Source organism: Perognathus longimembris, chromosome 27 (assembly GCF_023159225.1).
Source record: "Perognathus longimembris pacificus isolate PPM17 chromosome 27, ASM2315922v1, whole genome shotgun sequence".
Taxonomy (NCBI): Eukaryota; Metazoa; Chordata; class Mammalia; order Rodentia; family Heteromyidae; genus Perognathus; species Perognathus longimembris.
This window is the reverse complement of record NC_063187.1, coordinates 7,703,423-7,954,510: the sequence shown is the minus strand read 5'-3', so window position 1 is coordinate 7,954,510 and position 251,088 is coordinate 7,703,423. Positions and strand designations below refer to the sequence as shown.

The window sequence follows — 251,088 nt, the reverse complement described above, 5'->3', positions numbered from 1 at the left end:
AAACCGTTCTGGAACCATCCGTGCTGAAAGCTCAAAGTCAGCGTGGATTTCACACTAAATACCAGGCTGAGTCAAAAAGGAAAAAAGAAAAACAACACCGTCCAAGTCCTTTCTCCAGAGCTCTGAGCGAACCCCACACGCGCTGTACACACACACACACACACACACACACACACACACACACACACACACACACACGCTGCGTGGGTAAGGTTTCCGCCTCACTGGTCTCCATCTCCCCCTCCCCCCGCCCCGCCCAGAACAATCAGGAAGCAAGAGCTGGGCGGCAGAGAGTGCAGATGGTAGTTGTGTTTTCCGCGGGTGGGTCTTCCACGAAGAGGGAGGGACCACAGAATTTCCTGAGTGGTTCGTGTGGCGCCTGGGTTAGAACTCACGGCTTGGTGGCTCCCGGCCCTGGGCTCTACCATGAGAACCACCCAAAAGCCAACGTGCAGCTATGGTTCAAGTGGTAGAGCACCAATCCTGAGTGAGAAAGCCAAGGGACAGTGCTCAAGCTCTGAGTTCAATCCCCCAGAACTGGCATGTGCACACACACACACACACACACACACACACACACGCCAGGCAACCCACACCCCCCACCCCATACCCGCCCAGGACAATCTGCCCAGGAAAATCACAAACCTGAGATGAGCCTGAGCTACGCAGTGAGACTCAGCTTCCCGAACCCTCACCAACCCTGCCTGACAGCACGTGCACAGCCAAGCACGGATCCCGACCAGGAAGCCTGGCTTGTGGGAGTTTGGTGGAGGTGGTTGTTGTTTTAATTCGAAGCCAGCTTTAAGGTCCACACGTTCAGTTCAGTTGCGTACCACACAGGTTGGAAGCGGGCTGCCAGGAGGGCTGGTACGTCTGTATAGATCGGTCTCGGGCTGGTACAGTCAAGGTGTTCATCATAAAATGACCACAAAACCCAGCCCCAGGGCCCCCCGCAGTTTACCCCACACCCCATCTAGGTCTCTCCCAGGAGTCGGATCTGGGATGCACGGAAAGATCCGGCTCACGCCGCTCGCCCCAGCTCCTCAGGAGGCTGAGATCTGAGGATCCCGGTTCCAAGCCAGCCGGGGCAGGAAGTCCATGAGACGTCTTCCTTCGAGGTAACTGGCAAGACGTGGGAGGCGGAGCCGCGGCTCAGTGACACAGCACCCATCTTGAACCACCTCGGGGCCAGAGGCCGCCTTTCTCATTCGAGGTATTTTGCTCGAGACCCTTTAACAAGGGGGGATGTGACCAGGTGGAGGAAACGGATGTCCAGTATTCTGAAACCCCAGGCAGGGGTGTGGACAGGAGGGAGTGTCTGGGGGTCTCGCTCACAGAACCCCCACCCCAGGGGGAGGGAGGGAGGGAGGAAGGGCTGACGGGGTGGGGGGGGGAGTGGTAGGAACGAGGAGGAGGAGGTGTAAAACTCAAGGCAAGATCCAAGGCAAACACGGGCCTGGAAAGAGGAGGCAGGCTGCGGGGGATGGAGATAGAGGGGGACCCCCCCCCCCGGGGCCTGGCGGCCGGGATCCCAGCCCACTGCTCCTCAGACCCCCCGGGTCCCTGGCACGCGATGCCGCTACCGTCCCGGAACCGGCTCACCGCACAAGGCACCCGGGTAGGGGGCCACGTACTGGGCGGGGGGGCTGCCTGCCCCCCCCCCCGTGGGCTCCCCACATCACATCAGCATGGTTTGGAAACCGGGAATGAGAGGGGGGTCACGCCGGGACAGACTCCGACTCCTGGCGGCTGAGACGCTGGGGGAGGGAGAAGGCTCATAAACCGGCTGATGGAGTCCAGTCCCCCCCGGGGTGGCAGGCTCGGGGCGGGGGCTGAGTGTGACCCCCGGCGCTCACACGCAAGCAAGCACGCGCGAGATAAAACCAGACTCCCTCCTGCACTAAAGCCAGAGCGGCCTGCCCCCTCTCCCGAGCTCTTCCGCTCGGGGCTGGCGCTCCACCGCCCCAGCCACAGTGCCACGTCTGGGTTTTTGCTGGCTCGTGGGACTTAAGGGTCTTATCCACTTGCCTGCCCAGGGCTGGCTTCGAACCTGGATCCTCAGATGTCAGCCTCTTGAGTAGCTGGGGCCCCGGCACATGCTGGGCATTGTGAAGAGCTGACTCTATAGATTCAGAGCAAGGTACCCCAGGACCAGCAAAGGGGACAGGACGGGTGTCCGTGGCAGGCTGGGGTCCCCCAAGCTTGCAGCTCCTCCTTGCCCACAGCCGGCACGGCTGAGAAAGACAAGTCCTAAATGCATGCGCAAGGCTTCCGACGCCCTGGGAGAACGTTCTGGAAGGACGCCGGTCCCCACACGTGCAATCAATCGCAAGCTCTTCACACTGGGCTCCGGTGGCTCACGCCTGTCCCTCCTAGCTACTCGGGAGGCTGATCTGAAGATGGCGGTTCGAAGCAGCCCAGGCAGGAAAGTCCATGAGACTCTTACCTCCAACAAACTACTCAAAACAATTAAAAAAAAAAAAAAAAGGAGGCTGTGGAGCTGTGGCTCGAGTAGAGCGCCAGTCTTGAGAAAAGAAGCTTCAGGACGGCGCCCAGGCCCTGAGTTCAAGCCCTATGACGGGGTTGGGGGGAAGCCCCCCAGTCCCTTTCCACCTCTATCCCAGCTCCCTTGAAGGGGTGTGGGTGACCTTTATTTGCAGCTCTCAACCCCCCCAACAAGATGTCACCGGAGGATTTGGTCTCTGTTGCCCCAGGACGCGTGAAGGTGCTCACCTTCCGGGCGAGTCTGGCACAGGGCCTCCCCGGTGACACCCAGCAGTCTCCCACCCTGGGAGGTACGAGGGACGGGTGGGCCCAGGCGCTGCGGGGGGTTGGGGGGGGAGGGGGGGAGACCCGGGCGCCCCCGGGGTGGGGTCCGCATTTGCACGTTCCTCTCCCCTCCATGGACTCAGCAAACCCATCTGCAGATGAACTCGAAAGGGACGACGGGGGGGGTGGCGGCGGGGCAGTGGGGAGGGAGAGAACTTTCTAGAAACGGCCACCTGCCTTTTCCAACTCAAGCCCAGCGATCGTTTCCAGGTCTGACTCCAGTCCTCTTGGAGCTCTTCCTCAATGACGTTACCCTCCCGGGGCTCCGAGCAGGGCAGGCTGGAGGGCAGGGAGGCGGGCACCAGTCCCGCAGGGCTCGAAGCGAGGCAGAGCCGTGGCACAATCCTTGGGATGCCCGCGAACTGGGGGGGGGGGGGGGGGCTGCCAGGCTGGAACTCAGAGGATGGAGTCAGACCTGCGCCTCACACCGACCACAAAGCCGCCTGGCGTCTGGAATCGCCCAGGACCCAAGTGACCCAGAAGGAAGGAGCCGGGGGATGGCGGGGGGGGGGGCGGGGGGAGCCAGCTGGGCATGAGGGGGGGGGGAGGGAGACCACAGAAAAGGGTCCAGGGCTGCCCTCAAAACGGCCAAACTCAACCACAGGGGCGTAGAGGGCAGGAAATGCAGCCGCAGCCGCCGGGCCCCGTGGCCAAACCAGCCCCGGCCAGCGGGTCAGGCGGGGTCGCAGGGGGCGGGCGTTTAAATTTAGCCAGGTAAACAGCCACCCAGGGGTGGGTGGGCCTGCCCTGTGGTGTGCCCTGCTGAAGGAAAAGTCCAGAAGCAAGCAGCAGCAGGCCCACTTTCAGGGGGGGCCTACCAACTGCACCTTAGGATACCACAGAGGGTTTGTTTTTACTTCCACAGGTACCTAGATTAAAAATAATCAAGTCTGGAAGTCTGGTGTCTGTGTGTGTGTATGTGTGTGTGTGTGTGTGTGTGTGTCTGTGTGTGTCTGTGTGCGTGTGTGTGTGTGTCCTGGGGCTTGAACTCAGGGCCTGGGCGCTGTCCCCTGAGCTCTTTTGCTCAAAGCTAGCCCTCTACCACTCGAGCCACAAGGTCACTTCTGGCTTTCTGAGATAATAACTGGGGATACCAGTCTGATGGACATTCCTGCCCGGGCTGGCTTTGAACCGTGATCCTCAGAACTCAGCCCTTCTGGGTAGCTAGGACTGCGGGCGTGAGCCCCCGGCGCCTGCTGGAACACAGAGCTTTCTTGTTCCTACTGGTTTCTCCCTCAGAGAAGGACAAGGATTGTCTCACCGTGCGAAGCGTCCCGCCGTACCATACCACCTCAGATGCCAGGGTGTGGCAAGCCAGAGAACCTGAGACTATTCTAGAAGTCAGGTCAGCCAGCACATAGCAGCCTGGCCCTCGGACGTGCCAACCACAAACCTTCCAGAAATGACTAGCGTTTGGAAATGGAGCTCAGTCGCAGGGCGTCTGCCGAGCCCCAAGCCTGCAAGGCCGTGGGCCCCCAGCACCACAGACACCCTCAAAAGCTTCCAGCGCCCCAAGAGTAAGGGTGGAGCATAAACCGCGGATTCGTTGTGTCCTTTCACAATATATGGCTTCCAACAATTTGGGGACTATTCCACCATCATCACCACTGGGTTGATACACGGAACTCTCTGATTATTATCAGCATCATGATGACTACTGGGGCTGGGGATGAAACCCAGGCCAGCCACACCCCTGTCCAAGGAATCCATTGAACTTCATGCTTCCTGAGTTAAAAAAAATACAGCACAAGTTTGTTTCAAACCAATAGGACATCTGTGGGATGATACAGCAGCCCTACGCACTAGAAAAGGAACTGGACAGACACTGGACGAGTGGGCGTGTGCGCATGCTCACATGAGCTTACACACCTTCACACACACACACACACACTCAAACAGGGCCTGGGAAAGCCGGAGAGTGAACAGAGCTGCTTGCGTGACCCCCGGGGAACCCTCAGTGTGTGTGTGTGTGTGTGTGTGCATGTGTGTGTGACCTCCGGGGACCCCTCGGTGTGTGTGTGCATGTGTGTGTATGTGTGAGTGTGTGCATGTGTGTGTGTGCCAGTCCTGGGGCTTGTTCTCAGATCCTGGGTGCTGTCCCTGAGCTTTTCACTTCAAGGCTGGCGCTCTGCCACTTGAGTCACAGCGCCACTCTGGCTTTTAGGTGGTTTATTGGAGATGAGAGACTTTCTTGTCCTGGCTGGCTTTGAACCATGATCCTCAGATCTCAGCCACCTGAGTAGCTAGGATGACAGGTGTGCGCCACAGAGGACGCCTTTGTCACTTGGGAAAAGGAAGAAGAAGGTGCCTGTCCCAGCTGCCCCTGGGGACTTCCACGTGGCCACCGCAGGTCCCCACTCCCTCTGCTCTGCCCGCTGGGTGAGGCACCCCCCCCCCCAGGCCCTCCACCCCATGAGGAACCTGTGGCTGCCACGCTGGCCCAGGGAGGTCTGTCTGGCTCAACTTGGCCGTTTGCACATCTGCCTTCCTTGCTAGTTCAAGTGCAAATGGTCTGTGTCCAAAACCCCACAGACACTGTTAGGAACCGGAGGAAAACCAGCACCCAGCCTCCCACCTCTAATCGGTTGGGGGGCTGCCAGGGCTTGTGTGTGGCCTGGACCCGCAGGCTTGGGCCCCGTGGCCTGATGGCACTCATTCAGGCGTGCAGGTGGGGGGGGGGGAGCCACAGAAGGGGGTCCCCTCGCCAGGCCTGCCTGAGCCTTGGCGCTCGGCCAGGGCCGTGACCTGCGCTGCTGCTGCTGCTGCTGAGCCGGCAGGGCCCGGCCGGTATGCGCCCAGCTGTGGCAACGGACAACTGTAGCATTTTTGGGGGTGGCTGGTAACCTGACCCCCCGGCCTTCCTCCTGCAGGTACCGGGGTGGCAGGCGCTGAATCCAGGCGGGAATGCGGTGACCCGTGGAGCGGAGGGGAGGCCCGCCTGCCCCTGCACAACAAACCCCACCATCTCACCCCCAGCTCGCAGGATCTGCGGGACCGGGGCCAAGCAGAGGGAGGATGGAGAGGGGGCGCACCGCAGGGACACGGGAGGGAGAGGCCCCGAGGGCGCGTGGAGAGGCCCCGAGGGCGCGCGGTGGGACCCCGAGGGCGCGTGGAGAGGCCCCGAGGGCGCGCGGTGGGACCCCGAGGGCGCGTGGAGAGGCCCCGAGGGCGCGCGGTGGGACCCCGAGGGCGCGTGGAGAGGCCCCGAGGGCGCGTGGAGAGGCCCCGAGGGCGCGCGGGTGGGGCCCCGAGGGCGCGTGGAGAGGCCCCGAGGGCGCGCGGTGGGACCCCGAGGGCGCGTGGAGAGGCCCCGAGGGCGCGTGGAGAGGCCCCGAGGGCGCGCGGTGGGGCCCCGAGGGCGCGTGGAGAGGCCCCGAGGGCGCGCGGTGGGACCCCGAGGGCGCGTGGAGAGGCCCCGAGGGCGCGCGGTGGGACCCCGAGGGCGCGTGGAGAGGCCCCGAGGGCGCGCGGTGGGGCTCTGGGGCGCTGCACGCCCACCGCCCCCCGGAGCCCGACGCTGGCAGTCCGGTGCGAGTCGCGGGACATCCCCGGCGGACCGCGCCAAGCCCGGGACCGGGCGCTCCGAGCGCCGGGGAGCCCGGCCCCTCGCCGCGGGCGCCGGGCCGGAGCCCAGCCGAGGCCCCGCGGCGCGGCCGGGCGGCCCAGCTTTGTTCCCTCCCTTCCTTCCCGCCACCTGAGCGGACCCCGCTTCCAGCCCGGGCCGGGGGGCGTAGCGGGCACCCCGGTCCCCCCCCGCCCCGCGGCGCTTACCTGCGCGTCCCGCCGCCGGTCGGGTCAGTCAGGCCCGCGGGCCCGGGGGTCGCCGCGGGGCTCGGGTCGGGGAGGGGACGGCCGGGGGACTCCGCCAGCGCGCGCGCCGCCGCCCGGGGCTCTGCGTGCGCTGTGGGCCGGGGCGCGCGCCCCTCTCCGGGGGTCCCGGGGCCCGGAGCTCCCGGCCCCGCGGGACGAGTCGGCGCCGAGTGCGTCCTGCGCGCCGGGCTCGGGCGGGCAGCGCGGGACCCAACTTTCCGCCCAAGTTGGCCGCGGGCGCGGATCCCACAGTGCCGGGAGCGCGGGGCGAGCGGATCCGGGGGCGCCGGTCTCCGCCTCGGCCCCGCCCCTCACGCGTGACTCCGCCCCTCGACCCAGGCCGGGCCGCTCACCTCCCTCGCGGCCCCGCCCCTCTCCGCCCCGCCCCAGCACAGGCCCCGCCTCTTCCTTTTGACCCCGCCCCTTGCCCCCAAGCCCAGGACACGCCCCTCCCTCGTGACTCCGCCCCTCCCACGTCCCAGCCCACGCCACGCCTCTCCGCGTCTCCCCCCAGCCCAGGCCCCTCCCCTCCCTCTGACTCCGCCCTCCAGCTCAGGCCCCGCCCCCTCCGGCTCCACCCCACAGGCCCCCGCCCCCTCCTGCTCACTCGTGGCCCCCTCCCTCCAGCCTCCAAGGCCCCCAGTCCGCGCGGGGACCCCGGGACGGCCTGGGTCCTCCCCCGGGGGCCGGCGGGGGGCGGAGGAGGCCCGTCCTGGGGCCTGGGCTTCCTTTCGCTCAAGGCTGGCGCTCTACCCGCTTGAGCCACAGCGCCATTCCCGGCGCCTTTTCCGTGTCTGCGGTGCTGAGGAATCGAACCGGGGCCTCAAGCCTGCGAGGCGAGCGCTCCACCGCGAAGCCCCGACCTCCTGGGTTTTAATCGTCCCTTCCTTCCCTCTCCCCCCCCCCCACACCCCCAGTTCTTCCTTGGATGGGTTGTGACTCCACCGGCACCTAAGGTAAGCAGCGGAGGGCATCCTTGGGGCTCCCGCCCGCCATCCTACCCAGGAGGCTGAGGGTCTGAGGGTCCCGGAGGTGTGAGGCTCTTACACACTCCACACACTCACTACTCAGCAAGGGCCAGGGGTGGGGCTGTGGCTCACACAGCACACGAGCCTGGAGCCGGCCGGGGGTGGAGGCCACAGGGCCTCGCCCTGAAACTCTGAGGAGGTCTGCACCCCTTCTCCCCCCCCACCCCCCCACCCCCCCCACCCCAGCCTCCTGCCTCCCTTCTAATTTTCCCTTCACTTTCCTCGAAGCCTGGAACCTTCCCTGCAACCCCACCTGCCTATTTCGTTCCCGGGGCTGGTCTCTGTGGTTGGTTTGAAGTCGAGCTTTCTAGAACCACAGGATTCAGGCCGTGGAGTTTCCGGGCGCCAGGCCTGGGAGTGGAGCGCAGGGCCTGAGGGAGGGAAGGTCACTGGTCCCCGGAGCCCCCGGTCCCCGCAGAGCCTCAGCTCAGGGACCCCACCACCCCACGGGGGCTACCCCAGCAAGAGCCTCCGGTTGGCTCTAGTTTGCATGACTGAGGTTTGAACCGATTGCTAGGCGGGCATTCTACCTCGGAGCCACGCTCCCGGCCCCCTGCTGGGCTTCTAAATAAAATGTGGACATGGGTTTGCAGAAACGGTCAGGTAACCTAAGCCTAGGTCCTGCAGGTCAACTAAGCCTGGATCCTGCGGGTAACCTAGCTTACGCCAGGCTTTCCTGCACCCCCAAGGAGCTTCCCTCCCTGGGTGGGTTTAATGATGTGTCTTCAAGGCTGCTTTCTTGGCAACACCTGGCAAGGGCTTTTATGGCTACGAAGCACAAGGGCCTCACCAGATGTACTGAGATGGGAACGTTAGGGGTTGAGATGGGGTCTGCCCATGCTGCCCAGGCTCCTCTCCAAGGCCTGGGCCCCGGCCACCCTCTGACCCGTGGGGTCGGGCCACGCGGACCCAGTGCCGCAGGGGTCCTGAGCAGCCGGGGCGGGGGGGGGGGGGTCTGCTCAGAGCCACGCTGCCGGCCGAGGGCCCCTGCCGTCCCATCTGGAGGGTAGCAACCCGGAGACTGGGGGCCCGGGAGGCAGGCCACCCCGAATGGCGGGCCCTCCTGGGAACTGGGGATGGTACCAGAATCCCCACAGGTGCTGCTAAGCCACGGGACAGCCTCGGGGCTGGGGAGGGGGAGAAGGACGACCTCCCTTCAGGCAGCGAGCGCCCCCTGGTGGACATGCCTGCCAGGGCACCTCAGAGCGGGGCAGGTGTGGGAGTCCAGGTGGGCATAAAGATGGAGTTACTGTGGGTGGACACCCCGAGAAACAAGGCAGGGAGGGGTCTCCTGGAGATACTTGCACCCCCATTTCTCACCACAGCCCAGAGGCGGGAGCCACCCGACGTCCACTGACCGAGGAACAGATACACCACAGGGGGTGTCACCAGTAGGACTGCTCTTCCTCTTAGTGTTCCAATTTAGGGTGAAGTTTCCTGCACTTAGCCTCAGCCTGGAATGGAATCTAGGGTGAATATTATATTGAAGTGCAAGTCAGTTGTGCGGAATGAGTAGAACTCCTCCCACTTTCTGCTCCACTGTTGAGAGGAAATTCCTCTGCCCTGAAGGAGGACATGGTCACGTTTACCAGAAGCTACAGCTGGGGACAATTCCAAGGGATATCTGAGCGACTCCCCAAGCCACAGACTCCGGCAGAACCATCCGGGCCCCCAGATTACACGGAGGTCTGCGATCTGGTGGACATCCCCCCAGCCGTGCGGCGGCTTTTTAACACCGTACAGTAAAAGGGCAACGGGAACTCACACTTGCCACCCAGCCACCCAGGAGGCTGCGATCTGAGGATCTCGGTTCAAGCACAGCCTGGGCAGGAAAGTCTGTGAGACTCTCTTATCTCTAATTAGCCACCCAAAAGCTGGAAGTGGAGCTGTGGTTCAAGCGGTAAAGCATGAACCTCGAGCCTCTGAACAAAGCTCAGGGACAGACAGCACTCAGGCTCTGAGTTCAAGTCCCCAGACACCCCCGTTCCTCCCCCACCCCCCACCCCCACAAAAGGGAAACAGAGTCAGCAGCTTTCCAAAGTCCTCAGCCAAATGGGCAGAATAAGCTTGGGGAGATGTTCCTGCCTCCTAGCTTCATGCTGTCCTGTGGTCTTCACATTCCTTCAGCTCTGGGGAAGGCGGGCTGGTCACAGGCAGAATGGTGACCCAGGTACCACGGGGGGAAGGGGGTACATGGGTGAGGCTCCTGTCCCACAACACCTGAGCCTAAGAGAGCCTGGGTGGGCTGTCTTCCTGGGTTGGGGGCAGCCGGGCCCAGCCAGGCCACAGCGCCACTTCTGGCTTTTTCTCTTTATGTGGTACTGAGGAATCGAACCCAGGGCTTCATGCTCGCGAGGCAAGCGCCGTGCCGCTAAGCCACGTTCCCAGCCCGGTGCAACTGTCTTTCTGCTTTTTTTTCCACTGCTGCTCTCATGGCTCAGTTTCCTAACGGTGCTGAATGCGTTTGAAGGGCCGTGGGTCTTTGGGCCACGAGTCCACCCACAGCTGCCGGCTTTCTAACAGACTCCCAATTCCACCTCTCCCGCACAACAGGAGCTGCTGACGAGGGACAGGCAGCGCCTCTGCTACATCAGCACACGGCGAGGGAACTCGGGGCCCTCCGGCTAGGAGCACAGGGGCGTGGGCAGGTAGACCCCCTGACCTGAGGTCAGCAGGGGGCCCAGCGGGAACGGACCGTGCCCGGCCCTGGGGGGCTCGGGTGGGGTCGCAAGGGCGGCTTCCTCTGTGGAGAACGCCCCGGCGGGCTGTGGGGCGCTCGCCTGGCTGGCCCTGGCCCTGAGGCCGCCCGACCCTCGAGCTGAGCTCAGGGACGATGACCTTTCCCTCCATCTGGTCAGACAGGGCGAGACTCGAAAAGAACCACGCGCCACACAGTTTTTAAATAACTTTATAATTTCCTGATGGATTTAGTTTGTGAATAAAAAAAAAAAAGAAACCGAACAAAGTGTTTACAATAATTATCAAGGCAAAGTTGAACAGAACACAATGTTTCTGTGATGTGAGCCGGTCAGCGACACGACTTGGGCGGGCGGTCACGCGCGCAGAGAGGCTGGCAGCGGCCCGTATCCGCCTCCCAGGCCACCACCCAAGGGACTCAAGCTACAGGGAGCCAGCACCCGGTGGCCCCCCCCCCCCCCGCACCCCACTAAAGTGCAACATGCCTCTTAGGGAACAGACCCCAAGTCCCCACGGCTGCGGACGGCGGCCGTGGGGAGGGCAGGGTCTTGGCGGGGTGCCCTGGGAAGTCTAGCTGCTTCTGAATGGGTGTAATACTGGCAGGGTGTGGCAGGAAGGGCGGGGGCCCAGAGCTCACTTCTGGTCCGAGGGGGGCGGAGTCTCATGACTCGGGGTGCTGGTCACTTCCTTTCCTGACCCTGATCGCTCCGGGCTGTGGGCCCAGGGACTGGGGTGTAAATGAAGTCAGAAGGAGCTGAGTTCTGAGGACAAGCGCGGGCCGGGCCCGGGTTGGGGGGAGGGGGGCTCCAGGCTGGCCCATGTGGCGTGGTGAATGACATAGCACCAAGTGGGCGGGAGGGGGGGGGCCTGTGGCCAGCCAGGCGGGGGCTCGGGAGTCGAGCCCGGGCTACCACACAGCATTAGGCACGCTGGGCTGGGACCAACGTAGGGGTGAGGGTGGTTTCTGGGGGGGGTCACCGACGTGGAAGTCTTTCTGCCCAGAGGTCCTGAGGAGGTACAGCGGGTTCCCCGCGCGGGGGCCGCCCTGGCCTGGCCATCCCCCTCGGCCAGTGGGGGGGTGGGGGGGGGAGGGGGCGCCTGGCCGCCCGGTAGCTTGAATTCCTTCATTAACATGATTGGTTTGCATCTTCGACCACACAGCTCTTTTAAAAGTTTTTCGGTTCTACAACTACGTTTTAATAGTTTAATATTCTCCACAACAGACACCACGGGCGGCCCCGGCTCTCCGGGCGATGCCGAGGGCGGGGACGGGGAGGCGGGCGGCGGGTGGGACAGGGAGCCCCGCCCCAGGTGCCCCCCACGCCGGCCGCCCCCCCCAGGGGCAGGCGGGGGAACACCGGGGACAAGGCCACAGCACTCGCCACACACACACACGGGGAGGAGGAGGACGCACGCGGTTACGGGTTCGACACTAGAAAGTTGGAAGGAGTTTTTGCGTACAGAGTCGGAGGACAGCCATTTTGTTCAGAAGGGTTTCCGGGACGGCGCAGCCCTCGCGCCCGGCGGGCCCCGAGTCCCGGGGGGGCGGGGGGTCGGGGTCGCTTCCTGAGCAGCCCTGGCCTGGCAGTGATGGAGGCCCTCGTGCCGGGGGGCGGGGAGGGGGGCGCGGCCGGGCGGGGCCGGGCAGCCCGGGGGCGCGCGCACGGCGAGCACTGGGGCCCGACAGGCGGGAGCCCGGGCGGGGTCCGAGCCGGCCGCTCCCGGCCGTCGGAGGGGCCGTGTGCACGCGTGCTGGGGTGCGGGCGAGCCGCCGGCTGCTCCCCGCGGCAGAGCGGGGCGGGCGGGCCGCGGGACGGAGGCCGGGGACGGGGCCGAGGCGGGCGTGGGGCGCACGCGGTCCGTAGGGCTCCCCGGGGCGGGCACGCGGTCGGCCACCCCCTGGGGACTGCCCTCCTCCACGGCGGCCTGACGGGGGCGCAGGCCTTCGGGTGGCGATCGGACACCTTCGGGGGCACACGTGTGGCGGCGGGAGGGGCCCCACGCCGGTGCTGGCGCGACCCACGACCTCGGCTCGGCAGGGGTCTCTCGACGCCGGCAGCCGCAGGGTGCGGCCTCCCCGGCCCCGCCCCTACCGGCCCCGCCCCCTCCCGGCCACGCCCCCTCCCGGCCACGCCCCCTCCCGGCCACGCCCCCATGGGGGCCCAGGCCGGCTGTGCGGCCGAGCCACCGTCCCCGGATTCGCTCATTTCAGTTGCCAGATCCCCACCCGGGGCAGGGCGGCGTGGAGGTGGCGGGGGTCGTGGGGGGGAGGGGGCGCCCACACCGCCGGTTGCCCCGAGGGAGGTCCCGTCCTCGCTTCTCTGGGCTCCGTTGCTCCCGTCCCGAGGGGACAGGCAGGGCAATCCAACACCGGCACCTAGGGTCTCACCCGCTGTCCGTCGTGCCGGCTTGGCTCTCGGGGGTGCAGGGGGGCCCCCTGACTGGGCTCCCCGGCTGTTCCGGGGGCGGTGAGGGGCGGGGACGTCGTGGGCGGGCTTGCCGGGACACAGGTGGCCGAGGGGCGAGAGGTGGGGTGCATGGTCTACCTGGAGCTCGGCGCACCCCATGAGGTGCTGCCCAAGGGCGCGGAGACCGCTGTCCACATCGTTCCCAGCCCCCAACACTGGGGGGGGGGTGTCAAACATCCCTAGCCACGTGGGACCCGCAGGGTGTCAGCCCCACAACCTGCCCGGCTCCTGAACCAGCCACGCTGGCTTGCCAAAGACTCTTCTGGAAAGGACCCGTCTGCCACGCTGGTGCGTGCGTGTGCCTTCCCCGCGCCCCTTCCCGCCGTGACGCGAGCGCCCCTCCAAGCATCGGCCCCCCTTGCTCGCGAGATGGTGCGTGGCACTCTGCGCGGCAGCAATCGGAGCACGGAGGAAGGGGCACACGCGTGCAGATGAGGCAGACGCACCTGTGCTTGGAAGGAGGCCGTGGTTCTCACGTGAGGGTGGAGCGTGAACACGAGGACGGTGGGCGTGGGGTGTCGTATCCCAGAGCCCCCGGGCGTGGGGGAGCGGGGAGCCCTCTGGGGGTCCGGGAGGACCTCGTCTGACCCAGGGACAGCATCTTCCTACACCCAGCGCGGGAGGAGCAGAGCAGGGGAGGCGGGACGCCCAGGGCGAGGCCCACTCGGGGGCCGCCCACTCGGCCACGCTGGACACCCATGAAGGGGAGTGGACCAGCGAGTGGACTGCGAGCCGCGGCCGGTAGGGGGCGCTCTGGTGGCCACTCCGGGGCAGTTCTTCACAGAGACGAGGCCGCCGGCCCATCAGAGACAACACTGAAGGCAGAGAGGCAGCGCGGGAGACGGGCGTAGAAAACGGGCCGGACTCACGCTTCTCCAAGGGAGCAGGCAGGGCTTGCTTGGAAGGGTGGCTCCTGGTGCTCTCCCCCGGCGGGGGCCGGCAGGGTCAGGAGGACTCCTCCAGGGCGTTGACCACTTGCTCCAGGATGTCGGGGCAGTGGTCGGCGATCTGCTGAAGAATGGCGTTGGCGAACTCCTGCAGCTCCGCATTGTCGCGCTCTCCCTTCTCCAAAGCACTCTGGAGCTGGAAGGGAAGGTGAGGCAGGCTTCAGATCCCAGGCCCAGCGAGGGTGACGGGAGGATCGCGGTTCACCACAAGGAAACGTCAGCAGCCAGCAAGGCACAAAGAAAAGAACACGTCCGTCCTCACGGAGAGTGACGGGCCCACCCAGGAGCTAACCTGCATCACAGCCCTATTTGCCGCGTGCCTACTGTGTGCAAGGCACTGCAATGAGCGTGCTCAGAAAGAAAAAAAAGCACACAGCGGCTCCAAACAGAATGAAAGGAGCCCGCGAAGGCTGGTGCGTCGGGCCTCCCGCAGCTGCCACCCCACGCGCTCCGCGTAGGGTTCTCACGGACAGAGGATGGGGCACGAGGGCACAGACGCGGCCTCTGCCTTTGCCTGCCGGCTGGTGTTATGACCTGCTCCAGACCTTCTGGAACGAGAGCAGTAACGGGATTTCTAGGGGAACTTGAGCCAAGGACCACAAATCCAACAGCAACTCCATCCCACCGCTCAAGGCAGGGCATGCTGGGAGTTTGTGCCACGGAGGGCGAGGAGCCAGGCCGCTGCCCTCCGGCACCCCGTGGCCAGGTGAGGGCACAGACAGGCAGAGCTCAGAGAGAGGGTGTGCATGGGTGTGCAAACGCGTGCAATCAAAGCCCAGTCAGTGCTCCCTGGAGACCGGTCCCCTCCGCGGGCGAGCCCCTCCCCAGGCTAGCGCGGAGGGTGAGGTGGAGCAGAGGCTGTCCGAGGGGCACCAAGGCAGGCAGTGGCCCAGCCAAGTCCTTCATGCAGCTGGGTTGGAGAGGAGTGCCATGCTTGTGTTACACAGAGAAGCGTGCCAACTGGAGAGGGTGGGCTTGCACGCTGCTGTGGACGGGAGTCTTTGACCGGGCCCATGTGTGGCCTCCAACCCCATCGGCAACAGGCTGCTGAGGACACAGCACCCCGGCCCTTTCGCTTGTCTTGGATTTTGAGAGAGGGTGCCCCTAATCTTTTCTAGGCTGGCCTCCTGCCTCCACCTCCCGAGTGGCGGGGAGAAGGGTGTGCGTCCCCACACGGGAGTGAGGAGGGACACAGGAGGAGCAGGTCAGAAAAGAGGACTAGTAAAGAGGGAATGGGAAGACCTCCGTGAGACTCCATACAGGTTTTGGGTGGGCTCTTATTTCAAGAGCAAGAGAATTGGGGGCCGTCTGTGGAATAAGCATGGCCTTGAAGCCTGGTGGACTGCTAACACCACGCACAGCGGGGAGGCGAGGAGGGGTGGGATGGTCCCAGGAAACGGTACCAGGCTAGCTGTCTGCTCACATGGGCTTGAGAAAGGAAGGAATGTTCTCAACAAGAAGGAGGTGGGCGTGGCAGGCCGGCCGCGTGGGAGCCGCTGTCTCCGCCCATGCTGACGGCTCACATTCTCTCTCTCGGATCTGCTAACCCGAGCGGATGGACAGACGGATGACCAAGTGAAGTGCCCCGTTAGGGAAATGGAGAGCAGCGCCCCTCCCTGCCAGAGAGACCCATCAGAGCGGTGCGGAGCTCTGGGAAGCCCGGCGCCACCGGGTTAGCTGGCTAGCCCCGTGTGTTTGTTTTGGCTTGCAGAAATGAAAAGTGTCAAAAGAGAGAGAATGGGACCCTCACCCTCCCACAAGCCAAACAAACCCAACGAGGAACAAGAAATCCAACGCTGAACTGTCGGGGTGTAAGAACAGGGCTTCGCTGCAGCGGAGACTCCAGGGCTGGGTCAGTCCAAGGCCCCGTCCCCCTCCAGTCCATGTGTCTGGCCGCCACAAAGGGAGCAGGCGTCCCTGCCGCTGGGGCCTGCGCCCGGGGCACCCTCGGTGTCACCCCACAAGCCTGTGTGGCAAGGAGCTGGGAAGGGTTCCTGTGGAGGGCCATGGGCCTTGCTGGGCTTTCTCCCCAACCCCCGGGGGGATGGCCAGCGCTCCCCCAGTGGCTTCCTACGCCTCGGGAGGACCGGGTGGCGGGGTACGAGTGGCTGTCGCAGGGTGGGGGGCGAGCGTCCCAGCACCCTGGCTCCCGGTGTCACGGGTGGGTGGGTGGGGCCTGACCGTGGATTCCCGAGTGTGCGCTGGCATTGGAAGGCTGAGACAGAAAGCAGGAGGGCTCGCGGCCAGTGCCGACGGAGGTGGAGAAGGGCTGGCTCGAGGGGGCTTGTGGCTGGGAAGGCGCTGCAGGCCAGGCTGGCGTCTCAGAGCCTGGCCCCGCACGGACAGACGGACGGACGGACGGGCCAAGCACCCGGAGCGAGCTGCCTCAACCAAGAAGTCAAGGAGCAGCTGGGCAGGCAGCACGGGAGCCCTCCGCACGGCCGGCCGGGGAGGAAACGCGGGCTGGCTCTGCTTATCTAGTGATCCAAGAGACAGGGTCTGGCTGCGGTGCCCAGCCTGGCCCCAAGTCGTCCTCCTGCCTCGGCCTCCCAAGGGGCCGGGACCCCGGGCACGCAGCACGGGGCTTGGCCGGGAAAGGCTCTCGCAGGGCCGATCCTTCCCTGGGGCTCAAGCCAGCACCTGCTGTGTGTGGCCCGATACCCTCCCGCGCTGTGTCTGCCCAGCTCTTCTCCAGCCTCTTTTTTTTTTCTTTCCCTTCCCAAATCAAAACGGGTTTCTTTACCAGTGGTTTCAACAGCCAAATGGCAAGATACCATGGTTGCAGAATAAAAAAGTTCACAGCAGCTGAGAGGAAGAAGGTGCCAAGCCATGTGAAAGGGGGGGGGGAGGGGAGGCTCTTCTCAGTGTAGTCCTTGTACACCTGTCAAGGTGCTCCCCCCTCCTCATGCACACGCATTCCCGCACGCGCACACGCACACGCACTCTGCCCTTCACTGCCCCACTATTCTTTTGTGGGTCTCGCCTGGTGCAGCCTGAACACAACTGAACCCAAGGGGAAAGGAAAGAAAGCAGAGTCATGAGGGTCCGGGACTAATGGGGGCGCCTCCGAGCCTTGCTCAGTGCTGTCTCGGGCTGAACCCCGTGACCCACTGCTTCCAGGAGACAGTGGGGCGAGCCAGACGGCAGTGGCGAGAGCACAGAAGAAGCACGTGGAGTGACCCAAGGAGAGGACAGGGTCACAGCCGAGTTCTGGAACAATACAAATGGGACCAAACCCTGGGAAAGGGACCGGGAGCCGGAGCCCGGTGACCCACGGAGCGTCTGGCTGAGGCAAGCTCATCCCAGCGCGGCGCAGCCGAAGGGAGACCGGCGTTTCCAGTGGAAAAGCAAACAAGAATGTGCACCCGGGGAAAACCTCACCCGCGGCGGACGGTAGAGCCCAGCGGGGCGATGCCCTCGGCAATCGTTCCTAACGTTCACACCGGCGTACAGCCACAGGCACCATCTTTCAAGCGTACAGTCTGATGAGTTCTGGCGAACGTGCCCATCTACCCGGCCATCTCTCTGGCCCTCACCTCAGAGCTTTCCCCTGGACCCTCCGTCCACAAAATTGCCCAAAGTAACCACTGTCCTGTTACCACTCTAGATAAGTTTATTCTGTACTTCCAGAGCAGAGGAGGTGAACTGTCCAGAATATGCTGTGTGTACGTGTGGAAACAGCGGTGAAACCCCCGTATGCTATAAATGTACAGTAATTGACAAAACCTCAATGAACTAATACTACTGGCGAGATGAGTCTTGCTGCTCTCTAAGGACACGAGGAGGTTCCTTATTGTCTCCCTGGCTTTCCAAATAGTTCCCATCCTCAAACTAGGCATGGACAAATTAAGCTAACAGTCACCCACAGGCCCCCAAAGCTGAAGGACGAAGGCACACCCGGTTTTCTCGCCTTCTCTCTTTTCCATGTAGCTATGCAGAGAACTGAACCACCACAACAAAACAGCTAGGGAGGCAGAATTTGAGAGCTTTGTGTAAACACCAGGAGATGTTAGAAGCTTAAAAAAATAATCATGTGGGGCTGGGAATATGGCCTAGTGGCAAGAGCGCCTACCTTATATACATGAAGCCCTGGGTTCGATTCCTCAGCACCACATATATAGAAAATGGCCAGAGGTAGCGCTGTGGCTCCAGTGGCAGAGTGCTAGCCTTGAGCAAAAAGAAGCCAGGGACAGCGCTCAGGCCCTGAGTTCAAGGCCCAGGACTGGCAAAAAACAAAACAAAACAAAAAAAAATCATGTGTGAGGTTTCTTCTTTTACCTTATAAAGGGACAATAGTCTATGAGTTTCACCATCTGTAGTTTCAAAGGTAGAAAGCACCGAGATTATTTCCACCCCAGCAAGAAGAGCCCGACCTTCTGTAAAATCCTGGAGAGAGGAGTCCTACGAGTAGCCAGGGAGGTAAACACAAAGTAGACTGCCCGGGTCCCTGGAGTCACGACGCGGGTCCAGCAGCCGGAGCCCTGGACACCAAGGCGTCCACACTCACCACCCAATCCTCCCCCCGAGGGAGCTCCCCACAGACACGGAGAGATCCACGCGACGGAGCTGCTGAACCCTGTTAGCCTCCCAGGCCTTTCCTCCAGCAGCTGTCACGTCTACCTGACGCCCAACAGCAGGTCAACAGAGCGTCCTTACCCTCCCCTGGGGGAGGGGCCTGGTGGAGCTCCTTCCTATCCACCAAGGGGAGGGATGGTGGCTTTTGGGGGTGAGGGACGGGAACGTGCTGGTGAAAATTCAGTTTCAGTTCTGGTAGGAGTTAAGATCGAGCGGGCTGCTACACACAGCACACCCACCACCGGGGTGAACAGCCTATGGAGCCCCTGGGACGCGGCGCAGAGATTTCAACTGTCCTCACTAGAAAAGCAAAGCTCGCCTGCACATGCGCAGCGCCAGCCCACCGCGGCTGACCTTGGCCGGGCTCGGGTCGAAGGTCCACGGAGGGACCGACTCACCTGATCCTGGGTCATCTTCGGCAGCTCGCTCTCCCAAGCTGCGCGCTCCTCGTCTGCCGTGTAGGAAGCTGGGGGAGTGAGGCCACGGAGGATCAGGGGGTCTCGGTCGTGGCAGAGGGCTGTCAGGTGTCCAATGTACAACTTTAACTTGCTTCTATTCTGGTCAAGTTCTAACAGAGGCTGGATGATCTGAGGTGAGGGAAAGGAGGAAAGTCAAGGTCAACTCGAAGTGAGAAGCTAAAACATTCTTCCTGCAGCACGCAAGATGGACCGAACACCAACTCCCAGCATTGCAATGGTGCAGGGACGAGGGAAGGTGCACCTCGGGGGACCCTCGGCGTAGGGGCGGGGAGCCGGGACGAGATGCCAGGCCCCAAAGACCCCGGTGGCCTCCCGAGTACTCCTTGCACGCCGCCGTCGTGGTGGTGGTGAGCAGGTTGCAGAGGGGCTGCTCCTCCGGGAGGTGCGAGGAGAGCGCGCGTCACCCCGGCGTGGCTCCCTCGTTCGCTCACAGGCGCTGCCGCCCTGGTCTCCTTTCCCAAGGGGACGGAGCGAGCCCTCCACGACACCAGGCCCTACTCGCAGCCGCGGGCTCGCCACCAGGCTGGCGTCTTCCTTAGGATGTCCCCACCTCACCTCCCGGCCGAGGAGCTGACGGAGGTTTGGGTCCTGGTAACTGACTGCCTCCGACAGTGACGCGGGGTCCTTTGTGCACCCTACGGAGCACGATCTTGCGGGAGAGGTCTGAGTTCAGGGATGAGGCCCTGTGTTTTTGTGATACAGAATCCAGGACCTGTCTAGACAAACTAGATCCAAGCGTAATATTATAAATGTCATCTGGGCGGGGGGGAATGACCCACTGCATGCAAAACTCAGAATGTTGGGCCTTTCTTGTCCCGTCAAAGGGAGATGGTTACAAAACAAAAACCAAGTCACTAACCATCTGGAAGCACAGGGCTCTGTTAAACCAGCACAGCAACGCACCTGTCCATGCAAAGTCACTGTGGCCTCTCTCTGGAGTATAGGAGCCGTGTCAGTCAAGTGAAATGCCTTATCTGCCCCTTGGCCCTATCTCTTTTGAGCAGTCCACTCTGTGGAGAAGCCATGGTGCCCCTTAGGTAGAAAGCCACCGTCTAATCTCAAGAGGGAGGAAGGACACTTTTCGTAAATAACGTGCTCTGTCCTTAGGGGCTTAGGCACGTAGGCGAGGAGCCCTCCCCCAAATCAGCACTGTGGTGGGGCCAAACTGCCGCCCCCACTCCCGTCGCTACACAGAAGCTGGCAAGACAGCAAGATTTGTGTTGCGTCAGGGTCTGAGAGCTTCGGAGGTCAGCGTTGGATGGCGTCTGGGCCCTGCCTCCACTCCAGCCTATTCCACAACCTGCTTTTCTTTCCCCTGCTCTTCGTTTCTTTTGGTGGCACTGGGGGTGAACTCAGGGCCGCACACGGGCTACAACAAGCACTGCCACTTGATCCACACAGCCAACCCTATTTATTTGCACTGGTTTTGCTTTATCCCTGGACTGGGCTGGCCCGAGGTCCTATCTGTGCTTCCCTGGGCTGCTGGAATGACAGGCGTAGGCCACAGTGCCCAGCTGCTGTGTTTCACCCAGTAACGCATGGTGGTCAGCTCACTGGTCAAGATGGAATCTTGCAAACTTACTATGATTTCTTATTTTGGTGAGGGGGCTGTGGACAGGGACGGAGTGCGACGTGGGACTTCCGGCACCTGCCCTCGGGGAGTTCGCATTCTTCACTCGGTCACCAGGCGCCCCGTGTGCCTAAGCATCAGTGTTACCCGGATGAAGTCCGAGGACCATGGGGTGAATGAGTGCTCACGAGGGACTCAGCACTGTTGAGGTACTTGTGTAACACTCAGAAGCTCGTAACTGACGTGGACGTAAGATCATGACCCACCGGCTGACATGTGGGCGTGGAGAGAAGGACCCTGGAAGGGCACAGCGTGATCAGCTAACCGAGCCAGGGTATCTATGGCACGCGCTGGCCGCCTCCAGTTCACCCGGGGCTCCTCATTCAACAGTGGGGAACAAGAACTCAGCCACCGAGGGTAGGAACTACCACTGGAGTCCAGAGCACACCCAAAACGCAGCTGTAGCCGTGCAAACCCATCAGGAAAGAGAATGTCTCGGTTTGGATAACGACAGGAGTTCAATTTCTTCTACGGATGCTAGTTTGGTGGAAAGAGCCAGGAGAGGAGCCAGGAGGGGTGGAGCCCCCAGAGGCAGCTGGGGGGAGCGAACGGGGCAGGGTGGCTTCCAGTTCCAGCATGGGCCAGCGTGATTTCTGGGGGCTAGGAAAGCACATTGAGGGCTGGAACCAGTCCTGACAGGTAACACAAAAGGGAGGGAGGGTGTCTCCCTCACCACTTCCCCTCAGCAAGGCAGCCCCCCCCCCACCAGCTGCTCTGCTCAGCTTCCAACTCTAAGACTCCCTGCCTCTATTTCCTTTGGGCCTTCCCAAGTGAAGAATCTAAGATAGATCTTGGCTGCCCGGACAAGAGTTGTCTTTTCTGGATTTATGTCTGCTAGACTCTACCAGGAAATCATATTTAAAAAAGCAAATCCTTTCTGAAAATCTTAAGACACCACGAACCCATCCCATGGATTAACGGTTTCCAGACATCACCCCTTTCACCTTGGGAGCAATCCAGGCTTTGGGCAGAAGGAAAGCGTTTGAGAAAAACAAGTATTGGACTGTTTTCTCTACCAAGTTCCTTTATCTGAAAACCAAACTTCACACGTGTCACTGGATCTACCCCCAAACGCTGGAATTTCCCCATGTAACGATTCTGATGGACACCACATCTCAACATCACCAGTCTTTCAGACTCCTTAAAAAAGCCAAACAGTTCTATCGTGTGAGGGCGACTGCACTGGAAGTCCCTCGCGTGGTGACTGGCATCAGCCGCTGTAGTTAACAGCTGGCGGATCCGAGAGCGGAGGACTTGGGGCCACGCCCTAACACTCGTCTCTGGGGACACATCCAGCGCCATCTCCGGAAGAAGAGCCTGGGGGCCCCACCCGGGCTCAGGAAGTGCTGGCTGCTGACCGGTTGTGAGGGGCTGGGCAGTATAGCAGAATGCCCAATGGAATGAGCAGAAAGCACCCCGGCCTCTGACAGAGCTCACAGGGGAGCACAGCCGAGTGTCAGCAAGTGAGAAACGGGGGATGGGGGGAGCGCAGCAGGAACCACACACGGGGTGGGAGGGGGGCACCCAGGCCCGGGCATGTGAAGCTGGCCGATTAACACCAAGTGGGCTTCTAGATCAGCTGTGAAACGCCTTGATAACTCAGAAAGAGAAAAGAACATTCCAAGTGCGTACACAATGTCTTCTCTACTAGGCTTTACTTTTCAGTACGCCGCCAAGGAGCGTCTCCACACATGAACCCGTGTCCAAATTCTGTGGGAGCTTTAGGGAGGACACCCAAGGCCAGAGGCCCCGTTTTCCTCCACCCATGGTGCCTCACGGGTCACGGGGTGTGGAAACTAGGAGTCAGAATGAAAGTGTGAAGTAAACTCAAGCTGGAGCAATGGCAGGAGAAGGGGGCCGAGGATGTGGAGAGAGCGGCTGTAGTCCTCAACGGCAAATGATGGGAGGACTTGCTGCCTGCACCCAATACACACACCCCCCGTTCTGGAGGGCTTTATGCCCAGTTGCGCCATGGGCTTTAGCGGCGCGGACCTTGTTTCCCGTTAGCTGCCTTTGCGGACGCCGACCGGGAGGGAGACCTCATACCCTTCTGGCGTTTGCTATCCACAAATGATTTCCAAACATGCAGTCTTCCAGAAAAAACAACAACATTGCCACGCTAGTGTGAGGCTGACAAGTGCAGTTCAGGGTTGGACATTTTGTGTGCCTCAAGGCTTTCAGCTTCCCCTGCGCTGGCTTTTCTGATCATTAGTGTCTCAACAATCATACGCTCTTCCTGCGTGTGCCGTGCCCAGAATAAGGCCTCAGGCTCAGGCATTACTACATGCACACGCTCACGGAGGGCCGTCGACTAGCAGGGGCCAGGCCCGTCCACCCAGAACTCGCGCAGCCCGGCACCGACTCTCGTACCGCCCAGGAAGGCAGAGCTGTTGGCCGGGCTGCTTGTCGAGTCTGCGCTCAGGTCAGTTACTGCCACCGGCAAGGGGTTTACCAGCCAGCAAGTGAGGAGATACCCCTGCGCCTCATGATCTTCAGAGAGCGGTGTCTACTTGAATGAACACTGCGAGGACGTCCCAGCACCGCGGTAGGGTCTCCCCCGTGTGCCCCAGGCTGGCCTCAAACTAGTGATCCCCTGCCTCTGCCTCTCAGAGTCTGGGGTTACAAATATACGTCATCACACCCCGCAGAGCGGCGGCGGCGGCCAACGGCATGCAGGCCCTTGGTGGGTGGCGGCGTGGTTTCAGAGATCGGTACAAAGGCCATTTTAACCCAGAGGCAGATCTGTATCGGTGTGCAATCTTACACTCCGCAAACGGTGCAGAACCACCTAGCGGCACAGGGCCTAGGGCACGAGGGCAGGTGCTGGAAACACTGCCTGGCTTGATTCCTGGGCCAGCCACACGCCGGAGGCAGGACCTACGAGCAGCCACGGTGCCTGTGTTTTATGGGGTGGTAATAACCCACGTGCCTGTCACCTAGTAACCATCAGCTCATTTTTTTTCCCATGTATCCTGGGATAACAGCTAGCCTGGTGAGGGCTCGGGGGGACATGCAAAATCTAAGTTCTTCTTAGTTGTGACATTTAACTAGTAAAAAGAACTGACAATCATAAAATGATTCTCTAAAACCAGGCTATTATTCCTGTGATTATTTACTATTTTTTCCTCCCAGTATTGAGGTTCTAAAGTCAAGGTCTCAGGTGTACTTGTTCGGATGGTGCTCTGTCACTCAACCAACACTTTTTGTGTGGTTATTTTGGAGACGGGAGTCTCGGACCTTTCTGCCAAGGCTGGCCTTGATCCACATCTCTGGATTTAGCCTCCTGAGTAATCAGGATTGTAAGTATGTGGCATTAGAGCCCAGCTTTAAAACCAGAAATATCTGTGTGCCGGTAGCAGGGCTTACACTCAAGAGATGTCACAATAATCTCTTGTCTTTCTTGCTCATGGACGGAGCTCTATCACTTGGGTCACACCTCCAGCTTGGCTTTGAAGTTTTCTGCTGGTCCCGGGGCTTGAACTCAGGGTCTAGGCACTGTCCCTGAGCCTCTTTCGTGTTCAAGGCTAGCGCTCTACCACTTGAGCCACAGCACTCCTTCCGGCTTTTTCTGAGTAAATTTACTGAAGACAAGAGTCCCATGGACTTTCTGTTTGGGTTGGCTTCAAACCACGATCCTCAGATCCCAGCCTCCTGAGTAACTAGTATTACAGGGGTGAGCCACTGGTGCCCCGCTCAGCCTGGCTTTTAGATAGTTAAGTGGAGATGAAATCAAGTGGGTGTTTGGGCTGGCTTTGAATGACAATGCTCCAGGTCTCAGTCACCTGAGGAGCTAGCAGTACAGGCATGAGCCACTGGTGCCCTGCTTCTAATGCAAGTGTTCTCTGTGGACTTGAGGATCCACACACGGGTGGTAAAGGAGTATGAAGAAGGCGTTTTTCAGTGCATTAAAAACTGAAGTCAATGATAAAGATCCTGGTTCAATGCCTGGAGGGTATAACAACATGAAATGCCACCTCAAAAGATAACCACGATGTGACCAAACCGGACATGTTTCATTTGACGTCAGGGTGTCAAAAGCAGAATTTGAGTTACCTCATTTCCTATTTACACGAAAGGAGCTCAGAAAGCCAAAGACCTTTTCAGGCTTGCCCAACTCTCCTTGTACTAGAATCTGTGGCTCATCTTGACATTTACCAAACAACAGGGCTATACGTTCAGTGCTGACTATGTTTCAATGGAATCAAAGGAAGTCTTGCTAACAAGTGTTTTGCCTTAAGACCTGAATTTCTACCAAAAGAGAAAAAGGCGTCTGCTTTGAATATCTAAACACTAAGTCCTACTTGTGCACCACTTTGATCTCTTAACATCACCGGAAGCCAGTGACGCAGGCCAGCTACACCTCAATCAAGTGTGTCATTTAATTCATCCCAGAAACGTCAGATCTAAATGGAAACAGCCTCCTCCCCCAATTGGGAAGGAAGGGGAGAGGAGCACCCTCCCCCAGCCCAGGGCTGCCAAACCACCACCACCCAAACACAGCCCAGGGCAAGAGGCTGAACGCAGTGGGCCCCGCCTGCACCTCAGCACCCACGAGGCGGAGGCAGGAGGACCACGAGTCTCAAGTTGGCCCAGGCTAAGTAGAGAGACCCTGTGCTCGCGCCCTCACAGGCAAATAGGGAAGTTGAGCTGGAAAGGGTAAAATCAGTATCATTTGGGCTCTCATTAGAAGTTACTCTACGACAGAAGAGAAAGAAGACTCGATGCTCTGCACTGTCCGTTTTCCTGTCTCCGGGCAAAACTGCCTCGGGGCCGTGCAACCCAAGGCACTGCGGTGTTTCTTCTGCATGGCTGGAAATTCCCAGACCTGTGTGCGCCCCCTGCAGGCCGCGCCACACACATGCGTGCGCGCGCACACACACACGCACAGAGCATGGATAGAGAATTGGCACACTGACTTGCTCTGGTCTCTGCTCCCATGCATCCTCTAACGTAGACAACTTTCCGGGTAATACTGTTCATTTGTCTTTGTGTCAGGGTTTTGCTATGGAGCAAGATGGCCTGGAACTTGCGATCCTCCTGCCTTGGCCTCCCTAGTGTTGGGACTATAGGTGTGTGTAACCATGCCCAGCCCACGTGTCACCCGCACCCACAACCATTCGGGAAGCTGCCCCCGTTACCACTTACCTCCTCCCACTCCTGTCCGTGTTGGACAGGAAGTGGCCAGCGCAAGCCTGCATGGTTTTAGGCAGTGTGACATCAAAACACAGACATTTAAGGGAGAACTGACTCCAAGACAGTGCACGCTCACCAAGAAGCCCAGGCAGCGGCTGTGGCGTGTGCCAAGCCAGTGTGCACTTATGCGGCACAGTGTGCGCCAAGCCAGCAGTGCGCACTTATCAGTGGTCTGACTAACTCCCCAGGAAAAGAGCTCCTTATCAAACCCCAAGGGCCTCGGGCATCCAGTCACAGGGAGACAGGGCCCGGGCCGCCTGGCTGGAAAGGAGAACGCAGACAGCGTGCTGGCAGGTGCCGAGAGGGAAGAAGTCCTTTCACTGGCTTCCCAAACATCTTCCCCACTCCCAGGGGCTATGCCGGGAGCCATGGCGCACCCCGGGGATGTCCTAGGTTCTCACCCTGGAAATCCAGAGTCTTTACCACAGGCAGGAACAGAAAGTGGTACCGTACGGTGCAGAGTGTAAACAAAAAGATGATGCGTTTATAATTAATTATCACTAAAATCACATGTCAAACCTAAGCTACTGGTGGTATATTTGGTTAAATTTCTACTGCCAGTGCATGTATGTCACAAAAACCTCCAGGACACTGCAAAAATCATCCAAGATAGGGTAATTTATCGGCAAAACTGCAGCTGGGGAAATTTAGTCATCTGCCTGCCCTGGGAGTTCTCCCCAAAATGTAAAGGAAGAAACGAGAAAAGTGACCGTTAACACATCAAGAGAAAAGAAAGAAGTCACAAAATCCACATCCCACAATGTCAAAAGCACAGCACGCACGCAAGAATCATGAGAAAAAGGAGAACCAGAGGGCTCACTGGGGTCAGGAGTCACGGAGATGGGGGGCACACGAGGATCAGGAACCACGGAGACGGGGGGCACACGAGGGTCAGGAACCACGGAGACGGGGGGCACACAAGGATCAGGAACCACGGAGAGGGGGGGTACACTGGGGTAAGGAGTCACAGAGACGGGGGGTACACTGGGGTCAGGAGTCACGGAGACGGGGGCTCACTGGGGTCAGGAGTCATGGAGACGGGGGCTCACTGGGGTCAGGAGTCACGGAGACGGGGGCTCACTGGGGTCAGGAATCACGGAGACGGGGGCTCACTGGGGTCAGGAGTCACGGAGACAGGGGGCTCACTGGGGTCAGGAACCACGGAGACAGGGCACACTGGGGTCATGAATCACAGAGACGGGGTGCTAGCGATAGTGTGGGGAGAGCAGTGCAAACACACAAGACGGCTGTGCAGTCGGGGAAGGCTGTGCTCACCGTTCTCAACAAAATGGCTGAACTAAGAGCATCTGATTGGCTAGGCCCAGATCCCCTCCTCCTCATCCTAGGGGAGATGACCAGGGAGCGGTGCCCGGGGCAGCATGGGAATGAAAAAGAGTCGGTTAGTAGTAAGACACAGACACAGGCATGATGCAGCAGAAGAGGTTCTCGGCTCACTTGATGAGACCCTAACTCTGAAAACTACCCAAGTTAGTAACTGGTTAAGACACCTCTGCTTTTCCTGCTTTCCCAAGATGTTTCATCAGAGCCGGGTGTGCTCCGCATGATCACGTGTTATCTTCCTGCCAGACTTTCTCCCAGTGTGTCTCCCCCATCCACAGCCCTCCGCTTCCTATCAAAATTGGTTTCGGCTGGGAATGTGGCTTAGTGGTAGAGTGCTTGCCTAGCATGCAGGAAGCCCTGGGTTCCATTCCTCAGCACCACATACACAGAAGAAGCTGGAAGTGGTGCTGTGCTGTGGCTCAAGTGGTAGAGCGCTGGCCTTGAGCAAAAGCAGCTCAGGGACAGCGCCCAGGCCCTGAGTTCAAGCCCCAGGACCGGCAAAGAAAAAAGGACGTTTCACAGAAAGCCTGGAACATGCATCCTAAGTGTGCCAGGTAAACAGAAGCCCAGGTCGTGGGAGGCTGGCGGGGGAGGGCTTCAGACCCGGGGGGACGGCTCTTTCTGGGCCCATAGTAACAGCAGGTTCTAGAGTGCCAGGGGTGTCTGCGCGAGTACACAGACACGGGGCCACACCTTCAGCAGCCTGGGAACGACAGCCGTTTGCGAAGCACTGCGGCGTCACCTGTGCTCTCCTGCGCCTTCTCCGGAGGAGATGCTCGGCTGGGAGCCCCATGGATGTCATTATTCCCCTCTCGGCTATAGATTTTAAGACTGGGTGTGATGGAGATGTTGAACTCTCACTTTTGGCTGTGGGATTTGAGGCTCTGTGTACCACTCTCCCCATCTATCCCTTCCAAGATCTTGGGAGAGAGCATTCCCTTCCTTCCAACAACTGGACTGGAACGTGGGGCTCCAGTCAGCCAGGTCTCCTGAGAAGCCATGCTGGAGACACCGGGAGCCGGGGGAGGAGCCCGGCCACAACCACCGCTTTTGACACATGATCTGATTTAAACCACAGAAGTAAATCCTCCCCTGAGCTGTGCCTGAGTTTGAGAGAAAAGAACCCCTGGCCCCCCAATAAAGTAGTGTTTTCTTTTACTTTTGTTTTGTTGTTTTCTTCTCTGAAGCAGTATTTCACGACTGTGTAGCCCAGGCTAGTCTGGCCTCACTGTCTTCCTGCTTTTGTCTCCTGGGCACTGAGATTCCAGGCATCTACCACAATACCCAGTAGGCCCACTTAACTATGAAAAGAAGGGCTTTTTTTCATTTCTGTCCAATAATTCTTTATCATTTTCAAAATCTTCAAACAGCTGTTCTTCAGATATTCAGAATCACTGACTACTATAAAGAAACCGAATCTGTGTTTAAAAAGAAGGAAGGGGTGTTCAAAGCTGGAGTGGCTACTGTCTTTCTTCTTGGACCCCACTGTCTGCCCCCTGCCAGTACAGAATTCATGAAAACCAACGGGGGCTCTCCCCCAAGTCAAGCACCGGGGAGCCGAGGCTTACCTGGTCTGGGGAGGGCTTATGGTTGGTTTGGTTGGAATGGGAGGATTTGAAGTGGCCGTCCTCATAGTTGTCCGCCATTAGCTTCATTCGATTTTGTGTCTAGGAGGAAAGGAGGATGAGGTTAGCACTTTGATCGTTCCAATGACGCGTGGCAGGAAGGGAACAAGTGCTTGCTCCGTCAAGCTTCAGCAGTCCTGAGAGCACCACCACGGTCAGTCAGTGCCACAGACGGTCCCCCAACTGCCTCTCAACGCCACTGCACCCGATACTTTGCCACGGAGCTCACCTGCATCGTACAGTGGCACTACACACGACATTTCTGTTGCCAAGCAAGGCATTTTGCTACCCTAGTTTGAGTGGACTAAGTCATGGTTTTCAAGTCACGTGACAGAGCCTGAGCGCCAGTCTTGTGAGACAGCTGTCAGGAGGGGAAAGGGCAGGGGAAAGAACAGAAGCTTCCAGAGAATGAACCAAGTGTCTTCATGTCGGACATCTGGTTATGAAACCTTTCCACCTTGACTCTGGTAGGAAAGTGGGCAAAAGTATAGATGGTTATTTTCTTAGAGATAATCTTTCACATCTGATAGCCAAGCCTAAGCTCTGAAATCCTTAGAAAGCATGTACAGAGAGATCCCTTTTCCTTAGGAAGAGACATAACTGGTCACAATGGAAAGAGAAGACCAAAGACGATGTATTTGCTTCTCCATTTTTAAAGACAGATGTGAAAGTCAGAGCCAGAGCCACAAAACCATGCTTAACACTGGGCCAGGAGCTTCGTGTGAAGGAATGGAGGCTCTCGCAGGCCCGCCCGCCTATGCCGGCCCAGCGCGCCGTCTGCTTCGAGGCTGCTCAGAGATAGCACGACGGAGACTTCATATCCGGCCACAGCCACGGTCGGCAGTGAGATCCCTCATCCTGCACTTCTGCCTTCCGTGCACAGGATTATGTCTTCCTTCCAAGACCCCAAGGGGCGGTCTTGGAGCAGGAGCGGACACACATCCCCCACACTTCCCACCTGCCAACATCTGCACTTGCCCTAACTCTCCTCAGTCCTCAGGGGCCCGACCTTGGACTCTGTCAGTACGTGAGCCCTTGCCCTACAGTAACGGCATCAAGAAGGGCTCGAGGCACGGCTCAACTGACTGATCCCCTGCCCGGCGAGTGCAGGCCCCTGAGTTCCAGCCTTGGTACCGCAAAGGAAAGGACAGCGTAGGGCCAATTATCCAGAGAAGACCAAAGAAGCAGGTACAGTCCCCCTGCCGGCCACCCAGGACGCTCTCTCTCCATCCCTTCGTAGGTGCTTGTTGTTGCAGGCCAGGTGCTCATCTCAGCACAATTCTGTTTGCTATTATTAGGAGACGATGTACCAAAGAAGGTAAAATGGGTTTTCCGGGCTCAGATCTGACTAGAGCCGCTCATGAATCTAGACAGCAATTTCTACAATGATGGATGAAACAGGAAGACATCTTTCGATACAAACTGAGTAAGATACTTTCATCTTGGATATTCTGAATTAATTTTTTTAAAGCCGGAGGTAGTGCTCTGGGTAACAGGCACATTTCCACTGCAATTTTCTATACCAGTAGATTGAAGTACTATTTATTACGTGGAGTCACTAAGAGCATGGCTGAAGGTACTGAAATCTGTTATTCATGTTGGGAACATGGCTTGGTGTGGTGATTAGGAGTGGTGGCCCTCTGCAGCTCCATCTCTGTCAGTCTCTGACAGGGGTGATCTGGGGCGCGCGCTCTCAGCAACCCAAGCGCCAGGAGGAACTCGGTTACTTCACGTAAGGGCTCAGCAGACTAAACGCTAGCGATTACCGTCAGGATGACTAAAGGCACGAGTACCATTTGTGATCTGATCTGAGGAGGGCACCTGGTGGAGGCTCACATTCTGGTTGATGAAAAACATCAGTCTAGTCTTTGAATGCAAATGTCACTTAATTCCTTCCACATCCACCTCTGCTGAGTCAAAAGAGGCCCAAGAGGCAGTGGGAGAAGCACCAGTCTGCTTCCCACCAAGGTGGGTTTGGTGGTGGCGAGGGGAGCCACCCTGCAGCTGGTCTGTGCCATCTTCTTTCTGCTTAATGAGATTTTTCAGTCCGCTCCAAGTCCAGGGGCGGCAGCTATAAATCACGTCACCTGACAGACGCACAACAGGAAGGGGAGGGCACTAGCAGATGGGCAGGAAACCTAGGATGATTTATTGGCATTCAGACAAATTCAGGAGGGAGCAGAAAGCTCGCGAGATTTATAAACTAGTTCCTTGTGGCATTGGAGAAGGCAGCAGTCTGACAACAGGAAGGGGAACGTAGGTTTGATGCTGGATAAGAAGGAAGGAGAGAGTCTGGCCCTGGTCTATCACAGCTCTCCTTTACTGTGGTCTCACCCCTACCTTACTAGTTTCTTCTACTTAGGAATCTGCCTGGCCACTGGGCCCTCGGAGTGGGCATGTGAGTCTTGTCACAGGTGAAGGGCGGTACAGGAAGGGGGTTTCACTGCAAGGGAAGGGCAGCAGGGAGCGTGGGGCCTCAATGGGATACGTTTTCACGGCACCACACCCTTGCCCACAGTGAGGAAAACAGAGGAAACAAACCCAGTGGGAATCCTGCTAGCTGAAGAATCATCCTGCCAGTGGAAATGCCTTGGCTCAGATTCAGAGTCAGTGAAGTGAGAAACTGTAGGGCAGTGAATGAAGAGGGGCGGGTAGTGAGAAGCAATGGAACAAGGACACCATTTCCAAACCTGCACCTCAGCACGTGTTCCTGCCCTCCTTCCCACCTCCCCCCCGCCCCCCCCCCCCCGCAGGATGCATCCAAGACTGGAGAAGACTGGATCTTCACGGGGGCTACCTGTCAAGCTAACCATCTGCTTAGAGGAAGCGAGAGGCTCCCAGGAGAGCCGCCCTAGAGTCTGTGGTGTGCTACCTCATGCCTGTGTTTGGTGCCTGTTAGGCAAGAGACTTGTGGGTGTGCCTCATGCTCATCTGAGAAGCTGCCAGTGGAGAAGAGAAGATGGACACAGTATTCAGCCCGTGGGTGCATGGGTGCAGGAGTTTTGTCAGCCCGTGGCCTGGATCTGGGCTGCTTTTCCACCCCGAGAGCAAGTTACTCAAGGTAATAGGGCCTATTCAAGCACTCCATGTACAGCACGGGGACAGAGGGTGTAGGAAATGACCCAGGAACACAGGACTTGGGACAGGAATGGCCAGAGAAGAACATCTAAGAAAGAGCAGATGTACACATTCAGCTTTATCTTTATTATTATTATGGTTGGTCCTGGGGCTTGAACTCAGGGCCTGGGCACTGTCCCTGAGCTGTTTTTGCTTATGGCTAGTGTTCTACCACTTGAGCTACAGCTCCCCTTTTCTGGCTTTTGGGGTAGTTTATTGGAGGTAGGAATCTCTCAGACTTTCCTGTCCTCAGATCCAATCCTCAGATCTCAGCCTCCTAAGTAGCTGGGATTATAGGTATGAGCCACCAGTATCCAGATACATTATTTTTGAAGTCAGGTTTTGCCTAACACCCTGTTGGCTTGGGCTGTGATCCTCATACTTGTGCTTCGGCATTGCTGGGGATGACAGGTGGGTGCTACTGTGCCCGGCCATCATGCTTCTCCTGTAGTGGGATAGCAAGAATTCACCTGGCTCCCAGCCACCGGTTGAGATGGACTTTGGAAACTTTATGCCCCAGCTGGCACAGTATCATGTTCTCCTGATCCAGGCCTCCCGAGCATCTAGGATTACACAGGCTTGAGCCCCGCACCCAGCTCCCCTGACACCTTCTAAACCAGCCCTGTCTGTTGCAGGGAAGTCTGTGTTTCCTAGACGCGGCCCACAAGGCATGGCCGTGTGAAGTCAAGTCTTGTAATGATGAAAATTACCAGATACCCCCCATGAGTTGTCTAGTAGGAAACATGAGGCCCCCAAACGGAAGCTGGCAAAGGTGTAAGCAGAGCACGGTGGGGGTGACGGCTGCCCCCCCAGCCCGCCCGGAGACATTCACCTGCTGCTTGAGCTGCTGTACCAGGCGGTCTTTCTCCCGCTTCAAGGCGGACACTTCCTCCTGGGTCTTCTTCTTAGAGGATGAAAGCTCCAAAAGAGCAATATTGGCATCTTTTTCACTAATGGCAGCCAGAAGAGCTTCCTGCCTGCAAAAGAAATGTCAACACTTTAACTCTCCCGGCAATACTCACAAGTTACCATGACCGGGATTTTCTGGGTGATGAAGCCAGGGCATAGAGAGTTTACACAGCCTGCCCAGGTCTGCACCTGGAGTGGCTGAGCAGGAAAGCCTGGGGCTCTTTCTGACTCTCAAAGTCTTTATCATGTGATCTGGCTATTTAGTGACAGATCCTCCAGTGGAAATGATGTTAAGGGAGAGGAGGCAGCGGGGGGGCGGAGGAGAGGGCAGGCACTGCCAGTTCTGCCCACTTGGGCAGCAGTTCTGTCTCTCACGTAGGTGAGCAGCACAGAACAGCAGTGGTCAGGGACCGAGGGGGAGAGGGACAAAGCAGCAGTTACACAAGCCAAGCATCACAATCTCTCAGCCCTACTCACAGTACAGCACCAAAATCTCAGAGAGCTCTCGTGCTAAGTATTCTTATCACAGGAATATAAACAGCCTTGCAGCACGCCTGTCATCCTAGCTACTCCAGAGGCTGAGATCTGAGGATCGTGGTTTGAAACCGGTGGCAAGAAAGTCCGTGAGACTCTTATCTTCAATCAACCACCAAAAAGCTGAAAGTAGAGCTTTGGTTCAAGTGGTAGAGCACCTGAGGGGAGAAAAAGCTAAGGCAAAACGCCCGCACCCTGAGTTCAAGCCCCAGTATATGCACATACTCAGGCGCACACACATACACATGTACCATCGAATCATTAAAAAATGATCATCGTGGATACTTGGAGCTGTTAAGGGCTCGTAAAGAAATTAATTTGCCAAGACATGATGAGGTCAGAAAAGAAAGGGTTATTAGGATGCCAGTGAAATGGACACAGTGGGCGGCCGGCCGGCCATGGGCTACACAGCAGGAAGACGACAGGGTCAGGAGTGAGGATGGTTGGAGTATCCTTGGCTAGGCTCCTCCTGGCTGGCTATTTTACGCTTTGTGGAACTTTGCACCGCAGTCCAAGTTTTGCTCTGGACGGAACAGCCTGAGCGGTGTGGTTTTCATCCCTGGGATGTGTCTGGCCCATTGCCCAGCCTTGACTCTTCCTCATTCCACCTGCCCACCATGTCACTTTACATGGGGATTCTTCCACAAAACCAGTCTAGCTATCTACCTATCTATCAATCACCTGCCCCACCAACCCCAGGGCAAAACACACACCAGCCAGTTTTCCTCCACCAAGAAACACTCCCAGTCCTGTAATAACAACTTTGTGCTTCATTGTTTTGTTTCTGCTTCTTATAACAGTTCCTAGATAGAGTTGCAGTTGAACTTGAAAAGTAAACAAGGTTTTGTTGTTCAGGGAGAACACTCCCGTCTCTTTCTGCTCTATCCACTTAACTCCTTCCTTGAAAAGCAGTATGTGGGTTCGGGCCAAGTGTGATATTCCCCAACACATGAAAATGTGTTTTGCTCAGTTTGTAAACTTGAGCAAAGCAGATTTAGAGCCACGGCCTGTTCCTGGGGCAAGCTGACCGATTCTTTTTATCTCATCAACGCAAATAAGTTTAGAATTTACTGTGACTCTACTGCAAATAACCAGAACTCTTTGAGACAATTAAACTTTACAGATTCCGTGTGGTTTGGGCAACAACTTTGTGGTTTATGCCCAAAAGGAAAAGGTTTATGTCCAAATGATAGGGAGACGGAAGAAATTCACAAAACAATCAGAATGAATTTGGTGAAAATCAGCCTCAGAGTCCAAAACGCACCCTCCAGGCTCTCTCGTCTTTCGTGTTTCATCTTTCATGGGAGGAGGAAGATTTGATTTACAGCAACTACATAAGTGGACTGAGCTTTGACCTGAGAAAATACGTCAGAACCCGTGGCTGGAGTTTAACTTGGTTTCTGTCTTTTGTTAAGATAATTGAGCTTCAACAGCAGCCATATGGGAGAGTTTTAGTTGAGCCAGAAACTGGAAGACCACCCTGGGGAAGAGTCCAAGGGATGTCTTTTACTCCCATCCGTCCCTGTACTGAACTCCGGCAAGCAGTACTAACGGCTGGAAACGAAAATTGGTTTAAAGGCTCTTTGCTTTCCACTGTCTCCACGCTAGGCAACTCTTAAGAAATGGCAGATGGCTTTACACCACCAGGCTCCAGTCAGCACTGGAGGATAATGACAGTCTAAATATATCCCCTGACCACTTGAAAAAGCTATGTTAAGTGGTGAAATGAGCTTAAAGGTGAAGGGGTTCAAGATGGTCTAAGTAGACAGCTTCCTGCAGAAGGCTGGCATCTGTTCCCTTTTGGGATACAAGAAGCTGGAATGACACCAGTGCTCTCTCTCCGAGGGACAGCCGCGGGATTTACACGTGGCAGGTGACCAGTGAAACCGGACACAACAGAAACCAGTTGGCTCGTGGAATTAGACTGACTCACCAGTACCCAACTGAACGCGAACTACAGTGGTGGGATTGAAGCTGTATTTTGTGCTTGAGGAGGGCATGGCATGAAACCGTAGAACTTCCCCGACACTGCTGAAGCACCTCGACTGAACTGTAAAGTCTTTCCTAAGTGGTATGTTTGGCCAGCTAGGACGGTACGGTTAATCTCTGGGAGTAAATGTCATATTTCCAGATGGTAATGTGATATGAACAGGTGACAGTTTCTATTCCAAATGTCAAAAATTCGAAGGGTGTGAGCACGGGAAAGTGACTTCTTAGCAGGAAATGCAGCGGAATGCCTTCCAGGTAATTCAAGTAGAGGCTTACGAGATCACTGGGGCAGTGGCGTTGCTTTTGGAGGGATGGGGGACAGAGTCCTGTTATGTCGCTCAGGCTGGCCTGCACCCCCCAGCACTCAGGAACTCTACCACATCTGGCTTAAGACACAGAACTTCTGCTGCGAGCCCTCCACTTTTCAAAAGGAATGAAATTAAGAATGGAAAAAAAAAAGGAATTTGGAAAAATAATCTTATTTGAGTGGCTACCTTCTCAATACAATATGGTTCTTTGTAAAAGGACATCTTCTGATAAGGAGAATATATACCCATTGTGGAAAGATTAAAAGAAAATAAAAGGATCAGAGGTAATTCCTTTTTAATGGAAGTCGATGGCTGTCCCCTGCTTTAACAGGGACAGGGGACCCCAACAGAGGTTAGACACTGCTGCTGCTAGTGCATCTGATTTTGTTTCTGCGGCCCTCAGAGGGTAAGACAGGACAGGTAGTGTACGTATGCCTCCGGCCTAGTGCTCTTCCTCAGTTTAAGAAAGGGGAAAGGGGAGCCAGGTGCTGGTGGCTCACGCCTGGAATCCCAGGCAACTCAGGAGGCTGAGATCTGAGAATCATGGTTCAAAATCAGCCTGGGCAGGAAAGTCCGTGAGACTCTGATCTCCAATGAACCATCAGAAAACCGGAAGTGGAGCTGTGGCCCAAAGTGGCAGAGCACCAGCCTTGAGTGGAAAAGCTCAGGGACAGCGCCCAGGCCCTGACTTTAAGCCCCACGACTGATCAAGAAAAAAAAAAGAAAAAGAGGGGGGACATGTGGCCAGGAGCCCCTTCAAAGTGCTAAGTAACCCCAGCTGCAGGACCATCATGGCCTACCACAAGACAAGAAGGCAGGCAGCAGCAGAATGAATCCAGAAGCCATTACAGGGGCCTAGTCACCGGATTCCCTGTGAGCTAAACCACCACTCCAGTTGATCCTGCCCTTTGACCTACAAGTTCTAATAGAATCAAGATGTCTCTGAAAGAGCTCTGTAGTGGCATCTGAACTTCAGGAATCAGTAATACCTCTCCGTCTAGTCCCTTCCCCCCTCTGGACACATTTCAGAAACTGGAGACAAAAGTCAAGGCCAACAGAGCTCAAAATCCCCTTGATAATTCCTGAATCCCTGAGAACACATCAGCCTTCTGTCACCATTGAGTAAGGGGCTGTAACGACGCTGGAAGTTTACAGCCATCACCAGGATTTACTACGGTTCCCTCCTCCTCCAAGCAGCTACGTACACAACTGTTTCATCACATCCACGACCTGGACTTTGGCTATTTTTCACGTCACAGACACGCAGGCCTCGTCTACTCCAATGGAGGTGAAATCTGAACTTCACATTCTCTTCTTGATGGACCCCATCAACGTTTGGTTCTGCTGTTTCCCCATCCAATCCGTTATGTAACTCATCTCTACCCACAGTGTGCAGTCGGCCGCCAGTCTTCTACTCATCATCTCATTTCCTAAAGAAATCCCCCCGGGCAGGCAGTCTGCCACCGGGGCCCAGCCAAGACAGCAAAAAGAGAGTAGTACTCAGGTCACTCTGAGACTCACTGCTTTATAGGAAGATAGCCTGATTTTAAAGACTATCAGAAAAATGAATGGTGACCCTGGTTCTCCACAGTGTTCATCAAGATTGGATTTTTAATAATCAAACATACTTTTCCTACTCTAGTAAGTACATTAAAAAGAAAAATCTTCCAAAGTCACAGTGAAAGCCATCAAATCTAGTAAGGTCTGATGCTGCAGATATTCACAATATTGACTATTACTAGATTTTAAAAGTATTATGCAGATTTAGCTTTATAGTTTAACTCTAGCCAACAGATTCTCCAAAAGCAAGCTTAGGAGAATATCCTCTAATACAACACAGGCAAATTTCCTCTTATCTGTGCGACAAGACTATCACTAGACAGATAGACAAACTTAGGATCTTCTGTTTTCTTCACATCTCCTTTTAAAAATAGCTAGTCAACTGAAGAGTTTCTGCAAAGCCAATCAGAGACCCCAGGGGACTGAGAGTTAACTCCATGTGTCCTGGTTGGGGATCTGGGGCAGAGAAGCTCAGCATGTGCCTTCAGGGACAAAGCTAAGTGGACTTGCAGTATCAGGGGAAGGTGTGGGAAGAGATGAACATGGTCTTTTCCTGCATTTTGTCCTTAACTGCATTAGAACAGTAGACGTAGCTCCCAGTATCCAGCAGCGTATTTGAGAGTAGACATGAACAAAAACCTCAAAACACATTCTGTCTATATATGAAAACAAGGTCCCGGGGCTGGGGATATGGCCTAGTGGCAAGAGTGCTTGCCTCGTATACATGAGGCCCTGGGTTCGATTCCCCAGCACCACATATACAGAAAATGGCCAGAAGTGGCGCTGTGGCTCAAGTGGCAGAGTGCTAGCCTTGAGCGAGAAGAAGCCAGGGACAGTGCTCAGGCCCTGAGTCCAAGCCCCAGGACTGGCCAAAAAACAAAACAAAACAAAACAAAAAAAAAAACAAGGTCCCTTCCAAACAAGGCACACCTGCCACCTGTTCCCTTGCACCATGCCATTTATCTAGTCCTCTGGCCTTAGCAAAGTCCTGACAGCAAAGTCTTCTCACACTGTTTCTCGGAGCCCAAAGTCCAGAATGGCTCCGTTTATCTCGGTGTCTGCTTCGAGAACTCCTGAAAGCTTCCAGCAATGAGTCCCTGTACTCTGTCGCTGCCCAGTGTTTACATAGCCTTCTCCAGCCTTGGATGGAAAACACATTGGCACCACCTCTCCACCCAGTGCTACCAAGGGCTTGCTGGCCTCTTCACCGGCTTCACGGGATTCTGAGTCGGTTCTCCAGGACACGGGCTGGAAGAATGCAGTGCGGCAGGCCCACGGCACACAGTTTTCACCCGCATGCACAACCAAGAGCTGCCTGGAGTCTTGATTATAGAAATCATCTAATCTTTGGATCTGCAGTACACTGCCTTAAGGAGAAAGTGGGGACTGTTTCAATGTCGAAACACCTGAGATAGTCTCCAGGCCGTGTGTGAGGTACCTGGGGTACAGAGAGGAGACTGAGCTCATAATTCACCTTCCGGTATCAATAACTCAACGACCGTATGGTTCATCTGCTATCAATTTGCTACCAGGATGACAGAAACTAGTGTTCCCCGCTCAGGCTTGGGAGAAACAGCTGTGTGTGTATGTCGGGGGGAGGGGGTTTCCTGTGTTAGGTAGAAGACATCTGGGGGGGGGGGAGTGCATAGGTTGATGAGTTATTACTGTCCCCTGGAATGCTCCCCCCAGGCTCCACTGCTTGTCACAGGCCAGACAGTTTAGGAAGAATGCTTACACTTGCATCTTTACATTGTCATAAGTTAGTTCAGGGGCTCGTGGCTAAGCCCGGAAGCATGGGCAATGCAGGATACTTTCTTTTTTCAGAAGATTGGTTTGTAGCTTTAGAAAATAGGCTCACAAACATGGAAAGCTTTCTTGTCTCTTAATTTATAAAAGACATTATTTTTGTTGCTTAAAAATGTTCCTGGAGAAGATGGGGTTGTTTCTCTTGCCCTGGGATGAAACCTATGAGATATGATTGAATATACAACCTGACTACACTAACACTGTGTTTTAAAAAAGAAAAAAAAAGAATTCAAAATAATCCTAAATATACACGGGATAATATACATTTGTATGTATTCCAAAGAAACAAAAGAAGAAAACAGAATAAGCAAAAACATAAATAACCTCTAATTAAGAATATTATTTTAGGGCTGGGAATGTGGCTGAGTGGTAGAGAGCTCGCCTAGCATGCATGAAGCCCTGAGTTCGATTCACAGCACCACATACACAGAAAAAGACAGAAGTGGCGCTGTGGCTCCAGTGGTAGAGTGCTGGCCTTGAGCAAAAGAAGTTCATGGACAGTGCCCAGGCCATGAGTTCAAGCCCCACAACTGGCAAAAAATAAAAAATATATAGTGTATATGTATGTGTGTATACACATATATAAATTTCCCTCAAATTCTGATATTATCATGTGTCTATATGAGCATACTTATCTAAATTTCCTTTTTTTGTGTGCTATTCCTGGGGCTTGAATTCAGTCCGGAGTAGACTGAGACACTCACTACCACCACGCAGCTAGAGGATGCTTGCTTCCAAAGTTAAAACAGAACGTGAGAACAGGAAATCATCACATTTTAGGTTCACTCACAGATTTCAATAGGATGTTTCCCACAGTAAGATGAATTCTAAGCCTACTCTAGCTACAGCGACCTACAATCCCATGAAAACGGTAAGAACAGAAAAATGTGAGCTACATGTGAGATTCAGCCAGTCACGTTTGGCTCCATGTTAAGTTTTCCAGTAAAATGCTCCAGTTATTTGGGCATTTTTCACGTACCCAAATACACACAGACACACTGCCTCTTCCTTTCCCAGCGCCTCTTGAGCCCTTTCCTCTTCTGACCTCTCCTGCTCTGCTGGTTCAGCAGAGTTCAGCAGGCATTTCTTAAATGTTTTCTATGGGACCAAGGAAGCCAGGAGGGGCACTCAACCTTGAAATGCTGTCCTGAGACACTTGGTGTTTTCTTTCTTTTTTTTTTTTGCCAGTCCTGGGGCTTGGACTCAGGGCCTGAGCACTGACCCTGGCTTCTCTTTGCTCAAGGCTAGCGCTCTGCCACTTGAGCCACAGCGCCACTTCTGGCCTTTTCTGTTTATGTAGTGCTGAGGAATCGAACCCAGGGCTTTGTGCCTGCTAGGCAAGCGCTCTACCGCAAAGCCACACTCCTGGCCTGAGACACGTTTTAGTTAAGTGGCACAGGGCTATGTGGGGAGTGGCTAGCACGAGGGGCCAATGAGGCCGTGGGTACGGTAAGGCCTTTTGCAGCCCTGAGGAGAAGGTGATTTCACTGCATTACTGAGTTCTAGGTTAAAGTTGGAGGGGCCTTTTGAAGCTGTATATATTGTGATGTTTCCACAAACGACTGAACCCTGGGGGTGGGATGAGCTCTGGGTTTCCTTCCAAAGACACTTGTGAATGGGACTCATAATGAGAGCTGGAAAAGGAACCCTCTGTTACTCATGTAAAAGTGGGAGTCCTATTGTTTATATTCATAATGTCTCTCCATGAAAAAATTAAAAAGCACATAAAAGCTTTGTATTCTGGGCTGGGAATGTAGCTTAGTAGTAGAGTGCTTGCCTCATATACACAAAGCCCTGGGTTCGATTCCTCAGCACCACATATATAGAAAAAGCCAGAAGTGGCGTTGTGGCTCAAGAGGTAGAGTGCTAGCCTTGAGCAAAAAGAAGCCGGGGGGGCTGGGGATATAGCCTAGTGGCAAGAGTGCCTGCCTCGGATACACGAGGCCCTAGGTTCGATTCCCCAGCACCACATATACAGAAAACGGCCAGAAGCGGCACTGTGGCTCAAGTGGCAGAGTGCTAGCCTTGAGCGGGAAGAAGCCAGGGACAGTGCTCAGGCCCTGAGTCCAAGGCCCAGGACTGGCCAAAAAAAAAAAAAAAAAAAAAAAGAAGCCAGGGACAGTGCTCAGGCCCTGAGTTCAAGCCCCATGACTGGCAAAAGAAAAAAAAAAAAAAGAAGCTTTGTATTTTTCTGTATTTTTATCTCGAAAAATAGTGTGCTAAAAATCTCAGATGACAAGAGAATGAGAACATAGGCCATATACTGCGAGAAAATACTTGATAAAGAACTATTATATTCAAAAGATACAAAGAACCCTAAAAATCCAACAATAAGGAAATGACCAATTTCATTTAAATAAAAAAAGGGGCCAAAGAGCTTTAAATGTAACACACTGTACCACAGACTATCAGGTACCGTCGTGGAGAGTTGCAACAGCATGAATGGATCTCTAAGGAACAAGTACTCAGAGTGTATCAAGTCAACCTCAAGAGATAAATCTGTGTGAAGCTGGCCCGAGAGTACGCGAGATCTCTTTACGTAACTTTTGGGGGGGGCGGGGGTGGAGCGGGGGAGTGATGGTACGAGGACTTGAGTTCAGGTCCTCATGCTGTTGATTTATGTTCAGGGACAAAGTAACCGAGTGATGAACAAAGCCCCCGAAGCACTCCATAGCCACACCACGCTCACGAAACCCTGGAGCCAGAGGGGGATGTGCTTCCAAGAAGCAGGGTTTCACGGTGCCCACTCAAGTGTGATGCGGAATGGGGCCTTTTCGTGCCAACATAATCAGCCGTGGAGTTCTGAACCTGTGAGATCCCACTGTGATGCCAACACGGTGAGGACCTGAATATCCCATCAAGTATTTTAGCAATAGGGCTACAGTAAAAAGCGGGGGGTGGGGGGGCGGGAATGCAAGCTGTGGCAAATGGCATCTCTTGAGGGATGAAGCTGGTAATGGAAAAACTGGTCACTTCGGTGTGAGGCCAGGGGCTCCAACTCCTGTCCGTCAAAACAGGGCTATTTTCTTAATAAACATTTCAAGGCTGCCTAGTGCCAGAAGTGATGCGTACAGGGGATGGAAGGGGCTGTGGGCGCAGCGTGCGTGACGGGTGGGCGGGCGAAACAGAGAACCCGGACAGGGGTATTTATTCTACCCGCGGTCTCCCTACAGCATGTGCTTCACCTGTACATCTCCAGAGCGACTGTCTGGGCTCGTGCAGGGCTTCCTTAAGCTTTCTGTCCCGGTGGACAGTTACTTCTGGGCAACAGGTCAAAGAGACTGGGTGGGCTGGGAATGTGGCCTGGTGGTAGAGCGCTTGCCTCGCATACATGAAGCCCTGAGTTCGATTCCTCAGCACCACATATATAGAAAAAGCCAAAGTGGTGCTGTGGCTCAAGTGGCAGAGTGCTAGCCTTGAGCAAAAAGGAGCCAGGGACCAGTGCTCAGGCCCTGAGTTCAAGGCCCAGGACTGGTAAAAAAAAAAAAAAAGATAGGAACATCAAACAATAGAGACTATCATCCATTACAACTGTCTTTTTGTTTTTCTCCTTATTAGGATTTTGAAAAGGCTCCAAAATCCACGGATACTTCAGGCTTAGCACAGTTCCAGCATACTCCCATCCAGCTGCTTCCCATGGGGGCTGCTGTACGGGGGTGGGAGGGGAGGTTTGTACCCGTGGGTCCTCACCAGCAGATCAGCCAGCACAGATGGCAAAGTAAAAGCTACCTCTCTGCACTGGCACCATTCCCTAAGTGGCAGGCTTTGCCCTGTATATGGAGGACGGGGAGGGGTGTGTATAAATACTACACCTTTGTGCATGTGTGTGCATGTGTGCCGGTCCTGGGGCTTGAAGTCAGGACCTGGGTATGTGTGTGTATACTTATTTATTGCTCAAGGCTAGCACTCTACCACTTGAGCCACAGCTGGCTAACTGGGGATAAGAACTTTAGACTTTCCTGCCTGGGCTGGCTTCGAATCATGATCCTCAGATCTCAGCCTCCTGAGTAGCTGGGGTTACAGACATAAGCCACTGGTGCCGGCGTAGGCCATTTTAATCAAGGGATTTGAGTTTTCCAGGGCTTTAGGACCCAAGGGGGGCCCTGGAAACAACCCTCGTGGCCAGCCCCCTGGAGTGGGGCTGGATAGACTGGTAAATACTTCACTGGCGAGGAAACTTAAAACTGCCCTTGACACAATAGGCCTGGCAACATGCACGATGGGAAACGAAACGGGACCACTTACTTCGAGAAAACCATCCACAATTAACTTCCAGACAGCCAGAAAGCACTCTAGAAATCAAATAAACAGGAACAGCTAATGATTCTGGAATGTCTAATTTGGCACACTGTACGTTAGAGATAATGGGAAAGAGTTGTTTTTGAAAGGCACTTGGCATTCGGGCTCTGCCGGCCGCCGGGGGTCCCCGGTGACTGCCGGAGACCAAGGTCACAAGAAGGGGGAGATGATGCACACCTTTCCCAGGTGTCCGAGAGCCAGAACCTACACTTCTGACCTGGGTCCAGGAAAATCCACCTGTGAACCACCTCGAGAGGCGTTCTGTGAAAGAGGGGAAGGGCTGGTGGGCTCCCGCCCGCGAGAGGCATGCTTGCTGTCTGGGCTCCTTCCCACCCAGCCAGCACAGGCAGACTTGTGAGTTCATTAGCACCTCATCAGGACACCAGGCAGCTGCCAAGGAGGAGAGAACTCGGAACCAGTCACTAATTCCTGGCTGTTTTGGCTTCTGTGAAGCAAAAGAAAAATCCAGAACAGATGAGAACTCTCCAAACTCATCTACCCCATTGGCCCATCCTAATTTACTTTCAGCAGGAAAGCCAAGATGTGAGGGGGCGGAGGCGAGACCTCCGACCCACTCCTGGTGTTGCTGTTGAGCACTGGGTCAAGTTTCGCAGATGTTCAGAGTTTAGGGGAAGGAAAAGCAGAAGAACGTTCTGGTAGAGGGGGTTTTACATGGCCACTCCAAGGTATAGAAAAGACAAGGACAAGAAGCAATCCTTCTAAGCCAAATGTTTTCCCAATGCCTTTCCGGTTTGGGGATGTGAGTTCCACTCATTAATTTCTCCCTGGGCGAGATGTGGTCATGGCTGCCGCTGCCACTGATTTGTTCTACTTTCTACCAACTCACAGACAGGAATTGAAGACACTGGCGCATTCCGAGAACAGAGTCTAGGTAAGTTGTGGGTTCCTCGTGTGAACCTGCATTGGTTCTCGTTATCTATAACATTTTGGAAGTTTTTTCAAGTGGCATGGCATTAAATACTCAAAAGAAAGAAAAGAGTACGTCTCTACTCAGATGCCAGTGGCTTCACCACACCTGTAATCCTAGCAACTCAGAAGGCTGAGATTTGAGGATTACAGTTCAAAGCCAGCCTAGAACACAGAAAGCACTTAATAAATGCCCAGTAATGGTGTTTTTTCTCCTCCTTTTAAGCCTCAACTGTCATGTGTATTTATCTCTGACTTCCAAACCTTCTATCCTGAAAGTGATCCTGCCGTTCTTCGCTTCCCAAATAGCTAGGATTATAGGTAGGAGTCACCAAGCCCCGCTTAACGCTGTCCTTTTAAGAAGTTAGCACAGAAAGAGGAAACACTGCTTGGGTTGTACATACTTGTTTTCAGAAGCTGCTCTTCTTGCACTGTACACGTACCCATCCTATTTCAAAACTCAATGCAGAAGACACCAGCAGTTGGGCTGTCCTGTCTCTGAGCAGACCAGCTTTCCTTCACACGCCCACAGACGCACGCTGGTTCCTGAGTGCACACCTGCCCGGCAGCGCGCGAACCTGGCTCAAGGATCGTCTGCATTAGTCACGGCTCCCCAGTACGCGCTGCACTCACGCGGACACTACCTCTGCTACTCCACATCTGTTTCTACACGCATCATGACGCACGGTCATGTTTACTGTTCTCTTGTCTGCTATCATCGTGGCTTCAATCACAAAATCATGTCGGGGCAATTGGCCCCTTTCCTAGAAGAACAAGTACTTTATTTTCTGCCTGCACACATTTCAAGAGAGGGGGACAGGTAACAGACGTTCCGTGCTAAATTTCATCCCTACAAACATAATGTCTCCGCATCTCACCCTACGTGAATAACTTATACAGAGTTATTTGTTGCACATATTACATGCTGGCTTTCTGCTATATATCTTCACGTCTAATTTCTTACTAATCCTCACAGGTCTATAAGATAGGTATCTGCTAGTTTAACGTATATGCTAGAGGTAATAAATACACATTTTAGCTTGTTTTGTCATGCTAAGGACTAACCCCAGAACCTCACATGTGCTAAAGCAAGTGCTCTACCACTGAGTTCTAGACACAGAAATTTAAAATAAACTGTTTCTCTCACTCTTGCTCTCCATCCTCCACTGATGAGTCTAAAGTAGTTTTGTGCATATACACATTCTTATTCCCCTTCTTAAACTATGCACGCTGTGCTCGGTATTGCCTTTTTTGTAACTTGAAGCCAGTGTGGTGGTACATGCCTGTAATCCAGCACTTGGAAGGCTGAGGCAGAAGGATCATGAACTTGAGGCCCTATTTTCATTGTCACTTTAGAAACCTTACTGTAAGTAGTAACATAACTTCAAACATGCTTGGTGCATTTTTGTGATTTCTCAAAACCTAAAGTAACTGTCCAAACTCAGGCTTTTGTTTTCCATGGTGAGTTCAACTCATGAATTTATTTCAGTGGCAATGTCAAAATATAATTTGTTTATTTTTAAGTAAATATATATGACACGTCTCATTCTTTTTGAGCGAGTACTATAGTGTAAAATATGATTTATAATAATCTAAATGGAAAGGCAAAATCTGTAATAACATGCCAATACAATGAAGATCTGTTACAATGGCAGCACTATGGTCAGCTATGGGGCCAAGCTATGCCCAGACCCTAGTGGTCCTGTTGCTTCAGTGAAAAGAACTTGTGTGTTAAAAAGCAACGTCAAGAACAAATTCTGTAATATTGCTACTCAAGTTGTGTTACCTGATGACACAACCTGTTTCCCAGGCTTTCAAATCTGTGATTCAATTATAATTATAGATGCAATGGTTAATTTACAGCTTTTTTATCTTGTCTATGATACCAAGCGGAAAGCTAACTAACGGAGGTAATACTATCTTAAAGCCACATAAAAATATGCCCACATATAATAAATAATATGGGATGAATTAAACATCAAAATTGGTTCTTAGAACCAGCCAGGCACTAGTGGCTCACACTTGTCATCCTAGCTACTCAGGAAGCTAAGATCTGAGGATCATAGTTCAAAGCAAGCCCAGGCTTTCGGAAAGGCCATGAGACATAATTTATCTTCAATTAATCACCCAAAAAATTGGAAGTAGAGCTGTAGCTCAAAGTGGTAGAGCAGCAGCCTTGAGCAAAAAAGCTCAGAGACAGTGCCCAGGCCCTGAACTCAATCAAGCCTTAGTATTAACAAACACACAGACACAGACACAGACACACACAGAGACACACACACGTTAGAACCAGAGCCCACTGAACAATATCCCTCTTTGCTTTTAAAAACAGGCAATGCGGGGCTGGGGATATAGCCTAGTGGCAAGAGTGCCTGCTTCGGATACACGAGGCCCTAGGTTCGATTCCCCAGCACCACATATACAGAAAACGGCCAGAAGCGGCGCTGTGGCTCAAGTGGCAGAGTGCTAGCCTTGAGCGGGAAGAAGCCAGGGACAGTGCTCAGGCCCTGAGTCCAAGGCCCAGGACTGGCCAAAAAAAAAACAACAAAAAAACAAAACAGGCAATGCAACTGGTAGTGACTTGAGACTAAGGAATAAGAAATGAGGAAAATGATCACTGTGGACCATGAAACAGCAGACATCGTAAGACAAAAGTGAGTATCCATCAGTTCAGGAGTGGGCAACGGGAGGAAACAGGCTGAAAGTTGGGGTCCTGGCAGAGTCTCTCCCCCAAGGCTGGAGAGAAATCACCCCCCCCCCCCAGCCTGAGAACTACACAGTGTATTTCTCGCAATTATGTGGAAACATTGCTGCTGGGAGCCACACGCTCACACACAGAGCTTCTCCACACATGGTCTGTGGCGGCCGTCAGTGGATCCGCCAAAGCTCACGGAGAGACCCCTCGCTCTGCGCCTCAGCGCCAGCCCCCTCCCAGGACTCGGCGGCGTAAACCGCCGGTTCCCCTGGCACCAGAGGCAGCATCACCTGCAGGGTTTCATTTTTCTGTTTGACACCTCAGTGTTGATTTTCCTGTGCACTACAAAAGAGCACTCTCCAGTGCTTCTCACACGATTACACAATCACTCCATTGTACTCAGAAGAGGATTAATGATTGGGTTTTGATTGTAGTTTTGATTAATCCTGACTTTGTTTAATTGGTGACCTTTGCTGGGATCCCAAGGGCTGAGAATTGCAGCACGCACACTGCTCCACTGTGCTCTGAGCGGTTTGCGCCTGCCAATTTATTTCATGCCCCATTAGCCACAAAAGCTATGAAATTGTGGTCCAAAAACAGCTCCTCATTTTTCCAGGATAGAGGTACAAAGTCCTGTATGAGCTTTTCATTTTGATTTAAATATGGTAAGCCAATGATTAAGTCTCTCCTGGTTGTGACCACAGGCTCCTACCTCCAATCGGCAGGCATCTCGGCACAATACCAAGGCCAGGCAAGCCGTGTCACGATGCGGCGGTCCAGGTTTCCCATGGTTCAGAATTAGTTTGTGTGAAAGGGTAGGGGGGGAAATATCTTGTTTTTAACACCCACCTAAATTACCACACTAATAAATATGTCTTTGGAATCCCAATCAAATCCGTAGTAATTTGAGTTTGTGCTCAATCTTATAGCTTTAAGGCTCAAAGTCAAGTTCAATGTAACGAAACGTTCTGTACTACCTACAGAACCAACGCATGGAAGGGAGCATGTGCCCAGACCCTCCATTACAGGTCATGTCCAGAGCCATACTTCTTCCCCTGGCAGTTGAAGAAAGGCAAGTAGCCAATCAGGGCTTAGTGTGCCTTCCTAGAAGACATTACCTGTCCACCCCCTGCCTGAGAGGCGAAAGACAAACAGGCATGCTGTTTTCAAACAATCAAATGATGTATCTTGGGAAAACATAAATATGGCCAGTGGGGAAAAATGTATACCCCTCAAACATAATCCAAGTTCACACTAGTCAGCTAGTGAAAACGCTTCTTTCTGGCATACAGTATCTCCACAGGAGGAAAAGCAAGCTCGGCCAGTCAAGTGCAACAGCCAGAGGGGCAGTCGCTATTGTACAACCAAACGGCTTCTTTTGTGAACAAGAACTATGCTTTCCAATCCTACGCTGCACATAACTACCCCTTCCAAAAGTGCTTGGTCTGAAATAAGTCATTCTAGCTTAGTCTTGGTCTGGAGTACCAGAAAACTCATTACAATTGCACTCACATAGAAAACCCCTGTGGTTTCAGTTGCTCACGGGAAATGGAAAGGTTCCCTTATGAACAGGCCAGGCCAAAGACACAGCTCTCTCCCCTGCTACTTCTGGCTCCTGCCCTCTTTGGCATGGCTGATGGAGGCTGGTCTCATAGGTCTTCCTTTACTGCAATTCCATGAAAACAGTATTAATAAATTTAATGCTGGATTAGTGAGGCAAGGAGCCGAAGTGAACCATGCCAAAATATTCTTACTGTTTACGTGCGATTTGTACACTATAGTTCATGTGTCTTATGTAATTAGATGAAAATCACCATACAGTTGGTAATTAGCATACTCTAGTTAGCAGAAACCCGACTATGACATGTACACCTGTGCTGATGGAGAATCTTTCTGACTCAGTCCTCTTTCACATCTGAAAGTTGCCGCTCCTGCCAGCTTCACCTAGTAAGGCTTCAGGAGCTACTTAATGGTATGGCAGGCCATTCATCTCCTGGTGCCTTAGAACTGACGTGCTGAGGCCATTCAATCATATTACACCTGCCAGTAAGAACAACACACAACAGAGCCACAGAGCTAGAAATGAAAAGGATTGTACATGGAGAGAGGGAACTGCACAAGTGACTGTCCCCTTTTTCCCTGAACTCAGTAGCCTCACACGGCTTGCCACTCACGTTTGGGTGCTGTTTGAGGGTGTTGAGTCACACATGCCCACTACAGCATGGAATGAGGCTACTGGTCTACCTCCCAGCAGTAAGCTCTGCTCCCAGGCCTGCCATGGCTCATTGAAACAGCACAGTACACCCCCTCTCAGTCTGCACCTACAGCTTGTGTGGAATTTAGGGTATAATGAGATATGGAGGTGTTTATCAGGAGGCAGAATGGAACACGGAGCAGGCTGGGAACACAAGGCCTAGCTTTTCTTTAAAGTATACTGGAAAAACAAACGATTCCATAACATACACAGTTTTGAGTAAATGTTACAAGCAGAAGTAAGTCTTGCAGAAACTTGGAGAACAAAGCAACATTTCAGAATTACAGTTGCAGAACGGTAAGCAAGTCTTCCATAGTGGCTTTCTTGCTGCCTTTCCACGTAAGACTGGGGTTCCAGGGTTGGAATTACCCAGCCATGAACAATGGCAACAGTCTAGCCAAACATGTTGGGCAGGCCATGTTGGAGGAGCAGCAGAGGAGGAACCTGGATGTACAGAAAGACCAGCCTGCTACAAGCTGATGGACAGATGGAAACGCAGCTCAATGTCTGTACACTTGTTCAGTGCTACCTTCAGCAGCCCCTGGCACCCGTGAATCCTGCCAAGTCCCTCGTGAGCCCCTCTTCCCACGCCAGCCTCAGGAAACGAAAGTAGCAAACCCTCAATAACACAGTTATACAGTTGTAACACAGAATATAGTTTTCTAGTATGTCTGAAAATATTCACGGTTAATGCTCGTAGAAGACTGAAAAGAGTCCTGGCTGAAGTTTGCTCTGCACACTCGTAAAGGGCAGGGTTGCAGGAGGAGGCCGGCTGCAGGGCAGGGAGGACGAGCCGGCTCTCCCATCATTCCCAATAGCACACCCCAGGACCCTATTGGCTGACAGTTAAAGGTTGCTACACTCGCCGTACTTGCTGTATCATGTTTTCCCCACTCCCTGTCATTCTTTCTTTCTTATGGGAAAGAGGCTAATGTAAAAGTGGAATAAAAAAAAAAGTAACAGCTAACAAAACCACAGCACAAGGAAGAGAGGAGCCCCTGTGGGAACTGCCAATAAAAACGTTCCTTCTCCTCAGGCTGGCTCACCCACTCAAATGTTTCTAATGAAGCCCCCGCAGGCTACCAGGGGTACGGCTTTACAGTTCCCCAGCTCCCCAGCTCGCGGCCGGACACCCCGCATCTCTGGCAGACACCTGGGAGTCAGAATTGCAGTGTCGGGAGCAGAGAAGAACCCCCAAAGTCACCTTCTTGTTCAACAGGGTCAGGATCAATTCAGGAAACTTTCTAGTGCTCTCTGTAACAAGTGTAGCTGCTTCTTGACTTTGGGACCTGACATAGTCTTCTCAGCTCTGTCTACTATTCTGTTGTAGCAATAGTTCCAGACTTCTCGCCTGTGTTATCTCCCAACTCCCCCTCCAAAATACCAACCTTTGAACTTTGCCTCCAGTGACAAGGAATGTGTCTTATGCTTCTTTCACTAACTTGCTCCTAATAAGCACATTTGCAATTCTGCTTCTCTCGTGGTGATCCTCAGAGACTGCAGCCCTCCACCTGCTCTCGCCCACCTCCATCTATTCTAGCTCTACTCACACCATACCTCCCAAAGCACATTCTCTGGAAGGCTAACCCTTGCACTATGGTCTAACAACCTTTAGTCACAGGTCAGCACCCTGACATTGGCTCTCACAATGTCACAGCCAGCGTGGCTCACGGAAAACCTAAGCAAAGGATTGTGGGAAGACCCTCAGCTACATTGCTAGTCGAGTGCTGCACATGTACTGACAGTGCAAAGTGAAGGAAAAGGCAACAACATCCTGAAGCACCAGTAAGGCTGACAAACACTTACTTGTGCCAGGGAATACTCAAAAGAAGTGACAGTGACTAGAGAAGGAAAATCCTAAGGGAAGACTGAGGAGGGGGGAGCCAGTGTACAAAACATGTGATGGACAAGAAGCTGGCCCAATGAAAGGAAAAAGCATCTCCTTTGAGGCACAGGAGAAAGCAACAAAAATAGAGAGAACTATGGATGCAACACGGTAACTACTCAGGCCCAGGTGAGGGCTTTACTAAGGTGGGAGCAGTCTTTGCACAGAGGTGAAAATCGCTAGTGGAAAATGACAATGATTGGGTGTTCAAGAGCTCACTATTCTCACAGAAGCAGCAGCACGGCTGAACACACACACGTGCAGAGCTCACACAGGGACGGACACCATGTGAAGCAAGAGGGAAAATGACGCACAGCAATGATTGCTAACAATGATGACTTTGACTTACACTGTGGCAAAACGTTCTTCTTTTTGTTGTTGTTGTTGTTGTTGTTTGTTGTTGGTCCTGGGCTTGAACTCAGGGCCTGGGCACTGTCCCTAAGCTTCTTTTGCTCAAGGCTAGTGCTCTACCACTTGAGCCACAGCTCCTCTTGTGGCTTTTCCTGAGTAACTTACTGGAGATAAGAGTCTCATGGGGGCTGGCAATGTGGCTTAGTGGTAGAGTGCTTGCCTAGCATGCATGAAGCCCTGGGTTTGATTGCCCAGTACCACATAAACAAAAAATAAATAAAAGGAAATTAAGGGCTGGGGATATAGCCTAGTGGCAAGAGTGCCTGCCTCGGATACACAAGGCCCTAGGTTCGATTCCCCAGCACCACATATACAGAAAACGGCCAGAAGCGGCACTGTGGCTCAAGTGGCAGAGTGCTAGCCTTGAGCGGGAAGAAGCCAGGGACAGTGCTCAGGCCCTGAGTCCAAGGCCCAGGACTGGCCAAAAAAAAAAAAAAAAAAGGAAATTAAAAGAGAAAAAATTATTTTAAAAAAGTCTCACAGTATTTCCTGCTTCAAACTGTAATCCTAGGATCTCAGCCTCTTGAGTAGCTAGGATTACAGGTGTGAGCCACCAGTGCCTGGCTTAATTATTCAATCTGTAGAAAGCTCATTATACTATTCTGTTTTTCTGTGCCTTTGAAAACACTCATAAATGGCAAGTATTTGCAAAAATTGCTCAGTCTACATAAGATCCGAGAACCAATGGACTAACCAATGTACCAGAATGTTCCAGGATACATTTCGGGATTCCAGAGAGGTAATGCAACACACACACACACACACACACACACACACACACACACACACACTATAGTAAGAACCTTAAAATCTGGTAAAAGGAAGCAAAAAATAATTCTATCACACCAAGGCTCGTAGCACATAGAATCACATCCATTGTAGAAGGTGAGGTGCCAGGCAGCCATCCATCTAGACGGAGTACATCAGGGATAAGGAATGGCAGTGCAAGACAAAGTCCTACCAAGCGTGAGCCTCAAGAGCAGCCGTACTTACTTCATCTCCAAGACCTCCTCCAAGTGTTTCCTCCTCTCCGCTCGAAGGTTGGTCAGATGCGTTTCCTTCTCCGCCAGGGACTGCTGGGTGGAGGACAGCTTGGCTTTCATGGACTCCAGCTCCTGCTTGACCTTCTCCATGGCCATCAACAGCTCCTCCACCTGTGGCGAGCGCCAGAAAGGGAACCAGAGAAGGTATCGGTCACTTCCAGTCTCAGGGGCTGGTCGAGGTGCACACCTAGGACTGCAAACCTGAGCATGTGCACACAGAACACAGGGACATTTCTCTCCTCCATCCGGATAACAAAGGTGTCAAGGAGATCTACTGGGCAGACACTCTGATGCTCTAATTCTTTTCAGCTGAAGACAGGAAAAACTTACTTTCTTCTTGGTTATGCTTGTATATAACATATAATTTCCTTTTTAGGAAAGGGCAAGGAATCGCAGGCTGCCTTCCATGGATGTCATACAGAAACAGCCTAGAAATTTCCAGGAAGTAACAAGAAATACAAAACTATGAAGAATAAAATCCTAATGATTTCAAGAGAAACTTAGAAACTAAAGGGCATAAACTTGACTGACTGATTCAGCTAGCACAACGTCGAGTGGTATTTTACCTAAAATGAACATTTGTACGGTTTGTGCCATTAAGAACTTTTTCATAAAGAAACAGAATTCAGACACTTTCTTGCTTATAAGCCAGTGGGTAGGAGTTTGTTGTTTGCTCATTTTAAAGAAAGTAGGAGGGAAAAAAAAGTCCCCAGACATAAAAGGAGGTAGAATGCTGCAATAAGAAAAGAAAATCGCTTTTATAGAAACAGATGCCAAACAAAAACAGCCCCCAGGGTACAGCAGGGCTAAAACACAGGGAGAAGACTGAGAGAGCAAGTTATGGACTCTCTCTGCCTTTTCCACTTACTCTGGGTATTTGCCAAATGAGAACTATTGACAGGAGCATCTTATTTTAATTCAGAGGCAAGAACCATGCTGAGGGGATGTGTTCACCAGAAAGTACCCTGACCCAGGTAGGCCGCTTCAACAGCTGACCACAGCCCTCTACCCTCCTCCCGGTGGCTGCCTGTCAAGCAATAATCATGGCACCAATAAAGCTTTCGCAGAGGTGTAGGCGAGCATCTGCCATTCATTGAGTCCTACGAACACCCAGCGGGGTCACGGTACAACTGAGAGCCAGTCTGCAGGCACCATTCCAGTGCAAGCCACCACCCCAGCGTGGTTCACACCCTGAAGTGCGCGCATCCTACCCGACCCTCGCCGTGTTGACTGCGCTCCACTGACTTCTGGCAGCACCTGCGTTCCTTGATCTTTAAGAAACCACCAAACAGAAGCCATAGCTGGTGCTCTACTACTCGAACCACACCTCTACTTCTCACTTTTTTTTTTTTGGCCAGTCCTGGGGCTTGGACTCAGGGCCTGAGCACTGTCCCTGGCTTCTTTTTGCTCAAAGCTAGCACTCAGCCACTTGAGCCACAGCGCCACTTCTGGCCATTTTCTGTATATGTGGTGCTGGGGAATCGAACCCAGGGCCTCATGTATACGAGGCAGGCACTCTTGCCACTAGGCCATATCCCCAGCCCTACTTCTCACTTTTTGATGGTTAATTGAAGATAAAGAGTCCCCAGGGATGCTGGCTTCAAAACGCAATCCTCAGATCTCAGCTTCCCAGTAGCCAGGATCTGAGGTGAGAGCCACCAGCGGCCAGCGTCTCTAAGGTTCTTTTTAAAATACCAACTTATGTAAAGAATGCATATTTAGTCAACTGCTTCTCTGGAAGCTGTTTTCCCGGTACCTAGTCTGGCATGTGTAAAAGATGTGTTTTGTCTGTCACTCCAAATTTTTACTTCCAGAGCTTTATTTTAGTTGGTAGAGCAGCTTTCTTAAGAGATGGCTGAATTTTCCCATCCATTTGAGTGCCAGATCCACACGGTTTATAGTCTCAAGACTATATAGATCTCCAAACAGTTTTTACAGCTTTTTAGAATGCAAGGGAAAGAGCAGTACCATAGACCAGAATCTACAACTAGCCACTTGATTCGCTCTGGTCCCAGGACAGAGCAACAGTTCCAGAGTCCCATTTGGATCACCTCATTTTCTGCCAACCAGAACGCATGCAGCTAGCATGTCCGAGTACTTATTTCACTCTGTGCCTACCACGCAGCGGCTGTTGGGGCATACTGAGTCTCATCACTGAGAAACAAATGTAGTAAGAGCTAAGTAGAAAGAAGAGCTAAGTCTTACACTGAATGACAAAGAAATTCTTTATCATCTGAAAATCTCTGTCTCACACACACACACACACACACACACACACACACACACACACACACACACACAGAGCCATGACTGGTGCTGAGATTCAAGTATGTAACGTACTGGCCTGCAGTAGCAAGGTGAGAAGGCTCTGGGCTCAGCAGTCTGAGTGCCAACAGGACCAGATGGTGCACTTATATCACAAGTTAATAAACTCAGGGTGGGAACAAGAAGGGAATACATGATGACTCCACCACAACCTATTTTCCTTACAAAATCAGAGCAATGATGGGGCTTCAGAGGCTGGCAACTGCATCTCCAAGATCCCCCGCCCTCTTCTCTGCACCAGAGAGCAGTGGACGTCTGCAGTTTCCAGGGAGGGCTAAAAGCCTGTCTCTAAAGGAAGAAATGATTAGAAGAAAAAAGACGTGGCACAAAAAAAAACAAGGTTGGGGCTAGGAATGTGGCTTAGCAGTAGAGCGCTTGCCTAGCATGCATGAAGCCCTTGGGTTCGATTCCTCAGCACCACATAAACAGAAAAAGCCAGAAGCGGCGCTGTGGCTCAAGTGGCAGCGTGCTAGCCTTGAGCGAAAAGAAGCCAGAGACAGTGCTCAGGCCCTGAGTCCAAGCCCTAGGTTATCTAGCAGTAGTTAAGCAGTCGCCACCCAGGCCAGGTTGTTAACTAAAGAAGTTCACTGTTTATCATTGCGCGCATGCGTGTGTGTGTGTGTGTGTGTGTGTGTGTGTCAGTACTGAGGTCTGAACTCAGGGCTCTGCACGCTCCTTTGGCTTTTTCCACTCAAGGCCGGCGCTCTACCATTTGAGTCATGGCTCCACTTCTAGACTTTTGCTGGTCAACTAGAGAAGAGATAATCTTATGGATCTGTTGGCCCAGGTTGGCTCTGAACCTCACCACGTGTACGGCAGCCCCACCACGTAAGATAACAAGAGAAAGTGCCCCAGCTCTGAGAAGAAGGTCTAGAGGCACACATGGGGCAGGAAAGGGAGGAGGGGGACAAAGAAGGGGCTCGGGTAAACTCACACGGGCTGGCTGTGTCCTCTCTCCCGGCACCGTGGCCCTGTGTCTGCCTATTATTATGTTGTGGTGACCAACCTTCCACAAACGAAAATAAATGTAAAAGGAGATGGGAAACATGTCAGTGTGAAAGAAAGGCTTCTTTTTCAAGCCGTCTCAATTTTCCTTTTCCTCCTTCACATCAGGTCAGATGGCTTAGGACATAAATCCTACAATAAGCACTCGTCACTCCAGGGTGGAGCCTGAGAAATCAGACATCAAAAACCACAGGCTCGTATGTTCACAGCCACTGTCACCCTGCCGCTCTGACAAGCAGGGGTTAGGGTGAGCTCTAGGGGCCAGCGTGTAATCCCATAGATCGGTGATTCACGGTATTGTTGGCAACACTGCATCAAGATAAAAAAGTAGAAGTCTGCCTTAGTGCTCTGAAAACAAACCATTGTTTCAGCAGACGAGTTCTTTAAATTAAGTGTCTCCTATAATATGCTTATTTTGGCAACAAAGAGGTTGCCTTATGGACTAAGTGAAACAAAATTTAATAACTTCCTTGTCTACATAAGCTCCAGGGGTCTCCTGGAGGAAAGAAGGGTAGAAATAATGTGGAGAACTGGGCCAGGCAGCAGTGGCTCACATCTATAATCCTGGCTACTCAGGAGGCTGAGATCTTAGGATCACAGTTCGAAGCCACCCTGGGCAGGAAAGTCCTCTTACCTCCAAAGAACCAGCAAAAATGCCACAGGTGAAACTGTGGCTCAAGTGGTAGAGCACCAGCCTTGAGAAAAAAGAACCATAAGAGTCAGCCTAGGCCCTGTGTTCAAGCCCAGTATATACATGCGCACATGCGCGCACACGCGCATGTATACACATACACACACAGTAACAAAGCAGGTATGGACCAGCATTTTATAATGCTGCACCTGGGTCTGAGCACTCCAGAGCATCCATCAAGTTTGAGCTAGGTGAATAATTTAGGAAGAAAAGCACAAATAAAGTAGTGACATTTTCCTCTGAGAAGTTCTCTTGTAAAGCCTGTTTTTCCTAGGACAAAATAAGTACTGAATGGCTATATAAACCCTGCAAGTTCTGAATACCCTCTCAGTCGAAAGGATCCGGACACTTCAAATGGGCAAAATCCTAACTGCATTTTATTATGGGAACGGGCCACCCCTTCACTGGCGTGATGTCATCCGCACAGAACAAAATGCTCAGGGCTTGCGCCTTTGCTTCAGAGCACCTGAAATGGTGTGACTAAAGAGTTATAATTTTTGGAAACTGAGATGTGGCACTCTTGTTAAATAAAAATGAAAACAAGCCTACATGCAGAAGCATAGATATGGTTTCAAGGCGACATAATCACTTCTCACTTTACCAAACACTTCCACAAGGAAGGAACTGATAATGAAGACGAATCAAAACACATTATTTTAGGAATTTCTGTTACAAACCACTCACACTCGTAGAGATGGATTTCATCCTACCCTATCACGTGGTTGTGGAGCAGAATAAATGGAAGCCTGGGCATCAAGTCTGCTTCAGGAATTCTTTAGCAGCTGTCTACCAACCCCAGCTGGCAAAGTTACAGAGGAAGTGAAGGAGGCTAAAGTTCTGCTAATCCAGATTTGATGAAGATGAACTTTAAGAGCATTAAGAAAATAGAAGATTACAGCAAAGGAATCTCAGGGTTCTCAGCTTCATCCTCCTTACCCCCGGTAAGCTCCTGCCACTGACTGGAGGGGGCGGGGGGGGGGGGAGGAAGTTCTGTGGCATCGGAAAGCTCCATTATTTTCGCTCCTATATTTATGTTATACATATATATATATATGCTTTTTGTTTGCTTTTTGCAAAATTACTAAACATGAATCTATAATCTATAAGAATTTATAAATGTTTTAGGGCTCTCAGTGTTCTTGCCTTTTCTCCTTTTACCTGCCTTTTATCTGAAGAGGCTTGCTAGTATTCTAAGACATACTGCTAAGAGTTTTATTAAAACTCTGAAATGCATTTTTCTGTTTTGAATTGTCCCCAGCATACCTAGATGAACGTGATTTAAACATGGCACCAGGTAGCCTCGGTTTTAGAACAGTGACTGAGCACAGAATGACCTCCACTTACATGGGAGCGCACCCATTTGTGCTGTGTGCCATTCTATCCACACCACAATCCCATCTATAGGTCTGTATCAATTCCAAAGAGAAATGGAAGGCAGGTTTGGAGAGCCCCGGGTACCCCCACATCTTACTCCACACTTTTTTTATTATTAAAAAAATATTTTATTAAGCGACAAGGCGCTGGCACGTCAGGACCACAAGGTCGGATCCCAAGGTCGGGATCTCGGGGAAGAGCCCTTATGCTACATTTCTGAAAGTGGCTACAACCAGAGCACAGAGTTTTAATTCTTCTTCTCCATCTGTCCTCTGAGACCCTTTGCTTACAGACTTCTGGTTACTTGAGCACTGTTAATTTCAGTAACTAACTGAAATGCAGGACTGTATTTGGTTGCCTTACCACAGGCCATTAGCGTTCTTCTAACGTTGGGCCATTTCATATACATTCTAAGATCAGCAGGGGAAGCCCAAACACAGACACTTCCACTGTGGCAGCTCTAAGGTTCGCCAGAAAGGAAACCTGCCACATGGTTCAGGCAGAAAGGAGTTTACTGGGGGGTTGGGGGGGAAGCAAACTGCCAGCCCACACATGATGGAGGGGCAAGGAGACGGGGGAAGGAAGAAGAGAAAAAAAAAAGGAAAGAGAGAAAGGACCGTGTTGAGCCAGACTATATAGGAAAAAGTGGGAGATGTGGCCAGGTGGATTGGATCTGACCTCAGAGGAGGCGGTACCTGCCTCCCTGTGTGCCAGTTACCTAGGTAACTCGGGTACTGGGCACAGACTTAAACAGGTGGGGGCATCTGCATGGAGCCCTCCCCGGGATGGACCTTACAGCCCACAGCAGGCACTGAAGACGCTGTCTGGGACAGGATCCTGGTCTCAGCTGCTCTTTGTTCCATACAGGGCACTAAGCAAGTGTGTCCTTGTAGCACACAGGGCTGAAGGCCACTGGTGGGGTCCTTAGCACATGGCATCTGCCAGTTACCCCAGCTCAGTGACACCAGTGGTCTCACCCAGCTGCTTCCTAACAGATTCTGTGTCCCTGCACTGAACTCTCTTACCAGGGCCAGACTTACTGTTCTCCCACAAAGCAAAGAAAGGGAAATGATCACGGCGGAAGTGAAATGTCATAAACCACCATGGGAAGTAGCTTAACATGTCCAGTCACTTTCTCAGAACAGAAACTGACATCGTACCTCCCTCACTGACTAGCACTGTCTTCCATCTCTGCCTCTCAAGCTTAGATATTCTTTCTAATAACAACAAAAGGGCACAGGGACATAAAGAGAAGTGGAAAGGTATGAAGTGAACCCAAGAGAAACAGCAGAAGTCAGAACCAAGTCACTCTGAAGCCATCTGGGCCCCAGGTGCCACAGTGTCTCCGCCCTCTGTATTCCTCATTAACACCAACCTTGCTAACTGTATCATTCCTTCTAAGTGTATCTCTTTCCGAACATAACAAGGTATACAATATATCATCTATCTGCTATTTGAAATTCTCATCTTTGAATCAGAAAGCCTTGTGTTCTGTTCTGTCAAGGGTTATGCCTAGTCTCAAACAGCTAAGTTTCGTCTCATCTCTCAGACACATGAGCTTGTTCTACATAAACACATGAAATCAGACCTCTATATTAACACCAGCCAATTCGTGCACAGCTCTATTTCAATCACTGCCCAAGTCTAAATACTTACGCTTGGAGTCTTTGCCACCCTGTAAACATACAACAGCATGTCGACTTGACCTAAACTACGCTGCTTAGGTGTCACCTTGTGTTTAACAGGAAGCGTTGCCATGGTAACAGTACAGAAATCGCAGACCTGTTTCTCAGCATTGGTCCTGGCTGACTCTTCCTGCGCCAGCACCATTTCCCGCTCTGCAGTTATCTGCACACTTTCTCTCAGTGCTTCTTCCAGCTCTTCAATCCTGTCATCCTTCTTACGGAGACTGTCCTGGAAAACGATGGAAGACCAGGTGAAGCAGACAAGTCAGTGAGCCACGGGGGAGCCTAGGTGTCAAGGAAGGGTATTGCCTCTATTGGAAGCAACTCCACGCCAGAGAAGGATGCGCAGAGAGGAAAGCATAGGCGAGGGAAGAGAAGAAAGAAGGAGGTGAAGTTTATGATAAAAGCCAAGGGTCAAGTTAGTGAAGCAAGACAGGCGTGGATGGATTTGTTCTCTGCAGCAGAGAGAATAAAATCGTATTAGAAAGCATAGCTAATAAGAGCTCAAATGTTTACAAGCACAAAGCCGATTTTGAACTCCTCTGTCAATTGAGCTTCATGTCAACTTTGAAGATCTCTACACAGACTGAATATCAAAACATCCTCTTTCCCTGGAAAGTTATTCTGCCTAGATGAAAAAAAAAAAAATCAAGTGAGGGCTGAGGATATGGCCTAGTGGCGAGAGAGCTTGCCTCGTATACATGAGGCCCTGGGTTCGATTCCCCAGCACCACATATACAGAAAACGGCCAGAAGTGGCGCTGTGGCTCAAGTGGCAGAGTGCTAGCCTTGAGCAAGAAGAAGCCAGGGATGGTGCTCAGGCCCTGAGTCCAAGGCCCAGGACTGGTGGCAAAAAAAAAAAAAAATCAAGTGAACAGCATTTTTCGGCCTGAATTCTTCATATAGACCATTACTGGCAAACTACTATTAAAAAGTGAAAAGACTGCTGAGCGCTGGTGGCTCAAGCCCATAATCCTAGCTACTCAAGAGGCTGAGATCCAAAGGTCACCACTCAAAGCCAGCCTAGGCAGGAAAGTCCACGAGACTCTGATCTCCAATCAACTACTTTTAAAAGCCAGAAGTGGTGCTGTGGCTCAAGTGGTAGAGCACTACTTTCGAGCAAAAGAAGCTCAGGGATTCAAGCCCCAGGATTGGGGGTGGGGTGGGGGTGGAGGGGGAGTGAAAAGATATTTTTAATATTTTTCAAGAATATGAAGTTTTTTTCTTCACCTCATGCATAAAACTGGAAACCGCAGGATGAATGTGACTGGCCTGGCTACAAATGTGCAGAATTCTCTAAGCTCACCTGGGTTAAGTTTAAAATGGAGATGAGTGCAAATCTGTCAAAGACAAACACAATCCTACCGGTCTTTAAAATCTTGTAAGACAGAAGAGAAGAAGACGGAATGAAGATAGGTTGGAATCAAATGGAGACACCAGTGTAAGTGCTTCCCTTTAAAATTCCCCTTGCACGAGAGGAAGAAGAATCAAGTACTGCCTCTGGTCAAAACACAAAACCAAAGACCAAGGCATGCCTCAGTGGTCTGGAGCAGACCTTTACCTATCACTCCACATAACAATCCAAACAGGATTAAAGTCATAAAACTCAGAAACTGCTAGAAGGAAATAAAGAGGAAAAGCTTCTTGACGTGGGCTGAACCAAGACTTCTGAGGATAAAACTTCAGAAGCACAGGCAACAAAAGCAAAGTGGACAAATGGATTACATCAAACCAAAAAGCTTCTGCAATGTAACTGTAACCTGTCTGTACTTTACCATGACAGTGAACAATCAAGATGAAAAATCAAGAAGGGGAAAGATGACGTGAAGAACATTAAGAAAATATTTGCAAACTTATGTGACAAAGGGTTACTATCCAAAAAAATACAGAACGAACTCAAAACAATTAAACACCCCACCCCAGCTTTAAAAGGTGCGGAAGGTCTGCTCAGATATGTGTCAAGAGAAATGCATGAGTGGTGGACAGGATTTAAACAAATGTTGAACGCCGTGGATCACCAGGGCAGGACTGCTTGAGTTCCAGTCCCACTCAGGGGCTGCTTTATCCCAGCGAGTGTGCCAGGAGCACGGCAGGAGTGGCCATGTCTCTTGTGACTGGCTTCGGAAGCTGCGGTCACCTTCACTGCCTTCCTCTATATTCACACAGCCCAACCCCAAGCCTCGTGGAGAAGGACAGCACCAGAGAAGACAGACGATCCGAGCCAAACAGAGGCTGGTTCAGAGCATCTGAGCACGCAGCTCCAGTTTAACAAAACACAACTGCCCACGAAGCCCAACCTTCAGAGAGAATACAGCCTGTGAGGTGAACTGGGCCCTCACTACACACACAGCCCCACGGGAGACTGGATTAAAGTGCCACACAAACATACAGACCAGGTTAAAAGGCAGTGAATAAGGAGGACAGGCTGGATACAGATCAGCAAATGTGCACAACCCACTGTCAGGAATCACTCGGAACAAAACCTGCCAACGGCTGACATCTAATGACAGGTGCTTTCTGGAGATAATGATGAAAAATCAGAGTAATTCAATTCATGAATAGCTTGGTACTAGAAGAATATACACTGTGATATGCCAGCAATCAAACTTCATGAACGAAACGCACACAGAGGCTTGTTAAGTTTAATCACTGGATAAATGAATCCTCACGTCTGAGTGTTTGGGGAACCAAATTTTTTTTTCTTTTTAAAGAAACTAAGAGTAGGCTGGGAATATGGCCTAGTAGCAAGAGTGCTTGCCTCGTATACATGAAGCCCAGGGTTCGGTTCCCCAGCACCACATATACAGAAAATGGCGCTGTGGCTCACGTGGCAGAGTGCTAGCCTTGAGCAAATTCTCTTTGCCAGGGACAGTGCTCAGGTTCAAGGCCCAGGACTGGTAAAAAACAAAACAAAACAAAACTAAGAGACTGAAATAGTCTTATTGACCCAAAAAGTAAAGATGCTTACAATAGATACAAGGCAAAATCCTAAACAGTCTACCTTAAAATTATACATATTGTATATTTTCAAAAATACTTGTTTTTCTTTTTTTTTTTTGCAGCTTTGAATTTATGAGCCTCGAGCCGCAGCCTCTCGAGTGTTGGGATTATATGCATGTTACTAACATGAGCAGCCCTCAAACTGCTAGACATAGATTTTAAATGTTCTTACCACAAAGACATAAGATGTGAGGTGATGGATATGCTAATGAACCTGGCTTAATTGTCATACAACACATACAAATATTAAGCATCAGACTTAACATGAGCATCATCCATAAATACATACCTAATTATTTTTCAGTTAAAAAGAAAATCAACTTACACAGGCAGGAATTATGGTGACCATATGGAGTTAATTTAATGGTATTTCATTATTTTGAAGGAAACTGGTATGTCAGTAGCAGCCTAATAAGACCAAGTGGGAAAAGCTCAGTCTCCCTCCCGGGTCTCCTTCCCCGGCCCTAACGAGGACGGTTCATTGTGTCTAACCAAGGCAGGCCCATGTGCCGCGGGCCACACACTGAATAGCGACCTGGAGAGAGAAAAAGAACAAGCCCTGCCCACTGCGTGACACAGCTCGCGCCATCTGTGGAGTTCCACTTAGTTGGCGTTAATGATGCGTGTTCTGGTGGGAGTACAGGGTCCTCTTTTGACCTAAGGACAGGACTCTGCCATCTGTGTTCTGAAGCCCTCCACCAGGTGATGCCAATGTACACCGAGAACCACAGTCAAGGTTTACCTTGGACTTCCAGTGGCTCACGCCTGTCATCCTAGCTGCTTAGGAGGCTGAGATCTGAGGATCACAGTTTGAAACCAGCCTAGGCAGGAAAGCCCATGAGACTCTCATCTCCAATTACACAGCAAAAACAGAGAACTAGAGGTGTGGCTAAGATGGCAGAATGCCACCCGTGAACAAAAGAAGCTGAATGAAGCTCAAGGCCTGGAGTTAAAGCCCCAATACCAGCACACACAAACGCATGTGCACACATGCGTGTACACACACACACACAGAGAACCAGCCATTCCCTCTGAATTAGTTTTCTCTATATGCAAAAGATAGACAACATCACCTATCTTATTTTTCATCTACTACATACAGGAGCTAAGTGACACAGGACAACACTATTGTAACAACCGAGGGAAGCTGAGAAGACTACCTTAACCTTACAAAGATAAACCAGCCTTATAACACATTAAACTCAGGTTGTGTGTGGTGGGCATACCTGTAAGCCCCAGCCTGAGAGAACTGAGTGAACCCCTATCTCAAAAATAAAATACCAACAACAGGACCACAGGCACAACTCAAATACTAGAGAGCTTGCCTGGCAGACTGGGATGCCTAGCTTCAATCCCTACTTAACAACAACACAAAAAAGGTAAAGGTGAGAAAATGAAAGTACAGAACCATTTAAAATATTTGTGCATAAATAAAGGTTTTCAAAATGAGCATGAAGTAAACAAAAAAAAAATCTCTCTAGCAAAAAAAGGAAAAAAAGATGTCTCTGGTAATGGGGTAATTTACACCCTAAATAAAAAAAGAGATCTTTTGAGACTGTCAGACTTGCATTCAAACAAATGAGGAAGAGGGCTGGGAACGTGGCCTCGTAGTGGAGTGCTTGCCTACCATGCATGAAGCCCTGGGTTCGATTCCTCAGTGCCACAAAAACAAAAAGCTGGAAATGGCACTGTGGCTCTAGTAGTAGAGTGCTAGCCTTGAGCAAAAGAAGCTCAGGGACAGAGTCTAGGCCCTCAGTTCAAGCCCCAGGACTGGCAAAAAAAGAAAAGAAAAATGAGGAAGAGCAAAACCAACAACAGTTTGGGGAAATGGTGAGAACAATGGTAACCATGCTATTTTCAAAAGTGAGTAATCTGCGGGACTTTATGCTTTCTATGTACGGCATAAAACTAGTGCAAGTCACACAAGAGGAATGAAAAAAGGACGTGGCGGGGAGAGTGTCCTGGTCTAGAATGAAGGAGTTACAAGGCCTACAAACAGCTCCTGCACAGTAACACCGCCACGCCTCTCCAGGAAGATGGGGTCGCCACGCAGCTGTGGCTCGCACACGGTACTCACCTGAGCCCGAGCTACCAGGACAGGCCAGCAGTGGCCGGCGGCATAGCCCGGGCTGCACAGGAATCCAGTGAGCTAAACTTCCTTTACCAAGAGGCCTCTTAGAGAGAGTGTGCGTGTTTAGTAAGTGATCTAACATCTCTCGGCTCATGTCCCCGTGTACAAGACATGCAGGGTGCCACCGGCTCCGCTGGAGACGGCGCAGGCTGGCAGAGGTGATGACAGGGCTGGTTAAGTGCTCGGGGTGGGGGACGTTGGATGGTAGCTGCTGCAGCTGCTACTGGATCTAAGAGTTGGGTTGGTTTATGTACTCTGTTGATGTGAAATAAATGTGGCCTGCATAACCATGGAAAATTCTCTCTACACTGAAATAAGGGAAGGAAAAGTAAAAGGGGAAACGAGGAAGAAAGACATGACTATTTCTTTGCAATGCGCTGTAGTGAATGGGACTGGCAGGCGGTTCCAGGGACCCGAGGCCTACCTGGGGACTCCCTCACTGGACGGAGCGAGCTTACCCATCACGTGTGGGCAGCTGCCTCCTACGCTCAGGTTTCCTCCCAGCTGTGCAAGGACGGTCACCCTGCTAGCTAAAGCCTGTCCTCTGCTACGTGCTGGGCTGGGAGGAAAGCAGCAAGCAGGGTTAGGAAGAGACAGAGGGGAGGCCAGAGCTGCGGAGCTGCCCGCGCGCCTGCGTGGGGAGCGGAGCGCTGACCTGCAGCTGCTGGGAGCTGTCGCTGAGGCTGTCCTCCCTTCGCCGGGCCTCCTCCAACATCTGCGCGCTCTTCTTCTTCTCCACCTGCTCCTTGTGCTTGAGGCTCGCCACCTTCTTGTTCTGGTCTTTCACCTGCCTAGTGGTAGAAGGGCAAGAATCAGGCTTTGCATGGGTGTGCACAGAGAGTCCGTCTCTATTAGGTCCTTCCACGGTGGCCTCGGGGAAGGGCTGCCAAGTTCTCTCAACAATTTCAAACTCTTCCCTGCGGCGCACAACATGTGGTGTTCCAGTGTCTGTCTGAGGAACATGCACGGAGCACAGGACAAGCAAAGGCATGGCGGCTCTGAAGGACAGAGAAGGAAACCCAGACTAGCACTAATGCTGAGGGCAAAGGCAGGCCCTGCTGTTCGTGTGCTGACACAGATGTGCAGTTGACTAGCAAAGGATTCTAAACACAGCCCCAAGCTTACTACCATTACCAACCGTCCCTAACACCTAAAAGCTCCACAGCCCACAGGGCACGGGCGCAAAGACCCCCAGCCCAACACCGACTTCGGCAGCCGCTCAACACCTCTCTCTGGGCACATCATTTGTGCTTTTCCTCTTTTTGAACTTGATAAGATTTACCAGTAACCTACTTTTTTCTTTCCCTCTCAACAGACTTGAGACTGATGTACCAATGAGGGTAATTTTGTTACGGCTTTGGTTTTCGCTGCAATACTAGACAAGATGTGACAACAGTTTCACTCCCCAGGTGACAGACGCGTGGGCTGTTTCCTTCTGCTTGCCAACCACAATACTATGAAACTAGAAGCATTACCAAGAACACTTAAAAGTTTGCAAATATACAGAAATCATAATAATACAGTCTTGAAAAATTAATTGGCCAAAGAGAAAGGTACTCTGAGGGCTAGGTGCTTGACTCAAGTGGTAGAATGCATGCCAAGCAAGTACTTAAGTACTTGACTCTAACTCAGTAAGAGAGACAGACACACACCCCTAAGACAAATTAAAATGGAAATGCAATATAACAAAACATACAGGATGCAACTAAAGTAGTTCTAAATAGAGTTTACAGAACAATCACCTACACGAAGGAAAAGTTTTCAAACAACCTAACTAAACCATAAAGAATGGAGGGAAGGAAGGACAACACACTAAATACAAAGTTACTAGGAAAGGAACAATGAGGAGCAGGAATAAATGAAGCAGAGACTAGAGAGACAACTGAAAGACCAATAAAACCAACCTGACTTTTAAAAGGATGAAACAGGAAAATCTTTTAAGTAGACTAACCAAAAAGGAGAAAGAATTCAAATAAAATCAGAAATGCAAGGGAAGATACTATAACCAATACAAGACAAATAATAAGGGTCACAAAGATTACTGTGGAAAATCCAAATGTTAGCAAGCTGGAGAAAAGAAGTGGGTAGATTCCAAGAAATGTACAACCTTCCAACACTTTCTCTCTTCTTACTTCCTGGTAGCAGACACCTCTCATCTCTAATTCCAAAATCTCTAATTCCCCCTGACAAGTCTCATTAACTTTTAAAGTCCAAATCCCCACAGTCATGCTGCTGCCAAGTTCTATGCACCAATAATGATTTCTATGCATCTCTTTGTTGGAATAAATTCTATTGCTTTAGTTTTCTGTCAGAATGGAAGAAAACGTTAGTAAACAATGTTTAATTAGACTGCCTCTATTTTAGTACAAGCATACTGACCTTGAGGTGAGACTGAAGAAAACAGCAAGTCCAGGGAGAAAATGTGAAAGAGAAAGTTAAAAAGATTAGTGAGACAATATTAGGGGCTATTATTAAACACAGACACAGACAAAACAGACAGTACAGGATTAAAGAAGAGAATGCAATAGCACAGATTCTGCACAGGCACTAAAACAAAGTAACTTGAGATAGTCTAGAGATCTCTCCAAGGATACATTACACCTGTTAGATTACACCATTGTTTTTCAGGTAAAGTTTCTAAAGGAAAAAAGGGTCAAAAGTTTACCATTTCCTAGGGCAGAAAGAAAAAAAGAAATTTAAGACTAAGGAAAAGAAAGTTGACTACCTTCTTCTTATTTTAAGAAGTGAGAGGGCTGGGAATGTGGCCTAGTGGCAAGAGTGCTTGGTTCGTATACATGAAGCCCTGGGTTCGACTCCCCAGCACCACATATACAGAAAACGGCCAGAAGTGGCGCTGTGGCTCAGGTGGCAGAGTGCTAGCCTTGAGCAAAAAGCAGCCAGGGACAGTGCTCAGGCCCTGAGTCCAAGGCCCAGGACTGGCAAAAAAAAAAAAAAGTGAGAACTGGCTGGGGCTGGTGGCTCACACCTGCAATCCTAGTTACTCAGGAGACTAAGATCTGAGGTTCGTAGTTCAAAGCCAACCAGGGCAGAAAAGTCTGTGAAACTTTTAACTCCAATCAAGTGCATGCGTGCATGTACACACACACGCGCGTGTGCGCGCACACACATACACAGCTCAAAGTAGAACTGTGGCTAAAGTGGTAGAGTGCTAGTCTTGAGCAAAGCTCAGGGACAGTACCACGGCCCTGAGTTCAAGTCCCAGGACCACTCTCCCCGCCCCGCCCCCCAAAAAGTGAGAACGGATACAAAGTTGTGTGACAATTTCAGTCAGTTTAATTTTATAGTAAGTGCCCAGTCCTTTACCCATCCGCTCCATCCAGAACATCCAAGTTATCTAAAGGAAAAAACAAAACGGATACAGGCAGCTTCCATTATCCTTTAGAATACCAAACTCGAATTTACGTGGAGCATTTCAAGTAATTTTCTGGAATCCCTAGTCACAAGTGACATTGCTTACCCCAAACCTGCCCATTTCTGAATGGTGTAATCTACAGGCAATAATGAACAGGAACGGCTCTAGAAGCATCAGCTCATCTCCAGCACTCCTGCACAGTGGGAGCTGCAAAGTAGCCACGCTTGATGCCCTACACCGCTTGAAGCCCTTCATCATAGACAGTTCTCTTTTTAAGAATCAATTTCACTGAAGTTAGCATTATCTTCCAAAGGGTTACGAGTTCTAATGGCCAATGATCGCTGGAGTGTCTTTACAATCTCAACTTTTGCTTTGAGAAAAGGCTGGGTGTGGAGGCTCACACTTAGGAGCACAGCAGTTTGGGAGGGGGAGAGAGAAGGACTGTGGTCGGAGACCAGCTTAGGCAAAAAATCATCAGCAAAGAGGTCTACCTCAAAGAACAAGCTGAGCGTGGACACTCGTACCTCTACACCCAGCAGAAAGATTGTGGTCCAGAGTCCCACCCAAGTAAAAAGTGTACACTGGGCCAGGAAGCAAGACCCTATCTCAAAAACAACCAGTGTGAACAATGGCTAGAGAGAGGCATGACTCGGTGGGAGAGTGCCTGCCTGCAGGACCCTGAGTTCGAATTCTAGTACCTCAAAAAACAAAACCCGTAATGATTAAGAAATGAACAAGCTGAACTCGGTGTACAGTTAAAACCAAAGCTTCACGAGAGTATTTGTGAGAATTAATAAAAAGGACATCACCCTTCTTTCCTTCATGTTCCAGCAGCAGACCATGAAGAAAAATTTTTGCTGACATCCTGAAACAGGAGGCTCCCGAGTTTGAGGTCCGCCCGGGTATATATGCCCCGGGGGCGGGGGTGGGGTGGGGGTACAACTGTGTTTCAGCCATACGGCAGGTGAGAGGCAGGTGAGAGGCAAAGCCAGGCCCCGGATGTCAGTCTCCTGACGTGCCTCTGCGTGTCCTGCAGTCAGTCCTCCTATACGAATCCTGGGTTACACGTCAGACACAATGCTCGGAGGCAAAGTGCCAGTCTCGAAAGGATTGTTCCTCCTGACTGCTTTCATCTTGTTAGCTAGGAAACAGAAACAACTGGTAATGGCATTAACTGACATCTAACGACACAGGGCTTTACGGAGCACCGGGGAGCTGACTCCTGCCACCAGCGAGTGAGCACCTTTAAACACATGTGTCCCAGGGTCACAGCCTGTGCCTTGAACACGATTTTTAGGAAACACATTTAGGAGGAGGAAGAAGTCTGCACGCAGATGAACTTTTACTTCAGTCTGATATCCACACTGCTAAGCAAAAGAATCGAGGAAACTAGGGGCAAGAATTTCTGCACAGGAACTTGGGGGGCCTGATTGTGTGCTGTGTAATGAAGTCAGTGAAATCGATGGGGGAGAAGAGGCAGAGGGCAGCTTCCCAGCAAGCAGATCAAGTAAAGAATCAGCCGTGTGCCCTTGTAAGACCCCGAGCAGTTTGCTTTCCCTTGGCTTGTTCGTGGTTTAAAACAGCCTGCTCATTCTCCCTGCAGCAGACGGAACACACATGGCGTTCCCCGGCACCGCCAGCCGCGGCCCCGGCACCACTCGGCTGGCCAGCTACGTGCAGAGCGCATCCTCTGACTCTGCAATTCACAGGTCAAAATGGGGAAGCACAACTTAAGATACAAAAACCTTCTCTAAGGAACCACTGCCACATCAATTATCCAGCAGTGTATGCAGAAGCGGTGCACAGCTCATTTCTGTATGGCAGATAGAGCTCTAGAACCTGAAGCTTCTCAGGAATTCTCTAAGGAAAATATCACAGAAACACAAAGAGCAATAGAAAGGGGCAAACGTGATCATGTGTGTATGGACACATAATGAATTAAGATAAATCCCTTCATTTGGTCACACACACATTTAAAACAGAATATCTGATGAGATAATGCTGACTCAGAAATAATGCTTTCTTCCACTTCTACATTCAGAAAAGCTTGTGTTTGTTCCTTTTGTTAAGAGTCTCCTCCTACAGCTGAGGCTGGCCTTAAATTCATAATCCACCTGCCTCAGCCTGGTATTACAGGCATGAACCACCACACCTGGCTCAACAAAACCAATTTATTCACACCCTTTATAGTTTTCAAGTCGCCAAAGACAGGAGATGTGTCACTACCTTCTGTATCACTAGGGGGGAAAAAATTATGCCATGCTGTTACATATAAACAGCTCCCATTTCAGAGATGTTAAAATGTAAACACAAAGTTAGGATGGGTATTTAATTGTGACAAAATGAGGAAAGAGAAAGTTATCTTTACTTTGTTTAACCCACAGATTAAAAGCAACCCCACTGAATTAAATTATATAAGAATATTTTATGCATGTGAATTGACTTACACTTTCAGAGGAAAAAAAGTGTGTTAATATACTGTAAATGTGTGCATGTATATTCGTGTTAGCACACTGTGTACACACGTGTCAATGCACATGTTAACACACTGTGAATACGTATGGATGTACATTCAATAGTAACACATGTGTATTCACTGTGAACATAGAGAAGATACAAATACAAAGTTCATATTTTCGATGTAACTATCCAGACATCAGGGACTATGGAAGCCCTATGTTTTTAAGTTCTAAAGGTCTGAAGTGCTGGTGACCTGACAGAAGAAAAGGTACCACCTACAGCCAGGTGCTGGTGCCTCACACCTGTCATCCTAGCTACATGGGAGGCTGAGATCTGAGGATCATGGTTCGAAGCCAGCCCGGATAGAAAAGTCTCCATGAGACTCTTTACCTACCAACGAACTACTCAGAAACTGGAAGTGGCACTGTGGCACAAAGTGGTAGAGTTTTGGGCCCTAATTGCTCAGGGACAGCTCCTAGGCCCTGAGTTCAAACCCCATGATTGACCAAACAAAAGGTACCATGTAGGATTTCCTATGCGCTGTGTCCACTGGCTGTTCTTTAATACTGATCAAGCACAACCCCAAGCAAGCCTGAGCAGTAGCAAGAGCAGTGGCAGCCATTTACTTCAGCACAGAACTGTAGCTTTACATAACACTCACTTTCCCAGGAAGTCCCACACAAACCCCCCTGACGGTGCGGAGACAGAAACCTGGCGAGGATGGTACAATTGGCGGGAGACTGGCTTTCTGAGAAACAGCGTGGCCGAGGGGCAGAAGGGACACACACACATAAACACGAGACACACCCATGAAATAAAAACAATGGAAACAGACCATGGTAAGACAAACCCAAATGAAGTGAAGAAACTCAACAGGGTGGGTCACAGGGAGACAAGACAGCCACACACAGGAAACAGTAACAGAGCAACACGAGAGGCAAATGGTTAGTAAGGAACAGCAGGCACACATGCACCTCAGTCTACAAAGGGAAGGAGAGGCACGCTGGAGTCAGCTGTCGTTAGCAGGGATAGGGTGCACTCATTGCCTCCTAGAACAAGGCCAGGGAAATGAAAATCCAACTTTGTTTCCAAGCCAGACATAGAACACTGTACACTGCCACGTTTGCTTAAAATACTGCGTCAAGATTGACAAAAAGGTAAATCCCCTCCATGTGGGGAATCTTCCACGACAGCAGCCGGTGAGCCCACAGAGCGCAGAGCTGAGCGATCTTGGTGGGAGAAAGAAACTTAAAGGGCCCCATTCCCACAAGCCCCTGCGGCTCGGTCACTGCGCGGCTTCAGGAAGGAGCTGGCCCCGCGTGGGCCTCCTCTTCCGCCAAAGCCACGGCGAGCCTCTTCTTACCACTGTCTACTCACCATAGCTTCAACTAGGTGACGGAGCGACCCATTACAAAGCTTACAGCAAAAACCGAGTGAGGAAAGTGGGATTTTTGTTGCTGGTGTTGTTTCAGGGGTTTTATTTATTTATTTATTTATTTTTGGGCCAGTCCTGGGCCTTGGACTCAGGGCCTGAGCACTGTCCCTGGCTTCTTTTTGCTCAAGGCTAGCACTCTGCCACTTGAGCCACAGCGCCACTTCTGGCCATTTTCTGTATAAATGGTGCTGGGGAATTGAACCCAGGGCCTCATGTATATGAGGCAAGCACTCTTGCCACTAGGCCATATTCCCAGCCAAAAAAACAAACAAACAAACAAAAAAAAAAACCCAACAACTTTGGGTCAAATTCTCAAACAAAACTACAAAGTGACACGACTTGAGGACAGAACTGCATAGTATCCTTTCCAACTTATTAAAAATTACAGAGGCCCGCTGCCAGCAACTCATGCCATGCCGCTAATCACAGCTGTTCAAGAGGCTGAGATCTGAGGATCACTATTTGAAGCCAGCCCGGGCAGGAAAGGGCAATAACCTACTCAGAAAAGGCCGAAAGTGGCACTGTGGCTCAAGTGGGAAACCACTGGTCTTAAGCACAAAGAGGCTCAGGGATGGTGGCCCAGGCCCTGAGTTCAAGTCCCAGGACTGGCAAAAAAAAATAAACCAATGAAAATGAAATAAGGAAATAAGCAAATATTACAGAGATTATTTACGACTCTTTCGTAACATGGGAAATACAGTGCTCTGGATACATGATACTGTTTTAACCCTATTTCCCATTGTCCCTCTCATCATATTCATCTTCATATTAGGGCCAAAAAATGAATCAGGAACATGTCTTATACAAGCTGCGTGGAAAAGGAGGCAACAGCTTCCAATGAAGAATTTTAATTAGAAACAGAAACAAAACAAAAAAAAAGAAGAAAAAGGAAACTTTCTCAAGAATGATCTTGTCTGAGATATACTTAATGGGACATCATCAATCAATCAATCAATCAAAAGTACTGTACATATCTATATGCGATCTATATGCTACTAGTGGCTTAGGCCCATGCCAAACCAACAAGAGGTATGTATGTGAGTAGATACATGGGAAAGAGTGGTGTTCATGTGGGGGGGTGGTGAGCACAGGAGAGCAAGGGCTTACATTTGGAGAAAGGGCAGTACAGAGTGAGATGAGTAAAATGCACATTTAAATTCTGATCATCTTAAAGAATTTTATCCTGTGTTTTATCCAGAACTAGAGAAAATGAAGGGAGTTACTGTCAGAGCCAGGGGAAGCCTGTAGTGAGACTACACTGTACTCAATGTCATAGAGAAGAACTATACTTTGCTGTTCTGCTTTCTTGAAAATCAAAATGCTATGGATAGGGGCTGGGGATATGGCCTAGTGGCAAGAGAGCTTGCCTCCCATACATGAAGCCCTAGGTTCGATTCCCCAGCACCACGTATATGGAAAACGGCCAGAAGGGGCGCTGTGGCTCAGGTGGCAGAGTGCTAAGCTTTGAGCGGGAAGAAGCCAGGGACAGTGCTCAGGCCCTGAGTCCAAGGCCCAGGACTGGCCCAAAAAAAAAAAAAAAAAAAAATGCTATGGATACAGAATGGAGATAATGTCAAAAGGAAATATCAAGCCTGCCAGTAACTTCTCAAACTTAAAACTACAAAGTTTACTACTACTATTACTACAATTCAGCAATTCTAAAACTCAATATGTGGAGCCCAATATAGATTGCTGTTGAGTCTCCTGAGTTGTCACTAAGATGTCCCTCTTCCTGATGTTAAGTTTGTCCATATTATAAAGAACAAAATCTAAAAAGTAACAGCCTAAAAGATACCTGACCAAAAAAAAAAAAAGTCTAAGCAAAGTAACTGTTTTTTTTGTTTTTTTTGTTTTTTTTTGCCATTTCTGGGCCTTGGACTCAGGGCCTGAGCACTGTCCCTGGCTTCTTTTTGCTCAAGGCTAGCACTCTGCCACTTGAGCCACAGCGCCACTTCTGGCTGTTCTCTATATATGTGGCTCTGGGGAATCGAACTCAGGGCTTCATGTGTACAAGGCAAGCACTCCTGCCACTAGGCCACATTCCCAGCCCCAGCAAAGTAACTCTTGCTGAGGATCCTTTGTCCATGCAATAGGGAAATTCAATAATAAAATGCAACTTTCTTCATGTACTCTCTTCATCAGCCAGTATGTGGTGCTGGGGAATCGAACTCAGGGCTTCATGTATGCGAGGCAAGCACTCTTGCCACTAGGCCATATTCCCAGCCCCATTCCTGTTTTCTTAAAAAGTATTTTTCTTATCTTTAAGTAGTTATACAAAGGCCTTACCATTCAGCAAGGTAATTTATGAATACAATGTGTCTTAATGTCATTTTACGTAATCTTTTAGAGATTATAGTAAAGAATTTACATTGACTTAGTGTAACAAGTAGATAGAAAGTAAAAATAAGCATTCCAGAACCTAAATTCAGTCAGGTAACACTGAAACACTCATGTATAGCCTCAACAACACACTGCTTTAAGCCATACTTTGGTTTTACAAACCCAGTGTCTCCCATTCGATTCCCTTTCCTTACCTTTCCAACTCGGCTATCTTCTTATCTTTGTCATTCTTTTCATTTTCCACCTCCTTCAAGATTTCCAAGAGGCGGTCCACTTCTGCCTGGGCCTTGCTAGATTCATCTTTGTACCTGGTGATCTCTCCTTCCAGCTGCTGAATCCTGTCACTCATCTCTGGGCTGGCTCTGGCTTCCAATGTCGCTTCGTGTGCCTACCAAAAGAAAAAGGAAAAAAGAAAAACGTGGTCAAGCTCTGTCACATAAACAATAATACTGGGCAAACCATGGAGAACTATTTGCAGTCCAACTTCAATAGGATACTATCAAATATCTAATGGCTAGTCTTTAATTGATAAGGTTTTTAAAAAATCATATGGTTAAATATTTACTATTATACCAAAAAAATCATTAATAAGCCAGCTAGAGTTTTACAGTGTAGTGGATTATCTAACACCTACTAGAATACTATACAGCGCCAAAAAGTTATACCGCTGATATTACCACGGTTGATCCTGCTACATCTGGCACCTATGCCGAGACCTGATTCACACTGGGCCCGCATCTCCACTTCCCTCTCCTACCTGCTGCACCTGTGAACACACTGCAAAGGTGATGCCATGGAAACTGAGTCTGGTTAAGAACATGGCTACCCTCACACGGTGCTACCCTAAAGCAAGGAATCCGAATTTTACAAGACAATCACATAAAACTAAGGGAAGAACTTTCATTCAGCATTCTGTTATAAAAAGGCATCTAATATCATCAAAGCATCTTAGAATACAAAGCAGTTCTGATAATTTAAAACTAATTTCCAAGTCCTTCATTTTTCCCTAATATCTCTAAAGCCATACATGTGCCCCATATTCAGAGGGGAGAAAAAGCCTATGCTGGGTTGTGTTCTCTTACTTAATAGCAGTGAAGGGGACCAAATCTCCTAAAAAGTGTTGAAAAAACATTAAAGGAGCAAAGCTGTATTCTTCACAAATACTTGAGAAAGTTGTGGTGCAAAGAACTCTGAATACATGAGAAACGTTTATGTTAACTGAGATCAATGCTTCTTGGAAATTATCCCTCGTCACGAGCAAGGGCGTGAGCTGGATACGCAAAGCCCTCCTGTTCTCCCAGGGGTGAGAACTCTTAACAATGACGAGATGCCCTGTGAACAGGGGCGCATCACAGAGGGAAGAACTAGACAGGACCCACTGCGCCACGTCCATCGCCCACCAGGCCAGGTAGCAAGGAGCATGAATCATCCCTTTCCAGGAACTATCCTCCACTGGGAAAAAACGGAGAATTTCACACCGTAGTCTCTCACACTTCACCCACCAGCAAACTGCAGATCGGATCTTCCCCTAAACTGTCATGAATAAAACGGCAGGGTGGGAATGCTAAGGGAACGGAACTTTGGGGTCTTACTACTCCTGGGTAAGAGCTTCCATGGGCACGTGACGCAAGGAGCCCCGCCCACCTTCCTCAGCTGCGCCTCCACCTTGAGGCACTCCTCCTTCTTCTGCTGCAGGGCAATCTCCAGCGTCTTCAGTCGAGAGTCCTTTTTCAGCCCGGAGGAGGCCAGGGAAGAGGCATGCTCTTTCAGATCCAAGAGTGAAGACTGGAGGAAGCAAGACAGGGCGAGAATCAACACCACAGCCGAGAAGACCCAGTGTCCCAAGTCCTCACTGCTCACCATCGCAGAAACACACGGGAACTGTTAGGCAGTATCAGCGTCCCGTTCGGGATGAATGGAGGTGCGAGGAACACTGAGCACGGCTTAGAGTTCTAATCACAAGCTCCCCTTCTCACAGAACAGAAAGAGACCATCTGTGAGTGCCCCCAGCCAAGCTCAGTAGCTCTACGGACCTCTCCCTTCTGACAAGGAAGTTCTACTGCGCGCTTTGTTCCCCGACTTCCCTGAGGGCATCAGAGAAGGCGGAGGACGACCTTGAAGGGCTCGCCTTGTGATCCGATCACAGCACGAGGCCTTCTCGCCACTGAGGCTGCACTGACGGCACTCTTCAAATGCGGGATTAAAATATATTGCTACATAGCTAAATAGCTGTTTAAGTCATTTCTAGTCGCCGTTATAAAGAAGTTGTCCTCTTTCTGTAGGCTCCTTTTGTCTGTCACTTTTCTTACCACTGGCACCATTATTTCCCCAACTGGACCTTACTTGGGAGATTTAGAAAAATGTCACTAACAAGTGAGAAACCAATTGGAAACAGTAAAAGACTTCGGGATATGAATAAACCAATCTGTGCTCTGTGTCTTCCTGTCCCTGTGACTTCCCTAAGAGACCGTCAGGAAGGCCCGCCATGAGAGTGCTTGAAGGACCAGCTCTCGGGATATGTGTGTGGAGGTGCTGTCCACACAAGGCCAAGACTACACACAGCAAGGAAGGCCTCGGCGGGGCGATCATAACCTCTTTCTCGGAGAGGTCGCCTTGCAATACGCTGACTTTCTCTTTCAACTCCTTAAGGTCCTTTTTGTAGTTATCAATCTCCTCTTGCTTCTCTCGCTCATCTCGGTCCCGCTGCTCCTTTAAGCGCTCGATTGTCCGCTCCTGAGAAGAAAGCACAGGAGAGGTCCATTTGTACTTACACGAATGATTCTGCTTCAGATGACCAAATGCGACACTTGCATTCTCTTTTCCAGACAGAATTTTTGAGATAAGAGTCTCAACTCCTGCCCAGGCACATACTTGCGTTACTGCCCTCCTACCTTTTACTTCCTACCACAGCTAGGAAGACAAGGGCTTGCCACTATCCAACAATAAGCTGAGCAAGGGTCTCACAAAGTTTTCTGTCCCTGTTCACCTTAAATCAAAATTCTCCCAATCTCAGCCTCCTAAGCAGCTACGATTACAGACATGAATAACCAGCACCTAGCTCAAAAATTTACTTTTTAAGAACTTATCTTTCCCATATTTCTATATCAAAGATCTGCTTGGGGCTTTCTAAATCGCAAGGTTTCTTTTAGAAATCACAAATCTCATTAAATAGCACCACAGTGTTTTCTTGGGATACTCTAAATTCAACTTCCAAATGACTAAAAACTTACACATATACTCTTAGGACAGTAAGTAACAAATACTTCTTTGTACATTGTCTTCAAGGCAATGGAAACAACTTACAATTCATATGCCTCTCCACCCCCTCCCAAAACAAAACAACAACAACAACAAAAACCTGAGAAGGATATTGACTTCAGCATCTAGAGAAGGAAAAAGAAAATTAAAACTAATGTCGACGAAGCAGCTTCGGCATGCTTCGGGGTAGTATTTCTAAATATACATAGGAAGCAAGCTTTGAGTCCAGCGGGTAGCCTAAAGGAACAGTGACTCCCATTCCTCTTTTCCTAAAAATCCAATTAAAATGTCCCATGGATATGCACAGAGAGTGAACACTAAGGCATTCACACTGGCCAGGTTAGGCTACTGCTTAGGCCAACCAATCACTGCTAAAAAGTAGGTCTGCTCATGAAGGCGAAATAAAGTAATGAGGCTAGGGCAAGAAAATTAGCAAGTGCATTACATTAACAAGCAAAATCCCCGAATGTATTAGGCAGGGAAGAGGAAGAACACAAGAGAAGGATGAACTGTGTGCTGCCTCCGGACGGCCAACGTCTGGTATGCCCACAGCCCCTCAGGCTCACTGACAATAGGGAATCCACGCCCTGCGGGATTCCTCACCAGGCACAGGGACCATCTGCCTCATGGCAGGGGCTCCAATCGGCAGAAGCTACGTGGCTTCCTCTCCCCTCTACACTGTCTGTCGCAACAGCAAAGAACTTGTCCCCAAGGGCATTTCCTCTCTGCTTAAGGAGAGCATTGGAACACCTACCTTCTCAGCCAGGGCCTCCTCCAGCGTGGTCAGGGCAGTATCTGTGTTGGTGGTGTCGGCCTGCAAGGACTTTACGCGCTCCTTCAAGCTGCTCATCTGCTTCTCCTTGTCTCTAAGCTGTTCCTGAAGGTTTTCAATCTGCACACACATTGGAGAGGAGAAGGCATCAGAAGAAATGCAAGTAGGCACACTATAACCAAGTCAGAGGCAGGTCAGGGGTTTGTCCGGAGGGATCTGGAGAGATAATTGAAACTAAGAGCTGTGGAATTACGTACACATACGGTGGAATCTGTAAATGTTCTAGGTAGATGTGATTCTGAACTATAGATCGTTAGGCAGCATTTCCATATAGTCTGTTTGATAACACAGACCGTGTATTTAGAAATCTCTGGAGTATCTGGTCTGCTGGTCCAGACTGCAGATCGGAGTACTGTATGCAAACCACTTCTCATCTGTCATATTTTCACCGGTCAAAGACAAAGCCAGAAGTGGCGCTGTGGCTCAAGTGGTAGAGTGCTAGCCTTGAGGAAAAGAAGCTCAGAGACAGTGCCTAGGTCCTGAGTTCAAGCTCCACGAGTGGTAAAAATTAAATACATAAATAAATAATTAGTATGACCTGAAAAACTCCTTTATTGGAAAAAAAAAAAAACCCACAAAGTGTTAGGAGGAAAAGATGAGGAAGCTGGCCGTGGCAGATAGAGAAAGTAAAGAACAAAGCACGCATGACACTGGCAGCTGTTTCCTGGGCAGGATACACAACATTCAGGTATGGCAGGAAGGAAGAACACAAGTCGTTTCATCGGAGCTTGATTTACGAACTCTGCTGGGCTTGACAGCATTCCCACGGGTGGAACTGCACAAGATAAGGCCTGTTCAAACCCCATGACCAACAACAACAACAAAAAAGAACTCGACTGTGTCTCTTTAAGCAGCTGTACATGCGAAAGTAAAAGAAAAAAAAAAAGGAAAAATGACTAAGTAAACAAATTAAGTTCCCCCATTAAATTCACTTAGGGCCTAATTGGACCTGTTCTTTGAGCTCAGTTTGGTCACTAGCTGGCTTAAGCCTTTAAGGTAAGGATACTTAGAAAATAGTCAACATTAAAAAATGAAAAAGCAAATTATTTTCTCTGAATAAATGAGTAAAATCTGGCTTTGCTGGGAAAATACAGTCTGTGTTTAGCAGTGAGGAAGGACAGGGACAGCTGCCCCCCACCCCGACCCCAGGAGCGTGCCCATGTCCAGGTCTCACCCGGAACCAACCTGGAGAACCACCCCCATCCTGCTAGGTGTCCATCAGCTGGCTGCTGTTTTTAAATTGAAAACTCGGAATATCAAAAGCCAAGGAAGTAGAAAAGCTGCAGAAGTGGGGAAGGGGCCTCGGCCAGCCATCTGCACGAGTGAGCAAATTAAAATTGCGGGCAACATTATCATTTGTAATCAATCAAGCAAGAAGCAGCACGGTTTTTAACACAGATTCTGAATGCAGCTCAGACTCAGATGCTCAATTACATTTTCCAGGTCACCGATTCATTATAAAGGTAAGAAATTTACTGTAGCACAAAACTACTTTAAACCATTGGGGAGGGTCCCGGGAGGGAGGGGCCCATGCTAATCCCATTGTGCCCGGTGCCTGACCATCTGCTATTGTCCCACCACAGTCTAAGCATAAATATGTAAACCACCTAGAGAGCTACAGGACTGTGGGGGAGGGGTTAGGGACGGGACCCAAAACCTGGTCCTTGCCACAGCTCCCTCTCGTTCTCTCTCTCCCCCTCTCTTGCATTTTCACACACGTAACTGAGGTGAGTGACAAAGTATTATTGCTTGTCAGTACTCTTCCCTAAATAGTATCCTATGTAATTATTACTAGAGAATGCAAATAGTAAACAAGAGAGGGCTGGCAGTAGTTCCCCTATGCGTCTTCCTTCTAGAATAAAGATCCACAGAAGCAGCCAAGTGGACACGTGTGTGGAACCAGGGCCTCTCACGGGGCCTCTCACACTTCCCCTGAGGAGTCACAGCACAGTAGCTTCTTGTAGGTGAATCTCTTAATATGGTCGACTGGTCAATTTTCAGGCACAGAAGAAAAACTAAATTCTATTTGTTTCCTCAATAAACGAACAGGACAACAGAGCTGGTGTAGCCACTAAAACCCTTCTTAGGGTGTGAGAATTTAGCGCCATCTTCCCACAGGCCAGGCGAGGTGCATCTGTCTTCCAAGCCTCCTTCCTGCTCAGCAGCTCAGGCGCCCCCCATGCCCCCCACGCCGAGCCCAGCGCAAGGCTAGCAACGGTCAGTGGCTTTGCCTTTTCCAGTTATTCTCTGTCCGGTAACGATTGTGGCTGAAGAGAGAAAGGTTTCTTCTTTCCTCGACATGTGTACATATATGTTCATCACAGCAGCCTGTTTATTCAAAACGGTCACATGGATGGTGTGTGTGAAACACACCGCAGTTCCAGTGAAAGGAAGAAGAGGAAGAACACGAAGCCAAACACTACTGCAATTTACAAGACACTTGAGAAGCAACGTGAGAACTACTACGGAGGCCACCGTGCTTTCTTTATGCAGACCTGACTGTGCACCACTGTTGTAACTGTCCCAAATGCTCCCTGTGAAATGACAGAGAGGAAGGAAAGCCCTCAGGTGTGTCAGTGGGAGGAAGAAGTGTCAGAGCAGGTGTGTGAACTCCGAGCGCCTGCTCACCTTCTTCTGCAGGACATTGACCTTCCTCTCCTTCACGTCCAGCATGTCCTTGAGGTCGTGTATCTCCCCGGCCTGGGTCCCCTTCTCCTCGGCCATATCCTGAATTTGCTTTGTTTTTTTATTCAGCATGGTTTCCTTCTCTTCCAAACGCAATCGAAGAGCATCCACCTGCGAAGGGAAGATTTCCACCGGTGACTCATGGAAAGGAAAACCGTATAATCCCTTTTGCACAGATAAGCTACAGAGTTTACCAAAAGGCAGATCACTTCTTGGTAAGTGGGACTGTAGCAAATTGCCAAGCTTCTACACTAGCAAAAGCTACTGACAGAAGACACAGACTACAGAATGGGGGAAATCTTGGCCAGATAGTCACCTGATAGGGAATTTTTTTTTTGGTCAGTTGTAGGGTTTGAACTCGGGGCCTGGGGGTCGTCCCTGAGAGCTCTTTTGCTCAAGGCTAGTGTTCTACCACTTAGAGCCACCACGTCTCTTCTGCTTTTCTGGGGGTTTATTGGAGCTAAGAGTCTCACAGACTTTCTTGCCTGGGCTGGCTTTGACCCATGGTCCTCAGATCTCAGCCTCCTGAGCAGCTACCATTATAGGCATGAACCACCAGCACCTGGCCTGATAGGGAATTTATAAAGAACTCAAAAAAATAAACACCAAAATAACAAATAGTCCTATCAAACAGATGGATTAACTAAACAGAAACGTATCCAGTGAAGTAGAAGTGACCAGTAAATACATGAAACAACGTTCAACATCCTTGACCACCAGGGAAACGTCAATTAGCCCACATCGACAGCTGTCATGAAAACAACAAATGCTATGTTGAGGATGGGGAGGAACTCTTATCTGCTGCTGATAGAGATGCAAATTTCCACTATGGAAATCAACATGGAGGTTCCCCAATAAACTAAAAGTAGAACTCCCATATGATCCAGCCATACCACTTCTGGATACATACTCCAAAGAGTCAAAGTCCGATTACACACGATCACTACAAAAACAACAACAACTGAGAATGACCTGAATCTCTAGACTGGATGGCCTAGAATGCTCAATATGAAATTCAACCACCAGGATGCTGGAGATGTCTAAAGGACTGATTAACTCCCAGGAGGCTGAGATCTGACAATCGTGGTTTGAAGTCTCTGACTTCCAGTTAACCACCAAAAAAGCCAGAAATGTAAGCTGTGGCTCAAGTAGTAGAGTGCTGGCCTTAAAAAAAAAAGAAATGCTCGGCCCTATGACCCAGCAGCCCCACTTTTGGGTATCTATCCAAAAGAACACAAACAAAATCACAGTAAAGCCACCAGCACAACAATGTTCATCACGGCGCAATTTGTCATAGCTAGAATCTGTAACCAACCCAGATGCCCCTCAGTAGAAGAATGGATCAGGAAAATGTGGTACATATACACAATGGAATTTTATGCCTCTATCAGAAAGAATGACATTGCCCCATTTGTAAGGAAATGGAACGACTTGGAAAAAATTATACTAAGTGAAGTGATCCAGACCCAAAGAAACATGGACTCTATGGTCTCCCTTATTGGGAATAATTAGTACAGGTTTAGGCAAGCCACAGCAGAAGATCACAAGAGCCCAATAGCTATACCCTTATGAACACATAAGATGATGCTTAGTAAAATGAACTCCATGTTATGGAAATGATTGTTATATCACAGTTGTAACTACTTCCAACTTCCCATGTGTATCTGTAGCTTCTATTATTGACGATGTTCTTGTATCACCTTCCTGTTGGTTGTATCTACACTATCTCTGTAATCTTATCTGAGTATACTGGAAACCATGTATACTGGTATTAGAAATAGGAAATTGAAAGGGAATACCAAAATTGAGAGACACAGGGTGAAAAAAGAAAAACAACTACAAAAGCAATACTTGCAAAACTGTTTGGTGTAAGTGAACCGAACACCTCATGGGGGGAAAGGGAAAGGGGGAGGAGGGGGGGGGGTATGAGGGATGAGGTAACAAACAGTACAAGTAATGTATCCAATGCCTAATGTATGAAACTGTAACCTCTCTGTACATCAGTTTGATAATAAAAATTTGGAGAAAAAAAATGCTCGGGACAGTGTACTACCTCTGAGTTCAAGCCCTAGGACTGGCATACAAAATTTTAAAATAATTAAATAAAAACAACCTTTCAAATGTGAAAAGTACCACGATCTTCTTGTTGAATATCACCAGAGAAATTATTTTTACCTAAGAGCAAAGAAATATAGTACGATCTTATGATCCATTCAAGTTCAAAAGGAAGCTAGCTTCCCTGCTCCTATCATGTAGCATGAGAGTTACAACTGAGCAGTTGTCCTAGCAACTTACAGAGGTCAACACTGGGACTCAGTTATACCACAATATCTAAAACCAACAGCAGAAGCACGAAAGAACAAGAGGATAAGCATGGATTTTATCCTTTATGGTAGGAGAAATCCATCGCGGCCCCATCTGTGCGAGACCTGGCTCCTAAGACGCTGTTAGAGCTGGGTACCAGGAGGAGGCTGGGTTGCTGAGGGAGAAAGCCATTTATTAGACAGTGACAAGCTTTTAAATGTTTGTATTATCATTAACCAACTGCGTAGTTCTGTTGACACACCTGCCACCTCCATTCAAAGCCATCACAGGAACAAATCAGGAGGTAGGCCCACCTCTAAGACACTGGCGCCCTCTTCTGACCTTTTTGCAGTATTGCATATTCAAGTTACCAAAGTCAAAAACTTCAGAAACCCAGAAGTAAATAGCTGCAAATACTTTCCAGAAGAAATTAGGCTTGTAATTCCATGAATAAACCCAAATTTAGCCCAATAAAAGTATTAAAAGCAGCTCATTAAAAATTATGTCAGGGGCTGCGGATATGGCCTAGTGGCAAGAGTGCCTGCCTCGGATACACGAGGCCCTAGGTTCGATTCCCCAGCACCACATATACAGAAAACGGCCAGAAGTGGCGCTGTGGCTCAAGTGGCAGAGTGCTAGCCTTGAGCAGGAAGAAGCCAGGGACAGTGCTCAGGCCCTGAGTCCAAGCCCCAGGACTGGCAAAAAAAAAAAAAAAAAAAAAAAAAAATTATGTCAGGGCTGGGGATATGGCCTAGTGGCAAGAGTGCTTGCCTCGTATACATGAGGCCCTGGGTTCAATTCCCCAGCACCACATATACAGAAAATGGCCAGAAGGGGCGCTGTGGCTCAAGTGGCAGAGTGCTAGCCTTGAGCAAAAAGAAGCCAGGGACAGTGCTCAGGCCCTGAGTCCAAGGCCCAGGACTGGCAAAAAAATAAAACTTAAAAAAAAAAAAAAGATCCTAATCTAATCATATGCATTATCTTTCTTCCACCAAGCAGAATTTACCTAAACTGCCTATCTCACCAAAAGCTTATTAAAACATTTATATTAAGTTGGACTCAGAGAGAGAGAAAGGGCATACATTTTCGCTCAGGTGAAAGTTACATCTAAAATAAACATGCATGAACATGAAAACATACAGGCCCAAGGGCCATATGACTGAAGTACAGTATCCCGGGGTGGGAATCCTACCTCCGTCTGCAGGATGGCAGCTCTCTGCTCCTTCGCGGTCAAGGACTCCTTCAGCACCTCGATGTGCTGTTTACTGTCTGAGAACTGGTTCGTGAGCGTTTCTAGTTTTGTCTGCAGGGCAAGAAGTTCTGTGTCCTTTCTGGACAGCTCCTGTTTCACCTGGCCAATCTGGAAAAGAAGAAATGAAACAAGCAGGGCTGAGGTGGAGCTTGAGCGATAGCATGCTTCTCTAGCAAGTGCAACGCTCTAAGTTCAAACCCCCAAACCACCAAAAAGAGGAAAGAAATGACAACCTGAATCTTTGACAGACCTACATACATCACAAGCTATTCAGCGAAATGCAATTAATTTTATGATAGATAGAGAGGGGAGGACTACAGTGTGCCTGGGTAGTGGACACTAGCCTAGCATGCAGAAGGCCCTGGGTTCATTTCCCAGAACAGCAAATGAATAGATGGAGGCACTTCGTGTCTTTGTGCATTATCTAATCTTGGGTACTCTCCCTCAACAACAACAACAACCACAACACTGAGGCTTACTCAACCAACAGGTCCAGCTTCCATTTATGTCCTTTAAACAGAGACAAAAACCCTAGTTTCCTGAGGTGGCTGGAAGGCAGCAGTGAGCAGCCCAACGCGGCTTCCGTTCCACACCCAGGCCCTCCCCAGAACTTGACACATCAAATACCGAATCGGTGAAAGCACAGAAAGCAGACAAAGAAACCTCCTCGTGCTACTCAAACTAGTGCTTGGCTTCTTTATTCTTTTATTAAGTTTTCCTTTCTCAACCACAAGTTTCACAAAGTCTTTCTTAGGAAGCTACTTATACTGCTACGCAGTTACAGACATACTTAAAAAAAACCAAAGAGCCCTCTACTTCTGTTGGATCCGACCTACGTAGAGAACTAAGACTCCACCTATCAAGTTCTACCATGTATCGCACCTAACAGATGGAGAAAGGGAGGTGACCTAAGCACAGGAGGAATTCTTTAAAAATTACTCATTCTGTAAGAACTTACAAGTTCGTTACTCTAAAAGGACAATCTATAATCATCAACATCCATTTATCCTACCATAATCTCTCTCTTTACATAGAAAACATTTCCTTTTAAACACCTCCTTTATGGTCCTATTGTTTCTAAGAATTTAAAAAATAGTCTTTTATTCAAAATATAAACCAAATAAATGGAAGTCAGATCTGCCTTTGTATTAGTCTTACCACTCAGCAAGGTTCATTATTACAAGTATACATGTAAGCAAGCCAGGCATCCATGGCTCATGCTTGTAATCTTAGTTAATTACTCAGGAGGCTGAGACCTAAGGATCACAGTTCAAAGCCAGCCAGGGAAGACTCTATTACCAAAAAGCTGGAAATGGAGCTGTGGCTCAAGTGGCAGAGCACTAGCCTTAAACAACATATTTCCTAGGACCTGAGTTCGAGCCCCAGGACCAGCGCACGCACACACACACACACACACACACACACACACACACACACACACACACATTTAACAGTAAGTCAGTTTATTTTGGCAGCATTCATGAAACCAAAGTCCCTCATTTAAAAAAAAAAAAGAGTAATCATCTTAGGTAAAGGGAAAAAGCTTTGTGAAAACTATTTCCCTAGAGAAAATAAAATTGTACTTTAAAATTAGATCTTGAAAATATACCAGCAGTAAAGGCCTAATTTGTCACCAATTTAGAAAGACAGGCACTTCTCTCCTATACATGAAGGCTTGAACGGGACAGTTACCATTCACCCAACAAGTACTTCTGCACCCTCTCTGTATGCAAGGTGCTTGAGGATCCGCACAGTACCACCCGCCAACAAAGGACGCACGAGGAGCTAGTACCGCTCCCTCTTCGCACCCAAAATGAACTAGCAATGATGCATCTGCTGTGTAAATAGATACACAGGAGAAATGTTCAGAGCACTACCACTTACTCAGTTAAGAACTAAAGCTTAAGGACTGCTTGCTCAAATTTCTGACTATTTCAAACTATAAGATCAAAACAAAATATAAGCCAGGTGTAGCAGTGCACACTTATGACTCCAGTACTGGAGTGGCTGAGGCCAAAGGCTGGTGAGTTTGAGACCAGCCATGGGCTACATAGCGAGTTTACAGCCAGCCTGAGTTATATAGTAAGGCCCTGACTCAAAAAAAAAACCCAAAACTAAATAATCTGATTACTAACTTGTGTCATTATCCAAGCTTCACACCCTGTTACAGTAACCTTGAAGGCTGAGGAAGAGAAGAAAATATTTACATTTTCCTTAAAGAATGCAAAAGGGAGAAACCCATTATAAATGGGGAGTGAATCTGACTTGGTAGTCAGTCACACATTAGGGTGAGCAAGCTGCGTGTTTCTGTGTCTCTGAGCCAGGTCCCTCTAAGCCTTGGCTTCCTAACTGGCAACACAGAGAAATTATACCGGTGCCACTGCATGCGGGGACTGCAATGTGCTCACCTATTGTGTGACGTAACACGGAAACCCTTAATAGCAACTAAGATAAAAAGACAATACACGGTCACAGCAGAAACCAAACAGGGCCTTTCCAAACACAGCACTTCACTTTTGGATCTATACCACAAATAGTCCAGAAACAAGAAGCGTGCCAAATGGGTGCATGTTTTTAAGGCTACATTCCAGTCTTAGCCAACACTTATTTCCAGAAGCAGTTTTTCCTGGCACTCTGACAAATGTGTACATGGCCAAATATAGGGAGACAGCAAAGGGCCTGTGCCCAATCTCCAGGACCAGATTGCTGTGTGAGTCAATCCTGCCTCTCGGCAACGGGGTCGATGCGACGCCGACGCCATTGTCTCACGTGGACTTCCTCCTCTCTAAGTTACAGTTGAAAATCTTAGCCAGTTGTAAAATGCTTCCATTGAGTGTACAAATGTTGGCTATTTTATTATTTGTTTCTATGTTTCAAAGTGGAGTTTTTTTTTCCTTAGACAGAAGGCTAAGCTAAGCTTTGGATACTTGAAAATTAGCCTCATGCTAATTCTCACTTGCCAGGTAACTCTAAATAGACCAATCACTTCTTACACATCTGCGTGAAAGAAAACAACATTCCTTGCAAAATCCCCAAGAACTGGAAGATAACGGGTGTGTGAGAAAGTCAAGCACTGTGCTCAGAGAGTTCCAAATTCAAATGAGTGCTAGGTACCTCAGAGGGAAAGAGAAATACTGCCAGCCATGTCAACCCAACAGGTATCCAGCAAGAAGGCGCTGAGAGAAATAAGCGTTCAAGTGCCATCCACAGAGTGGCAAAAGCAACAATAAAGAACCAGGTACACAGGGCTGAGCGTGGAGGGACAAGGGGGTGGAACTGGTGAACGAGGGTTGTTAAAGAGCAGAGCAGGCTGGTTAGTACTCGCCAGGGGCGGAGCTGCCAACCAGAGAGTGGGAGTGTCAGCCACCCAGAAGCCAGAGCTGCCGGGTCCCACTGTGGGGCCCCCGTGCACACAGAGAGAAATCTTACGGCAAGGACCTCGGCCTGAAGACCAGCCGCTCTCTTTTTCAGCTCCTCCCCTTGAGCCTCTTTCGAACTTAGTTCCTCCTTCAGTTGCTCTACCTGTCACGACATCGTTACGCTTTTTCACTCGAGTGTCCGCTCAGGTCTTCAGATTATCTGCTTGTGAGCCAAGGTGGCCACTGGAAATTACAATAACTTAGATAACACAATCAAGTCTGTTCTAAATCACTGCTTCAGGGGAACATACAACATTTCTCCATTTTCCAGGGCTGTTTTGGTTTAGTGGACTGAAATGCAAAGTATATTTGGTTTCCAAATCTGGGTAAAAACTCCAAACTAACAGAAAGTTGGGTAGGTGAATCTAAGTTTTCAAGTAAACATATAACTGGCAGGAATGATTGATAATAAATTCTTAAAACAGTGAAGGAATTTTTCTCTAGATATATGCCAGGTATGGGTGCCACAACAGGAAGTCAGGAATAGGGTGGAGAAGTAGCTGTCACTCCTCTACAATACAGGAATGTCTGTTATGGGGCTGGAGACACTCAGATGGGCAGGTGGGGCAATTCACTTGGAGTGGGACGTGGGAGGGGGCAGTAGACATGGAGGAGAAGTATCTGCTGGGTAAAACTCTACCTGTACAACTGTGATCTTTAGAAAACCACAACAAAACTGACAATCCTAATAAACGAAACCCTAGAATTCGCCCCAACAGTGTACAGAATCAAAAGAAACTAAGCTGTGAGTGGGGACTGACTGTAAAGCACAAACGGGCGGGTCTCCGTGGTGTCTCCCTACTGTAAGTGGGCCTGGCCCCCCTGCGGACAGCCAAGGACTTTCTCTCATAAAGCACTGCTCTAAAAGCGAAACATGGTCTCGTTTATTAACCCATTCTGAAAAATGTGGGGGTTCACCCTCTTGGGGTTTAGACTTAAAAGACTTCCCAAGAGATAAGAGAACTGGATGCTTCCTATAACGAGAAAAACTCTCCTGAATATAATTCCATTAAAGCACCTCCGAGTGCGGGCAGAAATGAAAAGTAAACTGTGACAATATATTTTTAGTTTCACGTAAGGAACCTTCTTTTAAATAAAAACTAATAATAACTGTAATCATGCAGATAGCAATTCTGGCTTTAATCCCAGCAAAGTTCTATCTTCCCTACAGTGTTAAACACAGTTAAGTCCGCCTTTCTCCTTGCTCAGGCGGTGAGCCTTAGCCCACGCCCCTACCTTATTCTTCATGAACTTAGAGTGGCTCCGGTACACCTCCATCTGCTTCATCTCCTCCTCCCGCTCTTCCGTGCTCAAAGCCCCATTCGACTTCAACATCTGGATTTCTTCTTCCAAGTCTCGAAGCCCACGCTCCATAGAGGAAATTTTTGAATCCTGTGGATAACGGGAGAATTGCACATGAAAACGCTCACAAAAATCAGGAGCTCGATCATCAGGTCTTTCAGAATGTTGGGGGAGAGAGAGAGAGGCAGCAAAATTTCTACCTAGTATGAGAGGCTAGCGCTTCTTGGCGCTTCTTAATTGATACGTCATGCCACGCCATCTAAAATTACTGAGGAGGCATCTGGTGAAATCTAATGCAAATCAACTCTTGTAACTGGCCAAGAAACTGCAATTTTAAGCCAGGCACCAGGATTTCATGCCTGAAATCCTAGCTACACAGGAGGCTGAGATCTGAGTTCAAAGAGCCAGCTCAAAGTCAGCTCAACAACAAAAACCCTGTAGTTTTGACATAAACCCTTTTCTCAGTGTAATAGTTTACCTGTAGTAGTTTACCGTTTTACTTAGTGACCCTCCAGGGCACATCTCTTCCCCAAAAGGACAAAAGAGTTCCAAACATTTATGATGTGTAAGTCAAAAGGAATGAATAATTACAGTGAGTTGCTTTTTGTGATGTTAAAAATCTTATCCCGCCATACATTTGAAATATGTCATAATTTTTTTTTTTTTTTTTGTCATTGCTATGTTCTGTGGCGTGGCTATAGTCCCAGCTTTGCAGAAATCTCAGGTCTTCCTGAGTCCAGGAGTTTGGGGCTAGCCTGGGCAACATAATGAGATTACTACCTCAAGAAAATTTACATTTAATTAAAAAAATTATAGTGTTCGTGTAAATCATCACCGTTAACACAAATATCACTTCTAACACTATATCCTTCTATATTCAATTTCCTAATTTTGTCTGTGATACCATCTAATTTATCCTCAAGACTGTTGTTGGGCGGTTGCCAATTCCAGAAAACTCTACGGAATGCACAGCACTTTATCTGTAGTTTCACATGACTCACTGGAGCAGAGATCTGCAAAGAGCGCGAACTAAGTATAGCTCGTGTCTCTTGGAGTCGGAGAAAACATTCCTCTGGGAAGCAATTTTGAGACCGACTTCCTTTTCCACTTTACTGCAAGGTTTTCTTGGCTGATTTTCCTTGTTATCATAATTCCAGAGCAATAAAATAAGAAGAATTTAAGGCTCAGCCCTGAGACAACTACAGCTTGCTACTTTCAGGTTCTGGAGAAGGGGGGGGGGCGGGGGGGACAGAAGGGAGGGGCATCCACCCTAGCCTTGCTCAGAAGCCTTCCCTTCCGAATCTATTTAAGCTTGTATTTTGTACAAATTTAACTATGTTGAATTAACACAGAGACATTTAAATCTAAATCAGGATTTTGGCCAACTTGTATAAAATCAGCCAGCTTCACCTGGTCTCTGCTCATGAGAACTACTTCACTTACTTACACTGTCTGAAATTCTCTTAAGATTAGTACCAATTTTTCTGCCAGTAACAAGACCTAGTCTCTCTCTCTCTCTCTCTCTCTCTTTTTTTTTTTTTTTTGCCAGTCCTGGGCCTTGGACTCAGGGCCTGAGCACTGTCCCTGGCTTCTTTTTGCTCAAGGCTAGCCCTCTGCCACTTGAGCCACAGCGCCACTTCTGGCCATTTTCTGTATATGTGGTGCTGGAGAATTGAACCCAGGGCTTCAGGTATACGAGGCAAGCACTCTTTGCCACTAGGCCATATCCCCAGCCCCAAGACCTAATCTCTTAAAAACATCATTCTCCCTGTGCTCAAGAATTTGTTATTATGTCAGTTATCATCTCAACCTATTGTCCGCGGGATCCTCTGGGCCACAATCCCTCCTTTCTCAGCAGAAAATTAACAAAATTAAAACAGCCAGGAGCCCGGGGCTCATGCCCATAATCTTAGCTACTCAGGAGAATGAGATTTGAGAATGGCGGTTCGAAGCCAGCCCAGGCAGAAAAGTTCCCATTAGACTCTTATCTCCAATTAACCACTCAAAAATCAGTAGTGGTGGGCTGGGAATGTGGCCTAGTGACAAGAGTGCTTGCCTCCTATACATGAAGCTCTGGGTTCGATTCCCCAACACCACATATATGGAAAAGGCCAGAAGTGGCGCTGTGGCTCAAGTGGCAGAGGGCTAGCCTTGAGCAAAAAGAAGCCAGGGACAGTGCTCAGGCCCTGAGTTCAAGCCCCAGGACTGGCAAAAAAAAAAAAATCAGTAGTGGCACCATGGCTCAAGGGGTAGAGTGCTCGCCTTGAGCACAAAGAGGCTCAGGCACAGTCCCCAGGCCCTGAGTTCAAGCCCCACAACCTACTAAAAACATCAACAGATATATGCTGCCAACTCAAGAGATTACACACCCATCTTCTTGTCAAAAGGTTAGCTATTAAAACACAATTCTGTGAACACAGGCAAATTCGTGTGCTTTGCTCTCCAGTGCCAACACAGGGATCAGGAAATAACATGCAGAAGGGAACCTGTGGTGAATGTGAACAACACAAAGCCTGGCAATTAAACCACTCTAAAGGCTCTTGCAAGATGATATTCAAGACTGCTAATTATCTAACCACAAAGAACACAGAATCCACTCATTTGAATTTTGTTCAGTAAACCCCTTCCCGAGGGGGGCTAAAGATGTGCACAGTATAAAGTTTTAAAAGCAATTCATTTGAACTAAGAGGCCAGCTCCCATAACGGTCCTTGAGAAGTATCTATTTACATATAATTATTTATCAGTAACCAAGTATTTTATGGTATCAAAAATACAAAATCATGACCCGTTTTATAAAACAAAGTGTCAAACTTCTCAGGGGATATAAAGAAGCTAAGCAGATGATAGGCAGGCCTCTATCCGTAAGAGCCATTATAAGAACAAAAAGCTAGGGATAGGCACTGCAGCTCACGCCTATAACCCCAGCTAAGTCTGATTTCCACTCCATCTCCCGATCATTTTCTAAGACTCATACAGGGAAGTGTGTTACACTTAAAAAGCAAAGAGTGACTCATAAGATTCTTACGATACCTAACCCCCCAAAAGAACGAAAAGGTCAAAAGGGGACGGAAGCGTGGCTCAGGTAGCAGAGACGGTGAGTTCAAACTCCAGTGCTGCCCCCAAGTTCTTCATGACAGTCTCACTTACCTTCATTTCAATAACAGTTTGCAGGGCTTTTGTTTTAGCAGAATCAGGGGCATTCTCAAACCTCCGGTGCATCTCCTGAATGAGAGAAGCAGAAGAGAGTCAGGCCTCCTTCTTTGTTTTCAAAGGAAGAGGGGGCGAGAGCTCAGCGGCTGGTGAGACCAACCCTCAGGAGGCAGGGGCCCCTGTTCCTGCGCCTGCGTGTGCCTGTGGATCGGCAACTCCGGGCTGCACTCACCCTAATTCAATGGCAGGGCAGGCGTGGGAGCGCCCCTGTCTGCCTGCCAGCACCCCGTCGTTCAAACTAGTCACCCGGAGGCTGCCTGGAACAACATGGCCTCTCCAGCATCAGGGATGCTAAGGCATGAAATCACCCGGGAAGGGGCTACCAGAGAAGATCCCCTTCATACGAGGAAACAAAGCCTCCACGATGCACCTACACTGCACACACAGGGCGGCTGTAAGCACCCGTGTCAGCTCCTCACTACAGCATCCACCCCAGAGTGCCAACCACCTGGTTACCTCTCAGAGCGAGCCCTGGGGAGGAGGGAGAGGCTGCTGAGCGAGTACCTTAGGTCCTTTGCCTTAGAAAGTGCCGGAAAAAAATACCTATGTCTCCTCTCCTTCTCTCTCTCTTCTCCCATGCCTGGGGCTTGGGTGCTGGCCCAGGGCCTGTGCGCTATCCCTTCCTGAGCTGCTTCTGCTCAAGGCTAGCCCTCACCAACTGAGCCACAGTGCCCCTTCCGGCCTTTTCTGAACGTTTATTGGAGATGAGAGTCTCACAGACCTTCCTGCCTGGGCTGGCTTTGAATCACGATCTTCAGGTCTCAGCCTCCTGAGTAGCTGAGACCACAGGCGTGAGCCGCCAGCACCCTGCTCTCTCTTGAAAAGCCGCCCTTTAGTAAGCTCAGGATAGGTACGGAAGGAGCCGTACCGCTCGCAGGCGTGGAGCCTTCCTACAAGACAGCGCCCCCCGCTCACTGAGGCACACAGCCAGCGTGAGGGGCCCATCTGTAGCTCCCACCACGCACACCAGGAGACTGACTCATGCACAGGGAAGAGACTGTCCTCAAGCGAATGTGCTGTTCACACAAGTGTAAGAACACACTACACAACTGCTTCATGTCGCTCCTAGTGGCCTGCAAAATCTTCATTCAGGAAAAAAACAACAACAAATTAGCCAGGCATGGTGGTCCCTGCCTGTAATCACAGCACTCAGGAGGCTGAGGAGGGCAGATCTCAAGTTCCAGGTCAGCTTGGGCTATAGAGAGAGGCCCTCGTCCAAAAGGACGAAGAAAGAATTAAGAAAAGAAAGCTTGCGATAGGTGCAGAATCACATGCATTTTTGTCATGCTGTCAACATGCTCTGTATTATAGATAGGACAAAATGTATCCATTTTCTGTCACCAATATTCTAAATAAGCCAGGGGCTGGGGATATGGCCTAGTGGCAAGAGCGCTTGCCTCGTGTTCTAAATAAGCCAGAGGTAGAAAACAGGTGCAGAGGGCTCAGGGCAGGAGTCTCTTCAGGTTGGAGCTTCCACGCTGGCTCTGGCTGCGCCTGCAGGGCAGCGTGGATGGAAGGACAGAAGGAGAGGCAGATGGAATGAACCCTCACATTCGTCCTTCATCCTCACTCGGCCAACCAGTAAGCGGCATGGTGCTTTAACCCTTTATCGACGCCAGGAACGGCACTGCCACGAGCGCATCTACCTTCCTGCTAAAATGGAATCGGGGAACTAATGACAAGACAGAAAAAGAAAGGACGTGTGGCCTGCATACAGGAGGCTTGAGACCCACTGTTCTCACTCTCCAAAGTCCCTACAGAGCACCAAGCTCGCTGAGCAACCTTGGCTCCTTGTAAATCCCTATTCATTGCTATTGGCTTTTTCTTTTCTCTATTTATCTCTGCTTCTTTTTATTCTGCAAACCCCGTGTACTTCATATCCAGTGTCCATTTTGTGTTTCTGTTCTCTGTATCTTTCTTCCCTCTAATATGCTTCTATCGTCCAACTGCCGCTGGGAGAGAGGTGTTTCTCATCTATGACAGGCTCTGAATCCCTCACCTAGAATCCACTAGAAGATCAGCACTTTTTCTTCAAGCATTTCTGCAAACTTATCAAGATTAGGTTTGTTTGTTAAAATACACTGATGTGTTTTCATTAATTTGTGCTTTATAACACCAAGCATTTTAAAGAACAGGAGCACATGCTGGTGACTTGGCTATACAATTCTGTGTGCACAGAGACAATGGAGATCAAAAGCACACAGCCATCTTAGTCTCCAAAGCCAACAGACAGGAAGTTCTGGTCTCAATCCTAAGCACAAAGCGTATCTGGCCTGTAATTCAACCTTAGTCCAATAGATGTCCTCACTCATCTACCAACCAAAGGAAAGGGCTAAGCAACCAAAACACCTAACAGTAGGGAGGCAAGCAAAGAAAGCAAGTACACCCAGAGAATAAATATGGTGCTCAGCAGAAATTTCAGTTGTTCCTTTTGGTTTACCGGGAGAATTATTTCCTTCTATATACAGAATCATGTGTGCCGCTGCTATACTTTCTGAGAAAAAAAATGGGAGAGGGTATCCCTCCAAATACATCCTAGCACAAAGCTTTTTCATTTAAAATTTTAATTAAGGGGCTGGGGATATGGCCTAGTGGCAAGAGTGCTTGCCTCGTATACATGAGGCCCTGGGTTCGATTCCCCAGCACCACATATACAGAAAATGGCCAGAAGTGGCGCTGTGGCTCAAGTGGCAGAGTGCTAGCCTTGAGCAAGAAGAAGCCAGGAACAGTGCTCAGGCCCTGAGTCCAAGCCCCAGGACTGGCCAAAAAAAAAAAAAAAAAAAAAAAAAAAAATTTTAATTAATATCGATTGAAAGAGTTCCTCTTTTAAGACGCGTTATTATGAACTGTTTTCATAACTTTCTCTGTACCCAGTAGCTGTGTTTCAATGCGGATTCACAGAACAATTCTGAAGGGTATGGATGATACAGAATCCTTTATTATCATACCCAGGGCATTTCAAGCCATCAGTTACTTACTAGACTTCCTGGTCCACTCCTGACTCTCTCGCCCTCATCTCAAAATACCTCTTGTGACTTCCCTTGACGAAACAGCTGAACAGCACTCTCTTAACTTTGAATAAAACCACTGCACTGGCTAGGAAGAGGTGAGGCCTTTGGGTGCACCTCCATGGCAGCAAGCGATTTTTATCATGCATCTTTTATAGCAAGGCCACGGTTTCCATGGGAACCGCAGGGTAAACATCCGTTCTTGCTTCCAAGGACTTGATCCACACACATAATCCAAGGTGATGGTTCTCTGATCAATCTTTCAGGCTTACTTTCTCCTATTACCTCTTATCAGCTACTTTGATTCTAGTTTTGTGGTGTTGTCCCTATGAACACATCAAGAGGCAGGTAACAAATCAAAGAAAATCTGTGCCCTTCTAGCAACAAATGGGCCTCTAGGTGCATGTGTGTGCACATGCGTGCGTGCCTGTGTGTGTGTGGTCGAAGAGGGGGAACCAAGAAGGTTGCCAAGCAACATATAAAGCAGATGATGTCACCCCACGAGAGAGTACATCAGAACAAAAGCAGTGTAAACGAAAACACAAAAGATGAAATTGCCCCTCTGCTGCACAGAAAAGCGCGTGAAATGATCCGGTGAGCAGTGGGGAGAGGCAGCCACAGCGCTGCGGGTGAACAAGAGCCTCACCTCTCTCAGCAAGTTGTTCTCCTTCTCCTTCTGCTCCAGAAGGCTCTCGAGGTGGTGCACGTGCATCTCGGCCTCGGCCAGCCGCCTCGTCCTCTCGTGGTCCTCCTCGGTGGCCTTGGCGGACAGACCTTTGCTCTGCAACATCTCCAGAAGCTTCTTAATGGACTCGTCCCGAGCACTGAGGGTTTGCTTCTGAGTCTCAATGCGCAGCTCCATCTCCTCCAGGGTCTTCCGCAGGAGGAACAGCTCTTTGGCCTGCCGCTCGTGCTCAGCCTGCAGCCTCTGGAAGTTCTCTTCTGTCAGCTCCGCCACACAAGGCTCGCCAGTCCTGCTGCTACTGTCTTGCTGGAACAGCTGGTTCAGGTCCCTCTGGACCCTCAGTTCATCCTGGAGAGCCTGGATGGTCATCTGCATGTGCTAGAACCGACACAGAAAGTCCACGTCAGCCTTCACTCCAGCATTGAGAGAGAACAGCTTAAGAGAGCGGAGGAGGGCTGGGGATATAGCCTAGTGGCAAGAGTGCCTGCCTCGGATACACGAGGCCCTAGGTTCGATTCCCCAGCACCACATATACAGAAAACGGCCAGAAGCGGCACTGTGGCTCAAGTGGCAGAGTGCTAGCCTTGAGCGGGAAGAAGCCAGGGACAGTGCTCAGGCCCTGAGTCCAAGGGCCAGGACTGGCCAAAAAAAAAAAAAAAAGAGAGAGCGGAGGAGAGCTACAGGCCCTCCGATCCACCTGCCATAATTAGGATTCACCCCAATTTCTTCCACACCCATGACCTACCGGTAATTTCACGTGTGCTTATTCCACAGTAAGTACGACCGTCCTGCACTGTGTAGCTGTGATAAAAACCAAGACATTCCGACACCAAATACTTGATGGAGATTGTGGTTTTCATAGAAAAACAACTTATCTGAAAAACACTACCACGTTGCCATAACTCATCAAACGCTTCTGTGTGCATTTGGCAGTCTAGGGCTTTAAACCCAGGCCTGGAAGCTGTCCTGAGCTTTTTCACTCAAGGCTGGCGCTCTACCACTTGGAGTCACAGCACTACCTCTGGTTTTCCAGTGCTTCATTGGAGATAAGAGTCCCATGGGCTTTGCTGCCCAGGTTAGCTGCGAACCATGATCCTCAGCCCTCAATCCTCAGCCCTTCTGAGTAGCAGTCACATACTTTGGATAATACTAAAAGCTCTACTGAAGCCAAACTTCCAACAAATGAATTATCTACTTTCTTAGAACAAGAGAACACTCAATTCCATTTATTCTCATTCCAGAAATAACTGAACCATGCAGTCCAGCGTTTGCATTGCTCTTTGTATTCTAGTCAAATATTCCCAGTCAGAGAAAAAAGATAAATGGAGGGATGAAAACAGTCGTTACAAGCTATATATCACAGAGAACTCAATGTGCTATTTAGGGTGATCCAAATCCGAGAAAAGTACCAATACCACACCCACCACAAGTGTTCTATTAGGAAGTCTTTCTGAAGCATGGAAGTATTTTTAAGAAAATTTTATCAACACAAGATGCAAAAGGACTTATAGTAATTCTTAAGTCATCCCAGTCAATCTTCCTCAGACTTCCGTTCTATCATGGCTTGTTTTGTTTTTTGACACAAGGATGCTTATCTCACAGATGCACACATATGCCCAAACTTATCACTGGTCTACTTTAAATACGTAAAAAATATTACACGTCAGTGGTATGTCAAAGCTGTCAACAACACCAGAAAACTATTCTCTCTCAACCCAGAGAAAAGAGTTTAAAGGGCCGAAAGGTCAGACTATTTCAGCTAACCCGCGTTCACTTGTCTCAGACCCCACCTTCGTTCCAGACACACTAAGATTAGGATGACTTTGTAAGGCTGAGAGCAACACTTCTTATTTTACATATGCTTCTAATTGCACAGGCTGTGGAACAACAACAGTCTTCAACACATCTGGGTGACACGGGGAACAATTAATGTCTTAAGAGCCTGCATTTCTTTGCCCCTATGGTGAAGATAACTTAACTTCAATGATCCCAGGTAGGCTATAGGAGCTCAACAAATGGTAGCCTTTCTTCTACACTACAGTTTCCATCCGGTAACTACCAGATATTTGTAAGCACTGTCTTCAAAAGATCTACAATATATACCATGAAACAAGAAAGGAACTGTCTCTAATGACAGCTTAGTAAACTCCTGTCATTGCTAGCAGGGTTCTTTGTAAGACATTTGTGTGTGTACATGTGCTTCCTTCAAATCTGTCTCTGTAAGAGTAAAACTATGCATCAGGCATGGTTGTGCCTGCCGGCTATCCCAGCACTTGGGAGGCTAGCGTGGAAGATCCCAAGTTCAAAGCCATACTGGGTGATATAATGAGATAGGTAGACAGAGACAGAGAAGGGTTTTGTCATATATTACATATATGATATATATGTGATATGTACATACACAAACACATATATAATAATTCTCAAGGGACATAAAATGGGGACTTGGTACACAGACCAAACTGATTTATTTTTCCTTTTTTTGTTTTTGTGCTGTTCCTGGGGTTTGAACTCAGGGCCTGGGCTTTGTCCCAGGCTAGTGCTCCACCACTTGAGCCACAGCTCCATTTCTGGCTTTTTGGTGGCTAGTCGGAGGTAAGAATCTCACAGACTCTTCTGCCCAAGCTGGCCTTGAACTGAAATCCTCAGATTTTAGCCTCCTGAGTAGCTAGGATGACAGTCCTGAGCGACCATTCCTGGCTGATACAGTATTTTTTAGACTTGCTTTAGTAACACTTTTCCTCATCACAAAGTGTCAGAGATACAGAGTTAAACATGGTAAGAACACAGTGAGATATTCCTTTAATTCCTTTCATCACTGTTGGCAAGTAGAATCAATATTGTTTCCAGCAATCTGTCATAGGAAATGTGAAAATGCAATGGAGATAAAGCCTTAATGCAGCCCGAGTGAAAAACTGAAATATTCAAAATATCCAACAATAGTTAGATGATGCTTAGACTCAAATGTAGAAGTCCCTGGTTTTAGTACCACCCACTGCCTTCAATTCTGTTCAATTTCTAATCTATTTCTTTTGTTTGTTTTGCCAGTCCTGGGGCTTGAGCTCAGGGCCTCTGTACTGTCCCTGGCTTCTTTTTTTTGCTGAATGCTAGCACTCTGCCACTTGAGCCACAGCGCCACTTCTGACCTTTTCTATACATGTGGTGCTGAGGAAATGAACCCAGGGCTTCATGTATACGAGGCAAGCACCCTTGCCACTAGGCCATATTCCCAGACCTCAATTTCTAATCTATAAAACTCCTTGTTTAAGATGTAATGCATTTCTGGTTTCCTCCTTCAATATTCTGTTTGCAACTAAGTTTGTTTAAATAGAAATTGCTACATCAAATCAACTCAATGACTTTTATTAGAACTCTGATTAAAAAAACACTTTAGGGGCTGGGGATATAGCCTAGTGGCAAGAGTGCCTGCCTCGGATACACGAGGCCCTAGGTTCGATTCCCCAGCACCACATATACAGAAAACGGCCAGAAGCGGCGCTGTGGCTCAAGTGGCGGAGTTGCTAGCCTTGAGCGGGAAGAAGCCAGGGACAGTGCTCAGGCCCTGAGTCCAAGGCCCAGGACTGGCCAAAAAAAAAAAAACAAAAAAAAAACACTTTAGGCAGTTTAAAGAAATCTCTTAAGTATAGTATATAGAAAGAATAAAATCACCTGTAACACTAGTTATTCAGAGGCTGAGATCTGAAAATTGTGGTTAGAAGCCAACCCTGGGCAGAAAAGTCCCTATGATACTCTGATATCTCCAAGTAACCCCTCAAAAAACCAGAAGTGGGGCTGAGGATATGGCCTAGTGGTAGAGTGCTTGCCTTGTATACATGAAGCCTTGGGTTCGATTCCTCAGCACCACATATATAGTAAAGGCCAGAAGTGGCACTGTGGCTCAAGCGGTAGAGTGCTAGCCTTGAGCAAAAAGAAGCCAGGGACGGTGCTCAGGCCCTGAGTCCAAACCCAGGACTGGCAAAAAAAAAAAAAAAATTACAAAAAACCAGAAGTGGCAATGTGGCCACTAGCCTTGAGCAAAAGAGCTCAGGGACAGCACCCAGGACCAGCAAAAAGGGAAGAAAAAAAAGGGGGGGAGGGAAAGACTCTACAAATGACCATATGATCGTATTCTTGGACTGGAATACTGGGACAATACAATGTCAGCTTTCTGAAGATGGCATAATTGTCCTTCTAAACAAAGGAGATGACTATCTTCTTACATACCCAGATCAGAATACTCTTCCATACACTCCCAAGTCAGTTCCTCACAAAGAGACTCCAGTCAGAAAATGTCAATTACAGCTACACAAAGTCAGTAAACTAAATGTATACTCCCACTAGGAGCACTAAGAAATTCGGCGGCCGTTCAAATATAAAATAATAAAGGACATGTAAAGCATTAAGCTGTAATTTCCCTTGAAAATGTCCTACACACAACCCATGTCGTACTCTGAAAACCCCTCTCCCGCTCAGCACCGTCAGGGCTGTGGTCAGAGTTGGGGTTCACATGCATCAAATGGCCATAAGGAACCTGAACCCCACACACCAGCCCCACAGGGAGGGAGCAAGCTCGCACGGAAGCACTACAGGCAGACATAATAATAATGTATCTATAGAAGCACCTTGCAGCGAGCAAAGCCTTAGCCTGTTCCTGAGGAACTCATAGCATCTGGAGCAAGACTATAATGGGATCTTTGAAATCTAAATGTCAAACGGACACGACAGCCACCACTGTAAAACACAGTGGCAGCATGAAATCAGTCAACAGTCACAAACCCCAAAGGGGTGACATATATATGGCCCATTTTTTAAAATACCAGAAGTACTTCATTACTTAATACTCTCATTACATCAACATGATGTAAACAAGTCATCTGTCCTAGGCAAAGAAACTACAAAAAACATACAGGCACGGGTGGCTCACACCTGTAATCCTAGCTATTCAGGAGGCTGAGATCTGAGGATCACGATTCATAGCCAGCTCGGGTAGGAAAGTACAGTGAGACTCTTATCTCCAATTAACTCCCAAAACTCTGGAAGTAGAAGTGTGGTTCAAGTAGTAAAGTGCCAACCTTGAGTGAAGTTCAAGCCCCCAAATTGCCTTAAAAAATAAACACACACACATAAAACCAAGATGCTCTATACATAATCAGCGCATAGTAAGAAACAACAGTGACCCCTGCTGGCACTAAGTTCCAAAACCTTACTTCCTTTGGTAAAAATGAGATTGAAAGCAGCGTTAAGACTTGAAGAGCTTTTTAACCCATGACCATGGTTGCTGACTTTGGCTTGCCCACACCTATTGTAATGGTGCTTCAGGGATTCATAACAATGCCCCTGATGCACTGAGCCCTCCTCAGTGAATACACACCAGGGGCCAATCACCCTTACAGTGAACATGTTCTCACAGATGTCTACTCAGAACATCCGTGTACGTTCACCTAACATAAAATAATCCATATATATATATATATCCACATATATATATATATATTTTTTTTTTGCAAAACAGGGTTTCACTAGTGGCCATGAACTCATGACTCTCCTTCCATTGCCTCCACGTGCTAGATTCCCCAGCCACCAGCCCCTACCTAGCTAAAAGTGACTAGCACAGGGGTGCAGGGCGTGGGAGGGGAGGACTTGGGTTTGAACTCTTGGCCTTCTGCTTGCTATGTGTAGGGTCTACCACTTGAGCCATACTCTCAGCCCTTTTTTGATCGGGCTGTTTTTTAGGCAAGGCATGGCACATTTTTGCCTGTGGCAAAAACCCAGTCTCCAGAAGAGGCTCTTGCCTATGCAACCCAAGTAGCTGGGATTACAGATGTTTATCATCATACCCAGCTTGAAATGGGTGGACAAAAAATTGAAGAAGACAGTCTATGCTCTTTTTTTCCCCTCTACCACATTAACTATACTAAATTGTGAACATTACAGCCTATTCGATATCATTCAAATGCTGGCTTATCTCCTAGCAACTACTTCTACATCTGGGCATATAATGATTATATATACACATTCACAGTAAATATGAATTTTTTTCTTCATTACCTTTTACTTTATTATATCAGAAATGCATGGGGAAAAGGATTTATATTTTTTTTAATCAAGAATCCTACACAGTGAGAAAAAAAATCATTAAAAGAATTGATGAGTATCCTTCAAAACATTTTTTGCAAAGTTGATATTTACCTTAAAAAGAGACAATGAAAATACAATAGTTAACACCGACTTGGCACTCACACCTCCCAGACTATTCTGAAGGCTCCATGCACTGTAGCTGATCTAGCCCACATCTTCAAGATGGTGGACAACAGGAGAGAAGAGCACGGTCCCTGAGGCCCCTTGGTAAGAAATAGAGCTGCCAGACGCTTGACTCCATAGCTTGTGCTTTTAACTCGGTGCTAGGATGAGTCTACAGCTTCCAGGAACTGATCAATGAACAGACACCATCTACTTCCGCTCATATAGAAGAACACCCTCTTAGTCCAATAATGTCTAAATGCTGGGGTTGTAAGGACATATTTCAAGATACACTAATTTTGTCACTTTTTAAAAATGTAAAACACCTAGATGAAGGGAAATTTCCACGTGCAGTATTTTACTTAGATTTTACAAGCTGAACTTGAGTGAGGGAACAGCTTCTTGCTCTTAGAAAATGATTCAATTCTTGGTCAGCCTAGTCCAAAATATTCTAGAATTCCACCCCTCTAAAATGTCAAGCTTGGGCTGGGGATATAGCCTAGTGGCAAGAGTGCCTGCCTCGGATACACGAGGCCCTAGGTTCGATTCCCCAGCACCACATATACAGAAAACGGCCAGAAGTGGCGCTGTGGCTCAAGTGGCAGAGTGCTAGCCTTGAGCGGGAAGAAGCCAGGGACAGTGCTCAGGCCCGGAGTCCAAGGCCCAGAACTGGCCAAAAAAATAAATAAATAAAATAAAATAAAATGTCAAGCTTATATAAGACTACACGGTCTACAGGGCGGGTGAGACTGATTAGAATATATTGCAAACGTGTGGACATGTCTAACAGTGAAATTCCACCCCCCAGTGATAATAATGTACTAATAGGAATATAAGCAAATAATAAGTAAATCATACAGTATGTGTTAACATAATTTTCAACTCCTAAATGCACATCTGTTTCTCCTTCTTCCTTGCCCCTGCTTTTCAGAACCCCTCGACATCTTGCACACTACTGGGCATTCACAGCCAGCACTCAATACATATTTACTGACAGTCTGATGAGACAATGCCGCGACGCAGCAGAGAATATGCAGGAACAAAGGTCATCTTGTGAAAGCCAGCGCACCCAGAACTCCTCTCTGCTCTCCTTAGGAAGCCACTGAGCACGGAGAGTATCCCCAGATAACAACACAGCTACACGCCACGAGAAAGCTAACACTGGCACCCATTATGTGTGCCTGTGTGTATGCATATGTGTTTAGTTTTATTACCTCTAAGCAATTACACAAAGGGATTTCAATTTAACATGTCAATTCATGAACTGACACCCATTTTTGCTTAAATGCTCAACGGTGTACTTTCTAAGATCAGGTAAATAAATCTAACAGGGCAACGATGACTGAAGATCAAGCTGGGCAAAAAGTTAGGAACATCCTATTCAACAAACAGGCAAAGTACAAAGTAAACTTAAAAACAAGCCAGGTGCTGATGGCTCATGCCTGTAATCCTACCTACTCAGGAGGCTAAGGCATGAAGATCATGGTTCGAAACTAGCCCAGGCAAGATAGGCCATGAGACTCTTATCTTCAGTTAACCACCAAAAGGCTGGATGTGGAGCTGTGGCTTAAATAGGAGAGCACTAGCCTTGAGCAAAAAAGCTCAGCGACAGCACCTAGACCCTGGGTTCAAGCTCCAAGACTGGTGCACATGCCCTGTTCTGAGCAGGACGCAGGTTTATAGCCAGCCCGGGTAGGAAAGTCCATGAGACTTGTGTCTCCAATAAGCTACTCAGAAAAAGCCAGAAGTTGTGCTGTGGTTCCAGTGGTAGAGTGCTAGGCCTTGAGCAAAAGAAACTTGGGGACAGTGCCAGGCCCAGGGTTCAAGCCCCAGGACCGGCAAAAAATAAAAATAAAAATTCCGTGTTATAATTATATCCATTAGTCAGTACAATGAGGCATACTCATTTCAACACCATGTGCAAACCCACTGTAGTCTGATACTCTGTACATCTCTGACTATAGGAAATCCAGATCTAAAAACCTAATTTTAAGTAATTATATTGACAAGAAATATTTACTACACGATACTAACTGAAAAGTAGACTCTTTAATAAAAAAGGAATAAAGCCAGCCTTACTCTAGGTGTAGAAGGAACACTCAAGGTTTAGGAAGCTTCAATTTTTCTAATGTGTGAGCCCTTGACACGAAGCGCTCCAGCTGCACCCACTTCCTGACATGAATGCCAGCGGCAAGTACATCCAAGTCCCGGATGGAGGCAGCCAACGAGTGGGCAGAGCACAAGCGGAGCCAACATGGTGAACACATGGTGTTCGTTCCCTGAAAAACACCTGCGGTGGATGACAACCGGGAGGGAAGGCCATCTGTCAGGAGACAAAGAGGTAGCAGAGGCTGACAAGAACCGCGACCGGCCTCCTCCAGAGTCACGTTTTGGATTCCAATCCCGGATAACTAACGGATGCAATGGAAAAGAGCTTCCAAAGTTGCTGGTGGCGAACCATGAGTGGAATGGGGAAAACAGTGTTGGACCAAACAATGTTGTCATCCTCTCTCTGGGGGACAAGCGACAATGTGACAGCAAATGGAAACCCACCAACCCACTGACAGCGATGCATTCAACTCCCTCCCACAGCGAAGCCACTGGCAGTGTTTCTAGCCCAAGACTTCAAAATGGGACAAGAAAGCAACTTCCCAAATTAGAAGGTAAAATTGAACCACAAACCAAAAATAATCAACCCTCGTCACGATCTTAATTCCTCCCACCCTCATGCACCCTAAATCCACCTTTCCAAGCCCTTCTTTGGGATTTCTCCTAAAGTAAAATTACTCGGCAATTAACTGAACATTAATTTTTTAATCTCAAAATACAGTGAGGTTTATTATTTAAAAAATGAAGGCATAAGACTGCTAACAATTTAAAATCAGGAGCTCACAGAATCATTGGAATGTAGGTGAGCTACTCTGAAACACATTATTTATAACATTTTAATCTGTTCCACTAGTTCAAGCTTCTTCGCTCTTGTAAATTTTCTTTCACTTCTATAAAAGGGGTAGTGATTTCTTCATGGATCGATTGATCCACCTAAATCCCACACCACTGCTAATCCAATTCATCCTCAAACAAAAAAAAATTAATTTAGCAGGGCGCTGGTGGCTCGTGTCTGTTATCCTAGCTGCTCAGAAGGCTGAGATCTGAGGATCACAGTTCAAAGCCAGCCCAGGCAGGAAAGTCTGTGGGACTCTTATCTCCAAGTAACCATCAAAAAAAAAAAAAATCCAGAAGTGGAACTATATGGCAAAAGTGGTAGAGCTCCAGCCTGGAGAAAAGCAGCCCAGATCCCAAGTTCAAGCCCTAATAGTGAAATTAGATTATATATAGTTCAAAAATGACAGATTTGAAAAAAAAACAACAAAAAAAGTTCAGTAAGTAGGACACCAGTAAGTAAGTAGGACATCTCATCAACAAACCTCTGGGAAAATCCCACTGAGTCAAATAAAAATAAACCAAATGTTCACAGATCAATCAGTGTGAGGTTCAGGGACTCAGTGACTGCTCTGCGGGCAGGGACAACACAAAGGGAAAGCGGTAGAGGTGAAGGCAAAGGTACGTTCGCGTTCCCTGTCCTGAGCACGTGCCCACCCCGGAGGCTTTCAGCCTGAGCGGGAAGGGCCTCCTCGCTGTGAGGCCTCAGGCCAGTCGCTCCCAGCCTGGTTTTACACTGCAGTGAGTTTAGACCACAGCCAGGCGCCAGCGGCTCACAGCAGGATCCCCAGACACTCAGGGGGCTGAGATCTGCAGATCACGGCTCCACACCAGCCTGGGCGAGAAAGCCTGGAAGACTCTCATTTCCAATAAGCTATCAATAAAGCCAGAAAAGCAGCTGTGGTTCCAGTGGCAGAGCATGAGCCTGAAGCAAAAACAAAACAAACAAAAAAACCTCAGGGGCAGCACCAGGGCCCTCAGTTCAAGCCCCAGGATAGGCTAATAATAGCAGTAACGATAATAATGATGATGATAAAGTAAGACGACCAGACCCTCCCCAGTACTGCTGTTGGGACACACAAGAACACATAAGCAAACGCCACAGGCCCGCGTGAGCTGAGCCTGCTGCCTAAGCACAGGTGGAGGTGGTTTCCGGGTACGGGTTCCCTGTGCAGGGCCGTTCTGCGGGCTCTCACAGCTCCACGCCACCAGGGTGGCACAAATCAGCAACAGACAACACAGGAGTAAGCATGGCTGCATTGAACAAAACTTCATGGGCACTGAAATGTTCATAACAGGGACAGTGCTCAGGGACAGAGTTCAAGCTCTAGGACCAGCCAAAAAAAAAAAAAATGCATTGTAAAGTTCAAGGCTATTTTCTTGGAAAGAACTGTCCTCTATTCTAAAATTATGCAATTTTAAATTTTTTTCTTTAACGTTTTATTTGACAATCTCAGGCCAGTTCTTTCCTGACTCCCTCTACTACACTCTGGTTTCTCTTCAGAATGTATAAATATTTCACCTTTTACCTACACCCTCCACTTCCTTTTTTTTTTTTTTAATTTTACTGTTGTGTAAAAATCAAGTCTGGGAATCATTAATCTAAATGTTCTCTGTCTATCAAAACAGGAAAATGCTGACGCGTGATGCTGACCCCTACCGATACAGGCAAGTTATTTAAACTCATCCAACTGCATTTTCACCACCTTCTCAACGGATCCCCTGTCCTCTCTCTTCTGCCCTTCTCTCAACTGTGACCCTCTCCAAGAAGCCCTGGGATCTTGTCATATGCCTATTCCTGGATTTCCTTCTCCAACTAAAACATAGAGCAGTTTTAATGTAGTCTTTTACATCTAGTAAGTGACCGAAAACATTGGTTTCTCAATCGGTATTTTGGAATCATATCTACATTTTAGTTGACTTCATAACCAAACAAGTATCAGACGAGAGAACTGCACAGGTGCAGCTCTTAATTTTCAGCCCCCCAAGTGTAAATGAGGAGAGTATTGCTGGTCTGCAGGACTTCTGTCAAGATTACACACTGTGGATGAAAGTATCAAGCCCGGGCTATGGGAGAATGCTCTATGATAGTTGTTGCTAACCCTCAGAGGACCACATCATTATAAGAACACTTTTTTCACTAACAAAATGATTATGGTTTTTCTTTTGCTTTCTTTTTGTGGTACTAGGGATTGAATGCAGGGCCTCAAATCCTGGGCCTTGAACTCCGGGCCTGAGCACTGTCCCTGTCTTCCTTTTGCTCAAGGCTAGCACTCTGCCACTTGAGATACAGCGCCACTTCTGGCTGTTTTCTTTTTTTTTTTTTTTTTTTTTGTTTGTTTTTTTTTTTTTTGGCCAGTCCTGGGGCTTGGACTCAGGGCCTGAGCACTGTCCCTGGCTTCTTCTTGCTCAAGGCTAGCACTCTGCCACTTGAGCCACAGCGCCACTTCTGGCCATTTTCTGTATATGTGGTGCTGGGGAATCGAACTTAGGGCCTTATGTATACGAGGCAAGCACTCTAGCCACTAGGCCATATCCCCAGCCCTCTGGCTGTTTTCTGTATATGTGGTGCTGGGGAATTGAACCCAGGGCCTCATGTATACGAGGCAAGCTCTCTTGCCACTAGGCCATATCCCCAGCCAGGGCCTCAAATTTCTAGAGAAGAGCTGAGAAGTGTTCTATCACTTGAGCCATGCTCTCTATGTATTTTGTTTCAGAGGTAGGTTAACTTTAACCCAGGCAAACCTCCTATCTGGGATCCTCCTGCCTCAGCCTCCATAGTAGCTGGAATTGGAGGCACGTGCCACCATGCCCAGCTATTACAGTATTTTTTATAGGGCACAATGATAGATGACACCTAAAAATCAAAGGGAACACTGGATGAAAGAGAACATTTTCCTGTCAGTAGAGTTAGTGGCAGGAATTATGAGAAAATGGCACCTTCGGGGGGGGGTACACAATACTATTTTTATAGTATTCAAGTACAGAACTGTACAAGGTAACTGCAGAGTCAGTCAATACAAGCATTCTCAGGAAATCCCCACTGCCTTCTGAAGGTGGAATCTTCTTTATACCAAAGCACACAGTTAAAATTACTTGCAGAGAATTTTGGCCCAACTTATACAACCAGAAACCCCTTACCACAGAAAGCAAACAGAGCAATTAAAAGGTTTTTTTTGTGTGGTTTCCCCCCCCCCCCCCAGCAATATTGCATTCCTTTTGGGAAAGCACTCTATAATTCACAGATGAGTCATTATGGAAATAAAAATGTTAAATAAATGAATATCACTGTAACTGAAAATCCAGCAAGCTAATTACCCTACAACGTGCTAGTAACTCCTTCAGGAATACAAAGACTGCACTGGTTGTAATTAGTCATCCATGAAAAGCTACTACGCATTTGGAACTTTCTAAAACTCCTATTGGTTCTAAGCTACTGTTTGCCTTCAGCAAGAATTAAGGTACATCTCCACTTCCAAAAAATGCTACAAAATAGATTTGTAGTTATGAAACCAGGAACCTAATTTCCATTCAATATTTATTGTACAGCTTTAAAAATGTACCCTAATTCAGTTAGTCTTGTCCTTAATTTTACACATATTGCTTCCTTTAATCTTATTTAAATACTATAATAACAAAGCAATTGCTATCCTCATCTGAAAGCTCAAGGAACTTAGATGAACACAATGGCCTTTTACTTAAGCAGTTGATTTTGTGCCAACTACCTTGAAAAGAACCCCAGTAAGTCATGCATGTCTCATTCCTAGATGGCTGAATCAATCCTAAATTTGGGCATCACGACCAAGACAGAATCACAACTGAAAGAGACAAGATTAGGTAACCAGAAGTGCAGAAAGACTAAACCACCAAGGCTACATACGCAACCCTGACTTTCAGAGCCAGGACTGAAACAAGAAAGAAAAGGCAAAGTGGGTGGCCACAGCTCACACCTGCAATCCTAGCTACTCACCAGGCTGTGATCTGAGAAACTGCAGTTCAAAGCCAGCCACAACAGAAAAGCCCATGAGGCTCTTATCTCCAAGTAGCTAGCAGAAAGTCAGGAGTAGAAGTATGGTAGAGTGCCAGCCTTGAGCAGAAAAAGCCAAGGGGCAGTGCCCAGGTATTGAGTTCAAGCCCCAGTACTGGCACACACACACACACACACACACACAAAAAAAAAAAAGAAAAAAAGAAAAACACACACTAGACTGGACGGTGGGATCCAAAAGGAGAGATGAGAAATTAAGAAGGACTGCTGTTCTTTCTCTGTCCTTATTTCCTCGCAAATGAACCACATCAGCTATTTGTGCAGTCTGAATTGCTGGTCATGGCGTTCTACAACAGTGCAGGAAGCAGACTTCCCAACTGTATCCAAGGCAAACCCCATGCCCATTTCCATCCCTCATACACGAACAGATACAACAGATGGGAAGACTACATTTTAATAAGCCATACACATACACACTGGCTTCTCAAAATGATTAATTCTTCAAAAGGAACAACTCTATTTTGCATTTGACTTCACTTTCTCGGGTTACTCTACTACATAGTGCCTAGTTCTGAAACAACAAAAGAGACTAGGAGGGCTGGGAATAGAGTGCTAGCCTTGAGCAAAAAGAAGCCAGGGACAGCGCTCAGGCCCTGACTTCAAGCCCCACAACTGGCAAAAAAGAAAAAAACAAAAAGATTAGGTATCTGGAAAATAAACTAGAATACGGATTTATCCACAATACTTTGGATAATCATTCATAATCTTCATATTCATAATCTTCATATTAAACAAAATTATCAAAAATGAATAGCCCAGGGCTGGGAATATGGTCTAGTGGTAAAGTGCTCGTCTTGTATACATGAAGCCCTGGGTTCGAATCCTCAGCACCACATATATAGAAAAAGCCAGAAGTGGCCCTGTGGCTCAAGTGGCAGAGTGCTAGCCTTGAGCAAAAAGAAGCCAGGGACAGTGCTCAGGCCCTGAGTTCAAGTCCCATGAATGGCAAAAAACCAAAACAACAACAAAAAAATGAATAGCCCAAAACACAGATCATAAACTTTAAGATCAGATTTTAAAGACATGAGCTCACATGATGCAAATAATAATGGCTTTTACTAAGTAGCAGATTAAAGTATAACCTAAAATTACATAAGTGTTATCTGTCAGTAGTCTCTAAACAATAAGAACAAATGGCAAAATATTTATACAGGATAAATTCATGCTTTTTTGTACTTACGAACTTAAAATCCTCCTGGTCTCTAAATAAAGTGAAAACCACAGGAGTCAAGATCCCACCAGGACTGGGGGTGTAGCTCTGTGGTAGACCACTTACTTGCTTAGCATACGCAAAGCCCATAGGTTTGATTCCCAGCACGGGGAGAGAGAACCCAACTCCAAAATGAAAAAGAGTAATACAAGGCAAAAGGCATTCTAGTCACTTGCTACCCCCTATAATCTTAAGCAGAATTACATACTATGGCCACACGAAATTTCAATGAAAGTACTTTAAAAGACTTATTTTTAAAATAAGCATCTAACTGAAGATAAAAATATTTACAAGCGTGTATCGGGAAAGAAGTGTAACAATAACCACCAGTCATTCGGTTCAGTAACAAAAGGAGAGACATAAAAAGAGCTGTGCATTTTTACTGTAGAAACAACCTTCTGTAAGGATTCCATCGTAATAAACCACATAGATCAGGCGATTCTAGGCAAATGTGTTCTTGCGTAGGATTGGAGCTGGAGATCTCTATGCTCCCATCAGATCAAATGCTTAGAAATGGACCCAACTCCTCGGTCTCAGACTGAAATGGGGAACCTTATTAAATTACTGTAAACCCTATTAAGCCAATCTCAGTAAAGTGGGAGATGTCTGACCTCTGAAAGCTATGGAGGGTGTGATGACTGCAGTGTAATTAGGGCTCACTGCTGGCTGACTATAATCTATTAATTAGCATTCGCAGTCTCTGTATCTCATTGCAGTGTCTCACTTTACTTTAAAATTGCACCCTTTGTTTTTTGGACCCAAGTTATACAATTTTAGGATTGTGTGGTAATTATAGTGGGTGCAGGAAGAATATATTCCTGCCAGCATGGGTGTTTAATTAGGGCAAGGGGTGGAATCTAGACAAGGCAGTGTTCACCCTTCTTCAGCACATATGGCTTTTTTGGCATGAAAACCCTGTGGATGTTTCTCTTGCACTGAAGTGCTAAGTGCCCACAATTGGTTTTTTTGGAGACTCAATATTTTATGTTTGAATGTAGCTTCCTAATTGGAAAAAAATACTGCAATGGGCTTTTTTTCTGTATTGCTTTGAAACTATAGGTATAAACAAATGCCTCTACTATTTCAACACTAAAAAAATTAGGTTGGTAACTCTTTGCTCGGTAAAACAGCCATTTCCCAATGTGATGTCTGCAGCACGCTCAGCAAGGCAGCCTCGTGGCTAGCTAATGCAACAAGAGATCCAGAAACCTCACACCCACTTTCCGTACCTACTCCATCCCTGAAGGCTGTAGCTTTACACAGGAGTGGTGGTACACACTTGCAATCCCAGAATTCTACAAGGGGAGGCAAGAGAATCAAGAGTTGGGAGACTAGCTTGGGGGACAGAGCAAGACCATATCTCTATTTGAAAAGGAAGTGTTTACTCATGTGTAATGTTCCCATAGTATTTCTTACAATAAAAAAAAAGTGCCATAGCCAAGCACTGGTGGCACAGGTCGTTAATTCTAGCTACTCAGGAGGCTGATCTCAGGATCACGGTTCAAAGCCAGCCCAGGGAGGAAAGTCTGTGAGACTCTTATCTCCAACTAACCATCAAAAAGCCAGACAGGAAGGTGTGGCTCAGGTAGTACAGTGCCAGCCTTGAGCAAAAAAGCTCAGGGATAGTGCCCAGGCCCTGAGTTTTTAAAGCCCCAGACAGACAGACAGACAGACAGACACACACACACACACACACACACACACACTATGCAGACTAGGAAAAAAAATATCTTACACACAGGGCTAAATCTGTAAAACTGGACAGAAAATACTAAAAAATAAAAATAAAAATTTAAAGTAAATGAAGATTGGAAAAGTGAAATCTAAAACCGAAGAACAGCCCACTCCATTTGCACCCATGAATCCTGCCGGTGAGAGCACACACGCGCTCACACACACACACACACACACACGTAGCTCACCTGGTTTTCCTCCTGCACAACTCGGCACTGCTCCCTCCAGATGGTGATTTTGGAGGCCTCGTCCTTCCGCAGGGCCCGCTCCTTCTTGAGCTCCGGGCTCCAAAAGGTCTTGATGCTGTTCATGGAGGAGCTCAGTTTGCTCTCCTTCACCTCCATGTCTTTGCGCAGCAAATCGTTCTCCCTCAGCACCTCCTTCAGCTGGGTCTGCAGGTCCATGATGGTGTTATCGCGTGCCTGGCGGAGGGAGTGAGGGACGGTGGACGCCATGCTGACCGGGGGGAGGTGATGCTCTCCAAACGCGATGGAGTCACCAGCCACCCCGCTGCTGGCGATGTTGGGGCTGCTGCCCATGGCAGTCATCCGAACACCGTAAGGCAGGCGTCCCCCGGAACGGCCAAGGGTCATGGTGCTTTTAGGTGTTTCAGAACCCACGTTTTCATGATCACTGAGGTACATGGGACCAGATGTAGCATAGGCAGCATTCAGGGACTGGATATTTTCCATCGAAAGGGTTTTCCCACTGCCACCACCAACACTGCTTCCAGAACTCCCTCCAGTGCTGTTGGTTCGGCGGTGACCTAAGCGGGGGGAACGGGGGAGTCGAGGGGAGCGCCCAGGGCTCTGGTTGCTTGGTTCCACCTTCCCAACGGAACGAGCACTTCCATACATGGTTGCAAGGTGAACTTCGGTACCAGGAAAAAGGTAAAGCAGGAAACAACGGAACTCTGGGAGCTTTTCCTATGGCTATGCGTCAGCTTAAGGCTATGGGAAATAATGGTCTCCAGCTGTCCAGTCTTGATGAAGTATCTTACACCATATCTGTAATAAAAAGAAGGCATCGTAAGTCCTCCGATGATAAATATTTCCCTTCCCAGAAGCTTTCCCTTAGCCCTCAGGAGGTGCAAGTGCTGGATGCACTCAGGAGAAGTCATGCTTTGAATTTTGATCTTCTCCAAACCAGCTAAATGTGGTAAAACACGCCCTCAAGATGTTGGGCAGCGGCAGTGAGCCGCAGCTCTGTTATCTGCTGTACTGTGATGATAAACAAAGGAAAGTCCATGCTGCACTAAGGTAAAGCACGATGTTCAGAAGGTCACATGCATTTTCAGTTTAGGATGGGGTTTATCAAGACATAACCTCATCCTAAGTCAAGGAGCACCTGTGCGTCTAACTCGGCTTAGATCAGGTAACAACAGGCTTCGAGTAAGTCACATTTACAAAGATTCATTGGGTTGTTTTTGGGGGGTTGTTTTCATTGGGTTTTATATTATACGTGTTCCTTCATTTAAACTGGTATCCAAAAAACTATATGTAGGAGGAACTTATTTTATTTATTTATTATTTATTTATTTATTGCCAGTCCTGGGGCTTGGACTCAGGGCCTGAGCACTGTCCCTGGCTTCTTTTTGCTCAAGGCTAGCACGCTGCCACTTGAGCCACAGCACCATCTCTGGCTTTTTCTATATATGTGGTGCTGAGGAATCGAACCCAGGGCTTCATGTATGCGAGGCAAGCACTCTTGCCACTAGGCCATATTCCCAGCCCCTGCAAGGGGAACCTAAAGGATGCTATTTCTGGGCCTGTAAATCAGAGACCGAAAGCTCTGCCCTCACCTCCCACCCCACCCCCCCCCCCCACACATTTTGCATCTGTGCCCTTTGATCAGAGCCATTCTCTACTACAGTGACTTTACAACCTCCTTGGGGTCCAGAGAGAGGATGTATTGAAAAGCAATATGTGATGAAATGCTTCTCAAATAAGCAATGCCAGGGCTTGGAATGTGGCTTTGTGGTAGAGTGCTCACCTAGCATGAATGAAGCTCTGGGTTTGATTCCTCAGCACCACATAACCAGATAAAGCCAAAAGTGATACTGTGGCTCAAGTGGTAGATCTTGAGCACAGAGAGGCTCAGAGACAGAGTCTAGGCCCTGAGTTCAAGCTCCAGAACTGGCAAAGAAAGAAAGAGAGAGAAAGAAGGGGGGGGCGGGAAACTATATCTTCTATCTTTAAATTATATCCAAATTCCATAAGTTACTGTCTCTTACATGCCTGGCTATTTATTTCTGTCCTCTGCTCTCCTGTTACTCAACAGGCAAGATCTCAACTTTTCAAAAAACAAACTGTTCTTCCTACATGAATAAAAACAGGAAAGTGTTTAGTTTAAATATTAGTTCTAAGAAGATGGCATAAGCTGAGCCAGAACAAACCAAAGCAACTCCATTTTCTAAGAAATAAAATGTTAACACACAGCAATTATATACAGAGAATATGCTTGTAGATACAAACCAGGTCTCAATACTGAAATAGTTCTATAACTTGGGGGGGGGGCGGTATTTTCGTGTAGTACTACAGATAGAACCCAGGGTCATGCACAATAGGCAAGTGCTCAACCACTGAACTATACAGCCCAACTCAGAACAATATCTGTTAAATTACTTGCCAATATCAGAGTCAGAGTTCTAACAAGTACTTAGAATGAGTTTTTGTACCCTGGATTCTGATTTTTTTTTTTTGGGGGGGGGAGGCTTGAACCCAGGACTCGGGTGCTGTCCTTGAGATTTTTTTTTGCTCAAGGCTAGTGCTATACCACTTTGAGCCACACAGCCACTACTGGGTTTTGAGTGGTTCGTGGGATATGAGTCTCACAGGGACTTTCCTGCCCAGGCTGGCTTCAAACTAGGATCCTCAGATCTCAGCATCCTGATTATCTAGGATTATAGGCATGAGCAACCAGTGTCTAGCTAATTTTTTCCCCTTTTCTTTTTTTTTTTTTTTTTTGCAGGTCCTGGGGCGTGAACTTTAGGTCTGGACACTGTCCCTGAGCTTCTTTTGCTCAAGGCTAGCACTCTACCACTTGAGCCACAACACCACTTCTGGCTTTTTCTGAGTAACTTATTGGAGATAGCATCTCATAGACTTTCCTGCCCAGGCTGGCTTTGAACTGCAATCCTCCTATCACAGCCTACTGAGTATCTAGGATTACATGTATGAGCTAACAGCGCCCAGTGGCTGATGTTTTTAATACTAGATACCAAAGAAGCAATCTGAACATAGGCAGACATTACCAGTTCATCCTCTTCTAAGGAAGGGTGAATAACTTGGTTATAATAAGGTAAATAGCAGGTTTTAATCAGTCTTATCAATCAGTTAATCGAGTTAATTGTAGGTTCTAGCAAAGTTCTCACCACGACAAATATCTACTTGTCAAGTAGATACTTAAGAATAAATATGAGGTCGCTAATCACAGCTGTGCTCTGCTTCTATCAGCTATCCCTGCCAAGATCCTTCAAGAGCATCAAGTTCCAGGATGGGCAGCCTTCCCAAAAGATCCCAGTCCTCCCAGACTCTTTGACATGTTTTTGTAAGGAATGTTTCTATATGGCTGGCAAGGTCCCGATGTTTGACCTAGATGATGGCTAAACTACTATATGTTCCATAGTTTGTTTTATAACAGTGTTGGTTATTTTAATATTGTCCTACCTTAATAGGTCAAGTTCCTATAATACACTCTTAAATGTGTGTGTGCCACCACTGGGGCCTGGGTGCTGTCCCCCAGAGCTTCTTTTTGCTCAAGGCTAGTGCGCTACCACTTGAGACACCATGCCATTTCTGGCTTTTTCTGAGTAGTTTACTGGAGATAAGAGTCACAGACTTTCCTGCCCAGGCTGGCTTAGAACTGCGATCCTCAGATCTCAGCCTCCTGAGTAGATAGGATTATAGGTGTGAGCCACTGGCGCCTGGCCTAAGGTTCAAACTTCCATTTCTTAAAATGTTTTTACAATTTCATAGATATTTAACTAAAGTTCGCACCATTTTTCTTCACTGTTATATTATTTTCAAATAAAAAGGCTTTCAAACAAACAGAAAAAGAGTAACACCGGACACTGGCTCACACCTGTAATCCTATCTACTCAGGAGGCTGTGAATTGAGAATCATGGTTCAAAGCCAGACCTGCCAGGAAAGTCTGTGAGACTCTGACTTCCAATGAACCATCAGAAAACCAGAAGTGAAGCTGTGGATGAAAGTGGTAGAGCACTAGCCTTGAGCAAAAAGAGCTCGGGGACGGCGCCAAGTCTCTGGGGCTCAAGCCTCACAACCGACCCCCACCTCCCCCCCCCAAAAAAAGAGTGACACCTGGGAAAAATTAAATGGATATTCAGAGGGCAGTCAGATGCGATCTGTTCATCACACAGCCACAGTAAAGGAAGTTGGAAAGACCACAGGCTTCACTTCGCTCTGGTGAACCACTACAAGAGACAGCTCGGGGGTGGCAGCTCTTCTGGAGCAGCGCTCCAACCACGTGTCTCTTCATCAGAAATCTTCAATGGCCATGAGCACAGATTGGAAAGAGTCTTACCCCACACTCATTCAGTACACAGAACCCGGCAGGGGACACAGTACCTAACAGGATTATTCACTCCGTTGCTGAGCAGTGGTAATTTTTATGAAATCAATAGGGAATAGTAAAATAAACAGTGGGGGGGGGGAGAAAGATCAAGAATAACACTCTCATTTCTGGCTTGAGGAACTGGTGATAGCATTTAATGAACCAGGCAACTTCCAAAGGGAGAGCGGCAATCCCACATTCACGCCGGGGTACGCCAAGTGCGGAGTGGGTGGATATACAGCCCTTAACACGCCAGAAGAAGGAAAAACAAATACTCGGCATACAGTGAAAAATGCAAGAGGAGGGGGATGAGCTGGCCTTGAAAATTCAAACATTCACTGAATGGGTAGAGAAAGAGTCAAAAGGTGACCTGACAGAAGCCCGAGACCAAACAAGAAAAACACAAGTGTGCTCTGAAAACCCCAGTGGAGAGAGCACTTTACAAAGGAGAAATCAAGTGTCTGTCACAGGCGATGTCCAGCCTGTCCCAGCATGCTCTCTGCCGTCTAGTAACTCGTATCTCTGCAAACCCCACTGAGTGTGTTGGATCTGGTGACAGGAATCGGCCAACTCCACAGCCCATCGCTTTCCAAGATTAGGTTACAAGGAGACTGGGGCCGGTATCTCCCCCAGTCCCCACAGAGCCTTCGATACAAAAGACACGGGAGAAGCAAGGGAGCACGTGGTAAGTAAAACGAGGCAGACGCCCAAACGACTTCTGCAGCAAACAGGCCACAAAGCCGGGAGGCAGAGGCCCGCTGCCAGGCGTGAGAGCAAGCCTGGGAGCAGAGGCTGCTCCAACGGAGCCCGGGGATGGAAATGAACGCAGCCTTAGTCAGCACCTCCGCCGCCTTACAGGAGACCTGAATCACAGGCACCAACCACACCCAGATTCCTGGCCCACAGAAACTATGAAACAATAGACAACTACAAGAGCTACTAAGAGGAGGACAGGAAAACAGCCATGGGTCATTTGCACTAGCTAGCTCCAGACACACAGAGGTTGAGATGAAAATTACAAGTGGGGGAAAAAAAACAAGTATGCAAGTGTACAGAAGTCTCACTGGAAAGCAGAGAGGGTACAACGATGGAGAGGTTTTTCATTGTGAAGATGGGAAACCTTCTGAGTTTAAGTGATACTACCAAGTCAAGTGAGTGGGAAAATACACTCGATTTCCTCCAAATGTCCTCACTCACTTCCAAGAAGCTGTGCAGTCTCTCACACCAGGCCCAACGGAGAGGGAGGAGCCTGTGCTGTCCTCTCTCCCAGGGCCACTGCCCCACCACCGCTTCTACGTGCTCCTGAAAACCCTTACTCTGACCCTCAGGCTACCCACTAACACGGGTGTCCACCTCTACCTCTCCACTACTCACGAGCAACAACTAGGAGCTCACTGAGGACACCACACACACACACACACACACACACACACACACACGCTCAGCGAGGACAGCACACACACACTCGGGGAGGACAAGGACATCCGCACACACACTCTAGGAGGGCATCCCACACTGTCACGATCCTCTGCCATCCCGGTCACGTCAGCGCACACATGAATGAGTCACCTAACATGTGTTCCCCACCTCTCCTCCTCAGGAAACAACGATGCCGTCCACGTCCATCATTCCACCAGCTGTGCGTTCACCTAATTATACCATCGTCCATTCATCAACCTATTATTTGCTCAGGAAAGGGAACATGACAGTCACTCCCCTCATGAAATCTAGGACGCGTTTTCCATATTTTCCACAAAGGCAGCATGAAACCATTCAGCTGAGGACTAGCTGCATGGAGTCTAGCTGCATTTCTTTTACTTACCAGACAAGTGAACAGGTCAATGCTACAAGATCAGAATTATTGTCTGCTGTGACTCAGTGAATCCATGCTAGATTCTAGACTGTTTCCCTTGACAAGGGCTCTAAACCCATCTCTCAAATTACCTATCGTAGCCGGCGCCAGTGGCTCACAGCTACAATCCTCATTACTCAGGCTGAGATTTGGAGGATGATGGTTTGAGGCCAACCAAGCAGAAAAGGTGGCAAGGCCTGTTCTCAAAAGACAGCTGGGCAGGATGGTATATACGCATCATCTAACTGTGACGGGAAGCATAACACTAACAGACCGTGGTCCCAGCATGTATCAGGGAAGACGTGAGACCCAATCTCAAAAACAGCCAGCAGAGAACCAATAATGGAGATAATTGCATAGGGAAAATGCATAAATATATCGCCATTGATGTCAATGATGTCATTTGGCAGAGGGAGTCATCGGTGTTCAACTTAAGAGAATTATATGGACTTTTTCATGTTACTAAAGTAAGTGTGTAATTGTATAAAATGAAATTAATCAATTAAGTAAGCTAATATAGGTACACAAAAAAATAACCTGCACAAAAAGGGCTGAAGGCATAGCTCAGCAGTAGAGGGCCCACCTTGCAAGTCTGAGGCCCAAGTTCAAAACGCAGAACCTCCAAAAAAAATAAGAATCATAACCCATTGTAAAGTAGTACCAGAGTTCAGTATTAGATTGCACTTAACGCAATTTGGGAGTAACAAATATTATTAGAGAATTTTACTTGTAAGAAGAATAAGCTGGAAACAGTGATTGTCTTCAAGAAAAAAGGAGCTACAACAGGAGACTTTTCTTCCCCAAATACTCTCTGATGCCTTCTAACTAAGTACATACATTACCTATTTTTAAGGGACATAAAAACAATTTTTAAAATATTTAAGTGTAAGGGGCTGGGAATATGGCCTACTGGCAAGAGTGCATGCCTCATATACAAGAGGCCCTGGGTTTGATTCCCCAGCACCACATATATAGAAAACGGCCAGAAGTGGTGCTATGGCTCAGTGGCAGAGTGCTAGCCTTGAGCAAAAAGAAGCCAGGGACAGTGCTCAAGCCCTGAGTCCAAGGCCCAGGACTGGCAAAAAAAAAAAAAAATTAAGTGTACATATGATTAATAACGACAAAAGCTACCACACACGTCTTCTGTACAAGTACAATCAAGCTACTATTTCATTCTGAAATATCTTTTTTAAAAAAATCAATGCGGAGAAGTGAAAACGAAAGGTTCTCACATTTGTCTCAACTGTCTCACACAAGATATTTAGTCATGTGTTACCAGATATTACAGTCAAGCAAAAGTCTCTTACCCAACACTTTGACATATCTTTAAACAATGACACAGTTGATCTTTCCTTCCTCCTTGAAAATTCCCTTTCTTCGGGCTTCTAGAACCCCAGGCTCCTTTGGCTCCTTTACTCAGTGAGCTCTTACCATCAGCTGGGTTACCCTTCATTCTCCAATTCCTTCCAACTTGTGTTCCTACCAATCTGTTTGCAGTTGAGTACCACAAGGGGAGGGTTGGTCAGCATTGCTAACTGCTGTATCCTCAAGGTACCCAGAGCCACACTTTTTAAATTACTACTGAATGAATCAGTGCCTCAGGCTCAGATGTCTGAATCTCCTCTCTACCTAAATTCATTCCCTGGTGATCTCACCAGCTTATAATTCTATACAGCAGCTTTTATACAAACCCTCTCCCTCTTCCTAAACTTACTTCTGAGGTTTCCCCAAAAGCATCCAACTACGTTGCTATCTTACTATGGAAACTTCATTCTTGTGACTCCAGTAAATACATCCCAAGACCTGAAGAGCCACATAATGAAGTGATATACTAGATAATGGCTGTGCACTGCTCTGAAGATGTAGTTGTTCAAGCCAGACTTCGGTCCTTTTCTTTTGCTTGTATCTCATATTCAGTTTACCAGCAAATACAATAGTTCTTACCCTAAACACACATCCAAGACCCAACTAGTTCCCATCACGCTATCTTTGCTGTCACCTTGGTCAGGGCCACTCCTGCTAAGGGTCCTCATGTCCCTATCGCACCTGCTCTAAGACCCAAGGCAACAGTCAGATCATGCCATTCCCCGCTGAAATCTCTGTGGTATCTCAGAGGCCACCCAACCGCCTGCAAGCTGCCCACATCCTCACGTCTGCATTCCCAGCCCTCTTTCATTTCTCTTCATGATACAAATCAACACCTAATGTCGGTACAGTTTATTCACTCATTTTATCAGGTGTCTCCTCAAACAGGACCAAAGCCCCATGAGAATTCAGAGTTTCATTCGCTTTGTTCCTTGCTCTAATACCAGCATTGAGAATATAATCCAACATATAATCCAAGTTCAATATGCATTTGTTAAGTGAAGAGAAAGTGTTCACAGCAAAAAGAATTCAACAGATGGCAGGTGCAGTGGCTCAGCGTGTAATCCAAGTTATTTAGGAGGCAGAGACGGGGAAGATCTCAGTTCAAGTCCAGTAAAGGCAAAAAGTCCTTAATACTCTATTTCAACCAACGGGGTGTGTGCAGTGGTGTGCATCTGTCGTACCAGCTACATGGGGAAATGCAACAAGAGGATCTCAGCCTAGGTAAGCCCAGAAAGAAAGACCCTACCTCAGAAATAACCAGTTCAGGAACTGGAGTCACGGCTCAAGTGGCAGAGCAGCAGTTAGGAGCAAAAACCGCCAAACAAACTCAATACTCTGAGTTCAAGCTCCAGTGTCAGCACAAACAAACATGTAAGTAAGTAAATAAATAAAGCAGAAAGAGCTGGTGGAATGGCTCAAGTGATATAGCATCTGCCTAGCAAACACAGATCCAGAGTTCTATCTCCAGTACTCCCCCCCCAGAAAAATTCAATAGATGTCAACAAACCAGTTGATCATGTGTAAGAATTGATAATCTGTGGATTAACTCATTTAATCATCCCAAGAAGTTAAGATGTTTAGTATCACAGTTATTATCCCTTCTTTGTAGATGACAAACTAAAGGCACAGGTGAAGGCTAAGAAACCGAGGGTAAGCTGGGCATCAGTTGCTTATGTCTGCAATCTTAGCTGCTCAAGAGGCTGAGATCTGAGAACTGAGGTTTGAAGTCAGCCCAGGCAGACCAAGAGTCTCATCTCCAGTGAAACCAAAAAAAGCCAGAACTGGAAATGTGCCTCTGCACCAAAAAAAAAAAAAAAAGAGAAAATTTAAATTAAATGGGGTTAAGCACATTGCCCTAGGGCCTACAATGGCAAAGCCAGGATTTGAATTTGGCACTGTGACTCCAAGACCATGAAAGATCTGAAGAGACACAGAATTAAATTACATCCCACATAATCACTGTATATCGCTCTGAAAGTTGGCAATCAGTGAACTTACTGTTTGATTCACAATACTTTGCTTCCTGATGCTTTCCCTTCAGTGTTTCTGACACAATACGAGTAAGACACACAAAACAGCTTTCCTACTACTTCAAGCATAAACGCAGTGTTATGAGGATATTCACATTCAAGCTTCCAGTATTAATGTTGAATTAAGATCCTGACATACTTCTCTGACTTTATCAATGAAGCAAAAAAGGGACTCCTCAACAAGAGCATCACAAGGAATGAATGCCAAGCATCATCTCCTGAAATGCGTAGGGGTTTTTCAAGCAGAAGAAATTCTAAAGGGATCTCCGAACAGGTTGCTAGTACTTTACACTTTCCCCCAAACTACGAGACTCCAGCCGTACAAGAAGAGCCCTATTTCCTATCAACCACATCAAATGTCACTTTGGGAATACACCGGCACACATTTCACCCAGTGCTATAGTCCACATTTGTCTCAATTAATTCACTCAAAGCATGCATAATTCAAAACTAAATGGGTGTTTTTCAATTTTTCCTTTCAACTAATCCAAAATCAAAACTTCTCATTTTATCAACCCACAATTTGATGTCTGAATACAGCTAACCATCTTTTTTTTTTTTAATATAAATGGGACCACGCTTTCTCACTTATTCAATCTTGTTTCCTCTAAGTCTCTGCAAGCAGAAGTATTTCTTGGAAGATAATCATCTGCTCCCTAAGTAGGCATGTCAAACCGGCAGTGATCTTCAGCGACTGAAGCTCATCTATACTTCTCTCTTGGGTGACAGGAAAGCACTTCTCTGGCTGTTTTCCCAAATAAATTGGGCAGGCCTTGCTTGGGAAAGTAACTGTTTAAATTCCGTCTTACAACAGTTTCTCTTCCTCCACAATGAATTACTGCGCAAGCCATGCCTACTTCATCCATTATATAATACAGGTCCATTAGAGCACCCATTCTCTGAACAAGAAACCGCTTAAATTAAGACACTAAGATTAAGACATTAAGATGTGACTCAGTGGTAGTGCTTGCTTGGCATGCTCTAAGCCATGGATTTAATTCCCAGCACTGAAAAATAAATAATAATAATAATAAAACAAGGCACTGAAAGGTAAGATCAGTAAGTGCTATACTGTAACTGGAGGCAGAAATCCAGAAAAGATTGGAACTCTGCTGAGGAAAACCTTTAGTTTGAGACACATCTCCCAACCTAAGGAGACAGGTAGACATGTGCTTCTAGAACATTATTTAAGAAACATTTTTAAAGCACTTGACTCTAAGAACAGTCCTTGCAAAAATGAGGAGCCTGTCTAAATAGAGTCGAATAAACGAATCTGTCTAAATAATAAAGAGTAGAATAAGCGAATCTGCAGTGGAGAAATATAAATAATCTCCAAGAATTCAGTGTTCAACACAGAATGTCTAAATGTCAAGGTTTGCTGAAAAAAAAAATAAGCTGTAAAAGACAGCTGTGCTTTACAACACTTAGGCTTTCCCCCCCATACAATTAGCTCCGAAAGTACCATTGAAACCACCTGCAACTACTCCTCAGAAATGTGCTTTCCAAAGCAACCACCTGAGTCTTAGGCCTCTAAAAGCCAGGACAAAACCTGGCTGGTGGCTCAACTACTGGCTACTCAAGAGGCCGAATCTAAGGATCACTGCTTAAAGCCAGCCTGTGCAGGAAAGTGGACAATTATCTCCAATGAACCACCAAAAAACCAGAAGCGGGGCTGTGGCTCAAATGGTAGATAAGAGCACCAGCCTTTGGTTTTGAAAAGAAAACCTAAAGGCCAGCCAGCACCCAGGCCCCAAATTCAAGCCTCAGTACCAAGGGGGGGAAATAAATAAAAGAGTAAAGGTGGTATAAATAAAGACTCTCTAACTACTGGAAGAGAGCATCTTTAGGTGTAAGGAGGTCTACAAGGGCTGCGGGCAGAATGAAGTTGTCTAACTCCCTCTCGCTGGGTGTGGAACTTCGGATCCATCCACGCGTGGGCTCCGCATCTGCCCAAGAAGAGATCGGTCCTCTCCCCGCTTTCCGCCCTCCTCCACGCACCCGCACCGGCCAGGAAAGAAAGAAAAGGGAAAGGACCAGCAGCCGCCAAGCCCCGAGGCGGACATGTGCGCGCCTTCCCTCCCCCCCCCCCCACGGCCCCCTCTGGACTACAACCCTTCACCGCTTAGCCCAAAACAGGCTCCCCGTCCACCTGGCCGAAGCCCCCAGATCCACCTCGGGGCTTCCCGCGCCCGCACCACCCGCGGCTACCTGGCCGGCCACACCGCGCATTCTCGGGGGCGTCGGGGCGCTCCCCCTACCTCTCACCTCCAGCCCATTACCCCCGCGGGGCAGGGCGGGTGGGCTGGGGACCCAAGGAGAGGGTGAGGAGGGCTGGGGGAGAGGGGTGCGAGAGTGGGGGGGGGGGGTGGAGGACGGGGAGGGGCTGAGGTGGGGCCATGGGGTGAAGGGGGATGGGCTGGGTTGCCTGAAGAGGGCTGAGGTGGGGAGGGTTGGGATGGGGTGAGGTGGGGGATTTAAAGGGGGCTGAAGTGAGGAAGGATGAGGTGGGGGAGGGCTGAGGTGGGGAGGGCTGGGGTGGAGGTCGGGGGGGCTGGGGTAGAGGTGGGGGGGGATGAGGTGGGGAGGGCTGAGGTGGGGGCGGGAGTGGGGGGGCTGAGGTGGGGGCTAAGGTGGCGAGGACTGAGGTGGGATCTGAGGTGGGGGAGGGCTGGGGTGGAGGTGGGGAGGGCTGAGGTGGGGGAGGGTTGTGGTGGAGGTCGGGGGGCTGGGGTGGAGGTGGGGGGGATGCGGTGGGGGGGATGCGGTGGGGGAGGGCTGGGTGGAGGTGGGGGAAGGTCGGGGTGGGGGAGGGCTGGGGTGGAGGTGGGGGGGATGAGGTGGAAGAGGGCTGTGGGGGAGGGCTGGGGTGGAGGTCGGGGGGCTGGGGTAGAGGTGGGGGAGGGATGAGGTGGGGAGGGCTGAGGTGCAGGGGGTTAAGGTGGGGTCCGCCCTCCTCCTCCTCCGCCCCCCTCCCCTCCCACCTCCCGCCGTCTCGCGCGCCGGGCCCCGCCCGCGCGGAGGGACCGGGGTCCCGGCCTCACCTCCAGCTCCGTCCCTCCCCGGGGGCGCCCTGCCCAGCCCAGCCCGGGCCGGGAGCGGGGAGCCGGGAGGGGAGCCGCGAACGCTTCGGCGCCCGCGCCCGGCGGAAGCTCCGGGTCCCGCCCGACTTCCGAGCTGCCGCCGGCGCGGCCCGCCTCACGCTCGGCGGGGCTGTCGCTGCCGCCCGGGCGCCCCCGCCGCCGCCGCCGCCGCCGCCACTACCGCCGCCGCCACTACCGCCGCCGCCGCCGCCACCACAGCCGGAGCGCGGCCGGGCGCCCGTGACGTCACCGCGCCCCGCCCCCGCGCGGCCCCGCCCCGCCCGCGCCACGCAGGGCCCCGCCCCCGGCGTGCGCGCCGCCGCCGCCCCGCGCCGCCCTCCGCCCCGGGGCCGCGCCCGCCGACGGGGGGCGGACGCGGGGAGCCGGGCCTGCTCCGGGGCGCGGCGGCGGCGGCGGCGGGGCGGCGGCGCGTGTCCTCCCGGGCTTGCCGTAGGAAGCGGACGTCGGGCCGCCCCGGGGGCGGGAGCGGCCTTTCCCGGCTTCGGCGGGACGGAAGCTCGGTCGTCCTGCGGCCCGGGGACCGAGCTAAGTACTGAGGGGCCGGGCGACCCCGAAGGACTGTGCCAAGTACTGAGGGGCCGGGCGACCCCGAAGGACTGTGCCAAGTACTGAGGGGCCGGGCGACCCCGAAGGACTGTGCCAAGTACTGAGGGGCCGGGCGACCCCGAAGGACTGTGCCAAGTACTGAGGGGCCGGGCGACCCCGAAGGACTGTGCCAAGTACTGAGGGGCCGGGCGACCCCGAAGGACTGTGCCAAGTACTGAGGGGCCGGGCGACCCCGAAGGACTGTGCCAAGTACTGAGGGGCCGGGCGACCCCGAAGGACTGTGCCAAGTACTGAGGGGCCGGGCGACCCCGAAGGACTGTGCCAAGTACTGAGGGACAAAGGAACCCAAGGAACAAGCCAAGGACTCATGGAGCAGGCGACCCCCAAGGCCCAGGCTTGGTGCGGGCCGGGTGGAAGCAGCAGCCTGTGATTATTGTTGTTGTTACTCTTTAGCTCCGGACAGCCATTCAGGCAGCTGGGACCTCGTTTGGGGCACCCCAGTTTCCTTAGGCTGAAGTCGGGGTTCAGAGGGCTAACAGCCATTAATTGAAGCCATCTCCAGACAAGAATAGTGTGCGAATTCCATTTATGCCCGGCCTCCCAGTGTGTGTTAAGATCACTTAAAAGGTCCTGGAGAGCTGCGAGGCGGTATGAAGTGAGTCCTACTCAGGCTGAATCTCCCACGATCCGATGAGCCCGTGCACACGCTTCCTCACAACCCCATTACCATGTTGCAGCGTCTCTTCAATACTCACACTCGTTCATGGATCAGATTCTGGTTTATCCTGCCCAGGTTTTCCAGCTGTCACTCCCAGGATACACAGAGGCCATTGCTGTAGCCTTCCCCCCCTTCCGTCCTATAACAGAGAACTACCAGCTGGGATGCTGGCCATCGGCTCACGCCTGTGATCCCAACAACTCAGGAAGCTGAAATCGGAGGGTCACAGTTCAAAGCCAGCCCGGACAGGAAAGCCCTTAAGACTCGTTAATCTCCAAGTGAACCACCAAAAAGCCAGAACTGGAGCTGTGGCTCAGGTGCCAGCCTTGAGCAGGAAAAGCTCAAGGACAAGCATCCAGGCCCTGAGTTCAGACTCCAGTACTGCACACAAACACACACCCCGCGAAAAGAAAAGGAAAACCAAGGTAGGACTACCGGTTGCTAGAAGATGTGGTACCCAACAATGTGATCATATATCTGCTTATGCAAACATCTAGAAAACTAAGTTACTCCTTCTTGCGTGCCCAAGTACTTATCAGGAAAAGCCAGGCCTCTAACAATGTGTCCAGATATTTTTCAGCAGAAACTTAAAAGCTCAATATTTAAATCAGGTGTTAGTGACCACACCTGTAAGTCTAGCTACTCAGGAGGCTGAGATCTCAGGATCAAGGCTCAAACCCACCCCCAGGGGCAAGAAATCCACAAGAGTCTTACCTCCAGTGAACCACCAGGAAGCCAGAAGTGGAACTGCGGTTCACGTGGTAGAGTGCCAGCCTTAAACCCAAAAACTAAGGGACAGAGCACCCCTTTGAATTCACACATACGCAGACACCCACAGAGAACACCGGTTTGAGTCGCCCTTGTCTGAAATGCAACTAGAATTGTTCAGCTTTTGGAATGAGGGGGATTGGGGGATATGGTGAGGTACTTTGGGCATCATGAAATACCTGGGGGATGGAATCGAAGTCTGAACACAAAATTAATTTGCTTGGTGTGCACCTTATGAATGTGTCCTGAGTGTCGTTTTATAGAATATTCTTGCCCACATTTGGGCTAGCATCAATGAGTCATTCTGACATCTCCATATATATATACATACATACATACATATATGTACATATATATACATATATCCCCTCTGCTCTCCTCCCTCCCCAAACCAGTCTCAGCCAGCTTCATGGCTCCATTTTGACCACCTTCCCCTTCCTTCCTCCTCCTCTCCATCCCTCCCCTCCCCCATTTTTTTTTTTTTTTTTGCCAGTCCTGGGGCTTGAACTCGGGGTCTGGGCCGCTGTCCCTGAGCTGCTTTTGCTCAAGGTTAGCACTCTACCACTTGAGCCACAGCTCCACTTCTGGCTTTTGAGGAATGGAGCCCAGAGCTTCATGCACCCTACCCAAGCATTCTACCACTGAGCCACATTCCCAGCCCCCCCTCCCACCCCACCCCCATGCTTTTAAGTGTTTTTGTGCTGTGGTTGGGGTTTGACCTCAGGGCCCCAGAGCCTGCTTGGCTTGCTCTTCTTGCTTAGCTGGCTCGGACGTCACTGGCTCTGCCCCCTCGAGCCTTGCCGCAAGCCCTGCTTTGTTTGCTGGTCATCTTAGAGATGGAGTCTCCACTGTACTCTCCCGCCCGAGCGGGCTTGGGGTGGTCATCCTCTGATCTCAGCCTTGTGAGGAGCTGGGGTGGCAGGCGCGATCCCCCCGTGTCTGGTGCAACTTGCTTCATGTACTGGGGTTTGCACTCAGGGCTTCACAGCTGCCAGGCAGGCCCAGCACCCGAGCCACTGCCCCCGCCCATCACCACCTTGTGCACGCCTACCTGCCCGCCAGTCCAGGGGCTTGGACTCAGGGCCTAGCCGGCGAGCGTCCCTGTGCTTTTCTGCTCAAGGCTAGCGCTCTGCCACACAGCCATAGCTCCACTTCTGGCTGTTGGGCGGGTTAAGTGCAGATTCGAGTCTCACAGACTTTCCTGCCCCGGGCTGGCTTTGAACCGCATCTCAGCCTCCTGAGTAGCTAGGATCACAGGCGTGAGCCACCGGCACGCGGCTGCTTCATTGTTGCTGTTTTCTACATCAGTCTCTTCCCCCACTGAAAGCGCTCGGGTCACAGGCGCGGTGGTGAGGAGAAGGGCTGACACGTGCCGACGCGGTCGGTGGCGTTGGGAGTGGCACCTTGGGCTGCACGGCTGTCCTTCAAGCCTCACGGAGAACTCACACGCATCACCACCACCACCGGCTGGCCCTCCACAGACGCGGAACGCGCGGTGGGTGCCCACCCACACTCCCAAGATCCCTGGAGCCCGGGAGCCACCCAGCTAGACCAGCTAGAGAATGGTTCTGAGAAGGCCGTGAGATGCCCGCAGCTGCCCCCGCACACGCTCCCGCTGCCAGCCCCGAGCTCCGGGTCACGGGTCACACCGCTCCCCACACTTGCCTCACCCCGCAGGCCTCGCCCGGTGCCCACAGAGGGGCGGCCACTCCCCAGCCCTGCAGCTGCGTCCTTCGTCCTTCAGCACACAAGGACCGGAAGGGACAACAATCCCGCCCCTGGGGACCCCGGGCAATCTCAAAGAAGCACATGGTTATCACGGCAGCGGCCCCCCCCTCCTGAGGGCACCCCACCCACATCCTTCCAGTTCAGTCCCTGGTGCTCCCAGGCCTGCCCACCACTCCGTTTCCTGGCCAGGTCGGCTCCCAGTCCAGTGCTCCATCGGCATGTCAGCGTGGGGGGGGGGGGGGAGGGAGGGGAGAGCGCCGGCTTCACACTCGGGGGTGACATTTCCAGGGTCAGGGGCCCCCGTGCCTGGCCAGTGGTTCCTCTGCATTGTCATAAAGTCTCAGTGTTGGAGAGGGACTTAAAGGCCATTTAGTCTCGGGCAGTAAATACGGAGCAGGAGACAGTTTTCAAGTTGGACATTTTTCTAGAAGACATGAGGTAATAAAGTTACTATTGATCCCTGCGCCCCCCCCACACCCCACCCCCCCAGCCATGAAAGCAAGAGCTGGTTCTCTCCACGACACGGAGCCTTCTCTCACAGGAGTGCGGATGGAGCTAATGGATGCAGGACGCAGCCGACTTTCCGTAGAGACGTCAGAAATGCAATAAAAAATAATGGTTTCATGCTAGTTTATAAAGCTCTCTTCAAGAGTATGAACTATTTCATGTCTGTAGGGAAACAAGAGCTCTTTTTTTTCTTTTCTTTTGTACCAGTCTTGGGGCTTGAACTCAGGGAGGCCCTGAGTACTGTCTCTGTGCCTCTTTGTGCAAGGCTAGCTAACGCTCTACCACTCGATCCACAGCACCACTTCTGCCTCTTTCTGAGTAGTGTATTGGAGATAAGAGTCTCACAGACTTTCCTGCCTGGGCTGGCTTCCAATTGTCATCCTCAGATCTCAGCCTCCTGAGGAGCTAGCATTACCGGTGTGAGCCATCAGCACCCAGCTGCTACGGTTTTTTTCATTCACAAGATTTTTCAAGAAAACTTGTAACCTTACATTTAATTTTCCATCACATAACAAAGCCCATGGCTCACATCTGTAATCCCAGCTACTCAGGGGATTCAGATCTGAGGAACCTGGCTTGAAACTAGCCCAGGCAGGAAAGTCCATGAGACCCTTATCTCCAATGAACCAGTAAAAAGCCAGAAGTGGAGGTGTGGCTCAAGCAGTAGAGAGCCAGCTTTGAGTACTAAAGCTCAGGAACAGCACCCAGGCCCTGAATTCAAGCCCCAGTACCAAACCTCCCCCTCCCAACCACATACACATGCACATGGAACGGATATGCGGGACTGGACACTCGCTCACACTTGTAATCCCAGCTACTAGGGAAGTGGATATAGGAGGATTACGGCCGGAGGTCAGCAGGGAAAAGGTGCTGCTTTATCTCAGAATCCAGCCGGACGAGGAGGTACATGCCTGTAATTCCAGCTACTTGGGAGGTGGAGGTGGGAGGATCATGGTACAAGCAAAAGCAGGATGATCTGAGTTTGACATTTCCAGGTATCCCATCCGATACAATGCTTTGCACTGAATAGTCTGAGGTCTGTCCAGCCGGAGCTCTTCCAAGACACCAACCGGCGGCCTCTCGCTCATCAAGTGACGCACCTGCGTCTCCTCACCTAGGCCTCTCCCAGGCTGCCTTGCCTTTCCAGGACTCATTTCCCTAAAACTCTGCCAGTTCCCCAACCGTGGCCTTTCATTCTTTGCATTCCCTAAACGCAAAGGTGGTTTGTTTTTTTTGTACGTTAACGGTTCAGTGAATACACACTAACTGAAGAAAGCTCAACCGGTTTTATTCTGGGCTTATAAAACCCAGGCACTGTCATGTTAAAGACTGTAGCCGGATAGGCCGTCTGTGGATCTTAGTGTCTTATGTGTACCTCTGCGTGTTCCAACGCTGGGTTGTCTCGAACCGCTGACTCCTCTATTCAGACAATAAATGATGCAGTCGCTGGATTTGGCTGGAGGTTTCTGACCCTGCACAACCTGACACGCCGGGGAAGGGTCGTCGATGAAAAGATGGGCCCTGGAGTGTTACAGCCCCCCATAACGGGGCTGTCCGGTTAAACAGGATGACACACTCTGTAACCCCCCCCCCCCCAAATCCTTAGCCCAGACTTCCCCATAGAGCAGGAGCCTGCGTGATTGGGGCCTGACCACTGAAGTCCGGCGGGGGGGGGGGGGGGTTGGTTAAATCTCCTAATCGTGTGTGTGCACTTGCCAGTCCCGGGGATTGAACTCAGAACCCGGGCGCCGTCAGCTCCACCTCCGGGCTTTGGAGATCAGAGTCGGGCGGACTTTCCCGGCCGGGGCTGGCTGGCTTCCAGCCTCGACCCTCCGGTCTCCGCCTCCGGAGCGCCGTGGGTGCTGTCGCCCGGCCCCAGGCCTCAGTCCCGGAGACCGTGCGGGACCTGCCCTCCCGGCCCCGGCCGAGCCCTGCCCTCGGCCCCGGCGGCGGCGGCGGCGGCGGCGGGCGACGTCCGGGCAGCGGGTCCCGGGTGCCGGGTGGACACCGAGTGGCCCCGCCCCTGCAGGCCCCGCCCCAGCGTAGCCCCGCCCCGCCCCAGTGGCCACGCCTTCCCAGCTGGCCACGCCCACCCGCGCCTCGGCGTCCCGCGGGGCGGGGCAGAGCCTTAAGCGGGCGAGGCGCCCGGGAGACGGCGTCGCGGAGCCCCGGGCGGAGGGAGCGCGGGGAAAGGGCCGCTCGGGTCGAGGCGCCGTCGCGAAGGGCTCGTCCCGTCCCTCTTGCTCCACGGCACCTCGCTGCCCGGCGTCTTCTCTGGCCGCCGGACGCGACTGACGGCGCCGCACTTCCGGTCGTCCACTGCAGGGGAGCGGACCTTCCTCCCGGCGTGCCTCGCTCCCCTCCTCTCCCAGAAGCCCCCGCGCGGGCCTCCGGCCGGTCCGGGGCCGCTCCCGGCGTGCCCCGCGCGCGCGTGGAATCGCCCGGGGGTGGGAGCTGGAGCGGCGGAGGGAGGGGGAATCCCGGCGCCGGGCCTGGCGTGGCTGCGGTCAGGAAGGTCCGGGTCGGCTGGGGGTTTTCTTTGGGGGGGTGGGGGGTGGGGACTGGGACCCCAACACCCCCCCCGCCCCCCTCCGCCCCCCCGCCCCCGCCGGGCCTGTGTGTCCTGGGTCAGCCTTCCTGTGGAGGATGGAACGGTAACCCCCAGCGCGGCTGTAGTGGGGGTTCCCTCCGGTCCCCCACTGAAACTCCCCCCGTCTCTGCCACCCACGTTCTTGGAGACCGGGCCCTGAACTTGTGTCTCTCCAGAGCTCCGCCGGCGTCAGCATGTCTGGGGTGGAGGAGGCCACTCCTGGAGGTGGCCGGGCCGTGCTGTGTTTTGGACAGGTACTGGCCACCCTGTTCCCGGGGAGACGGGGGCCAGGCAGAGTCACCCCAGGACACCGAGCCCTTGGCTCCTCCACACCCGGCCCAGGGCCGCCGTCCTAGGGTGGCTTTGTGGTGGAGCGCGTGCCTGGCACGCGTGAGGCCCTGGGTTCCACTGCTTGGCGCCATGCAAGCAATAGATACATTAATTAAAAAACAGAAAGACTGAGCCTGTAGCAAGGACGGTCTTTAGGTGGATACTTAGGTGTTGCCTGGAGAGAAAGTTCCGGATGAAGCTGGCTGCCGGGGGGATCGCCTTCTGACCCTCCCCAGCACCAGCACTGGGCCCTGGCAGTCTGGTGTGTCTCTTGGTTTGCAGAGTCAGTACTCGGCAGAGGAATACCAGGCCATCCAGAGCGCCCTGAGGCAGAGGCTGGGCCCGGAATACATCAGCAGCCGGGCGGCTGGAGGCGGCCAGAAGGTAGGACAGTCAGTCTCTGTGACCCGGAGAGGGGGTGCCTGTAACAGCGGGCTCCTCACAGGATCCCCCCGTCCAGGGCCAGACTCAGAAGTGGCAGGCCATTTCCTAGTGCCTCCAGGAAGGGGGAGGGCGTGCCAGCCTTCAACGTCATCTGAAGTGAACCAAGCCTTGCACACTTGGTCGTCCTAGCCACTCAGGAGGCTGAGTGAGACCTGTGGCTCGAACGGGTAGAGCACTATCTGAATTGGAACAAAAAAAGCTCAGGGACAACACCCAGACCCTGAGTTCAAATCCCATGACCCACCAAAAAAGAAAAGATTTGTGTACTGCCGTGTTAGGCGGCCTACCTCTGCAGCCCCGGCACTCAGAGGTCAGGAAGACCATATGAGATCATCCCGGGGGAAGCGTGTGGGGTTCCCACCTCAGTCAGTGAAGCCGGACACTGGGGAGTGCCTGGCATCTCAGCAGTGCGGGAAGCAGAAACGGGGGGGGGGGACCCCGATCGGCCATTGTTTCATCTTCCAGGTGTGTTACATCGAGGGCCACCGGGTGATTAGCCTGGCCAATGAGATGTTTGGGTACAACGGCTGGGCACATTCCGTCACACAGCAGAACGTGGGTGCGTGTGCTTCCGGGCTCTGCCGCCCCCCCCCCCCCCACGCCTCCCCTCGCTCTGAGAATAGGGCGGGCACAGGCTGGACGCCGGGGGGGGGATAGGCGCACGGATCCAGGGGTGACTTCTTTGCTCTCTGAGGTTGAACGCCCCCCCCCCGCCTCCCCTTCTTAGATTTTGTGGACCTCAACAACGGCAAGTTCTACGTGGGCGTCTGCGCGTTTGTGAAGGTGCAGTTAAAGGTGAGCTGGCGTGGCGCCCCCTGCCAGTCGGCACAGGGATTGCCCAGGCCAGGAAAAAGGCCAGAACCCAGTCTCAAAATAATGGGGCGCACAGCGGGGTGCCGGGGACCCGCCACCCACCTGCACCGGGCCTGTTCGTGGAGATGGCATCTCCCCGAGTGTCCTGCCCCGGCCGCAACGGTGACGCTTCAGATCTTAGTGGGAAACCAGGTGCCGCCCTTTGCTTACGGGCTGCTTGTTTCAAAAGAGCCTTTTTTTTTTTTTTTCAGTCCCAGTTACTGCATGGCATGAAGACCTTTGAATTTAAACTTAGTTTTGCATCATACTGCAGTCTTGAACATGTTCACACTCACACATATACACACACATACATTTTCAAAAGATCTTAAAGTGCGCTGAATAAGCATCGGCCGTACATTTTAAGACAAAAACCTTTAACAAATGATTTTAGCATTCTCCAGCCTCATTTCCCAGGGCTTGATAGTTTTAGTAAAACATTTTTAGTCTTAGTAAAACATTTTAGCGCACCAAACAATTTTCTGCTTAAGAAGGCTGGGTGGGGGTCCCCCCAGAGTTCTTTTTGTGGACACTCACACTCTGATTGTGAACCATCGCCTGTACATCTTTCCAATGAGCTATGCAGGTTTGATACAAAAGACTGTTAGACTTACAAACAACACAGAGATGACAGCACAGCATGGTGAGGTCACTCCCTGCCACCTGTGGGTGGCTTGTGCTGGCCCTACGTCCACCCCGTCGGCGGCTGCGGGTCAGGACTTGGACTTGGGGCTGATGCGTCTGTGTCCTGGGCTGTCGGCACCGGCGAGTTGACTTGGCAGGACCCTCCGGAGCGGAGGGCACAGCTGAAACATTTTCCTCAGAGTCCTCCTCTTGTAGAGTTAACTGGGATGGGGAGTATGGAGCGGGAAACATTTCCTCCTCCGTGTTTCCTCCCTATGTCAAAGCTCCCTCAATTTCCTCAATGGTGGACCCTTCTGACTTTCACAGGGTGATCCACTTTTCCTTCTTAAGGGCCACACCTTGGTTCTGAGCTATCTCCTTAACCTCCCTCCAGTGAGCTAGGATCAAGTCTAGGGGGCTAGATGGAGGTTCTCAAGATAGAACATTATCCATAGCTCTGATAAGATGTACAGTCCAAAAGGCTACAAAAAACAAAACAATTAATACAAAAGGAGGAAAACACACAGGCCTAAGAAAAGCTACGAGTTGGAGATCTCCCAAGCTTAGTGGCTTTCTGGTTTTGGTTTTCTTCTGGCAATTGCTGGGGATTGAACTCGGGGCCTCACGCGCTACCACAGAGCCACGTCGCCTCAAATGCTTATCTTACCAAGATGGATGGTGCTGTTCTCTTGTTACTTTAAAAATCCACTTTGCATATATATATATATACGTATGGCTGGGCAGGGAGCAGCGTCTGAGCTCCCGGTGCTTCCCCCCCCGCCCCCCCCTCCCCAGGACGGCGCCTACCACGAGGACGTGGGGTACGGGGTCAGTGAGGGCCTCAAGTCCAAGGCCCTGGCCCTGGAGAAGGCCCGGAAGGAGGCTGTGACCGACGGGCTGAAGCGCGCGCTCAGGTCAGCGTCGGGAGGGGCGGGCCGTGGGCTCGCCCTGTGACCCCGCTCTGAGCAGCACCCGACAAAGCCCCAGCCCGTCCATTGCCTGGGCTCCCCCCCACCCCGGGGGCTGCAGGCCGGGTCTCAGCCCCGCGCCCTTCCTCCTCCTGCCAGGAGCTTCGGCAACGCGCTGGGAAACTGCATTCTGGACAAGGATTACCTGCGCTCCCTCAACAAGCTCCCCCGCCAGGTATGCTGCGGATGGCCGCGGGGCGGGGGCGGGGGCGGGGGCGGGGGGCAGGTTCTCTGCACCCTGGTTGTGTTCAGAAGCTGCCGCAGGCCCTGGGTGTTCAGCTCAGATGTCAGCGTTGGCGCTGGCAGGGGACAACCACACGCGTGTCACATGGGGAAACGGAGGCCCTGGTCGTTTCCCTGCCCATCCTGGTCTTGAGTCGTGGCCGGGCCGGGGTGCGGGCCGCCCGTCCCCTCCCCCGCGGCGCACAGAGGCGAGCCCCGGGTGCCAGCTGGGGGCGGACGCCTCGCTCACATGGCTGGCCGTGTGTGTCAAACGGCCGCTGTGCTGGACGCTGGGGGGCATCACAGTGAGCCCACAGCTGTCGCCCCAGGTCTGTGGCTCGAGGGTGTTCCCAGCCCCCTGCCTCGCAGCCACGGGGGGTCCCGCGCCCCGTCTTTAGGAGGGTCTGGTCTTGTGGCACTCATTCTGTGAGGCATGCCCGCCACACTTGGGGTGCTCACTGCCGCCCCCCGCCCCCCCCCCCCCCCGTGCTGGGGGAGCGAAGGCGAGCCACGCAGCTTCCCGTGTTCCCCGCAGGCGCCCGTGGAAGTGGACCTGACCCACGCCAAGAGGCAGGACTTCGAGCCCTCGGTGGAGCAGGCGCGGCTCCACAGCTGCCGGCTGCAGGCGTCCGTGGCGTCCGCGGGCAGAGCAGGCGAGGGCCGCCCCGCGGAGGAGGCGGGGGACCAGCGCGGCGGCTCCAGGTAGGGGCCCCGGCCAGCTCCACCCTCCCCTCCTGCGGCTCCTCCCGCGGCCCCGCCGGCCGCCGGCGCGTGTCCGCCTCGGCCCCACCCGCGCCCCGTGCGCGCCCCTCTCTCGGCCCCGCAGTGTGGAGGAAGACGTCACGCAGCAGCGGAAGCTGCGGCAGAAGCAGCTGCAGCAGCAGTTCCGGGAGCGGATGGAGAGGAGGCCGCGGGCGCCCAGCCCCCCCGCAGCCGCGGGGCAGCGTGAGGGTGCGTGAGGGGCAGGGCCTCCCCGCGGGCCAGGGGGGTCCCACGGGAGGTCTGGGAGGTGCCTGGAGCTGGACGTTTCGGGGTGAAGGCGTTTGGCCGTGCCGGTACTGGGGCGTGAACGCGAGGCCTGGCACTCTCCCTTCAGTCAAGGCCGGCGCTTGCTCTGCCGCTCGAGCCACTCCCCAGCTGGAGGGGGGGGCGGGGGGGCTCCTCCTGGGGTTCCCCCCCCCCCCGCGGCTAGTGTTCATTCATCATCTCCCTCAGCACCCACAGGGAAATGAGCGTGAAAGCACACCCGAGGCTCAGGGCACGCGCCTCAGGCAGAGCAGGGGGCCGGGAGGGTAGTCACGTGACGGTGGTGATGGTGATGGTGGTGATCGCCATGGCAGGGGTGGTCATGGTGGTCACCACAGTGGTGATGGTGATGGCCATGGCAGGGGTGGTTGTGGTGGTGGTCACCACAGTGGTGATGGTGGTGATGGCCATGGCAGGGGTGGTCGTGGTGGGTCACCACGGTGGTGATGGTGATGGTGGTGATGGCCATGGCAGGGGTGGTCGTGGTGGTGGTCATCACAGTGGTGATGGCCATGGCAGGGGTGGTCGTGGTGGTGGTCATCACGGTGGTGATAGTGGTGATGGCCATGGCAGTGGTGGTCGTGGTGGTGGTCACCACAGTGGTGATGGTGATGGCCATGGCAGTGGTGGTCGTGGTGGTGGTCACCACAGTGGTGATGGTGGTGATGGCCATGGCAGGGGTGGTCGTGGTGGTGGTCACCACGGTGGTGATGGTGGTGATGGCCATGGCAGGGGTGGTCGTGGTGGTGGTCATCACAGTGGTGATGGCCATGGCAGGGGTGGTCGTGGTGGTGGTCATCACGGTGGTGATGGTGGTGATGGCCATGGCAGGGGTGGTCGTGGTGGGTCACCACGGTGGTGATGGTGATGGTGGTGATGGCCATGGCAGGGGTGGTCGTGGTGGTGGTCACCACAGTGGTGATGGTGATGGCCATGGCAGTGGTGGTCGTGGTGGTGGTCACCACAGTGGTGATGGTGGTGATGGCCATGGCAGGGGTGGTCGTGGTGGTGGTCACCACGGTGGTGGTGGTGATGGTGATGGTGGTGATGGCCATGGCAGGGGTGGTCGTGGTGGTGGTCATCACAGTGGTGATGGCCATGGCAGGGGTGGTCGTGGTGGTGGTCATCACGGTGGTGATGGTGGTGATGGCCATGGCAGGGGTGGTCGTGGTGGTGGTCATCACAGTGGTGATGGCCATGGCAGGGGTGGTCATGGTGGTGGTCACCACGGTGGTGATGGTGGTGATGGCCATAGCAGGGGTGGTCGTGGTGGTCACCACGGTGGTGATGGTGATGGTGGTGATGGCCATGGCAGGGGTGGTCGTGGTGGTGGTCATCACAGTGGTGATGGCCATGGCAGGGGTGGTCGTGGTGGTGGTCATCACGGTGGTGATAGTGGTGATGGCCATGGCAGGGGTGGTCGTGGTGGTGGTCATCACGGTGGTGATGGTGGTGATGGCCATGGCAGGGGTGGTCGTGGTGGTGGTCACCACAGTGGTGATGGTGATGGCCATGGCAGGGGTGGTCGTGGTGGTCACCACGGTGGTGATGGTGATGGTGGTGATGGCCATGGCAGGGGTGGTCGTGGTGGTCACCACGGTGGTGATGGTGATGGCCATGGCAGGGGTGGTTGTGGTGGTCATCACGGTGGTGATGGTGATGGTGGTGATGGCCATGGCAGGGGTGGTCGTGGTGGTGGTCACCATGGTGGTGATGGTGGTGATGGCCATGGCAGGGGTGGTCGTGGTGGTGGTCATCACGGTGGTGATGGTGGTGATGCCATGGCAGGGGTGGTCGTGGTGGTGGTCACCACAGTGGTGATGGTGATGGCCATGGCAGGGGTGGTCGTGGTGGTCACCACGGTGGTGATGGTGATGGTGGTGATGGCCATGGCAGGGGTGGTCGTGGTGGTGGTCACCACGGTGGTGATGGTGATGGTGGTGATGGCCATGGCAGGGGTGGTCATGGTGGTCATCACGGTGGTGATGGTGGTGATGGCCATGGCAGGGGTGGTCGTGGTGGTCATCACGGTAGTGATGGTGGTGATGCCATGGCAGGGGTGGTCGTGGTGGTGGTCATCACGGTGGTGATGGTGATGGCCATGGCAGGGGTGGTCGTGGTGGTGGCCATCACAGTGGTGGCAAGGGTGACAGTGAGGGCAGCGCATGTGAGGATTGGAGTTGAGCCCCCAGGACTGCCCCCAAACCAAGCGACAGAATGTTCTCCTGCTCTGGTGGGGCAGAAGGGAGTTGGCGGCGGGGTCTTCCGAGCCCCCCCCCCACGGGGCCGCTGACCCCTAGTCCTTTCTGGCCCGCGTGAACCCCAGCAGCGCCCCGGGCCCCTCCTCGGACCTGCAGTCCTGTGGTTACTGCCGCCCCAGCACCCCCCACGGGGGCCCCTGTCCCACCAGGTGAGGCTCCAACTGCGGGGGAGAGGAGACAGCCGTGGGTGCCCCGCAACCCCAGGGCTGAGCCCGCACCCCGTGTCCTCCGCAGCAAACCCGCACGACGGCCTCGACCCCTGGGATCTGACTCCAGACCTGGACGACCTCATCCCGCCATGCTGGAAACCAGAGCCTCCCCCGGCCTCTGCCAACACCGCCCCGAGCCACCAGGCGGCGCTGCGAGCCAGGGAGCCGGAGAACCCCAAGCCTGGGCACCCCCAAACCTACACCGCCAACTGGCTCCTAACAGGTACGGGGATGGGGGCCAGGGGCAGGGGCTCACCCCTGTAACCCAAGCTACTCAGGAGACAGATCGAGGCTGGCGGTTCAAGGCCAGCCCCGGCCTAAAAGCTCTAAGCCCCTTTGTCCACTAAGAGCAGCTGAGCTGGGTGCAGCCGCGTCCACCCCGCCAAGCGGGAAGTGTGGCTACAGCGGGAGGAGCGTCAGGCCCCAGGCAGAAACAGTCACGGCAGAAAGGGCCAGAGGCGAACCCCAGGGACTGCTTCCCAAGCACAGGCCCCAAGCTCACACCCAGCGCCCCCCGAAACAGTGGCCCCGTGGCGTCAGTGCTGTGACCTTAAGGGACACGGAAGGCAAGCGGCAGATGGCGCTGCGAAGGCGACGGTCTGGACGGCTGAGTGGGATCAGAGCCGCCCCGCGGCGTGGGGCCTCGCTCCCCACGTCCTCTCGGGGTTTCTCCCCCTTAGGCTTAGTCTGAATTAGGATTAACGAACGCAGTCCGGAAACCCTGAGCCAGTGCCGGCGGGCTAAGGTCTCCCGTCTTCCTCAGGAGGCGGCGCGGCTCCCGGCGGGAACCAGGACGCAAAGAAACAGAAACTGGACCCCCCCTGAGGCCCAGGACGGATGGCGGGGGGCACGCCGCCCCAGAGGGACCGGACTGGACCGCCGTCGCCGGGCCGCCCCGGGGGAGCGGCCGTCACCCTCCCGGCTCTGCCCGCGGCGGCTGAGCCTCACCTCGCCGCACCCACACCCACCCACACCCACCGCGTGCGAGGGGAAAGCTGTTGTGTGAATAAAGACGTTTCGGGAGTGCGTCGTGGCCGCCTCCGCGCGTGTGACACAGGCTCACGCGGCACCCGGCCTCCCGAGTCCCCTCCGGGCCCCTGCGTGTTACCGTCCCGCGCCGGCTCTTCCCCACGTGGGGACGCGTGTTCCCAGGCCCGTGGTGGATGCCAAACCCTGCGATGCAAATAAAGCCTTTTTCCCATCCGTGGCGGGACGTCAGCGTTCGTAGGTGCCTCGACCCGGGGCGCCTGGGGCTCCTCCACGGCCAGTCCGCACCGCCAGCGCCCCTCCTCCGGGGCTTCGGGGCCGCGAGGCTGCGGGCTCCTGGTGCGGGACGGGCACGCGGAGGGAGGGACGCATGGACGGCCTCCGCCCAGCCGGGCCACACTCCGCTGCGGGGCTGGCGCGTGGGGCCGGGCCTCCACCCACCACCGCCACGCGCGAAGCCCCACGCGAGCGGAGAGGACGCCCCGGGGGTCCGGCTGACGTCGGCTGGGTCGGGCAGAGCCGGAAGGAGGGCGGCGGATGGCCGAGCACTGGCCCTGAGCACAACCCAAAGCTTCTAAACTCTCGGTGCGCAGCTCGGGGAGGCGAAGGTGCGGGTGAGGGGGACCGGCCCCTCGTGCCTGAGGAGCGCTCGCTAGCCTGCGCATCGTCCCCGGCGTCTCTTCCATTAACTACCCCGCCCCCACTCTTTTTGGGGGGTGCTCTGGCATGGGCTGGGCCTAACCGTACAGCAGTGACTGCCAGGCCGGCCTGCTCCTCCGCCGAGGCGTGGAGAAGGGGCCCGGCCCCACGACTGCCCGCGAGCCCTGCCCGCGCCCCGCGACGGCAGCTGGAAATGAAGGCCCGCAGCTCCACAAAAGCAAGTTGGCTTTATTTGAATGGTTTCATTAAATAAAGTCTACAAAGGTAACAAACCGGAGCACAAAGCGCAATCTTACAAGAAGCGCGACCCCCAGAGTTAGTGCAAAATGTACAAGTAACGGCTGCTGAGGTTTCCCGAGGCTTCAATTCAGTTTCTGTGGTTTAAAAAAGTGTACATTGTTAAATAATGTAAGGAAAACATCTAGAATCCAGAAAGTTTTTAATGTGGAAAAAGATACTCAAAGTGTACTAGTAACAGAAAAATAATTTAAACAGTTCAGTAGCACTAGCTCGTCCCCCCCCCCCCAGGCTCCCCACGCGGGGCCGCCCACTGCTCTCACTGCGGGAAGGCGGTCCGCGGGGCTCCCCTCCGGGGCGTCTACCTTCCGTGTCTGGCCTCTCCCCCAGGCCTGCCCTCGGCGCGGGGGAGCCGCCAGCGCCCTCCCTGCCCTGCACCTCGGGGCCAGCGCCACCAAGTTCTTTTTCCATGGGGGTAAAACGTGGGAAAACGGCCATTTCCTAGCTAAGTCAGAGAAGAGGCGCCCCCTAGCGTGGGGGAGCGGTATTTGCGGGGAGGGCACGGGCGCAGTAGCAGCCAGCGAGAGATGCGGGCACGACGGTTCCGAGGCGAGGCGGCCAGCTGGACGGCAGAGCAAAGGGGGGAGGGGAGCATCTTAGCGGGTTCCTCAGCGCAGGGCAGAACCCCAAGCCGGGAAGGCAGGGTGGGTTTGCAGGGCGGCATGGGCTGCTCACTGCCTTTGCTGGCCAGGCCGTCACCCCCTGGGGCAGGTCCTCTCTCCAGGCTCTTGCTCCCCCTGTCCTCGCTCTCTCTCCAGGCTCTTGCTCCCCCCCATCCTTGCTCCCCCGTCCTCGCTCGCTCTCCAGGCCCCAGCACTCTCCTGTCCTCGCTCTCTCCAGGCCCCAGCACTCTCCTGTCCGTCTCCAGCCGCCCGGGCCACTGTCACCTCTCCGCTCTGTCACACCTGCAGCTCCCTCCGCGCCCCTGGGGCAGAGCCACCGCTGCGTCACCCCCTCTGCACCCCGGGGTCTGGGGTGTCAATCCTCGGGGCAGAAGCACCCCAAGTCCAAGGCACTGAAATATCCAGCAAGCAGTACTGGGAGAACACAAGTGTTCAAGTACGGTAATGTCTACAATTTCACATTCACATTTATTTCTCTAATACAATGGAGATACAAAGGAAAAGTTAAAGTGTCTCGACGAGGACAGAGCTAGCTTTCTGTGAACCTTTGAAACCTTTCATGGTTTACTCTTTAGAACTACTGTTGTCCACAACATTCTATCACAGTGTTTCCACCTTGGAGCTGATGGCGAGGTTGCCGTCGGGGCCGCGGCGGCGAAAGCACGAATGACCTATGGTGAGAGAGGCCGCCACCTGCACCCCCGTGAGTTTTTACAGGGTTGGGGGGGGGTCAGGTGGGGGCAGGGTGGGGCTGTGCAGGTGGGGGACCCCGAGGCTCCGTCCACCCCCCCTCCCCGCAGTGTGCAGACAGGAAAGCTCAGCCAGGCGCCTGCCACAAGAAAGCTGCTCCTCCCCTCTGTCCCCACCATCAAGGGAGCGGAGAAAGTTCTCCATTCTGAGGGCTCAAAATGGTCGTAAGAACATTCCCCCGGCCAGAAGGAACCAGGTAAGTGGAAGTGCAGCACGCGGTTAGTCCCCCGCTCCTCCGCGGCCGGGCCTGGCGGGCGGCTGGCTAGGTGGTCCGCAGGTTCGAGCCCGGGGGGTTGCTGATGGACTTCTGCAGGTTGCTGATGTTGAAGTTCTGCAGGGACGCGCTGCCCACGGGCTGGAACTGGCCGAGCGGCGGCGGCGCGGGGGCCGCCCGTGCCGCTCCACTGCGCGCCGAACGGGGGGGCGGGGAACCCATACTGCTGTGGGGGGCACATGGACTTGGGGAAGTGGCCTAGAGAGGTAGCGGAGGCGGCGGAGATGGGGGCCGAACTGCCCAGGTTTGAGGTCATGGAGATGCACAACTGCCCAGGGGCCGAGAACTTCCGCGCCATGCCGGGGCCCTGCAAACAACAAGGGAGAGGGCGGGTGTTGGGGCGCTGCAGGGCAGGACGCGGAGCTGCCAGGAAGAAGCCAGGGGTTCAGGCAGGGCACCGAGGCACCCACCATCTCCAGCTCCCTTTTCTCCAAAATATGCGTAAGCTGGGGAAGGCTATGGCAGGAAGTGCCCGCGGGCTGGTTTGCACGCCGCCCCGTGCCCCCCGGCAGAGCCCCGAGGTGACACTCACCTCGTAGTTCATGTGCCCTTTGCTCCCCCTCCGGCCCGAGAGGTTCATGGCGTCCCGGGCCCAGTTGTCCACCAGCTTGTGCAGGTCGTCCGTGAACGTGCCCTTCCTGCTGGACGTCATGGCGGGGGGCTGCGCCTGCGCTGCCTGGCTGCTCACGGTGCCCCCGACGGTGTTTGTGCTGCTGGTCCCTAGCGGGAGCAACGGCAGCATTAGGGGCTGGGGTGCGCCTCCAGGAAGGGGGAGCCACAGAACGGGGAGCGGAACGGGAAGCCATGCAGGAAAGGGCGATGGCAGGGGTTTGTTCCGGCCCAGGGGTGAGGGCGAGGCTCTGCTCAGCTCCGGGGGGACGGGCGGCAGGGGCTTAGATCGGGGAACCCTCGGAAAGCACCCTCAGAGCAGCGGGCCCTCGGGCGGGGCGGGGCAGAGGGGCAGCAGCGACGGCGGGGGAAGAGCTCCGCTGGACAAGGTGCGGCCCAGGCCGCCTGCGCTGCGCCTCAGGGAGCCCCCTCCCCCAGAGGAGCGGGGCGGGGCGGGGCGGTGAGCGAGCAAGGCCGGTGCGCGGGAGGCGGGAGGCGGCACTGTGCCATCTAGCTACGGCTTAGAGCAGAGGAGGAACGAGAGAGGGCCTGCCTGATTTCGGCTCAGCTGGAGGACACACTGAAGGTTATTCGGAGAGGCAAGTGTTAGGAAAGAGGGAGAGAAGAGTCATGGTCTCATTTCCCCCCCGTCCCCCAAGTTTTGACCAGATACCACATCTGCTACCCAGTGCATAAAAGCTGTGTTTACTAGCAGAGTGAGCCGGTGGGGTCCTACGTGCCCAGGTGAGCGCATGCGTGTTGCGGGTTCCTAGTTCAGAGGTGGAAGCAGCAGCGGGCACAGCAGGGCTGGAGGCCCTGCCCCCACCGCCCGGCCCAACCAGGGCGCTGCACACGGGCTGTGTGTGCCGCGGGCACCGGCTCGGAGGCAAGGCCGCACACGGGGGACATAGTGGGCGGCATACAGGTCAGTTCCCTGCAGGGAAGCGCAGGGACAGCCTGCGAGCGAGGGGCAGGGGCAGGGTGCGGGGACAGCGCAGGCGCCATCACGGGAGACCCAGACAGCAAGCGTGGGGCATGCGTGGGGCCCGGCCCCGTGCTCAGCGTGCTGGGTGATGAGACGGGTGAGGGAAACCCACAGGAGCAGCCACACTGAGCAGGGCGTCCAGCGCCAGGGCGGGGGGGGGGGGGGTGCAGGGCTGAGGGGAGGATGGAGGTGGGGGAGGACTACACTGGCCTCGCCTGTCCTCTCCACGCAGGGAGCTCACGACCCGGCCCGGGTGAGCCGGAGCCTCGTGGGAGGAGGAGGAGGCCTGCGTGGTCAGAGGCGCCGTGAGACGCCGGGCCGGGAGCGCGCGCTGAGCAACCTCAGAGAACAAGTCGCGCATGGACTCTAGTCCACGTTCATCGCTAACTCCGCCCTCCCCGTGCCCTAACGGGCCATGCCCATGGGCTCAAGGGATGGAGCGTTCCTGAGAACTCTTTCCAGAACCTTCTAAGCTGCTTCAGGATGCTATGTTATCTGAATTTTAATGAGAAGTGCCCCGTAAAATACCAGCCTATGGCAAGTAGCATTTCCCTCCTTGCCAGCCTAGCTGCTGCCTTCTACTGTGAGTGGGGTGAGCAGGCATGGCTGGGGGGGGGGGGTTAGGGGAGCAGCCTTGCCCAGCACACACTTGCTGAGGGGTACTCCCCCACAAGCCAGGCCCCCATCTCTGCATCCATGCTCCTACGGGGCCTCTCCGTGTGGGATCAGAGGCAGCGGTAGCCCCGAGCACGTTGAAGAGTATCAGAAAAGGTGCAGGGAGGGAGGGAGGTTAGGAGTCGGGGTTATGGCTTCAGAGATTAAAAGGCTCTCCAATCAAGGACCAAACGTAACAGAAAGAAAAGATAATTACTACAGAGCTGGTTGCAAGGACAGACTTTTTTCACCATCTTCCCTGAAGCACAAAGAGAGAGCAGTGTGTTAGAGATAAAGACACATCATACTGTCCACAGAGCACACGCACGCCCAGCGGGAGAGCAGGAGGGCAGGGGTGGGAGCGGGGCTCCGGGCGGCGGCCGAGGCAGCCCGTGTCTGTCAGTGGCCGGAACTCGGTCACGTCGCCAAGCGGCCCGGCTGGTGCCGCCTGAGGCTCCGACGGCGAGGAGCTGGTCTACCAGGCTCGCCGCTGCTTGGATTTCGAACATCCAAGTCGTGTTCCCACTGACTGACCCACTTCCTGCTGCTCCTGCTGGGGTGTGACAAAGCACTCAAATTAGTACGACTGTTACAGCTTCCAGTTCAACTCGCTGCTTCACTTCCACATGGTGGACAGACATACTGACCCCTTCCCTTCTAGACAGCAAGCAATCTTTGAACACAAATAGAGCATTAAGCCAAGCCGTGCTTCCAGACCAGTGCCAACCGAGAGCATAGAGTAACACCCAACGCTTCTGCCTATCCATCACCGTCCTTTGGTTGAGACTCTCACCATTTGCCATCCCGGTTGTCCTGACACACCCCGGGCCGCAGGCGGCCTCCCACCTTTTCACTCAAAGGGAGGGCGGAGACTTCCTACTACAACCACTCATCAGCGGTGTCTAGCACCTACCTTGTGGATGGATGGACAGAACTCATGCAGGTGGCACTTGTGACACTTCACAAAAAAGAAGCCTTCTGCTTTCTGCTCTTCCCAACATTCTACTTCAAACACCCTGGGCTGCCCACTACTGGACTGTCCTTCCCTGGCTCTCGCTGGACCGCCCTGTCAATGCTTAGTCAGCTGATGAGCTACAAGGACACGCACGAGCCAGGCCTGGGGAGCGTGGCCGCGGACCTGCATGCCTGGACACTGTCCCACGGGTCTTTCGGCCCCTTCTGTTGGAGAAGCCAGCAGCAGGTGGGTCATCAGGTGTTAATGTGACACACGCACCGGGACACGAGTCACCACAGAACACAAAGCAAGTGTGATTCCTTCCCACCGCAGAGAGGCCCAAGGACCCGGCACGATGGCCTTCGCACATGCACAGAAAAGCACAGTAACCACGCCAGAAGTTTGAGGCCTTAAAAGATTATGAGCCATCCTCTTAACACTTGAACTTCAAAAATTTCCTTTTCTTTTTTTTTGGGGGGGCGGGCAGTTCAGGGCTTGAACTCAAGAAACTCAAGAGTCTGGGTGCTGTCTCTGAGCTCATTTGCTCACTTCCAACTTTTTGGGGGTTCACTGGCAATAAAGACTCACATATTTTCTTGTCCCACTGGGCTGGCTGGCTTTGCCCTGCAATCCTCAGACCTCAGCCTCCTGAGCAGCTAGGATTCCAGGTATTGTTTTTTAACATTTTATTTCAGCATCTGTTTATGAGCATCTGGTTAAGTGCCAGACCCATACTGGAAACTCAAGGGAAGCTCGGAGTGCTTCCAAAGTGCCAGCGGTCTCGGTGCACAGCACCCTCGGTGACCTGTTGAGAGCTCCTCACACACGCACATGCACACGGGAGTGTAGGCTGGCTCACTCCTGGCCTGCTTTTAAACAGAAGATGAAGACATCTCAGCAGTTTTCACATGGGCTATGGTCTTTAAGAGAATAGCTGCTCTGTCCAAAAAACTACACTAAAAACCACATTTTGATTTACTCATCTCATAGGCTAAAGGGAAGTAATGGTGGAGGAGCCAAAAATATTTTTAGCATCTTTTCTTCATTTTCGCTAGTCCTGGGCTTGAACTAGGGTCCTGGACAATGTCCCTGAGCTGCTTGCTGAGCTACTTTTTGCTTTTGAGGTTAGCACTGTACCACTGAGCCATACCCTCTACCTCCTTCCACCTCTTGGGGGTTAATTGGAGATAGGAGTCGCACAGACACTGTCACTGGGCTGGCTTCAAACTTCGATCCTCGGCCTCCTGAGTAGCTGGGATTACAGGTGTGAGCCACGGGCACCAGGCTCTAGCATCTTTGCAATTGGTACAAGGTGTAAGCTTAATTGAGGAGAAAAATGACCAAACAAACTAGCACCAAAAAAAAGATGATTTCAATTCACCCAGAAAAAAGTCAATTTTGCCTGTCACCAGGCTCTAAGGACACCAGTACAAATAAGGGGCGACAGCACGGAGCAGGCCTGCCCAGGTCCGCGCGGCTCGGCAGCTGGCACAGCGCCCTGTCACCTTCGGTCCGTCGGGGACCAGGGAAGCAGCAGGCATGCAGGCGGTTTGTCTACAGCTTTTACCAGTGAGCCTGGGACCCAAACTTCTGAGGGCACTAGTAGTCAGCCAAGCCACTGAGTAGATGACGTAACGAGACAAATGAAAATGGACTGCATGACAAGTCAGATCCAAAAGCGGCAGAAAAAACAAGGACGAGGAAGGATAAAGGTGTTACACACAAAGAGCCAAGCAGGGCGTACTCAGAAATCGGGTCCTTCTGCCACCAGGCTTGAATGTCACCTGCTCAGACGCACAGTTAAACTTCGCACAGCCTGTGAGAAGGGGAAACAGGGAAGAACAGAGAGAGACAGAACACAACTACAAGATGTTAGAAACTGGAGGCTGGTGCGGTGAAAGGCACTCAGACGGCACACAGAACAAGCCCTGGGCGGCCAGAACCGAGCAGCCAACGCCAAGCCTCAGGCCTCCACCTGCACAAGCTGGCGCTTTGCTTCTGTGCTGCTCCTTGTCAACCAAATACATTCACCCCGTAAACAGGACAACTTACTTCTAAGTTCTATAAAACTGTGGCAAAGCAATGTTATCTTAGCTCATTCTTTTTCCACCCAGATACTCGACTCTTCTGTTCTAACTATGATGTTACTAGAAACTCTACAGAAATGTTTTCAGTGATAGCTGACAAAACCAACCTCTATTGTGGAAGATTACAGAGGAATACTTAGCAGGTACAACTAGTTCTCTGAACAACACTACCTCATTTACAGGTTTAAAAACTGATAATGGCTAAGATAACACTTTAGTTTCCAGAAACTGTTAGAAACTCCACCTACTGTTTAAAGTCTAAGTTCTATCCCCAAATGAGTTCTTCATCTGGGCCACTCTAATCCTCTGAAAAGAAGCCATTTCATCTGACTTCTCAGAGCAATGAGCCCAAGATTCTAATCCTGACTCAGCCTCCTGTGGAGGCCAGAGACCACTCTCACTGCGCGCGCGCGCGCACACACACACACACACACACACGGTTTGGATGAGCTGGTGACAAAGTCACTCGTCAGGCTTTCATCCCAGGTATGGCAAAATCTCTTGGTTTACTGTTTCTGGAAGGTGATGGTTGCTGTGGGTTTCTTTACCTTGACCTGGAGCAGAAAGGCTTGGTAGAGAAATGGCACCATCACTGGTGAAGGCTGAGTAGAGGTTGTCACTGGAGGGAGACGGCTTAAGAGGCTGGAGCAGCTGACTGTGCCCGGGCTCTGAGGTACTGCCAGTGGGGTGGAGGGTTTGCTGGGGGTGCAAGACTGAAGCCCCCGAAGCCCCACTCTGCCCAGACAGGTTACCTGCCAACAGATAAAGTGCCATGAGGAACACGGGCTCAGCAGGGCACAGCTCTGACTCCTTCCGTTTGCACCACGAGTAATTAATGACAGGGAAAGCCCTGTACACTGAGGGGGGAGAAAGTCCTGACCATGGCGGGAGGGGGAAAGGAGAGATGTGTAGCTTTGGATACTTAAAGATGGTGCACAGGTCTAAGTTGAATAAGATGGGAGACCGCGCTCTGCATGGATGCAAGAATCCCATCTTGCAGTGTATAATCAAGTGTTTTGGCTTGTTAGATATAGGTATAAACACGATCAGGTCGGACACAAAAAATGATGTATGTGACTACAGAGTAATGAATACTTAAAATGATTTAGTTGTTAGGTCAGCCGGCCTGAAACCTCACTGAACTTCCGCGTTCCCTAGGTTCCCGCTGCATCCAAGTCTGCTTGAAGAGTGGGCCACAGTTTGTGTCAGCATCTACAACCAGCTGATCCCCCCCTTCACTAATCATGTCTCTAGCAATGCCTGTATGAATCAGTCATGGGTTCAAAGAAAGTCATGCCGGGGCACCCACTGTTCCAAGAACGGAGAGAAGATGGAGCATTTGCTATGGGCTTTGCTTTCTTAAGTCACACGTGGAAATCAGACAGACATCCAGAGGATCTGTATGATATAGATGGGTGTACTCATTCTACTTACAAGTACGGCCTGAAGTTTGGTGAGCAGCCAGGAAGGCCCAAGAGCTCTGTCAGGCTAAGTTATTCTTCTATGAATTCCTTATTTATAGAACACATGAAGACGACGGGGATGTGGCAACGTGCAACTGCATCATACCTACACCACCTATATTTTCTTTTCAGTCAAAAGGGAGATGCTAGGGAGGTCCTATCGCCAACTTTGAGTAAGGAAGGCTACTCTGGACAGTTGGGGACAGAAACCAAAGGTGGCTGACTTGGTCCAGGCTTACCTGAAAGCTGCGGGCTCTTATTGCCCAGTGAACTGCTGCGACTAGATTTGCTGCCTTTGCTTTTAGTAGGTCGCCTTCTCCTCCCCGAAAGTGGGGCAGCTGGGGGAATAATGACAGCAGGGGGAACCTTGCCCAGTTTGGTGTACAATGATTCAATTTCCTGCTTCTGACGACTTTGCAGGTCCTGAATCTCTTTAAGATGTCTATGAAAATAAGCAAACATAAATATGTTTTAAGCAAACATTTTTGCTACGCTCAGATTAAAAAAAAAAAAGTAAGCTTCTTTTTTTCTGGTTATGGGGCTTGAACTTTCCCTGAACCTCTCCCTCTCTCTTTGTGCTCAAGGCTAGCGGCTCTACCACTTGAGCCACAGCACCACTTCCACTTGTGCCGGTCTCTATTTCCCAAAGCCAATTCCAACTGTAAATGGATAATAATGGGTTAGGGGACAATGACTCCCAGGCCGGATGCAGGATAGGTGTATATGATACTCTGACTCAATTTGATTAAAAAAAAGAAGAAGAAAGAAAATGAACAAAATTAGCCAAGTCCCATATCCAGTGCCATTACTAGATTCAATGAGCAGGAGCGATACAGTAACAGTGGGAACTCCAGTGGAAAGAACCTGGACACCAGGAGCTGTCAACACACTATCTTCCATGGTTTCTCCTAGGAGCAAACATACGTACTTTTCCCGTAGTCGCCGCAGCTCTGATTTTAAGTCTTCGTCTTCGATGTCTGACTCATTGTCGCTGCTCATGTAAGAGGAGTTGAAGGAGTTACTAAGGCTCTGACTTAGGCTCTGGATGGGAAGGCTCTTGGAGCACAGGTGAGGTGGGGAGTGCGGGCTGCCAGAGCCGTCATCCAGGCCCCTACTGAGAAAGGCAGCCTCCAGGTCGGAGGACGGCCCGTTCAGATGCAAAGGCGGGGCCAGCTCCGGCTTGTCTTTCTTTGGTATCTCGGTGGGAAGAGCAGCATGTCCAGAGTCTCTGAATGGAGGAGACGTGGCCGGCTCCTCCTTCACCTCTGCCATCTTGTCCTCGGTTCTCGACACTGAGAAGCGACCCACTTGGTTTGCTGTAGTTGTCACCTGAAAACGCCCAACCTTGGTAGGCTGCCCTGCTTCCTGCTTCGCTTCTGAGGCAGGGGGTTGGTGGGCACTGTCTGGCACATCTGGAGGAACCCCGGGGACTGGCACCCCGCCAGGCTCTGGCTTCACTAGGGTGCTCTCGGGGCTACTACTCGACAGCACGGAGGACTCAGATGCGCTGGACTCAAAGTGGACAGACTTCACGTCCTCTGACTTTGCTTTACTGTCTTTCTGGGCATCATCTGTGGCAACTGAAACCTGATTTAAAAGGAGGGAGAGAGCAAGAGAGAGAGAGAGAGACAGACAGATTAAAAACTAAAGTCCCCAATTTAATTTCCAGCACAGGTTATTAAAAAAAGAGAAAACCAGTTTATTCCCCAGTCAATGAATAGGTTGAATCTCTTTCGCAGACTGAGAAAATGAGACCGAATACCATCACAGAGAAGCATGAGTGCTGAGCACACCGGCTGAACACCATCAGAGGAATCAGTACTGAGAAAGCACACAAAAACCTCCACAAGAGAATAGGGCATCCTGCTGGGAGAATCAGACTGTCCACTGAGAACCACGCAGCAGCACTAAGATGCCCACCCTCACAGCACGTGACACGTGGGAATCAGACTGTGTGTCAGTGAAAGCATGCATAACCGCTAGAAGAATACCGAAGGCTGCTCGTGAAGTTCAAGACCCATGACCAACAAAATAAATTCATAAAAAATTAACTATATCATCCAGAAGAGGAGAGACAGTGGGCAGTTTAGAACAAGTAGTCCTTGGGGGAAGGTGGGGAGCTAATTTTGCAGTCGACAACTGTAAATTGTCTCTATTTTCTTTCCTTAGTATGCACTACTTTAAACAAAATAATTTATTATTACTATTCCCGTGTTGGACAGAAGGACTACCTTTCCTAAGTCAGGCAATGCGTACATCGACATAGGTCATTTTCCATGGTGCCCACTCAACAACGTGACTGCACTTGTTCCCCCTTCCTCTCTCCTCCCAGGGAATGTACTACTTTTTTTTTTTTGTCTGTCAGTCATGGGGCTTGAACTCGGGGGCCTGGGCGCTGTCCCTGAGCTTGTTCACTCAAGGCTAGTGCTCTACCATTTTGGGCCACAGCTTTACTTCCAGCTTTCTGGCAGTTCATTGGAGGTAAGTCTCATGGACTTTCCTGCCCGGCTGACTTAGGACCACAATTTGCAGATCTCAACCTCCTGAGTAGCTAGGCTTATAGGCAGGAGCCACTGGCTCCAATACTTTTATGAAAGAAAATGACAGAGTTATCAGATGTGTCCCAGATAGGTAGGGAATACTCTTACATATAATACAAAGAGGGAAGCAAGAGCACAGAAATGACCGTCTTACCTGAAATCGCCCCATCTTTAGAACAGCAGCTCCTGAACTACTGCATAGGACAGAACCTTCTGTGCCTTTGAAACCAAGACACAGAGGAAGAAAACAGATGAGCATCTCTTTTGCTCTCCCTCCCACTACAGAAATAAGTTTGAACTCAGGCTCTCACACTTGCTACACAAACACTCTACCACGTGGGCCCTGCCCTGGCTCTTTTTTTTGTCCTCTAGCGCCTTTTGATGTAGGGGCTTCCACTCTCTGCCCAGGCCTGGCCTCAGACAGTGCCCTTCAATCTGTAGTCTCCCATATAACTGACATCACAAATGCGCAACACCACACCCGACCTACCACCAAAATGGGCCTCACTACGTTCTACCTAGCTGAGCCTCAAACTGTATTCCTCTAAGCTTTTGCTCCAGGCTATCACTCTACCACTTGAGCTACAGCTCCATTTCTAGCTTTTTTTGTTTTTAAATGAGAATCTCAGGGACTTTTGTGCCTGGGCTTTGAACCACGGTCCTCAATCTCAGTCTCCTGAGTATCAGCTTCTAGGATTACAGGCATGAACCACCGGTACCAGGCGGTAAATTATTTTTTATTTTTTTATATTATTATTATTATTTTTTTTTTGGCCAGTCGTGGGCCTTGGACTCAGGGCCTGAGCACTGTCCCTGGCTTCTTCCCGCTCAAGGCTAGCACTCTGCCACTTGAGCCACAGCGCCGCTTCTGGCCGTTTTCTGTATATGTGGTGCTGGGGAATCGAACCTAGGGCCTCATGTATCCGAGGCAGGCACTCTTGCCACTAGGCTATATCCCCAGCCCCAAATTATTTCTTTTTAAACAAGAGATTCCATTCAGAATGTAACTGCCTTGAAATAAAAATGTTTAAACTGATTAAGTAAAATCTTACATGTGTATCTCTGTACGAACAGATGTCTGGGCTTTTCAAGTACATCTGTCTATCGAATACATATCACGTTACAAAAGTGAGGAAGCTGTGTGTAAACTGACTTTGTAGGGCGCCCACTATCGAGCTCAAATTTGCCCTGATCTATATAGACCAGCTGCCACCAAACTCCTGATCCTCCTGCCTCAGCCTCTCCAATGACAGGTTTCAGATATGCACAACCAACTTTAGCTTGGAAGTAAGCTTTCATACATACACTTTTATTTCCTAACTCCTTTTTTTTTTTTGCCAGTCCTGGGGCTCCACAGCGCCACTTCTGGCCGTTTTCTGTATGTGTGGTGCTGGGGAATTGAACCCAGGGCTTCATGTATACGAGGTAAGCACTCTTTGCCACTAGGCCATATCCCCAGCCTCCTAACTTCTTATAACAAAAACCTTACCTAGAGAGTAACAAAGTTTCTTATACTAAGAAACTATTATTACCTGAGGTTTCAGATGCCCTTAGCACTTAATAACTAAACAAAAAAAATCAATCTGTTAATATTTCATGCTTTAGATATAATCAAAGTTCCCTAGGCATGGAATACATAAAAATGTTCCTTGTACATCTCAAGTGCACCAACATTCACAAATGCATCTTTTTTTTTTTTGCCAGTCCTAGAGCTTGAACTCAGGGCCTGGACAGTGTCCCTGAGCTTCTTTTTTTGCTCAAGGTTAGCACCCTACCACTTGAACCACAGCGCCACTTCTGGCTTTTTCTGTGTATGTGGTACTGAGGAATTGAACCCAGAACTTCACGCATGCTTGACAAGCACTCTGCCACTAAGCCTCAATTCCCAGCCCATACAAACTCATCTTTGAAATATTAAATTCTGTAATTCTCCAGTAGCATAAACAAAATCAAAATGCCTTGGCAAACCCTAACAATTCTTATTACTGTAGTGGTAAATGCAGAAGGACGCAGCTCACCATCCTTCGGAGGCTGCGCGCCTGCTCCTGTGACTGCTGTTGGAGCCACCACAGACACAGACTGCAAAATAGAAACACAGACACCACAGCAGCTTCAGTTTTCAGCATTCTTACATGTTTCCACTGTAGCTGTTCCTCTGGGCTTTGTGAAATGGCAGTAGTACGTATGTAAAAGAATTCTATGTCTAAAGGAATTTTATTTTCTCTTACAAGTTTGATTTAGAGAAGCAGCTTTTATGAGACACGTTGACTATTGCCTTTTAAATTTTCTCACAGCATACTTAAAGAACATTACATAGAGTCAAAGAAAAGTAGTTTATATCAAACATCATTATTATGGAAAGTGTAGCCTCCTCCAGACAATAATGACAAAATCCACAGGATTTACCTGCAATGTAATCTACCCAGGGGAAAGACAAAAAAAGAAGCATCTTTTCCAGGGTGACATTATAAGGCCAGTTTTAGTATTTCACTGGTCTAACTCTTTTCTGTTGAGTGGAACAACAGAGAGACCGCCTAAGGTATGAGAAATATAATGTGTGTGGGTTTAGAAGAGATTGGGAGGCTAAACACTCACCCCTCCTGCAGATGTCACTGTTATGCTCTCTGGACTAAGTGTTCTTCTCAGCTGGGCATCAAGATCTTCTAGAGGTTGCTGGAAGGACAGAGTTACTGTTTATACAAGCACACCTCCAGAGCCACTATACATAGCCTAGTTATATAGGACATACTGTTTAATTCTTTAGATTACAACAGAACGTGTATATAGGACATACTGTTTAATTCTTTAGATTACAACAGAACGTGTGTTGCCATTAAATACAAGACTCAGTATACTAAAATCCAGCATAACATTTTGATGTTCCCCAAGTGTGCATGCTAGTCTATCAGGCCATGTTTTAAGTTACCCAGCCTTTTCTGTGTATGTTGTATTGTGCTGAGTAATCAAACCCAAGGCTTCATGTGTGTTAGGCAAGCACTAAGGCACAATCCTAGCCCACATTTTTTTTTGCCAGTCCTGGGGCTTGAAATCAGGGCCTGAGACTGTCCCTGGCTTCCTTTTGCTCAAGGCTAGCATTCTGCCAACTTGAGCCACAGCGCCACTTCTGGCTTTTTCTACATATGTGGTGCTGAGGAATCAAACCTAGGGCTTCATGTATACAAGGCAAGCACTCTTGCCACTAGGCCACATTCCCAGCCTCCCCAGCCCACATTCTTTAAAGCTTATGTTGAGCTTAGAAAAAAGTTCTATTGGGGCTGTGAATATGGCCTAGTGCTCGCCTCGTATACATGAAGACTTGGGTTCGATTCCCCAGTACCACATATATAGAAAACGACCAAAGTGGCGCCGTGGCTCAAGTGGCCGAGTGCTAGCCTTGAGCAAAAAGAAGCCAGGGACAGTGCTCAGGCCCTGAGTCCAAGGCCCAGGACTGGCAAAAAAAAGAAAAAGAAAAAAGTCCTATCATTTATCAATGCGGTTTCCTCTTTCCCTCCATCTCTGGACAACTCAAACTGGACTCACACTCAGGATCCATGTGCTGTGATTACAGCTGTGCACTACCACACCTGACTTGTTGGTCTCTCTTCTAAGAAACCTGCACAGTTAAATTTTATGACATAAACTTTATTTCGGTGATAGCTTACAAGCTAACTTTACATTTAAAATACAGTTTCACTATTCTATAAAAGTGAGAAGCAAGGTGCCAGTGGCTCATGTCTGTAATCCCAGCTACACAAGAGACTGAGACCTGAGGATTGTAGTTCGAAGCCAGCCAGGGCAGAAAAGTCCCCCGGAAGACTCTTACCTCCAATTAACCACTCAAAAACTAGAAGTGGTGCTGTGGCTCAAGTCGTAGAGCACTAACCTTGAGCACAAAGGACCAAGGACAGTGCCCAGGCCCTGAGTTCAAGGCCCACAACCAACAACAACAACAACAACAAAAAAAATAGTGAGAACCATAAACTAATTTGACAAAATGTCAGGTAGGGAAAAAAAAGTAAAAGAATAATCTATTGACATTAGTAATATTAGTCAAATGTTTTCTAGATTTCTGAAGCAATATCCTAAACAGTAACAACAAAAAGTGGGCCCTGGGTCAGCAACTCCAAAGTTCTAAAAGGATGGTGTTACTAAGTCAAGGCCAAAAAGGAGCCTGCAGCCAGGACCATGCAACAGAGGATTTAAACAAGCTCTGGGAAGGAAAGAAAGCAGGGCTGAGGAAAGAAAGGTGTTGTCTCAGAGCACCTGAGTTTGTGAAGGTCCAGGAAAAGGCGGCAGCTGCTCACCGGACAGGGTCCCGGCTGGAAGTTCAGTGACCCCTGGCGGCACCTACAATGGAGAGAATTCAAGTCTATGAGCTATTAATGGTCAAGATTCACATAAAGGAGCAAATCAGCCAATCTGAATGTGGAAACATAAAATGTGTCTGGTTAAGGCATGCTTATCACTTACACTGGTACATTTTAAATAAAGGACATAACCAATAGTATATTGTAAGGGCTAAGCTGAAATAACTATGAAATAGTAAAATCTAATAAAAGGTGGTTCCCTAAAGAGAACACTGTCTTAGGTAGATAAGAAACAGAATCCAGGTTTCTTTTTTTTTTTTTTTGGTCATGGGACTTGAACTAAGGGCCTGGGCAATGTCTCTGAGCAATTTTGCTCAAGGCTAGTAGTGCTCTACCATTGAGACCAAGCTCTACTTCCAGTTTTCTGGTGGTTAACTGGAGATGAAGAGTCTCAAGGACTTTCCAGCCCGGATTGGCTTAGTACTGTGATTCTCAGATCTCAGTCTCCTGAGCAGCTTGAATGACAGGCTTGAGATACAAAGACCCAGCCACTTAGTTGATTTAAAAAAAAAAATCGAATTTTGAGCAGGGTGCTGGTGGCTTACTCCTGTAATCCTGCTCAGGAGGCCAACGTCTGAGGACTGCAGTTAAAAACCAGCTTGAGCAGGAAAGTCCATGAGACTCCTTAATCTCCAATAAATTACTCAAGAGAAACCCGGAAGTGGCACTGTGGCTCAAGTAGTAGCATAACAGCCTCGAGCCAAAGAAGTTCATAGACAGTGCCTAGAGTTCCAACCCCAGAACAGCACCATAAAATAAAATAAAAAATCAAAATTTGGTAAGAAAAACAAGATTTTCAAGAGAAAACACGGGCTGGTTTAAAATAATCAATGGATAGATATAAAAATGAATAGTATAGAGTAACTTCACACTATCAAGTGATTTCTGTCTGCAAAGACTTCATACGTAATGCCCCGCTCAACTTGAATTTTTTTCTCAACTCATGATGGTGCAAAACTGCATTCAGGAGAAACTTTTTTGTTTGAGTTGAGGGTCTAGCAGTCAACTCCTGAGTTTCGGCAATCCTCCTGACCACGGCTGAGTTAGGATCTCAGCGCTAGCTCGCACCCCACGGGAGGACGCCCTGTGGATGCCGGCAGGGGCGGCGAGCTCCAGCCCTGCCAGTCAGTCCCGCACGCCTTCCCACTCATCACAGCTGACACTCCACGCTGCCCTGAGCTGGGAAGCCACAAAGTTAGGGTCCATTAAGTGTAGCCAGTGCTTTCTTAGCTTACAATATGATCCATCATGATGGTATTTGGAAGTCGAGAAATGCCTGCGTTACTCTGATGTAAAAAGGGTTTCGCGTCTTTGTAATGGGGAAAGATGGGTGCAGCATGAAATCCATCCATGTTGTTGTTGAGGACTAGAGAGGTTGGAGAGAGCAGAATGAGAGGAAATCTACCAGAGCAGGATTAGAAACTCCGTGCTAAGTTAGCTACTTCTTCCTCCTCTGCATCCCTCTCACCCCTTCGAATTCTCATCAACCCTAAAGTGAGTAACTATGGAATCTAACAGCAGAAAACGTGACTTCCTTCTCAGCTGAAACAGAGCAGCTGAGTGACTCTCACTATGATTACCTTGCGGACAGATTCAGATATCTTATCTGGTATAAACTAAGAAAACTATGTGACATAATTAATCTAAAATTCCTGCCTACTTCCAAACAAGGAAGGTTTGGGGTTTGAAGTACAGGTTCCCTTACCTTAACACTACTTCCAGTTTAAGGTCGAGAGCACTCAAGGTAAGTTAGGTGCCTTTACAAATGTAATTCCAGTCTGCAAAGCCAACTTGCAAGTGGGCTCCGTTGGGGGTGAGGGGGGAAGGAAGGGGCACCCAGCTCAGGGAAAGCTTACCAAAGTCTTAGTTAAAGGTGGCTTTGAGGGGGTAGCTCCAGGCTTCATTCCTGATGCAGTGCTGACTGGGGCTGAGACGTAGCTGCTTGGGGTAGAAACCTGCCCAGGCGTGCCCACTGTGCCCACTGGCATGGGTGGCAACCCAGCTGTTCCTAATGGTAAGCTGGCTGGTGGTAGGCAGGTACTCGTCGTAGACGTCATGAGTTTGCTCGGCGCAACAGCGGTAGTGGGGACGCCTGGTGTGACCGTGGCCTCCACCACGAGTGACGTGTCCAGCGAGACGGGAGCGTGCTGAGGCCCCGATGAGCTGTGCTCGCTGAACAGCGACCGCAGCTTCTCCTCCAGAGTCTTTATGTCGTCGATCCCGGGGGCTTTGGGCTGCGCATCGGCGTCGACTTCTGGACAGTGCGTGTGGGGCTGGCTGGGGAGCAGGGCCGGCTGGGGCTGGCTGTGGATGAGCGTCTGCTGCACGGTGGGCACGCTGGCGGCGGGCTGGAGCAGGGGAGGGATGCTCGGCACTTGCGGTAACAGAGGGGCACAAGCGGGCGCCGCTGCTTGCGGAAGCACGGGTGTGGAAGCCACTGCGGACAGGACCGTGGGATGCAGAGTGGCGGAGCTCGACGCCACTGTCCCTGGGGAGGATGAGGCGGCTGGTGCGGGGAAGGGCATGGCCAGTCCGGCCGTGCTGCTATGATATGGTTTGTCCAGTGAGTGAGCGCTCACCACCACCGTTTCTGCCAGAGTTGGAGCTGAGGTGCTGCTGCTGAGCTGAAGGGGTGGCTGCGAAGCGACACTTGGGAACGGGGTGGCAGGGACTGCGGGCACAGTGGCCGCCCCAGCAGTGCTGCCTGCGGCCTGCTGCAGTAACGCGGCTGGAGGCGCAGTCCCCGGGACGCTTGCACTGCCCACTGCGGTGCTCACGGCGGTGGAAGCTGCTAGAGAAGGAAAAGTGCCTGTACCAGCAACGGTGCTTCCACACGTGGGAGCCTGAGCAGGCTGCGCTGTGGGACACACGGAGACGACCACGGGCACCGTGGCGCTGGAAACCATGCTGGCAAGTACCGGTGGCTCAGACACAGATGGAACAGGGAGACCACCAGAAGTCACCACACCCGTGCTGGTGGGGACTCTGGCAATGCCTTTGTCTGCAGGCACTGTGACTTCAGACTGAATTACGGAGGTGGAACTGTCACTAAGAGGGCTGCTGGTTACTGGAAGTGACACCGAAGGTGTGGCGGCGGCTGTGGCTGGGCCTCCAGGAAACACTGGGCCCGCGACACTGAAGTTGGGAGGTGCCGTATTGGGTCCTTCGGACAGCTGGGCATGTCTAAGCTCAGAAAAGGCCTGCTGCAGACTAAGTGATGAGGCAGAGTGAGACAAGTTCATCCCAGGGCCCTGAGATGTAGAGGCAGCAACTGCAAAGGAAAATCAAATAAACACCTATGTCACATGTAATGTACACGGATAAAACATATGCTATGGGGCTGGGAATATGGCCTAGTGGTAGAGCGCTCGCCTCGTATGCACAAAGCCCTGGGTTCGATTCCTCAGCACCACATATATAGAAAAAAAAAAAAGCCAGAAGTGGCACTGGGGCTCAAGTAGGTAGAGTGCTAGCCTTGAGCAAAAAGAAGCCAGGGACAGTGCTCAGGCCTTGAGTTCAAGCCCCAGGACTGGCAAAAAAACACATAAGCGTATGATATATACATTCATACAACTCACTTTAAAAGGACAGATTGAAAGGAATGCTCTAGGAACCTATTTGTTAGTCAGTCACCAACAGAGTATTCACATTCAGTTAAGTTTAAAAACTTCTCCCAAGGAAATGACAAGTTCTAACACTGTAATGTTAAACAGGCGTTTGATCAAGTAAGTCAGCTTGTACAAACACCTACTGGAAAACAAGCACGAAGTAACCTGGCAACGTGGGCATTCTAAACGCAGAAACCCACACTCAAGTGCCTCCCGCCTCCCGTTACTCATCTTGCCTTCTTTAATCCTTCCTATTGGTTTTCTTTTGCCTTCCTCCACTGCATACCTTAATTTTTCTGTGTTTTTAGTCATTTATCATCAGGAACTTCTTCTGGATGATTAGCTTCCATCATAGCAGACACCATGGAACTTACGGGAAGTATGGGGCACAACCAATCCTTACCCGTATCTGCTATTTCACTGGTGAAAATTTTTGACTCTCGCAATCGACTTTCGGGCACAGGGCTCACAATAAACCGTCTTCCAGCAGAATGAACAACTTGAGTTAATGAACTGGTAGGAACCCCTGGACAAAAAGGAAACAAAAGCACTTAGTGGCATTATTGCATACACTGTCCCCACTATGAAGTGTCAAGATTTCATTCTCAGCATACACAACCCTTCTTTTCTTTGCCAGTCCTGGGGCTTGGACTCAGGGCCTGAGCACTGTCCCTGGCGTCTCTTTGCTCAAGGCTAGCACTCTGCCACTTGAGCCACAGCGCCACTTCTGGCCATTTTCTGTATATGTGGTGCTGGGGAATCGAACCCAGGGCCTCATGTATACGAGGCAAGCACTCTTGCCACTAGGCCATATCCCCAGCCCCCACAACACTTCTTAAGTCAAAGAAAAATTCACCTATTTGCTGGGGCATGGAAGACACAGGAGTGGGTTGTTTGAACTCTCCTTCCAATTTCTACAACAGATAAAAGTAATGAAAGTAATAAATTCATTCTCAAACGCAATCTCCATGATAAGGCAAAGCACTCCACAAAGGGAACAGAACATGAATGCTTGCGCCTGATGACAGGTGTACGGTGCCAGCCGTAGACTCTCCACACAAAGCTCCATACAAAGCTCCTCCACCTCCACCATGCAACAGCGAGCCTACCTGAGACGCCGAGAAGCCGTAGTCATCCTTGCCCTGCAGACTCTCCAGTCCCTGGTCCCCCTCGGGCTCCACACTCACATCCTCACTGAGCATCTCATCAGCTTTTTCAATGATTTCCCGCACTTGAGCCACAAACGACTCTCTTTCGATCGCTAAAATAAAGTCATTGTTCACCTGTAGACAAGATGTCATGTCCATCTGATTAGTACAGTGTTCTCAACTTCTTTTTTCTTTTCTGGCCAGGCCTGGGGCTTAGACTGGCTTCTTTAATCCACTCTCCCTGGCTTCTTTTTGCTCAAGGCTAGCACTCTACCACTTGAGCCACAGCGCCACTTGCAGCTTTTTCTGTGTATGTGGTGCTGAGGAATCCAACCCAGGGCTTCATGCACGCTAGGAAAGCACCCTACCTCTAAGCCAGCCCTCATCTATAACTTTCATGACTTATACCCTAACTGAGCATAAACTATGTGATTATGTTTTTGGTACATAAGTTTGTTCTTCCCCCTTTTATCATTGGGGTTTGAACTCAGGGTCTTGAGCTATACTAGGCAGGTGCTCTACCACTTGAGCTGCAGTCTGACCCTTGTTTGCCTAAGCCAGCTTGAACCACAATCCTGTTTAAGCTTCTTGTATATCTAGGCCGACAGATGTGTGCTACCAAGCTTGGATTTTACTAGTCCAGGTGGAGGTCTCATGAACTTTTTGTCTGGCTTGGCCTTGAGCAGTGACCTTTCCAATCTCTCTCAAGTAGCTAGGATTACAGTATGAGCTCCTACACCCTGCCAGTTCCTACCCTCTAAGAATCTAGGACAGCACCACCACACATACCATAATCGTGGCTATCTCCTCAGGGTTGTCGCCATCCAGGTCAAATTTGAAGGTCACCATTTTTCGATTATGGGTTTCTAACTGACACTCCACTACCCGGTCTCCTTTATTTGAAACCTAAAGATTAGAGAAAGGAAAAGGGACTTTGCTTCAGAAGATCCATCTAAAACTGTAATTTTTCTAATAAGCAAATAGTCATACAGCATTCAGTAACACTTGAGAGAGCAGAGGCGGCCTAAACTTTCACCAATTCCCCATATTTATATGACTAAAAGACAAATAAACAAATATTTAAATGTTATCAACTGCTGCCCGTTACAGCTTTCCAAGGAACATGCTCATTTTGTTCTGCTGTGTGTGTGTGTGTGTGTGTGTGTGTGTGTGTGTGTGTGTGTCTGTACGTAATTTCTGTTGCTATATATAACCCAGGCTGGCCTCAAACCCACAATCTTCCTGCCTTAGCATCAAAGCTGGGCCATCATGCCTGGCTCATTTTCATTTTTTCTAATTGAGAAATATGATATTAAATTACAACAAGTTGTGTGGGTTCGATGAGAAGAGTGTTATGTAATTTACATGTAACTCAAAGACAAGCTCTCTATAGTTCATGAGGCGATCTTTTAGAGTGCCAAACTCTTAACAACATGCAAGGTCACAAATCAGCAGCAGTGCTTACATTCAAAATTCTCAGCTTCGGGCGGGAAGTCTTCTCATGTCGAGAGCGGCTCCTCACAGACTTTCGACAGTGTCGTTTTGTCGTTCTCCCCTCGTGCCTCCCACCAGACGAGGGGGCAGTCTCGTTGCCATCACTCAGACCGGAAGCAACATCTGAGTGTGCACTTTGGAGGAAAAACAAGTTCAATGCACAGTCTGAGACTCACTCACAGGCCTGACGTTTTAAGCGGCACAGCGTGTCACACACCAAGGAGGACTTTAGTTGTACGTACCTGTCTATGGAGGACACCAGCGTCACAGGCTGGGTGGGCTGCGGCTGTGCGGCTGGCTCTGGGGGAGCCACCTGGGCGGCCCCCTGAGTGCTCTGTGAATAGAAAGGGTCCTTCAAACCGCAGCATTCAAGACCCCAAAGAAGACCCCTTTGCCTTTCTCCTCTTATCCCTCCCCCGGGTCCTAGAAGCAGTAAGTTTACTAGTAATTTTTAAAATTCAACATCTAGAGACGCTGTCCTTGAGATCCCAAAGCAAGTTTCTAAAGCCGGTCCAGTCTCTAGTACAGACTGCATGGTGTGAGGTCAGCCAACCTATTCGCTAGCCACTGTGAAACTACAACTTGCCATGCAGCCAGCATCTTACCGGAAGTGTGCAAAGGGCAGGCAGAGCAAAGTGCAAAGGACCAATTCAGATCTTTCTCCTAGTAGGGCAAAAATGGTTGCTGGCAGCACAGCAGGATGAGACACTCTCACGACTGCCAAGGGCAAAGAGTGTGGAAGGACAAGACTCATGGCTAAAGTACTAGCTAGAGAAGTCAAGTGCTAACAGGGTGAACCTTCTCCAAAGCAAACTCACTTCCCAACAGAACAGCCAGTGGCAACAAGGCCCCCACATTGGCATTTCATTCTGCTGTAAGAAAAATTCATTCAGAAGTTAGTCTGGCATAGCCTCCAAAGGAGTGTGACACCAGGGAGGCCTACGTTTTTCCTTTTGTCATTTTTACCCATCGCTATTTATGTTTTATATACAAACATGCAATCATTCTATTTACCTCCAGAGCTGCTGGCTGGGAGGATGTAGGAGGGGTTTGTTGTACTACGCTCACTGCAGGCTGAGACACTTGAACCTGTCCGCCTACACCGCCCATAGGGACCAAAAGATTTGGTTCCACAAAAGGCTGCACCACTGGAGGAAAGTAACCGGGTGTAGCCATTGCTTCTGTTGGCATGGGAGGGGCTAGGACTGTAGAATGGATGCAAACAGAAGCCACGGTGGAAGAGGGAATATTTGAATCTCCTGGGTACTGTGGAGGCAGTCGAGGTGGGAAGCCCTGTGACAGAAATGAGGAAGGTGTTAGTGCAGGCTGGGACATCAGACCAGCAACTCAGTAAGACATGCACACGCAAAAAAGGCATACAGCAAAGAATAGCAGCCCACTCTTACTAACGACCTAAACAATGTCTGAAGGTCATTCTTGAAATGAGATGGTAGACTGGCTCTAAGGTGGAGGGCAACATGCTACGCCCATACTTTCAAAGCTGCTGTTTCTCCTTTCCTGGAGATTCGTTAGGACTTAAAGAGACTCATGTCCTTCTAAAAAGATGATCTGCTTTCTACCACTCGAGTGGAAAATGCAAAACGTCTTCGAAGTTATCAGTCATTCCAGTCATATTATGGAATGCTGATCCTCCAAAATGAAATCCAAGGGTTTCTTTGGGTATCATAGTGCTTATGCTATTTGACTCCCTATTTAACATGTCTGTGTGTGTATGTGTGTTTGCGCACGCATGCACGCACAGCCTGATATATTACACTAACACTGGATATTCAAAAAAAAAACTTTTCAAGCTGCATCTTGAGGAAAATGGGTAAGGAGCCAACAAACTTCCATCCATCCTCTCAGGATTTTAGCATTTTAGCTTCTCTAGGAGAGACCAGCAAGCCTTGTTACTGTCACTCTGACTCTCAGCTACTAGATCTGCAAATTCTCTACCGTCTGCAACTAGAATGCAACCCTCTCATGCCCTCCTGCAGTGCTTGCTAACAAAATACCTGGAAGAGAACATCTCCAGAGGGAAGAGGAGCCTCGGCAGCTTGTCCAAGGTTAGCTGGTATTCCCATGGACTGCACTGCCGGCTGGAGGAGCTGCGGGGGGACCTGGGTTGGCAGCTGAGAGACAGGCTGCAGAAGGGTTGGGAGCGGACTGGGAACCACAGTGGATCCCCCTGGGACAGAAGCTGCTGTAGCAGATGAAGCCAAGTTGAGGAGAGGCTGATTAAGGCCAGCGGCCATGGTGACGGGAAGGGATGAGAAGCCTGTCTGAGCTGTAGACCCATGAGGAGTCGGTAAGGCAATCTGAGAGACGGGGTACTGTGAGAGTAAGGGGGTGGGGAGTGGCTGTCCCACAGGGAGGAAATGAGCACCAGAGTGGACTGGAACAACAGAGGGCTGTGTTGCAACTGGGGTCTGAGGTTCGCCTTGGAGAGTTGGTACTGGCTGGGAAGCTGGAAGCTGGGAAGGTAAAGAAAAACAAAACAGACTTTTTTTAAAGCAAGGATGCCAAAAGCAAGGTTTATGTATTAGCCAAAAAGAAGGAAAACAACCCCAACAACCCCAGCACACATTAGTGTAAGTTAACATGCCACATAAGCGTAGAGAAAGGGCAGCAGGAGAGGAGGATCTTTTCACAGACAAGGCTTTGTGTTTATTGCCAACATCCCAATTTACCAGTATGCTTCATCACACAATCTTTTACAGTACTTTTTATTTTTACATTACTATAATGAAATTAAAATGGATCTCCCTCCAGTGGAATGAAGACCTCTTTTTTTTTTTTTCTGGTCAGTTGTGGGGGTTTGAACTCAGGGCCTGGGCGCTGTCCCTGAGCTCTCTTGCTCAACACTGGCGCTCTACCACTTTGAGCCACAGCTCCACTTTGGTCTTCTGGTGGTTCACTGGAGATCAGAATCTCAGGGACTTTCCTTCCCCAATCTGGCTTTGAATTGCGATCCTCCGATCTCAGCCTCAGTAGCTACGATGGCAGGCGTGAGCCACGAGCGCCTGGCAATCGCCTTAATTCTTAAGTCTAATATAGCTGTATAAAGTAAGTATAATTGCCGTATTTTAGTGGACCCAATCATTTTAACATTTGGGAAATATCTTACAACTGATGTGTCAGGATGTGCCCAGTGGCACATTAACTAATGGTGGTTTTACAATTGGTAGTATACTGCTACTGTCATATCACAGATCTCAGGAGGGCATCTGAGTGTGCAAGTCTCATCTATGTGCACATATAAGCACACAGGTAAAATTGAAATGTTATTCAGGAAAACATCCCCTCTTATATAATACTTTTTGTGGGGTTAAAAGGACTTAGAAAAATATGCTATTCTACTTAGGAACTCTAAGGAGGTTCCATCGATTGTGATGGTCAACCTTGGTTTTACTTATTTTCTTTGCACACAGTATTTACTATGTAATCCAGGAGGGTCTCCAACTTTCCATCCTCCTGCCTCCACTTCTGAGCACTGACATCACAAGTATGTGCCATATGTATAGCTAGCGATGGTTTTTATTTTTACTTTTCAGTACTGGGGCTTGAACTCAGGGCCTCATGCTTCTAGGTATGCGCTCCATCAGTCGAACGACTGCTAGTACTCATTACACCCCCAGCCTTTGAGATTCGACTGGACTCAGATACACTCAGGGAATTCGAAAGGTTGTGTGTATCATGAGAGGCTCTGACCTAATCATGACCTAATCAATGGCTTGATACACAAGTGGACTTAAAATTCGGATAGGCTTGTCTAAGTCTAGTATGAGGAAGTGGGATGTTGGGGGCATGCCCAGGAAGGGCGTGTCTTGTGCCTGGACTCTCATCTTCGCTGGCGGGTACCAGGAGGCAAATGGCTTTGATGTTCCTGCCTGGCCATGGGCCTAAAAGCAATGAAACCAACAGGGCATGGATGGACTGAAAAGCCTCTGACACTGCAAGCCAAAACACATCATTTCTCCTTTATTTTTCTCAAGTATGTGTCGTAGCAAAGAAACTAACAAGATGACTGTCATCCCGCAATGAGGGAGGAACAATGGAGAAGTCTACATGGCAGCAGCACAGTGCCAGACTGAGATGATCACATGGAACTGACACAGTACTAGAGGCTGTGACAAGATCTGCTATCGTGACACTATCAGTATGTATCTGTTAGCATTAAATAATGCATCTGTACAATGGAGTGATTTTTGTGACTTCAGCACACTTCACTATCAGGCTGAGGCAGAGGTCTTGCAGAAATGTAGCATTTACCTGTTTTCCAGCTGCCACTTGAGCTTGAGCTGGAGGCTGGCTCGCTGGCTGGGCAGCAGCGGCCTCACTGGAGGGTGCCATGTGCGCAAGTGGATACTGTACAGCCTGTTGAGGAGGGGCCGTCTGCGGAATTCCCTGTTGCAAGAATAAAACAGTGATTTGGGTTTTGATACTAGATTTTGCCATGTTGCCTGGGTGCGTCTTGAACACCTGGGTTTTAGGGACCCTTCTGTCCTTTCCTCTCAAGAAGCTGAGATTACAGATATACACACCACCAGGCTCAGCTAATAATTCAGTTTCATTTCAAATCAGGAATAGTATGCTTAATTCAGGCCTTCAGTATCTGTAAATCATGGTAATTTCAGTAAGTCATGCTAATACCCAAATTCCTCAGTTCCCTTTATGATGGTACCAAGTCAAACTCTGCACTCCCCAAATCCCCTCACATAATTTTCCTCGGATGTCTTTCATCAAGTACAGTTAACCAAGGCTCAAACCCACCCCAACAGCAGGTGTTTGCAAAGACAATGAGATACTCTAATCAAATAACTCTTCCCTATCCCACCTTCCACAAAGCCTTCCTGATAGCCCCCTGCTGCTCAGGAAATGGGGGGGGGGACTACTCATGTAGTAAAGTAAACGTTGAGTTATAGAGTCACATCATATGCAGACTCAAACTATGTGCACTTCTTGCAAACTGTAAGATGAGTAGGTAACTCAAACTACCTCCAGGTCTCTTGCTTTCACACCAATAAATGGAAATGAAATATCACTAGCATCTACATTTATAGCATTCCTATGGAGGTTACATTAGTTAGGCTTCTTGGGAACAATATCTCATCTATTTTGGGGGGCTTCTTTGACTCTCAGGGTATGAACTCCAGAAGAAGAAAAACTATTTAGTTGTGGTGAAGAGAAAGAAAGGAATGTAAAAAAATGAGCATCTTATAAACTTCTCGCTCACCTCTTCTTCAAAATAACTGAGAAGCATCAGTACCACGAACCTTAGCACATTTTGGGAGAAGTGGTACTTACTTCCAGGTAGGTCAAAAGTATATGGCATTCTTAGGGCTGGGGATATGGCCTAGTGGCAAGAGTGCCTGCCTCATATACATGAGGCCCTGGGTTCGATTCCCCAGCACCACATATACAGAAAATGGCCAGAAGTGGCGCTGTGGCTGAAGTGGCAGAGTGCTAGCCTTGAGCAAAAAGAAGCCAGGGACAGTGCTCAGGCCCTGAGGCCAAGGCCCAGGACTGGCCAAAAAAATAAAAAATAAAAAGTATATGGCATTCTTAAACCATCGCCCTCAGTACTTGTTCCTTAGGTTTTATTCATTGCTTCTCATTGTACCCTACTCCACATATTAGTAATAATTAAAAGGAGTTATTATATTTATTTCCTTTTCAAAAACTTAGGTATTTATATCACGAATATTACTTACAAAAGACATACATCCCTAAAACGCAGCAATACACTGGCTCTCACCTGCTGCGGATGTTGGATGGGTTGGGAAGGTGGTACCCCTGCCAAGCTACTTGAGGATGGCTGGCTCTGGCTCTGTCCCTGTGCCTAAAGGCAAGACATAAACACAACACATTAGAGGAAAACTTATGGTAAGGGTATACAGATCACGTTTTTTACAATACACACAGGCTCCTGAGATGTTTGCTTAACCAAAGCGTTAACTTGATTAAGGAGGCCATCCCTAGGTAGCTTTATGAGGAAAGTTCAGATCAAGTTCATGGCACTTATCCCATCCCATTTTGGAAATCAGCTGGTGGTTAAAACTTAACCTACCACTGCTCAGGCTGTAATTTTATAATTTTAGCTCATCAGATCTATAATAAAACTATCAATGCAAAAAATAATTAGAACATTTAAGAGGAAGAGTTATTTGATGATGCTATCTTGGTTCTTTTTCCTACGCCTTGTTAGTACCACAGGAATTACTTTAAAAAAAAAAATCAAAACAGCAAACCAGGTACAGTCAACTTCTCAATAAATAATGCACAGCAATGGTTGTTGACCAGGGAACACGTGGCAGTATCTAGAGCCATTTCTGGCCATCGCTACTGGAGATGGCTGCTGCTGCTAACCATCTGGGAGGGAGAGGCAAAGAAGGCTGCTAAATGGTCTGTAATGCACAGGAGACCCTGGTCACAATGAAGAATGATCCAACCCAGAGCATCATCAGTGCTGAATCTTGGGAGCCTGGATTAGAGGGTTCCAGCTATCAAGATATCGAAAATAAAATAAACGAGAAAAAGCAACATGAATGCAGGACTGGATAGACATTTAGAAAGAGGGAAATGAAAGGCCACTACCTTTGTTGCTCCATTTCAATTTGGAAGAGGTTGTTGAAAGCATATGTGAACGTATCACATTCCGCTGCAGCTTAAGTCATCTAGTTTGCATTTGAAATTTTACTTTGGAAAGCTTAAGGAATGGCTGAGAAAGCACAGTAGGGGTTGACAACTGATGTGGGTTTACAGAAAGCCTAGCCAGTGAAGTTTCAGGATCGTTTTTGCTTCTAAATACCAATCTGATAGTCAACATATACTTTTGGAGTTGTTCATGCTTTTGTTGGGGAAGAACAGGGGAAGAAAGCAGGAAGAATGTATAATACTTTATAATAAAGAATAAAATATATGGAAAACTCAAGTGATATACAACTGTGTAGTGTCTTGTGGAGACTACACAGACAGTTGATACATGTGAAAAGAATGTATGAAATAGTGCTACTTTCTTTAATCCTTTGTCCCTTACTCTAGCCTTTATTTCCACCATGCGTCCATATGCTTACAAACTGAAATTTGAGAAAGCGTGGCCAGAGGTAATCTACTCTTCCTGACCTCTGAAAATCCTAAATTCTTCAAGCAAAAAAAATAAATAAATAAAAATAGACCCACCACTCTCTAGATTTTAACTTAATTCATTTGTTAATAAGACCAGCTCCTCAGTTGTATCCTTTCGCCGTCTCTTACATCCTCTATACCAATGAAAAATCTGTGCTTTCAACTAGTAGTCCAAAAAGTTTTCCACTTTTCCATTTTCATCCTATACTTTTTAAATTTTTTTATCTTCTTAAAAATAAAAAAAAGTTGTTTGGGAGTATTTTACTTTAGTATAACATTATAAATAATCAGTGTTAAATCAACCTTATAGACAATTGCATTTTCACTACTAACTGAAAATTCCATTTATAGGGACAGTGGTCACTGATAACTGACTCAAACAGCAGGCAAATCAGGCAGCTCCTGCCTTCATAGTTTGTTCTTAAGTACAAAGAAATTAGGACCTCCAAAAGATATACTATTAAGAAATAATATCTTCAGAAAACCACAATTCAGGGATATGAGTAGTAGAAATGTGGAATGCAATGGCGCACAACAGGGTAGAGAATTGCAGAAGTTTTCCTATAACCTGTGGGTGGGGTGCGGATCCTCCTGAGGAAAACGAGGCAGGAAAGACCTGCTGCGATGTAGTTCCTTGGGGGAAACAGAAGAAAAGTGGGGGTTCTTGAAACACTGTCTGAGGCAGACGGATAAAGGATAATGAGATGTCAGAGACCAAAGGTGCGGCGGTCCCCCCTGTGGGGGGAGGTGACTGGAAGTCACTGGGGTCTGAAGAAGTGATTTGGGAAGAGTCACTGGAATATTCTGGGCTTCCTATTGGCCAGTTCTGTCCAGTAGGCTCTTCCATAGAAATGGTCAGTTCGGGGACATGGTGGCTCCGCTGCTCAGTCACAGGCTGCAGGTGGCTGTGTAATCCAACCGACTGAGTAGGCACTTCTTCCTGACTTGAGTCCACTGCAACCTGGAAATTTTGGTAAACACGTTGAGGTAAAATGCCACTTCCTTCTCCTGAAGAGGAGCTTGGTGTATGGGCATGAAATTCAAATACACAGTTGCTTCTGCCCTCAGTGCTCTGAGTTAGCACAGCTGGTGCAGAATGAGGAATAAAGACAGGGTGGAATTTCAGACAGGTAGCATCAGTACTGCTGGGTGCAGAAGTACTAGAGAGGGGCGATGCTGAATTCAATGCAGACTCTAACCTCAAGTTGTGAAGGTGTCCTACCAGGAAAGCCTGTCCAGAGGGAAATTCAAAAACAGAATTTGGGGTAGGGCCGCCTTGCACTGGCTTCTGTTCAGGAATCTGTTTCATAGGAGTTGACTGAACTGGTGAGCTGTATGAAATGCCCTCATACTGTTCTGCTACCTGGGGCTGGTAATGGAGCCCAGCTAGATAGACTGTTTCCTGAGGAATGAAGCAGTGAGCATCTTCTGGAAGAACCAGGCCGGGTCTGTAGTCTCTGTACACTGGAGCCGGCTCAAAGGCAGGAAGGACCTGTACCTCACACAGCTCCGCCGGGGCTCTGCTGGCTGCGGTCCCCAACATAACCACAGCCTCTGGTGTCCAGTGAGGCGGGCTGCCCCCAGGGGGAAGGAGAGTCTGGCCAGCCGTCCTCAGCAGGGGCTGGAAGTGGCGGGTTTGGGCTTCCAGGAAGGAGGTGCTCTTACGCCGCTGGGAAATGGCTACTTTCGGTGAACAGGTGGGAGGTGGTGAAAAAGAAACTGGACGCTCATGAATAGTTGGGAAAAATATCTGTGATTCTGGGTATGTTGGGGTCCCCCCACACGGCTGCGCCATGGACTGAGGCTGTATCAACATGAATAAGACAAGTAATTCATACATTCATATGTGAAATTACAACAGACATGCACAACCGGACAGTTCTGTGTAACTGTGAAACGGTTACAAGTCTAATAAAGGAACAAGGCTTTGCGGAATTATGCGCAAAATAAAAAACCCATTAAATACATCCAGGGCCAATAAATCAGTCTGTGGGATCCTTTGCATCAGATAAGAGCTGCTTTTCTGCAACTTTCCTGACTCAAAGGAAAAGAATAAACTTCCTAAGTGCTTATTGTATTTTACCTAAAATTAATGTCTGCTCTTAAGACTTTCGAAAGAAAAGCAAATGTTAAAGGGTTTAATAAGCACAGTACTTTCCAATATGCTAAGTTTCCTACATTCTTACTATTTTATGCTGCTAAAAAAAAAAAAAGGTTTTTTCATTAACTGAAAACAGAAATGAAGGGGATGGAAGTGGGCTCAAGTGGTAGAGCACCTGCATAGCAAACACTGGCCTGGTGTTCAAACCCTAATACTAGAAATCAGAAGAGATTTTTGGTAGATTGTAAAAGACAAATGAGCCTAGTAAGTGGTATACATCAGTAATCCCAGCATTCTGGAGGCTGAGACAGGAGGATTTTTGAGTGCCAGGCTAGCATGGGCTGCATAGCTATACTCTGCCTCAAAATTAATCAAAGACAACCAAAAGATAGTTTCTCTACCTCCTATCTCAAATTAGATATTTTATTACTGTGGGGAAAATAGAATAGCATTGCTACTATATGAAACCAGTTACAGATGTCAATCAATGATTAGGGCTCAAGGCCATAAATGTACTAACTCTGACAGCAAGTGTCTAAATCAGGTGAAATGGATAATAAAAAGATCAGCCCATCTGATTTAGGAGTACTTTTTGTTTCTAGAAGCACTTGCTGATTTAAGACTAAATGTAGACTCCTAGGCTCATCAAACACAATATACACAATAACAACACATTACCATGACTCCTTTTAAGGAAAATCAGCTCCATTCAGATTAGAGAAGACTCCTATCACATAAGCACAGTCATTCAAACATTCAAAATAGCTAAAAAAAAAAAAATTCTATTTCAAATCTGAATGCTTATTGTATTGCTGTTTATTCAGGTGTGTCCTAAACCCATGTAACATTCTATAGTTAATTATTCTACTTTTAAAAAATCTGAGGAGTATAGGGTTGCTAGATGGGATTATTAATTTATTCTGTTATTCTGTCTGGAAAAGCAGTAGCAAAGTCCCACAGAACTTAAGGCATTTTTTAAAAGTCACAGACATTAACGGAGCCAAAGAAAGTCATACATACTAAATAAAATTAAGAGTCAAGGCCCCATCCTACTCAATCCAAGAAAAAAATATATATCCTATGAGGAAACATTTTGTAAGTTGTAGTTTGAAATACTATTTTACACGAATGAGTACATTCAAGTCAACTTTCACTCTTCAGTTGTTCTTTACTGACTATGGTAAAAAATGAATTCGGGTAGGAAAAGTACGTGAGATTCTTATCTCCAATTAATCACAGAAAAAGCCAGAAATGGTAATGTGGCTCAAGTGGTAGAGTGCTAGTCTTGAGCAAAAAGGAGCCCAGGCATTTTAAAAAAATCTTGTGCCCGGGAGCTTCTTGCCATCAGCCGGGGAGGGCATTCCAGTGGCCTCCTGACATGTGGGGCAGGTTTGTTTGTGAGGGAGGTTTTAAGCTAGGCACAGGTTAGTTTCAAATACTAATCTATTTTTCTCTTTCTTTTTTGCACAGAAGCTGGTAATCTAGGACCTACGTGTGAACAACTTTATATGAATATTTTTTGTACTTGGTTTACTTGGGTTGATATAATACATTATATTTAAGTTCCTTGAACACTGTGGATCCCCTAATGTATGAATGACTGGGGCTTTTGTAAATTAAGGGACGTTTGTGTGAATAAAGTTATTTGATGGGGTCAAAGAAGCCATACGTGATTGGGGGGGCGGGGGGGGGGGGGGAGGAGCGCAGGGACACCACCTAGGTCCAAAGGTCAATCCCCAAGACAGGCCAAAAAATAAATAAATGAATAAAAAGGATTTATATAGCTTCAGTGTCCCTTAAGAATAAACTAAGGAGGAAACCAAAACATTTGGGTAAAAGCTCTTAAATTTTGGTTATGCCAATAAATCAGTTGTAAATTAAGCAATATAAATGTTTTTTGTTATGACATGCAAATACAAAAACCTGGCTAAAGGATAAAAAATATAATAAAAGCTAATTTTATTGGGCACATATTGATATGTGCGTGTGCAAAAGCCACTATCAGCCCATAAGCATTCTTTCTTACCTCCTTGATTTTCATTCCCCTTAAGAACCTTATTACAAAAATATTTCCTATAGGAATAACTTATTCTAAAATCAAGTGAATCGTTTAGTTTTGCTCTCTATTCAATATATACTTCAATGCTTGGTGCCTGGATGTATTTACAGGTACTGAGTTACATACAGTACTGACAAAGAGGGCGGGCAGGCTGGCGCGTCGATGCTGGCGTGGAGAGGCAGAGCGCATGGGCAGGACGCTCTCCAGTGCTCTAGAGAGCTTTGCAGCAAAACTTTCCTCAGGGGCAGTCCGAAGGAGGGGAGGAGAAAGAGGCGCAGACAGCACTGGTGGTGGGGTGGAAGGAGCACTGGGAGGGATGCAGGACAGAGAAGGAACAGCACAAAGATGGGGAACACAAACCGACATGCTATGGCCACGACGAGGCTAAACAGAAAACAAAACACACATGAAAAACAAAACAACCCAACACACAGGGATAAACAGGGCAGAGTTAACATCAAGAAATATCCCATCCTTCTCATTCCATACCCTCAAGTATTTCTTAGGAGAGATTTGACTCCTAAAGCACCTGGCTAGCTCACAACTATCCTTGCTACCCAGTGTGTACGGCTGGGTGTCATACTTCCTGAATATTCTGAAACAACACCTGCTATTATGAGAGTGTGAATAATAAAGAGCAACTGAAAGTAGCAGATAAGAGAAAATGATGAATATCGGTTTACAGTGTCTGTAAACTTAGTAAGATTAAACAGGAATGAATTCTATTAGGCTGAAGTATATTACAAGATTGGGAAGATTTTAAGAGATTATTTTGCAGGAGCTCTGGAAACTTGAGAAAAGGATTCTTCCATTTTAGAATGCATCAAAGTAAAAAGTGGTTGGCTCACAGTATTTTATTACTCTTACCAATCTTTTGCTGCAAAGGTAAAAATCTACTAGGAAAAAGTAGAGCATTCTTGAAGAAACTGACAATAGGATATAGGAAATACTTTTTACTCTTGCTAAACACCTTCAGTATTTTCCTAGTGTAGTTGAAATTCAATTTAGGTTTATAAATTTTAACCTTAAAGAGAAAGTGTTTAATGTGGCTGGCAAACAGCAGGTCTGAGAAAGGCTGCCAGTGTTGTTTGTTCATTTCCTTTTCCAAAGAACGTCTTCAGACAAAGTTTGGGTCCACCAGTGCCCACTATGTATCATCATGATTCTTATTCTCATTCTGTTTCTAATTTTTATCCCTAGTTTCTTTTTCTAATTTTTAAAATGTCAGTTATAATGTTTATACCATTGTAATAAGCATTGGTAAATTCTTCCTAGCATAAGAGCAGAATTATAAACTTTCTTAAAATTCTTCAAAATACCTCCGTAGAATATTGTCATCTGAAGACAAAAAAGAGTTCCACCTGCTTTTAGAACACCCACTAAAGATAGCTATGTTATAGTGGCTCAAATACATAATCTCTTTTATAAGAGATCAATATTCTTAATCCTGTAATGAGGGAAGCCATGAGTAAGAAATGATAGCTTGGCAATCTAGTTTCATGTTTCAGGGGAAAAGAAAAAATCTACTAGAACAAAGGTAAAAAATGGTTAAGAAATACCGACAAGTAATATTTGTCAAAACACAGAAACAGATCTTCTGTGTGGTCCTTATAAAGTAATTCAGGCCTCTGTAGTTCCCTCGAAAGTTAAATAGACAGTTAAGAAAAAAAATAGTGTATTAATTAATGGGTTTCTTTGTGTTACTGCATTCATCTTAACACCTAGCCAAAGCAGGACTAAGCAATAAAGATCTTCTATACAAGCACAGAAGACGAGAGCAAGCAAAAGTATTCTCAGAGGAACAAGAGGAACAAGAATCCATAACATTCAGATTAAAAGTGTTATGGGGAGAGAAAGAATCTGTCTACTTAAAGACCTCACTACACAAGACAAGTGTTATAAAATGACTGGCTACTATCATCGTATCCTTTCTGAGGCCTATGACTTATTTTAGAGTCAGCAAATGAAAATGAGGTGTATTATTTGATGACCAATCTCTTTAACATTTTCTCATGGCAAGCCAAAGTGAGTAATAATGTGTATACATACATATATACACAGATCATAATATAGTTTTGAAATGACTTCTGCAAACTGGCTCCCAAAATAATCAGTAATAAAACAGATACCAAATAAAGGGAACAGCAAATGAACGTATACTGGGGAAGGAATATGTGTTCAACACAGACTTTAAAGGCAAAAACACGCATAGCAACTGATGATCAACTCAATACAAGCGCTGAAGGAAATGGTCATACAAATAAAAGGGTCCTTCACTGTACTGACATGCAACATTCTGGAATGGTTCGAAGGGCTTACCTGTGTGTTTATACAATATGAAATCTTACAGAAAACACTTATTATTTTTATTAATAAGCTTAAGACTCTCCTTGCCCCACCCCCAAACTATCTGCGTGCCTAGCTTAGGGTACTTTGAACAGTTTCACTGTCAAGTGCTGAAGAAAACTCTGCCTTTGGTCAGGAGCACTAGTCTACATCCTGAGCATGGCTGGCTGCCTCGTGTGGACAGTTGAGCGAGTTCTTACACACTGACGTGTGTCCTTCTCTGCAGGAGCTGGTCCAGCTGCACAAGGGCTGCTGCCCTTTGGACAGCCATCCCTCATTATCTAGGGGGGCTGAGCTATTCCCAGAGCCCCTATGATGCCAGAATCTGCAGATGCCCATCTCTCGTATAAAGTGGTACAGTGTTCCCACAGAACCTATAAACATCTTCCTGTGGACTTCAAAGCCTCTTCACATTGCTTATAATATTCAATGTGAATGCTATGTCAAAACAGACTTTATTTTTCCTTTAGCATTTTAATATCTCAATTTACCAATGTGGAACCCACAAACACAGAGGGCTGACTGCATGCCAATTATTTATATTTTCTACTTGAGAGTCACATTACTGCCTGGGTGGTAGAAAGAATCTGAGTCTAGCTGAGTCCTCCTGGCTCTCTCAGTAGCACGAATCCGCTGTGTGTCTACTCACCATACTTGCGGGTAGATAGACCCCATGGGGCTGCGATTGTGCTTGCACAGTAGAAGCTGTGTGCCCTGGAACTGCGCCAGTAGAATGTGCCTGTTCATGCTGGGAACCAAATGACACTGTCTGCTGGCTGCTCACTCGCGACTCTGTAAAGACGGAAGATCCCTGACCACTGTCAACCGTCCCGTCCGCTGGAGGAGAAATCAGCCATGGGAGGGGGGAAGAGAATGAGACAATGAGCATGATCAAAAAGGAAGCTTACATTCCCCCCCCCCCCACTTTATAATAGTGCTAACTGACTTGGTTTTTTTGCACAAAACTGAACTAAACTAGAAAAGAAAAGCAATCTTACTAGGTAAATGTCAGTATTTAAATAAGGAAACCATAGGGGGGAAAAGTTTTAAACTTAATTAACTCCTGATCTCATTAATTTTTAGTCCACTTACCATTTAGCTTTGCTACAAGAGCCAACTAGGTCAGCAGGAATAACCTGAAATAGCTAACCTTGTGGGCTGGGGATATGGCCTAGTGGCAAGAGAGCTTGCCTCGTATACATGAGGCCCTGGGTTCAATTCCCCAGCACCACATATACAGAAAATGGCCAGAAGTGGCGCTGTGGCTCAAGTGGCAGAGCCTTGAGCAAAGAGAAGCCAGGGACAGTGCTCAGGCCCTGAGTCCAAGCCCCAGGACTGGCCAAAAAAAAAAAAAAAAAATAGCTAACCTTGTTCCTTCTTCAGTTATTACCACACAGTTTAAGAAACATAAAAATCCTCAAACATGAACACCCAAAAATATTGCAACATTTGAGATTATTTCATATCTTATTGACATTTTCTCAATGTGTCATCCTACTGTTCCACTGGTCATGGACATAAGAAAAAAAAGAAAAAACAGAAGCAAGATGGTAGCCACTTGACACATTTTTAAATTATACACTGACCTAGTAATTCAAAACCAAGAAGCTTGTCCACAACAGACAAAAAGCACAGTGGGACAGTGTTTGCCTGGCATGGGTGAGGTCCTGGGGTCCATGCCCACACAGCACAGTTCAAAAAAAACAAAAACAAACAAACAACAAAAAGTCAATTGAGAATACCACTATTGTGTTCATCTACACCCCAAACACTTACACAACACAGACTTGCCAGGTTGTTGGTACTGTAGCTGTTGATGTTGGTCTGCCTCGGGTTCTTCGGGCTCCACTTGGGTAGATACTGAAGCAGACGTGGTGGGGGCTGTGGGTACAGCCGTGCCAGCAGGAGGGATCTGCTGGGTGCTGGTCTGGGAAGCACTGGATTGTTGTTCAACCTGCTGCCGGAGACCATTCTCTTCCTGTCTTCTTTTCTCCTGCTCCTCCCGCACCTGCTGCCGCTGCTCTCGTTTCCTCTTAATCAACGACACTCTGTCTTTGATGGCTTTAGCCATGGTCTTATGATCACCTTCACAGACATACCCAGACTCTACCTACAGACAGAAACAGGATAGCAAAAGAACAATGAAACCAACAAAGGCACCATGGAAAGTAGGGATGGGAAGGCCTTAGCTCAGGACTGGTCTTTAAACCACTGCAATGATTGCTCTGCTTCAGGCACTTCCCCACCACCATGGTGGATGCTCAAGGTGTGGGTGCCACTGGTCTGAGGAGTCTATTCCAGGCTGTGGTAGTGATTCTACTTGCTCCTAGTCAGTAGGCAACCTCTCATCCAGATAAACAATGGTGGCAAGTGTATGTTTTTAAGGTGAGCAAATACAGTCATTGTATTCAATGTCCATTATGTGAAGGTTGAACTGCGCAACTTTAGGGTATGGATGGCACTGGGAAGGATAGGGGAGAGTGGAAGGGACACATAGTTAAGACACACTGTACTTGTGGAAGTGAAACCCCTTTGTACAATTACTAAAAATAAAACTTTAAAAAAACAAAGCAAAAACCAACAAGCCAAGTGCCAGTGGCCCATACCTATAATCCTAGCTTCTCAGGAGACTGAGATCTGAGGATCTCAGTTCAGAGTCAGCCCAGGCAGGAAGGTCTGTGAGACTCCAATTACCCACTAAAAAGCTTGAAGTGAAGCTGTGGCTCAAGTAGCTGAGCACTAGCTTTTAGCTCAGGGAACAGCATGTGGGCCCTTGAGGCATTTTAGCAAACTCAACTTTGTGAACAGGTTTTCCTGTTAGAAAAGTGATCTTTTGCATATACCGAAGGTGAGGTATACCAAAGACTACTAAGAAAATCTGGAAAACTCCTTTCAAAGTAAAAAATAGCTTATAGCCTCACATCATTTTATAAGGCCTCTATAATGATGAATCAAAGGTTAACTGATATTTAGAACGAACTTTTAAGCTGGGAATGGTGGCACATGCCTATAGTTCTAGCACTGGAGAGGCTACATCTGAAGATCCCATCTCAAATAACCTACTCCAAAAGCAGTAAACAAGAATTACAACTTTCCTTATAACTGAAGAGTTATGCAAATTATTAATCATTCAACCTCACAGACTTTGAAAATGGCTTTGTGTTATAATTCTCTCATCCATCCGTATAGATTTTAAGAGGGACTAAAAAGAACCCAATATTCATTATCAAAAGAATACAAAGAAGGGACTTATTACTCAAATGTAACATTTGAGGCCAACACTTTATGCTGAGACATAACAATTCATCACTTCATAAACTGCTTTATGCCCAGTAGCATCAACGTACAGCAACTGCTAAATGGTTGATTAGTGTCAATTTACCATTTCTTGAGCAACATCTTCTGGCACATCTCTCTCCAAGTCAAATGAAAATTCAATGGCTTCATTGTCTTTGTACTTTCCCTTTAATTTCTTAATATCTTCAATACGCAGCCATAACTTAATAGCTATCTTTTCTCCATCGTCTTCTTCAGCTAATTCTACCCGTACCCCCGTTTCCTCCTGGAAGAAGGCATGGTTCAAAAGATCTTTGATGGAATATCTTCCGAAAAGAGAGAAAGAAACACAGTATCAGTAGTATGAAAAGATAATTTTCTTCCCTTATTTGAGAAAGGGTCTCACTATGTTGCGCACTGTGGTCTCAAACTCCTGAGCGCAAGTGATCCACCTGCCTCAGCCTCTCAAGGGCTACAACTCTATAGGCACCCATCATGGCACACTGAACACGCAACTCACAAATGTATCTATCTATCTGGTTATTGATTATAAAAGAAAGACTGTGAAAGAAAAATAAGGAAAAGTTTGCAATTCACTTGTCTATTGGAACATGATCACAATACTCCTAAGTCACACAATGTCAAAATCCATTGTATGAATAAGTAATAGTAATAATTCTAAAATCAAATGTTACACTCTTATTAGGGTTATGGCAAGGGATGCATAAAATATCAAAGCATCAAAGTACCACTTAACCCTTCGTACAGCATCTTATAACTAGCAACAACAACAGATACCCAATGAGCTATCGCCTCATCACTTTATGAAATGAAGACTTGGAGAGGCCGAGAGTCTCACTCATAGTTAGTTGTAACTAATGTAATCCTAACCAAAAGGAGACATGAAAAGAAGGTACTGGCAAGCACAAGATACAATGGGAAAAAATCTACAAAATAAACACTTCCCTAGCTTTATACCTTCTCCTACAGCGATCTTTATTTATCCCTATAAATAAATCTTTTCAATTTGTGGACAAGGCATGCAGAAGGCTAATTATATAATGCCCTTCTTTAGAAAAAATAGTTTCAGAATACCAGTAATCTAGTAAACTGTTCCATCCAGAAAACAAAGAGAATATATTGTAAGTCCCCCAAACAAAAATTCCTTTGTTTGCAGTAAAAGGAACTTTTAAAGCTTTAAGGACGCAGTGTATATAAAAACAGAAACTCAAAACTACCTAGTGTTGTTATGATCATGATGTGCCGCTCTTCCAAATAACAGTCATGAAAAGAATATGAGACTAGGGACATGAACATAGCAACTCTTTAATCTTGGTTGATATACCTGGCCGCTCTCATTTTTCAGGGAGTAGATTATAGTCCATTTACAATTTCTATTTGTATTAAGCTGGATAGTTTTTCTTTTTGGGCCAGAAGTGGGGATGGTGAAGGCAGATTGTTTTTCAAAACCAGATTTTGGACCCTTGCCCTGCCTAACGGGCGATGAGTCAGCTATATGGCAGATCAGATACTGGCCACTCCTCTGAGAAACTCCAGTTAGTGCCAATGTCTAAGCCAGATCTCCTCCTAAGCCCTGGGTGAAGTCTTCTCTTTTTACTCAAAGGAATTTTGATGTTTTGCTCTTCTTCAGTTCTGAATAACAGGAAACCAAGACCTGTAAAGTAGTTTTAGCTGAGGCTTCACTTAAGGTGATTCTGGCTTATGTAAACCCCATAAGCTTACTTTAAAAAATGCTACAGGGCCTAAAGGGGAAAACCAAACACAGGGAATCAATACACTTCAGGATGAATGATGTACTCAGAAGGAAATTTTTGTTTAAGCAACAACACCAGGTCAAAACACCAGGAAACTCACCTTTCATCTTTGTTTTGTCTTATGCAACCTTCAATGATTTCTTTCACTTCAGGAATTGCTACTTTGTCAAAACTGGCTGGCTTCACTCCCTGAAAACCACAAAATTAGGCACAAAGCATATTAATAACAAGGAATCTAAACTCTGCTTTTCCATTTCCAATTAAGATCTTAAACTGGCTTTCCACCCCCTTGATTTGACTCAACAGTTGACCATTTTTCAGGGTGAGGGAGTAAGAGTGGTAACCCAGCTTCTCAGGAGTAAGAAACACTTTGACAGGGTCACTCACTTCCATAAGTGGCAAGGAGTGTGCCCGAAAGTGGCATTATCTTCATTATCCTAAATAAATTTAAAAAAATCCTCTCGTTAACCCTGTCTACACAAATCTATGTGCTTTCATGCCTGTATAACTTGTAATGAATACTTATGCAAAGGAATGTTAACAGAACAAATGGCTCAGAAGGTAGAGCAAAATCAAGTGTGCATGCCACCATCCCAAATCTATTAGGTTATATAGCCTTCCTAACCTAGAGCCACAATTTGCACAGACAATCCCATACAACATATTGAGATGCCACTCCTGCCTTAGAAAATGTAAGGGGTTGGAGGCATGCCTCAGGTGGTAGAGCACCAGCCAATAAGCAAAAATGACAGACATCAAGGTTGAGCAGTCTTAGAGGAAGGAAGGGGAGGGGAAGGAAAGGAAAGGCATGGTGGGTATTACATGTGTCTAGGAAGCCAATAAAGCGACCTGCTCACTATGTTGAAAATGAGCTATATAACCAGTGGGTAAGGATGAGAAGGAAAAACTGGGAGAGTGAAGGAAGGGGTGACATTATCCAAATTTTTTTTTTCTTTTTTGCCAGTCCTGGGACTTGAATTCAAGGCCTGGACTCTGTCCTTGAGCCTCTCTGTGCTCAAGGCTAGTGCTTTACCACTTGAGCCACAGCACCACTTCTGTCTTTTTCTCTCTATGTAGTACTGAGGAAGCAAAACCAGGGCTTCATGCGTGCTAGGCAAGCAATCTACCACTAAGCCACATTTCTGGACCAGAAATGTATTCTTATATATGTTGGCTGTAACTCCTTTGCGTATATCACCTTTGTAATAACAATAACATTTGTTTAAAAGAAACCTGCTTTTTCAGTAGTCTAACAGCTGACAGTAAAAAGTAACACTGCTTACTGCTGCCTGACTGAATACTGGAAAATGAACAAAACATTTCACTAGTCAGATCATTAAAAACTAGCACTGCATGGATGGCAGTAAGGCAGAACGATCAAGAGTAAGGCAAGGGGCTGGGGATATGGCCTAGTGGCAAGAGTGCTTGCCCCGTATACATGAGGCCCTGGGTTCAATTCCCCAGCACCACATAGACAGAAAACGGCCAGAAGTGGCGCTGTGGCTCAAGTGGCAGAGTGCTAGCCTTGAGCAAAAAGAAGCCAGGGACAGTGCTCAGGCCCTGAGTTCAAGGCCCAGAACTGGCCAAAAAAAAGAGTAAGGCAAGACATTTGAAGTGAGCCTGGACTGTATATAGCAAGACACAGTCTCAAAAGACAAAAACAAAACAAAAATCCAAATCATGAGTATCAAAATGCCTAGTATATAAAACAGACAACCAAGTACAGTGTAACAGAAGCAGCACTGAAGTGACCCACAGAAAAGTCATTTGGGACATAAAACTAAAACCTGTTGAAAGTAATTTTTTTACATACTCATCATAATCACAGGCTTCAGAGTAACAACAAAAAATTATTTAATGATAAAAATATCACCTTACTTCTCTTGATAAAAATATCACCTTACTTCTCGATATACTGAAAGATGAAGATCAATTTCGAGAACCCCACAATCCTCCCAGTTCCACTCCCTTCTCTACTTCTAACTTAGCCAGCCACACTGTGCTTCTTGTAGCCACTTAAAGCAAATCATTACCCATTGTTTTGAATACAGTGGAAAGTACAAAACCAGAAAGATAAACTGGGCTGCTCTTAACTCTTATTGAGTAAACCTAAAATTCACTTATTAAGGAAGGACACACAGCTGTCATTCGACTCCTTCAGAGCCAACCGCTCCTGGGGCTCTGTGCAGTCTGGCCTTGCTTTTCTAATTCACAGGGTCTCTGGGGTGCCGAGGGCCTATCAACATTTGGTGTGTTTTTCAAACACACTGCCTTACTTGACCTACAAAATCCACGCACATACATTTCATAGACTTTGACTTCTTTGCTTACATCCTTGCCAACAAATTGAAGCAAGTCATAGCACAGATTTCTCTGGGTGAAATCTCCTGGTTTCTGTTTCTTTAGGGCTTCAGTTTCAAATGTGTTAGGATAAGATTTAAGTCAATTACAATCAATCAAAGTATCTTTCTGCTTCTCCCTCCCTGCTCTCTTTCCAGGGTCTCTGTAAAACTCAGGCTGGCCTCACACTAATTATCTACCCAAGAGCTGGAATGATAGGCTTACAACATCATGTCCACTAGTCACAAAACCTTTCCAAACCACTCAGAACTGAGAAACAACTACATTTTTCTCCTTCTTATCCCCAAAAAAGACATTCTAAAGTTAACTATGCCAGTACTTTTACTCAATCTCTACACATATCATCAAAAAAGCAAGTTCTAACGTGCCCTTTACAGACCAGAAATTCTTACCTACCTCATTTACACAATCTTTTTGAGGGCAACAGCAGCAATGAGAATTTACGATGACAAATACTGAGCAAAAATCTTTCTTTGTGAAATCCATCAGGAAAGACCATGAACAGACTTCCAGTTCAAGAAAAAGAAGGGAAAATACAAATCAGCAGAGCAGCTTAGCCTACAGCGCAAGGCAGGCCGAGCCCAGCGTCGGACGGAAGCCTGGGCCCGTGTTTCACAGCAGCCATGCTTTCCCCCAGCTTCTCTTGGCAGAATGAGCTGTGGGTTCGGATTGGCTCCGTGGACAACACTACACTCGGACAAGCAGGACACTGCCCCACCCCTGCTCCTTCTGCTTCCCCTGCAACAGAACAGAGCCCCGCACACGCAAAATAAGGCTTGGCTTTGCTCAAAGCTCCACCTACTGCTTCACTAGGCTCTGCCCCCAAGACATGAAGCCCTGCCTGGAGGGGGTCACTTGAAATCCATTTATTACAACATTCCCCACATTCTGATCAGGTTCAAACTGTGGGTTTTGGTTTTAAGGGGGCAAGGTGTGTGTGTGAATCCAATAAAGTGTAATTTCAGAACACATGACCCAAATAACATTGGAAAGTCTTTATAATACTCAAGTTCTCGGTTTACTCACTGATATATTCGACTGCCTTCTACTCTCCCATAGTGTATTTAGTTTTCCAGGTAGGTCCCATGGACCCAAATGCTTGTTAGACAAGCATTCTACATCTGGAGTCACATATCTTTTTGCTTTATTATTTTTTTCAGAGAGGATCTCTCTTTTGCCCAGGCTGGCCTAGGACCTCAGCCCTCCTACAATCTGCCTGAGTTGCTGGGATTACAAGCATAGGCCATAATGCCTCTCTCCTCCACTCCTCTCTTGGCGTGGTGCAGAACACAATCCTACTCATTCTTGGATGTTTCTTCTCCCATAACATTTAAGAATTACTATTATTGTCTGAGTTCTTGAAATGAAGATAGATGCTTAAAAAAAAAAAAAGCTGGCAAACAATTCTGCTACTGGTATTCTTCTTACTCCTCTAATAGCCAAATTATCTCTATCTGGGAAAACCACATTTTTCCTCTTCTTGGCTTGCTACCTCTCAAAATCACATTACAAGTGGGAGGTGAACAAATGCAGCAATGGTACTCACTGGACACCATGTTGAAAATGAACTATACAACTTGTAGGTGGGGCTAGGAGGGAAAAACTGGGAGAATAAAGGAAGAGGTGACCATGTCCAAAAAAAAAAGTACTCTTTACCTGATTTAGGTAAACTGTAATATCTCTGTATATCACCTTTATAATAACAAAAACATTACAAGTGTGACCACCCAATCTCAATCCTCCCTCATTTAAGTTCAAACCAATTTTTTTTTTTTTTTTTGGCCAGTCCTAGGCCTTGGACTCAGGGCCTGAGCACTGTCCCTGGCTTCCTTTTTGCTCAAGGCTAGCACTCTGCCACTTGAGCCACAGCGCCCCCTCTGGCCGTTTTTTCTGTATATGTGGTGCTGGGGAATCGAACCCAGGGCCTCACGTATAGGAGGCAAGCTCTCCTGCCACTAGGCCATATCCCCAGCCCCAAGTTCAAACCAATTTAAGATGGGCCTCCTTGTTTCAATTCTCTACATAATATGACTGGCTCAATCAGCTGACACTTAACTGTCATTTCCAGTCATCTGGTATCACAGTACTTGTAAATGTCTATCTCCACATCTGCAAGACAGACATAGGAATATAGGTTTAGAAAGAACTTAAGAACTTAAATGAGACAATTGTGGCCCATGTCAAAGTCAGACTCCATTTATTCAACTGGTGATTACTAAATGGGTGTTGGGCATCTAACTATTCAACACTCATCATCACCCCAACAACTCAGAATACCATAACAGGGGTAAGGTTCTAATTACTGTACAGCAAAAACAAGAATCTAGATTTCCTGGTGACTAATTCAATGCTGTTTCTAGCCCATGTTTCTGTGCTTCTTAATATCCTTAGCACGGCATGAAAAACCTCACACTCCATGTCTCCCACCATCTCTACCGATCTCTACCCATCTCCCCAAATAGCCCAAACTAGTTTCCTCTTTAGTGAATACTTCTTAGTACCTTTATTTCCAAGATATCAGAACATTCAGTGTGTCTAGTCAAACTGGACACCTGTTTCCACTGACAATGCTCTTTCTACTGCCTTCAGTGCATCCAGTCCAACAGAGGCACATTTCTACTGACAAAATACTTCATTCTCTCCCTTTTATTAGCCAGTTTAGTGCTGGGCTTCTTTCAGGTATACTTCAAGCAAGTTACAACAGTCAACCATGGGAAGAAGCAATTACAAAGATTGAATGAATCTTTTAATACTTAGAATTCTTTCCAATATACTAGAATATTCAGTAGAGTTGGAATGTTAAAATGCAATATAAAAAACAAACATTTCTATACTATTCTCTTAAGTTTTTATTTTATGGTCTACTGCCTGATGAATTCTCAGGCTGATAAAGTCAGCTGTTCTGAAAAATTCTAAAGAACATCACAGTTCTTCTATAGCATTCTGTGCCTCTGCCACAACAGGGTAACACAATGTTTCTGAAAATGATGTGAAGACACAACCCAAAGCTTTCTTTTTAACTCATGATTCAATTTATTGGATAACTGGATAACTACAGGAACAAGATTTATCAAAGAACCATTTTAGCTAATTCTAGCTGCTAAAAAAATAGAAAGGTTCCCTTAATTTCAAATGCTATTTAATCAGGATTGTCTCACTTCTTTCTATTAAACAAACAAATAGTAATTATAATCTGTTACATAAGAACAAAAAGGAATTTTCCCCTAAGGACTATAATCCAGTTTTCCCCAGATAGAAGGTTCAATTCCTGCACTCTAAAGGTGAATCAAATCAGTAACAAAGTCAAATTACACAAACAAAGTAATTAAAATCCCCATTATTTCTAACTTGGGTGTTATGGGGCTGGATTTAGCCAGATTCTTACTGACACGGACCATTCGTTTACAGGAATCTGAACATACCTTATGATCCCACTGGAAAACAAGCCGATTCAGATTCAAACACCCTACCTAATTGAGCTAACTCTATCAAAGGAAATGAGCTTGTCCAGCCAAGATCACCCATGGCTCATTACCCTCTGGATACATGAGAGCTGCTGCTTGCTCCAGCCTTTCTCACAGAAAAAAATTGACGTCGTCTGTGCTGCACTTTTCATTCTCTAATAAATAGCAGAAAAAGCTTGTGCTAGGCACACCACTATCCCACGTGGACCTTCCACCAGTCACACAGGTTTCAAGGTCACTAGGCCAAGGTGACAAGCACAGAATGCAGCCATGCAGTTTCTCTGTGGGAAATGAAGACCATACATTTTACATGTTTTGTATGCAATTCTGCTTTGGGGGGGAACCTTCTACTTATGTTACTCATATTCCCTGTTTACCTTCAGAATTTTCCTTATGAAAAGGAAGAACAATGGATAAAAATGTCAAAAGTTTATGTCAGTGTTGTGTTAAAATCTCTTGATTTCTGACTTTATTATCTCTCTTGTATGTCTTTAGGGAAATGTCACTCAAAAAAATAGAAGACCATAATTTCACTACTAAACATATTTTCCTACTGATGGCAATTTCTACCAACAAGAATTAGCCAATAAGCCAGGCACCAGTGGCTCATGCCTATAACCCTAGCTACTCAGTAGACTAGGACCTGAGGATTATCTGTTGAAAGCCAGTCCCAACAGGAATGTCTATGAGACTCTGCTCTCCAATGAACCACCAAAAAGCCAGAAGTGGAGCAGCTGTAGCTCAAGTTGTAGAGCGAAACTACTCAAGTGGTAGAGCCTTGAGCAAAAAGTTCATGCGTCCAGGCCCTAAGTTCAAGCCCCAGTACTGTAACAACAACAACAACAACAACAGGCGGGAGGGAGGGAAAGACAAGACAAAAGAGAAAGCATAAAAGTATTAATTCATAAGTAACCCACACGCTAATATTTAAATTAATAATATTTAATGTCATATTGAGACAAGACAAGCTCGAAAAAGCAGACATAGTATGTTTTTGCTCTTATGTGGAAGCTAGATCTAAAAGTCATACTTCAAGGACATGAATATACAATATACATAGACACCTGTATACAGAATTATATAGATGGACAAACGGGAAGGGAACAGAAAGGGAAGAATACAGAATATAGAAATATACTGTAACTGTATGCGAAACAGCATAAAGAATCTCAGTGATAAACAGGTACTTGAGGGAGGGTAAGTGAAGAGCAACAGGCTTTGTTGCAGGGGGAGTACTAGTGGGAAGGGATTGGGCTATAAGAAAAGTGAATGAAGATGCATAAAGTCAAAGTAGATAGTTTTTGTTGGTTTTTATTTTATTTTTTTTTTTTTGGCCAGTCTTGGGCCTTGGACTCAGGGCCTGAGCACTGTCCCTGGCTTCTTTTTGCTCAAGGCTAGCACTCTGCCACTTGAGCCACAGCGCCGCTTCTGGCCGTTTTCTGTATATGTGGTGCTGGGGAATCGAACCTAGGGCCTCGTGTATCCGAGGCAGGCACTCTTGCCACTAGGCTATATCCCCAGCCCCTGGTATTTTTTTATATGTTTTTATTGATCAACGTTGAATCTGAGCAACAGTTGGGGTTTTTTTGTTGTTATTTTGTTTTTGTTTTGCCAGGCCTGAAGCTTGGACTCAGGGACTAAGCACTGTCCCTGGCTTCTTTTTGCTCAAGGCTAGCACTCTGCCACTTCAGCCACAGCGCCACTTCTGGCCATTTTCTATATATGTGGTGCTGAGGAATCAAACCCAGGGCTTCATGTATGCGAGGCAAGCACTCTTGCCACTAGGCCATATTCCCAGCCCCGAGTAGATAGTTTTTATGTTTGAACATAGAACAATGATCTCGCTACTCAAGAGGCTGAGAGACCTGAAGATCACAGTTCAAAAACAACTAAAGCAGCAAAATACATGTAACTCTTAACTTCAAGTAACCAGGAAAAAAATCAGAAGTGGAACAAACAAGTGAGTCAAACAAGGGCTGAGGTGTGGCTCTAGAGGTAATGTGCCTGCCTAGCAAGTGTGAAGCCCTGCATACAAGGTGGGTTCCAAATAAACTTCTAGTTGTTCTTCTTTGTAGTCCCCATGAGAGTTGCACATACTTCAACGAGGCCACCCCTCCCAACACCTTACCCAGCATGCTCTCCACTCCTGTCTTCCTTTGCAGTTAGATGTGACCCAACCCCACAGAAGGTTATGGGGAGACTTACGCTGGTCACGCGACGGTAGATCTGCGCAGCATTCTGGCACTCTGAGTATGGATATTCAGAAGTGGCCATCTCAAGCATGCACATCCCAAAAGCATAAACATCAACAGATTCGTCATATTTCTCCTCATACATTTCAGGGGCCATGAATTCTGGAGTACCTGAAATTAAGAGAATGACTTAGTCAAGGTGAGCAGAAGCTGCAGGTGTTACTCACTAGTGGAGAGAAGCAAAGAGGCTGACTTCAACAAGAGAAGAATCAGAAAGGGGGGGAGGGAACAAGAAAAAAAAAAAAAGAGAAATGACCTCAGCCTGTCCCATCATGTATCTCATAGATCTTCCACGCTAAGGCCTTTGTAAGAAATTGAACAAGTGTCAGATTATTTATACATCCCTTAAAATGGCTTCCCATTAATTATACAGTATGTCAAAGCAGAGCCTTGGCTAAGAGATAAATTAAAATTTTCATCTATACATAAAATGACAACTCAGTGTGGTGGAACATCCCAGCTCTTGGAAGGCTAAGGTAGAAAAACCACAAGTTCAAGACCAGCCAGGAATATATAGTGAGTCCCAGCCTCAAGAAATGCAACAGAACAAAACAAGTAGGAGGCTTAAGAAAATTAAACACTTGTCTGCCCTCTAGCGTATGGTAGTTGTAAGAAACATACAGTTAAATCTCTTGCTTTTAATAGTCTATCTACTCAGGTACCTTGATCCTCAGATCTCAGCTTCCTGAATATAGCTAGGATTACATGTATGAGCCACTGGTGCCTAGCTCCAGTGCGTTTTAAAGATAATAGTATAATTTTTTTTGTAAAGGCCACTTACTGGAGCCTTTTTCTTTATTAACTTACCATCTTCATTGCAAATACAAGAACTTGAGGAAGATTTTGTAGACCAAGAAAATGTGCGCGCACGCGCACACACGTGCACACACGCACGGACACACACAGAACCCAAAGACAATCTGACTTGGAAGAGTGTATGAACCCACAAGCCTTGGTTTTACAATGCCTCCAAACAGTTAAATCTCTAAGCCTCAAATTACTCTAAAAACAGTTTAAGTAATTTGATTTAGCAAACAAAGAAAATCAAAACTCTCTTGGGCCAGAAACTAAGATGCCACAGATTATGAGAGAAGTGTTTTCTATAAAGATTGCAAAAATGACATTCAGCTTCAACTATTTTTTTTTTCACTGTTCTTGCTATTTTATTTATTTATTTTTTTTTGCCAGTCCTGGGCCTTGGACTCAGGGCCTGAGCACCGTCCCTGGCTTCCTTTTGCTCAAGGCTAGCACTCTGCCACTTGAGCCATAGCGCCACTTCTGGCCATTTTCTATATATGTGGTGCTGGGGAATCGAATCCAGGGCTTCATGTATACGAGGCAAGCGCTCTTGCCACTAGGCCATATTCCCAGCCCCTCTTATTAGTTTTTTAAGAAAATGTAAAACTAGTATCCCAATACTAGTTGCAGAATAAATTCCACACATAATACATTTTCCAAGGATAAGAGTATTTTACAGATTTTTTTAATTTACTGGTGTTATATGATTTTCCTATTAATTCTTAGTAGTCCATGTAATTAATGGATCTGGGCACCAGTGGCTCATACCTGTAAATCTAGCTGAGAATCACGGTTCAAAGCCAGCACAGGCAAAAAAGTCCCTATGAGTCTCTTATCTCCAACTACTCAAAAACCAGAAGTGGTGCTGTGACTCAAAGTGGTAGAGCACTAGCCTTGAGCAAAAGAGCTCAGGGACAGTGCTCAAGCCCTGAGTTCAAGCTCCATGACTGACAAAATAATAATAATACTTAATGGGTTTTTTTCTTCATATCACAGATGCTCACTATTAGGTTCTAATCAACAGGGAGTAATTTCTGGAGACAATCTGGCTCTAACCATTAGGGGCTGTGGACAGAGGGTATGCTTCAGGTATTTAATGGACAGAATCCAGGAATGTCGCTATGTAACCCCACAATGTAAGAGCCAACCCTTCCCAGCTGTCTAGTCCACAATGGCCAGAAGAATGAAACTGAGAAATCTGCTTTAGATACATCCTCACTTGGAAGGGTGGGGATAAGAATAAAATGGTTGTTCGAATCAGCTTTTCAGAATGAACTGTCAACTGTGTATTTTCAAACAGTTTAAACAGCTATATGTAAAATCCCATTTTCAAATGAAGAGAATATCACACAACTCTTAGAATTCATCACCCAGAGTTCAAGCTATACATTTCTGAAGGTTAGGGCCATGTCCAAAGAGTTCTGTCAGGGTCAGGTTTCTGAATACAAGCAACATCAGAAGGCCAGCCAGGCTCCAGGACATACTGGAAACCTACCTATCACGCTCTTGGCAAAAGAAGCCCGCTTCAGGGTTGCCAGGCCCAGGTCTCCGATCTTCACTGAGCCGGTAGGACCAGTGATAAAGATGTTGTCACACTTAAGGTCGCGGTGAATAATAGGTGGTGTACGAGTATGCAGAAACTGAAGTCCTTTCAGGATCTGCCGACACCAGCTTCTTAACACTTTGATCTTCATCACCTTAAACCTCTTCAGGTACCTGCGAGAGGCAAAGTACACCAACAGGCTATCACTGATAGGTGGGTATTTGCTTGCTTTGAAGAGTTCCATTAAGTTCTAGCATACCAGAAAAGAGAATATATTAAGTTTAGTGATACTTTTTGGTAAGATTAAAGGGGCTTGGATAGTTTAAAATGAAAATTCTATTCAAAGACAAAGTCATCTCCAAACTCTTATTCATCTTAACAATTACAGTATTAGGTAACCAGCTTTTCCTTCTTTGTTTGTTGCCAGTCCTGGGGCTTGAACTCAGGGCCTGGGCTCTGTCCCTGAGCTTCTTTTGCTCAAGGCTAGAACTCTACCACTTGAGCCACAGTGCTGCTTCTGGCTTTTTCTGCTTATGTGGTATTGAGGAATTGAACTCAGGGATTCATGCATGCTAGGCAAGCTCTCTACCTCTAAAGCCACCTTTTCAGCCTCCCAGCTTTTTCTTAAAAGATTTGGTGGTCAAGTTGGCTATCATCATTAACAGGATCCAAATATTACAGAAAAATATTTAATTTGCAATTGATAAGTCTAAGAAAAAGCACAAAAGGGAATTCCTTAGAATTAGTTTTGAAATGATTATATTCCACTACCACTGAGAAGATCAAAAGTTTAAGGCCAGCCTGAGCTATACACATTGTGTTCAGGGCCAGCTTGAACTACATAGGAAGACCCTTTCAAAAAAGGAAAGGAGAGACAATACAAAAGAAAAATCACAGTGGGCTGGTTCTCTTGCCTAGTGGCAAGAGAACTTGCCTCATATACATGAAGCCCTGGGTTCAATTCCCCAGCACCACATATATAGAAAACGGCCAGAAGTGGCGCTGTGACTCAAGTGGCAGAGTGCTAGCCTTGAGCAAAAAGAAGCCAGGGACAGTGCTCAGGCCCTGAGTCCAAGGCCCAGGACTAGCCAAAGGAAAAGAAAAATCACAGTGAAATCCCAGCTACTCAAGAGGCCAAGATTCAGAGTATTATAATTCAACACTGGCTGAGCAAAAAGTCTGAAAAAAATCCCCATCTCAACAAAATAAGCTGGGCATGGTGGTAATAAGCAATCCCAGCTCTGGTGATAGGAGGAATATAAAAACCATGCTCTGAGGCCAACCCTGGGGCAAAATGCCAAAATAAAAATTTTTTTAAATGGAGATATAACAAGAGAAAAAGGCATAGAACCAAAAAAAAAAAAAAAATGGATAAAGCTAGTTCTCTACCACTGAAGCCACAGCTCCATCTCCAGCTTCATGTTTTATAGACTTTCCTGCCCAGGCTGGCTTCAAACTGTGATCCTTGGATCTCAGCCTCCTGAGTGGCTAGGATGATGGGTATGATTCACTAATGTCTGGCTTAACCATTTCTTTTTTTTTCCCAGTCCTGGGGCTTGGACTCAGGGCCTGAGCACTGTCCCTGGCTTCTTTTTGCTCAAGGCTAGCACTCTGCCACTTGAGCCACAGCGCCACTTCTGGCTGTTTTCTATATGTGATGCTGAGAAATCAAACCCAGGGCTTCATGTATACAAGGCAAGCACTCTAACCACTAGGCCATATCCCCAGCCCAACCTTTTTTTTTTTTTTCCTTATTTTTTGCTGGTCCTGGGGCTTGAACTCAGGGTCTGGACTCAGGGCTCAAAGCTAGCAATTTACCACTTGAGTCACAACATCACTTCTGCCTTTTTCTGAGTAGTTTATTGGAGATAAGAGTCTTATGACCTTTCCTGCCGGGGATGGCTTCAAACTGCAATCCTTAGATCTTAGCCTCCTAAGTGGTATAAGCCACTAGTGCCCGGCTTTAAAAAAATTTTTTTATTGTTATTATAAAGGTGATGTTAACCATTACTTTCAATGATTTGTTCTTTTTTTTCCCCCTAAGCTTGAACACTGGGCTTGGGCTCTGAGCTTTTTTTGCTCAAGGCTAGTGCTCTACCACAGCTCCACTCTGGTTTTCTGGTGATAAATGGGAGATCTGAGTCCCAAGGACTTTCCTGCCCCAGCTAGCTTTCAACCACCATCCTCAGATCTTAGCCTGAGTAGCTAGGATTAGAAGTGTGAGCCTGCATCTGGCTAATGATTTGTTCAAATTCCCAGAAGTCCTTGAGATCTGTCCCCCTATGTCTGCCCTTCTGTGGGGCAGTCCTCTTCCTTTTGGCTTCTGTGACTTTTCTTTCTCCTTATTCACACCTCCTGTGTGCTCCCTGACATCCTTACACAAGCATTTACTATGGGCTCGTGTTCTGACTTGCATCTTAGCTGCTTCAGTGTTTTTTTTTTCTGCTTGTGGATATTCATCTTTACTGGTATAATTTACAAGAACAAATTTCTGTTACACTGCCATCTGCATGTGCCAGGGGAAAATGAAAAAGAGCTAGGAATATCGGTAGCATTTAGAGAGGCAAGGGGGGTAGAAAGGGCAGGAATTTGTTTTTCCTGGAGTCTTTGCTTTTATCTTGGTCTCAGGTAGAGCACAAGGGCCAAATTCCTTGTAGTTGTCATTGCTTGGGCCACGCCACTGAATTTTCCCTTTCTGGGGACAATTCAGGGTTTGGACACAGGCTGCCTTCCAACTCTTCTCTGTGACAAAGGCCTTTGTCCTCTCCTGGAAAAAAACACGAGTCCCCCCCACTTCCTTACGCACTGCCTGGTCTGCAATCCTGGGACTCAGCTCCAGCTTCAGTTCTGTGAGTTACCTCCTCTTTGATCTTTATCACAGATGCTTGGATACACATTGACACAGTGTAAGGACATTCCATGCTAGTGAACTGGTGGAGGCCAGCCATTCCACAGGGGCTCCACACCCTATGTTATCCAAAATATCCAAACACAGTTTTTGTAAACTACCTTTTGTGTAAAAGTGAACTCAAGTTGTTGGCAAGTCATGCTCCCAGCCCTTTTTGCTTTTTCAGATAAGAGTGTTGCTTTGCCTCGGGCTGGCCTTACCTACTACTCAGCCGCCAGTGTAGCTGGAATTACATACAGGTTCCAACACACACAATTTGTTCTTTGAGACAGGTTCTCACTAACTTTTTGTCAGGATGGCCTGAAACTGTGATCTTCCTATCTCTGCCTGCTAAATAGCTGGTATTACAGGCTCAATACAGTTTTTGAAACCGCAAGCCACTGCCTGAAAGATGCTTACAACCAACTATGTATCCAAACAAGTGAAAAGAAATTTCAGATGCAGATACAGAAGCCTAGATATGTCTATTAAGTATACATAAACAATTTTCCTTAATGCATTCAAGGATTGTATCAAGTTTGAGGTATAGTGCTGGGTAGAACAGTCAAGTAGGATAAACAGGTATGAGAATTACAAGAATCTTGGGGTGCCAGAAAGAAAGGTTTTGCCATAAGCAGGGTAGAAAAATCAGAGTTTGCAGGAGAGAAATAATCTTCAGGGCTTTTCAACATGTTATTCAGGAGTATACAACGGCAGATACAAGTGTCACTATACCCAGGAAACAGAATGACATGTCCCAAAGACCTAAGATAAAACAGCTAGATCAGTAGTAACCTGGAGAGATGGAGGATAATATTCTAACACTCTTTAAAAATTCAGTTCTTGGGCTGGTAATGTAGCTTAGTGGTAGAGTGCTTGCCTACCATGCACGAAGCCTTGGGTTCGAGTCCTCAGCACCACATAAACAGAAAAAGCCAAAAGTGGGGCTGTGGCTCAAGTGGTAGAGTGCAAGCCTTGAGCAAAAAGAAACCAAGGACAGTGCTCAGGTCCTGAGTCCCAGCCCCAGGACTGGGAGAAAAAAATCAGTTCTTCCATAATAACCAACTTAGAGCTCCTCTCAGTGAAAATAGATATTCCAAAAGATCTGCAACTCAACTCTTACTAAAAGCTGTTTACAACAGATAAAAGGGAATTTCTGCATGTTATCTGCCACTGAAAGGGATGAAAGGTCTAACTATTTTAGCTTTACTCTGATGCTATTTGAAACAGGACTTAAGAGTATTCTCTAGTGATAATCACCACAGTAGTTTGTCACCAATATAAAAGTTACAGGTATAGCAGGAAACAACACAAAGTAATAGAATGAGTAAGGTTTCCCAATAAACTGCAATCTCATTTTACTCACTTTAACCACTAGAGGGCTATCTTGACATCTGATTTCCGGCCCCTGGCCACCCAATCAGTATTCCTTCAAGTAATTTGGATTATTCTGCAACACCTTCTCATTTCAACAGCTATCGGTAAGTAATGATCAAATCACTATGCACCAAGGATTTTGTGGGAAGGGAAACACATGTCACAATGGCTGGAAAGAGGAAGCCCTCCTCAGTATTCTGGCTAACCAATGGGAAACTGGTAGGGCTCGAGTACAGAATCTGCTCATGCCTCTTAGCTTCTACAGCACTGATGGACTTACGTTTTAAGTGTCCCAGATGTCATGAGTTCAGTTACCAAAACAATGCACTTCTTCCCTTTTACTGTGGATTCCCAGGAATCATAGAAACGGACAATATTGGGATGCTGAAGACCCTTCAACATTTCAGCCTCTTCTTTAAATCTCTGCCTTTCAGACTTAGTTAACTTTCGATCCTAAAATGAAAAATCAAGAATAGAATGTAAGTGATAAAAACACAAGCTAAAGAAAAACAAAAACCCACAAGCTATATGATTACGATGGTGATTAAGAGCCACGTGTGATGATGACACAGACCTTTAATCCCAGTTCTCGAGTTTGAGACCCTGTCTCAAAAAATAAAATGAACTTCTGTACACATCTTTATAACAATAAAAATAAAACATAAATGGAAAAAACTAAGTGAAGCAGGTCAAATTTACTAAATTGTGATAAATACTACTAAAACAAAACAGAACACCAGAAGTTACTGCTAATACTTTGGGAGAATAACATCATGCCAAGGGTCTTTCTTTTTGCCTGTGCTGGCCTTGAACTATATGCCTCCTAATCTAGGCCTCATAAGTAACTGAGATTACAGATGTGAGCCTCCACATCTGGCCCAGAATTCTCTTTATAAATATATAATATTTATATTAAAGAACTACTGTGAAAATCAAGTTATCCAACTGGTATGCTTTCACCACATGCTGAAAATGTTTGGTAATTCTCACGAGTTAAGTAACTTCTAATCTAAAGGCCAGAGACCAAACTTTCCATAGCCATCAAACCTGCTAGCAATGTGATATTGAACTTGTCAGGTATCTTTATGTTTTATAAATTAACATCCATTAAGGTATTTTATGGTAGTAGCCAAAATGGACATACTCCCGGTAGCATGATATGAGGTTACCATTGCTTTACATGTTCAGAAGCACTTGATAGTATCAGACATTAATGTTTTAGTCAAGCTGGTAGACATATAAGATCATACTCTATTGCGTAGGCTTTTCAGAACCCATGGGTTAAAACACCTTTTCTCTCCTCTTCTGTCCAAGCTAGCCTCAAATTCTTGGTGTTCCTGTTTCTGCCTTCCAAATACTGGCACTACTGTATTTCATCAATGCCTGTGCAAAATTTTAACCCAAAATTTCTAAGTATTTGTCCTCAAGTCAAGAAAACACTCAAACTACTCTCTTTGTGAATACTGCCCTCCTTTTATGTCTTTGTAGGATTTATGTGTGGGATCGTGTGTGTGTATGTACAAAGCCTCACTGGATATTTACTGCTCTTTGACTTGTAATTTTCTGTTTCTTTCTCTTTGCAATTTTCTGCACAATTTTATCAGATCTACCATCCTCTTCTCTGATTCATTTGTTATTTTTAAACTGCTCGTTGAGCAGTTTATTAACTGCTCCAGAAATAATAAGGAAGATGAACATAACTGACCATACTGACCATATGAGCTTTCTCATGCTGAAGACTACATGGGAGGGGCATATAGACACAGATGAAGATAACAAAACACAGAGTCTTTAAAAAGACAGGTGTGGTGGTGCATTCTGTACACCTGGCACTCAGCTGGCTGAGGCAGGAGGATGAATAGTTTGAGAGTAAGAGCTTGGTGCCTCACTCATGTAATCCTAGCTACAAGAGGCTGAGATCTGAGGGTTGCAGTCCAAGCAGCCTGAGGCAGAAAAGAAAGTCCCAGTGAGACTTTTTTTTTTTTTTGGCCAGTCCTGGGGCTTGAACTCAAGGCCTGAGCACTGTCCCTGGCTTCTTTTTGCTCAAGGCTAGCACTCTGCCACTTGAGCCACAGCGCCACCTCTGGCCATTTTCTGTATATGAGGTGCTGGGGAATCGAACCCAGGGCTTCATGTATACGAGTCAAGCATTCTTGCCACTAAGCCATATTCCCAGCCCAGTGAGACTCTTTATCTCTAATTAACCACTCAAAAACTGAAGTGGAGCTGTGACTCAAAGTGGTAGAGTACTGGCCTTGATTGAGCAAAAAGAGCTTAGGGACCTCACTCAGACTCTGAATTAAAACCCCAGGATCAAGGAAAAAACAAACAAACAAACAGGACTGGGAATGTGGCTTAGTGGTAGGTACTTGCCTAGCATGCTGAAGCCTTGGTTCAATTCCTCAGTGCCACATAAACAGAAAAGGCCTGAAGTGGAACTGTGGCTCAAGTAGTAGAGTACTTGACCTGAGCAAAAGCCACTCAACGGTAGTGCCCAAGCCCTGAGTTTAAGCCCCAGGACTGGCAAGAAAAAAAGAAAACAAAAGAAAAGAAAAGCTAAACCAGGCATGGTGATGCCTGCCTATACGTGGAACACTTAGGAACAGCATCTGTGTATTTGGTTTTTTAGTCTTTTAAACTCTTAAAAGATACTTTTGAGGAGGGAAGTAGGGTTAAGGAGCAGGAAATGGGGCTTCACTATGTTATCCAGCCTGGCCTCTAACTCCTGGGCTTAAGTATAAACTAGAGCTGATATAGCAATTCATCCATTTCTTTCTTCCCACATTAAATGGTTCTGACAGGGTAGCCAAGGCTCACTATCACATGCCCTCCAGTAACACACAGTTTCAGACTGGGGTGGCAGAGGGCAAAAGTGAAACAATTGCTCCCCTCAGTACCATCCAAATAACAGTACACAGTACATTACTGATGTCACTTTTTCTTGAGAAAACAATGCCAATGTTTGATGCAATTTGTACATATTTCAGGCCCTATTTTTTTTTTTTTTGGCCAGTCCTGGGGCTTGGACTCAGGGCCTGAGCACTGTCCGTGGCTTCTTTTTGTTCAAGGCTAGTACTCTGCCACTTGAGTCACAGCACCACTTCTGGCCATTTTCTGTATATGTGGTGCTGGGGAATCGAACCCAGGGCTTCAAGTATACGAGGCAAGCGCTCTTGCCACTAGGCCATATCCCCAGCCCTCAGGCCCTATTTTTAAGAAATTATTTCACTTAAAACACTCTTGAATAGACAACCTCTTTACCTTCATCTTCCAGTGTTTTTAAAAGAATCAATCCCATTCTTTGCTATGGCTTATTGGCCCCAAAGGAAAATTTTCCAGATCAATTTTGCAACTGAGACAGTGAAACTGGTTTTCATCAATAAAAGTCTGAAATTTTGCAAGCTAGAAACTATATCCCCAAGAGATGTTCCTCGAGTCTTAATTTCTATAATATTTTATTTTTAGCAATATTCAGAGTTTTACAGTTAAATTAAGACTTTCATTTGACAGGTCTACATATCAAAATAAGGGTGAAGTGTCTGCAACTCTGTGATTAAAATACTTTAAGGTCACTATTAGAGCCCTCCCTCCTTATCATTTTCTGCAGTGCACTGACATAGCAAAGACCTGGGCGTCCATCCCACCTTAGCATTTTGTTAGTACTAACTGACCTTCCTTGCTTGGTCTTCAGGCAGAGAGAGAATAGAGCAGTTTAAAACCCTGCTTTCCAATGGACTAAGGATTTTAGTTACCATTCACAAAACTTTTTTTCCTCTCATGGCCTACATGGTATGTATAACAGCAACTAAAAGACAAGAATATTAGCTATGGGTAATTCTGTATTCTTTTTTGTGCCAGGTACTGACCCCGGGGTCCCACACTAACTAGGCAAAGGCTCATTGCAGTGGTCCCCCAAAAATGGCCATCACAGGAGAACATACACAGTATACACCACAAAGATGAGGGTGTCTCAAAGCATTTCCTCAGCTGGATAGCCACAGCCTATTTCATTTACTTCAAGAAATAAACACAGGTCTGGGGATGTGGCCTAATGGCAAGAGCGCTTGCCTCGTATACTTGAAGCCCTGGGTTCGATTCCCCAGCACCACATATACAGAAAATGGCCAGACGTGGCACTGTGACTCCAGTGGCCGAGTGCTAGCCTTGAGCAAAAAGAAGCCAGGGAGAGTGCTCAGGCCCTGAGTCCAAGCCCAGGACTGGGGAAAAAAAAAAAAAAAGAAAGAGGGCTGGGGATATAGCCTAGTGGCAAGAGTGCCTGCCTCGGATACACGAGGCCCTAGGTTCGATTCCCCAGCACCACATATACAGAAAATGGCCAGAAGTGGCGCTGTGGCTCAAGTGGCAGAGTGCTAGCCTTGAGCGGGAAGAAGCCAGGGACAGTGCTCAGGCCCTGAGTCCAAGGCCCAGGACTGGCCAAAAAAAAAAAAAAAGAAAGAAAGAAACACAGAAAATAAAAAGTCTAGTGTGTGCACACGCGCGCACACACATACACACACATGTACGTTAGGGTTCATGAGCCTGAAAAGGTATTCATTTAGGGAGAGCAAAGGAGGGAAGGCCCCAAATATAACACTACACTTGATATTTATGTTAAAGACTGAATTTGTGTGTGTGTTGTGTTTTTTTTTTAGGATCCTCTCCTTAACCTTCTCAGTTTAATCCAAGGCCTGGGCACTGTCCCTGAGCTTTTCTGCTCAAGGCTAGCACTCTACCACTTTGAGCCACAGCTCTACTTTGTTTTCTGGTGGGGTTCCTTGGGGATAAAGAGTCTCAAGGACTTTCCTGCCCAGGTTGGCTTTCAAACTGTGATTCTCAGATCTCAGCCTCCTGAGTAGTTAGGAATACAGGCATGAGCCACTAGTGCCTGGCTCAGTTCAATCTTAATGTCTCCTTCCATATTCACTTGGGAAATACAAAAAGAAAAAGGCCAGTTCTAGTGATAAATGCAGCCTGCTGTAAGAGTTGTTTATTGGGGGGTGGGGTGGGAAGAGGAAAGGATAGGGAACAAACTCGTTATATAGTGTGGCTTTACTGAATAAATTCATACAAGTAGAATTGCATACTATCCTCCTTTGATGTCTAACTTATTCCCCTTAGTATAATATCTTCAAGATTCTTCTGTGTCATAGCCTGTGGTGAAATTGCCTTTCTTTTTATGGTTAAATAATACTCCACTGTTTTTGTTTTCTATTCATCTGTTGATGGGAGTCTTGGGTAATTTCCACCTTTGTAGTCACTGAATAATCACTGCCTTGACCACTGGTGCTTACATATGTGTTTCAGTTCTTGGGGTACATGTAGAAATGAAATTGCTGTGTTAATTCCAGGTTCAGCTTTTTGAGGACCCATTATACCCAATCTTCCATATCAGTTGCACTGTTTTACTATGCCAACAATGCGTAAAGGTTGCTGAAGTATTTAATATTAGTGTAAAAAATCATTATCAACACTTTTCTTATGATTATAGAATACAAACAAATTTTCAACTTAAATAACACTAGCTGTCCATGAGGCTGAGATCTGGGGGTGGAGGTTTGAAGCCAGTCCAGCCAAGAAAGTCTGAGAGACTCTTATCTCTGATTTATCACCAAAGGCAGAAGCTTAGCTGTGCTTCAAGTGGTAGAGCGCCAATCTTGAGCAAGAAGAGCTAAGGGACAGTACCCAGGCCCTAGTTCAAGCCCCACTAACAGCACACACACGAATGCGCACGCACACACACAGGAAAAAAATTAAAACCTACTAAAATCAAATTCATATTTCTGGTAATTGTGGCTGTCCTCCCACATAAATAATGTGGCCTTGTAAGACTAGCTTTTCAATTACAAATTAGAATTTCAGAACCTTTTCTTTGCTAGGCAAGTCTTCAACCACTTCAGCCATGCCTCCAGCCTTTATAGTCCCAGTTATTTTTGAGATAGAGTCTTGCTTTTTGCCCTTATCAGCCTAAACTTTTATTCTTCTATTTTCAGTTCCCACCATAGCAGGAGAACATTTCAACCTTTTATGTTAAGATGGGTTTGTTTATCTCCCCCCATGTTTTTAGACCCTCGATCTTCCCAGATCTGAGCCTCCAGTGCAGCTGGAATGATAGGCACATTCCAGGCACCACACCTATCTATTAGTTGAGATGGGACCTTGTGAACTTTTTGCCCAGGCTGGTCTCAAACTTCAATCCTTCCAATCTCCATGACATAACTGCTAGAATTCTGGATATGAGCCACTATACTTTTACAAAGCACGTAAGCCATCCATTTCTGGCTTTTGGGAGGTTGATTGAAGGTAAGAATCTCATGGACTTTCCTGCCCAAGCTGGAGTAGCTTGGTATTTCAGGTGTGAGCCACTTTTGTGCCCAAGCTGGAGTAGCTGGGGTTTCAGGTGAGCCACTTCCCTGCCCAAGCTGGAGTAGCTGGGATTTCAGGTGTGAGCCAACAGCAGCAGGCTTGCATCAGCATTCTGAAAGTGCTGAAATACTGTGCAAAAATTTCCAGATGGGCCTCACCATTCATGTTCTTTTTCTCTGAGCTACAGAAAGATCTTATCAATGCTCTAATTTTAAACAGATATACAGTGTAAGATTCTGCTTACATTTCTAAATTTCTATTACAAGAATATACTTTAAAAAATACTATATACTGAGCTGGATGCCAGTAGCTCATGCCTGTAATCTTAGCTACACAGGAAGCTGAGATCTAATAGAGGCTCAAAGACAGCCTGGGCAAGAAAGTCGATGAGGCCTGTATCTCTAATTAACCACCAAAAAATTATAGTTCAAATGGTAGAGTGCTAGCCTTGAGTAAAATCGTTAAGAGACAGCGCCCAGGTCCTGGGTTCAAGCCCCATAATAGCACAAACAACAACAACAAAAAAACCTACATACTGTGGTACCTACAAAATTTATAACAATCTACAAGTCCTAGCAAGTGTGTATGTCTGTGCGCGCGCGCAAGCACTGCTCCTGGCACTTGAACTCAAGGCCTAGGCACTGTCCCTGAGGTTTTTTGTTTTTTTTCCTCAAGGCTAATGCACTCATTTGAGTCACAGCTCCACTCCCAGCTTTTTTTCTGGTTACCTGGAGATAAGAGTCTCAAGGACTTTCCTGCCTGGGCTAGTTTCTGAGATCCTAAGGATCATGCTTGGAAGCTGGCCTTGGCAGAAAAATCCACAAGAAAACTCCAACTCTAATAATCAGCAAGAAGTCAGGCTGAAGACATGGCTTGAGTAGTAAAGGGCCAACTGAGCAAGTGCCAGTCCCTCAGTTCAAACCCAGTATTACAAAAAGAAACAAATAAAATAAACCGGGTCATCTTGGGTTTAGAAGAATATACAAAACAAGAGAACTGCCAGTATAATCTAAACACAGCATATTCCCCTTATCTTTTCACTACAGCTGCAATCCGGTCCCCTAGAACACCTGACTAAACCCAGCTCTACCAACCAGCCAAAGGATCTCAGCAAAATCTTTTCATCTCCTCAAACTTTTATTGTTCATTTTTATTCCAAAAATAAGAGAAAATGGAAGCAGGAAGACAGGAAAGGTAAAAGTAAATGCTAAACACACTTAGGTTGTAAACTCATAATCACATCCTGAATAAAACAAGACAGCAGGGTAGGAGACAGTCAATTTTCATCCTTTTTAAACAGTAACTACAAGTTTCTCATAGGCTCATACCTCATAGAACATAACTGGACCAACTGCTGTATGTTCCTTTAAATATCTTTCTATTAATCTCAATATTAGATTAAGTCGTTCTTATGAATAACAATCCATTATTTGGCTGAAGCATTTATCCTGTACTAGAGGAAAAAGGTTCCCCTATTCAAGAGAACATACTCTGAGCCAGTCATCATGATGGTTCCAGTTTCCAATATTTAATTTAGATGTTGTCCTATGATCACAATGTGGCCAGGAAATGAAGAGTCATTCTGAAAGAACTGTCTTCTATTGCTGAATGCTGTCTGGGATGCATGCAATACCTGGACACAGAGTTATAAGGGAAATTTGTCTGAGAAGTATGCAGAGAATGGTAGAGGGATCTTCATGGCCTAACTGAAGAATCTACCTGGAACTGCCAAGCATCTAATGAGAGATTATGAAGCCGAAATCCTGAACACCCTATGTTCTTTCAGAAAGTACTTCATCAAAGCAATATAGCACAGAAAATACTTCTAATACAGAACATTCCATGCAATTCTAACAAAGAATATTTATAATTTACAAGCAGAAAATGGCTTCTTGGTCTTTGTGGTATCTAAGCTTCATGCATATGTTTGTGAGCCCTCAACTTGGTCTGTGTGTGTGTGTGTGTGTGTGTGTGTGTGTGTGTGTGTGTGTGTAAGTGAAGTGGGAAGGGGAAATACAGCTTAAACCAAAACACTGACAAGACTAGAGAGGTCAGACCATTTTCTAACAGCTGAGGATTTGCCAAAATGGTGTCACACAGAACATGTTCTGGCATGGTAAAAGATGTGCTAAAAATAGAACCAAATGCATTTGGAAAATGTTGGTAAAACAAAGCCAAACATGTCAGGCACTGGTGGCTCATGCCTGTAATCTTACCTACTCAGGTGGCTAAGATCTGAGGACCATGGTTTAAAGCCAGCCTGGACAGCAAAGTCTACAAGAATCTTACCTCTAATAAAGTACCAAAAAAATGGGACTATGGCCTAGTGGCAAGAATGCTTGCCTCGTATGCATGAAGCCCTGGGTTCTATTCCTTAGCACCACATATATAGAAAAGACCAGAAGAGGTGCTGTTTAAGTGGCAGAGTGCTAGCCTTGAGCAAAAAAGAAGCCAGGGACAGTGCTCAGGCCCTGAGTTCAAGCCCCAGGACTGGCAAAAATAAAGTAAGTCAAACAGGTTTCTTCCAAGTAGGGCTTCCTACAACCTATAATATTCTATGTGTACTTTGAATTCCCCGTAGCCAGGGAAGTACAATTTTGGGGGGAAGGAGGGGGCCGGTTGTGGGGCTTGAACTCTGGGCCCCAGGCACTGTCCCTGAGCTTCTTCAGCTTGTCAAGGCTAGAGCTCTACCACTTGAGCCACACCACCACTTCCACTTTCCTGGTGATTAAATGAAGATAAGAGTCTCAGGGACTTTCCTGCCTGGGGTGGCTTTGAACCTCAGCCTCCTGAGTAGCTTAGGTTTACAGGCGCGAGACACTGCCACCTGGCTGGAAATATAATTCTATGCAACGGAAAGGAACATGAAATGTGTTTTGTCTCATAAAAATGACTGCTGGTAGTAAACAGAGGAAAGGTACTTGATCAGATGGGGCACTATAAAGTGGCCACTGGGACAAGACTGGAAGCTGAGAAGTTGACAGGCTCATTAAAACATCAAAATGAGACAATGGCAGAGCTACGGTACCAACAGAGAACAGAAAAGACATTTCTCTTATGAAACAGATAACCTCAATGTCTACAGGACAATTAATAGAAAAAGAACTAACACGTGTAGTATGATTTGAGATAGTATATATATTTCATGACCAATTAGAAGATGATACTTTTTGTTCCATACTATACTGCCATACGGGTTAAAAGTTCTCTTTCACTTTAATTTCAAAAACACTTTTGCTTTTATTCTTAAATGTTATCTATATATAGTGCACTGTTTCATTTCTCAGTGAATTAGATTGGAAAGCCACCAGTTTTGTGCTTGAGATTACAGGGCTCCCCCCCTCTCCAGATTTGATTCATCATAAATCTGAAACCGTTTGGGTCCCATCAATAAAAATCTAGCCTCTCCCAAGGTTAGGTCCCACATACAAATCTTATGTGTCACATCTATTTATGTTCTTTTGTGTATATGTGTGTGCCAGTCCTGGGACTTGAATTCCAGGCCTCAGCACCTTGAGACTTTGTGCTCAATCAAGACTAGTGCTCTACTATTTGAGCCATAGGCTCCACTTCCAGCTTTTTGCTGATGAATTAGACATGAGAGTCTCACAGACAGGATTTCCTTGACCCCGGCTGGCTCTTAACCATGGTCCTCAGATCCCAGCCTCCTGAATAGCTAGGATTGCAGGTATGAGCTACCAGCACCAGCCTCTATTTCTATGATTGTTTCCCTACTCTTCTTCTCTCCCGCGCACCTCTACCCTCCCCCCCCCCCCCCCCCGTTTTCTTGTCAGTCCTGGGGCTTGAACTCAGGGCCTGAGCCCTGTCCCTGGCGTCTTTTTGCTCAGGCTAGCACTCTGCCACCTGAGCCACAATGCCACTTCCAGCTTTTTGTTGTTGTTGTATACATGTAATGCTGAGGAATCTAATCTCACATATGCGAGGCAAGCACTCTACCACTAGGCTATAGTCCTAGCTCCCCTGCTCTTCTCTGTAGTCCTCATTACACCAACAAACAGCAACTGTTCATTATTACGGCTCAATTAAGGAAAGTACATGGTCTTGAAATCTTGAGTGTTCATCTAATAAAAATTCCCATAAAAGTCTTAAAAGTGAAAAGTCTAAACAACTATTATTATCAGTGGTACCACAACAGATATACAGTACTTGGTGGGGCTGGCTTCCATTTTTAAATGTTTAAACATTTAAATATTTAAAAATACCCATGGGTATTTTTTAAAAAAATACCCAGGGTTCTGTAATATTGCCTACTGGCTTGGTCAGATGACAGTGAGGCCCCACAACCAATCAAGTCCCATACATTGTCTTTCCTGAACATTAGTTTTGTGATGTGCAACACTAAACCAAAGCAGACAACCAAAAACTTAAAATTGTTAGAACAAAGCCTTTAATATTAAAGACTGAAATCAATAAAACAAAAAAGGAACCTGGATAAAATAGAAGGCATAGAAAGGAACTGAAAACTTCAAGAAGGGCAGAGGGGGGAAAAAACTAAAAAGACCAAGTCTTTTATATGTAAAACATACTATTTAAAAAGTTCTCTTGGAAGGTTAAAAAAAAATACCATGACAAATATAAAATTTGGGGGAAATGTAGGAACATGGCTTAGTGGTAGAGTGCTTGCCTAGCATGCATGAAGCCCTGGCTTCGATTCCTCAGTACCACATAAACAGATAGCCAAAAGTGGCCCTGTGGCTCAAATCGTAGAGTGCTACCCTTTGAGCACAAAGAAGCTCAGGGACAGTGCCCAGGACTGGCAAAAATAACTAAATAAAATTCAGTCACATGGGAAAGCCAAAATTTCCAAGGGGAAACCTCATAGAAAACAGAACTAAAGAACAGGAGAAAAGATTAAAACTTAGGATTTAAAAAGCATACAAGTACTCCAGAGGAACTACCAGTCATGTAACAGGAGTTAGGGAAAATCCTCAAAACTAGTGGCTAGTGGGTTTCCACACATTAACAGCCACAGTGAAAAGAAGCGACTCAGTGAAAGAGGATTACTTGCCACATACCGAGTGCCAGAGTCAATTCCTGGTACCAGCAAAACAAACAAAAAACACAAGATACTCACAATCATATGAAAAGTAAATTCTTTTTTAAAAAATTTATTATTTTGCCAGTCCTGGGGCTTGGACAATGGGCCTGGGTACTGTCCCTGAGCTCCTTTGCTCAAGGCTAGGGCTCTACTACTTGAGCTACAACTCCACTTCCAGCTTTTTGTGGTTAGTTGGAGATAGCAGGATCACAGGCTTTGCTACCCAGCTGGCTAGAAACCACCATCTTCAGATCTCAGTCTCGAGTCGTGTGGATTACAGGCAGGAGCTACCATGGCCTAAACTTAAATATTTTTAATTGAAAACACACACACACACACACACACACACACACACACACACCTAGGCTGAAGATAATACATCCAATGAAAACGTACTGAAATTTTGCCAGTGTTACTTTTGGATGACAGCAATATTGCTAGTCATTTCCTTTCAATTTCTGGATCATCCAAACTATATGTAAGGAGCTATCAAAACTCTCCCAATGAAACCTTTAAATAATGTCTTCTGCAATTGGAAGCTGAAACGAGGATGAGAACTTGAGACAAAAACTTCATCTATGCCTAATGTTATATAGAAGGACTATATAGTCTTTTGGTACTGACACTGGATTTTGCCAGCAAATTTTCACCAGCTTCTTGGGATGGTATAAAAAGGTTAAGACCAGTTTAACAAGGTTTTAGCATTTTAAAAATTTAACAGACTTCATGTTAATTGTCTAATAACAGCAGCCATTAGCAAATTCATTATTGAGTACTTTGTTGAAATACTGCTATCAATTGAAATGTGTAAAACAAGACTAGATTCTGATGATTTAAGAGGGAAAAAAAACAGTGCACTGCCTTTATAATTTAACATTGAAATGACATTTGGATATACTAGGTTAAGGAAGATATGCAATTAAAATGTATCCCATCCATTTTGGTACAGATTGGGGCTTGAACTCGGGGCCTGGATGCTCTCTCTGAGGCTCTTCAGCACAAGGCTAGCACTCTACCACTTATGAGTCACCGTGCCACTTCGTTTTCTGGTAGTTCATTGGAGATAAGACTCTCACTGACTTTCCTGCCCAAGCTGGCTTTTGAACTGCAATCCTCAGAGCTCAGCCTCCTGAGTAGCCTGGATTACAGGTGTGAGCCACCGGTGCTTGGCTCATCTACTTTCTTAGGAAACATAAAGACAGCATCCAGGCCTTGAGTTCCCCATAGCTGACAAAATAACAAAGAACTACCTGCATATGGTGGCACATGCCTGGCACTCAGGGAAACTGAGAGGAGGACTGAGTTCAAGGCTAACCTGGGCTACAAAGTCAGATCTTGTCTCCCATCACTTTCTCCTTAGCTTTCAATTTGACTGCTGGATCCCAATTAATTTTGTAGACTTGGGATGCCCAGGGTGATATAGTCAAGGATACACAACCAGAGTTATCTATTCAGTGATATACCACTATGCCCTCTTGTTAAGAATGGACCTTAAAAACATTATTCCAGGGCTGGGGATATAGCCTAGTGGCAAGAGTGCCTGCCTCGGATACACGAGGCCCTAGGTTCGATTCCCCAGCACCACATATACAGAAAACGGCCAGAAGCGGCGCTGTGGCTCAAGTGGCAGAGTGCTAGCCTTGAGCGGGAAGAAGCCAGGGACAGTGCTCAGGCCCTGAGTCCAAGGCCCAGGACTGGCCAAAAACAAACAAACAAACAAAAAAAAACATTATTCCACCAACAGTTCCTCTGACTTCACCATTATCTATAAAGCAGCCATGACAGCATGTTGTAAATGGGCTATAGGTGTGGGTGTGGCTCAGTGCTAGCATGTTTGCAAAGCATTCATGAGGCCTTGGGGTCCATCTACAGCACTGCAAAAACAAGAAACACGGAGCTACTCTGTGACTCAAGCCTGTACTACTAGCTACTAGGAAGGTAGAGATCATGGGACTGCAGTTCAAAGATAGCACAGACATAAAAAAAAAAGTCTTCACGAGACCTCATTTCATCCAATGGCGAAACACAGTGACACATGCCTATTATCCCTGCAGTCCAGGCCAACTGGACATAAATCAAGGCCCTTCACTACTATGAGAAGTATTTCATAAAACTTGTGGGGTATGTATATGTATGTTGGGTCAGGATATAAAATGTACTTCTTAGAAAGGTTCTCGTTCGGGGCTGGGGATACGGCCTAGTGGCAAGAGTGCTCGCCTCGTATACATGAAGCTCTGGGTTCGATTCCTCAGCACAACATATATAGAAAAAGCCAGAAGTGGCGCTGTGGCTCAAGTGGTAGAGTGCTAGCCTTGAGCAAAAGAAGTCAGGGACAGTGCTCAGGCCCTGAGTCCAAGCTCCAGGACTGGAAAAAAAAAAGAAAAGAAAGGTTCTCATTCATGAAAAGTTTGAAATCTACTGCAGTCATCTGCACTGTACGTTCAATCACTAAAAAGCCATTACAGGAATCAGACTGTATCAAACTAAAAAGATCCTATTTTGTAGTTGTGAAAGAACTAAAAACAAGTATTTATAATGCCAAATCCTACAGCTGATTGATCTTTCAACTCTCTTCACTGGTTTTTAGTAAAGCCAGACTTATTAGTGTAAGACAACAGACTTACCCAGTCTTTCTTCCACAGTTTACACTAGAACCAAGCCTCCTGGGCTAATTCTCTTTAAGCTAAATTAGGCGGTAGAGAGTCCCATTAGCATTTAAATGTTAACTCTGAATCTCTTATTTTGGTTCTGATAACTAAAAGGAACTGCATCTTAATACATATGACCATTTCCTCAAGTGCTATTCTATCAGATTAATGACCTTGCCAGGCCTCTCGTTAAAAGCTTTTTCTGGCTAGTTACTTAGCACTTAGCTTTTTATGGCACTTTTCTTTTCCCATTGTGCTCAGTAGTGCATGCAGCACACTACATTTAGGAATGCATTACACTTGGTTTGGGAACAGACAGCCATGGCCACAATACAGCTAAAATTTCCTAAGTCTCTATATTCCATCCAAATTTAGAAGCAAATTACTACAAATCTAATTCAAAAGATGACGTTTTGTGATCCGTATACCTACTAAAAAATTATAAACACTGTTGATTTTATTGGTATATATTAAATTGAATAGTAAGAGATTTTTCATTTTAACATATACATACAAATTAAAATATTATAAGGTTTCATACAAAACAGTAAAATCTTCCAAGTACTTATGCAAAATACCTGATGTCCACCTATTAATAAATCTTTACCAATAACTGAATCAGTAAGAAAAGAAACATGTAAAGATTGAAGTTAAAATTGAATTAGATAAGGCAGGTAACTCCTGGCTCACATCTATCATCCTAGCTAGTTAGAAGGTTGACAATGTAGGATTTCAGTTTATACCTAGCCCTATCAGAAAAGTTCACAAGATTGTCTCCAAAATAAATATTTATAGAAATGAACTCCAGGAAATGGAAACAAGAGAATTTTTTTTTTTGCTTTTTTGGTTTTTTTTTTTTTTTCTTCCCAGTCCTGGGCCTTGGACTCAGGGCCTGAGCACTGTCCCTGGCTTCTTTTTGCTCAAGGCTAGCACTCTACCACTTGAGCCACAGAACCACTTCTGGCTTTTTCTGTATATGTGGTGCTGAAGAATCGAACCCAGGGCTTTATGTATATCAGGCAAGCATTCTTGCCACTAGGCCACATTCCCAGCCCCGAGGTTTTTTTCTTTAAAAAAAAAAAAAAAGGCAAAAATCAGAAGCAGGATTAAAGGTATGGCTCAAGTAGTAGAGAAAGTATCAGGCAAGCAAGGGTGAGTCGCTGAGTTTAAACTGGTACTGACAGGAAAGAAAATAATAATAGTTAAATTAGATAAAGATGAACTCTCCTGGGAATGTGGCCTAGAGGTAGAGCGCTTGCCTCACATGCATGAAGCCCTGGGTTTGATTCCTCAGCACCACATATACAGAAAAAGCCACAAGTGGCACTGTGGCTCAAGTGTTAAGAGTGCTATCCTTGAGCAAAAAGAAGCCAGGGACAGTGCTCAGGCCCTGAGTCCAAGGCCCAGGACTGGCAAAAAAAAAAAAAAGATGAGCTCTCCACACAGAGTCTTATCACGAAGACTTATTAACATACTCCCTCTTTCCTAATATTAATAAACTTGTATTAGATGCAAAGAGCTCAAACTGGCTCCAATTAAGTTTTATAAAGAACATTAACTATTTACCCTTTAATAATTCCATTCATAATTACTAATGAAATTCTAATTTAAATGACCTGCTTAACATTGAGAACAGATACTAGGCCTGGTAATGATTAAGCTTATTAATGAAGTACACATTAATTTTAAATAAATGCAAGGGAAGCCAATTCAGATATAATAAAATAAGTATAAAATAAAAAATAAAAATAATCAGATGTAATACAATAAAATAAAAAGAAAAATGTCATTTAATTTCTCAAACCTGCAGTATATAGAATCATAGACTTTTTTTTTGGGGGGGGGCAGTCCTGGGGCTTGAACTCAGGGCCTGAGCACTGTCCCGGGCTTCTTTTTGCTCAAGGCTAGCACTCTGCCACTTGAGCCACAGCGCCACTTCTGGCCGTTTTCTGTATATGTGGTGCTTGAGAATCGAACCCAGGGCTTCATATATACAAGGCAAGCTCTCTTGCCACTAGACCATATTCCCAGCCCTCATAGACTTTTTTTTAATTCAGAAAAATAAGGGAAAGAACAAGTGTGAAGTGTGTATGTTTATATTAAGCTTACTGCAAAATAAACCTAAACTCCCTTCCCAAAATAATGTAATTCTAAATCTGAAAGCAAATTCCACTCACAATCAAATATAAGGACCACTAAGGTTCACACATTCATTTTTCTAAAAAATAATTGAGCCCAATGGCATAAGCCCTATTAACCTGAGCACTTAAGTGGCTAAGGCATGACAAGCTGTTTTGTTTTGTTTGTTTGTTTATTTCTCTACCATTTGTCTTGTATATAAGTTTATTTGATTTGGGGAGTAGAGAGGGAAGCACAGAAATGGTGGGACAAAGGGTAAACCAATTCACTAGTGAACCCCAGTAGACACGATGTTGGAAATACAACTTGTTCGTAAGTGAAGTCAGGAGGAGAGAAACTGGGATATTGAGGGAGCGATACTGTTCAAAAAGAAATGCACTCATTACTTGATTTACGTAACTGTAACCCTTCATATAAAAGTGTTTTTGAAATTCACTCCAAGAAAAGGAGAAAAAATATGTTTTTTAGTTGCAAAAAAAAAATAAAAAAGAGCTAAGGCCTGGGAGTTCTGAGTTTCAGAACAGCCTTAGCTACCTAACATGCCTGTCTTTAAAAATAAAAGGAAGCTGAGCACCAGTGACCCATGCCTATCATCCTAGCTACTTAGGAGGCTGAGATCTTAGAATCATGGTCGAAAGCCAGCCCAGGTAGAAAAGTCCATGACACTCTTATCTCCAATAAAGTACCATAAACGCCAGAATGTGGCTCAAGTGGCAGAGTGTTGGTCTTGAGCACAAAAGCTCAGGGACAGGGCCCAGGACAGGGCCCAGGCCTTGAGTTCAAGCCACAGGATCAGCTAAAACATAAGTAAATAAAAGGAAAAGGTTACTTGAAGTCTTAGAGAATAGACAGTACGATCACTATCAGGAAAAATAATCAGTGGTTATTTTAAGAGAAAAATACTAGCCCTTGAACTAAAAAGACAAAATAAAACAAAATCCAGACTTTATTACCTACTTTTAGCAGTGACTGTCTTTATGTATGTGCCAGTCCTGGGGCCTGAACTCAGGGCCTAGACATACTGGTCATAAGCTTTTGTGCTCAAGGCTAGTGCTCTACCAGCCACAACTCCACTTCTGGCTTTGCTGGTTAATTTGAGGTAAGAGTCTCAAGGACTTTCCAGCCTGCCTCAATCCTCAGATCTATATCCCCCAGGTTATTTTATTTTACTTGTTTGCTGGTCCTGGGCCTTAAACTCTGGGCCTGGGTGCTGTCCCTAAACTCCTTTTTGCTCAAGGCTAACATTCTACCATTTTGAGCCACAGCTCCACTTCCAGTTTTTGAGTGGCTAATTGCAGATAAGAGTCGCTCAGACTTTCCTGCCCAGGCTGGCTTCAAACCACAAACCTCAGATCTCAAGCTCCTGAGTAGCTAGGATTATAGGCAGGAGCCACCAGTGCCCAGCCCCTGCCTCATTTTTATAGAAGTAAAAAAATTCTGGGCTGGGCATGGTGACTCACATCTATAATCCTAGTTACCAGAGAGGCAGAGATCAGGAAGACCAAGGTTCAAAGCCAGCCTGGGCAAAATATCAATGAAGCCCTCCTATCTCGGCAAAGAAGCAGGGAGTAGTAGCTTGTATAGAGAGAGGTAGGGATGACCAGCACCAGGCTATACTAATTCTGATCTTATAATAAATTATAAATTGTCAATCAAGATATAAAATTATAAACACAGCATGGCACTGGTGGCTCACGCCTGTAATCCTAACTACTTATAAGGTTTAAGGAAAAGGCTAGGCTGAGCTTGGTACGGTGCCTCATGCCTGAAATCCTAGCTACTTCAGGAGCCCATGACACTATTATCCTCAATTAGCCACCAAAAGGCTTGGAAGTGTGGTTCAAGTGGTAGAATGGCTCCTGGAGCAAAAAAGCCAAGCAAAAGCATGAAGCCCTGAGTTCAAGTCTCAGTATCTGCACACACACAAAAAATTTTTAATGTGGCTCAGGTGGTAGAGTACCAGGTAGAGTACAGAGCAGGCTCTGAGTTCAAACTCCAACACCAGCAAAAATAAAGAAAAAAAATACAAAAACAAGATGCATGCACATCTATGGTCCTAACAGGAGAGGGGTTCCATAAGGACAGTGCTTTTTCTCTGTTTGCCACCTAAGATAGTGCAGCATTACACACGTAGCAATTCAGTAAATATTCGTTGAAAAAAAAAAAAAAAACTCGGGCTGGGGATATAGCCTAGTGGCAAGAGTGCCTGCCTCGGATACACGAGGCCCTAGGTTCGATTCCCCAGCACCACATATACAGAAAACGGCCAGAAGCGGCGCTGTGGCTCAAGTGGCAGAGTGCTAGCCTTGAGCGGGAAGAAGCCAGGGACAGTGCTCAGGCCCTGAATCCAAGGCCCAGGACTGGCCAAAAAATAAATAAATAAATAAATAAATAAATAAATAAAACTCATTATGGGAGGAGGAAGAGACTACTCAAAAGAAACATTCCAAAGTGAGGTATCAGCACTGTGATTTAGGGATGGGACTTTAGTGGGGTTTTCTTTGGGTGGTGTTAGTTTTTTAGTATGTCTCTGAGTACCTATTGCTTCTTATGGAAAAAACTGAAGTTTTTCAAATAATTTTTTCAAGAAGTAATTCAACTGAAATGCATTGAGAGTTTCCTATATTTTCAAAACACCTTGAGTATGCTCTGGAGTAGACTTAACTAAAAAGTTAAATAAAGGAAGTAGTCTTAAGTTATCTTGAGTGGGTAGGAAATGGAAAAAACATACTAAGCTGACCCTCCCCCCATAGCTGAGTCAATATAAAACAATAAACTTCCTCAAACAATTTTCTATGTACTTTCAATGTTATTAAGGCCCCTAACAGTTGGCTTTTACAAACCTCTGAATCACCCAGCAACGTTGCTTTAATATATACATATAATTTTTTTAATTTTTTTTTTACTTTTGGCCAGTCCCAGGGCTTGATCTCTGAGCCCAGTTGCTGTCCCCAGACAGGGTTAGTACCCTACCACTTGAACCACAGTGCCACTTTCAACTTTTTCTGTGAGGAATTGGAGATAAAAGAGTCTCACAGACTTTCCCACCGGGCTGACTTCAAAACATGATCCTCAGATCTCAGCCTCCTGAGTAGCTAGGACTACAGGTGTGAGCCACTGGCACCAAGCCAAAAAAATATTTGATTTAAAGTTTTCTGATCAATGCCTGAAATGACCTGAGAAGCAATAAATTAACATTCTTGCAAATCTTTGAATAAAAGCTTAAAGTGAAAAACAAAAATTAGCTTGATAATATAACCATAACTTTTGAATATGTTTAAAGTGATAAAGTACATCAATAATCAATTCTCAGACTTAGGGGTTTTTTGTTGTTGTTTGTTTTCCAGTTCTGAGGCTTGGATTCAGCCTGAGCACTGCCCCCAGCTTCTTTTCACTCAAGGCTAACACTTTACCGCTTGAGCCACAGCGCCACTTCCGGCTTTTTCTATTTATGTGGTGATGAGGAATCGAACCCAGGGCTTCATGAATGCAAGGCAAGCACTCTTGCCACTAGGCCACATTCCCAGCCTACCGCTAAGCCATATTTCCAGCCCCTCAGACTTAGTTTTAACTAAATATTTGCAGTTGGGTGCCAAATGTCTTAATTTTCTCTGAAAATTCAATGAATACCAAGAATTCTAGTGTTATGCATTTTTACCTTTATGATCAAAATGTAAGCAATAAAACTTGAATTCATAATTGCATGTGCCTAAGCCACAAAGCATCAAAAGTAATTGCAGCTCACAAGTAGCTCACACTTGTAGTCCTAGCTACTCAGGAGACTGAAACAGGAGGATCTAAATTTAAGGCCAGTTCAGGGAAGAAATGTTTGTGAGAATTCATTTCTAATTATCTAGCAAAAAGTAGCATTGGAAGCAGGGCTCAAGTGGTAGTGGTCCCACCATGATCAAGCAAGCCAAGCAAGGGTAGAAGACACTGAGCTAAAACCCCAGAATCAGCTGAAGTTAAATTTTTTTAAGTTATGCTAACATATACCATTTTATCAAAAAATCTCTTTTATCATGGCAAATGGCTTTTCTATCAAATTATGACCTGACACAGCATAGAGTATCACAACTATGTATACACAGTTATGCACTAGTTATTCTTACAGTATCCAAATATATTTTTTCCCTAAAAACTCAAATTTCTACTTGAGAAAATGCTTCTGCTGTGTGGTAAAACAGGCAAACTCTATCTCCATACACTATGATCACAACTAGAAAGACGCTTTCCTATATATTATACACAATAATATGTTATTTTCTATATATTTAATAAAACCATACTATAAGCTCATTATGAAATGAGAATGCTAATAGCAAAGAACAGGTGATAAGGAATCTGAAAGCCCCAATGACATCACATTTGACCCCACTGTCTTCTGCTAAGAACAGAAAAAAACAGAAGTTTGAGTTTTGCTTCATGATTTATCAAGAATAAATATAAGCCAGGCACTGGTGGCTCACACCTGTAATACTAGCTACTCAGGAGGCTAAGACCCGAAGACTGAGGTTTGAAGCCAGCCTGGGCAGAAAGGCCATGAGACTCCAATTAACCACCTCAAGCGGAGACTCCAAGTAATAACCAACTGGAAGTGGAGCTGTGGCTCAAAGCGATAGAGTACTACCCTTGAGCAAAAGAGAGCTCAGGGGGGCTGGGAATATGGCCTAGTGGCAAGAGAGCTCGCCTCGTATACATGAAGCCCTGAGTTCGATTCTCCAGCACCACATATCTAGAAAATGGCCAGAAGTGGCGCTGTGGCTCAAGTGGCAGAGTGCTAGCCTTGAACAAAAAGGAAGCCAGGGACAGTGCTCAGGCCCTGAGTCCAAGCCCCAGGACTGGCAAAAGAAAAAAAAAAAAAAAGAGAGCTCAGGGACAGGCCCCACGATTACCAAAAAAAGAAGTGCAAACAAATCAACATATTCAGATATTCTCAAAAGGACTTAAGTAAGATACTGTCCCATTATAGTTCATAATCCTATGTCATGCAGAAATACACTGAAAGCTACTGAAAAAGCAGGCGAGAATGGGGTCAGGAAGCATAAGAAGGGGTAAATTTGAGGGAAGTGAACCACATGCATGTGTGTGATACCATGGTGTGCCAGGCTTTGTTGCACATTTGGCACACAGTAATTCATTTCATCTTAACAACACTTTAAAGTAGGTACTGGGGGGGGGGGGGGCCCTAAGAATTGAACCGTGTGTGTGTGTGTGAACCGTGTGTGTGTGTGTGAACCGTGTGTGTGTGTGTGTGTGTCCTGGGGCTTGAACTCGGGGCATGGGTGCTACTCCTAAACATTTCTGCTCCAAGCCTAGTACTCTCCACTTAAGCCACAGCTCCATGTCTGGCTTTTTGCTGGTTAATAAAAAGTCTCGTGAACATTCCTGCTGTAAATGGCTCCAAGCCACAACCCTCAGATCTCGGCCTCCTAACTGGCCTGGATTATAGGCATAAGCCACTGGTACACAGCTTTAAAGTAGGTCCTCTTTTACACCCATTTTACAGACAGGAAATTGTGACACATAACTTGCCCTCAAGTGCCACAATCAATCATGTAGCAGTCAGGACTGGAATCCAGGCATTCTAGTTCTTAACTATGTTTTATTGCAGAAAAGTGACCTCTTTAAACCTACACTGAAATCACACTGAGCCTCGCCTACTTCTGAAAGACTAGATTTGTGCAATGTTAAAACAATATAGATATAATTATATAAAATATAAATTCAATTTTAAGGAACCAGCAGAAACCTTCTAAGTACAATCATTGTTATTTCATGTACACTAACATTTTAGTGAAAGTTTAAGCATTATCTTGCAGCTTTTCCAGTTTTATCAAGAGAGAGAGCGAGAGCGAGAGAGAGAGAGAGCACCCACACAAGAGAGCCAGCAAGCACAAGCATGCACTGGGTGCTGATGGCTCATGTCTGTACTTCTAGCTACTCAGGAGGCTGAGATCTAAGGACTGGGGTTCAAACCCAGTCCTGGCAGCAAAGTCTGTGAGATTCTTATCTGCAATAAACTACTAAAAGCTGAAGTGAAGCTGTGGCTCAAGTGGTAGAGCACTAGTCTTGAACAAAGTTTAGGGATAGCGCTCAGGCCCTGAGTTCAAGCCCCAAGACAGAGACAGGGAACTGGGACAGGGATGGACATGGACACGGACACACACATACACGTTCAAGCGACCAGAAAAGTCATATAACAGCTATAGGATGATTTCAGTCAATGGGAGCCCAATTTTAAGTAAATAATTTCCACAGGACTGAACTAGGATGCATTTCAAATGACCAGTCTTGTACTGAAATTTCAATCTCGAGAAATGAATTCAGTCACCAAGCAACAGTGGATTCTTAATTTGGTTTTTGCACACAAACACCTGTTTACAAGTTCTTGCACTAGTAACAACTATATTACTGTGGGACAGATATAAAGGATAAAAAGAAATAAATAAAACCCTAAGATTATATGAGAACTTACATCATTTTTGAAAGTCAATTCCCAGCTCTCAGTAACACATTTCATTCAGCCATAAATCTACATACTTTAAACCCAATTTTTAGCCAAAATCATCCTGTTAATTGTTCTTTCCCATTTAAAAGGGACAAAGGATTACTCCAAAGAAATCATCCACCACTCTTTAATTTGCACAGCAGCTACCTTTATCTCAATGTAAAGGGATGATCTAAATTTTGCCCATGCTTTTAATCAATGACTGAGGACTTAAAAATTACTGCAAAAAGTAATCCCTGAAGTTTAGTTACTGGGAAAGTTTCTACAAATTCACATCCTAAAAAAAAAAATAAAGATTATATAGTACAAACTTAGAAATGGAAAAAATCTTCAATCTAAAAATGGGGAGATTCAGTTCAATGAATTATTTAAGACTCTAGCAAAGGAAGAATTTCTGCTTCTGAGTCACACAACCACATCCCATTCCTGCAGCACTGCTAAACTTTATATAAAACATCAGTATCATACACTTGAAGATCAAGCCTTAGCTTAGCCAGAAACAAACACGGGCTCTAAATTGTAACCTAAACAAAAATTATGATTTGACCTCACCTTTCAGGTAGAACTAGAAACAAACTTAACAGTATATAATGTAAGAAGTCAACTCATTACATACAGGCAACCTAAGAGAAAAGTGTTCAAAAGAAAATACATCAGCCAGGCTTCCGTGGCTCATTCCTGTAACCCTAGCTACTCAGGAGGCTGAAAACTGAGGATCAGCCAGGGCAAGTAAGTCCAAGAGACTCTCATCTCCCATTAAACACTGAAGAGCCAGAAATGGAGCTATGGCTCAAAGGGGTACAGCACTAGCCTTGAGCAAAAATAAGCTCAGGGACAACACCCAAGTCCTAGACGTTCAAGCCCCAGGAGGGGCACCTCCCCCCCCAAAAAAAATTCCTAAATCTCTGTGTAAATGTTTGCTTTAAAAAATGTATTGTTATTATAAAAGTGATACACAGAGGAGCTACAGTTACATAAGTCAGGTAGAGTACTTACAAATATTCTCTTAAAGCAAATTATATTCTTTAAAAAACAAGCTCCTACCCCCCAGAAAAGTAATGCAAACCTTACAGCAACAGCCCAGCAATGACATTTTCTGACTGAGGCAGCTGGTTATTAAAATTAAGGCACACTCATGGCCTAATAATTCAAGCAAAGAAATCTGACTTAAGGCTTATCAGTTAGTTATTACTTAAGATCCTGGGGTATCAAAGTTTTAAGTAAGTATTATTTATTAAAAACTAATGCTTGTTTTCCTAGAGTCACATACCATAACTAAAAATAAGGTTCACAGACAGCAGCTTGATTTGTAGACCAGTCACCAGTCACTCCTTCCTCAAAATCTATCCATGTCCTCATCTGAAGTGATAAGATCAACTCACAAAACAAGCCTGCCACACCCCATTATTAGAGGACTGCATTTCTCTACAATTCCAACACCCACTATACTTCTATGCCAAAATACTACTGCTTCACTTGAGAAATTACTAACTGGCCATCTACTGGACTACAACTGCTCTGAATATTAACCAAACTTAGATCTACTCACTTCAAATTTTGTTCTTTGTCAACCTAAGCAGGTTATGTATATGCTTAGGTATATGCTCTACAATTTTAAGTTCTTTATCAAACAAGTATTTGGGGAAGGTAACATACAGTTTCTTCTTTAATATTAAGATTTGTTTGTTACGTGCTGGACCTGGGGCTTGAACTCAGGGCCTGGGCACTATTCCCTAAGTTTATTCAAGGCTGGTGCTCTACCACTTGAACCACAGCTCCACTGATGGCTTTTTGGGTAATTAATGGGAGGTAGGAGTTCTCGCAGACTTTTCTGCCTGGGCTGGCTTCACATGGTGATTGATCTTCAAATCTCAGCCTCTTGAACGCTAGAATTGCAAGAATGAGCCCTGGACTCCCGGCCACATTGAGCAGGGTATGATGGCACATACCGGAAATTCTAGTACCAAGAAAGTGGGAGCAGGAAAAGTTCAAGGCCAACCTGGTATGTAACACCCTGTCTCAAAACAAGAAAAAAACTAAAATTTGTAACTCAACAACTGAACACTTATAGAGAAATATGTATATTAAAAATACGCATTCAAAACCTGGCACTGGTGGCGTATGCCTGTAATACTAACTACTCAGAAGGGTGAGATCTGAGGATGGAGGTTCAAAGACAGCCAAAGTAGTAAAGTCTGTGAGCCTCCTCCAATTAATTGACAAGAAGCCAGAAGTAGAGCTGTGCCTCAAGTGGTAGAGCACTAGTCTTTAGTAAGCCCAGGGATAGCACTCAGGCCCTGAATTCAAGCACCAGGACTGGTATAAGAAGAAATATATGTTATATATGTATATATGTATATAGATAACATGTGTATGTCATGTCTACACACACACACACACACACACGCTAGTCATGGTGGCGCCTACTTGTAATCTCAGCTAGTGAGGATTGACAGCCAGCCAGCCCAGGCAAAAATTTAGAGATCTCATCTCAACAAGCTGCGCAAGGGTAACAACGGTCCACGTCTGTAACTCCAGCAATTCAGGAGTTTAAGTCGGAGGATCTGGTCCAAGGCATGTTACTGCCTTAGCAGTAACATGACAAACCTACTTGAAAATTTACTAAAACAAAAGGGGGGATAAGCCTGTATTGAGTGACAGAGTACGTATCTAGCAATCACAAACCTCTCAGTTCAAACCCAGGTACCACCAAAAAATGAAAGCATACTTTCAGCAAAAAGAGATGATTTTCCCCCCTCGCAAAGCTTTAGCAACTTTTAGTCTTGTCCTTTAATCTGAATCCAAAGACAAAATTTGAGTGTACTACAAATGTCCTGGTCAAAAAAGTAAGTAAATAAAAATACTGGGCTGGGGATATGGCCTAGTGGCAAGAGTGCTTGCCTCTTATACATGAGGCCCTGGGTTCGATTCCCCAGGACCACATATACAGAAAATGGCTAGAAGTGGCGCTGTGGCTCAAGTGGCAGAGTGCTAGCCTTGAGCAAAGAGAAGCCAGGGACAGTGCTCAGGCCCTGAGTCCAAGCCCCAGGACTGGCAAAAAAAAAAAAAAAAAATACTGCCTAACTCTTGCTATAAAGAATCCTTGAGCTTCAATAAGTCGCGTTGGAAACAATTTTTTTATAATCACATTTTTAAAGCCACAATGAAAATTTTGTAGAAGCATGGACAAAAGACGCACGTTTCTTCTAAACCAGGTACCCCTCAGTGAGTTAGGGTTCATGTGGTAAACTGGCTTTAAAATACTCTTCAATGTACGCGTCTCCTCAGTTTGATCATGCCCAGGCCTACACAGACAAGAGGAGAGTCCAAAAAGACCAAACAGCTGTCATTTCTAAAACTAAGAAGCACATTCTACATATCAAAGGAAATAATTACCAGAGAAAATAGACAGTCTATAGAATGGAGACAATCCTTACTAGCAAGGGATTCATATCCTAAATTTATGAAGAGTTCAAAGAATTAAACACCAAAGAAACAAGTAACCCAGTTAATAAATGGCAAGTGAATTGAAGAGTTTTCAAAAGTACAAGTGCCAATAAAAAGCATGAAGTGTTCAAAAAAAAAAGAGAAAAGAAAACCAAAAATGTTCAATCTCTTTAGCAATAAGGAAAAGCAAATCAAAGCAGTAAGATTCCAACTGACCAGTCAGAATGGCTGTCTTCAAGATTAAAGCTGACAAGACTGGGGGCCTTTGGGGGAGAGGACCCTTACATACTAGTGTTGGGAATATAAATTAACCCAGTCACCAAGAAATCAGAAGAGAGGGTCCTCAAAAAACTAAAAATGGATGCTACAATTCTGTTATAGCACTTTTGGGCATACCAATCAGTGTACAAGGGAGATACATACTTGCACACCCATGTTCACTGCAGCACAATAGCCAAGTTATGGAAACAGCCACAACTTGCCATCAGCAGATGAAAATACTCTACATAGAGCATCAGGTCATAAACAAGAATGAAATTATATCATTTGCTAAAAAAAAATAACAGCTGGAAATCAGTCTTAGTAAAACCAGACTAAAAATATTGCATGTTTCCTTATGTGCAGAATCTAGATTTGTTTTTGTTTTTTTTTAAAGGCCAAAAACAGCCAGGTGCCTTGCAAGGGCTCATGCCTTGGCATCCTCATAAGGATGACATCTAACAATCCCCGTTCGAAACCCGCCCAGGCAGTAAAGTCTGTGAGACTCTTATCTCCCATGAACTGCCAGAGAACCAGAAGTGGCAAAGTGGCCTAAAGAGGTAAGAGTGTTATTAGCCTTGAACAAGAAGAGCTCAGGGACAGTTGTCCTGCTCTACCTGAGTTCAAACCCCAGGACTGATAAAAAATAAAGTAAAATAAAAGATCAGAAGCAAATCATTTGGGGGCTGGGAACCAGCAGCAGGTGGAAAGCAGAAAGAAGAAGGGTGGAGAAAGGATCATAAAGACACTGCATTCACATATAAATAGAACCCATTATTTAAAAAACTGTTGAGTAAAAAACAATAGGAAGTTTCAAGAAGGAGGGTACAAATAGGTCAAATCAAAAAAGAATAAATGATCAAAGTACTTCATGTGTATGTACTGAAACCACAATGCAACTCCACTTTGTACAATATACATTAATGAAATCAATTTTTGAAAAAGAAAAATTGGGAAGCTTAGACAAAGTTCTTGTTGTGATAGAAAACTTGAGCTTTTTGCATTATATTATTAGCTCCCAGACCATGAATTATTAGAATATTCCAGAGGATACAGAGAACATACAGAGAACATATCTAACATTCTGAAAAAGCTCAAAAATGAACTAACTGTAGTGGACAAAATTAATGCAAAGTACTCAATACTTCCTTGGTTCAAAAAAGAAATGTGTCTGCCCTACATCTTAAGTTTTTGAGCTTGACTGACCCATCGGAGGAAACATACAATTTGACAGATTAAAAAAAAAAAAAATTCGGTCAGGCTATGGGTGTGGCCTCGTGGTACCTACCATGCCTGCCGGGCAAGCTCCAACCCCAGTATTGGCCAGGGGAAAAAAAAAAATCTACGCCTTTCTAACTCCGAACCAGTATAAGATTAATGAGATTTTATCTCTTATTACCTTAGAAGTTTCATGTAAAGTAACATAAAAAAAAAACTAAGTACCTAAAGAGCTTGTTTTTTCAGTCTAATTCCACACGCTCACTTCCTTTCATACTGTTTAAAAGTACAAGTAAGAAGAAAAGAGTATTCATTCCCACTTGAGGGAAACCCAAGCATTTATCAAAGTGGATGGAAAAAGCTCAATTGATGAATGGCCGCGGAACCCGGACTGATCACTAGTGAATCTACATAGTGAATGGCTACATTCTTCTCACTTAGTTCTTCATGCAAATGCAAGGCACCCCAGGCACCCCTTTGCCTTCCCTTGAAACGGATCATCAAGAGGTTAAGTGTTAACTTACTAGTTCCTACATCCTTCAGTGACTTACTTCCCTATCCGGTTTGAGCTCATCCATTCTCCTGACCAGAACTGGTAATGGCAAGGTTCGTGTATCATGAAATAAATCCTGCCTCTACCCACGTCTGTGCTCAATTCCGCGGCAGCTCGACAGCCAAGCAGGAAGGGCAGCAACAAGTAGCCCCCGGGAAGCTGCTCAGACCTCGAACACACTCGTGCATCAGAAGATGACGTGCCCGCATTCACAAGGCGAAAGCCCCACCGACGTGACCCCTCTGGACGCTCCCGCAAAGTTTAGAGCCTTTCCCACCACGCTGAGACGAGGGTGCTAACTTCCCACCTTCCAGGGCACAGACCGAGCCCCGGGGAGCCCCGGGGAGCCGGCTCAGGTCCCGTGGCCACCATATGGCTCGGGCATCGCGGGCCACGGTCACGCACGGCAGACACGCGCGCTACCGGACCCTCCCCCCGCCCCGTCCCAAGACGCCTAGCCCGGGGAAAGGGGCTTCTTCCTCCTCGGGGTTTCCTTGTTTTGTTTCTGTGTGTAACAGGGCCATCTACCTATCTACACCGCAGCCCGGGCTGGCCCCACCGCCTCGGCCGGGCTGGGACACGAAATGCCTGGCGCTGCCGTCCAACAGCCCGAAGTTGGAAAACTTAAGCCAAACCAGCCTGAGCACGGTGGGAAGCCGGGGTTCGAACCCAGGGGGCCGGGCCCTCGCGGGCGGGCGGCGCTTTCTCCTCACGCCGACACCGGTCCACTCGGAGGCCCGGGGCCCCCGCAGCCAAGCCCTCGGGGGGGGGGGGAGGGGGCTCCCCCGGGCCGGGGGACGCGATCCGCCGGCTGCCCCGCGCAGACCCCCAGACCGAGCGAGCGGGCGAGCGGACGGCGCGTTCGTTACCTGCAGCTCGCACCAGGCCACCTCCACCGTGGTCTCCGTGTCCAGGCCCTTGTAGACGGTCTTAAAGGAGCCCCGGCCGATCTCGATGTCGAACTTGAGGAAGCGCCCGTCGTTGGACATGCCCACGGCTTTGGTCTCCAGCTCCTCGATGTCGTCCTGCTGCTGGCTGCGCAGCTCCTCGGCCGCCTCGCGGGCGCCGGCGCTGCCCCCGCTGCCGCTGCCGCTGCGGGCGGGCGGCGGCGGCGGCGGCGGTTCCTCCTGGCCGCCCGCCGGGCCGGGCTGGGACGCGGGGCGCTCGGGGCCGGTGCTGCCGGGGGCCGGCGGGGCGGCGGCGGCGGCGGCGGCGGCGGGGGCGGCGGGGGCGGCGGCGGGGGCCGGGGCCGCGGCGGGCGGGGGCGGCGGCCGGGTCACCGGGGCGGCGGCGGCGGCGGCGGTCACCGGCTCCTCCCGGGCGGCGGGCTCGGCGGGGGTGGCCGGCGGCCCCGCGGCGGGGACGGCCCCGCCGGGGTGCAGGGCGGGGATGGGGAGCCCCGGCAGCTCCAGCGCCGTGGCGTTCGAGTCGCAGATGACGCTGCGGCGGAAGAAGCGGTGCTCGGTGGGGGTGGCGGCCGCCCCCCGGCTGTCCTTGTCCATCGTGTGGCGGCGGCGCCGGTACTCGTCGGTGCGGCCCAGGCCCGCGTCGCTGCCCGCGGCGCCCAGCTTCTCGCCCACCGACGAGTCGGAGCTGGAGCCATTCTTGGGCGGCGGCGAGAGGAAGCTCGGGGAGCCGCGGGGCTTCTCGGCGGCGCCGCCGGACATGGCTGGGTCCGCTGGAGTGGAGAGAGCGGAGCGGGCGCGCTGGGGGGCGCGGAGGGGGGAGGGCGGGCGGGCGGAGGGGGGGTCCGGAGAGAACCCAACACCAGAGGAAAAAAAATGAAAAAAGAGCGCGGGGCGCGGGGTCCGCCGCTCAGCACCGGCGAGGCGCCCCGAGGGCGAGGGCGAGGGCGGCGGCGGCGCGGGACGCCCGGGCCGGCGGCGGGAGCGGCGGGAGCGGGGCCGCGGCGGTCAGCGCCCCGCGCTCCGCGTCCATCCTGCGGCGAGCGGCGGCCGGCCGGGCGGGGGCGGCGGCGGGGCCGCGGTCATGGAGCCGGCCCGGGGCGGGCCAGGGCCCCCCGCGCGGCGGGCGGGCGGGTCGAGTCGGACGCCGGACGTCGGACGTCGGACGCCGGGTGGAGGCGGAGGCCCGGGCCGCCCGGGGGTGGGGGGTGGGGGGAGCAGCGGCCCCCGGAGGGCGGGAGGACCGGGCGGGAGGAGGGGGGGGGTCCCGGCCGCCTCCCGCCGCGCGCGTCCGAGCCGGGCGGGGGGGGGGGACTAGAGTCTCTCACGGGGCGCCCCTCGTCCGGGAGCCAAAATCGGGGGTCCGCAGCCGCGGGGGCCTGAGGAGCGCCCCCCTCCTCCCGTCCCCGAGGCCTCCCGCCCGCCCCGGGCCGGCCCCACCTCGTCCCCGCCCGGGCCGGCGCCCCGGGGCTGACGGGAGGGAGCCGCGGGGAGGGGAGGGCCGCTCCCGCCGGGGGCCCGGGGCTGAGGAGACCCGGAGGGGGGGGACCGGGAGGAGGGGAGGGGAGAGAAGAGAGCAGTCACCCCGCTAGGCACCTCCTGTCAGCGAAGACGGGGGGCGCGGCGGCGGCGGCGGCCGAGGACGAGCACAGCCGCGTCCGCCCGGGAAACTCTCCGCTTTAAATGGCGCCGGAGTCTGAAACCTCCACACAGCCCGCTCGGACCCCGCCCCCCGCCGCCCCGGGGCGGCCCCACCCCCTCCCGCCGCGCTCCGGGGGCTGCTGCGCAGGCGCGCCGGGCCCGAGGCGCCCTGGGAACTGTAGTTTGCGGGCGGATGTTATAAGAGGGGCCCTGGCGGCCGGGCGCCTACGACTTCCGTGATGCCCCGGGGGAGGAGGGCTAGCTCCAGCCTGTTGCCTGCTGGGAGTTGTAGTTCCCCTTGGAAACCGTCCCTTCTGGAAGCCCGAGGGGAAAGCGTCATCAACTGGGGTCGCTCAAACCACCCCCCCCCGCCCCCCGGGTGAGATCCGCGCTGTCTTTAGCAAAACCGGGATTCCGTGTGGGACGGAAAGGAAATGGAGAGAGAGGGAGGGCGGGAGAACGGGAGATGAGACTCCCCTCCCGTCATGCTCCGCTAAAGAGAGTTCTTCGCAATGAAAAGTGATCTGTTCATCTTTAATGGAGAGCTGCCTGGTGTGGAGTGACGGGGGGGGGGGGGGGGGGGAGGGGGGGGAGGGGGAGGGGGAGGGCCGGACTCACCCAGCCCCTGCAAACTCGGGGAAGGTGGCGATGGAGGGTCTAACATGGGGTTGGGGGGGGTGGGGGGGGTGGAGGTGGGAGTGTAACTCCATCCCCCTCCCCCTCCCCCTCCCCCTCTCCCCCTCCCCCTCCCTGCACAATTAAGACCACATGCGCCGCTCCAGGCCACGGCCGATCATGGGGGGGGGGGGGGGGGGCGGGGAGTTGTCCGGTTAAGTTCGCAGTGGACTCCCTTTTGCACGGCCGCGAGGGGAGCTGGGGGGAGGGGGAGGGGGAGGGGAGGGAGGGGGAGGGCGGGCCAGGCTGTGAATCTCGGCGGCGGCGTCCAGGGCAGCGCGGTGCCTTCGGCCTCCGGAGTTGGTCGAAACTTTCTTTTAAATCTTCCATCTGCCCCCCCACCCCCTCCCCTCCGCTCCCCTCCGCTCCCCTCCCCCTCCCCTCCCCTCCGCGCCCCGCCGGCGGGCGCCGTCCTGGTCCTCGCCGGGGCCCCCGCGGCGCGCTGCCCCCCTCCCCCTCCCCGCCCCCACGGCTCCGGGGGCAGCGGCTCCCCCTCCCCCGGGGGAGGGGAGCACCCGACGGGACGGGGTCGGCCGCGCCGGCCCGGGGGGGGGCGGGGGCCGGGGAGCGGGGGGGGGGCGCCCCCGACGGCGGTTACGGGGCGAGCGGGAAGCGCGCAAACGTCTGCAACCGCATCCGAGCGCCGATTCGCCCGCCGCCGCGGACCGAGCGGGCGCGGGGGGCCCGGGGGGGGAGGGGGGCGGGGGGAGGGGGCGGAACGAGCTCCGCCGCGCACGACCCCGGCCCCCCCCCCCCCCCCGCCCCCCGCTCCCGCGCGCGCCTTTCCCAGCGCAGGTCCCCGACCTCGCCCCTCCCCACCCTTATTTTTATTTAAAGGATCCCGTTTTGTGTGAAGCCAGCGCTGGGGTTCGGCGATCGGGGGGTGGGGGGGTGGGGGGATTTCTGATTCGTTTGTGCCGGGGTCCCGGGGTCGCCGGGGTCGCCGGGCTTCCCCCGGGGGTGAGGATACAAAGTTACCCCCGCTTGACGGTGCGAAGGATACAGTGGCGCTGGATGGTAAGTGTGGCCGGCCAAGGGGGGGGGATCACCTGGAAAGGGGGGCGGGGGGAGATCACCTGGAAAGGGGGGAGGAAATCACCTGGAAAGGGGGGGGGATCACCTGGAAAGGGGAGAGGAAATCACCTGGAAAGGGGGGGAGATCACCTGGAAAGGGAGGGAGATCACCTGGAAAGGGGGGGATCACCTGGAAAGGGGGGAGGAAATCACCTGGAAAGGGGGGAGGAAATCACCTGGAAAGGGGGGGGATCACCTGGAAAGGGGAGAGGAAATCACCTGGAAAGGGGGGATCACCTGGAAAGGGAGGGGAGATCACCTGGAAAGGGGGGATCACCTGGAAAGGGGGGAGGAAATCACCTGGAAAGGGGGGGAAATCACCTGGAAAGGGGGGGGAGATCACCTGGAAAGGGGAGGATCACCTGGAAAGGGGGGCGGGGGGAGATCACCTGGAAAGGGGAGGATCACCTGGAAAGGGGGGGGAGATCACCTGGAAAGGGGGGGAGATCACCTGGAAAGGGGGGGAGATCACCTGGAAAGGGGGGGGAGATCACCTGGAAAGGGGGGGGAGACCACCTGGAAAGGGGGGGAGATCACCTGGAAAGGGGGGGGAGATCACCTGGAAAGGGGGGGAGACCACCTGGAAGGGGGGAGATCACCTGGAAAGGGGGGGGAGATCACCTGGAAAGGGGGGCGGGGAGTGGTTGTTTTATTTTTATTTTTCTGCTATATTCTCTGGAGGCAGCCGTGTAGAAAGGCTGCTTTGCTAGGCAGGGAAAGCCGGTTTGTTTGCAGGAGGCAACCTCCCCCCCCCCCATGACCGTACATGGGCTGGCGAGCCCATAGGACGCCCCGTCGATCCCAGGGCTCACATTTGACCTCTGTTTAAAAAGAAAAGAAAAAAAAAAAAAAGGAGGGGGGACTAGCAGTACCCCTCCCCCTTAAAAATCCACCCAGCCCCTGCCACTGTGGGTCGCCCCGCATGCATGGGACCAGGTTTCCACCAGAAACACCCTAAGTTCCTTGTGAATAATTTAACTGTTGACTTAAAACCGCACTTACTCCCCGTGACTGGCTTTTCCTACTCGGGTAATGTTAGCTTCCCTGAGAAAACAGGTATCATTTTGTGTATAATCATATTGTGCACCACGGTTAGGCTGAAAGGTTATATACTGCAGTGTGAATATTTCACTACAAATACTTATTTGCTCCATCTTTTCATGCTTGCCAACCTCTAAGGAACGTGATAATTTTCTGTTCCTCCTTCCTGTAATCCCTAATAGTACTTTTCTTTTCTCTGTCATTTCAACGTTCAAATAAAGAACCAACTCCTGTCATCCATGGGGAATTTCAGGTGAGCCAGGTGCCGGTGGCTCACGCCTATAATCCCAGCTACCCGGGAGGCTGAGATCTGTGGCTCAAGGTTCAGAGCCAGCCGTGGCAGCAAAGTCCATGAGACTCTTATCTCCAGTGAACCTCCAGAGAACTGGAAGCCGAGCTGTGGCTCTAAGTGTTAGAGCACTAGCCTTGGGTGACAAAGCTCTGGGAGGGAGCGCTTGCCTAGCATGCAGGAAGCCCTGGGTTCCATTCCTCAGCACCACATACACAGAAAAAAGCCAGAAGTGGTGCTGTGGCTCAAGTGGCAGAGTGCTAGCCTTGAGCAAAAAGGAAGCCAGGGACAGACAGTGCTCAGGCCCTGAGTCCAAGCCCCAGGACTGGCAACAAAAACAAAACAAACAAGCCCAGGGACAATGTCCAGGCCCTGAATTCAAGCCCTCAGACTGACCAAAAAAACAGACACGTGTTTTATTTCTCTCATCGTGTTCTTTATTCCCCCTGGTCTTGTTCATTTCCTCATGTTGATTTATCCTTTCTCCTTCCCATCCATTCTCATTTTATATTTCCGTGGTCCCTGCCACTGGTAACTGGCTAGCAATGAGAGTCAGTGACAGCTTTAATTTACACAGTGGCTGTAAAATCCTCCTCAGTACACAAAGCCAACCTCATTCCACACCCCTGGCATGGTCTGGCATGAGTCACGGGGTAGCTTCTCCAGGAAAGATAGGAATGGTCTTTCTCCATTTCCCATGTTCCTCTCTCTGCCCTATAGGGGTGCGTGTGTGTGTGTGAGTGTGAGTGTGACTGAGTCGTGCTCAAACTCATGCCTGAGCTCTTTGGCTCAAGGCTAGTGCTCTGTCACTTGAGCCAGACCTCTGGTGCTTAATGGAGATAAATGGCTCACGGGCTTTACTGCCTGGCTAGCTTTGAACGGTGATCCTCAGATGTCAGCTTCCAGGAAGAGTAGGTCGGATTACAGGTGTGAGTCATCACGCGCATCTCTCCATGTTTTACTAAGCTTATTTATACCTATGTCTTATTTCTCCTAAACTTGGTGTTTCCAGAGATGCAGGTCCGTCCTGCGGTTGCTTCTTCCCCCATCCTTCCAGCCACCATGCTGCAAGCTCTTTGCAGACAATGGTATCTGAACTTCACAACTCCTTCCCATGAAGTAAGTGTTCTTGGTTTCCATTTGAGGAGTGAAAAACCTGAAGGGCAAGAAGCTTGATATCTAATCCAAAGTCACATGGTGTCACCAACCCATGGAAGCTGATTTTGGACTCCAGTCGTCTACCCCTTAAGTATGGGGTCCTAGCCGTCCCCAGCAAGGCCTCGTGCACATAGCAGCCAGTAAAGATGGAGTAAACGCCTCTCTAGTGAATTCTTGAATCACTTAATCAGCAAAGCAACAAGACTACTGGGCAGCCGTTGATAGGCCTTCCCAATTTCCTAGCTGTACTGTCCTCAAAGCCTTAGGAAAGCCTTCACAAAGACCATAGCCTTAGCAAAGAGTGTAAAGGATTTAGGAGTCAAATCAGTCTTAACCGCTACTGAAACCCCGGCTGTACCACAACTCACACTTGGCAACATTGAAATTAATCTAAGACAACGGCTTTCCTCTCCCTTGCAGAATCAGCCAAGTCTCCTCCTTCGGAAGGAGGGTTGGTTACATAACTCAAGCGACTAAATGAAGTGGCGCACTGTGACTCACACCTGTTGTCCCAGTCCCTTGGGAGGCTGAGATTGGGTGGGTCAAAGTTTGGGGGACAGCCCAGGCAAAGAGCTTAGAAGACCGCCTCTCAACCAGTAGCTGGGTGTGGTGGCATGCGCAAGTCAAACCAGCTCTGGGGGAGAATGAGATGGAAGGGATCGTGTGTGTCCATGGCGGACAGAGAAGTCTAAGATACGGTCTCCACGGGCAAGAAGCTGGAATGATCTGTTGTCACAGCCGCAGTGAGAGGCGTAAAGAGGGGGAACTCTGTCTGTCCGGGCACTGCTCAGTGCAGGGAGCCAGAGCCTATTTCAAAACAGCGAGGGGCTGGGAATATGGCCTCGTGGTAGAGTGCTCGCCTCGTGTACGTGAAGCCCTGGGTTCGATTCCTCAGTGCCGCATATATAGAAAAAGCTAGAAGTGGTACTGTAGCTCATTTGGTAGAGTGCTAGCCTTGAGCAAAAAGAACAGTGGTCAGGCCCTGAGTTCAAGCCCTGAGACTGGCAAAAAAAGAAAGTGGAAACAACTAGCAATGGAGGATAAGTACAGTCAGAACTCTGGTGTGTGTGTGTGTAACAGAGGAAGTGGAAGTTTGATTTGACATGTGGGGGGGGAGAAAGAGGGAGGAGGAGGGAAGGGATGAGTGGGGTGTGGGATGCACTGGACTCTTAAGGTGGACTCACTGAAGGGCAGTTCCCTTGTGCATCCATTCCAAGAGTTAAAATTTTTAGCTGGGCCCTGGTAGCTCATGCTCCGTAAACTCTAGCTAGTCAGGAGGCTGAGGTCTGAAGATCCTAGTTCAAAGCCAAGCCGGACAGGGAAGGCTACAAGACTCTTACCTTTAGTTAACTGGCAAAAATCCACAAGGGGTGCTGTGGCTCAAGTGGTAGAGCGCTAGCCTTGAGCAAAGAAAGCTCAGGGACAGTGCCGAGGCCCTGAGTTCAAGCCCTGGTACTCACACACATTGAATGTTAGTGTTAGGTATAGTGGGGGACAGAGTGTGTATATGTGAAAGGGTTATTGTGAGATTTAATGAGTCAGGATGGAACTTGATAGACTCGAGGCCCCGCCACCCCATCTTTTCACATCTAAGCTGTATGAAGGCACCGAGCCAAGAGGAGAGATGGCGGCTGACAGCTGGCCAGAGTCAGATGCCACAGGCGAGGTGTGGGTGCATCACCGGAGGTGTCAGGTCCACTCCCCAGCTTCCTCCGCGGTTCTCCGCCTGGCAGGAAGGCTAGAGGTGGGATGGCAGAGGAGCGGACTTGCTTCTTGAGATTCCTTCACGGTGGTGAGAAACGACTCTGCTGGCTGGGGACAGCTTAGCTTAAGGCAGTGCAGACATGCACAGAGCTCCATTTCACCGAGGAGGCCTAGGAAGATTAATTACACACACCTGTCAGTCTGGTCATCCCACTTAAGGCAACCAACCCCTAGAAAATTCCTCCCTCATTCCAGAAGCTACTCCGCCTCCTGCCCTGGGTCGTTTGCACATCTATCTGGGGAAAGGCGGGGCAGTCCTCATTTTTTCCCAAGCAGTAAAAAGAAAAAAAAAAAATCTCAAGAAAGCATGAAGTTTGTTCTAAAGAATCTGAAGGATCAGGAGCTGGGAAGGCGGCTTAGTGGCAAAGTGCTCGCCTAGCGCGCATGAAGCCTGGGGTTCGATTCCGCAGTACCACATACACAGAAAAAAAGCCTGCAGTGGCGCTGTGGCTCAAGTGGTAGTGCTAGCCTTGAGCAAAAGAAAGATCAGGGACGGTGACCAGGCCCTGAGTTCAAGCTCCAATACTGACACCGGAAAAAAAATAAATAAATCTAGAAGGTTACCTAAGAACTATTTCAACAACTATGTCTTGGGTAAGACTCACCAGGAAGAGACCTGTATATAGATTGCATGCAAAGTTGGTTCTTTTTTTGAAATGTTAAGGTTTCCGGCAGTCCTAGGGATTGAACTTCGGGCCTTGAACTTGCTAGGCAAGTGCTGTACCACGCAGACTCCCCCTCGCATTGGTTATTTTCCGGCTAAGGCCTCTCTTTCTGCCTAACTTGCCTGGGCTAGCACCCGCCTGTGTTTCCTGGTGTTACCGGGGTTGACAGGTGGCCCGGCCATTGATTGAGATGGAGTCCTCTCAACCCAGATGCCAGAGCTGGCCTTGAACTGCGACCCTCTGATCTCCATCTTCCTCAGTACCCACCTTCCAAGTAGCTCGCCTTACAAGCTTGAGCGCCGGACAGTTCCTGTTGCTTGTGTCTCCCTGCCGTGTGTGTGCGTGTGTGTGTGCGTGCGTGTGTGCACGCGCGCATGTGCATGCCCATACTAGAGCTTGAACTCAGGACCTGGAAGGTGTCCCTTAGCTGCTCAAGGTGGGTAATCTACCATTTGAGCCATAGCTCCACTTCTGCCTGTTTGCTGCTTCTTTAGAGATACAAGAGCCTCACCGATTTTTCCCGCCTGACCTGGCTTCCAGCCCCGATCCTGGGATCTCCGCCTCCCTAGCGGCTTAGATGACAGGCGTGACCCTCTGGTGTGGAGCACAGTTCGTTTCAGAGACGGGGGGGAGGGGGGGGGGGGGCCAGCCTGCTTCCGCGGCAGTGTGTTCCGGCTCGCGAGCGGAGCTTGTGGATGCAGATGGGGCCTTCATCTTCCTGCGTAACCCAAGTCAAGAATCAGCAACTTCCTTTATGGGTTTTCTCCCTATTCCCTCCGATTGCTCATTAGAGCTCTCCATCATCCTCGAATGGCCACCACCTGATCTCACAGCTTTCCTTTCTCCCTAAGCCAGTGTCTCTTACAGGTTCTGGGGGGGGTCTGTCTGTCTCCCAAACGAGTCGCTAAATGCAGTTTCCTTGCCAGGTGCCAGCGGCTCACGCCTCTCATCCCAGCTACGCGGGAGGCTGAGAGCTGACGATCCCGGTTCAAAGCCAGCCCAGGCAGGAACGGCCGTGAGACTCTGATCTCCAGTCCACCACCAGAAAACCGGAAGCGGTGCTGTGGCTCACAGAGCTAGAGCACTAGCCTTGAGCAAAAAGAGCTCACTCAGAGACAGCGCCCAGGCTCTGAGTTCAAACCCCATGACCGAATGAAGAAAAAAAAAAGTAAAAATAAAATTAAAAAGCAGCTTCGTGAACCTATTGTCAATTCAACCCACCTGAAAGCCGGAGGATCTCTGTTAAGAACAGAGAAAATAAAAGCAGTGTGGAGATGAAGGGCAAAGTCACTTAGCTATGGACTGACTCCAAGAAAGGGGCTGGGGGGTGGGTGGGGGCCTCCTGCAGGCCAAGGGCTGTGCCGAAGCCCTTGCTGGAGTGGGCCCCGGCATCGCATCCGCGCGCATCTGCTCCAACCGCTGCGCATCTGTGAGTCAAGGTTCAGGCGTGGGAACAAGGAGCAACTTGGGCTTGCTGATTTCCAGACAGGAGGAGCAGGCGGGGGGGGGGGGGGGGGGGAGGGCAGGGCAGCTGAGCTGAGATTTGGCAACTCAGAGCTGTGGGGGCTGGCAGAGTGTCAAGGGCAGACACACTGGTGGTTGGTGGAGAAATCAGCTTTTTTTTTTTTTTGATGGCAGGAAGTAGGAAAGTAGAAGAAATGGTCTGTTACAATAAATGGCCTACAATTATACAATTGCACACTCAGTGGGGCTCCAGTAACTCTGTGTGCATGCATGGGGGGGTGCAGATGTGTGCACACACACGTATGTATGCGGGCGTGGGCCTGAACTCAGGGCCTGGGTGCTGTCCCTGAACTTTGTGTGCTCAGAACTGGTGCTCTGGCTCTTGAGAACACACGGCGCCACTTCGGACTTTCTTGGTGGTTCACTGGAGATAAAAGTCTCCTGGGCTTTCCTGCCCAGGCTGGCTTTGAACCTCAATCCGGAGATCTCAGCCTCCAGGGTAGTTAGGATGGACCCCCCGTAGTGTTTTTTGTTCAAGGCTGGCACTCTACCACCCCAGCCACAGCTCCACTTCTGACATTTTGCTGAGTGGCGGTAAGAGTCTCCTAGACTTTCCTCCTCAGGCTGGCTTTGAACTGTTATCCTCTGATTTCACCTGGGATTACCACTTCAGCATAGGCACACACAGAAAGAAACAAAGAGAGAAGAGAGGGAAGGAGGGAAAAGAAAACAGGTAAACACTATTTAGTAGAGGAAATTATTTAATCGAATTTTATTATTACCATGTGTTGGACAGAGGGGGTACCACCTCGTAAGTCAGGTAGTGACCCCATTTCTTTTGTTGGACACTTTCCCCCTCCTGCCCCTGCCTACAAGTTTCCTAGGTCATTTTCCACACGCACAGCGTGATTAGCAGAGAAAATCTCCTCTAAGGAAGCGGCTGGGGAGCTTCTTGAGTGGCACCCCGCCGTTGGGGGGGAGGCTTCTGCTCTGTGTCCCTGTGAAGGGCGCGGGTCATGCGGGGTGCCTTCCCAGCCCGTCTGCGGGCGCTGCGGACGGGCAGCGCTGGCTCCCGGCCCTGTGCGCGCTGTCCTGGCCGCCTGGGCCGGAGCCGGCTGCCCTCCGCGGGGCTGTCTGGGTGGACAGGGGCAGGCTGTCAACTTGGCCGCTTTCCCTAGCACTCTCGGGCCAAGCCTGGCATCGTCTGACTTGCTTGATGAGACTCAGGTTTCCCAGACAAAGGAGGTGCCGAGATTCCTCCACCGCCCCCCCCCCATGTCACCGGCAACCAGCTCCCCTTCTCTTTGGGGTCTGAAGTTCCATCCCTTCTGTCTCCAGGACTTCTTGAAGGGACACAGGCCTGGGTAGGTATCTCCAGCCAGCCACGGGTCACCGGGCAGCGTCTTAATCACCACCCAGAGAAGAAGGGAACCAACCAGAAAGGACACTTTTCTTCATGAGGCCTTTTTTTTTTGGGGGGGGGTAGGGGGGAGCCCTGGGTGCTGCCCCTGAGCTTTTTCACTCAAGGCTGGTGGTGGCTCTACCAGTTGAGCCCCACAGCCCCACCTCCAGCTTTTTATTTCGTGCAGTGGAGATAAGAGTCTCATGGGGACTTTCCTGGCTGGGCTGGCTTCGAATCCGGATCCTCCAGATCTCAGCCTCCCCAGTAGCGAGCTCTGTCTTGGTTCCTTTCTTACAAGGGAAAGTCCTGCTCCTTTTTGTTCTTCCTCATCGCCATTTTCTCCCCTCTACGCCTTCCTTTTGGGTCCTTCATTCATTCATTCCCATTTGGCACCTCTGGCTCAGCAATGCAACAGCCCCGGCCCCTTTTCAGACCTTGCAAAAACGCCTAGTGAATGTGTCACGCTCTAGACGGTTCTGGCGGCTGCTGAGGGCCCTTTCGAAGCTGGCTCTCGGCTGGGCACCCACGGAGGGCATCCGTTTCTAGTAGTGACCCTGGGAACTGTCATTCCTGGCCCTTGGCTGGACCTTGCTCTGAAATGTAACCTCTCCACGGCTTAGCTTTCCACTTGCTGGCTTTGTTTGGCTTCTCTTCCATGGTCGGAGCCAAGGTCGTGGCCCCGAGCACCCGAGGACTCAAGAGAGACTTTGATCCATTCTCAGTCCCCTCAACTCCTGCACCAGCTGCTGGAACCTTCTCCGGAGGGTGACACCTGCCTGCCTGTTGTCCTGCCCTGTGGAGGGAGGTGGGGGCGGGGGGAGGGGGAGAGTCTCGAAATTTCCATCTTTGTTGAGGCTTTCCAAGTTCTTTTTTTTTTTTTTTCTCTTTCCCCTCCAGAGCTGCTAAACTGTTTTTCTGGTTCTTCCTGTTTCACACCTGCTATTGTCATTACCCTGTGAGAGTCACAACAAATGGATTTTCCTTGCCATTTCCTGGGGCCTGGATGCCCTAGCAGCCAGCCCAGGAAGGAAGCCACGCGCCCACTGCACTGTCTTCCTCCTCCGGCCTCCAGCTCACCCCAAGCCGGGTGCACGGGTTCCGGTCCCGGCTCATCGTTTGGCTTCCTGTCTCACTTGATCTCCGGAGACTTCTGTCCTTTGCAAGTTAATTGCAGATGAGACTCTCGTGAACGTTTCTGCTGAGGCTGGCCTTGAACCACCATCTGGCAGATGAACAGGTGTGAGACACCACTGCTCAGCTTTCCCTTTGCATTTCCTTTTCTTTCTTTCCTTTCTCTCGGTTGTGGGGCTTGAACTCAGGGCCTCAGCACTGTCTCTGAGCTCTTTTTGCTCGAGGTTAACGCTCTACCCCTCTGAGCCACAGCTCCACATCTGGCTTTTGGTGGTTCCTTGGAGATCAGCGTCTCACAGACTTTCCTGCCTGGGCTGGCTTTGAACCTTGATCCTCAGATCTCAGCCTCCTGAGTAGCCCGGATGACAGGCGTGAGCGGCCACACCTGTGCCTCTTTTTGATTGGCACATTTTGAATGTGGTGAGAATAAATATGTTCCTTGCTTCTCTCCCCTCCCCTCGCTAAACTCGGCGTGGATTTCCCCATAACCCCTCATCACAGTCACCCAGACGCCTACACCACACCAGCCTGTGTCTAAAACGGGCTTCCACGGCCAGCCAGTGAAGTTTGAGCACTCTAAGGTAAACAGGGCAAAAATAAAAATACTTTCCAAAAAAAGACTCACTCCTGGTAGGAAAATGCAACTGGTTATGAAATGTATTTGGAGGGACGGTTCTCTGCTCTGCCCCTCCTGTCTGTCTGTCTGTCTGTCTGATCAAGGGAGAGGTTGGGGCCGTCCAGCAATCTGTCAGTCAAAATGCATTGTTTGGGGCTGGGAATGTAGCCTAGTGGTAGAGTGCTTGCCTAGCATACGTGAAGACCTGGGTTCGATTCCTCAGCACCACACATACAGAAAAAAGCCAGAAGTGGCACTGTGGTTCAAGTGGTAGGGTGCTAGCCTTGAGTAAAAGAAGCCAGGGACTCGAACCCAGAGCTTCATGCATGCTAGGCAAGCGTCCTACCACTAAACCACATTCCCAAGCAATAATGTTTTTAATGCCTTGTTTATCTACTTTGAAGAGTAGGCTTTTGGAGCTGATGAGGCAAACCTCCACTTTGTTTTAAAAAAGAAAAAGAAAAAAAAAGAACTTTGAGAGACAGAAGGAAGGAAAGAACCAGAGAATCTCTAGACCTCAGTCTTGGGGCTCTGCTGGAGGCTGCCCCATCCCAGGAACCTACTCGGCTGTACCACTGTGAAGTTCGAACCCCGCCCCAGCCTCCTTTGGGGGATCCTTTGATCAATTTGCAGCATTTTTTTTTCAAAGCAGTAAAACCAGCATGGCCCAGAGCGGGCTGCTGACCTCAGATGGCTCTGGGAGGCCGGAGGGAGCTGTGAAAAGGCTACTGTCCCTAGCCACCTCCCAATCGGGCCACACGCCACCCCTGGGAACATAGACACAGGTGACACGCACCCCGGAGAGACCCAGGCTTGCACGCATGTGCGTGGGGGTGCCTCCTCCGGGGGCTGAGGCCAAGGTGGGCGTTCTGCATGAGCTGGATGAATAGCAGGCCTGTCCAGCCAGCCGTGGGCTTGCTCCCAGCCCAGAAGGCTGTGCACACACACACACACACACACACACACACACACACTGCCCAGCCTGCAGGAGCCCACGCAGTCTGCCGCCCGCCCGCCCAGTGGGAGCAAGCATGGAGCCGGAGAGAGAAGCGGTCAGTCTCCAGGTAAGTGCCGTCTGGGAGTGAAGAGGGGGGCGAGGGAGCAGAGGTGAAGCAAAGGATTGCTGCTCTGGTCACTTGCCCACCCTCCCCCTTCCCTCCCAACTGTGCTGCTTCCTTATCCCCCTTCTGGAATGTTCCCCAACTTAGGCTCCGTCCCCCTTCACTGGTTTTGATTGAGGTGAGAAGTGGACGGTTTAACTCTCTCCTGGGCTCCATCCCCCTTTGTCCATCAGAGAGCTAGTGAGATCAGTGTGGGCAGAAAAAAAGAAAGAGCTCACTTTCTGTGTGCTTCCCCCCCCCAAAAAAAAACAACAACAACACCTGGGGACAGGGAGAGGGACCCCACAGCGTGGGGCTGAGCGAGGAGCGCTGGGAAACCCTGAAATCCTCCCTCACCCTGGTCACCAAGCTCTCCGGGGTGGATGTGGCTAGGAAAGGACATGGTCTCTCTGTGTCCTCCCTGCCCGGGGGGGGGGGGGCGTGCTTAGGGGCCCCAAAGTTTCCAATCCACCACCGCAGGGGAAGAGAATGGGAGGGTCTGACCGAGGCAGGTTGCTGTCTGTCGGGTTGCTGTCTGCCGTCCCTGACTCTTGTCAAGCAAATGACACTTAGCAATCAATCCATCAGTTGATCTTTCTGCCGACCTGAGAAGAAGCAGGACAACTCCAGGGCAGAACAAGACTTGGGCAATCATTATTATTGTTGTTGTTCTTTTTAATCAGTAGTGAATCTTGAACACAGGGCCTGGGCGCTGTCCCGAGTTCTTTTGCTCAAGGCTAGGGCTCTACCGCTTTGAACCACAGCTCCACTTGTGTTTTGATTTTTTTATTTGTTTGTTTCTCGGTTGATTGGAGATAACTGTCTCATGGGGACTTTTCTACCCAGGCTGGCTTTGAACCATGATCTTCAGATCTCAGCCTCCTGAGTAGCTAGGATGACAGATTGTCCCCTCCCAGTCCCGGTACTGGTGTAACCGGGAAACCACTGACGTCACCCTACCCAGCCTCATCCCAAACCCCAACCCCACTGCCCCCTCAGAGCTGGCTGGAACCTTCTTTCCCTGGCTAGACTTTGGGGTCTCAAGGTGGTGGTGGTGGTGGTGGTGGGGAACTCCCTGGGCAGCTCTGGCTAGGACTCTCCCCCCCCACCCCCCCCGCCCCCCCGCCCCTAACCTTATTGTCTGTGTCCTTTCTTCCCTCTTTTACCTGCCCCTCTCGCTAGAACCCAAACTCCATCAGAGTGCTGGGTGAAGTCACCTCTCTTTTACCCCGTGGTGGGGTCCCCTGCACTGAGCCAGAGTTTGCCCTCACAGGGTGTGTGTGTGTGTGTGTGAACACCTGTTTCTGCCTTTCCAGGTTCCTTCTGCTTTTTCTTCACCTAGCTCTTGCCTCCTTTGGGGGGCAGTACTGCTGGTTTTCTGGCTTCTCCCTCGCTGATGGCTTAAACAATCCTGAGTGACTAGAGACAGTGACTGGCAGGTAGATGAAAAGAGCTAGGGGCTGGGGGCGTGGCTAGAGCGGCAGGGGCGTCACCCAAGCTGGGGGCGTGGCTAGCGCGGTGGGGCGTGGCTCGGAGGTTGGGGGGTGTGGCTCAAGCCGTAGGGATGGGGCCAACGTCACAGTGGGCGTGGCTCAATAGGTAGAGCAACTTGCTGGCAAGCCCAGGTTCTGAGTTCAAACCCCAGTACCACAAAAGAAAGAAAAAAAGAGAAGGACTGATAAGCAATCCCAGGTTTCAGGCTAGGGACTCGTACTGGAATAAGGGACCCAAAGGGACAGAGGTAGGCAATTGGTAAATGTCTCCATTTCCAGCAGGTTTCTTTCGTTCCATTGAAGACATATTGAGACTTACAATACTGAGAGCCCTGAGTAACTGCTACTCCTGCCTGGTTTGCTTTGGATGTGCTCCTGGAAGGGGGGGGGGGTAAGCTGCTGGTAGCTAAGGCCATTACGTCATTTGTCCAGTCACCTACTGTGCACTGACCAATGACTGTCCCTGTACTTAGCCCTGTGTCCTGGCACAAGGCTGGTTGGTGTGCCTTATACACCCTGGCAAAGACAAGGAGAAAGGCTGTTTCTCATTGTATAATTACAACAGCATCTTCAAGCCCAAATCCAGACGATTAAGGGCACAGTGTTGAAACCAGAGAACTTTCTTTGCCGTGGGAACATGGCTGTCCGTGCGTGTTAAGTACACCGATTGGCTAAGCGTGGAAGGCAGAGTTGTAATCTCAGCACTCAAGAGGCTGAGGCAGCAGGATCCACAGTTTGAGGTCAACCTGGGCTACAACTGTAAGACTCTGTCTCACCCCAAATCAAAGGAAGGGCAAGTATTTGTGTGGGTTGTTCAATTTCGAGGCAGCCTCTCGCCCTGCACAGCTCCGGCTGGCGTTGAATTCACTATCCTTCTGCCTCGGCCTCCCAAGCGCTGGGATTACAGGCATGGACCACCACGCTTCACAAAAACAAATACTTACGGAGCTTCATGCAGAATAAGCACTGGATAAAACGTGGCCCCTGACCTTAGAAAGCTTATAATTAAGTGGAAGAAATTATACAATTAACTATGACATAAAAGGGTTATTTAGCTCTCCAAAATGTGACACAATCACCACCGGTATTTATAGAGGTACCAGCAGCTGACAACTTTTAATTATCATGGCTCTGTTTGTAGTTTTCACGTGTGTTTGAAGGGGAAAAAAAAAAAACCAACACCCATGCTTTTCGGCTTTTGTGTTGCTTAGGATGAGGCTACGGTCAGACAAGTGGCCGGGTGGAATTTAACACTTCTTGTCACCTCTGTACAGTCTCCACCGGGGACAAGCAGGCCTCTGAATACCACAATGATCCTATCACACTGCTCAGAAGGGCAACTGGTTCCGCTGATACGATTCACGGTGTGTGTGTGTGTGTGTGTGTGTGTCTTGGAATGTTCTGGAACGTGTTGTGTTGTGGAGGGGGTGAAGGCTGAAGTCGCAGGAGCCCTGGGCTTAGATGTCTAAATTCCCCCTTCCTCACCATTTCCACTTCCAGGTAAGCCCAGAGCTACCCCTGGAGGACCCAGGCAGGGGCAGGCGAGGTACTGGCCAGCTAGGCGGGAGGGGGGGGGGGGAGGCAGGCGCCAGGCGCGAGCTGGGAAGGCAGGGCCGCCCAGCCTCCGTGGCTGTCACTGTCGGTGCTTGCCAGTCGTCAGCTCTGATGAAAGATGGCTTGAGATTCCCCCAGCCTGGGAGCCGGCTGCTGACAGCACCCACCGGCGCTGGCTCCGGGGGGATTAGAACACCGTGGGGGGGAGGCGAGCACGGCACCCTCGAGTGCGCGGGGTGGCCTCCGGCCGCAGGGCCCAGGAGCCCGGTGGGGACCCCTCCGGCGCCTCAGGAGGCTGAGACGGGAGAAGCGGGGTGCACACCCCGCAAGTCCAGGAGACTCTCATCTCCAACGATCCACCAAAATGCTCGCGGTGGAGCCGTGGCTCAGATGGTCGAGCGCCAGCCTCAAGCGCAAAAGCTCAGGGACAGCGCCCAGGCCGTGAGTTCAAACCCCAGGACTGTCTCACACACACACACACGCACACGCACACACACACACACAACCACCTGCGCGGCCTCAGGGGCGGCCGTGGAGCGGGCCACATTCTCCATCTTCCTGTTTTCACTCCACCAGACAGAAAAGCGGGTTTGTTTAACCCGGGCCCAGGGTCAGGCTTTGGTCCTTTTGTTTCGGCGTGTCTGTCTGGTGCCCTTGGGCGTGGAATCTGTCCATCCGGACGGGCGTGTTCAGTCCTGAGCGGCACACGGCCCCACGGGGCAGCGAAGGGGCCCCCGACACAGGGGCGGGGCGGGGGCGTCCCGTGCCTTAGCCTCTGGTTTTTGTGCTGTCACCCCTGGTGGCCATGGCGCACAGGAGGGCTGGGGTGAAGACCCCAAACCTGGGGAAAGCAAACAGCTCCAGCCCCTGGCCCCCACCTCCCGCAGGGCCCACTCCCCCCTAGCCCCGCTCGCTTCCTCCACCGCGGCCAGAATGGAGCTGGGCAGGCGTGGGGCCCTGGGGGTTGGAGGAAGGATGGGGTGCAAACTTTGAGCTAGCGTGCCCCCCACTAGGGTCCCGGTGGCTGGCAGGGGGTGGTGGGATGGACAGAGGGAAGACAGACAGACAGATGGAAGAGAGAGAAGAGGGAGAGGGGAAGGGAGGGAGAGAGGGAGGGAGGAAAGACGGACAGAGAAGAAAGAAGGATGCAGAGGGAGGGAAGAAAGAAAGATGGAGAAGGAGAGAAGGAGAAAGAAAAAGAGAGAAACAGGGAAGAAGGGAGTGAGGGAGAGAAGGGGGGGAGAGAGAGAGAGATTTTCCTTTTCTTGGGCCAGTCTTGGGGCTTGAACTCAGGGCCTGGGCGCTGTCCCCGAACTTCTTTTGCTCAAGGCTGGCGCTCTACCACTTGAGCCACAGCACAGGACGGCTTCCAGCTTTTTCTGTGTGTCTGTGGTGCTGCGGAATGGAACCCAGGGCTTCATGCATGCTAGGCCAGTGCTCTACCACCAAGCCACCTTCCCAGCCAGAAGAGAGAGAGAAGGAGAAGGAGGGGGAAGGAGAGGGGGAGGGGGGAGAGGGGGAGGGAGAGGGAGAGACTTTTCTTCTATTCTCCATGCAGTCTTTTCCCTCCACCCCCCGCCCCCCCATGTCAGCCCGCCTCCTCCACCATCCTGATGCGACCTACTTATCTGTTCTTGTTAGGGAAGTGCCCCCATAGCACCCTAGCAAGGGTGGCCCAGCTGGAGCCTCAGACACAGGCCCTTTAAATAGGGAGACAGAGGCTGACAGACGGTGACTGCTGGAGAAAAAGAGCGCACGGACAGACACGGAAATCCAACACCGGTTCCAGATCTCGGAGGAACCTGATGTCCGAGCCTCATCCTGGGGCTGAGCTATTTATTTATTTTTTCATCTGGGAAGGTGAAATGCTTCACTCCGCTTCATTTTCTCCCACAGAAAGCCAGACAAGGTTGGGGCTGGGAATGTGCGTCAGCGGTCGAGCGCCTGCCTAGCATGCATCAAGCCCTGGGTTCGATTCCTCAGTTCCACAGACACAGAAAAAGCCGGAAGTGGCGCTGTGGCTCAAGTGGCAGAGTGCTAGCCTTGAACAAAAAGAAGCCAGGGACAGTGCTCAGGCCCCGAGTCCAAGCCCCAGGACTGGCAAAAAAAAAAAAAAAAAAAGGCACAAAGGTGCCAACAGCTGCTGTATGATTATGAACATCTGCCTCCGGGGAGCGGCCTGCTGCTCCCCTCCGCCCGTAATGTTGGGGGGAATGTGTCCCGCCCTTTCCCCAGGAAGAACTCGGGGGCTCAGAGAGTCAAGCGACTTGTGCAACCCCGCGCAGCTGAGTTTCGAGTCCCTGCCTCGCTGACTCGGCAGACCTGTATCCTCACCTCCCGGAGGGGCGGGCCCAAGCAGCCCTGAGCTGGTGAGAAGGGATTAGGCAAAAGCCGCGTTCCCAGGCCTTCCGTGTAGTTAGGACGCTGAGTCAGATTCGGGTTGGGGAAATCAAAGGCTCATTGGGTTGTACAATGCTATCACTTTAGGCTAATCTTGGCACGGAGGAGATGCTCGGTCGGCGCTATCTGGTCTCCAGACTTTGAACCTCTCACCTGGCCTGCCTCCAATCCACTCACCGACGGCAGCCAGGAGAACATTTCCCGCTTCTATCGCCGGCTCCCAGCGCCCGGGGCCTCGCGTCCAAGGGCAACACGGTTAGGGCCTGGCTCTGAGTTTTGCCCCATCCTTTATTTTTTTTTTAATGGAAGGGGTGTGTGTGTCAAATATACAACAACACATTTATGATCACTCATCGCATAGGAATTATTTTATTTTGCAAAAAGAAAAACACACAAAATGAACTCCGAAAGGCATTTAATGGGGTTAGTCACTGAAACACTCGCTTTTTAAACGTTCCGGTTTTAGGCGGAGGTGCTCACAATCCTCCCCCACCCCACCTGCCCCCAGGCAGGCGTTGGGGGGCCTTGTAAACGTCCTCCTCCTCCGCTGGATTTCCTCTCTCCTCCTGCGAGCTCTCGGGCCGCGCCAGCCCCTTCCCCTCTGCCCCAGCTCTGTTTTCTGCCTGTGGATTTCAGTTCTGTTTGAGGTGCTGGGGTCGGAGTCAGGGCCTGGACTTGCTTTATCTCCCCCCGCCCCCCCCCCCCAGCCCCACGCTCAGCCCAAGAGGAAACGTGTTGGGGTTTTTGTTGTTGTTACTGTGATCGACAGAGGGTTACGGTTTTTTTCATTTTTTAAATTGTGATTGGGATGAGTCAGGTAATGAGTACATTTCTTTTCCTTCCTCCCTCCCTCCCTTCCTTCCTTCCTTTCCTTTCTGTTGGTCCTGGGGCTTGCACTAAGGACCTGGGTGCTGCCCCTGAGGTCCTTTTACTCAAGGCTAGGGCTCTACCGCTTGAGCCACTGCTCCACTTCTAGCTTTTTCTGAGTAGTTTTATTGGAGATTAAAAAGTCTCACAGCCTTTCCTCCTGGACTGGCACTGAACTGTGATCCTCACATCTCAGCCTCCTGAGTAGCTAGGATGACAGGCAGGAGCCACCAGTGCCCAGTTCTGAGCACATTTCTCCCTGGACAATGTCACTCCTGGGTGGTGGTGGTGGGTTTGTTTTTTCCCATCTGTAAAATGAACTGACTTCATAGAGGATCGGCTATACGACTAGAGCAAGCCGAGGAGGTGGTAGTCGCCTGCAATCGCGGCATGGGAGAGGTGAGAGGATCGTCATAGGTTCAAGGCTAGCCTGAGATACACAGTGAGACCAGGTTTCAAATATATATATATATATATATATATATATATTAATATGCCAGAATCTTTCAAGTGTATACCTTTGGAAGGGTTGTACGAAAGGAAACACACTCACAACCTGACCCACGCCACTGTCGTCCCTCTGAACATCACCTCTATAAGAACAACAATGTGAATTAATAATCATAATTCCTCACACACACACACACACACCACAGAGTCGTTTGCTCTAGACAGATGCACTCCGTGCAATCTCACCCGCAGCTTGTTTAGGAAAGCAGCAGGCTGGCACACTGCGTTGTTAACAAGTTCCTGGGGTGACTCAGAGGTGGATGGGGCTCCTCTCGTGTGTTGGTAAGCTCGCGGGAAGCAGCAGCCGTCGGTTATGGGTGATATTGCTGTCAGGATTGTGGGGTGTGTGTGTGTGTAGGTGGGGGGGGGGTTCTGGGTGCAGGGGAGTCCTGAGATAGAACCCAGTACCCCATGCCTGTCAGGCCGGCGGCTCTGTGGCTTCAGCCACGCTTCCAGCAATTTCTTCTTTCTTTTGCTTTCCGGAGACTCCTTCCTGGAAATTTCAGAAAAGCTGGGACCACGGGAGTGAACCGCTGTGCCCGGCCCGTTGTCAGGACACCGAAGCGCAGGTTCTTTTAACGATGTCTGTTTTCTTCTTGCCTTCTCCGGTCGCAGGTGACGCGAGAGGTGTTTTAAATCGGGGTTTTCTGGGGGACCCCCCCCAATGCCCTGGGAAGTGAGGGGCACCCAGTGTAGCTAAATGCCCAGGCCCTAGTCTGTGACACACTTCCCCACCCTTGGGCAGCAGAAGGCCACGGAAGGAAGAGAGGCACTCAGGACCAGCCGTGGGGGGGGAGGGGGGGAGGGGGGAGGGGGGAGGTGAGGGGGTGGGGGTGGGGTGGGGGGGCAGCTTCATTTCAGGTCTCTCATTGCCTGTGGGCTTCTCTCTCTCTCTCTCTCTCTTAACTCTGTTATGCTAAAACTCAAAGAAAAACAAAACGGCAGGGGATTTCATAGGAAGCTTAGGGCCAAGAAATTGTGCTCAAGATTGTGCACCCTAAAGCAGCCGGGCCCCCGGGGGGGGGGGGCACACGCCCGTCCCCTCAGGAGGGTGGAGCGCCGAGGACAGCGGTTCAAGGCCAGCCTGGGGAGGGGAAGTGCGGGAGACGCTCAGCTCCAAAACCCGCCGTGGCGCTGTCATGGTGGCGGAGGCCGGCTCAGAGCCTAGGCCCCGAGTTCAAGCCCCACAACCGACAGCAACAAACCGTACCAGGAGACGGCAGGGGGAAGGGGGAGCAGGCACCGTCGGTGGATGGCAGAGAGCCGCGGGGGGGGGGGGAGGGAGGGGGGTGCAGTTTAGATTGATGAATGAGGCCCTGAGCGTGATCTCTGGGGACAACGGCCCCACGGAAGGAAACGGGGGGTGTCTTGGGGACGGGGAGGGGTGGCTGGGTGCCGGCTTCACCCCATACCCTCTGCCTTGGCTGTCTGCACCCGGCACCCAGCAAGGACGCCCCTGGCTATCCTAAGCTGTCCTTCTGCCTGGGTGGGAGGCGGGGGCCCCGGGCCGAGTCCTGCGGCCTCTCCTCCGGTGCAGGGCGGGCCAGAGCCGGGCCGCTCAGGCCGACGGCTGAGAGCACGAGGCTGCGCTCAGGCCTCCCCGGGGCTCGGCTGGGGGGGGGCAGGGCGGGCTGCGAGCCCCAGGCCATCGGGGAGGGAGGGTTCAGGCCTCGGAAAACAACAAGGTCAGCGGAGCCGGGCCCCGCGGGTCTTGGGGAGGCGGAGGCCAGCGCCGGGGTGACTCCCCCAGGGGCTCGGCCGCTCCCCCTGCAGCGTCTCCCCGTCTCCCCGGGCAGAGGGAGGCCCGCCGCCCCCAGCTCCGCCCGCTGCGTCCACGTGGCCGCGGCCGGGCGGGCACAGCCTCCTCCTGCCTCCGGCCAGGGGCGGCGCCTGCCCGCTATTTTGGTTCCTTTTTCGCGGAAGGGACTTGGGCTTCCTGCTGGGCTTCCCTGAGCTGGGCGAAACGCGGCCACCATTAACCCGGCCTTTAGAACCGAGCCGGCAGCTCACGCGGGGCTGTGTTTGCGTTTTTTTTCCCTCCCTTCTGGCTTTTTCAAGGCAACAGGGCCATCGACTCTAATACTGAGGTCCAGGAAGTTATTTCCACCAAGGCCTCCTAGCTCTGCCCGACTGTGGTTCTCAGCCCAGCCAGCGCTCAGGGGGACACCCCCCCCCCCCCCAGACGACCCTATTGAAAGGAGGGGTGAGGCCACGCGGAACCCTTAACTCTGCCTCTCTCACAGGTGTTTGCTGGGAGGCAGAGTCAGGGAGGATTTGAATCCTGAGCCGGTGCTGCTGCTTGTCGCGTGAGGGTCTAATCAACGCTAAGGAGCTGGAATTCTTTGACTTTCCCCTTGGGGGCACAAGCCCACCCCCTCCCTCCCTCCCTCCCTCCCTCCCTCCCTCCAGGACTGGCAAAAAAAAAAAAAAAAAAAAGGAAAAAAAATTGACACACACAAAAAAACCCTAGATCTCTTAAGGATCTGGGTTCAAAGCCAGCCCAGGTAGGGAAGTTCTTCAGACTTCTTATCTCCAATTTGCCAGCACAAAGCTGCAAGTGGTGCTGTGGACCCCTTCGCTCTGAGAAAACACACCCAGAAAAGCAAAAAGCGAAGGGACCTTGCCCGGGCTCCGTGTTCAAGCCCAGGCCGGCTCTGCTCACGGTGGGGGGAGCCGGCGCTGACCCTCGTCTGTCGAACTGCGGTGAGGCAGCGGTCATCCTTTCTCACATCCGAGTGTAGACTACACATAGGACAACAGTGGCAGAGCCAGCAAAAAGCCTGGCTGGAGGCGTGGGTCGGGTGGAAGAGGAGTGCCAGTCCTGGGATTTGAACTCAAGGCCTGGGTGCTGTCCCGGAGCTTTGTTGTTCCAAGCGAGTGCCCTGCCCCCTGGAGGCACAGCCCCCACTTCCGGGCCTTTCTCTGAAGGGTTGTTCGCTGGAGAGAAGAGTCTCACGCCACGTTCCTGCCCAGGCTGGCTTTGAACCCGCGATCCTGAGTAGCAGGTGTGAGGCACCTGGCCAGGCTCCTCCTACTCATCTAAGAAACTTGGCCTTTCTCCCGAGGGTTGGGCGGAATCAGACCCCCGCCCCCCGCCCCCCCCCCCCCGTGGCCCCCCCCCCCGCCCGGCCCCCCTCCCTCCCTGGATGGTGGTGGGCTGCCCTTGGCCGGCGATCTCCAGAGCAAACGGCCCGTTCCAGCTGTAATTATGACTGAAGAGTCACTTTCTTCCCCAGACTCTGTTTTTAGGTGTTGACAGCTTTCTTGAAAAAGATTTAAAAAAAAAAAATCTACCTGTAGGCCGGCGGCTCCCAGAGCTTTCTCCTCTCCCCAAGGGCCCCAGGAGTGGCGGGGCGACATTTCCCTTCTGCGGCCTCGGCTGCCCGCGGGTGGGCGGGCGGGCGGGCGGGCGCCCGAGGGACTGTCGGGGCTGTCGGGGCTGCGGGCCACCTGGGCGGAGGGCCCGGGGGATTTCAGGATTGGGTCCTGCCGTCTCCTGCGGCCCACACGGGCCATGCCCGAGCCGTGACAGGGGACAAGCCGTCCACCCGTGCCTCGGTTTCCTCATCTGAAACGGGAGATTTCGTGTGTTATTTTCCTGGGTGCCGTCCCTGAGCGTTGCCCACCCCGAGGCCGGGCGCCCTACCGCGTGAGCCGCGCAGCTCCGTTTCCGGCGTCGTGGGTAGTTCCTTGGAGACGAGACTCTTCAGGAGATTGGCCCGCCCCGGGCTGGCTTTGAACTTGTGATCCTTGAAGAGCTCGGCTCCCTGAGTTGGCTGGGATCACAGGCATGAGCCACCACAGCACTGGTGCTTGTTGATTTATTTTTTGCCAGTCCTGGGCTTGAACTCAGGGCCTGAGCACTGTCCCTGGCTGCTTCTTGCTCAAGGCTAGCACTCTGCCACTTGAGCCACAGCGCCCCTTCTGGCCGTTTTCTATATATGTGGTGCTGGGGAATCAAACCCAGGGCCTCATGTATACGAGGCAGGCACTCTACCAGTAAGCCACATTCCCAGCCCCTGATATTAATATTAATATTATTATTATTTAAAGAAATACAAGGAGGCAGGAGAAGGTTGGCAGTTTCCTGGCGTTCCGCGCGCAGGTGTGCCGGGTGGATGCTGGGGGGGGGGGGGGATGGTAATGAGCCTTCTGTGGTTCGCGGCTCAGCCGTCGGCTTTTGTCTCTTAATCGCGTTGGCAGATCGCTGTATCCTTTGGTCTTTCCAACAATCGAGAGATAATCATCCCCTGTAACGAGGCCCGAGAGCGTGCCAGCTCCGCTCCGCGAGGCGCGCTGCGGGCTGGGCTGTCCTTTCCATCTGTTTGGCGTTGACCTTGACCCTCCGGCAGCCCCGGCACCACGCTGGCCCCCCGCCTGTCCCCGCCCACGAGGACGGCTGACCTCACTGTCTGGCTTGAGCCCCCCCTTCGGATGACTCCAGCCACTTCCCCGGCGGCCCTTTTACTTTCCTCCTTTCCTCCTGTCAGCCGACCCCCCAAAATGACCCAGTGGACGCGTCTAGGAGGCCACTGTGCTCACGGTGAACCCCGCTCAAGAAGCTAGCGGCGGAGCCGGGCATGCTGGCACCCACCCACCGGCCCAGCTACCCCGGAGGGCAGAGGACGGGGGGGGGGGGGGCTGCCGGGCCGAAGGCAAGCGGGCAAAGTTAGCAAGGCTCCCGGGGGGCCGGAGTACTTGCTCGGCGCATGCAAGGCCCCGCGTTCAATCCCCGGGGCCACCAGGTGGAGTTATAAAAAAGAGGGGGGGGAAATCACGGACCGTTTGGTCCTTGGGTCTCTCCCTCCCCCCCCCCGGTGTTTTGGGACTCAAAGCGGGAGGCCCCGAGTTCCAATGCTGCGCGCACGCACGCGCACGCGCACCGTGAGTCACCACCGCACAGTCAGAGGCAGAGGAAGAGCGTGGGGCTCGGGGCACGGGGGGAGGGCGGGAAAGGCTGTCGCGGCAACGGCGCTCGCTCTGAGCGATTGCCCCAACATCCTGGCATGGAGGAAAATGGGCCGCCTCGACGGGCACACGCTGTCCCAGCAGCTTGTGGAGTTCCCCCCCCTTCCTGGTCTCCACACTTGGGGGGGGTCCTCTCACCCCAGCCCCGGGGTGGGCATGGTGTCCAGGCTCCGAGAGAGAGAGAGAGAGAGGAAAAGCGTCCACTGGGGCATTTCAGAGGGGCAGCTGAGCTCCAGTGCGCACGCCTGTAATCCCCAGCTACACGGGAGCCTGAGAGCT

General features: G+C 49.2%; 3 protein-coding genes across 7 annotated transcripts; 1 reads left to right on the top strand and 2 right to left on the bottom strand.

Moving 5' to 3' along the window:
• Nucleotides 1-13,383: 13,383 nt before the first annotated feature.
• Erc1 (ELKS/RAB6-interacting/CAST family member 1) lies at nt 13,384-113,315 on the bottom strand. Of its 3 annotated transcripts, none has more exons than XM_048335261.1 (18): nt 112,497-113,315; nt 96,095-96,511; nt 92,378-92,452; nt 89,164-89,319; nt 87,938-88,030; nt 84,449-84,616; nt 80,896-81,063; nt 78,190-78,327; nt 76,770-76,910; nt 75,822-75,962; nt 74,372-74,565; nt 65,225-65,360; nt 59,537-59,668; nt 52,310-52,470; nt 32,572-32,716; nt 28,566-28,664; nt 18,753-18,941; nt 13,384-13,915 (listed from the first exon to the last, which is right to left on the bottom strand). In XM_048335261.1, exons 1-18 carry the CDS (start codon nt 113,163-113,165, stop codon nt 13,778-13,780), a joined length of 3,360 nt encoding a protein of 1,119 aa, XP_048191218.1. In that variant the 5' UTR covers nt 113,166-113,315; the 3' UTR covers nt 13,384-13,777. The 3 variants fall into 3 exon arrangements, with proteins under 3 accessions (XP_048191218.1, XP_048191219.1, XP_048191220.1); XM_048335262.1 differs by having other exon boundaries at nt 87,947-88,030; XM_048335263.1 differs by lacking the exon at nt 87,938-88,030 and having other exon boundaries at nt 13,385-13,915.
• Nucleotides 113,316-131,944: 18,629 nt separating this feature from the next.
• On the top strand, nt 131,945-140,232 carry Rad52 (RAD52 homolog, DNA repair protein). Of its 3 annotated transcripts, none has more exons than XM_048335265.1 (12): nt 131,945-132,017; nt 132,269-132,346; nt 132,705-132,806; nt 133,332-133,425; nt 133,594-133,661; nt 135,138-135,256; nt 135,410-135,485; nt 136,068-136,234; nt 136,359-136,483; nt 138,888-138,968; nt 139,054-139,251; nt 139,792-140,232. In XM_048335265.1, exons 2-12 carry the CDS (start codon nt 132,287-132,289, stop codon nt 139,851-139,853), a joined length of 1,152 nt encoding a protein of 383 aa, XP_048191222.1. In that variant the 5' UTR covers nt 131,945-132,017; nt 132,269-132,286; the 3' UTR covers nt 139,854-140,232. The 3 variants fall into 3 exon arrangements, with proteins under 3 accessions (XP_048191222.1, XP_048191221.1, XP_048191223.1); XM_048335264.1 differs by having other exon boundaries at nt 138,885-138,968; XM_048335266.1 differs by lacking the exon at nt 138,888-138,968.
• A 2,230-nt stretch (nt 140,233-142,462) lies between these two features.
• Wnk1 (WNK lysine deficient protein kinase 1) lies at nt 142,463-226,713 on the bottom strand. The gene is given in 30 exon segments (XM_048335247.1): nt 142,463-142,730; nt 142,732-142,926; nt 143,152-143,339; nt 148,458-148,661; nt 149,612-149,814; nt 150,301-150,959; nt 152,067-152,131; nt 153,931-153,991; nt 154,508-154,585; nt 156,176-156,259; nt 158,136-159,550; nt 160,291-160,413; nt 160,744-160,801; nt 160,997-161,170; nt 161,825-161,941; nt 162,501-162,663; nt 162,772-162,863; nt 163,544-163,822; nt 164,545-165,003; nt 166,802-166,936; nt 168,288-168,371; nt 176,813-177,000; nt 177,940-178,273; nt 179,546-179,765; nt 181,315-181,403; nt 189,245-189,402; nt 191,585-191,805; nt 196,177-196,349; nt 224,962-225,761; nt 226,594-226,713. Coding segments are annotated over 29 exon segments (7,140 nt in total). The 5' UTR covers nt 225,760-225,761; nt 226,594-226,713; the 3' UTR covers nt 142,463-142,607.
• Between the last annotated feature and the right edge of the window lie 24,375 nt (nt 226,714-251,088).

Coding starts and splice junctions, on each gene's coding strand:
- Erc1 (XM_048335261.1), bottom strand. CDS start 113,165: ATGTATGGAAGTGCTCGTTCCGTTGGGAAGGTGGAACCAAGCAACCAG. Junction 89,320..92,377: donor AAACTGTTATTGAAATGAAG/GTAAGTGAGACT, acceptor CGTTATCCACAG/GATTCAAAAATTTCCTCTAT. Junction 88,031..89,163: donor CTAAGTTCATGAAGAATAAG/GTAGGGGCGTGG, acceptor ATGTCGTGACAG/GTAGAGCAACTGAAGGAGGA.
- Rad52 (XM_048335264.1), top strand. CDS start 132,287: ATGTCTGGGGTGGAGGAGGCCACTCCTGGAGGTGGCCGGGCCGTGCTG. Junction 136,235..136,358: donor GACCAGCGCGGCGGCTCCAG/GTAGGGGCCCCG, acceptor TCGGCCCCGCAG/TGTGGAGGAAGACGTCACGC. Junction 136,484..138,884: donor AGCCGCGGGGCAGCGTGAGG/GTGCGTGAGGGG, acceptor CGTGAACCCCAG/CAGCGCCCCGGGCCCCTCCT.